This window comes from Salminus brasiliensis, chromosome 2, assembly GCF_030463535.1.
Source record: "Salminus brasiliensis chromosome 2, fSalBra1.hap2, whole genome shotgun sequence".
NCBI lineage: Eukaryota > Metazoa > Chordata > Actinopteri > Characiformes > Bryconidae > Salminus > Salminus brasiliensis.
In genome coordinates, this window is record NC_132879.1 from 47,859,893 (window position 1) to 48,086,373 (window position 226,481).

General features: G+C 41.5%; 1 protein-coding gene across 2 annotated transcripts; it reads left to right on the forward strand.

Moving 5' to 3' along the window:
- The first annotated feature begins 53,156 nt into the window (after nucleotides 1-53,156).
- kcnd2 (potassium voltage-gated channel, Shal-related subfamily, member 2) lies at nucleotides 53,157-223,107 on the forward strand. Of its 2 annotated transcripts, none has more exons than XM_072673027.1 (6): nucleotides 53,157-55,444; nucleotides 208,394-208,556; nucleotides 211,253-211,351; nucleotides 213,884-213,979; nucleotides 217,382-217,623; nucleotides 219,517-223,107. In XM_072673027.1, exons 1-6 carry the CDS (start codon nucleotides 54,333-54,335, stop codon nucleotides 219,695-219,697), a joined length of 1,893 nt encoding a protein of 630 aa, XP_072529128.1. In that variant the 5' UTR covers nucleotides 53,157-54,332; the 3' UTR covers nucleotides 219,698-223,107. The 2 variants fall into 2 exon arrangements, with proteins under 2 accessions (XP_072529128.1, XP_072529127.1); XM_072673026.1 differs by lacking the exon at nucleotides 211,253-211,351 and having other exon boundaries at nucleotides 53,157-53,923; nucleotides 54,240-55,444.
- The last annotated feature ends 3,374 nt before the right edge of the window (nucleotides 223,108-226,481 follow it).

Genomic DNA, 226,481 nt, shown 5'->3' on the forward strand with positions numbered 1-226,481 from the left:
TCATTCAATGTATGACTTTTCAGTGCACGCCACTTTTTACAGTCTCTCCTTTGCGCTGACAGCCTGCCATGCACACACATTAGGCGGTTTTCACTCTGGATAATGATACATGGAAAACAAAACATTGTGCTCATTGTCTTTTCTTTTGTCTGATTGCATGGTTCTGAACAGTTCAGTTCTAGGAATTGCTTTGGTGCTTGATTGCATGGTGGCTAGCATGCCTCTTATCGCTGGGGTCTTCGGTTAAAGGCCCTTTCTGGGTGGAGTTTCCATGTGCTCATGGTGTGTGTGTGTGTGTGTGTGTGTATGTGTGTGGATTTCCTGTGTATGTCTGTAGATATGGAATGGCACTCTGTCCTGGGTGAATCAGCCTAGTGCTTGATGCAGTCTTCCAGGTGGCCAGTCATTTCCAATTGAGAGTACACTTGTATACGTTTAGCCTAGCATCTGTCTGCATTGACAGGTTAGGCTTTTCTAATCACACTGGGAAAAAAGCCAGTGTTTTCCCTTCAGATGCTAGCATTAGCTTTGAGCCTTTTAGCATTTAGCATTTTAGCTTTCCGTGAACACTGGCACAGGAAAGGCCTGGTTTGTGTAGCAACCTGTATTCCTATTTACTATAACTAGTGTCTAACTAACTAGGATCTGACAGAGATGTGTCGCTCTCCAGCCTATGTAAGTCTCTATCTAAGTATCAAATACGGCATATTTTTCCAAAGTGGCTCTTATGCCGCAGCTTTAGGTGTTGAAGGGCTTTCACACATAGGGTGGGTGTATGTTTACACAGGATTTTCATATTTTGATATTTCAGATCGAACATTTTTCAATTACAAGATAAATACAGTTTTACATTCTAGAGCACCTTTTAAGATAATCTTCACACTAAAAGCTTTTGTGACATTTAGTGTTTTTGTTAGTGATGATGGGTGACCTTCACACAGTCCTCAGAACACCTGCATCTACACCCACAGAAGTTAAGCATTAGCCACTTTCCCTAAGACTAAACCCGAAAGCTAAAAACTGCAGGGCTGTAATTTGAAAGAAAAGCTGAAATGCATAGATAGCCAAAGAGTTGCTCATTCACAGCACTGCTACCAGGGCTAGACTAGCCATGAGAAGAACCAGGACAATTCCCAGTGGGCCACAATGGATGCGGGCTGCTGAGAGCGTGAGTAAGTAAGGACCATATCATGACCATTAGCCAATCATGCAAATGCCACTACCTGAAAAACAAATCATAATGACAGTAACTGGGATAGGTAAACCATGAAAGCCAGCAAAAGAGAGAGAGTGAGAGGGCTCAACATGGCTGTATGAGAAAACATAATAAAATAGTTGAGGTAATCTGTTGTTTTATTCATTGTATTTTCTTTTATTCATTGTATTTTACTTTCGTGAATATCGTATATAATTCTGAGGTGGGATTTGCAGTGGAGTTGCTGTGTTTGTAGAGGAGGGGTGGAATTTAGTTCCCAGTCCAGCCCTGGCTGCTACTATTGTCTGCGCTTGAGGCCATTAATGGGTAATTTATGGTACTTCACCAGATGCCATTGAGACATGGGGAATGGTGGGCATGTGATTAAGAAGTGGTTCTTAGCAAGTAGTGTGAGGAGAAAGCTTGAACCTCATGATGAGAAAGTACGTGCACATAATTAAGGAATGGGAGAACATTAAAAGAGCAAAAATCAGCCAATAGTAATATATAATTAATGTCCAAACACACATTTCAACAAATGCATTCAGCTACTTTAAGTTGCACTCATTGCTGACACATGTAGTATATTCATTGGCTTTGCAGATGTAGAAAAGAAAGGGGGTCCCGTTTCTTGACCAAATATACACAAATTGAACAGACATAAGATGCTGTTTAGATTTGGACATCCCGTTGGGCAGACGTGTCAGTGAGTTAAACGCTGTCCAGAAGTGACCATGGACCACTTAGGTAATGGGGGAGCTAATGGCTGTTCCCTATGGATGAAATGTAAACATTCCATATATGGCAACATTCCAACAGAATGTGGCGTGAAATAAGGTATAAAAACTCAAGGTATTCCTAAGTCGGGGAGAGAGAGACCGAAGGGCACCCAGAATTGGCAGACTCTCTCCACACTGTTCTTTCGATTGCAATAAAATATATTATTGTTACAACTAAAGACGGTGGCTACAGACTCTCCTTTTTGAATAACAAGTCCATCTCCAGAAGAAGACGAACCGAGACGACAAATTTTGGCGCCCGAACAGGGACCCAGCTGTGACTTCCGGCGGCACCAGACGGTACCACGTGGAAAACTTTTGCTCGTGAGCCAACAATACACGGTGAGCACTTCTCTCACTATTCGAGCTTGGGTTTCCGCGTTATGCTGAGATGTGTGCAGTGAGGCTGCACTGGCGTGTTAATTGTAAAATTTGAGGTTGTGACATTATTTGGGAGGAGACTCTGTTCTAAATTTGGGTCGTTTGTGGGTTGTGCCACCACAATACGGGGGTGTAAGGAATGAGAAAATACGTAGGAACAAGAGTAATGACAAAGGTATAAGGAAAATGAGGAACACAAAAGGGGTGTTGTTGAAAAAGCAGTGAGTAACATTGATAAGGCCATGTTAATTTGCGCCACGCAGGCTTTGAGAGCTAGGGCCCTTGTCTCTCTTAGGATTGTAAGACGTGAGCAGGTTCAGGTTGCAGTGTGAAAGTTAGCTTAACAGGGTGATATAAGAGAAATATGGGGGTTTTTTAAGAGAAGAAACATGGGGTGTTATAGAAGAAGACAAGTACTATGGGATGTTACGGAAAAATAAAGAGAAATATGGGGTGTTGTAGAAGAAAAAGAGAAATATGGGAAGTTTAAGAGAAGAAAAGAAGGGGTGTTACAAGAGAAAAGACGGGGTGTTACAAGAGAAAAGAAGGGGTTTTTAGAGTAAAAAGGGTAATACAAGAGAAAAGAGAAAAGAAGGGGTTTTTAGAGTAAAAAGGGTAATACAAGAGAAAAGAGAAAAGAAGGGGTTTTTAGAGTAAAAAGGGTAATACAAGAGAAAAAAGAAAAGAGGGGTGAGTACTTATCTAAGTGTCAGAAGTAAAGAGAAAAGGGTATAGTGCACAGAAGAGAAGACTTAAGGGTTAGCATAAAACAGTCGACTTGGGGTGTGTGTGTGTGTGTGTGCGCGTGCCCAGGGATTTATGTGTGTGTGTCAGTCTGTGTGTGGAGGCTGAGGGGCTGGTACCCTCCTCCCTTTCTTTGTCATGTTTTGTCTGGGTTAAAAAGGGGTATGTTTGGTAAGAGGAGAGTAATTCACAAACTCTCCATAATGTTGGCTTTTATTGAAAAAAAAAAAAAAAAAAAAAAAAAAAAAAAAAAAAAAAAAAAAACATGCATATGGTCAAATACCCGATCTCGTTGGCTTTCTGAGATCCTATGCCTTGCAGGAGGTCTCTTCTGACAAAAGTATGGGGCCTGAGAGTCACTCCTTACGGGGAGGAGGAGCTGTATTTGAGGCTGTGCACCAGAAGCAATAAAAGCCAGATTAATTGAGGTTATGAAAAGATTTAAAGGGGACATGCAATTTAAATTAATTCTGATATTGTTTCAGACCATGTGTACCTTTGTGGGAGGTTGTAAATTTAAAGGAAAATATGGGGGCCCATAGAGAGAAAAAAAAAAAAAAAAAAAAAAAAAAAAAAAAAAGGAGTGAATGGTATGTGTTGTATGTCTAGTTTGTTATGTGTTGTATGTCTAGTTTGTGTTATTGTTTAATGGCAAATAATAGATAAAGGGATCCCATAAACATAGTTAAGTGATAATGATTATAGAACAGTAATGTTAAATAAATAGGTTTCTCAGATGTGTGGGTTGGAATGAGGTATAGGAAAATTAATGAGCCCTGTCTGGATAACAGAGAGGGAGATAGGTAAGGGTAAAATTTCATAAACCACCAAAACAGCCCATATTGGCACCAGGTCATGTACAGTACAAGAATACTGTTAATAAGTCCTGTGATTGTCGTGTGGATCCTGGAAAGTGGGTTTTTTTTTTAAAAGTGTAATTTCAACCTACCATCTGAGAGACAAATTTAAATCAATTCAAAGTTACTTATATATATATATATATATATATATATATATGTGTATATATGTGCATGTAGAAGAGGTGATATTAGTAGTATGTCTAATTTGAAGGAAAGTTTATATATGGTTGAGATGAGTAGTATTGGTCAGCAATGTAGGAGAATAGTCTCTGGTATGCTACTGTTGAGAAGGAATAAATGAAATTAATACTGATTGTAGAATGTTGATATAATATGATAGCCATAATGTGAGATAAGTAGAGGAGTGTATTAAATATACACTTTGTGTTTGCATATAACTATATAAAGGCGAGTGGTTACTAAAGGAATTTAGTAGTAGGTTTGTGATTCTGTGTTTTGCAATGGCTAAGGCGTGGCTGAGCGCCAGATGTGTAATGCAGTGTTAATGACAAGATATGCAGGAGCACAGGGGCCTGGCGGAGTGAGATTTTTCCTATGAGGAGAAATGATGGTTCATGGTTAAGAGTTTGGTTGTGGTGTCATATGAGATAATATTACAATAATATTGTAATAATATTACAATAATAATATTAGTCTTGTTAAATATGTGTTCATAAGAAGTATGACTAGAGAATAGTAATAGTAGAATGGTTGGTTTGTATGGGTTAAAAGATGTCTACGGTTGTTGTTTTTCCTGTGTTGAAATGGGTCCAGTGATGTTCTTGGTATGGCTTGTGTTGAAGAATAGACTATTATAGTGCTTCTAGCCAACTGTCTTTGGGATTATTATAATGGAGGTGGTGATTTTCTTGATGTTCTGTGGCAGTGAGTGCAGTGAGTGTGTGGCTTGGAGTGCTGGTTGTGCTTTGAGAATGCATTAAACCTAAGTGATTATTAGACCCAGTATGAACTGTTATGCAAATTGTTCAGGGTGCAGACCATTATGATGATAATGTTGTTTTACTAGTATCACTCATGTTGGTAGTTACCTTACACAGGGTTACCTTATGAGAGGAACTAGTGAGCCTCAATGGGTTAAATTAGTTTTTCTGTTTTGTTGGTATTTCTCTCCCTTTCTGCACAGCGGGAGAAAGGGGACTATCCACCATACATACTAGTGTGAAGATAGGCTTTGCACACATATGTTTCTGGTTGACCTATGACCCCTGGCTAAGGGAGAGTCAGGCATGTCAACATAAATATACACTTGGGCTTAAGAAGGTGAAGAGTGTTAAATTGGTTTAAGCGGAATAGTCTATTTTATGATGATAGTTGAGAAACTATGTTGGCAGTAGGCTAAGAGTCCCTTGGGGATATGAAGAATGGTTCAAGATGGTATTTTAGTATGTAGGAACAGAAGGAAGATGTATGGAAAGTGGATGGAACTAGGATGGAAAATGTATGTTTACAGTGAATTGTTATGGACCTTGAGAGTTTATGACAATATTAACTCTGGCGTGATTCTCCTTTTCTCTTTTATGGGATGTGAGAGGAGACAGAAAAAGGAAGTAAGGAGGGGCTGCTGGTGAGCGACGGGACAGAAGAGTTACGTGGACTGAGTGGAAGAAGCTGTGCTGACGGCAGATCAGGCTAGTGTGTTTTTCCACAAATTACTTCCCTGTACACACCTGCACTTAAAAAACATGTGCAGTCACAGTTATAGTACTATTAATTGCATACTACTTACAGTTTAAAGGACTCTGTATGAAGCTTGGCAACAGACTGATTGGTTAGTGAATTTGAATACGCAGGAGAAAGTATTTGGGGGTTACACATTTTTGTTAAGACATGTAGTCTGCATAGAGATACATTGGAGCATTTACTATTGTAATATCTTGTGTTTTTTTTGGGGAGATTAGATTCAAAAGTATTTGGTGGCATCAGTCTTACTTTAGGAGAATTTACTATTGCATAGTGGTCATACATCTTTAAGGTCTGGGTTGTTCTGGAGTTGGCAAACCTCAGTATAATTTTAATAACCCATCCACTTAATTTCAATAACCATCCAAGTAATTTACAAATACGTAGTATAATTGTAAGTAGATAGTGAAAGGGTAGTAACTTCAATTATTTAAGTCATCTTTTTTTTCCACACTTAAATAACATAGAAAGGCTATTAGTATGCCAACTATGGGTACCAACGCTTCAAAAGGTATTACTCCTGTTGATGTGGTTAAGAAAAATAATCCATTAATTAAAGGCATAAGTAAGACATCAGAGAAATGGCATAAGCGTTGGCCTGACATTGACCAACCATGGCCAGTGGAGGGGACTCTTAATCCAGATGTAATTAAGGTAATGCAGGTGCTTGTGGCTACATACAAGGCAAACCAAAAGAAAGGTAAGAAGGGGGAACAACGTAAGGAGAAGAGACAGATGGAGCTTGGCATTCTTCAGTTGTTTGAACAAGAGGGACAGAAATTGGTTAAAGCAGCAAAGGATAAGAGAGAGAGGAGTGCAGAAGACATAGAGAGACAGGTAAGGGGCACAGAAAAGCAGATGGCAGAAATTAGTGCACCATTTTCACATGTCAACCCAGTAAAAAATCCCCCACCATATGAGAAGGAGGTGACGTCTAAGGAGATCTATCCCCAGCTTCCAGTGATCACTCAAGAGGGAGACTATCGTATCAGAGATGAGGACGACCGAATAGTGGAAGCAGGCAAAGCAGAAACAATTATAAAGATGTATCCAACTTCCAAAAGTAAGAAGAAAACAACATGTTTGCAAATCGAAGGTGCAGTGAAGACCAGGAGGACAAAAGTTGGAGATGATGTGGATCAGAGTGCTTGGGAAGAAGCCAGAGGAGGATATGATCCAGCAGTCAGACGGATCCTGGTGAGGGCAGAAAGGAGAGGAGGCAAGACTAGACGGTATGAGGACTCCACTGATGAGAGTTCTGATGAAAGTGAAAATGAAGACGACGACCAAGACAAAGGACCCACAAGTCTTTGCACGTCAAGAGGATTCTTCCCGACCACAGCCAGTTCAAGAATGGAAGAAGACATCGACAGGGCTATGAGAAGTGTAGAGAGGCGTATAGACCAATGCCTTTCTCATGTGGACACTGCTATGAGTTTAGAGAAGCAGAACAGACTGGAAAAACAACTGAAGGAGCTACAGATGCAGAAGAAGGAATTGAGGACGGAAGGCTCTCAGAAAGTGGACAAGGGATATGCATTGCGCCCAAGAAAAGGAACATCATGTGACAAGATGTGTCCAGTGATCATCCGAGGACAGACATTGGAATACAAGCCTTGGCAGAATACAGACATGTCTGATGTTTTGGAAAAATTGCCAACTCTACAAGACGGAGCACATCCTTGGATCGCAAAGTTGGAAGAGATCATGGTGGGAACGCAACCTGCTGTAGGAGATATTAAAAGACTTCTTGCTAATCTCCTGGGAGTGCCGGGCATGGAAGAAATTCTGCAAAAAGCTGGATTTGATCGTTATGTGGGAACAGCAGTAAATGATCCAGAACTGTTTGCTGCAATTAGAGGTCGAGTGTGGACAGCATTGAGAGACACATTTCCAACAAACATTCATCCTGATAACATTCTCATTGAACCATTGGGAGAGGAAGAAAATCCTAGAGCATATGTGTCACGAGCCCATCAAGTGTGGAGAAATGTCACAGGGCATGACCCGGAAGCAAATCAAATGGAACAGTCAATCCTTCGAGCTAAAATACAGAAAGGATTGCCTATTCCAGTGAGAAGTAAACTGGCAGAGGTTGTCGGGTTAGGAAGTTTAGCAAAAGGAGTTTACACTGACCATATTGCTCATCAAGTGGAGTTGTACAGGAAGAAAGAACGGGACCAAAAAGAGCAAGACCAAGAGACTCTTAGAAAGCTGACTCACATTCAACTGGTGGAGAACAAGAAAAAAGACAAGAAGCAAGCCCTGGTTATACCAAGCGAGCCTCAGCAAAACCAGCAAGTTCAGTCCTCACAACAATTGCAGCCAAATCAGGTTCATCCACAAGTGACACAACCATCATCAATGAGTCCAGGTGTCTCATGGCCACAGCCAGTCTTTGGTCAAGTACAGGTCTGGAGAGGACGGGGTCGAGGAATCACAGGAAGAGGAAGAGGAGGAAGATTTGATCCGACTTTTCAACAGTCTCTTGAAGCATGCTACAACTGTGGAATGATAGGTCACTTTGCTCGAGAGTGCAACAGACCAAGAGAAAGTTTTAGGGGAAACTTCAGAGGTGGATTCAGAGGCCAGCCAAGGCCGTTCAGGGGACCGGTGAACCCTTATAGGGGCCCGGAACCAGGATTCTAGAGGTGCCCAGAGAACTCGAAGGGGAGGTGTCAGCTGGTAGCATCAGGGCCGGAGAGTGATCCAACCATTGAGGTGAAAGTAAATGATCGACCATTAAAGATGATGGCAGATAGTGGAGCAGCTTTCACCTGTATCCAGCCTGAAGATGCTATACACCTCCCCATGTCTGGTCAATGGATTCGGACAATCGGGTTTGAGGGAGTGAAACAGCTGATTCCTCTCACAGAACCAATAGAGCTCAGCTATAAAGATACTAAGATTACAATACCTATTTTGGTGTCAGAACATACACCAATAGCATTGTTGGGAAGAGACGCTTTGTGTAGACTAAAGTGTACAATAAAATGTACACCAGATGGATGCTTGGTAGAGATGCCAAGTGATGTCATCCACCAACAAATGGTGACAACAGAAACTGAAGCTTCGTCGGTTTTTTGGATTGGAAATCTTACTACAGATTTCTTGGAACCAGCCAAGCTATGGGAGAAGTATATTGTTGCAAACCTACCTGATGCAAAACCACCAGAGTATCCATTGCATTGCACACTCAAGTATTTCAAGGATGCTACTCAATCAAATGCAGAAGAATGGTTAAGTCACCAACCAAAGCAAGTTCAACTTTGTTCAAGCTGTATAATCATGGGACCACAAGGAGCAGCTATGAAGGTGGACAGCAATGACTATCTGCTCAAGGAGTTTGCCATTGGGAAAAGTGTGCCACATGTGACTTTGTTGATAGCTGGAGACTATGAACAGAAACACGTTGGAGAGATGATGGCAGAAGCAGAAAAAGTTGTGTTTGTACCAATGAAGGAGAATATTGCAATTTGGAGAAGTGAGGATCAGCGATTCATCAAGATCATGATCACTGCTCAAGGACAAGGACAACCACAAGCTGTGCGAACAACACATGAATCACTCAACAATCCAACAAGGAATTCCTTGAAAGAGGAAATGCTAAGATTAGTGCCAGAATGCCTGTGGTCTCAACATAGTACTGACATTGGTCGTGTGAAATCAGCTCAACCAGTGACAGTTGAACTCAAACCTGGAGTTAGACTTCCGTGGAAGAACCAGTATCCCTTGAAAGAAGAAGCCATCATAGGGATTGGACCACAAATTGAAGGATTGTTGAAGGCTGATGTGTTGAAGTTAACCCAGAATCCCCAAAGCAACACACCTTTGTTGCCAGTGAAGAAGCCCGATAACTCCTATCGTTTGGTACATGATCTAAGAGCGGTGAATGAAGTAGTAGCGGATTTTCCAGCAGAAGTGCCAGATCCCCATACTCTATTAGCTCAAATTCCTCCAGAGGCAACACATTTCACAGTGTTAGATTTATGTGGGGCCTATTTTAGTGTTCCACTAAGTGTAGAAAGTCAAAGGTTATTTGGGTTTACATATAATGGACAGTTCTATGAGTACACGAGATTGCCACAAGGGTTTAAGCATAGTCCTCACATCTTCAATAAAGTATTGAAGGATGATTTGACAGGTATAGATCAGATATTAAACAGTACTGTAATTCAGTATGTTGATGATATAATTCTTATATCACAAAATGAGGAGACATGTCACAAAGACTCAATTAAATTGCTACAGATGTTGGCAGAAAAAGGGCATAAGGTCTCGCAGAAGAAGTTGCAGTATTGTCAGAAGAAAGTAGTCTATTTGGGTCAGACTATAACGCAGGGACACAGAAGTATATCAGACAAACAGTTGGAAGCTATTCGCTATGCTCCTAAGCCTAGAACAGTCAGGGAACTGATGACCTTCTTAGGTATTGCAGGTTATTCTTCGGCATGGATAGAGGACTATGCCAGTTTAATGGGGCCTTTGAGGGCTATGATTAAAGATACTGGAAATGCCAAACTCCACTGTAATCTTTCCTGGACACGAGAGGGTCTTTTAGCATTTGAGACAGTGAAACAGAGGTTACAAGAAGCTCCAGCATTGGCGCTTCCAGATTACTCTAAGAATTTCTTGTTGTATGTGTCTACTTCTACGGGAGGTAAATATGTATGTGCAGTCCTCTGTCAAGCAACAGGTACTGGAACAAGTCCACAGCCTGTTTCTTATTATTCCACAGCTTATTCAGAAGTTGAGTTGGGACTGCCATTGTGTTATAGAGCTATGGTAGGAGTTTATTTAATGTATGACAAAGCATCAGCGATTACGATGGGTTATCCAGTAACAATTCTTACCCATCATAGCCTTAGAAATCTACTGAACCATGGCAAATATACACTGACTATGCCAAGACTTAGAGATTATTATAGGCTTCTAGAGCAGGAAGATGTCACCCTAGTAAGGTGTGCCACAGTAAATCCAGCTGAAACTTTGCCAACTCCAGAAGATGGTGAGCCACATGATTGTGTGCAAGAAGCTGAGAAATACTCAAGGCTCAGGTCAGATTTAAAAGCCCACCCACTGGAGAAGGCAGACCTGGAATATTGGACTGATGGGTCCTGCTATAGGAGAGGAGACAAATTGTGTGCAGGTTATGCAGTAGTAAAAGCCCAAGGAGAAAACTTTGTGGTTGAGAAGGCTGCAGTAATACCACAGCCGGCTTCAGCACAACTTGCTGAACTTGTAGGGCTAACAGAAGCATGTTTGTTGGCAGAAGGTAAGCGAGTGACTATCTACACTGATTCTGCCTATGCACATAGTGTGTGTCACCTGTTTGGGGCAGTATGGAAGAACCGAGGGTTTAAGAAAACAGATGGTTCTCCTATACAGCATCATGAGCAGATAATGAAATTGTTACATGCCATGATGAAACCCAAAGAAATTGCTATTGCTAAATGTGCAGCACATAAAAGGGACATGTCAAGGGTCACACAGGGGAATAAAGCGGCTGATGAAGCTGCAAAGGCAGTTACAGGAGCAGATAAAGGGGGTGAAGTCTTTTTGGTTACACATGAGGTAGACATGGAAGACAGAATAACAAGTAAGGATGTGACCTTAATGCAGGAAGCAGTTCCTGAGATAGATAAACAGTTGTGGCGAGATCGAGGAGCCACTCAAGACACTACTGGCCTTTGGAGGAATCATGAGGGGCTGATAGTAGCACCTCCTGACCTGCTGGGACTGATGATTCAGGAAGCGCATGGTTTAGCCCATGTGGCAAGGGGCGAGGTAAGGAGGAAGATTATTAAGGAATATGGGTTTTGGGCACCATATTTGCTTGAGCAGATAGACTATGTTATTGGTAGATGCACAATTTGCTTGAAAAACAATGTTCGAAGGGGTGTAATGGTTCCACCTGGTCACATCCCAACTCCAAGGGGTCCTATGCGTGAGTTAGTAGTGGACTTTGTTGACATGATAAAACCAATAGGAGGGAAGAGATACATGTTAGTTGTAGTGGACCGCTTTTCAAGGTGGCCAGAGGCCTGTCCAACCAAACGAAAAGATGCACAGTCCGTTGCCAAGTTTCTGTGCAGAGAGGTAATAAGCAGGTGGGGACTTCCAGATCGGATATCCTCAGATAATGGGAAGGAATTTGTGGATAAGACAGTAAAATTAATTTGGCAAAAATTAGGGATTAAACAGCGTCTTGGGGCAGTATATCATCCTCAAAGTCAGGGAATTTGTGAGAAAATGAATGGTGTTTTGAAAAATCGTATTGTGAAAATCTGTCAGCACACAGGTTTGAATTGGGTTGATGCACTTCCATTGGCATTAATGGTGTGTCGCTCAAGTGAGCTGCGTGATTTGCACATGACGCCACATGAGTTGGCGACAGGCAGACAAATGCCAACGCCTTGCCTGCGTACAGGGGGAAAGGGTCCAAGTCTTGGTCTTTTAGAAGATGAAATGAAAGCGTATGTGACATACATGGCTAATCTACATAAGAGAATATCCAGGTATGTGTCTGACAGGCAAAAGAAAGAAGAGGTGCAGGAGAGGTTGGATGAGCGAAAGAGGAATGTGGTGCAACCTGGGGACAAGGTGTTTGTGAAGGTGTTTAGAAGGAAATGGTATAACGAACGTCGTGAAGGTCCTTTTGAGGTTGTGCGTAGTACTGGAACTGCAGTCCAGGTTAAAGGGTCTCCAACGTGGTATCATTTGTCACATTGTGTTAAAGCACCTAGGGAAGAGGCAGCCCATTTGCTTGGAGGAGATGTGGAAGGCTCAAGGGAACCAGGACATACAGAAGGAGAAAGGCAGGAAGATCCCCAGGGTCAAATTCCAGAAGAGGAGATTGTCCGTGATGTGGACAATGGTGGTGACTCTGTGGGCATTGCTGATGATGCCGGAAATGACTCTGCAATTAATCAACAGGAAAGAAGGTTTGAGAACATTGAGGTTAGGGATGTCCCAGAAACAGCAGGAATCATTTCAGGGGAGTGTAAAGCACCAAAGGGTGCTGAGGGCACTGATTCCTCTACAGGGGAAGTCAGAGAGTCAAATAGAAATCCAAGACCAGTTCGAAAAAGGGTCAAACCTAAACGATACGAAGATTGAGTTAAATGTATTAGTGGGAAATTCCACTTTATTAACATTAAATATTACTGAAGGCATAAATGTGTCACATGCACCAGAATTAGCTATACAGGTGATTCCAGTAACAGTAACTCCTGTGCAGTTGGTAATTACAGCCAAACTAGGTAGATCGGTTCTTCTTCCATGTAGGTGTGGGAGATTTAATACTGGAGGTAATGATCCCCCTGAGTGGAGAAATAGTTATGGTGAAGAGATTGTATTAGCAGGACCTACAGTTGATATGGTGCCTTACAATCAAAGAAAGTATGTTCTATCCAATGACATGAGGTGGTTTAGAGTTAAATATGATTGTTCAATTCTTATGCGTAATATTACATGGGAAGACCAAGGGGAGTATACATGTACTTACTTTGAGCCAGAGTTCAGCTTTGTACCAGTGCAAAAAGTGTGGAAACAGGAGTATGTAACTCGTAAGATGATAGTTACCATTAAAAACTCAAGCATAACAGAGAGCTCCATAGGGGATAAAGGGGACCAGGAACAATTTCCTATAGTAACCATCTCAGGGGTAAAAACTGTACCAAGGCAGGTTACAACTGTAGCTCCAGAAACAACCACAAGTATTAATGTTACGAGTCAGGTTACTACTATAATCATAAATAATACAGAACCCATAAGAACCACAATGATGATAAAAACGCCTGTAGGTGTTATTTTAGGAAATAGAGCTAGTGAGAATATAGCAAGCTCAACTGCAGTGAATGATACAGGGATAACAACACCAGTAATGGAAGTAGCAAAAGTGACCCAGCCATCTAATATGACATTAGTAACACTGCAAGATGAAGTAAATAAAACTGAGAAATTGTTAGTAACCATAGCACGGGGTGAGAGCAATATTGATGAGAGTGTTAGAGATAGAGTGGTAGAAAGTGAAGTAAGTAGAGATGTAATGATGCATGAACCTTCTACCAAGGTGACAAATGTATTACAGGACTTAGACTGGATTCCAGGTGATGTGATAGATCAGAATCGAGCACTGAAAAAGAGAGAAGCTAAGTGGAAGGCATATGGATTTGATTCATCTGTGTTGCAAATATCAGACCCGTGGGCAGCCAGGAATTTATGGTTTCAGCAGATAACACATTCTGTAAGAACAAGCAAACAAATTAGTGGTCCATGTGTGGTTAAAGTCCCGACACCAGGTACTTGGCCTTCTATTTTGGAAACAGTCCCTGAACCTTTAAGTACAGAATGTCAGTATTATGCATTATCATGGCTGTTCTACAAACAGCAGGCAGCATATGATATATGGATGGCTACATCAGTGGGTTTGTTTAGACCTGGAGAGAAGTGTAGTTGGATGAGGCAATTACCATATGTAAACATAATTGATCAGCATGAACATGTACAGACAGCAGTTCCTGGTTCAATGGACGTAAAGGCAGTAAAGGCTAAAGGTTGTTTTTGTTCTAATAATACTCATGGTGGGTCTGGAACGTTCATGGGAATTTCAGATTGTGACAGCTATATGATATATTTGGATGATAAACATAAAAATAGGGATGGTTTGTTTGAAGTGGTGTTCCGGCTACCACGTGGCCAGAATAAAATAGTGATGGTGCATCATGAAACATTGCCAGGTAATGTGACCCTAGGAAATTTTAAAGATCTTTGGTGGGTTTGTGATGATAAGGCATATATATTTTTGCCATATGGGTGGACAGGATGTTGTTATTTGGCAACATTAAAATTGCCATATGAAGTATACACTATTGAGAAAGGTGAAGCACCTGATGACACCCAAGCTAAGGTAATTCCTGGGTATAGACATAAAAGGGAAATGGCTCAATTTCATAATTTAGAGGCCTATCACTGGAGGATAAGTATAGGAGAAAAATGGGGAATAGGCTTATTTCCATGGTACGGTGTGACCTTCCTAGCAGACCATATTGATAACATCACTTACACCTTACAGGGATTTGCTAATGAGACTATTAGAGGGTTTGAATATTTATCAAATACTCAGAAGAGTCACAGATTGACGTTATTAAAGCATGATATGGCTCTTGATTACATTCTGGCTAAGCAAGGGGGGTTATGTGTAGCTCTTAATTTAACAGGAGATGCTTGTTATACTTTAATCCCTGATAATTCTGATAATATGACTAATGTAATAGGGGCACTAAAAAAGATAAGAGAGGCATTTGGCCCATCTCAAGGAGCAGGATGGTCTGTGAATGCATGGTTGCTGGAAAGATTAGGACCAATGGGAACATTGTTGGCTCAGTTGTTTGGTGCTGCGCTTTTGTCGCTATGTGTAATGTTCTGTTGTTGCACACTGATATTGACTTTTGCTAAGGCAATGATTTTAAGATGGGTTGGAATTGTAATGCCGGGGGAACAAATGCAACTGCCATTATTACCTAGGACAGATTCAGAAGAAGATGAGGGATTAGTATTAGAAGGTGATTTGGTGGATAAATATCCATTCTGAGTATCTACTTGGATTATGACTTTAATTTAATGAATCAAGTCTTTTATCATAAGTTATAACACCTATGTTATATTACCACAGATTATGCAAAAGGGGATTTAAGTACATGATAGTATGGCTGAAAAGGGTGGCTTGAAAGATGATTTTCTGAGTAGTAATAGTTTGACACGTATAATACTGTTGTTGTGAAATCTGCATTTGATGTTTTGAAGAAAAGATATTGGCTGTTGTTTCTATCTTTCCCTTCAGACTAGCGTGGGGAGTACCATTGTGGGGGACTGGTATTCAGAGATCCCAAGAGGCAGAAAAGGGGTCAGATGTTGATGGACATTACTAATCGAGAGATCTGAAGATCTTTCAAACAAGGACATTGTAAATTCATCTATCCCGACTCACCATCAAGGAACACTCACCATCAAGGAACACCGTTGTTGATGAACTCCAATGTGCCACATTTAAATTTGTCAATTATTACTGTCTGTACTCTAAATACACTACATGTATAAATAGTAGTTTTGATATGTATAATCTATTGATATTATTTTGTAAATGAGTTGTAAGATGATGTGTTTTATTGTGAGTAAGCACAGCGTGACCCCAGGGGTTTTGATTTTTTCTCGATACTAGGGTCAGTAATGGTAGGCAGGGACAGGTGTATTGGAAGGTCCGATGGGTCGACCAGCCTGAAAGTACACATTATGTTTGGTTTAATTTGGGGTTCAAAATGTATTTACTCACACTAGAAGATGTCCATATTCAATATATATATCAATGAGACATTCCTTCTTTTTACATTGGCCTGGAGTACAGTATGTGGTCGCCTGGGGCAGAGGGACCGTGAGAGAGTTTTTCCTGTCTTGGATGATTGAGGGATATTAAAAGTGAGATAGCTGCCTGGCAGGTTTTCGCTCTCACATTCTGGGAAATAAGTGTTAAAAAAGGCAAACATAGAAGGAATAGGTCTTTAGAAGCACATGTAACCATGTGTGTGATGCTCTTTTATTTTATTGAGCCTCTGATTAGGCTCAAAGGGGGCAAATGTAGTATATTCATTGGCTTTGCAGATGTAGAAAAGAAAGGGGGTCCCGTTTCTTGACCAAATATACACAAATTGAACAGACATAAGATGCTGTTTAGATTTGGACATCCCGTTGGGCAGACGTGTCAGTGAGTTAAACGCTGTCCAGAAGTGACCATGGACCACTTAGGTAATGGGGGAGCTAATGGCTGTTCCCTATGGATGAAATGTAAACATTCCATATATGGCAACATTCCAACAGAATGTGGCGTGAAATAAGGTATAAAAACTCAAGGTATTCCTAAGTCGGGGAGAGAGAGACCGAAGGGCACCCAGAATTGGCAGACTCTCTCCACACTGTTCTTTCGATTGCAATAAAATATATTATTGTTACAACTAAAGACGGTGGCTACAGACTCTCCTTTTTGAATAACAAGTCCATCTCCAGAAGAAGACGAACCGAGACGACACACACAGCTTGTCTTGTCCCTGTAGAGAAAAATCGTCAGATGGGGTATAAAGCCCCCCAGCATTGAGCAGTGGAACTGTATTCTCTGGAATGATGGTGTTCCAGCCAATACTCTTGGGATGAGCTTGAAGTGAGGTGGGGTGGTGATCATCCAACATCACTAACGCTGTTATCAAATTCTCACAGCAATGCTCCAAAATCTAGTAAAAAGCCTTTTTCCCTGGACAGTACAGACAGTTACTCCGACAAAAACAGGATTAACTCTTTTAATACTCTTAAATTCAGATGAAACAATGAGCTGGTGTCCAAATGCTACTGAGGACCACCATTTGCATCACAATTTCGATGAACTCTCTTAACGGTTCTCTCTTAACAGCTCACAGAAGGCAATGTGTTTTACATTAGTTTCAGACAGTGCTACCTGATTGACATGGTTCCAAACAATGCCAATTTACACATTACTGACCTTTTTGCACTTTTTGCACAGGAACGACATATTCCTCATTTAAAATGCTGCCAAAAGGCAACAACTTTCAATAAATCAATCACGCCAATCAATAACCTGGGTGGAGTTGATGAGTGACAGGACGGGGCACTCACGGGGCCAGGCTGAGGGATCCACCCCTGAGGTAATCCCATTAATACATTCTGTGTAAGGATACCTCAAAACAATCACATAAACAATTGAGCCAAGCCCTGTACTGTGTCATGATATGACCAACCAATGTCCCCGTATATGTGTTTTGACAGTTATATATACTTGCTCTATATGTGTATTCACTAGCAACTAGCAACTATTTCCTTATAATAAATATTCAGAATAAATGTGCAATACAATGAATGTACAATACACTTACAATACATTCCTTCCTGGTACTGGAGAGCAGTACTCGTCATGTAAATCATTTGTCAAAATTGTAATCCACTCTCCTTGTCGAAGACACATTGTTAATCTGACTCACACTGTTGCAGGTCTCTCTGACTAGCCCCTTGAGTGTCCATTCTGTCACCCATCAACTTCACCCACGTTATTGATTGATGTGGTTGATTTATTAAAGCTTGTTGTCTTTTGGCAGTATTTTGAATGATGAAAATGTTGTTCCTGTAACAGGTGCAAAAAGGTCAAAATGTGTAAATTATGTTTGGAACCATGTCAACTGAGTCCTTAGACTCAATCTCCCAGGATTCCTTGGGAGATCACATGGCACCTACATCTCAAGAATTATCCAGTCACTTCTGGATTCTAAATCTTAGCTTCATTAGGCTTATAAAGACCATAAAAAATATATGTATATACAATAGAATTATTGTTGTGTTTTCTGAGAAATATTGCTTATTTGTTTGTTGTTTGATGTCATATTTTGGCTTTTGTTTGTATGGCTATGTTCCCAAAATTAACTAAGCAGGACTGGTACTTCAGCAAAAGTGGGACGCTATTTGGTAAATGCAGCAAGACATCATCATAGAAGCTATATGTTCATGCACAACCATAAATAAAAGCACACACCATATAACACCAATGCCAAACTTATCAGAGCTTAGTAACACTGAGATAAATAACTGATCAGTACAGTGATTTATCAGTCTACTCAAGCTTTAGTAGAGCTCAGTAACACTAAGATAAATAACTGATCAGCAAACATCAGTAAATATCCTATATATATATATATATATATATATATATATATATATATATATATATATAGTATTTCTCTGTAAAATTAAACTAATTTTAATGTAAATACTGTGAATTGCTGCAATTTCAATATGTTACATGGACTGAATGCATCATTTCTGTATTCTGAATACACACTCCTAGTACTTACTTTACATCCCAACTCTGGCTTTCTAGAAGACTGGACAAAAGTACAGACATTTTTTTTATCCAGCATTTTTACTGAACTATCACTTCTAAGTGAAACCTATGCTTAATAAAACGTTGCTTAAAGATGAGGCAGTTGCTAGGTTTGCTTCACCGCACTACATAACCTTCACCTTTCTGTCTGCTTTTCTTCCCTGCTATTGTTTCGTTTGGAGAGCAAAGTAGCTAATTCAGCTGATGCACCTAAGCATCAGTGTCCTCTGTGTGTTTTCTGCCCAGCTGTTGTGATTGATTGAATTACGAGGGGTTTAGATTGTGATTAGCATGTGATTACTATTAATACAGCGCTTGTGTGTAGTCTCTCTCCTGTCCTATTACAGAGGGCAGAGAAGGGACAGTGTGTGTGTGTGTGTGTGTGTGTGTGTGTGTTTAAAAGTGATAGAGAGGGGTCAGTGCTGATGTGTCAGAGTGTGGAGGGAATAATTAGATATTATTGGAATCCAGATGTTGCCGAGCTGGGTCACACCTGGAGGGAGCCATTAAGAATGGAGCAACACATGACATCACAACAACAAACATCTGTGTTTCCTGTGGGAATGTGTGTGTGTGTGTGTGTGTGTGTGTGTGTGTGTGTGTGTATGTGCACGTATGTATGTGTCTTTGTGCATGTGAACAGTGCTCATGGTATCTTAGGACTACAGAACTAGATCACGCTGTTACTATTTTAGATGTAACTGAACTTATCGTGTTGGCCCTTCTGTTTAAATGCCACATATTAACATATAAATCTCATATAAGGGGCATACATCAACATGGTATTTTTAGTTTAGTTTTTAGTCTGGATGTATTGTAAAATATCTGACATCTAAAAAAGATCTATTAGAATAATAACATGTGATCTATTTGTTTTTGTCATCAAATATTATAGAAAATTATACAAGAGAGAGAGGCATGGAAAAGAGAAGTTAAGAAAGATGGACACAGAGGCAGATCGGACAAGAAAGACAAAGAGAGAGAACGAAAAACAGAACAGACAGATTCACAGAGAAAGAGACAGAGACAGAGAGAGGGGGATAGACAGACACAGAGAGTGAGAGAGGCATAGAAAAATAGAGAAGAAGAGAAAGACAGACACGGCGAGAGAGAGAGAACAAGAAAGATAGAGAGGGAAAACAAGAGAACCAGAAGAGACACGGACAGAAAAAGAGAACGCGAGAGACAGACAGAGGTCAAAGGAACAAGAGAGACAGAAAACAAGAGCTACATAAGGAAAGAGAAAGAGGCGTAGAGAAAGAGAGAGAGAGAGAGAGAGAGAGAGAGAGAGAGAGAGAGCGAGAGAGAAAGAAAGTGGTACTAGAGAGCTCTACAGCTCGGCTGTCTGGTTAGTTGAAGCCTCAAGACTAAAACTGGCATGGAGGAGGCGGGAAAAGGGTGGCAGGTTAAGGGGATGGATGGATGGATGTAGGTATGAGAGGCGAGTGACAGAGGTTAGAGGTCAATTGCCTTCCATTTAAACTAATCTGATGGTCGGTATGGAGTCATGGCAACATTGGTGGGTGGAGAGGGTGCATAAGTGTGTGTGTGTATCTGTGTGTGTCCATTGTGTTCAGAACACCAGGAGTGTCATAAAACAATGAACTGACTCCATGTCTCAAGTAATAAAGGGAATGAGTTAGGGACAGTGCTTTTACACACACACACACACACACACAGCCTTTTTTTAATCTCACTATATGTGTGTGTTTATGTGTGTGTGAGGGGGGCATGAGGGGGTGGTAGTATGCTGCTAAGAGACTCACACCAGTATTTAAAATCCATTCCATCTCCAACAACTCCCCTGCGAATCCCCTGACTACATCTGCAGGGGGCTCAGGTTTATCAAGAAAAGGGCAACCCCCCAAAAAAACAGCTCCCGCCTTTCTGTAGCTGTAGCATTGAAGATCACCCCAGGGGTGACCCTACTCCACATTTGGTGGCTCACATGTGAGATATTTTTTTTTTTTATAGATGCTAAATGTACACTACTGGTCAAAGGTTTTAGAAGACCCTAATTGTTACAGTTCTTACTGACATATGAGCACTTAGAGTCCAGTTAGTAACCTGCAATGTTACAGTTCAGTGGCCTCATATCATACAGAGGTAAGCAGTTACCTGCCTGGGAGAGTTTTATGGAACCAGTCTTTGGTAAGATGAACTTAAGCTAACCCTAAACATAACACTAACCTCAATGAAGTTCTCACAGTTTCTCCAGGAGTTGTCATCCATTCATTCCTTTTTCAGAAGCTCTATACCAGAGAAAAGCAGAAAGCTGTGGTGCTGCGGTTTTCTCCATCATTCTTCATGTTGATGAGCTGGGTTGTGTGTATTTCGCAGAACTGTGCTACCAGCGGATGGGCAGTCTTTGTGAATATGTACAAATATGTTTGTTGAGATGTTACAATTTTGGGGTGCACTTTAGTTGTACATGTACACATTTTATGAGATGACTAAAAAAATGATGGCTGCTGGCTGATGTATCAGAGCTGGGGATTTGGCTCTTTCTTCAGAGTGCACTAGCTGTCTAGCGATGCTTCACTGGAGGCAGTTTGAAAAGAGAAGTTCCAAATTGTGTAGAAAATGGGGTAAACTTAAATAAAAATAGATAGACCATTATAATTCTTATAGGTGTGTTTTTCCTTTAGAGAAATTACAGATGAAGTCAGGCCTGACTGATCCAAATCACAAGATTCTGAGAGTCAACAGATTATGTGATTGCCAGCTTACATGACATTACCTTGAAACTCTTCTTAACACTGGACCAGGTCTCAGTTTCAACCGTAAAGAGAGTGGCAGTAGGAACGTCATTGCAAAGATGGCAAAATAAGAATAGCAGGCTTGTCTGGGTCATGCAACACTGTCAGTGGACTACTGAAACATTGGGGGCTTCCTAAAACTTTTTGCCAGTAGTGTATGTACAGGCCACAGGTTCCCAACACTACTCCCCTGACTCTGTTGCACCAGTTTGCATAGGTTTGGACATACATTGGTGCAAGTCTGTAGGGCCTAGTGTCAGAAGGCTATGTCTTCATTTGAGGTCATGGACAAATGCATGACCCAAAGCAAACTATATAAAGCACCCAGGGATGATTTAAGACATAGCAGAGAGAGTACTGGAGTGGCCAGCAAAGAGTCCAGATCTAAATCCAATAGAAGACATGTGGAATGAAATGGAGCTGGAGTTGGAAAAAGAAGAAAAATTGGACCAGAATTCCAGAAGAGAGGAGTGAGAAACTCATTCATGGTGCCAAATATTAGGTTGAGGGTTCCAGATTGTCCAGTCAAATTTCCAGTCCAGTCAGTATTTGAGGAGTTCTCTCTCTCTCTCTCTCTCTGTTGTGTTGTTCCAATGCAACTTCAACAGTGTTCTGGCAGAAGTGCAGGGTTGCCAGTAAGTCTTGTCTAAGCTAGAAACAACAAACTAATGTGTACATAGAGACAAACAGCAAACACCATCTGAACCTATGTATACACATGCTGCCATGGAAACAACTGACAGTCTCTGCGGAAAGAAATGTTCAGGTATAGAGGAGAACTGACTAACTCTAACTGAGTTGAATTCATGTTGCCACTTTGTGATTGTTTATTTGTTATATTTGTTCACAGCAAAGATCTTTAAATACACAGCTTTCTTAAGTAACTATCCAACCAACACAACCAGATCACCAGCCTAGGAGTTTCTGCCTCTGTTAAGCATCACTGAACCGGGTCTGTGGTGATGTAAGTGGATGTGTGAAGCTAAATGTTTAAACCAGGTAAATTAGTTGAATTAATTACTAAATTAAAGTAATTACTAATTACTAAGTGTTATGATAAAAAAGTGTTTTCTTTTCTGCCCTGATCCAGTCAATCAGGATCATGGCCCATTCAAGCATATTTTAATGAAGGGACAAATTCCAATTTCCAGCCACTAGTTAAAAGTCCACCATCATACAATGCCACCAGTGCTGCAGTGGTTGAAAAGGGTTAACAGCACATCTTTATAAAATACTACTATAGCAATAGTAGCAATAGCCCAGTAGCGATACTTACCCTGCGAAAGCGATCCTAAAGCCATGATAGTGATACTAATGCTGCAGTAGTGATGCTAATGCAGCTGTAGCATTGCTAACTTCACAGTACCAATGTTGGGTGAGGCCAGCAGCTGGTGTGCTGCTAATATTGCGATAGCAATATTGAGCTCCATTTCCCTTTACAAATAATATGTCAAGCAAGGAGACATAATTTCAGCTTACCTAAGATTACAGCTCCTCTCTGCAGCAAATATACTTATTAGCTTTGTGGCAAAAATGTAGTTCTCAGACAGTCAGTATGAGAAAAAGCCTCTTCTAGGCAAATAAGAGGCAGTCAGCCAGCCAGCCAATCACTCACTCACTCAGCCAGTCAGTAGGTGAAATTGCCTTCTTCCAAGATGCCCTTCTTGGTGGTCCAACAATGTTTTTTTCATATTTTATCATGTTATAAACTGTAACATGACACACCACCTCTGAAGTAGTTTTTGACATGTTTGACATGTTTGGTAAAGATAAGTCTTCCACTATAAAGACTGTAAAGGTTGCACGGTAATCCCAGGGCACCTGTTCACTTCTCAACACCTCCTTACCATATATCACACACATTACCTTAATGACCCTGAGGTTAATGCACACACAAACACACTTATATATATCACATGCTTATCTCCCTGGGGCTGTTAAACATGTCTGGGTGCTGAATTGCAAATCAAGGATCAATAGGTTCCTGACGCATAGGGCAGCCTTTAGTGCTTTAGGACATGATGGGTTATGCTGGCTATGATGCTTTATGAGCCTCTAGAGAGAGGTCATAATGTCTCAGCCCTCCTACGCTAAAATACATTCATGAATATATTATGGAATTAATGGAAAAGCCGATTCTTGAAGGAAAGCCCACTACTACTGTGGTAGCCCCTAAAGTCACACAGGATTTAGTTTTACAAGCTTTTTTAATTATGACTGTGTGCAGTTTATACTACGGTCTAGAACAGTTCATAAAACAGGACCATATGAAAACAGAACTTCAAAAAAAAAAAAAAAACTTTTAAAGACTGTTTAACAGCCTCCAAACTGTATCATTTTTTCATTTCTTCCCTTTTTTCTTTCCTTCCTTCCTCAATTCTTTCCTGTTTTTGTCCTACTTCTTTCTTTATATCATCCTCTCTCTACTTCTTTCTTTCTTCCCTTTTATTCATTCAGTCAGATATTCTTTCTTTCTTTCTTTCTTTATCTTTAAGGTAACTTTATTGTTACCTTATTCTTTTTTTTGTATTTCTTTTTCACTCTTTTTCCTTGGTTGTTACTATAATGTTTTCTCTTTTTTTTATCTTTCTATATTTATATCTTTCGTAAATTTATTGTTCCCTTATTCTTTTCTTTCTTTCTTATTTCCCTTTTTGTTCTTTTTTTTTTTGTTTCTTTTTCATTTTTTTCTTTCCTGTATTTTTCTTTCTTATTGTCCGTTTCCTTTATGATTCTGTCTTTTCTTCTTATTTTATTATTATTGTTCTTGTCTGTCTTTCTTTCCTTCCGTCTTTCTCTTTCTTTCCTTTATTTTCTCTTCTTTCTTTCTTTCCTTCCTTCTTTTTTCTTTCTTTCTTTAATGTTCTTTTCTTCCTACATTTTTGTTTTAATTAATGCTATGGTTTATTCATTAATTCACTCATTTGTTCTTCCATTCTTCCTTCTTCCATTCTTTGCTTCTGATTGTCTCTTTTTTCTTTTTCTCTTCTTTTTCTTCCAACCTTTTCTTTCTATTATTCACTCATTTATTCATTAAGTAATTTGTTCTGTCTTTCTTCCTTCCTACTTTTTTCTTCCTACCTTTCATTTATTCATTCAGTCATTTACTTGTTTGTTCTTTCTTTCTTTCTTTCTGTACTTGGTTCATTTAGAACGATTAGAAATGAAACTTACTTTTCTATTCTCACATTCCAGAGTTCATAAGAATTGATTAAGCTATTTGAAAGCAGCTAAATGTGAACACAGAGATGGGTAACCTTTTAGCTATTTCTGTTTGAGTCCTGTAAATGAATTAATGTTGTTAACCAAGGAACCGTTTAGGACAAATTTAAAGATAACCTTTAAAATGTAATAACCTTTTGACCGAGGAACACTTAAAAGTGTAATTTATTTTTCTATTCAGTGACCAAGAGTCCTAGAAGCTAGCATGCAAGCACATAACACATACTCACACTCTCTCCCTACGCATGTGTTTGTCTGAGAGACTTCAGAGAAAGCCTTTGTCCAAAGGGCTGAGGATTGAAGCGGTTATCGGTGTCTGCACTTTTTCTTCGGGTGGCCTCCAGTTTCTTTTCCTCTGCTTTACTAAGGGGGAAAGGCAGTTTGTTGGATGTGTGTGGTGCAGATTATAATGTTTATTCACTCCAAACACACAGTTCTGTCTGTCAGTCAAGCCTGGAGACGAGAGACGCAGGCTTTGGCCTTCTGTCACTCATGCTAACTGCTGTCACTCAATGCAGAGGAGGACAGAACGAGACAGAGAGCAAGATGGATGAATTTCACACAACAGAATGGACACATAAGTCACCATCAGTGGCCGCTACACCTGGTCAGCTCATCAAATGGGTTCTCAGACTCGGTCTGGGTGTCATTCCCGCGGCAGGAGACGAGCCAGGTGCACTGTCTACATTAACATGACCATCCATCAGTGAGATCAGACCACAATGCACTCATCCATCATGAATGAAACTGAGAGAGCGAGCAGACTGGCCCACTGTAGCCCCGTTAGTGCATCTCCATATTGAGCTCGGTGGTTAGTGCTGCATGTCTCCAAACCACAGAAACTTGATACAGTCACTATTATCTAGACTGGCAGACGACTGTCACCAGGTAAATGACTGAAACGTTCCATGTTGCTCAATTTTCAGCACTGTAAGATTGTTACTTTACCCAGTGTGTGAATGTGGTTTCAGATAAACCATTTACTTTAACTGCAGCATTTAATGGCTTAACTATCATTAACTTAAATAAGGGTTCACACACAGATTGGTTTCTACACTTAGTTCTGTAAGCAAATCAAACGTGGCTGAAACTGCAACTACATTATGCCTTATTTCCAATAAGTAAATGCCAACTTTCAGTTGAAATACTCCAGTCTCAGCTTCAAATGGCCCTGTGGTGTAATGCGCAAATGCGGCTTTGCCATCAGCAGACGGAATCTGAGAGAGCACAATTGGCCATGCTCTCTCCATGATAGTAGATGGTGCTCTTTCACCAGTGGGGACCTGGCACTTCATTGAGCATGCTGGTTCCTCGACAAGGCCGCAGATATGTTAAGAAGATATGTTAAGTCTCCACCCTTCTAGAGGTGGGAGCCTTGCTAGTGCTAGGGGGAGTTGCTAAAGGGTGGGTTACTTGGCAGTACCAAAGGGAAACAACTAACACACACAATAGAAACACTCCAGTCTAAATTCAATTGAATAAGTAATCTCAGTTTTGCTGCAGCAAAAAACTTTTTTTTAAACTTAGCCTTCGCTCAAAACCAGGAGACCTGTTTAAACTACAAGATCTCCACTGTGGTTGGTGGGTACCACAGTTCTTAGGAAAACGCTGTTAGCATGTCTGTTGTGCTGACTTTGAAAGCCCTGAGTCTTTTACTAGAAGGAAGTGGTTAGAGGATGATGTCCTGGGTGAGAGGGGTCAGATATCATCTTGCACCCTTCATGACCCTGTTGTAAATATCCTGGAGCATTGACAGAGTCTACATGACATATATTGTTATGAATGATGTGAGGATGGACTCTGTGATTGCTGGGTAGAACTGAATCATCAGAGCCTGCGGCAAGTTAAATTTCTTCAGTTGCCTCAGAAAGAACATTCTCTGCTGTGCTTTCTTGGCTATAGAGGCCATGTTCCCCTCCAACTTCAGATTCCTAGATATGGTGGTGCCTGGAACTAAAGTGACTCCACAGTGGAAACTACATAGCCATGTGTCTGTGTGGGAGGAGATTAAGCTTAGTAACACTTCAGTAACACTTGCGACAACTGAAGCTGCAATGTAGTAAAATGCGGGGGGGTTGTTTATACTGTAGAGCACTGGACTATGTGAACCAGGCCTTGTGGCCTTCCTATGCTAGTGTTCTCAGAAAGGTAGCTGAAACTCAGCATGCAATGAAGTGGAAGCTTGGCTAAATGTTAACTGGTGTTAACCAATTTTCTCCACATCACAAACTGGACTACATTAGAACACATCAGATGTCTTTCTGGTAACTCAAGAAATCTAAACCCAGGAAAGCAAGTGAGTGCTAGGCTGTAAGCTAGCCTGGCTACAGTCTCATCAACTAGCTAACCAAGTTTGTGTTTGTCTTAGACATTTTCTATTTTCTATAAGCTTCAGCACAGCATTTGTGAGTGTCAAGAGTACTTTTAGGAGGCGTTGATCGTGCTTCTCCTAGCTCTTGCCATACATGACTTTGTTCATTTTTGTAAGCTATGGTGCCTTCATGATGTCTCAGGCTGTCATTCATTTCTTGCTGGGAAATCTCAGGTGTGTGTTAATCCGAAGGGCAGGCAATTAATAAATTCTTCTGAATGGTTTCGGAAGAGCTTTGAATTTTCTCTATTGAATGGAATCTGCCAAAACCTGCTGGCTGCATCCAGCAGTGAGAAAAACTTTGTAACCATCCAGCTTGTGCAACATATTATCGAGGGTTGGCAGAATGTACTCTTCCCATTCCACTGTGTGGTTTAGGTGAATGAGGCCCACACATATCCTCACTCTGTCCTGTTTTCTTCACCATGCAGTAATATCCCTGATCTCCTCAATTAAACCACCTATGAGCATTCTATCAAATTTCTCTTTTACCCGGAGCTGGAGCAGTACTGGCACTCTTACTAACAGATCTGCACTAACAGAGCATGGCGTTGACACATCTTCTGTCCTGCAATCAGGGAACAGGTAACAGTTGGTCCTTCAACAATGTATATGTTAAAGTGATACTTATTGTTTTTCTACCATAACTTAAATGCATAGTATCACTGATTTTGCATGTGAATCTTCAGCTCCTGTGTCTATTTTAAACACACCACTAACCTGAAAAGTGCAACATGTGATTACGTAATGACCTAACTTACCACATTTACGGCACTTCACTCACCTGGCAGGGCAGTTTTCACAATTTGTCGGGGGTGCTGCCGGGGATTTTGGGCCCCACAACTCAATCACCCTTTTCCTGAATATTCCTCAAAGCACCTTAAGAGGTTCCTCCACAGTTTCAAACTGGAGAACCTCCAAAATTTCCCCACGGATCTGACACTTTTAACAGTGTAATAAATTAACAGGTGAGTGTATGCACAATATATCTGCAGTCTGCATGATTTTAAACTTGTCGATTCACAAAGAGCAAGGCTTTTTCCTTCTACACAGAAGGAGAGTTTGCATATGACACCAAAGTGGGTGATAGAGAAATGAAACCTTGATTATAAACACACACAATAAACACACTATATATTTAATAGCAGAGTGTCTTCCTCCCTGAGAGCTGATAAAGAAGTCTAATCTTCCTCTGATAAGAGGAGCTCATTGACGTCACTGTGCACCACTTGAAAAGCTGTATTGGCCCTTCCAGAGAATGAAAAGAGACAGATAGAAGTCGTCCCGGGCGGCGAGGAATAAAGTTTCCTTTTGTTGCCGGAGCGCTGTGATGTTGGAAAAAAAAAATCTCCGAGCGGATTTGAAACTAATCGCTTCTAGGAACCACTCGATAAGTGCAGCTGGCTTGGGCTGGCAGGGGAACACAGTGAAGGATAGAGTTTAAACAGCGGAGGAGTGTGCTCAGGTTTCACTCTCTATAGCCAGCTATTATCACCACTCTTTTAGAATGGGGGATTATTCTTACTGCGCACTTTTGCTTAGCTGGCGCTCTTCCATCAGCCCTGGGGTTTTTCACCCTCGTCTGTCATTCCTTCTATCTTTCTTCTTTTTCTTTTTCCATCCTTTCACCTCTACCCATTGGTTTTTATGTTTTCTGATGCATCTTTCTTTTTTTCCTTGCTATTATTTTCATTCTTTGCTCCTTTCTTTCCATTTCGATCACTTCTCTGACCTTTTCTCCCTTTCTCATTCTTTCTCAATCATAGCATTCCTTTTCATTTTTCCTTATTTTTTCACTTTTTTCTAGCACTTCTCTAACCATTCCTCCCCCCTTTCTTGTCATTATTTCTTTCTTTCTCTTTCTTATTTTTTAAAATTATTTTATTGATCCTTTCTTAATTTTTCTTTCTGTTTCCTTAATTCTCCTTTTTTTGATTTCCTTTTTTCTTTTCTCTCTTTCTTTGTTTCCTTATTATATCTCTTTCTACCCTTCTTCTTTATTTATTATATCCCTTTTCTTTATATATTTGTTTAGTTTTCTTTATTTCTTTGTTTATTTAATTTCATCTTTATTTCTTTTCTTTCTTTCTTTCTTTCTTTCTTTTCCTTCTCTCTTCATGAGTCTGGGATAAGATTTGTAAGGATCAGCCATTCAGCTGTCCACACAATAATTTACAATTGCAACAACTGCCAACATGGTCAGTTCAGGTCACATAAAATGTGTAAAGACGACTCCAACAATCCTAAAATATCATCACAGGATCCACAGGTAGCTCTTGCCACAGCTGTAAGTACAGCATCCACCATCAGAGACCACACTCATTTTCTTGGGTGGTGTTCAAAGAGGAAACCTTACTGTCAAAGCAAGACTTTCTTTCCTTCACCTACTTTCTCTTCTTTGCCTCTCTTGCATTCATTCTTTTTTTCTATCGTTTAGCCCTACCATTTTCTTTTTCCCCCTTCTCTTTCTTTCTCTCTCTCTCTCTGTCTCTCTCTGTCTTTCTCTCTCTCTCTCTCTCTCTCTCTCTCTCTCTCTCTCTATTTCTCTCTCTTTCTTTCTCTGTCTGTCTCTCTGTTCTGGTATGATGTAGTAGAGCAGTGGCTGCTGGCCCAGAGGCTTGCTGAAGGTCTTTTACCCAGAATAGTCACTCTGTCCTCCTGCACTTCCACCGCCTCCCCTGGGTTGCAACTCTGACCAGCCTGGTTTAAAAGGTACCCTTAATGACCACTGCTGCCATGTGGACCACTGACTGCCATAAAACAAAGATAGACAAAGGCACCAGGAGGGTCTTCCTCCCTGTAGAGTCATATCTCACTGCCTTCAGCAATTACTGACCCCACAATTACCAGGGTTTTCCTTGCTGTTGTCCAATGTATGGTGTAGGACTGCAGTAGACATAACGTGCAAAGAATACTTATGAGCCAATGTGTGTGTGTGTGTGTGTGTGTGTGTGTGTGTCTGTGTGTGATGATTCAAGCATATAGTTAGCACAGTGCTAATGAGTGCACATAACATTGCATTGCTTGGTATGTACATTAGCCTTGTAGCCAAAGCAAATGTAAAGAAACAGATCTTGATGAGCCTATTTAGATTAGAGGAACACTGATAGCTTTAACACCAACACACCAGCAGAGCTTTCAAGCAGTGTGCATCGTTCCCATCGTCATTGTGCCATGCATGCTGTGGTTATTTGTTATGAACGTGTGACAGGCAGCGAGCAAAGGAGCAATAAGCGTGAAATGGAGAAAAATCCATCACCAGAAAGAGAGAGAGAGAGAGAGAGAGAGAGAGAGAGAGAAGTTTGACAGCTACCTATCTAGCCAATGAGCGCTCAGTTCATGCTTGTAGAGATATGCAGAGAGAGAAATAGGGGAAGGAGAAAGTGAGATGGAGAAATAGAATGAGGTAGATGGAGAAATAGAAAGAGATGGAGAAATTAAATGAGAGATGGAGAAATTAAATGAGAGATGGAGAACTGGAATTAAATAGATGGAGAAAAAGAAAGAGATGGAGAAATTGAGTGAGATAGATGAAGACATGGACTGAGATAAATGGAGAAATTGAATGAGATAGAAGGAAAAGTTGAATGAGATACAAGGAGAAATGGAATTTGATAGATGGAGAAATGAAATAAGAGATGGAGAAATGAGAGAGAGATTGAAGATGGAATGAAATAGATGGAGAAATAGGAAGAGATGGAGAAATGGAGAGAGATATAAAAATGGAAAAAGTGAGATGGATAAATGGATAGTGGGCGATGAAATAGAGTGAGATAGATAGAGAAATAGAGAGAGAGACCGAGATGCAGAAATGGAGACAGAGAAATGGAGAAATGGAATGAGAAAGATGGAGAAATGAGAGAGAGATGAAGAAATGGAATGAGATGAAGAAATGAAAAGAGATTGAGAAATAGAAAGAGATGACGAAATGGAGTGAGATGGAGAAATAGAAAGAGATGGAGAAATGAAATGAGAGAGATGGAGAAATGAGAGGGAGACTGAAAAATGGAATGAAATAGATGGAGAAATAAGAGATAGATGGAGAAATCAAATGAAAGATGGAGAAATGGAGAGTGGGAGATGGAGAAATTGAGTGAGAGATGGAGAAATGAAGAGTGAGACAAAGTTCTACTAGAAAACTACCATAAACCTCAGATGCTGATGTCTCGTCTTTCACCTCCTTCCTCCTCAACCGCCACCAGTTTGTTTTTTCCCAGTCGGCCAGGGGGTTGGCTCCGCCCCTGCCTTCCATGTACGAAGGGGTCTGTGAGGGTCCAAACATTTCAAGACCTGAAATATAATGGAAGAAAGAGAAGAAGAAATGGATAAGAGAGATGGAGGGAAGGAGAGAAAGGTGGGGAGGGGCTGTTTGTTCCTGTTTCTCAAGCTGACGTAATGTTGCGTCTTCACACCACCTCTCAGCCTGCTGGCGATGACAGCACACTGCATGTGTTTGTGTGTGTTTGCATGTGTGTGTCTGTGTGTTTGTACAGGGGGATGAAAAGACACTTTGACACACTTGACACACCTCGCTGCCTCGGGTGAAAAAGAAAAGAGCATGTGCAGCACGGCTGCTGTCTGCACAATTACACTCCATGCCCACAAACATACATAGAGCACACCAATCATAGCATTGTATAAATATCACTTAGGCACTCCAGAGGCAGAGCAAATGGCCTGCATTGCTCTCCGGTGCTTTACTGCACTGCGAATCACACAGCGCTCTGCGAGGGCAAATGGCTCCACTCTGACTGTGTGCAAAGGAGAAAATTGTGTTCTACATGCGCAGTGTTTTACACTCGCGGCGGCAATATCACAGGCCATTAAGAAGCACGCAAGAAACTTTGATTCACTTTAAAGGCCCATCTGCTGGTGAAACGACTTAGCCACACAAGCTGAAGAACGCATCGAGTAAGGGTACTCAAATATGAATCTTACAGGTGCACATACCAGATAACCACTGGGTCGAAGATTCACAGAGGGCAAACAAGCAGTATAAATCCCATACATCCCACAAAGTACAAAACTAAGCTGATGACCAAAGTATTGGGACACCTGCTCAGCCATTGTTTCTTCTAAAGTTAAGGGTAATACAGTCGTATTAGGTATGAACACAGAGTAATGTGGAAGGTCCGGCGCTGTGGCACACAAGCCTCATCCACACTGGATATGAACTAGCCTGTAGCCAACTGTTGCCTTTTTTAATGAACATGCACTGCATCATTAAGCCATGATGTCAGTGTTATCATCATTTTTTTCTATCCGTGATTGGACCACAGAACCATGTCTTACTGTTCTTCTTGCTTCTGATTTTATAAATATATAGTTTTACACAAAGATCCTTAAACACTTAAATTACCACACAGAATTTGTTGAAAACACACAAAAATATGGATCACTCTAAAAGCCAATATGATCTCAAATGAACAAAACCAACATGCTGTGGCCTAAAAACTGGACTAGAAGTAGGTCTAGGGCCAGAAGGTCACCTGGTCAATCTCCAGGACTATGCAGGATGGTGGAGAGAGTGAAAAACAGCACTCAGCATTTTCTCCTCCCTCAATGTACATCTTCTCACTATTACACGAGTGTGAATGTGAGTGTGTGTGTTCACTACCATGGGTGAGTTACATGCAAACGTGGAAAACTGCTCTGTGAGGGCCATAGTTTTTTTCTTTTTTCACAAAGCAAAAGGCTCCCAAGGCTGTTGTCGCTAATGTAGATCAACTTTTAGAATATAAACTAGATTCACTAAATATCCCCAACAATCACACAGAAAACAAGAAATTTCTCCTCCAGCCAAAAAAATGTACACTTAAGGAAACGGCAACACCCTGACGGTGAGTGTAAGTGGCAAGAGGACCCACCCTGTATGCAAATAATGGTGCTAGGAGCCAATGGGGAAGATGGAAGTTTTACTCAGAGGTTTGAATTGCACAGACAAACCCTACAGGTTTTTAAAAGCAGCACAGCTAACTTAGTTACATGGAACTAATGTTTCAATCCAACACCAGTGCAGTTCTGTTCTGGAGTAAAACCCACATCTTTCCCATTGGCTTCTGGTACTAATCATTTGTATGTTGGGCATGTCCTTCCCCCTCACTCACCGTCAATGTGTGCGGTTCTTTCCCCAGCCTATGTTCTCTTGGGTCTAGATTTGTAGCCTGTACAATGGTTGACTGCTTGGCCTCAGTTTTCTGTGTTACAGAGTTTTGTTGGTTTATGCTGTATGGGAATGGCAGTATGATAACAAACAAATGTTGTTGTTTTTTTCCTCAGTATTGAATTAATGCTTAAAGTAACTGGGTTTAATGTATGTGCAGTTGAAAAAGTACTTCATATAGTTGTTATTCCTTACTTTTGTGCATTGAAACAGTAATTTAATACTACAGATATCAGTTAGAGATGTGAGTGGACAGCATCACATCAAACTATAAATCAACAGTGCACTATAACAAAAAATTTAAAAATCCTTTAAAAACATGGTTAAAATTCTGTAGAGAATCACCATTAGTCTGCAGATGTCCCCCAAGTTATTATGATCAAAAATCTTCAATAGTTTGGGTTTAAGCTGTAGAAAGGATGAAGGCTGTAGAACCAAATTGCACTTTATTGTGGTGCTGAATTTGAACTACATCTTGCTCAGTTTTCAGCTATCATTCCAAGTGGTATATAAGCCACTAATGAATGCCAGATGTGGCCTAAGTTAGGTGATGTTAAATGTTGCTAATAGTGAAGCAGAGTTAAACATACAAGATGAAGAAATACAGGCTGGAAAATACAACATGTAAGGTCAAACACACATGAATCCAACCTAACCGAACTGACCAAAGCGGGTTCTCTTGACTCTTGACCAAACTCGACCTTTTCAAACAAAGGAAGAATCTATTAAATCAGATTTCTTTCAAATAGAAAAGATCTTTCACCGACCAAATCAAAAGAAGGCCCTGCAAATCTCCCGCCACACGGCCACTAAGATGTAGCTGTAATTAAGCTATTCTTGAACCAAACTGGCAGCAAAATGAATGACATTACTTTATTGTTCAGAGAAGATATCACAGAGTAGCAAATAGCAGTGCATATCAAATACAGGGATTTCTTAACTAGTAAAACAAAGGTAAAATGACTGGTAGCACTGACTGCCAAAGGAAAAATGCTAAACTAAAGTCAAATATCCTCATTAAAAAACATTACATTTATAACTATTTACATTAAAGGTTGTACAACTTTATTTTAAATAATTATTATCTAACACCTTCTCCACCTTCCCAAAGCCGCATCATTGCGAAACACCTTAAAAGAAATTGACAAAGCAATTGACGAATAGCTGAAAAATAACAGACCCTAAGAGTAGGTAGCCCTGGAGAAATGATAACACATTGACGGTGAGTGCCAATGGCTAGATGACGCGCCCTGTAAGGAGCCAATGGGAGAGACAAACCTACAGGTCAGTGTAAATTAATAAAGCAGCACAATTTACAAAGAAATTGATAAATCCAACATAAGTGCAGTTTCTGTTTTCAAATAAAACTAACTCCTGGCAACAACCATTTGTATATTGGGCATGTCCTCTCCTTCGCTCACCGCCAGTGTGTTGTTCGTTCCCCCAGGCTACCTTCTCTGTGGTGTTCATCTAGCTACTTAATTTTTCTGCTTAGTTTGAAATTGAGGATTTTTTTTTCATATTTTAAGCTTTTAGTTGGCAGCTAACTTTGCATTTCCTGTGATTGTTATAAAAAACTGAAATTCCTAGAGTGGGCAAAAACCTTTATAAAATGAGCTGTGTGTTTAATAATAGGTGATTATTGTAATTTTACATAATTTGAGTGTAATATAAAAAAATATATTTCTAATTTGTAATTTTGCATTATACTTAACATAACAGTTGCGTTGTTTATTTACAGACAATTAAATAGAGTTTGTATACAGTTAAAAAAATTACAATTTAAAAAATGTAAAGTTATTTTCCATATTGTTTTTTTACAAAGTAAACATTTTAAATAAAGAAAGTTTTAGTTTTAGATAAAGAACCAGGGAAGTGAGTCCATGCTAGGCTAAAAGCTGCCAAGGCCTTAGCATCAGTAAAGATGTAGGAATAATTACAAAAAGTTATTTCAGTGTTCATGTTCAGTGCTAAAAACAAAGCTATGAGCTATGAGCAATCAAAACACAGCTCAAATTCATGAGTCCACCCTAAAAGCATAATTAGCAAAAACATGTGGTTGTAAAACGGCTTCTGAGCATTTTACGTTTTGAGCAAATTCACACTCTCGCTATTTACACATCAACAAAGAAAACTCAATAAATGCATAATGGAGAGAAAGGTGCAATATAAATAAAACATGGGCTGGTGTGCTCTGGCTTTAGGAAGTGTGTGTGTATATTAGGGTGGGTGTGTCCATATTAGCCTTTATGGTGTCCTAAGCTAATGATGCACCTTCAGGTCACAGTGCCAACTATGACACACATACAGGATTCCCTACCAGCAACAGGGACACGCCATATGTTTGCAGAGGACAGCAGCATATGCCCTGCTGCAGGTAAAACGCACACGCATATAGAGAGAGAGAGAGAGAGAGAGAGAGAGAGAGAGAGAGAGTGAGTGAGTAGGAGGGAGAGTCTTTATTTAGAACTCTGCTCTACTCTATATACAGAAATATCTATTATATATAGGATATATAGAAATCAACCTTCACTACGCCAGCTCTAGAACATTTCAGAGAAGCTACCACCCTTCGCCCGGTCCCCTATTATCATGCCCTTTTGAACATCAGTCAAATCACAGCATTTACTGATGACCATCATTTTGCTCTCTGCCACAACTGACTGGTGTGCTCACTTATTTATACATGCAGCAAACCCTGTCACGTGACATCTGTGACGTCCCCGGCCGAGTTCATTCCAAACCAATGGGTGGTCGTACTGTTCTGATATGACAGTGTGCGAAGCTTGTACTGTTTGTATACTGTTTGTATACATATCTACCTGTTTATATATATTGCTGTTGGCTACTCACTGCACACTGAGTGGTAATTTCTGGCTTGTCTACATCATCTGTGTAGACACGGTTATGCCCTTTTTCGGACTGTCTATTTCTGCTCTGGTTGTTTGGTTTCAGATCTATGGTATTGACCCCACCCTGTTTGGACTTTTCTTATTTGCCTTTCCCCATGTATCTGTTAAATTGGCTCCACATTTCATTTTTAAAAAACCCTTTTCTAGTTTCATATCCCTAAGCATCTGGTTTGTCTCACCAGTGGGTTGTTTTTAACTTTTGTGTTGGGATTTTTGTATAATAAATGACTACGCTGCTGCCTGATGGAAAGCTGTTTGACAGATTCTCTTGCAATTAGCTTCCTCATGTGCGGTTAATTAAGACTGATAATTGACCCATTGGGTTGTAACTGTGACACAGTCACTAACCCAGCAGCTGACCTACACAAAAAAACACCCAAACTCTACCCAACGCTGTGAAAATAACAAAGCAAAATGACTCAGAATAACTCCAAATAACAGATAGCATTTGGGTAGAAAAGAAGACAAGCCATTAGGTATTATTGCTTTTGTATTTTCTTAACTATGATATTATAATGTTAGCCATTTATATTTTCCTATAGAGTAACTACTCTCCAGCCACTGATAATGAAATTCACTGCAGTTGGAAATTCAGTCAGGTCTAAATGAGTGTATAATCATTTCATATTAACATAGCCAAGAGAGTTCCTCATCCAAATGAGTCTGTTTGTGCAGTGGCTGAAGGTGAACTGAAAGGCTCCTGCTGGTAAACAAGAGAAAAAGGCACAGAGATGTCCGGCGCTGACCGGGTTAGGTTCACCTCTGGGTCTGTATGATACATAATTGAGTGTCTGCAATGCAGGTCTGCTTGTGGAAACATTAGTGCCTGTATGCCATATGAGGATTATTTTTTTTACATTTGGCACTGGTGTGTTTGTGTGTGTGTGTGTGTGTGTGTGTGTGTGTGTGAAAGAGAGCAGATGGTCCTGGTGACCATGCAGGCCAAAGAAGTCAGCAGGTGGGTGGAGCTTTCACCCTCAGTCATCTCTCCTCTCTGTCTCTGGCTGTCTGGGTGCCGTCCTGCTTATAATTCCTCTCATCCTTCTCTGTAATTGTGAACTCTAATCCACCAGCAAACACCACACACACACACACACACACACACACACTTTTGAGAGAGAGAGATACAGATAGAGTATTACACATACCCTACATACAATGTCTAACATCTGGTTTACACAAGATGATTTTATAATGTTACAAATTCCACCCATTTTTTGACCTTCAGTCATCACAGCCACCACACTGTAAAATTCATCCAGTCCCTCAGAACCTGAGGTTTCTATCTTTCAGAACCTGTGAATAATCAGCACTTACATGAACACAAATAGAAAAGTGTTACTTGTGCTTTTAATGAGTGAATTACATTTTTTAAGCAACTCAGCTCTCCTCTCAGCTCTTATTGCTTAGAGATCCTTAATGCAAGAAGTCACCAGAGTCAGCGATCACAGGATTTACAGGATGTTGTAAATATTGATTGTGTTTAATTTAAACAATTTGAAATCCGGGTTCTAATGAGAGAGAAATATTTGAATATTGTCTTAAAAATACTGTGTTGTAAATATATTACCCTTGTATAACACCAACATACTTACATGGAACTGAAAACCAACTATCAAAAATACTAAATATAATGTTTTAGTCCCACGGACAGCGGATTGGAATCAGAATGAGAATTAAAACAACGCTATGTTGCATTTTTACCTTGAAATAGCTTCAAAATGATGCTCCACTGACCTGTAATTGTAACATTTTCACTGTCCTTGCAGTCTATTCATGTTCTCATAGCCGACATCCCATTTTATGTGAACGTTTGAGACTAAAAAGGCATTGTGGGTATTTAACGGTGACTAATATCCATTGTAATGTAAATATATTACCTTTGTATAACACTGTTGATGAAGGCAGCTTCAAAATCATTGTGCGGCTCCAATGACCTGTAATTGTGAGAGTAACGTCACTAACACTACTGCTCTGGGCTCAGCGGACTGTAACTTTGAAGACACAGACGTGAAAAAGCGCGCTAGAACTGTGTAAGAGTTACCCGAGTCATATTTCTATAAGTCGGGTATTATTACTCTAGCATGTCAGTCCACATGCTTCTTTGCATCAGATACTGGTTCTCTATCTCTCAGCTCATCCAGAAAAATTTATCTTTTAGTAAGTGCAAATTATGCTATCCGACTGGGGGAGCCCAGGAGCTAGAAATGCCAATTTCCCATAGTGTTGCAGTGAAATCCAGAATTGAACTCAAAAGGAGTGCTGCACAGACAATTCTTAAATGGTCAGGTAAGCATCACGCCAGCATCTACCAGTTAGCATGATCTTAACACTAAGATGTTTTTTAAAACACTAGGCCAAGATGGATCAGCACACACACACCTTGGAATAGCCATTCTGAGATGAGACAGAAACAGGAAGACAGACAGATGAGCTTCAGCGTGAACCAGAATTAAAATCAGTAGGCAGACCCACTCACCCACACACACACACACACACACACACACACATACATACACACACACGTTCACACCACGCTTGTTCCTTACAAAGCTCCTGGGTGTCCCGCCTTCTGTACAATCTCATTTATTTAGAGTGTATGTGTGTGGTTGTGTATGTGTGTGTACACGTGTGTGTGTGTGTGTTTCCCCATTCTGACCCATCTCCTCTGGATTTTAATTCTAGGCTACCTTGTGCCAGCTGTAGCCTCTTCACAAAATACTGCTGAGATAAAGAGAGAAATCCTAACATCTGCAGATGCTTCAGCACTGTGGACAGCGACCAGCAGTCAGTGTGAAATGGAGCGATGGGGGAAGGATTTTTTCATCTTAGGGCATGTTCTTGGGGCACACATCATGTCTCCAGCTCCAGGACATCACACTTGCCGGGGCAGGGGATGAGAGAAGAGCAGAATCAAATAGAAATAATGAATAGCAATGCGACAGACAAGAGAGCGGAGAAAGGGAGTGAACGAGGGCTGATGAACTGAAGACAGTAAGAGATGGAGTTTGAGAGAGAGACTGAGAAACTGAGATGGGGAGAGAGGAGAGGTAAATAAGAGAGGGAGGAGGTGTCAGACATTGACAAAGAGAAGCTTTGGCACAATTGGGCACTCAGCCCAAACTCTCTGGAGGCCAGAGCCACTGAGTCTGTGTGTGTATCTGTGGGTGATTGGCATGGATGTGGTTATTTTGGGCAGTGGTTGCAGCTGTCTTTAAGTGAGGAGAGAAGCCGAGAGCTTTAGATAGAGATCTCTGTCAGTGAGCTCTACTGCTGATGTTCAACAACACACACGCACACACACACACACATATGGTCTCTGCATGAAATACCAGGCACATACCTCACATCCTTACTGTGCTTGCAGTGTTCTCACAGCCAACAGTCCATTTTATGTATTTATTGGCTATGCAGATGTTCATAGGCCTGAAGGAATGGTATGGAGTTGAGGAATGATATGGTGAGGCCCACGGGGTAGATAGAAAGAAAGGGGGCCTCGTTTCCTGACCAAATGTGAATGTACATGAACCGAACGAACATAAGATGCTGTTTAGATTGGACATACCTTTGGGTGTACATGACATAGATTTAAACGTGGTTCAGATGTGTCTGTGGACCATGTATGTAATGGTTGGGGCTAATGAGTGTTCCTTATGGACAAAATGCAAACATTCTGCATATGGGAACAATCCAACAGAATATGACGTGTAGTAGGGTAAAAAAAAAACTCAAGGCATTCCTATGTCGAAGAGAGAGAGATTGAGGGACACTCAGAATTGGCAGACTCTCTCCACACTGTACTTTGATTGGAATAAAATATTTCATTGTTACAACTAAAAGACGGTGGTTACGAGTCTCCTTTTTGAAATAAGAAGTCCTCCTCCAGAGAAAGACGAACCGAGATGACAAACATTTGGGACAAAAAGGTGACAAGAAATTCAACAGTGACTAATAGTTGATACTGGGGAGAAAACTACATTCACACATGTTGTAAGTGTGTATGTGTGTGATAATGAGCAAGGCTATGTGAGTTGAATGTATGTAGTAAACAATGCAGGACTGGAATGGGTTTGTGTTTGGCATTTAGTTCATCCACACAAGGTGTTATGGCATTCAAGTGTGTGTGTGTGTGTGTGTGTGTGTGTGTGTGTGTGTGTGTGTGTGTGTGTTGTAAATGAATGGTGTTCTAGTGAGTTATGTCTCTGTGCAGATGGCTGTGGTGTTGGTGTCTTGTGTTGAGCCTCTGCTGTGCACTCTGTAATTGTACTGTGTGTGCTGCATCTGCTGCCCAGTGCTGGGGTTGATGAATGGAAGCTGAGGGGCTGGACTGTGGTGGAGAATACGAATGCCTTCCCTCTGCTTTGACCACTCTGCCCCCACCAGCACCTCCACCACCACACACATGCATTGCCTGTGGACCCCAGGCCCACACACATTCTGCAGATAACACCAGATAACACTCAGCCTCAAATACCTACACAGTGTGTGAATACAGATAGGCTCTTAGTTTGTTAGGGAACAAGGACTCAGTGGTTATGAATCAATCTTCTGAAGCACCTCAGATGGCCATGAAGGGCTGGCGGATGGTTGCTGACGTGGTGTGTGAATCATCAGATAAAGGAACAGGTGTCCTAATGAGAGCGATATTTAGCAAGAGAAGGCACACTGCATCCAATGCAGTTTCTACTAGTGCTGTGAGTGTGGTCTTGGCCTTGAAATTGCAAATCAGTAAACTCAATCTCAGCAGTATTATGACTCTGTCTTTTCTCAGCTTCTGTGCTTGTAGCTTTTTCTCAAGACGAGTTACGTAATTGTATTATTTAACTTACTTAAGAGTACACAGTAAAAGAAAGCATAAAAACAAGGCCACACTCATTCAGCCTATAATACACAGGTCAAACAGTTAACCATTACATGAAGCCACTGCTAACAAACTATACTTAGCACTGGGGAAACTGCAACACATTGATGGTGAGGGTCAGTGACTAGACATGCCTTGTATGCAAAAAGATGGTGCCAGGACCCAATGGGAAAAAATGCTGCAGAACTATTATTGTTGGCACTTTTTCAAGGTTTGATTGTGATAATTTTACAAATGTGTAAAATTACAGATTTTCTCTGTAGAAAATTCTGTAAAATTCTAAATATCAATTAGAATTTTTAGACTCAATGTGTCTGTTTCTCAATCTTAACTAATACTGTATGCCTGGGTTGTAGTCTTGACTTAGACTCAACATGCCGGGGTTGCTGTCTTAACTGAGACTTACATTTACATTGATGTCATTTAGCTGACGCTCTTATCCAGAGCGACTTACAAGGTTACTTGTATTACAGAGGTGGACCAATGTAGTGTTAGGAGTATTGCCCAGGGATTCTTATTGGTGTAGTGCAGTACCCAGACTGGGAATTGAACCCTGGTTTCCCACATGGTGTAATAGCTCACTGGCAGCTAGTGGTTTTATCTGTTGTGCCACACCAACACAGACTTGCTGTGTATATTCTTTAGTATTCACTTGGACTTGATGTGTCTGGGTAATAGTCTTCACTCTGGCTTGAAATGGCTGGATCTCTGCCCTGACTTAGACTCAATGTGCCTGGGTCTCAGTCATTAGTAGAACTTGATGTGCCTCTGTTTTGTGGATCTCAGACTTGACATGTCTAGATCAGACTTGATATGCCTGGGTCTCAGTCTTTACTCAGACTTGATGTGTCTGGGTCTTGATCTTCACTGGTTTACTGTGTCTGAGTCTCAGTCTTTACTCAGTCTAGATGTGTCTGGGCCTCGATCGTGACTCAGACTCAGTGTGTCTGGGTCTTGGACAATCTCATGTCTTATGGTCTCAACTATGGCACTTGTTTCTACATGGTTCTTTAATTAGTAGAATGGTTACATTGCATTGCACATTAACATTTGTTATAATAATTACATTATTATCTACGTTAAATGTACTCTTACGTGAATTCAATTAGATCATATGAAGCATCTATTTTTGAGGCATACATTTAGTAAGAGATTTTAACATTTTAACATTTTAACATTAAATAGTTTTTTATCTAGACATGAAGACTCAGCATTTCATTTGGCATTCAGAAGTCTTTTGAGTAGGCATTTCATTTTTTCTCAAGTGGTTCACTTTAATCTGAGATTAAAACAAATAATACACCCTTGCTGCGTGGTTGTTTTGTGAAGTCATACTTCTTGATTTCATTAAGCAGTCCACTAATAAGCTGCTTGGTCTGAATGCATTCAATGCATCCATTAAATTAAATGTACTACATCTTTAGGTATTTTGATGCATGTTATGCCTGGCCATTTAGAGCAATTAATTCAATTTAAACTCATTTACTGAATCCATGAGATGTTTGCCATTTCTCAGTAATGCATTGTGTAAAGTGACTAGATGTAGGTCACAGAAATAAAAAAGCCTACCCTGAAAGTGTTTTTAGTAGCTGAGAAACTGAAGTACGCTGTGCTTCTACTTACAGGCTGTTGTGTTCTAATATGGCACTAGCTTTTTATTCTGCTTATCGTGACAGTGGAATAGTGAGATAGTTGAAAGGAAAATATGGCTAATTTGAAGCCTCCTTCTCTCCAGCGGTTCCTGCTAATGTAATGAGAAAGCATTCCACTGATTTCTTTTTTGAATGATTGATTCTTTTTTTTTTCTCCTGTATGAATGGTTTGTACATCCTTTGTGAACAGTATTATCCAGCATCATGATCGTTACATTTTGTTCCTGTGAGGTTAATAAACAGGAAGCATTTAAACATACTTCTTATTTATTAGAAACATCACCAACCCCACCTCTAGTAACTGGTGGCGCCATTGGGGTTCCACCTCTCACTATCACTATACACTGAAAAATATATATATTCTAAAAATAAAATTACTCTAATTTGTAACCTAAATATAAGTGTTTTTCTCTAATTACGTATTATGTATAATTGGTGTATGGTTGCACATAAATTATTTGTATGATTATACAGTTTGCTTTAATATCAATCAAAATATTTCTTTACCCAAAGACAAAAAAATATTATAAAGACCATAAATTATGTTTTCACTTTGTTAAAATTTTTATTTTTGCTAGGGAAAAACTTAATTGTTATAACTTACTAAATTAAGTCAGAACAACTGTATATTATTAAACACAATATTTTACTTGATAGTTGATTATCATTCATTAAACATTCATTATGCATTAACACAAGCATGAACACATCAGTACTCAGGCATATAACTGCTCTCAGTAACACAGAAAACAGTAATTTGCACTTACAGCCTTCAACTTTGAGACCAAGCAAACTACTATTACATAAAACACTAATACCTAGCTAAGAAAAGGTACACAGAAAGGATGATTACACACTGACGGACACTCCCAATATGCAAATAGATGACACAAGGAGCCAATTGGAAAAATGTGAGTTTTACAGCAGCTATCCAATCATTGTCAATTTTCCAATGGCAACTGACTAACCTCAAATATTATAAGTTGTTTCAACTCAAAGATAGTTACTCTGGAAATGTTAGAAGATAAACTGGGTTGTTTTATCAACAACACCATATATCAGTTGTAGCCCTTCAAGAGTTAGAATAATTCATATCAGTGTTTCTGAGAGTTCAAAGAAAACTCTGTCTGTGTTAATTATAACATTTACAGGGTTTAAGTAATTCTCACTATTGTACAAATTGAATGGTATTACGGTGTTACATTAAGTAAGCAAGCACAAGGTTTCTGTAACTAATCAACACCAAACACAGTTTAAAAAAGTTGCTTTTACCCAGAATACTATTTTTTATTAACTAAAAAAAAACTACTTTGAGGTTCTGCTAAATTAAATTAGTGTCCAAAAATGTAGTGCAAAGTTTCAGTGCCCTGTAACAGTCCCACAATGCACAATAATGTATGTTGTACATACAATGTGCACTAAATGAATATACCAATGTATCCATAATGCATTGTGTTGTTAGTTGAAAAATCATGTACATCTTATCTGAAGAAGACCAACACTCAGACTGTTGATGTGACCCACCAAACTGAGTAGATTTTGTTACACTGCTTTTAGGGCTTCTATGCTAGTACTTGGAAGAGCATTGTGTAACAAACCTGATTCTCATTCAAGTATCAAAACTTTGATGTGCCTAAAGTTGTTGAGGAGATTCAACTCATCCATGTACTGGTTAACCTGGTAAAGGGTGCATAGTTCTGCCGTTGGTAAAAGGAGCTGCATTGCATATAACAGTAAGCACTTTTTTATATGTATGCATGTACTTTCATAGCTTACAAGTTTTATCTTATTTATTAACTTTCCTGATTGCATAGGTCATGTGTATAAAATAATGTAGCCTTAACATTTGGGTTGTGCCTCAATGCAAATATGCAAATAAAACTTAAATGCTCTTCTTAATTTAGCGTTAAGATATAAACAGTTCAATTTTAGTCCATGTTGATTTGGTTTGCAGTTCCGTGGTCAGAAACACTCACTATTCATGAGAAGTTAGAGCAAAGGTCGTCAAATACAGATCTGGAAGATTAGTGTCCAGCAGAGTTTGTTGATTTACTCGCTCAAACACTCCTGATTTGAGCTGTGTTCAGTGGCAGAGCTCAGCTCATACAGAAGTATTAAGGAAGGTGTCCATTGCTGCACTATATATTCTAATAGCTGACAGGACTTAAAAACATAAGTAAACCTTACTTAGATACCAACTAAATGCATGCCTTGCTAATTGTTTTTAAACTGCAGTTATTTGCAGAGTGAAAAAAATTAGTTGTGGAGATAACCTAAATCAATTGAGTAGTAACAAAGGCTACAATGTGAGCCTGTGCAGTAGCAGCACTTAGTCTCCTGCTCCTGACAGGACTGGTGGCCATATTGGGGAAGCTGAGGAAAGACTAAGGTGAGACAAAGGCACAAAGGCTTGTTTCATGAACTGAGGTGTTTTAGCTAAATATGGAGACCTTTAGGGTGTGCCTTATGTTTGGGCAGTGCCACACTAATGAGTACAACTTGCACATTTCCCATTGGCTCCTGGCACCATCTATTTACATACTGGATGTGTCTTGCCCCTGCCGCTCACCATCAGTGTGTAGTCATTGCCCGCAAGCTACATTCTCTTATGTGTTTGTTTATAAGTGTATGTGTTTTGGTTTTTTTTGTTTGTTTGTTTGTTTGTTTTTTTAGGCTAAGAGAGCAAACTGCCACTTATTCTGGCTCTGAGTGTGGTTTTAGGTTGGTTGAATGCCATAGTATCTGCTCATGTGTTAATTCATATGCTGTTGTTATTAATGCTTTTATAAAAGGTGGTAGTTATTAATATGTCAGTCATTAGAAGTCTACTGTATTAACTGACTTATCTTCATCACCCATCATAATTAAGCCAATGTAATTAAACCCAATTCAAAATTAAGTGGATCATTACTTAAATAGTTTGTGGCAGCTGAATGACTCAGAAGATACATGCCAGAAATGCTTACACAAAACTGCTTACTTGGCCGATACCAACATCGTCACCATCAACTAATTCCAACTTGGCGATGTTCCACTTAGTGTGGTGTACCAAAGTATGGGAATCTCCAAACTGTGCTGGTTTGGTGTTTCTAAGAAACAGGTCCTTGCGCTAGCTCCTCAGTATATTTTTTATATTTTTATCGAAGCACTTCATTGTGCAGTTCAAATGCATGTTCATCCCATTTGATTCCTGTGTTCTTGCCTCATCCTGTGAAAACCAAACACACCCATTCAAAAGCATCAGATCTCACTCCCTCACCCATGACCTAAAACACATCATCCTCAGCCAAACATTACAGTTGAGTCTGACTATTAAACATTTTCTGATGGAACCCACTGTGTGATCATCCTCACTTCTACACCGCCCAGGGTTAAGCAGTGGCACCAACACTGCGCTCAACAGCCAGAACCAAACACTCCCCACATGAAGCCTGCATGAATAATTCACGGTGCTGCTGCTTGTTGTTGTGACGGGTCATTTCCGCCCGCCGTTACGCTCTCATATCTTCAGAGACGCCAAGGCCTGCGTACCACACATCACGGCATATCCCCCTCCGTTTGACAGTGAGCCCTTACACATGCACACACGGCACATCATATTTATTCAAAACAGTAGCTGCATGGGTGCTTGCTTGCTTAATTCAGAGCAGCATAGGCTCAAAAGAGAGAGGCGTCCGGAGCCGGCCGCTTTTTGTTCTGTGTCTCAGAGGGAACCGAGCTGGTGTGAACTTTAATGAATGTCTCCAGGAGCCATCCACAGACACTCTTCCAGCCCTTTCGTATGCTCAGGAGAGGCCTCTCAAATTGGGTTATGGCCTGTCATGCTAGCCCCAAGGCCCTCTGCTTGTCATTGAGAAAGTGCACTCTCAATCACAATGCTACATTTTTAAACCTCACTGTTATCAGATCGGTGCAACCTGACGTATGAGGTGTCTACTTTAAAGCAGCATTATGTAGCATTTTTACCTTCAAAATCATGTTGATGCTCCACTATCCTGTAATAGGGAGAGTAGTGCCGCTGACATTGCTACTCGAGGCTCATATTCATGTAAAATCCTGTAAAGCTACTCTACTGCACTCTACTCTACTCTTAGTGCACATGCTAATATCAAGTCTTGTGAAGTAGCTGCACAGTAGCCACTTCACCAAGTACTTTCTACACAATTACAGAATTACACTAACTGGACACGTTTTTAGAGGTGCACCTTGAGACCGTAGCCATTTCCATGTCTCTGGATATTTTTATGTATTCAGGTTGGAACACTGGTCTGGTTTAAACTGCATGGAACTGAGTTTTAACATGCTAACGTTCCTTTTGGGCTTTGAGCTGTTTCAATAGAAAATGTTTCCAATAAAGTGGACATATAGTATCATTTCAATTACAAATGTGATCTGACTAAAAAGTCTATTTACAGCTGTGTTCTGTAATTCCCTGTCATCCAGTGATTATTAGTGTTGTTAATAGGAGCTGACCAGTACAAAAACACAAATATACATCTTTGAGCTGTGCTAGACTATACGACTATGACCACAGCCTGACCACATTGAGCAGGCACAATGAGTCAGGCTTCAGGAACCATAAAGGGACCAAAAGCCTGAGGCTTTGGCACAGAGAAAGTCCATCATAAGCCTGACGGAAGCCTAAAAGTGGATGTGGAAAGGCATCTTAAGTCTCACTGTGGAAGAGGGGCTGCAGTCTTCTCTTATGATTGGGCTTCCTCAGAGCCCTTACTTCCAACTCTTGGCTCAGTCTGGTCTCTGGCAGCTGTGATGTTATCCCAGAGCTCTCTAAAGCCACGTGGTCTGAGCAGAGGGCCCTCAGTCCGGTCCAGGCAACGTGATGAATGAGCCGTGTGGCATGTTCGCTCTGAGCGGCATTGTCAGATATGAAAAATGACGTTATTATAGTCAAACAGCAACCATGAAACCTGTCACGGGGGCTTGAATAATATTGCCAAGGTTCTCAACAGTCTTAGAGCCTTGTACTGCTCTGGGTTTGGGTTGTGTGGGGAGCAAAAGCTGAACATACATAGGAAGCATGATTTGTATGAGCATCATATAATGTAATATACCATATACTTTATATACACTAAATGTTCAAATGTTTGGACACCCCTTCTAATGAACTCATTCAGTTACTTTTAGGTTGCATCCATGGCTTACATGGATGTGCTAATACACACACACACACAGCGGTGAGAAGTATTGCCAATAGAATAGGACTTTCTAGAGCAGAAAAGCATGAACCTATTGGCACCATGCCTAATGCCAGGCATGGGCTAATGGGGTATAAAGCCCCCCAGCATTAAACTGAGGAGCAGTGAAACTGTATTCTCTGAAATGATGGTGCTCCATACAATACTTCTGGGAAGGGTTAGGGATGAAGTGGTGTGGTGAACACCCTGACCTCACTAACCCTCTTGTTGCTGAATGCAATCAAATCCTTACAGTAATGCACCAAAATCTAGTAGAAAGCCTGCCCTGGACAATAGAGACAGGATAAAGTATTTTTAATATCCTTGATTTCAGAAGAAACAATGAATGACCAGGTGTCCCAATTCTTTTGTCCATATTGTGTAAATAGAATGGAATACAGTGTAACGGAGTCAGTGTGTTTTTTTGGGCAGCACACCCTGCTAGTAGGTGTGAGAGAGTAGCAGTAGGCTGGGAGTCAGCCCAAGGGTTTCTCACTACACTCAGAGTAAAACCTGCCTGATTTACTGTGCCATCACACATATGGTACTGGAGCTGCTCTATGCTTAAAGTCACTCACCTTCATGCTCTCTCTCTCACTCATGCACGCATATGCACACACACATGCACACACACACACACACACCCACCCACAAACACACGTTTATCTTCTTGACATAGCCCTTTCACAGCAGTAATCTCAAAACTGCCATTAATCTGGGTTTAGAGGTAATTGATCAGCACTGGGAGGAAAGGTGAGTGCTTCAGATAGAAAGAGTGATGATAGATAGATAGATAGATAGATAGATAGATAGACAAATAGGCACCCACCAAACCCAGACAGCTAGATATCGGAATGTTAGAGGTGCTCCAGAGGTGCTGCCAGTGGTGAGTGTTGCCTCCAAGTACAAGCAATTTATTACATCATAAATTTCTCAACGCATATTGCCTTAATCCTTCAGCTTGTGGGGCCCACCTCTATTGTTATAACTCCAATACGTTTCCACTTCACACTAACAACACTTACAGATGACTAGGACAGCTTTATCACTGCAGACATCTAATGAACTGACATTGGCCATTGAAAGTCACTAAGCTCTTCAGGACCACCAGTACTACTGCCAGTGTTTGTCTATGCCAAGGCTGCTCAATCCTGGGCCTGGAGATCTACCACCCTGCAGAGTTTAGCTCCCTTCCGAATTGAACACACCTAATCCAGATAATGAAGAACTTTAGAGCAACTGAACATTAAAGTCAGCTGTGTTGGATCTGAACTCTTCAGGGTGGTAGATCTCCAGGACCAGGATTGAGCAGCCCTGGTCTATGTAGATTGCTTGACTGTATCTTGGATTCTGATGACCTGAAATAGCCAAATCCAATAAGGAGTGTCCACATACCTTTGGCCGTATAATGTAGATAGAAAGAATTGTAGAAGGAAAAATCAATAAATAGATACTGGATGCTCTGTACGTTCTATGCTCGCTGATGCCGGCTAATGTCCAGTCATGTTGTTCATGTTCTTTCTCCAGTGACAGAAATCACTTAGGATCTACTGGTGGTTGTGCTGCATGCGGCAACCTCTGTAAAATGGGTGAAATTGATTTTCTTGCCATCTCGTTGTGTTCACTATAGATTTTACAAGCTTTGCTGATGATGGGAGCATTTAAGCGTGGCCTGCTGGCTCAGGGGGATGGACCAAATCCAACAGCAGCCGGTCATCTCTGGTCAGAGGGCAAGTGGTGGAGTTAAACTGTGTGGGTTCCAGCTGAAGTGTAAAAGTTGGCCCCTGTGTGGCAGGTTAAGAGACAGTGAGCTCTCTCAGATCTAGACGCTTACAGCCGGCAGGAGGAAACCAGATTTACCGGTAACCATGGCGACGGCTGCGCGTTTTGGCGCCACTTCGCCAACAGCCTGAAGCAGAGCAGAGCTGTAAACACAATAAGACACTAGCACACAACTCTCCTCTGGTTAATCACATAAATAAGACAGAATGCGTGGTCACGAGTAAATACACCAGAAAAGTCATACATAGGGTTCCAAAAAAAAAATCATCATGTTATAGTTACAGATTTCAAATAAGAGGATGCTGTGCTGTTGGGGGAGGGGTAAATAGGATCTTCATCCAGTGCTGTTTTTATAAGAACAGTGTTTATTTACAGTATTTATTTTTTTCATTTGCAGTTATTGTTATTGTTTATTTTCAGAGTAATACTATAATTACAACAGGGTAATTAACTGTAGATATCCTTATGCTGACAGAGACTTCAGGGGAAAATAACACATATTCCTTCATCTCAGCTAATTATAACAATATAACAAACATTATGACACTATCAGCCATAACATTAGCACCACTTGCCTAATATTGAGTAGGTCTCCCTTGTGCTGCTGCAACAGATCTGACCATTCAGACATGGACTCCACAAGACCACTGAAGGTGTGACCTCCTGTGGTATTTGGCACCTAAACATGGGGTCTCCATGGAGCGCATCATTGAACTATAGGTATCCATGACCCTGTCGCCAGTTCATCGGTTGTCCATTCTTGAACCACTTTTGGGAGTTTTTTTTCACGGCATAGCAGAAAACCCCACAAGACCTGATGTGTTTTGAAGATGTTCTGACCCAATCATCTAGAGATCACAATTTTGCTCTTATCACAGTCACTCAGATCCTTATACTTCTGATTATTTTTCCTGCTTTCAACACATCACCTTCAAGAACTGACTGTTCACTTCCTTCCTAATATGTAGATTCCACCCTTGACAGATGCCACAGTAGATAAAGATCATAAATGTTTTTCACTTCACCTGTCAGTGGTGCTAATGACACGGCTGATCAGTGTATATTAATAGCGTTAAGCTATTATACTTGGTATACCAAGTATAGCCATGTCACTCCACTGCTGCGTTCTCTTCACTGGCTTCCTGTAGCTGCTGCCCGCATCATTCAAAACCTTGACGCTGGTCTACAAAGCCAAGAACAGACCAGCCCCTCCGACCAGCCACTTGATGGCAATGGTCCCGCCATCCCTCAAAATCCACGGAAGACAAGCGTCCAAGCTTTTTTCTGTCCTGTCACCAAAGTGGTGGAATGACCCCTTACCCTGGGTGTCCGAACGGCAGAGTCGCTCGCTGTCTTCAAACGCAGACTGAAGACCCTCCTGTTCTGAGATTACTTGGGTGAATAGCTCCTTAATAACAGCTTATTGAATTGTGTTCAGAAGAGTCTAAGATTAGAGGTATCTTTGCTAAATGCCTTAAATGTAAATGTACTTATTCTGATCACCAGTCCATCACAGTGACTGGAGTGTCTAGTGCTATATGATAAGCACTTTGGTCTACTTGATTATAAGAATATTTTTAATCTGAGTGTTGATAATGGAACCGCTTGTGGTGGGTGGAGCATGTACTATGCATGGAGTATTTCTTAACCCTGGTTCTGAAGGCACTCTTCTCTGCACTGTATTGCTTTCCGTTCTTCCACACTTGATTCAAGAAATTAGCCACTAGGGTTGAAAAACACTGATGTATCCGTCAGTTGCTGTCTGTGGTGCTGAAACATATATAGACATTAGGCTCTCTCTCTCTCTCTCTCTCTCTCTCTCTCTCTCTCTCTCTCTCTCTCTCGAGCATTCTCTCACACCCAGTGTGAATGTGCGTCTAATTTGGGAGGCACTGGAGGCTGGAGGTAGTTCATTAAGAGTGCCCCCCCCCCCACACACACACACACACACAATGGGACTGACACAGCTGTGGTGGAGCTCATGCACCTTAACCAAGTGCTGTGACTCCAGACTCCATGGGGAGTGTGAAAAAGCCGACTCTTCCTGGGGAGCGTGGCTGTGCGCAAATCACAAAAGCCTCCAGTCAGTCACACCACGCACATGTTGGCATGTTCTCGCCATCAGTGATGTGCCAATATGCTGAGGTTTAGCAGCTGAAAGGGAATTTTGACCCTGATGTAATGAGTCAGTGAGTGCACTGACCCCTATTGTCTCAGCTGTAGATGATGTCCTTTAAATGCACGTTAGTTTCCTGCTCCAAGTAGCACTGTTTCAAGATGAATTATACTAATCAGGCAGTGCCGTGGAAGCTTTACTCTACCAGGAAAGAATCATGTTTGCGTGGGCTGTATATTGGCTTTGGTGCAAACATAGTGAGACACCACATGTAAAAAATAAAAAAAATGTTCAGTTAGTTGATAGCAAAGCAATGATCCTTCTTAAGATACACTATATGGACAAATGTATTGGGACACCTGCTCATTCATTGATTTTTCTGAAATCAATATGGTAAAATGTAGTGTTTACCCTGCATTTGTTGGAGTAACTGTCTTTACGGTCCAGGAAAGGCTTTCTACTAGATTTTGCAGTATTTGTAGGAGCTGGGGTGCCATAAGGTGGGGTGGTGGAGGACGATTTAAAGGGCCTGTGACTGACAAGTCATTTGGCAGAATTGTTAGAGCTGTATGACCCAGTGTAATATCTTTTTATGGGGCCCAAAATCCATGGCAGTGCCCTCTGGCTGGGAGAATTTGATTGCATTCAGCTTTAGTGAGGTCAGGATGTTGGATGATCACCACCTCACCCTCATCCCAGAAGTATTGGATGGAGCACCATCATTCCAGAGAATACAGTACCAGTGCTGCTCCACAGCTCAATGCTGGAGGGCTTTAGGCATGGTGCCAATAGGTTCACGTTTATCTGCTCCAGAGGACCTTCTTCAAATGGCAATCCTTCTCTGCAAGGACTAGACAAGCTGTGTGTATATGTGCATTTGAACATCTGTAGAGTAGCTGTATGCATTTCTTAGAATTTATAAGTGTTTACAAACATTTGGACTTATAGTGTAGATACAATACATACCATGTAGGTACACACCTGACTGTACTTACAGTAAAGACCCTCATCCCCTCCTTTACTATGAAAATATGATTAATGCTCATGAAGACCCTTTACCATTTGAACTGCCATATGATTCGCAATAGCAGCCCCTTTCCAATTCACTTGTAATGCACGACCCCAGGACTCCCCTCCCCTAGACTTAATGCCTGACCTCAGAATGTTCTGTTCCTTCCCCGTGCTCGTGCGTTTACACCTAAATCTCGAGGACACCTCAGCAACTGAACGAACTCTCTCGCGCACAGCTTGAGGCTCCCGGTACACGAGGCATTGAAACCTGTCTCCATCTAGCGGCATCGCATCTGCGCGCGCATTAGCCGCGAGAAGCGCAGGAATCACCCTCCCCCAAGCCCCCCACGACCCCCCACCCCCGCCCCATCCTGCGCTCCTCAATAGCCTTTCAGCTTAGATCACGCATTACTACGACGCCTCCCTTACTTTTGAAGCGTGCATTTACCGCGCGAGCTTCGCTTCAGCGGACAGCGTGTAAGTCACTACTTTTGCGCGTGGTGCAGTGTGTGGGGGGGTTCTCGCGCTTTTTTTTGTCGCACCGTAGCGCACGTTCCCCGTAGCGTAAGAGACCACGACCACGCTGCCGGTTCCTGAGGGGGGCTTGGTTTCGTCGATTCCTTGAGCACGTGACACACCTCGGACAGGAGCTCTCTCTCTCTCTCTCGCTCTCTCTCTCTCTTCCCCGCACGGGCACATTTCTCCGCGTCTGGCTCGGAGAGAGGAGGCGGACGGAGCAACTTCGGCGGCGCGTGCGTTCGTTGGATAGCTGGTAACACAGCCAGGTCCGGTGCTGCTTTTCTGCCTTTTCCTCGCGCGCCAGCATTGTTGTGTGTTTCCTGACGGTTCGAACTGAGTAGAAGCGAGTGGTAACGGATACGGAGAAGCAGGCTGGATTTCTCTTTCCACGCTCTGACACACACACGCGCGCTGGTCAGAGGGGGCTTTCTCTTTCGCTGTCGTATGAATGGACCACTGTGAGGCTTTGCAGAAGAGTTTGACTATAAAACGCAGAGGCTGCTGCTGCGTCTTCTGAAGTGCCCTTGGCTGACTGCGACCGTGCGCTGCGCCCAAACCGCCTCCACAAACTACCTGAGTGCTGAACTTGTTGCTGCGTCCCTTCCGACGAGCGCGGGAGAACATTTGGGACACTTTTTTTTTTTTTTTTTTTTTTTTGCTTTCAACGCTTAGTCTGTTTAGTTTCAGGAGAAAGAGAGGACTGTGATTCATGACAACTGCTTTGGGCTTTTTTATTTCACAGCAAGAGTGGATTTATGTGGAGGTAAGTTGAACGTGCTGAACCCAGTCAGGAAACGTGCATGCGCGTATGATTTCTCCTGAGCCCTTTATTGCTGACTGGGAGAAACGTTCCTTTTACGCACGGAGGGGAATCCTCCTTTCCTTCCAGTCTGTGATAGTATCGCTTTTTTTTACTTTCTTCAGTTTCTAATTTCTGAGTCTGACTATGTTTTAGACTGCCGGTCGTTCCAGCACAGAGCATGCGTGTATCTTACACTGCTTGCAAAAGCAAAAGCAAAAGCCTACTCTGAGCCTGCAGTGGATCCTAGTGACTAGTCCTTAATCTGTTTGGTCTCCAGATGTGCCTTGCCTTCGTGGCGGACCTGTGAGTGCAGCAAGGAGTGAATCTCAAGTCTGTCTGAGCCGGACCAGCTTGCCCCCAGGAGCTCACCATGGCTGCCGGAGTTGCGGCATGGCTGCCCTTCGCGCGTGCTGCTGCCATAGGCTGGATGCCCGTGGCCAGCGCACCCATGCCCCCACCACCGCACGACAAGCGCCGCAGCCAGGACGGCCTCATCATTCTGAATGTGAGTGGCACCAGGTTCCAGACATGGCGGAACACCCTGGAGAGGTATCCCGACACCTTGCTGGGCAGCACGGAACGCGACTTCTTCTACCACGAGGAGACCAACGAGTACTTCTTTGACCGTGACCCGGACATCTTCCGCCACATCCTCAACTTCTACCGCACGGGCAAACTACACTATCCGCGCCACGAGTGCATCTCAGCCTATGACGAGGAGCTGGCGTTTTTTGGCATCATCCCTGAGATCATTGGCGACTGCTGCTACGAAGAGTACAAGGACCGGCGCCGGGAGAATGCAGAGCGCATCCAGGATGACGAGGACAACGAGAACGGCAATGACATGACCCTGCCGGACATGACCGTTCGTCAGTCCATGTGGCGTGCCTTCGAGAACCCGCACACCAGCACCATGGCCCTGGTCTTCTACTACGTCACGGGCTTCTTCATTGCTGTGTCCGTCATGGCCAACGTGGTGGAGACGGTGCCGTGTGGCACGTCGCTTAACCGGGTCAAGGAGATTTCATGTGGCGAGCGATATGCCCTGGCTTTCTTCTGCCTGGACACTGCATGTGTCATGATCTTTACCGTGGAGTACCTGCTGCGTCTTATTGCCGCGCCCAGTCGCTACAAGTTCGTGAAGAGTGTGATGAGTATCATCGACGTGGTGGCCATCATGCCCTACTACATTGGCCTGGTCATGACGGACAACGAGGATGTGAGCGGCGCCTTTGTCACACTGCGAGTCTTCCGGGTCTTCCGCATCTTCAAGTTCTCGCGCCACTCGGCGGGCCTGCGCATCCTGGGCTACACGCTGAAGAGCTGTGCATCCGAGCTGGGTTTCCTCCTCTTCTCCCTCACCATGGCCATCATCATCTTTGCTACCGTCATGTTCTATGCCGAGAAAGGCTCCAACTCGAGCAAGTTCACCAGCATCCCTGCTGCCTTCTGGTACACCATCGTCACCATGACTACGCTGGGGTAGGTGATGAGGGGGTTCTGGGGTGGGAAGCTTGCGAGAGTATGTGTGTATGTTGGTGTGTGTGAATGCAGATGAGCGGTGGTCTGTTTCTTAGTGTTTTTAAATCAAGGAAACACTCCACGCGACTGGCAGAGCAGCACAGCCTGAGGGGGATGAAATGGTCCACAGTTATTATGCGCTAGTTTCGAGTAATGTGTTAAGGGCAGGGGAAGCTCATTAAAAGAAACACTTTACACACACACACACATACACACACACACACGTTAATAGCTGCATAATGTTGTGTCTTGTACAAGTGAGCACCAGACAAATGTCCCCACACTGTATGCGTTTTATATGCATTCTATCATTCTGGAGACATCTGTTCCCCTCAAAGTTGGTCCCCACATTGCATCTGCCCTTCCATATCATTCACCAACAGATGCTCTTGTCTCCAGTAGTGGCTTTATCCTGTGGCAGTTGTAGCAGTTGTGCAATTGCAAGTCCCATATTGTCAGAGAGCCAAGAGGAAGACCGCCGGCGCAGCTATTACGAGACGGAGCATCCGAGGCGATTACAGTAATACATCCCCTATTGATGTGTTTTCCCATTCATTAATTGGCTTGCTCCCTGGCTCAGTGCGCTTCTCCGTGCCTCCCACCTGCGCGGCCGGGCACTCTCCGTGGTGCTGAAGCGGCTGCCCGCATGCTGCTCTGCCCCGCGGCTCCGGTCGGCTGTTCGGGAGATGGATGCTGCCAGGCCCACACATGGGGAGTGAGTCACACTCCAGGGCAATAACGGAGCCGTGCGCTCCAGCACACAACTGCCGCTTTGATCAGCCTGCTTTTGAAGTGCGGTGCAGTTTCTGTCATAACACGGAACTGTGAATGGCAGCACGCCCAGATTGAGCTGATAGACTACGCAGAATGGGTCAGTGGGCTGTAATTCTCATTTAAAGCCTTTGCCTTTTAAGTCCGCAGAGGGACGTTTGAGAAGATTTTACGGATTCAGCTATAGCGATACGCAGGCTGCGCTTGTCCTACCCCATGTCCACCTTTTATGGGTCTTGGTGCCATACTGATTGTCCCATTGTTCTGCCCTCTTGAAGTGATCCCATAGAAGAACCACATTTGGAGTCTTCAAATGGATGATTTTTTGAGAAACTACTTTTGAGAGATGTGAGTGTGAAGGTTTTTGCAGTTTAAAGAACCTCCACATACAAACTGAGAACTTTTATCTGGTTCCATGCATCCATGTCAAGAACCATTTAGAGACCAGTATACTTATAGTAATGGTAATTGTTTTTTTAGGAAGAAATTATGTTGGTTAAGCCTTGAGTGTCAGAAATGAAGGGGAAAAGAAACAGAAGCTGAGGCTGTGAGACTTCGAAAATGAGCGATGGAGTGCAAGAAAAAGATTGCTGCATCTCATTGTGTCCAGTTTGCATTAAGAACTTCTTGCTTGTCAAATTGAGTAACGTCAGTCAGGGTCCAACACTCAGAACTGAGCTAATGGTGGGAGCCTGCATGTGCTTCGGTCTTCACCCTGGGAAGAGGAGCTGACTCATAAGGGCTGGCTGGTAATGAACTGTGTCTTCTAAACAGTCCCACAGCTGCAAGGCCTCAGAGCTGCAACCCCTCCTTTCATCTCTCCTCCACTCCTCCTAAGCATTAAGTGCGATTCCCTCCTTTCAAACTTCCCCAGTGCTCACACTGGAGACAGAAGAAGCACTCTTAAAAATCAGTGTCCTTGACGTATGGTTTAAGGTTCTGTGGCCAATATGAAATCGTTACATTATAAGGAGGTTCTTTAAGCTCTAAATTGGTTTACAAACTGGTGCAACTTCTTTAGAAGAAGGGTTCTTTAAGGGGCCATCCACTGACAGGTTCCTTAGAGAGCCAAACATTGTTCTGTATGTCATTGCTGTAAAGAACATTGTATTTGTAAGAGTAAGACATATAGGCTGATGCTACAACACAAATCTGACCTGCTAAATCAGAGCGGCTCAGCTGAACAAGCACCTGGTTCAGAGACGAGTTCTTGAAGGGGAAAATTACCAGACTAGACGCCTGGAGGTGTTTTTTTTTATGTTTCACTGAATGCTTATTTTTAAGCTCACAGACGTTGCCTTCACTGTTTGAAAACAAGCAATGACATGACTTATTCTTCATGGCAGTGTACTCCCCCTCCTCATTTCTCATGCCTCGGCTCTGTTTACAGATTGACGCTCGTAGGCCGCTTAAAAGAGAATGTGATCTGAGCTGTTGAAAAGCGTAGCATCCTTAATGGTAATACAGCAGACCCTCAGTGTCCTCTTCTCAGTGGTAATCCATTATGCCACAGCGCAGCGTGCGGGCTTTCGGATCTAATCCTATCCCTCCTTACGATGACACACGGAACCTCAGCAAGTGGCCAGGGCTGCCATTACTAAGCGCCTTTGCCCTCCCCTGGTCCTGAGAGACCTCTCTAAATCTCCATTTCACTTTTTAATGTTGCGTTTAGCCAGCTGTGTGGGTAGGGTGACAGGGATGGATGGGTGGTTTGGGAGGGAGGGGCTTGTGTAGGCGGTTAGAGCAGATAAAACTATGACTCAGCCTTCTAGTCTGGATGATGTGCAATGGTACCCAGTGGTTTCATTAAGCGGAGTAGAGCAGAAGTGGAGAAACATGACATTTGGTTAGTAAATAGGCTGAGAGAGGATGGGATTACTTGATTATCACTGTGGTTGCAAACATAGTGCTTTTATGATTTCGGCCAATTTGGAATATATCAGTATGTACTGCAGTTGCTGCTTTTCACCAAAGCACTGGCTCAAAAATTAGCATTGACTCTGATGATTAGCAGAAAGGAAGAAGAACTGCTTTTGACACTTTTGATTCCCTGTAGACCTTTGCAAAGGATGGTTCATTTAAGCAGTGGTTCTCACAGTGGTCCTCTGGGCCCCCCAAGATGGTCCACATTTTTATTCCAATCTTTCTCGCAATACATGGGGATGGAGCAAAAATGTGAACTTTCTTGGTGGCCTTGGGGGCTACTTTCTTCTTTGAAAGAAGAGTGGCTTTAGATTTTCTAAAGATTCAGGGCTCCCCAAGGTGGTTCAAATTTTCGGTTTGAGACGACTGCTTTAAAGAACTTATTTCTTTCCCCTTGAATCATTTGTCAAACCAAAGACTATTTAGGAACTTATTTGTAACTTTATTTGTAATTGTATAGCTTATTATTGTGTGTTTAACCTGTAGCTTGAGGCTGGAGGTTTCTGAGATCTTGAGCTCTTGAGCGCTGTAAAAATGATCTGTTGATGAAACAGAGATACAGTGCAGTGTTCACTGTCCTGTGGGCCAGTTTAGTAAGGCACCCAAACCTTGTTCTCTCCAAGTGTTATGGATGTCCCCACCAGCTAGCTGCTGGTCCGCTTTGTCATCCACTATCTAGATAAAGTGAGGCCTTTATCTGAGCCTGTCCAAAAAAATGTATCCACAGCCATAGCTTGTACGAGATAGCTAACACACTGAATCTCACCAGAATGCTGTAGCTTGACCATCATGACCATTATTTTAAGCCAATTTTGAGGCTCCTCAATTCTAAAATCTCATTCCAGGCTGTTTCTGTTCGAATAGTTCATATGGGATGCATGACACTGTAGCGAAGTCAAACGCAGTGATATCTCCGTATTTAATTATTTTTACATATAATTATATATATTAATAGTTTTAGCTCTGCGATTTAAGCTGTACATGTATAACATGTTAATATCATATGAGTATACTATTGATTGAAGTGTGCGTGACTTTTGCACACCTCTGAATGCAGCCTAATTCTTTGATCACCATGTACCAACGGCAGGGAAATGACCTCTTCATCTCCACCATTAGTACCAGGTTTTTATTTCTCCTGCTCCAATGCGGACGCCGGGTGTGTTGAAGGAGGCCTCCAGCTGGCATCCAGCTCTGAATCTGTGCTTGTTTTGCAATGCCCACTTTTTACATTCCGATCAAATCCCGATGGATATATTGGATATGTCCCTCACATAAATAATTCCTACCTGAATATCCAAATATTAAGTTTCCCGTCATGTCAAGGACGAAAAATATGTTTTGACATCTGACTCACATTGACTCTAAAACGTGTTCAGGGCTGACCTTCCTGCTGTCTGGATTTAGAGCTCAGCCTGCTGAGTTGTTTCGTTACTCAAATGGAAATGCTTTAAGTTGGGGGTGGGTAACTTGGAACCATAGCCTGCGTGTCCCGCGCTGGGCCCAGTGCTTCCTAATGGACTCATTTCTGGACCCGGCCAACTCAGCCCAGCTCAATTAAATCAGCAGCATTTTAATTGGCTTATTCACTGTCAAACGGCATCTATTAAGCGAGCAGCTGTCAGAGTTAAAGACGTGCAGACGAGAGAGAGTGGAACAGCGAGAGAGAGAGAGAGAGGGAGCGATATGGAGAAAGAAAGGTTAAAGTGAACCGTGCGTTAAAGTGTAAGTGCATCGGGTGCAGTGAATATGTGTTTTAAATTAAATGCCATTTGATTTTGTCCTATACCTATCAACCGTTCCCTGAGAGGCATCACATTCTGTCTCTCTCTTTTCTCTCTCTCTCTCTCTCTCTCTCTCTTTCATTATCTGTCTCTCCTCATAGTCTTTTACTGCCCTTCTCCTGCAGGGTTCATAAAGCGACATAATGAAGGTAGACTATAGAAGGAGCTATAAAGGGCATAATGGACTAAAGTGAAGAGTTCATCCGACCCTTAATAACTACCTTTCACTGGGTCATCTTAGGTCAACCGGTTCTCAGGCCAGCTCTTCATCACAATCTGGCTTGAGGTAACAATCTGGGGATTTTGTAGATTATATGGTCGTGTCCCTGGCTGCAGTCAGCGATTAGGAATGAATGTAATACTCCTGATAGCAATACGTTTTGGCCCTCTGCTTGTCCCCGACAAGGGAGAGCAGAAGGTTTTGGCAGGACATGCTTGTCTGGTTCAAAGACAGGTGAGTGGTTCCCAAGAGGTACAGGGCAAGAAGTCAGGGGTTACTGTGTCAGAAAAGTTGTAAGGGTCTCGGAAATAGGCCGAGACGTGAAAAGGGTTCATTTGAGTGTCTGCCCGGCTGCTCTGGTGTGGGGTTACCCTCATTAGCACAGCTCTGATCAGAAGGCACGTGTGGCAACGGGTTGTTTTTAGAAACGCAATAATGCTAGCTGTATTATTGATGACCTCCTCTTCAATGCTCCATGCACACATGCTGAAACAAGCCGTGGCTGAATGCCTCTTTCTGCAGGAACTTGCACAATTAGGAATTTAAACAGACCTAATTAGCAGATCCTTAGTTCAAGCCCTGTACCTTCTTGCAGACTTTTGTTCAGACAATGTGGGCAGCGGGTAAAGCTGGCCGCACTGAACCATTTCACGCTTTCTAAATGGGAGATTAGACAAGCAGTTTGTGATCAATAACTACATTTACATGCACACAATAGCCCAACTAAGTTCTTAGGCTGTGTAAACCGGACCTGGCCAAGACATTTACAAGAGCTGCGTAAAACACTGGTCTGTTTATAGGTCTGTTTACTTGTATGCTAGCATGGTCTGGCTTTATGATGTGAAACACCCCCTGACATTTATTTAAGTGTGCAATATTATCTATTTCTGACAACATATTTAACATGAATGCGACCCTTTCATCTTTTGTGACTAATGTTGAGGCATGTTATGAGTGACAGACCCATTACCAGTTGTTCTCTCTTCTCCTGGCCTCTGAAAGTGGTTTCTCTGATGCGACACGCGTAGGAGTGCATGGAAACACGAAAACAAAAAAGCCACAAAATGTCGAGTTGTGGGCCGATGTAAGAGTTTACACCAGCCATTACATCAGCCGTAACATTAGAACCACTGACAGATGAAGTGAACAACATTGATTCTATCTCATTGCAATGGCAGCTGTCAAGGTGTGGGATGTACATATTAGGCAGCAAATTGTAATGGCTAGACGACTGGGTCAGAGCATCTCCAGGCGGGTCTTTTCTGGTATGCAGTGGTCAGTACCTACCAAAAATGGTCCAAGGAGGAACAACTTTGAACCGTTGAACCGACAACAGCGTCATAGCAACCTGAGTGTTACTGATGCGATCCATGGAAGCTCCACCTCACAACTACCAGGAATCTGCTGCTAACGTCTCTGTGCCAGATACCACAGGACACCTTCAGAGGCATGATGGAGTTGTGTGGATGCCTTTGATGAGTCAGAGCTGTTTGTGAGTCACAAGGGGGACCTACACAATATTAGGCAGGTGGTTTTGTAGCAGGTGTTATAGCTTGAATAGTCCAGCCAAAACATCAACCTGGGGCCACATGGTTTAGACCTTAGCCAGACTAAAACAACTGACCCATGCACATGCTGTACGCTCAAGACGTTCTCTAGGTCCGGCTTTACATGGAAACACATCATGCTCTGTACACATAACATAAGAAAACAGCAGAAACAGAAAGAGAAAAGTCATTTTGAGTCGAGTCACCCCTCTGGCACCATCTGTAACCTGCAAAAAGAGAAAAGCACAAATTACAATACCAAAGAGCAAAGTAGTGAACTAAAAAAAACACCATTCTATTAAAAGCAGATTTTATCATTAATACAAGTCTATGTGTGTGTCTTGTGAATTAATCATGGTCCTTGCTCCTAATGCTCTCATTTCTGCATTGCTCAGCTTTGATACAATGCTTTAAAGTGAGTTGGAAAGAGAGTGCTCGCGCTTCATGAATGCAATATATAGCCAACGTCTGTCATCTCTCGTGGGAGTAGATGAGTTCAGGGTTACATCTGAATGGTTGGTGCATTAGCTCAGCCGCGGTGACACAAAGGGCACATAATGAAGTAATTAAAGTCTCTTTGTCATGTGGAATAACCCCTGTGGCGCTCCTGTGTGACTGCAGGAGCCTTCATCCATCCGTATCACTCCCTCACCATCATCCCACACCGAGAGGCTAATTGGACTCCTTTCTCTCTGTCTCTCTCTCTCTCTCTCACTCTCTCTCCACATCTCTCTTTCTATCTCTCTTTCCCTTATCCTTTAAAATGACTTAAGCATGTGTAAAGTTAAAAAAGGCAGGCTCAAATGAGCCACACCGCTGCATGCTTTAGTCAAAGAAATGAAAAGTTCTCTTAGTCCTTCATCCTCATCGCATTGACCATTCCAGGTCAAATTAAGGGACAAATTAGTACATTTGTCTTGTATTTTACATTTTTCCATCTGAAATGCACATTTAAAAAATATTTTATGTACCAGAAATAGCCACATAAGCATATTCATCAATAATTCATTTTTGCATGGCCATTTTTTCCAACCTCTCTTTTTTTTCTCTGAGAAATAAACAGGCTGCTTTTGTTAGAGATGCGGCTGTCCTGTATTGAGCCTTGTTCAAAAATCACTCTGGGATGAAATGTACGGAACAAACTGTTAAGCTCAGACTGATATCCTCTGTGAGGTCAGGAAAAATAAACTTCTGTCGGGTGCGTGGATCCTTGGCAAGACTGTAATGGTACATTTGTTTCCAGAAAGTCAGAAACAGAACAACAGTAATCCGTTTTTTTTCCCACACTGTTCGCTTCTATAACCCTCTGCGACAGGCTGCACTAATAACACTCCGCATCAAGTCAAGTCAGGGGCATTGTCACAGATCAGCTTTACAGAGATCTGGGTCCAAGCCCACCCCCCAGTGAGCAAGCCAGATGCGGGTTATGTTGGTGAGTTTTTGTGGCTCAGCAGGAGGGTGAATGGCACAAGCAGTTGGCAGGAGGTCAGTCTATAGGGCAGGCAGCAGGGGCCCCCAACCAGCATCGATCTTACCTCAGCATCAAACCAGACAGGAGGGCAGGTCTGTCCGGCAAATTCCGTTTCAGGTGACGGGACACAATACATAAGAGTAAATAGAGTGCGAACAGTGACCCTTGCAGGCCTTGCTGTAACAGCCTAGCCTGAAAAAGAGAGCAAGAAGGAAGCACAGACATGAGGGATGATTGAGACACCAGACAACTTCTGGTCCACCATTGACAAAACTGAGCCAACCTATTCTGTATGACCAATTATTCCAAATGACCAGTTATCACTTTGATATAAATTTGGTTAAACGCTGTAAATCAATCAATCAAATCTGTATGTGTTTATATGTAGATATTTTCATGGTTGTCACAGTCACAGACAATCAAAATGAGCTGTTTTCCAACTTACATATACAAAAGTACTGTTAAACTACTTTCTCTATGTTGGTTTGTTGGTGCCCTGAGCTTAGTCCAAACCAGTGCAGTAATCCAGCTCTGAATTCAGTCCAAGAATAAGCTGAATCTGCTTCTTGGAAACAGGCCCCACAGGTCAGATTTTAAATCCTTACAATAGTTAATGCAATTTTGAAACAATGTGGGAAGTTTTAAACAAGGCGCAGAGGCAGCCAATTTTTAATGAAAGGAATTACATTAAACAGGATATAATTAGAGTAAAGTAATGAAAAGCTGCACTAAACAGATATGTTTATAGAAGCCCACGGTGTCTGTACATTAAACACTGTTTGGATGATCATTCTGCAGTTTATGGATTTTGCAGCCAAATGCCCTTCCACCTGCTGGAGATTTTCATCCACCTGCTGTAGATGAGAAAAAATACAACTGTAGCCGTCTAACACTGTTAATTTTTTTGAGCGACGTAGGATCAAAATCTACCAATAGTGCCAATCATTTCAGCACCATATAAGACATGGCTGCAGGCTACTGTGTTTATAATGCTAATGTATAAATATACTGGGTTAATACTGCATTTGTAATGTTAGTCAACGTAACTAGAGGTTCACAGAAATAAAAAAAAGGTGAAGTTAGGCAATCCAGAAAAGCCATGAACACACTTGCCCAGGTCAAAACTATGAATCGCAAAGGCATCGTCATGGGTGAAATGGGAGAGGTGTGTTTAAACAGCCGAGGGTCAAAACCAAAAGCAAAACTAACTGGTAGACAAAGCCAGTAGGGAAATCCAAAAACTGAGAAACGGTAAACAGGAAAGAAGGTCAGAAAGAGAAGAGAACCAACAGAATAGAATACTTGGTATTAGGGCTGTACAATATATGTGCAAATGCACAATAGTCACATCGCAGGATGTGCAATTTTAGATGCAACATCAAACATGTTATGCTACAATGTTTTTGCTGCTTGATACAAAAGCAAAAAAGCATCTGAATTCTTCTTTTTTCCATGACATATCTACCGAAGGCAGATTCTATCTGCCCAGTATCATTCATTTTACTCCAATCTTGGATACACTGGGTACATTATTAATATCATGTCATGTTGCATCATTGATTCTGGTGAAATCTGATGAAAATCCCTCTATTATTTAATATCACAATACATATAGCAGGACAAAAACTATTGCAATATGTACCCACCTACTCATATGCAGCTGGTGGGGTTGGCGATACTTTGCTACAAAGTACAAATGTGACAAAGGTAAGCCTTTATTCCAGTGGTGGGCAGCAGGGGCGAGCTCAGGTATGCTTGAGCCAAAAAAGCACTGAACTGTATCAGATAACAGGAATCCAGCCCCCTCCCAGACCCTGCAAACTATGACCACCCCATTTTATAAAGACCTAAAGAAACCCAACAGATGAGAGTACTCATGTGACCTAGAGCAACTGAACTGTCCATGATTGGTTGGTTGGGAACATGTGCCGATGACATAGAGAACAGAGTAGAGTGCTCTGGGATGGGACAGTAGCGAAAGAAGAGTGCTGAAGTGTGACCATATGTCACCATAACAAGAAGACAAGGCTCACAGATGGATCTACCTGGTCTGCAGAAACAGGTTCGAGTTTTGCTTTGGGTCACAGATGGGTTAAGGGTGGTCCAGCGTTGCCCTTGGTGGTGGAGACGGACTGGCCAGAGAGAAGTCGTTCTATTGATCGGAATTTAACCCACTGATATGCAAATCTGGACGCTCTCAGTGCTCTGCAGCCAAGAATGGTCTATGCAGACTTTGGGATAAAGCCACACGAGCCACACAATTTGAATTTCTTGAAACGTTCGCTGTCCTCTGACATGCATGTTCCTCGACAAAGAACTTGGCCTCCAAGAAATGTTTATTCACAGCTTCATATCAACCACAGCGTTCCTCGCCATCTCTTTCTTCTCATACTGATGCATCTGGCACGCTTTATCTGTAGAAGTCTTGAATCTATCTATACTTCTCTCTTTCTCTCTCTCCCTCTCTCTCTCTCTCTCTTTCTCTCACGCTTCCTCTGTCTGGTCATTAGTCAGGGAGAAAGTCCATCTCCTGCAGGTCATGACTGATTTGATTTCCACGTAATTAGCACTGTGGGCTCTTTATATTAGCCATCTCCATTGGCTTTTCTCTTTGTGTGTGTGCACATGTGTCTCTGTGTGTGTGTATGTGTGTGTTCAATCTCTTCTTGCGTGGGCATTCTGGACTTTGGGCCTAACTGAATTAATGCATTTGACTGCATACGGCACACATATACACACACACATACACATACACACACACACTCTGTCTCGCCCTCCCCCTCTTTCACCACCCAGTTAAGAAATTATTTTAAACAGAATGTCTAATGATGGCACCTAGAGAAGCAAGGAGGATATAAGTAATGAGCGAGAGAGAGAGAAAGAGGAGAGAGAGAGAGCATGACAAAAAAACATGAAAAAGTAAAAAAAAAAAAAAACATTAAAGTGAGAGAGAGAGAGAGAGAGGGAGAAAAGATGATGGAAGGAGGTTAAAAAGCAGGAAATTTAAGCTGTCTGTCTTGAAGAGGGTTTAATAATTTGCTGAGTTTAATTCAAAGGGGGAAGGAGTGCATTTACAAAAGCTGGACTAATACACATGGAGAGGAAGGAGGAGGTGATTATGCATTTTGGCTTTTGTGTGTATGGTTTTCATTAGGCAGCGAGAGAGCAAGAGAAAGGGAGAGAGCGGTAGAGTTGGGCGCTATCCACTTTTTTATATATTCATACCATCTCAAAGTATTAATAAGGAATACAGTATTTTCCTCTGTGTGTAGGGGGATCATAGCGAAGATGGTTCCACATTAAACTACATTTAACTGAAAATGCAAGGTTCAGAATTGCTTACAGGTTGACAAACTATGTGCACAATTTTAAAATTCCCCACAGTTTTGCATCTGAAGCCCACTCGCTAAGCTAACCTTTGCTTAGCTAGCTTGGCCTATTAATATACAGAGTATATAAGCAGCTGCTCTGTTGACTAACTGCTTAGCTACTGACACAATTGTTGATGCTAAAAACTCGTTTCTGCAGAGCGACTGGTGTTGGGAGTAACAGAATGGCGAAATGAGAGACCGGCACAGACTATGTATTTCAGCTCACTGAGGCTCAAATGAGGACATTTAGAGAACAAAGTAGAGGTCTTAGGTTGTTTTCTACTAATTTCAGGCACAATAAGTACACTGGATAATCTAGATTTGTGTTTTGTCCCCTAATATTGAACTAGGCACATCGCTAAACATGCAGCTAAGATGGCCTTTTTTTCCCCCATCTGTTTTCAGAGCGTGACATCACCAATCAGTAAGTTCACACAGCACCGACACCCTGTGGCTCTCTTTTAAAATTCAGGGTGGGGTGAGCTTATTTGGCCATGGTCTAGATAGGCACACAACAGAAATTTGACATATCAGACATGTTTATTAGAATGTGATAATTCTCAGAATCCTTCTTAGACCTAATTAGCACCCCTGAGCCTACCTGCATTCAATTGTGTACTACATAATAATTCTATAAGGCATATAATATATACTAATCTTAATACTCTGGGTTTGTAGGTTTGCAGGTTAGTGCACAAGATATTAACATACTAACCCATTTTGTACTAGCATGAAGTGATGAAGCTTTACTATTCCAACTTACCTCCAGCCGCCTTTACGCAGCACTTCGTCATCCAACCTTTTTTCGAATAATTGTCCCAGACATGGCCATTCGAGTCCAGCTCTTCCTTGTGGAGACTTCTCTACATGCTAAATCTGAGCAAGTAAGTGAACATAATTAGACAATGAACATATTTAGAACTTTATTAGACAGAAGTATACTGTCTTCTTTGTCAGTGCACTCTGTGTCTGGTTGTTTAGAAAACTATACTAGACTAATACACATGGAAGAGGAGCTTTTATTTGGCAGGAAAGAGAGTGAGTAAGAAAGGGAGATAGAGGAAGAGAGAGAGACTCACTATTAATCAGGATAAAGAGTATTTAACGTAAGTTGGAATGAGTGTGGTCAGTCTTGCATTGGCTTTTGGTCGGCATGTATTGATTAAGCCTCAATATGAGGCAGTGAAACGGGCTTGAAACAGAGACCCCAGGTCACTAACTGACAGATCACACAGCTCTGCTTCCACAGCAGGAGAACAGAAAGAGGAAGACAAGCTGAAAATCAGGCTGCCTGTTCTACCACACACCCCCAGTGTGAACACTGAGCTCCAGTTTATAAGATATACCTGCCTTGTAGCAACACTCATTGGCCAGTCTATCAGTATCACCTACCACATGGGAAGGAGCACTTTGTAGCTTTACAACTACAAACTGTAGACCATCTGTTGCTGCAGTTTACCAGCCATGTTCTATGTTCTATAGGACCCCCATAAGACCTCTGTTGGTCAGATTTTCATTACACCAATGAAATGACCATTGGAGTGGCATAGTGGAACGTTCTTCCTTGTTGGTCCACCTTGTGCACTGAAGGTAATACCAAAATTACCACTTCTGGTTATTATATTTAAAAAACTGTGTTGGAAGGAATCTGTCAGGGATTTTGGTGGTTTGGAGAACCTTAATTTAAAAATCTTTACATTATGTGGAGGATCTTTAATCCTTTAGATTTTGTATATAAGTCCATACTTCTTTACTTTCATGACTACATTACTGTTATAATTAACATCATAGACCTAAAATAGAACCCTGTGGGACTAAACCAAACAGTTACCAGATAATTTACAAGTTTCTGCATTAGGCCTTATAACATCATATTATCATCAATATATTGCAATGTTTATTTTTTTGACAAAAAAAAGAACCAGTGGTGGGACTATGATTACAAAGAACACTCTGAGCTATACATAAGTATACATGAAAGAACTATACATTAGAGGGTTCTTAAGGAATCCAAAAGTGGTTCTTCTGTAGCGTAATACGAGAAACCCCTTTTAGCACTTCTATTTTAGTCTATAATTAGAGACTGTGGCTCATCTTTTTCCTCATAATAACCCCATAACCCTTCATCAGTGGATGTTTTCTGACCACAGGACCACTGTTAGCTAGATATATATGATTGGCAGACTGTTCTCAACCCATCAGACTTCTGGTAATATGGCCACCTTTGAGTAGGTATATGTCATGAACTGGCAAGTGGTGTATGAATATGTGTGTATGAGAAAGAGTGTGTTCCTGCACTCTATTTAGTACACTAATCTTGTCCTAGGTGTTCTCAGACAAGAATGTGGACATAAAAAAAACCCAATTCTGTCCACACGCTTGATGTCTTGACCCAAAGCTGAAGTGGCACAAACTCTTTGTATTATTTGTAATGGTGTTTGTGTTTTGTGGGAGTTATATGGCAGTTCTCTTCTGTGTTTCTTTTGCGCAGTTGTGTGGATGCAGGTTGAACAGATCCTCCATTTATTTTTACTGTCAAGGTGAATCTGCTCGGCTGCCTGTTTGTTGGGCTTTGTGATTTGAGCTCAAATGGAGTGAATCGGTGGAAAGGCCTTCTGTAACCACAGCAAGTCAGGCAGAACACCAAGACACACAAACACACAAACACACACACACACCCACACACACACACCACAGCACCATTACTAGATCTGAAGAGTTGCTCTGAAAGGAAACGCAGAGAGAAGGTTCTATTCCACCTTAAAAGTATAAGGCCTAGCACACTACACGTTTCCCTTCGCAGTGGTCGGCACACACAGTCACAAAAACACTGCAGAGGATTATGTGTTGGACTGCCTTGTGATTTGATCCAGGACTTTAAGCTATATGTCAAGTTCTCTATTTTGCTATATTTATTATACCTTTTCTTATTGATAGACCTGGTTGATTTCTCTCATTTTCCTCTGTTTCCCCTCTTTTTCTAATTCTTTTTGCTTTATTTTTTTTATAGAAACTTAGTAAGGTGTATGAATCAAACATGTCATTCTGTACCCAATATAATTCGTATTCAGGGCCTACTACTGTTTTTCTCACTCTATTGACCACATCATTATGAAACAGATGCTACTTGTCATGCATATGCAAACACAGCGGCTTCCAGACTGAAATGAAGTGACCTAGACAAACTCTTAACACCCCAGTGACATGCTAGTCCAGCGATTCTAGCTGTTGTCGGTTAGCAATTAGCTTAGTATGCTTAGCAACAAGCAATCTGACAATGAATGCCATGTGGTAGAGTCAATTTATTTGATAAACTGGCTTTTTTAAATTCAATTCAAGGACAGTTGCCAGAAGCTTGCATCAGAAGAAAGCTTTTGTGAAGGTTTAAAGCCCAGCTGTTTGGCAAAGTACCAGAAAGAACAGCAGCAAGTGTTTATGCCCTTGTGTGGGTGGCAAGTGGAACCTTTACCTTTACTAGCGTACATTTATCACACGTTCATTTACATGAATGAGGATTTCTTTTTCCTCAGACGTTTTTTTACTGATTGCTCTTTCATCTGCATGCATGAAATGAATGTTAAATGGCCAGTGGCCAGTTGTCCGGACATGCATTTACATTCCTAGCAGATAATGACCATATGACCAATAATTTCCCATATACCTACAAGATATGTCCTGTAAAGGCTGATTATATGTTGCTTAGACTTACAGGACATTTCCTACAAAAGCTGTCTATATATGTTGTAGACGTACAGGACATTTTCTGTAAATGGCTATGTATATTTTTCCTAGACTTACAGGACATTTCTGGTGAAGTCTATCTATAGTTCCTATAGACCTAGAGGGCATTTTCTGTTAAGTTTATATAAATTTGCTGTAGACTTACATGACTTTTCCTGTGAAGATTATTTATATTTACTATAGACTTACAGGACATTTTTCTGCAAAGTTTATCTATATTTGCTGTAGACTTACAGTACATTTCCTGTAAAGTATATCTATATTTAATGTAGACCTACAGGGCGTTTCCTGCAAAGTTTATCTATATTTGCTGTAGACTTATAGGACATTTCCTGTGAAGTTTATATATATTAGCTGTAGACTTACAAGACATTTCCTGCAAAGTTTATCTATATTTGCTGTAGACTTACAGGACATTTCCTGTGAAGTATATCTATATTTAATGTAGACTCACAGGGCGTTTCCTGCGAAGTTTATCTATTTTAGCTGTAGACTTACAGGACATTTTCTGTGAAGTTTATCTATATTTGCTGTAGACTTACAAGACATTTCCTGCAAAGTTTATCTATATTTGCTGTAGACTTACAGGACATTTCCTGTGAAGTATATCTATATTTAATGTAGACTCACAGGGCGTTTCCTGTGAAGGCTGTCTTTGTGTTACATAGACTTACTGGACGTTTTCTGTATTTTCTGTGAACTTACATGGTATTTCCTGTGAAGGCTGTGTGTATGTTCCATAGACTTACAGGACAGTTTTGGTAAAGTCTATCTATATTTTCTATAGACCTAAAGGACATTTTCTGTTAAGTTTATATAAATTTGCTGTAGACTTACATGACTTTTCCTGTGAAGTTTATTTATATTTGCTGTAGACTTACAGGACATTTCCTGTGAAGGCTGTCTGTGTGTTCCATAGACTAACAGGACTTTCTTGTGAAGTCTGTGTATATTTTTCATAGCTGTACAGGACATTATTTGTAAAGTCCTTCTATACTCACCACTACATGTCCTGTGAAGTGTTTCTATATTGTCCTAAGACTCACAGGACATTTGCGGTTCACCATGTCTTCTGCAATAGATATTTTGTTATGACTTCAGTGGAGGTTAGCTGTGGGAGGAAGACAGCAGAGGTCAGTGCAGAGAGAGGGAAGGTAATAGGAGAGTGATTGAAATGGAGAGAGAGAGAGAGAGACAGAGAGAAGGACGACATTTAGAGTGTTATATGTCACTGGAACATGTTCCTCTGAAGACATGGAATCCACTTACCATCGACTGTCCTCTCTCGGGCCCTCTCTCACTCTGTTAGGCAGCCTGTAATCACGCACACACACACACACGCACACCTGAAAGTCATAGCACCCTGTGTGGATGCGCTAAATGAACTGCCAGTCATCGCAAACAGACTCAGGAGCAGTCCGCACACAGACACACGTGGGAAATGGGATTGGTTGAGTCATCCCATCACACACACACACACACACACACACATACCTAAGCAAACACGTACACACTCAGAGTTACATCTCTGGGTGCCCTTGGCGCCTCGAGGATGTGGTGTCTTTCAAAGACGAGAGGAAAGGCTGGTTTAGGTTGTGCTCCTCAATCTCTGATAAGTTCAATTGAAGATGGCAGAAAGAAGCCAGGTCCATGGCTGGTGGGGCTGACGGAGGGGCTGGGGAGGGCAGCTAGCACCTCGGCCTCATGTTTAAAACATCGGGCCCCATTCTTTTCCGCGTCTGACATTCAACAAACTCTCACCGTCTGTCCGGCCTTGATAGCGTCTGCCGCCTGGAAGATCGCTCCCGTAGTCTAATTACCATATACACATACACAATGTACGCAAGGTGGCAAATCACCTTCAGAGGATTTTCACAAACGTGCAGGCAGGCACTGTTCCATTGGCTTCAGCCTTGCAGGCAGGTTGGCGAGATTACGGATTACGTGGGGAGAAAAATAAGATTTTAGCTTTTTTTTTCCTCTCTCCAGAATTAGGAAAAAGAGCTGCAAATCGATTTACCTCTTACCAGGTGTGGGGAAACTATTTTCAGTCATGCACTTGTTGGGACTGGAAGTGCATTATTGAGAATACAGGTTTATGTATGTATGTGTGTGTGAGGGAGAGAGAAACAGACAAAGACAGGAAAACACTTTTCTGCCGCAGAATTGCTTTTCATTTATTTTTGTGTATATATTTACATTTATAAAGCATCACTGTCACACAGGAACCATGTTTTGTCACATGCCATATTTGAATGTTGAATGGACCAATAGAAATGCTCCAGAAAGGCTTAGTCCAACTAGTGTCAGTTGTTGTAACCCTCTTAGGGATGAAATGGCTTCGAAATGGACAAAAGCAGCCTTTTGTACCATGGGCACTTGTTGGAAATAGCCTTAATAAATGTAATAAACTTGTAACTTTATATATGGTGCCATACAAAGGTGCTACCAATGTACCAATGAAAGGCAATGGAAGCTTAAAACCACCTGCTGGCAATGTGCAAACTGCCAACTGCTGATATTTACATCATCACACATGTCTCAAACAAAGTAAAGCTGGTCAGTAATGTCATGTAGAGCCTGTTTATCGCTACCATTATTTACTTAAATGGCCAGTGGCCTGCCGGTGGGCGAAAAGTTTTATTACACACTTCTGTTACCAGATACTAACCCCACCTGACTGCACAGACGTCCCTGTAATTACTGAATAATATGCTTTAGTGTGTAATATGTCTTGGAGTGTTATGGGGTTCATATACATTTGGTATTTAAATAGTATCCGGATATACTTTGACCAGATTCTTTTTAGACTTGTTATTAAGATGCGTTTCACATCCAATCCAAAAGCCGATTTTACTTTACATGCATAAAAAAAATTATTGACACATGCTTACTTTCCGTTTTACTTCCTGTAAATGATAGTTTCTCATCAAAATTGTTCAAGAGAGTGAACAGTTTAGAGGAACGGTGGGGAATCAATAGATGGTTTTTACGTGAGCTCTCGCAGGACAATTTAAACTGCAAGGGAAGTAATACACTGTAATGCTGTCTAATAATAACTAAAAAACTAATAATCATCTACCATCTACAATGTAAAAATACTATGTGCAATACCCCCCTCCCACATGTACAAGTAAGAGTCATTTGCAATAATCTGTAAATAATATTGTTATTACTTTTTTACTTCTTATTTATATTGTGTATATAGTGTAAATTATTTATCTACATTATTTGTAACTGAGTGTCTTGCTATTCCTTTCTGCTGTGACACTGAGAATTTCCCCACTGTGGGACTAATAAAGGATTATCTTATCTTATCTTATCTTATCTTATCTTAAAGTTAAAAAAAGCATGAGCGTGAGGGCACAAATACATGCACATACTGAAGGCCTCTGATCACATGTTAAATATAGGCGAGGTTTATCTCGAATGTGACCTCCGAATGTGGTTTGAGTGAGCCACTCGTAATCTGATCACATCTGAACGTTATCCGATGCCAAGAACACATGATAATGTGTAAACAGACTTATGTAGGTGGTTGGTTCTGACTATGTATGAAAATACTGTGATGTATTCATGAGTCAGTCAATAGGTCAGTGAGTAGGTCTAAAGTGCAGCTTCAGTCAGTCACATTGATGTTGAGCAAGCTAGAGGAGAAACTAGGCACCGCTGTCAGATCACATACAGAGCTGTGCAATCCAACTCTGAACATCTACAAGACAAGCTTGTTTCTGTGAAGAACAGCAACCAGTTTTTCCTCACTAGAGTTCATGTTTGAATGAGTTTCCTGCTCCCTAGGGATCCCCATCCTTAAACATGACTACAACAAACCAGCAGCGCATATCAGAGTGTGTTTTTGACACAAGTGCTTGTGAAAATGGTCTGTAACATACATTGTTAGATACTACTTAAGCAATTCTAGCACGGGTGAAACTAAAGAACCAAACTCCAGACTGCAAAAACTTGTCTGGGCTAATTAAAGGACCTAAATCCAACACTTTTCTTCATTTTTCCTGCTGTGGTGTACTTATAAGATTCTGCACCACAAACAGTTAAAATTATTATTTTGCATAATTTTTTAACCTTTATTACCCCTAGAATGAAAAGGCTGTATTTGTTACTGTGATTTTATGACTGATATATGTAAATGACCTAAATGAAAGGGGTTTCGAGGGGTCCCACAGGATAGGTGCCTAGGCTCGGACTTCAAACTCCTGAGATAGAGAGACGGAAAAAAGGGGAGAGAATGAAATAGCGCTGACCCGTCAGCAGTGTGGCATAAAATCACTCACCCAACTGCCCCCCATCTGAGCAGCGAGTGAGTGAAGTCAGGTGTCCATCCGCAGTCCCCGGCCATGTGTGCTCTATTTGTTTCACTCCTTGGCCATGCAGTGTAGAGTGCTGTCCAAAAAAGTGGTGCTGAATGGTTGGGCGGTATGTTCAGCACCCTGGACAGCGATACAACTCTAGGAAGGGACACTGAGCATACAAGATGGATGGCGGGCCCTCGCACCACACATTATTTATAACTTAATTGTGAAATTTACTGTAGGCTGCATAGGTGGATATATGTAAATGTGTGCATTTGTGTGGCACCACATCATTTAAAATTACCTGCTGTTTGAGCTGCATGCTGCATGGCATCAAACTTCTTTGGTAAAGTGCATCCTGGCCCTTTAACTACACTTAAGAAATAATTGTACTATAATGAGTAATAATTTTATTTTAGAATTGTATGTTATTTAACTTCAAGGTAACCGTGTTTCTAAGTGCACAAACTCCAGTTGTGTCCTCTGCTTGTAGTTTTTCAGGCCCTGTCTGGTTAAGTGTCATGCAAATGGCTTCACACCAACGGTGCTGACACAGTTTTTAGTGAAGTAGGGCGTGAGGGTGCTACGGCAGAGTGGAGGTGGCAGGCTGTACACTGGTGGTGCATTACACTTAGTGACTGCTTTTAGTCGTCACACTGAGGCGAACCAAACATGGCATGTTCAGTCATTTACTGCAGCTCAAGATGTTCATCAGGGAGCAGGAGAAAAGAATCTCTTGAGGTCATCCTGAGGAGGAATGTAGGTTTTTGTGTATGTACAGGGTAAAGGAGCTCTCTTCACAACAAAGCGTGTGGATCTGGGTGCCATGTGAATGTAGGAAGAAAAGGAAATGTTGAAAAAAAGAGCTGTTGAAGTTCACAGATGGGCTGATAGTTGGAGATTGTCTCTGTTAATCCTACTGCAAAATGTGTGATCACTGCGGTCTTATCATAAGTGTATGTCTCACTGTATGAGATGATGCCAATAAAATCTCAGCCAAATTCTGTGACTGTGATAGAAGAATGACATTGGGTCATCTATCAGCACCAGTTGCATGTCTTCCTATACCTAATCCTCTTTTGGCTTTTTGGTAAGTTTTCTGGGTAAGTCTTTTGGTAAGTCTTCAGACAATGGTCTTTTTCTTTTTCTAGTTTTGCATGGCATGCAAATTAGCCACCAACATATGATTTGCTACAGTGATTTTGTCCAAGATCACCTTGATCATGGTGATACTCATACATGCTTTTAGTTGGATATTGTGGGCCAGTTTCAGAAAATCTACCTTCAGTGCATTTCCTCATTCATAAACCTGGACTACTGGCATGTTTCACAATTTGCACAATATGTGGCACTACCACCTTATTTGCATGAGCTGTTAGCATTTCATAACAGATTAAAAATAACATCTGAAGCAGAGCTTTTCTATAATGTTTTTAGACATGTTTAGTCCCTCGTACAAATCAGGACCAAATTATGTGCATACACCCACTCAGCTGATTAACGGGTGTATTAATCAGCACATCAGTTTTGATGTGGTTGGATTGAGCACTACAGCAAACATTACAGCTGATAGTGAGACCAATTTGACTTGCTTGATAAATATTTTAGAGTTCAGTATGGCAGATATTTTACAAAGGCTTCAAATGAGGCTCAGCCAATCAAATACATACATTTTGTATAGTTGCGCTTTGCAAAGTACTATAGTAACTATTAATAATAACAATATTTGAATCCAGTTTATATTCTTCTTCTTTCATTATTTTTTTGTAGTTTTTCTCTACAATTGCAGATGTTTTTTTTTTTCCTTAGGAATGAATAAAGTGCCAAAGTTTTGACACAAATACACTTGTAACACCCAATCATCAACATCCACTACCACATCAACCACTTGCCATCACCTGAGCAACCACCTAAACCTAGCAACCACTAAGCAACATCATGGCAGCTGCACAAAATACCATAGCAATCACCTTGCCACACTATAGTGTCTATCTTGCATCCACCTAGCAAGATCATAGCAACCACTTAGCAACATATTCAATCAATAGCTCTGATTCTGAGCTTTTTGGTTTTCTTTGACATATGTATGGTGCCCTATGCATTGCTTATATGCATAAGCTCTTTAACATGTGGATTTTGATTGGTTTTAACCGAGGACATATGTGAAAATACCACAGTGATAAAAAGAAAATGGTCAGGAGAGTGAAAGGGATTTCAGTATAAGGTGCTGCACATTTTGCTTGATGCCGTGACTTTTAAACCTGGCCCTTATATGTTCCTAGTTGAAGATTTTATCCCAGGTTATTTTGAATCATTTCTTTTGGTTTATGCATAATTAAATTTTGTCACTATGTACAGAACAACAGCACGATTTAAATCATGTCAAGAATTTGAAAAATAGAAATACAAGGTTTTTCCAGTGAAATATTAAACATGGATGTTTTTTTTTTTATGGACATACCAGTACACAGACATAAAGTGCCCAAATACACTCAATCATATGTGGCATATTAGCCTTAGTGTATTACTATGCCTTACTTAACTTATTCTGCCCAATTTATAACCTCTGAGACATGATTTAATCTTCCATCATTTTATTTATTGCCAGATCCTGTAATGCTGAGTAGAACCTGAGTGAGAACCTTGACTGGCAGAAAAATGCTTTAGGTTGGCCTTGGTTGGCCAGTATACTGCGTGTGCAGATCTGGATTAGTCTGTAGCTGTGGATTGTACATTGCTATTGGCTGGTTTTATTGAAGGTTCTGAGGGAATGCTGAATTTTGGGTATGTGTGTGTGAGTGTGTGTATCTTTGCTGAAAGCTCTCTCTCTATACGCTTCAACCCCCACAGTGCCTTTGTGACGACTCAGCCAAAACCGGCTCAAAACAATTTAGCTGAATCCTCGATACGCCTTTTAGATACAAGAAATGAAATAATAGCAAGGCTGCCAAGGATCATTGATCCACAGCTGCCTCTGAATACCAATGAAGTGCCATTACACCAGGATAAATACATTGCTCGACTGCTGTGGACTCCCCGCTGTGCGCACACACATGCTCACACACACATTCCCAAATCTAGATTGAACCTCACCAGGGTGAGACACTGGTTGACAGAAAAGCCATCAGATGCACTCAGTAAAGCATCTGAAGGAAATCTACAACCAACACATCCTAGCATGTGCTATTAAGGCATCTGTGCTTTTCTACATGTAGAAGATCAGACTTTGCAGTGTTGAGTGTTGTGTTGAGAGGCTGCTTCGAGTTACATGTTACATTAAAAGCCCAGAGCAGACCCATCTTGGGATTCTTCAGCTTGTTCCTGTAGATAATCCATGTTTGGTGTTTTGTGGTTCTATACTCAGCCATGATGGGATGTTCTTGCTAAAACCAGGGGGCTCCCTTAAATGGGGTCTTTCCTGTCAGATCAGCTTTTGATCGCAGCTTGAAAATATGGCTTATTCAACAACACAATATTCAATAAGTCATGTGGAATGACAGTGTTTTTATCTTTTCTGTGTGTGTGTGTCACAGCAGGTTTTGAACCTGCAGTCTTGGATGTGAGGAATGTCAGAAGTGTGCCACACTTCATACACTGTAACGCTCTGCCCGGAGGGAGTTCTTCTGCAGCAGCGCAGCTTGCAGTTCTAGAATTTGGCCTGTGTGACCGGCAAACCTACGTTAATTAACACAGGTGTTGCTGTGTTTTGGGGAAGTGCAGTGTGCTGGGGGAAGCAGAACGTTTAGAAAAACTAGTGGAATTAAAGCATTCTCTTCATCGAGGTAGGGGACGGGAGGTAAGGAAGGGTCATCCTAAACACCCAGAGAGAGTGAGGCCAATTATGCAGCTTGGGAATCCTGGCCATGGCTGGCTGGGGCAAGTCTGTGATCTGATTATAGGTACAGAAAATTCCAGATTTAAGAAATACAGATTAATATAAGGCAGATGTTCAGGCTTGAGGGTATGTAATCGACATGGGACCTGCAAGCACAGTTAACAAGCTCATCTGCCGAGAATAACTGCCATTACGCCAGTGTTTTGGTGATGTGAAGGCTCCAATGATAAAGGCTGCCCATTCCATCAGTGTTACAGGGTGTGAGAAATGTACCTTGCTTTTCTGTTAACTGTTGCAGCTGGGTGGGCAGCTAACATCATAAACTGAAGGTTTTCCTCATTATTTAGGTACATAATCATCTGTATTATGTGCACTGGATATTAGCAACAGCTTGTATTAAACGGATCAGTAATTTGTTTAATCCTTAAATTCAAGAGCTACTAGACGTTAGAATAAATTCTACCTGAGTAGAATTCTGCACCCAGAAAACGCACATGCTGCACATATTGCTCTACAGGAGTAATACTACATGTCCAAATGTTTATGGACACCCTTTCTAATGAATGCATTCAGCTACTTTAAGTTGCACACACTGCTGACTGTAGAGAAGTATTTACTAATTGAGTAAGATCCTTTGGGGCAGATAAGCATGGACCTGTTGGTGAGATAAACATGCCTAACCAATGCCAGGCTGGAGTAGAGGGGTATAAAGCCCCCCCAGCCATGAGCTGGGGAGCAGTGGAACTCTGTCAGAAGAAATGGTGAATGAGCAGGTGTTCTAATTCTTTTGTATGTCTAAGGCAGTAGCCATGATGTTAAGTCTGTAAGTACTTTGCTGTGTTCCTTTTCAGTCAGAAATACTCTTTAGGTGATGTCAAATCTATCCCTTTAGGTAGTGATGCATCAGGAAAACGAATCAGTTACAAATGAATAAGATTCAAAATCAGGGTTTTACATGTGACCTGACATCCCTTAGGCTGACTGTATTACAAATGATTATATTATTTGTCAACTACCGGCTAGGTTCAAAGCTTAAAATGGTCATTTCCACTCTTAGACATTACTTTCTTATTTACTTATTTATCTGTGCAGAGAAACAAGCTCTTTATGAGTGTGTTGTGTGGATTTATGGAGGCTCAAAATTAATTTATTCAGCTTGGTTTGGTTTAGCCTGTTTATTTATATAATTCAGTTTTGAGACATCAAAAATGCTAAAAGGAAGTCTTAAGAGTTAAGATGTCAAAGAAAATGCTAAAAAATAGATTCTTAGATATTAAGAGAATTATAAGCTTATAATTAGTTTAGAACATACCAGAATTCCCATGCTACTAAGTATCTTTATCGCCTTAACTTCACCAAACTGTGGAATTATGCGAAGGACGAAGCTTCTAGGTGTTATATTAGGGTGTGTTTGCACTTGTAGCTTGGTTCCCTTGTTCTGGACCAAGCAAGAAAATTATACACTGTTACATTTTAGTCCTGGTGGCTTTGCGTTCATACTGACATATTTGTAATCAAACCAAAATTGGGGAAGAAAAGGTGACTTACGACACAGGTATGGACAGAAGGCTGCGTAGAGGTCTGCACAAGGTGAGTGTGTCCCCGGGTGCAGCATGATCCACGCAGTAACTATAACTGAACTAAAAACTTCAAAAATCAACCTGTAAAACTGTAAAATGTAACATTATTATGGCTGCATTCCAACTCACACATTTACTTTTACTACACAAACAAATGCAATTCTAATGGTGGCTAGTTTTGAAACAACGCGCAGTTTGGTAGTATGGGGTTTGGGACACAGCCCCGCTAAATGCCAGGCAGAGGCTAAAGCACAGAAATGTGGGCAGGTCTGCATGAAGACTCACCTGTGCTTAACACTAGCTGCACAAATGCCTTATTTTGTCTTGCGTTTGGTTCGTTTAGATGCCTTTGGTTTATATTGCGTTCATAATTTTGAACAAACCACACCAGAGTTCGTTCAGAAACTGCTCCTTTGGTTGTGGTCAGCCTTTTCAGAAAGCAGCGTTTACACTTACTCTAACTAACTGCACAAACATTGCAATTGCATCAGGGTGTGTTTTAATGGAACCCGAGCTGATTAGTATACACACACCTTGAGATAAGGGTTAATAGCGAGGTTTCTCACAGGCTCCTCTCTCACTGATATGGTTGTACTGCTCCATATCTGGCTGTTCTCTTGTTTGTGTCTGTGGTCAGCTTTGCAGATTTTATAGTCCATTTGGGTGGTTTTATATATTGAAGCTATTATTACCTGATAAATTGACTGGTGCAGTTGTCTGACCCAAAGGCTTGCAGGGAACAGCTTTGGTTTCAATGAGAATCGTCCAGCCAGAAGTTGCTTGGAGTGTGTGTGTGCGGCAGCAAACAGTAAAGCAGTCATATGCTTGGTGATTTAGGCGTCTTGGAGACGCCATTATGGCTGCGGGGCAGTGCGGACCTCCAATTCGCTATAAATCTGGGGCCCTAAATCACTGCTGGCCCTGTCGTCCGCTGGACAGGCTGTAAAAAGAAAAGAAAGGCACAGGGTAAATTCAATGCCATTGAGGGTTCACATCAATGCTGTACTAGTCATATGCACAGGTCTACACAACATACACACACTTAGACGCACATAGTCCCCTTGCCTGAGAGCTGTATTTCCTTTCCTGGGTGACTTCCACTGCATGTGTGTGTGACTGTGATTGATGCTGTGCTGTACATCGAGTTTACGTGTGTAAGAGCATTACACGCTTGAGGATTTCACACCTCAGCTATGAATTGGTGGCACACGAAGCAATGCATTAAATTCATGCAGTATAAAAGGTGTTAGCCATTTCTATATGAAGGAGGTAAATCACATCAACACAGTAGTCATTAAAATGAGTAATGAAATGGTGTTGATATTCATTGAATTGACTTCAATCATGCGAATACATTCAATGTTGTGCAGTACCGGAATACGTGTAAAGACGTACATTAAATTTGACCGTTGCTGCCCACGTACTTCCATGCATCCTTTACGTTCCTGCCGTGTTCTACTTTGTCCTTTCTGGTAAAGATGGCCCACCAAACTGACAACAAGGGAACATAGAGACAGAGACACGTCCCTCTACAAATCACAAATCACTTGCAAGTATAGAGAGATGCTGCCCATGTAGATGATGATGGCAGGACGTAGGATGTAGAATTTATGTTTGGACCTTGAACGGGACTTTCAGGTGTGAAATCGCCCATTAATGAATTTTCAGCCTTCTAAATTTAAGTAAGTAAGCGAGTAAGTGAGTATGTGAGTGAGTGAATTACAAGCCAGGTACATGAGATACTTGCCTGTTACAGTTACAGTAATCCGACTTCAGATACATTATTAAAATAGGGTGATTAAATCATTCATGTGTTTTTCTTGTCTGTGTTCATATCTATGAGCTGTTAAATGAGATTTGTTGAGGTTTGTTGTTGTGTAGTGCTTGTGAGGGCAGTGCTGGATGACAATATAGACCTTAGGCTGCGGCGTTAACTTACAACCGTTAGATCCAAGTCCTGTATTCTTGTTGGAATGTTTGAATGGACTTTGGATGGACAATTTTATGCAGGTCACATGTACCTACATATGTAGGTCATCTGACAATCTAAATGGCTCAGCTTGTCTCAGTCAAAACAATAAGGTAAAGCTGAAAGATTTCATTTTATTTTTTTTCTATATTTAAGTTTTTGTTTAAGAAAGGTAACCCAGGTATAGATGAAAGTTATCAAATTATATTAGATTAATATAGTAATTCTTTGAATTAGGATACAAATGACATGATTTTAATAGAATACGTTTTTAAATTAACACCCTCTCCCCCCAACTCTGAATAATAATAAATCCCACTATTCTCAGATAAAGAAAACATAAAAAAAAATAAAAGATCGTTTTTTGTTTTTTTTACAATAAATAACGAATGCTGTTTGTGAGGCAAGTGGAATGGAACCACACTGCTCTGTGTAAGGCTCTTATGAAAACCATTAAAGACAAAGTGAGAAAGTTATTCTCATTAATTAATACTCAGCCCCCAGAATCTCTCTGTATTCCCAGATTGCTTGTGTGTTCATTATTATCTAATTGGAGCATGCTTTACATGTGCACTCATGTGGGTTTTGCTGCTGTGGTATACCAAAAGGCTAAAAGCTAGCTTTTGATTTCTGGCCATACCAGTAATATACCATAAAATAATGTAAGCCTTGAATACATTATTCAGTTGTGTATTTGTGTGTATGTTTATGTGTGTGTGTGTGTTCAGAGGTTGATATAATGATTCCGTAATAGATGTGGACCAACAGAATTGGTGGAATTATTTAAATGCTTAAATGTCAACCTTTCCTGTCTTTGTACACAGTAGATGTAGCTGAGGAGGAGATAAGAAGAAGAAGGGAGGGTTGTTTGACTTTTTTTTTTTCTCTATATTGCACTCTCTCACTCTCACACACACGCTCCCACTCTCTGCTTTCCTCCAGCAAAGCTGACTGAGTGTATGATTCTAGAGAGGTTAAAACTCTGCAGAGAGTCTAATTTAAGGTCATTATTATTACATGAGAGAGGTGAGGAGGTTCATACAAATCACATGAAACATGAGAGAGAGCAAGCGAGAGAGAGAGATAGGGAGAGAGGGAGAGGTAGACAGGGAGAGAGAGATAGAGAGAGAATTGTTGCTATTGGTGGCTTATAAAGGGGAAAGTAGAGGGGAGTGGAATTCCTAATAAACACAGTGAGGTAGTGTTCTCAGTAAATCATCCGAGAATAAGAGAGAGAGAGCGCAAAAGAGAGATACTCTCCCGCAGTGGTCAGGTGACAGAAGCCTCCTGCTGATCCATATTTATGACCATGGACACAGAGTAGTGATCTCTGGTAAAAACCTGTTACACACACTCATAAATAACCCCCTTCCCCCCTCATCCTCCCGCATACACACATATACATACGCTCACACACTGGGGAAAGTGCTGACGAATGTGTAAACAGCGCGTTTCCGTATGCATAGGCGTGAGTAATGACTCTGAAAGGACGAGAGGAGGCTGGAGACGGACCGGGCCCGTGCTAGATGAGTAGACCAGCGTGTCGTAGTGGCGGCGGCGGCTGATGAATACGCCGGCAAACGCTTTTCAGTACGACTCAGCATTTTTCTTTTGACGTAGGCCTGCCGACAGGCAGATTAATGAAGCTCCACAGAATCAGATTAAAGACTTAAAAACCCACCGCTCTCTGTCCTTTAGCTGACAAGATGTAGTCTGCAATATGCATATCATCATGTTGTGTAAAAAACCCACATATCTTTGCAATGGGAACGTTTAGGTGTAGGGAAAACATTCATACCGTGAAATCTGTTAATGTACTTTTTTCCTGATATATGCAAACAATATAAAAGGCAGCTGTTGTGTTCAAATGGTGTAAAATGATCCAAAAAAGTATGTAAATGTAATACAGCAAGAATGATATGTATACATACACCAATCAGCCATAATATTAATACCACCTCCTTGTTTCTACACTCATTGTCCAGTATATCAGCTCCACCTACCATATAAGTAGTAGTTCTATAATCACAGTATGTAGTCCATCTGTTTCTCTGCATACTCTAAACTCCAGCAGCACTGCTGTGTCTCATCCGCTTGTACCAGCGCCTCACACACTTACACCATGTGCATGTCACTGCAGTGCTGAGAATGAGCCACCACTCAAATAATACCTGCTCTGTGGTGGTCCTGTGGAGTCCTGGCTATTGAAGAACAGGGTGAAAAGAGGGCTAACAAAGTATGCAGAGAAACAGATGGACTACAGGCTGTTATAACAGAACTATAAACAAGGAAGTGGTGGTAATGTAATGACTGATCAGTGTACACCTGCCTTACATACCACTCATTTTGTGCCCAAATGTAATTTTACCTTCAAGTTCAAGTCAAATTAATATAGTGCTTTTAACAACAGAGATTGTCACAAAGCAGCTTCACAGAGATCCGGGTCCAAGAGGCAGAAACCTTGAGAGGAACCAAGAACTCAAAAGGGCAACCAATCCTCCAGTAATCCACAACAGATAGCATAACAAATAACAGCAAAAACAAGAAATGATGAATAATAAAATAAAAATATGAATAATAAAGTAGGCATGAGTCTAATACTATACAGAAGTGCTCAGATTTCATCACAGAAAACCAGGAATTAACGTCCTTCCATACACTTGCATTCTTTCATGTGCAAATCTTAAAAAGATGTATTACTGCATGTATTTTTACATCCAGTGCAGCATGTTATTCAGCCATTTCCAGTTCATGTAAGTGTGTTTGCCTAGATAGCATGCACATGGTATGGTTAGCCCAACTAGGCACTAGAACGTTTTGTCCATGGGTTCCATTCCATTCTTTACATCAAGTGTCAATGATGCCACCAGGAGAAGTTAAATATGGGCCCCATCTGGGTTGTACACTGCACATGGTGCCTAGATGAGACCCCTGTGAGATTTGGGTGGGCCCATTTGGGAAGCCCAACTGGATTACAGAAACAACACATGTACAAACCCACTCAGAGCCCATGCCCACATGGAATGCACCTAGTCCCCAAGCATATTGGCTGAGTGCTTTTCACACAACATTATTAAAGCACAACTGTATTCATTATACTACATGAAGCTTATTTAGCATTGATCCATAAAGCTATCTCTGATATATTCAAATATATTAGTAATATTTCATGCTAGTATATAGTTATCGTTACTCATGCTAGCATTTCTTAGCATTCCTTTCAGGCCTCTGCTTTCCTTTTTTCAAAATTAAGATTTCAGAGAGTCTAATTGTACAACGCTTAGGCTGCAGATCAAGGACTAAAGCCTTCTTAGTGAAACGTATTCCTCTTAGAGTCTTTTCCACCAGCACCTGCCTGTTTTCTCCCAAGAGGGGGACGTGCTTTTAGCATTCGTGGAAAAGCTCCTTTTTCTGGGAGAGTGCGAGTGTGTGTAAATGAAACACGTTTGAGTGTTTGTGCAGCACTCAGCTTCAAGAGTGTTAGCTATGCCTAAAATGCTAGAAGTTCCCCTCGAGTGCTAATCTGCTGCAAGCTGCTTCTGCCTCACACGCTGGACGAGAAACTGCAGAAATGAGCTCAAATCAGCAAAGCAGGGAAACCAACCACATTACGGAGCTTCATGGGCTTTTAAACTGTGTGCTGCGTGTGGTAGATAGCGGTAAGCACTGTTCAGCCATGGGCCTGGTCGAACCTGACTAGCTCTCCACGTTTGGAAAATGAGCATTAACCGAATTCATGCAGTCTTCAGTTTACATTGATTCACTTGCAGTCTACAGGTGTTAATTCAACCCAACAATGATCTTACTATGCAGCGTTCTTTAATGCCCTGGGCTGAATCTGGAAACGCCTCTTTGATGTATTAGACTCCATGGATATACACAGTATGTGGACATATCCAGTGCTGCACATTATTGATCATTTAATTTATTAATGAAGTCAATTAGAAAAGGGAGCCAATTCCATGTTATATAAGATGTGTAAGAGCTGTACACATCTAGAATTATCTGCACTTCATGCTCTGGAAAATAAAGGTTCTTGAATAGTTCTTGGGCTGCTGGAGACTTCACACAAACCCCATTCCTTCAAGAATGAGATGCTTAACGGGAAAAAAAAAACATCCATTAAGGTGTGTTCAGGCTCAGCTGGCTTGATTCAATTAAAATGAACCCTGGTGGGATTGCTCTGGGAGTTTGTTAGAACAAGTGAGAACCCTACTATGTGGACCCTGGTGCACACTAAAAAAGTAACCAGAGACCCCCTGAGCAGATCTATCTCTGACCTTTTTCAAGAAAACTCTGATATGATTTGTTTTGAGGTATGATTGCAAAACTGACCAAAGACAGGACAAACTATGGCCCCCTCTCTGCAGATCTGCTTTGGCACACATGGTGCACTTTTGAAGCTCTTTTTACCAATGGGTCTGGTTTATCATTTCTTAATGACCCATGTGGGATTGAGGTTGGCGAGCTGTAACGATGCCCAAGCTCAAAACGCATGTACAAACCCACTCAGAGCCCATGCCCACCTAGAACCCACAAAGCCCACGTTCCACCTCTGTGAGCCCCACATGTGTATGTTGGCTGGGTCATTTTATGCTTTGGTCTTGATACAGGGAACCAGACTACCGAAGCACAAACTATGAAGTATAAACACCCCCTAAGAGTGCAAAACTAGTGTGGATGCAAGGGTGAACACACACAAGGGCACACCGCGTGAACATACAGAGCAAAGGTCAGTTCTAAGCAGGCCTTGGTATGAACCTGTGTAGAGGAAGTCACGCACATCAGATGAGCATTCACCAGAGTGCAAAGGCCAGGGTTGTCCAGGAGCACAGAGAGAGAAAGTCTAAGAGAGAGATTGAGTGACCTTTAACATTCACTATATATGGGTGTGTGTCTGTGAGGGCAGCAGGTGTTTGTGTGTGTATGTGTGCCTTGTTTGTAGCTAGAGGATTGTGCACGGAGCACATGGAGCTCAGAAAGAGATCCAGTCTGTAGGGGGCTCAGTGCTGTAGGCAGCCCCAGAGATGTGAAATCTGCCTGGGGAGTGGAAAGTCCTGTCAGGGGGCTTATGGAACAACCCCCTGGAGGGCTATCTCTTTCAAAGCTCAATCATTACTAAACCACTTAGCTCTCTCCCACTGTCTGTCTGCCTCAGTCAAGTTTTCACACCCTTAGGGCACACCAGGGCTCGTCTACAAACACATATACACACACAGCTGGTACGTAGTTGAGATCATTGTTTTATTTTCATTTTTAATTTCATCAACAGCTGATCTTGGGCTTGTATAGCAGCATTGGGCATTACAGATCTTATTAAAAAAGGAATCTCTCATTGAAATGAACCATCAACAAGATGTTTGTTGTTGTAAATAAAGACCACGTATTTGATTTTTAGGACCTAAAAATGTTTTGCAAAAATCTTGCATAATTTGAATGATATCAAACATAAAGCATTCCAAACTATTTTTAAAAATGTGATGCTCTAAAAATGTATTCATGTGTAGATAATGTTATATATGAAATTTAATATGCTATTTAATAGGAAAATAATATATTTGAATACAAAATAAATGCATGCGTGCCATTGACCCAGCTACACATTTATTAGGTTACATATCAAAAACTCATCCACTTCCATAAATGTGTTATTTAGGGAATTGTTAGTTTTTATAGTGTTCTGGCTTTCTAGTACACATTGTATATCCTAAATTTTACCCCATTTACCTCATTAATTAGTCAATAGACTTTCACTCTGGCAGTAAGTTTGGCCTAGCAGGTATATGAAACGTAAAAAGCAAGCCTCCTCATAGCCCTTACACTGGCTCTTCTCTGTCTCACAGAGCAACATGACGTCTTTTGTCTGCGCCTGTTTTCCTTTCGCCTCCAGTTTTTGAATGAGGTCTGGTCAATGACAGAGTATGCTCAGCTCACCCACTCTTTATTAAACTACATCTGCTGTAGTGCCATTCAGCTGCTGCATGTGGGCTTCAAGCCTCTGTTCATTCTATAAGCTATAGTGCTTTTTTTCCAGCTTGGATAGATTTGTATCACACGACTGCTGGAATGTGTTTATTGTGGTCCTTCAGGAAGAGAAAGGAGAGAGGAGAAGATTGGAAGTTTGGCCTAGTGCACTTACACAGTAGTAGTGTGGCCAGAATTTTCTTTCGGAGGACCTGGCTTTAAGTCAGATGCCAGCTAGCGAGCATTGTGTCTCAGAGATATGAAGGAAAAAAGGGTTCTTCATGAGTGCTGTAGCAAAGACAATGTCTGTATGTGGAATTATGACGGCTAGAGATGGTATATTGGTCCGAATGTGTATGGGTATCAGCCTAATATCAGCAGAAAATGCTGCATTCTGTATAAGAGGGAGGAGACTCGTCCAATCTTGTACAAATCAAGGACAAATGTACAATCTTGTACAAATTCAACAAACATCATTGTAGATTATTTTAAAGAAACATTTATAAATGGTGCTACTGTGTATTGCACAAGGGTCCAACTACTGACACAAGTTGAAGAACCTTTTTCTAGTATAGTTGACTAGTCTTTTGAAAATTGCCCTCCTTTAACCATATCTAAAATAAAAGGACATACATTTACAGCACTAGGCATATATGTAAGGCATAGAGTGTGTTGTAGAAGCTTGTGAGAGTGCTAATGGCTATCATTGAACTATTTACTCACCATCACCATGGTCAACTACTACACCAACTAGATGGCTAGATAATAGAAAAGCACAAATGCTGGTATTTTTATCATTACTGTGATAGAAATGAGTGTGAGTTCTGTGATGACCCTTGTAAAGGTCTACAATGACTGTTTTAATATTACAGCAGTGATGTGCTTCTATGAGTGGCAATTCAGCCTTGGTCTCTTACATTAGGAGAGAGTGATTAAACCATTTCTTCATGCAGCTAATCACCAAATATGCAAAATAACAGCCACTGATCAAACACTGCTCTTTCCTTAATGACTAGCCTGTGAAAACACAGTGAAAACGGGATGACCATTCCTTTCACCCAAAGCTGTGAGCATCACCTAACTCTGGCACTGAAGGCCTCCAGGAGCACCTGAATATTAGAGCTTGTGCTGGGTCGACAGAGAGTCGGCATTTCTGAGAATGCCAGGATATTCTTGTGCAAATACACACACAGACACACACCCAGAGACGGCTATCCCTAGTGAGATCTGACAATGATGATTAAGGTGGGAGGTAGCAGAGCAGAGTCTAGGGTGAGTCATCGCACTAGTATAATACAAGACACACACACACACACACACATGCAGACATCTTTCTGTCTCTTGACAAAAATCAATATCGATGCCAAGAGTGTGTGTGTGTTTGTGTGTGTGTGTGTGTGTGTGTGTGTGTGTGTGTGTGTGTTCTAATGCCTTACAAATGCTGTTTATTTAGCAGACAAAACTTCCCCCATGTGATCCATCATCATCATCATCATCATCATCATCACCGTCGCGATAATGTTGTTGTTTATAGCGATGAGCGCCGCTTTCATATATTAAAGCCAAAAGCTCGATGATACATCGGCCAAACTTCACTCCTCACAGGGTAATTACATTCCTCTCTGCACTCCATAACTCACGCTGATAGAGCTGCTGAAAGGGCCTCTCATTTAATGCTGGTTTGAGGAGGGGCGAGAGACATGGGGATAGAATAACACGGCCAAAGCCAAAGCCTGTCTTTAATCAGTGTGAAGCTTCTCAGAAAAGCGGAGAGAGAGAGAGCGAATGAGAGATCACTGAAGAAGGCAATGAGGCTTTAAAACACAAGTTTTGTCATGGTCTTTTATCTTAAGGAACCCAGAGAGGGGGATTTAAAGTGGGTGCCAAGTGCGCGCACACACACACACAGCTTCTAAAGATATCGAGAGATGGGTCAGAGAGATGAATATATGCTGCTGTTCAAAAGTTTGGAGTCTCTTGGCATGTTTTGGTTAAATCGGGTTTGGGATGGGTATTTTGTAGTGGTATTAGTATCTGCATTCAGTCAATTTACTTTTTGCATTTTAGTTAAAATTTTAAAACATTCAGTTGTATTTATTAACATACACATAATTGTTTGATGGTTATGTATTCAGACAAATGTGGTAAAATTAAGTGAAATTTAGTTTCATGGCTGAACACTGGCCTTACCTGTACTGCTTGAAGGTTTACAGTAAAAGTGTTGTAGTAAACTTTCTGTTATCACTTATCTGAAAAAAGTGACTCTCAGTGACTGTAGAAAAGCATGGGCTGTGCACTTTCTCTCAAAAGTAAAGCCAAGACAGGTCTAGCACCTCTGCTGGCTGGTTGCAGGGTAGCTCTGTCCATCTCCATATGACAAAATGACAACACAGCTCATTGTCCACCTCATTTATCTCCTCTAAACTTTTTTTCAGTGCGTTTTCCCTGTGCTTATATTGGCCCATTATTTATTTTTCCCAAGAAATCAGTTTTTATCTCTAAAGCATTCATCTGCTATATTGTAAAAAGGCAGGGTTACACTTAAAAATGAAGTGATTGACAGTCTTGCCTGTAAGAAACCGGTTCTCTACATCCGGATCTGCATCATTCATTACATGGAGTAGCTGATTTGTAGTGCCACTTACATGAGCTGTGCTTTTACTGTTAAGACTTTACCCTTACCAGACAAACTGGAAATCCAGGGGAAAAATCCAAGGGGAAATCAGCTTTGCTTCTATGCTGTAATTTCAATGAAGGTGGTCTAAGACACGCTTGATCTGGGAGAAAGGGGCAGGTCTACCAAAAAGTGTCTTGTTCAAAATCTGGACTCTACTATGTAAACTCTTTTTGCAAATTTGACAGCATTGGCTTCATTTCTATAGTGCAGGAGGGAATGCAACCACAGCGCCCATGTTTTCTACAGTCACTGGTTTAAGCTATAAGCTGTGCATAACTGTGTTCCAAGATCTGTAATATCCAAATATGCAAAGAACAACATTCAGTTTATATACATAGCTTTAAAAAGATTTACATTTAAAAAATAAAAACAAAAAAGAGAAAAAGCATGTAGCTTTAATTTGGTGAGTCTCCTGGTGAGTTTACCAAAGAGTGTCTCCCTTTGGCCTAGTTGATGAAAAGAGTGTCAGTCCTGCTCAGAGCAGTGAACTGAAGCACGCAAATGAACCTTTTTGGAACTTCATTCAAATGTTAAGCTACTTTTCATTAAACAGAGAAAATCTGCCACTGAGTAAAAGTGAGGAACCACGAGCGTTCTGTAGAAAGTAGACAATAGCAGCTGTCTTTTTACCATGTGTCTTACCCAGATGTATTCTGAATGTATTCTGAAAGCGTTACTGTACACTACTGAACACAGTGTGTTCAGTACTCAGCCGTCACTACCTTTGCAGCTCAGTTTTGTCTGTATTCACAAATAAATTGCAGGTTAGGGCAGATTGCAGTTATATGAACCCCACTGCAAAGCATGTTTTATTCAATGTATTGACAATAGATCATATTATATGTATGTGAGTACATGAGTATTTTGCTAGTATGAACTCCTCAGACTTTTTCTGCTTGAGTTCAAAGTGGCATCCAGGTACACTCTAAAAAATAAAAGTGCTACTAAGGGTTCTTTGAGAGATGCCATTGAAGAACCACTTTTGTTTTGATAATAAACCATTTTTGTAATATAGATGTGACCTTTAAATTGATAAGGAACCTTTGCATCAAGAGGACTTTTTATTATTTTTTTTTAAAGGTTCTTCACACTCACACATTTCTTTGACAAACATAGTTCTTAATGGAACCAAAAGAGGTACTTCTATGGCATCGCTCAAAGAACCATTTGTTGCATCTTTATTTTTAAGAGTGTATGTGCATGAAGCTGAAGGTGAAAGGTGAGAAAGAGGTGGAGAAGGGGAGGTGGAGTGTGCAAAGTTGTTTGTTGCGAATGAGAATGAGGGTTTATATAGGGCTGCGTGGGAGGAGTTTGGGGCATGGACCATCTCCCAAAATATTGTCATAACTCCACTTACCAGACTTTTGAACTTGCCATCACAGGGCCAGAGCTTAGACAGTTGCACCACTCAGGATCACTGGTTATTAACCCCTTAACACAGTAAGGCTTAATACACATTAAGGTGTACTATTCAGTAACGACAGGGACTTCTGTGCAAACTGGTGGGGCTATTATTTGATAACAGAGGTTTATAATGACACTTTGGCACACCAGTAGTCCATAGGGCTTAATTTAACCTCCTTATGGGGACATAACATTTCTGCACATTTCTCTGCACCATGATTCTTAATTTTTTAAACTTTGACCCTTTGGCCTTATATGATGTCCTGTACAAGGACTAGGTTTAGTTGTTTTACTTGTTAATTGTTTACGTGTTTACTGGTCCTACTAATCCCAAATAGGAAAACTAAAAAATGCATACCAAGCAGAAGTCTGTGTCTTATGAGGTTAAATTAGTTATAGATCAATTCTTCATGTTGTGCAGATTTGTTTTCCCTATTCCTAGAATTCACTTACATCTCAATAGTAATATGTATAATTATGCATTTAATTACTGTACTTTGACCGATGATTCTAAACTTTTGAATGGTAGTGTCTAACCACTAACCCATAATCGTATAGACATCCTCACTGTATCTTTTTTGTTCACTTTGTCTCCCTCCATGACTTCAGTCTGCCACAGGCTCAGTTGGGAGCTGTTTCTCTGGCCATTTTGTCATCAGATGAATCGGTGTGCTCTGATCCATCATGAGGACCATCCATCTGATAGCACACACAGGGTCTGGAAACTGAACTATGGCTCTTTAGGTTGACATTCGTGCTGTATGTGCTGCAGAGTCTCTGCTGGGGGATTGCCAGGCTAAATCTGCAGACACCTTAGGAAGCTTGTGAAATTCATGGGTGGTGGATGATAATGGGAGTAGAATTTATTTGCACCACTGTGCTCTAAGTGAATAGTCCATTTAGTGTGAAGGAAATCTAGAATGGTTTTATGACATTCATAAAGCTCTTGCTAATCTTCTTAAATCAGAGTTGCCTCAAAGTATTCTTTTTTCTTACGCCGTTTCTAATTTCCGTATTTTGCTCAGAGCCTGTTTAAAAGCTGTATTTTAAAACAATATTGGATTTTTTTTATACGCTGGAGGTACTGATACGCCTTTTGTACAAATATGTTTTTTGACTGCATTGCACTCTAGGTATCCTGTACATGCAGTGCAGTCCATATGTAACTGACCTCATTAACTTTAAATGTAATTTATTTTTCATGTGTGTGAAAGCTAAGACTACCAACTTTGACAATTTTGTTGGAGCGAGATTCAGGGTGGTCTCAAATAGGGACGGTAGTATTTTTTATTTATTAATTATATTTATTTATTTATTTATTTTCTTTTGTATTTTTGACAGTATTGTAGTATTGTACAATACTACTTCAAAACTCTGCACAAAAACAACAGAATACAGTATTCGCTCATATATGCACACTACTATGAGGTCCTAGCCCTAGAGTTTTAGGAATGTAGGCACTTTTTTAAAATCAAAACCTGAGACATACTCTGATGTATCTATTATTGTGTAATGCCACATTTTAAATTTAATATAATACTTTTATTCATTCAAGTCAAATATGGTTATAATTGTAATTAATTCTACAACTATAAAAGCTTGTAGGCAGAATCTGTGTTCATTTCGCACTGTAAACTGTGTTGCGTTATGTACCTTTAGTCATGATTTAGCTTTGGTTTTACAGCCATTTTTACTTTATTGACCAAGTCTTTTATTTACCCTTTTTTTCTCCTCTCTCAGTATGCCAGAGGTCCCTCATTGGTCTGCTGTTGCTATGGGTACCAGACCGCAGGCTCTGATCTGATCTGAAACACACATGGATCGACTGTGACTTACTAGCTAGTTAGCACAATCTCTTTCATTCTTTTAGAAAGGCCTCAGTTGGTGGTCCAGAGTCTGTTTAATCTGTGTGACATCAAAGAAGAGCAGCAACTGTAAAAAAAAAACAACAACAACAACTTCAGTATTCTCAGTATTCAGATTCATCTGGAGGTTGTTTTGGAGGGGAATGAGGGGTCATTAAATGTGTGAGAATTTGCAAGTGTGACATGAGACTCAAGCTAATTGTGTGAGTCTTATGACCAGTGTGTGACAGTTGGCAGAGGTGTAAACGGTCACACTGTAAGAAAAGATCTGCTGATTTTTTTTTCTTGGAATGGTGGAAAACTAGTTGTAGAGTAACTTATTTAAAGTATTTAAAGGTTTATTTTGCCTACTTGACTGTTACACTGTATGTCCAAATGTTTGAGGACACCCCATTCTAATGAATGTATTCAGCTACTTTAAGTTGCACCCTTCGCTGACACAGATGTGCCAGTACACACACACACACAAACACACAAGCAGCTTGTCTAGTCTCTGTAGAGAAGTATTAGAAGAGTTGGACCCCATTTATAGCCACATGCATTTACACTCGCTAGTCAAATGCAACCAATGCTAGACCAACATGCAACACCCAAGACTAAAAAGAGGGCAGGGCTACAAAAGAGGCACAGGTGGGAACACTAACAACAAGGCACAGCTAGGGCGGAGACTAGATACAAACATAAACAGAGCCATGTTCTGTGAAACAGACAATACTTTTCCCAGTAACTGATAATTGAAGCATTAACATGATAATATAAGCCATACACTTCTCACAATTCTTTTTTTTGACTATGTTGAAAAAAATGACACCAGTCTTTCATATCAAATGGCATTCAGAATCTTATGAACTGCCATGCATTATGGAGGTGAATGTCAGTGAGATTCTGGTGGCATTCTGCACTTTAGCTGCATAGTCACATTCAACTCTCATTTCAGAACCAAAAGAACTACATTTTTGTCTTTGTCTAGTTTATTATGGACTGCAATGTGTCTATAAAGCTGACTTTCTGCATGCTGCAAGGTCAGGCTTAAATTATATTTCTAAAGTGCCTATTCTCTAACTGTGTGTGTGTGTGTGTGTGTGTGTGTGTGTGTGTGTGTGTGTGTGTGTCTCAGGCTCACACACCTGCACTGTAACCTGCCTCTCTTACCCACCCGCAAGGACACAGATCACATTCTATGGGGAACCTTACACAAACCTCACCCTGACTTACACCTTCAGCTCTGGGCTCGAATAACCGACATCCAGTGTTAGCTAAAACCTAAAACGCCCAGAAAGCGTCACGTTAACCTTGACGCAACTCTGGCCTGACGCTCAGAATCGGATATTTGACACAAGTCTGTCATCGTGCCCGGCGTGAGCAAGCGGTAACGTTAGAGGGTTGTGCTTTGACACGTTCCCCACGTCTAAACAAACGCAATCACATGCACGAACACACACGTTACTGCCAGCACACAAGCCGGGAGTTCAGGGTTAATGTGCTGTATGTTAATTTGCTTCATACTGCTGAACGTATTTGACACAATTTATTGGCCAGGAGAGAGGTAGAACATTACCATTTCAACAATGAGCACAGCAAAACATCCCACCAATGCTGTGTTGAAGATATAGCGTATACAAATGACTGGAATTAGCTGCGAATGTTAATCAGCCCTAAGCTGCACTAAACAGCCCTCAGTCGTAGCATATTGCTAGGAAAACAGATCACGTATGGCGCATATGCAGATTAATGCATTATTCATTGTGTGCCTGCTTGCATGTTGTGCGCCATTATTATGTTTGTTAATAAATGTTTGGCATGCCCCTGGAGAGACTGTGTGCTAGCCCAATGTGCTGTTTGTGTGTGTGTGTTTGTTTTCCTATATTTTCAAGCCAAAAATGCTCTCACTTTATAAAGTGACTTTTAGATAAAGCTAATGTTTTTTTAAAAATGTTTCTTTTTGGTTGCTGAGGTTCAGGTTAGGGTTAAGGTTAGGTTTAGGTGAAAAATTCACCCCAGGATTTTGTTCCAACTGCCTAGGAAGCTCTGCTGCAACTAAGATTGGGGTTAGGATTAATATTAGGGTTTGGTTTAGGCTTCTAAAGATGCTTCTAAAGATCTAAATTCTAAAGATGGCAAATTGAGGTACAGTAAAGTAAAGAAAGTAAAAAATCTGCCCCAGGATTTTGTTCCAATCGCCAGTGTGACAGCGCTGATATATAAGACGGGACATTTGTGTGAGGTGTCATGTCCCGACATTGTATAAAAAACATGCATGTGTGTGTGTTTAGCCGCAGCCCTGGCGCCCCGTGCTGACGGGCTGTTAAAAGATGGAATAAATGCAGGCTGATTTCTTCACTAAAGTCTTTCCGTCATTGGTGGAGGATGAGAGGCTGCGCTCATCTCCTCTCCAACAGCTGCCGGGGTATTTTTAGCAGCCATTGTATGTGTCTGGCCTGTGCTCAGCCTCAGATAAACATCTACATACACACACAGAGAGAGAGAGAGAGAGAGAGAGAGAGAGAGAAGCTTTGGCATAAGAGAGACTTTCTGATAGAAAAGAAGCTAGAGAAAGGGAGATTTACAGAGTGTGAGAAGAAAGTGTGAGAAAAAGAGAGACAGAGCATGAGAGAGAGGGAAGGGATAAGAGAAAGAAAATGTAGAGGGGACAGAATAAGAGTGAGAGTGAGACAAAATAAGAGAAGAGTAGACAGAGAGTGACAAAAAGAGAAAGAGAGAGAGAGAGAAAGAAAGAGAGAGAGGGGATAAGAGAAAGGAAAAAGGGACTGAGAGCAAATGAGAGAGAGAGAGAGAGAGAGAGAGAGAGAGAGAGAGAGAGAGAGAGAGTGAGTCTGTATGTGTGTGTGTGCCAGTGTGTGTGTGAGCCAGTGTGTGAACACATGCTGACACCACAAACTGGCAGATTTAGACGAGTGCCCGACCGTAAAAGCCCACAACTTTGCCTGTAAGGTGTCACACAGCCTCTCTCAGTACAGCAATCACTCCCCAGACACCATGTTTCCATGTAACTGAGGGTGTTCGGCTTGTGCACTCCTGTGTGTGTGTGTGTGTGTGTGTGTGTGTGCATGTGAGTGTGTGTATGATGCTGAAAAAAGAGCCCCCGTAGAAGAATATTCATAAACAGCTGAATCTGGTAACGCTGTAATCAGAGAGAAAATGCAAACACTGCATATAGGAGTTTAGGACTGTAGCATGACAGTGTGGTGTTACTGCACATCTCTGAGGGACGTTCTGACACATTTAACGAGTTGTGAAAGGAACAGGTGATGACTACCATTACATTATGCTAGTCAGCTATGCAGGGTTGTTATGTCAGGATCATTACGTGATACGAGCTGACAGCCATTCGTTAGTTTCAGTGGCAGGCTGCTTACGTCAGTGAGCCTCAGTCCCTGCAGTTACACACAACATCAGCGCTCGCTGGCACGGTGTGTGACTGCTATGCTGTTGTGTCAGTCTGTGAGCACACATATCGGCTACGAGTAAGAATGGAAACTTTGTTTTCAGCACTTTCCATTTGCAAACCATTCTGCTGAAGGTGGCAGAAGTGCAGGCGGTTAATTGTAACAGATGGAGAGGTTAGGTGTAACAGTTGCAAAAAAATCTGGTAAATTGATGCAAAATAGATAATGGTCTACAGTTTTGGAACCAAATGAGCTTTCCTGCCTAAGAACATAAAAACCACAAACACAAGAAAGACGATCAGTGAAAAAAATCTGTGTCAAACTTTGAAATTAATTCTGGCCACAAAGTAGAACAAGATAGAACAAATAGATGGCATCTATCAAAAAACACTCATAGAGCACTACTGGGAACACTGGTCCATGTTGACATGACTGAGTCATGCAATTCCTGCAAGTTCTTCAGGAGTACTTTCACACTGTGAATCTCCCATTCTTCCACATGCCAATTTTCTCTGGACATCTTGCCTGAGTCTTCGGTCCCCCCTCTGGCATCAATGGCCCGAGGAGCTTGTGCAAGAAGTCCATTCTTTGTACAGTATAACATATTTATAAGTATTTCCACGCTCTAGCAGTTTGCATGATGCTAACCAACATTTGCACACTGTCACAGAATAGTATGACCACCCTTAGTTTGGAGTAAACTCGGACCAGAAAGGGACTGATACGACGTAACAGGGTTTACTGCATGTATAAATAAGCGAGCACACCAGTCAGTTGTAGCAGAGTGAAAAACGATCATCACTGGCCAAGGATGCGATTTGACTGATGTCCAACAGGGCATGAAAATAGCTAACTTTGTAGGATGTTCTAGAGCTGGCGTAGTGAAAATATACAGAGAATGGGCTTCTTCCAGCGGAATAACAGTGGTGCCCTATGGGCCATTGACGCCAGAGGGGAATAACTCCAGTGAGTGGTCCAGTGCAATCGATGCACTGTATAATGAACACCTTCCGTCACCTAATACACCAAAACCTTAAAACAGATCTACAGAAAGTGCCCATGTTACATTGTACCCCAAGTTTGCACTCAGCCTCTCCTACTATTTACGTTTTAATTGGGAAGATGGAATAATGTAATAATTACTGGTGTTTTTCATTCACTTTGGTCCCACCTGAATTCAGCATGTCAGTTTTTTATGGATTGGGCTTAGCACATTTTTAGGGATTGGGCTTAGGAAATGCACTCAGTGACTTTTTTTTTACTTCTATGAAACAAATTGTAGAAATGACCCCAGGATACATAAACCCCATGTGAAAATCTTGTGTAAAATGAGCAATGTTTTTGCTGTATGAAGAGTATCTAACAAGTGTAGTGAGTAACAAGCAATGCCCTCTCTGTGGCAGACTGGGGTTTGATACCCAAACTGGGCCAGCACAACACTCTGCATCAATTAGAGTTCTCGGGCAAGGCTTATAACACAGCATTCACCTACCTGTGTAACTTGATTCAATTGAAAGTCAGTCTGGATAAGAGCATCAGCCAAATACTGTAAATGTCAAGAGGAGTTCAAGTGGAGTGCTGTGGAAAACTTTCTGTTTAAACTGTAAATGACTCCTGACTGAAATCTAATTGGGTTTAGTTGGTGAAGGCTTTGTACTGTAAGTTTCATACACACACACACAGAGACTCACTCACTCACACACACACACAAAAGTAAATGACAGTGAAAAGTAGGACAGCCCTAAAGAAACAGCTTCAGGCAGTTGGACTGGTGTGTATGTATACACACACACATGCACACACTCACTCACACACAAAATATTCACCAGCATCACTTTCACACCCTATTTAACAAGGGCTGTCCGTTTGCAGATTCCACGTCAACCCGGTGTCACGCCTGTATGTCAGAAGCTAAAGCACATGTCAAACCATCACTCAGAGACAACTTACTGTCCATACACACACACACACACACACTTACAGCATCATAGCTCACTGTTTCAGTCCTTGAGGTTTCCTCAAACCTGATCTGGAAGCAGGGCACTGTGTGAATAATGGCCTGTTCTGATACTGTATGGGAGTCTTGATAATACTATGCATTAGCTAAAGCAAGGGGTGCTGTAACCATGGTAACGTGACCTTAAGGGTGGATGTGTAATTGCAGGGCCTTGAGGGTGTGCATATAAAAAGCTCATTTAGAGAGGGAGAGTTTGTCAACACCCTGCAGCCCTGTACCGCAGGGGAGAGTAAAGTAACACTTCCACATACACACACACACACACAAATGTGCACACTTACTACCAATATATAAGAAAACATTTCCTTAACCATAAACAAAAACCTAAACTTATCCTCAGTAACTTTAATGAAATGGTAATTCAATTAAAACAATACCAAAATAGTTTTTTACAAATTTTATGTTTTTGGGAGGTCCTGATGTTGTAGATTGGCCCTAGTTTTAGAAACCGTCAGGACTTGTTAGGTCTGGAAAAGGTATAAAAACAAACCCGCGCACACACACTGTGGGGCCAGGTGTCATGTGGTGTAGACATACACTGCTGGACCTGACGGGGACAGCTCATTGTGTTAATGGTGCCAGATGTGATGTATAATAGATGGGGATCAAAGTGTAATTAGCTAGTCTTGTGAGCTCAGGGTGTACTTTACCCAAACAATGAGAACAGAAAAGACACTCACTCACTATTATAATCAACATGGTGGGTCCTCCTACCTCAGCAGGTGTGAAACATAGGGCCCTCATTTTTTGCACAAACACAAACAAACACACACACAGTAAGAGTGGGCAGTGTGGCCATAAATATGACATCATGATACTCAAAAAGGCATTTTCACATTACATTGTACGCAGGTAAAAAGCAATGCACATTTATTTACACATTGTACTGTCACATTTATTACAGGCAAGACAAATCTGATAATAATTAATACATAAAACAAGTTAATGGCATATTGGGCTAACATCCAGTTATTAATCCAATCAAATCAAGTCAAATTGATTTGTGAAGCGATTTTTACACCTGATGTTGTCACAACAGCTTTACAGGAATCCAGTAATAGGTAAAGAGATCAACAAACCACAAAACCCTTGCTGAGCAACCCGAAGGCAACGGTAGCAAGGAAAAAAAAGCCTCAGGGCTGAAAGAAGAAACCTTATGGAGGGACCAAGACTCACAAGAAAGGGGCCCATCGTCCTCTGGTCAAAACCACCCACAAATCATTAACAAAAAAGTAATATAACTCAACAATATTATAATCATAGTAGAGATGGTAAGAACAATCGTATTACACAGATTGTACAATGCTACATGCTATCTATAATATATGATATCTAAATATAATACAATGTCTATAGGACTTTTTATGACACATGTGCTTGTTAAGTTTTCCACACTTTAAGAAAATCTTCTGTTCCTCAGATAAAAAAAAAATTTGTAACAACTTGTGGTAACAAGCTGTTTTTTTCCCACCATGAATAAATATTGCAATAAGATGTCATGACTTTAGATTAACAGAATAAATTATTTATTTATTTATTTTTAATTCTTTTTTTTCTTTTTTTTTTATATGAATGAACATTTATTAGAACCTCAAAAACACTTGGAATTAACCTCTGCACTTTTCTTTTTTTAGCAAAGTGTGATGCAGTGATAGCTGGTTTTGATATATGATTGAAAAGGGTTTTGAAAAACAGCTCACAATCTGTAGTCTCACAATTAAGCATTGAAACTGGAAAGTGAGCTGTCTAGCTAGCTGCTGGGCACACAAACAGAGTGCATTTACTCTATTTAAGTTGATGATAATGAATTATAAATAGTAAGTATCCTATGTGTCTCTGGCTGGGGCCTAGATGTAGTTACACAAGCCCATTTACAACCCTGTTATTTTGCCTCAGAATTGAACATGCTGTTTTATGGTGGGCTTGTAAAAAAAAATGAGCCCTGCTTTTAATAACTTTTTAATACTTAAAACTTTAACAAGAACATTATATTTTGTAATTATTAAAAGTCTTTCTGGATAATGGACAGACTGCTGTCCTCACTGTGTCCTCTCAGCGCAGTATGTGGTTATCTAGCCGAATAGAGATAGATGTAGCCGGTTGGCTAGTGTTAGTTTTTGGCCTAACACCCGCCCAGCACATGCTCTATTTCCCAGGTTTGGTGTTTTTGAGTTTTCCTTCTAATATGTTGTTAGCTCTAGTCTGATGTAGTCCAGGTTGTTTTGGAAAGAGCAGACTGGGACAGAAGCTAGTCAGCTAGAGTCATCTCTTAGCTTGGCGTGATACACAGGCTTTAGCTTTGTTGGAGGAGATTCACATGCCTTTTTGGGGGTGTTAATATAATGGGTTGAGTGTTATGTAACTGGTTTTGGAATTGGCTCGATTTACAGCTGTGTTTTGGTTATGTTGGATTTCTTCCATGGTACATCACCGCCAACATACAGAACGCTCATAATCAAATCACGTATGACATACTCCAAATTTGAATACATCTGACTCTGAGTAGGAACAAAAAAAATTAACAGTGAGTTAAAGCGGGTCTCAGCCAATCAGATTTCAGAACCAGACCTGCCTGTCCCAACAATAGTGACTCAGACTGCAGGGAGGCGGAGCATCAACATTAACAAGCTCAAATGAACAAATGGATAATGAATCTAGGTGGGTGTTTCACTCTGTGTAATATGTCACAAAATGCCTGAAAGAGAGGCTAGGGAGGCTGTGTGAATCTGCAGCTAGTCAATATATTTTCAATATGAAATCAATCAAATGAAAGTTTAATTTATTAAATGTAAGTTAAACCATGGAGATGCACAAATCCAAAGTCTTTGTGCCTTTTATAGAGATGGAGAACTAAGCCCCTAGCCCACTTAAACTGCAAAAGGCTGTTATAATGTAATTGATCACAATAGCATCAATGTATCATCATACTCCCCATCTCTGACACACAGTTACACCAGGATCCCTAAGCATGTTCTATGATCTGTGCCTCCGGGTGCCTTAGAATTTTAATATATATGCCAGCAAAAGCTATTCCACGAAAGCCTTTGAACCAGCGTGTTCGCTGAATGTGCCCTGCTTAACAAATGCTGTTGATAGGAAAGGAAGTGGCATCTGTTCACCTGATCTAGGTACACTGCCTATAATTAATCACATATGCAGATGAATAACCATACAAGCACGCATCTGGTCATGTAGAAATCCATGTACAGTGCCCTGTGCATACATGCTGCAGTTGTGTGGGGATGTAAATGCCATCCAGCCACAGGGAGCAGACAGGGATCAAAACTAAATTTCACTGAAAGGCTATTGGCACAGGCAGGTACGGCTGTTTCTGTGTGTGAGTGTGTGGGTTGGCAGGGTCTTTTGCCCGAGGTGGGAGTGTGTATTTGAGCTGGCTTGGCATGCGTCTGGCTGGGGAGTGATTGTTACACTTTGCCAACGGGGCATGAAAACTCAAACGCTGAGATTTGGAGGGGTTGGTAGGTGGCACACTTTTAGCTAGGAAGAGCAAGAGGTAGCATGACCTTAGTATTGGTGTGTGAATTCTAAAAGCTGGCCTTGGCTCCAAAATTGTTAATAACACACAGATATTTATGTTTCATATCTGAGATATACTGCACACTGCAACCCTTTAAAGCACATGAGTCAGGTGAGGTACTGATGTTAGGTGATAGGATAGGTTCTGGATTCCTAACACTATGCCAACTAATGCAAAAACTGTTGGATGGAGCTCCATCACTCCAGAGAATACAGCTCCATTGCTCCATATCCCAGTGCTAAGGGGCTTTGTAGCCCTCTTTATAGCCCTCTAGTTAGACATATCTGTAGCTTCTCCAGAGCATCTCGTTCTACTGCCAATGACTCTCTGTGCTGATGCAAGCACTATATGAGCAACTGATCGTCCGTACCAGCAATGGCCTAATTAACTTAACTTACACTTAATGAACTTAACAAGAAAGAGTGTCTGGATACATTTGGACTTGTAGTTGTATGGTAGTGTAGAGGCTAAACCCATCTTAAATGATGGCTGCATTGAATTAGGTAAGGAAAAAGAACAAAAATGAAGCTCTCCAGCCAGTTGAAAGGAGGACTTCAGCAGGTGGGGACCCTGGCTAGAGAGACAAGACAGTGGAGAGAGTCAAGACAGTGGAGAGAGTCAAGACAGTGGAGGCTTTACATTACTATTGAGTTTTCTTTTGTTTCAACATTGGAGGCCCCCTGACCTGCACATTTCAGTGGTTTCCCTGCTTTAACATGCCCATTAGTTGAATCAGATGTGTTGGGAGAAAGGAAAAGCAGTAAATGTTCCCTCTAGGACCAGGGTGGAGAAACATGGTAAATGTGTATTAAGAATTCTCTAAGCCTAATTCTGAACCTAACCTAAAATTTAGCTTGAATTACACCTTGCAAGTCAGGGTCACCATTTTAATCCTGGGCCTGTTTTGTCTGGTTTACTACAAAGTCAGCTCATGTGTCATTTGTCCTGAAAACGTACGAAAAACAAACACAGACACACACCAGAAAAGACACACATGCACGCCCACACTTGGGCTGAGTGGTGATGAATGAGGCTTGACTTGCTGGTAAATGAGAAAATGCCGCAACCTCGAGCACACAGGAAATCCACCATAGCAGAGCTTCAAAACCCAGCACTGCACAGGCCTGCAAGCAATGGAACACATGAAATAAGCTGGTTTTGTCATGACAGCAAACACACCAGTAGTAGTTTGTTCATACAAAGCACAGGCTCATGTGAGCTTACAGTAACCAAAGTAATGCTCAAAATGCGTTTGTTTGTACACAATGTACACAATGTATTATCTCAACACTATTGTGCCTGTTAGTGTACTTACATTTGGCAAGCACTTGGTTGATGTGGACATTATATACATTTGAATTAAAGCCCTCACCTTTTTCATTGCAACACATTAAAAACGCTCTCTGTCCTCCAATTATTTTTTTCATGGCAACTTGTGATAGGCCAGACAAGCTTCACATAGCATTTGCAAGAATACAATTTAACTCAATAAGAAACTGTAGTGGACAAATCAGTTCTTGTGGACAAACACAGAAACGGTCGCAGTGGTAGGACAGATCAGGTATATTTTGTATTAGCTGTTGGTTTCAATTAGCTACAAAACGCATAGCCCTGCTCGCATTATAGCCTCATACTGTAGGCTCTCTAATAGCCATTCCGCTGGCAACAATCAATTTGTTGAATATTTCTTTTACTGGTTTAAATCTGATGCCAGAACAGTTACGCTGTGTGAATGTTCGTGTTTCCCATAGTAAATTAGATCAGTATATAGAACATGATTTTTGTCGCTGTACAAAGATACACAAGGTGTTTGGTCTTGTTGGATGCACTATGTTTTTTTTCTCATGCATCTTTGGATACACTGTTCTTTTTAAAGCCAGAGGATCAATTAAACACAATTAAAAACAAGTGAAATACAATACATTTTTCTAAATCATATTCAGATCATCAAAATCATATTTTTTCAGTTCTAACAAAATAAATAGATATGAATAATGCCATGCTTCCATGCAGGTTCTCTTGTCGGTTCATGATTTCCTGTTTTCTGTAGTCCACAAACTTGTTTTCATTTTGATTTCTGTCTCCTCCTTAGCTCCGCCCTATGTCGTACAACTCACCTGTGTCTTGTCATTGTCTTTTACTCATAATTAACTCTCTCAGCTGTTCCATGTTTTGTCTTGAGTTGATTTTCTTCTCAGTTTTTTTTACAGTCTATTTTTATGTATTTTCATGTCCGTGCCCTTCGTTGCGTTTCCTGGTGTTTATGTTTAATGTCCTCTTTGTGAATTCCTGCTTTTCTAGTTTATAGTTGTTGCTTTATTTGATTTCTATTAGCTGTTGATTGCATCTGTGACCATGGACTATAATAAACATTTACACTTGCATTTGCCCTTTGCACCTCTTATTTATTACATACAGAGTAATTGTAACAACATCAATGAGACAACACAAAATGAATGGATTAAAATTCTAAAATGTTGGCCTTTGTTGAGTGTGCAGGAAGATCAGTTTTACAGACATGCAGTACAACACATATGATCCTGCTACCAAAAAAAAGGCAACATCTACAGCATGGAACAAAAACATACCGAAATAACTCAATCCAATCTGCACATTTTATACGCCTCTAGTGCCTCTCAACAGAACAGCATTTCAGGCAAGTGTTCCTTGAACAAAACACATCGCTTTTCCACTGTCTCAAACGTATTCCGCCCCATCTAAACCAAACATAGCACTGTAGAACGTCCCCACAGAGCGATGTGCCAGATTTCAATAAGCGCTCGTGATATATCAGCATACACAGCCGGTGGGAATTAGGGGCCATTTTTACCCACTGCAATAACGGCATCCAATAACGCTCGGCTATGCCGACATGGCGGGCGCGAGGAATGCGGCGACTGAGGCGAGCACAAAGAGAATGGCCTGCTGTGAATGCACAGGAATCATCAGTGCAGATGATTCATTAGATTATTAATCTGAAATTTGGCAGGGAAATCTGTCAGTGGGCTCAAATGTCATTAGCCAATACTGTTAGCATATTGAGAAGCCAGCGTTAATTAGCAAAGATTTGGGATCTCGGCTGGTCGTTGCTGGTGAGGGGCTGGACGTCCATCTAATCTGGTTATTGAGTCCTCGGCCTGCCTGTGACTTCTTCTGCCTGTCCCCAGTGACCTGGGTGTGTGTGTCTGCTCTGCTTTGTGTGTGTCTGGTCTCTTCTGTCTCAGTGAGGGTTTCCAGATGTGGCATCCAGTTGGCATAAAATGACTCTGGCTTCCTGTCTGAGGAATGTCAGCAGAGTGTTTGTGTGCGTATGTGTGTGTGTGTGTGTGTGTGTGTGTGTAAGAGAGACAGAGAGAGAGAGAGAACTGGACCTTTTCAGGGATTCATAATTGCTCTTAAGCATCACCATGTTCAGACCTCTCACTGTGCTTCCTCTCTTGTGATGCAGAGCAGAACAGATTGTGCTGAACTCGTGTTGGATGGCTCAGCACTCGCCTGTGGGCTCAGAAGGGTGGTCCAATATTATGAGCTCATCTATTTCACAAACCAATAGCTCAGTATTTCATAAACAGTACCATCAGTACTTGAATATGCCCTATCCAAAAAAGCAGCATCTTTTGCTGTGTTCGGGTGACCATTGGAAGGTTGTATGTACCAGATGGTTCACTAGTAAGTACAATGTCGATTCACTCACCCACCACACAGAAAACATAAGCATGGGGGGTCTAGAGAATGCATAGGCTGCTTTGTCTTTGTTATGTTAAAAAGCACCTAAATTTCATCCAAGCACATTAGGTATATTTGTTTCACATTCACCACTAAGTGCACCTCTTTTCACTACCAGAAAAGGTGAAAGTTTCATTCAGAACCAGTGTGTGAAATACCTGGAGCAATCAGGAGGTCCCTCTGCTCCAGTGTTGGTTGGCTGCCAACCCACTCACCTAAGTGGTGCAGTTAGTTTTAACATCCGCTGAACTATTATGTTAACAATTTGGACCATTTTCAAAAAGGTTGTTTTTTATTTTTCCTATTATGGAGCATTGGCTTCCTGAAAGCATATTGTCGCTGTCCAATGAAAACCATGAATCTCAAAAATATTGAATCATCAACATGGTTTTCATTGGACAGCAGCTATATAATAACTTGATTTCAATCCCAGATCTTAGTAATTAAATCTATGATTCTGTGCATTGTAAAGGTGCCCTAAGATGAACAAAGGAAAAAACAGGGTCAGTTCCAAAACCCCAGTCTTGACTCATTATATTTACAATCTTGTAACTACACCCTGCCACTATAAAGCCCTGTAACCCCTTTTCAAAGCTGGTAAAATGGTAAAATGGTATGGCCATGGGAGAATATGATATTGTTATAACAAAATATTGTAATATGTTGTAATATTTGTAATGTAATTTTTTCTTACGTGATCAGCAATGATGTGAGCAGAAATTCTCTTCTTGCATAAATTATTTAAGCAAAACCCACTGTTGCTGTTCTTTACTGTAGGAAGTAAAACAATAAATACGAATTTTGCCTGTAGAGCTCTGGATGGATAGACAGCAGAGATTACATGACTGAGCGAAGCCCCGCCCATTGCGTCTCCTGTCGGCAGACACATGGTTACAATATCAAATGAACCTTCCCAAACTGTTGGACTGAAAGTCTATGCATTACATTTATTAGCATTGTATTCCCATTAGCTTCACATCCTTTTAAAGTTTAACAGCACTGCCTTCATTTAGCATTCTGCTGCACCATAGCTCAAGATTTTGTACCTTTCTTTTTACCTTGTCCCTGACAATGTCAAAATAATGAGCAGCTTTTGGAATATAATCCACCCCAGGAGCCCAAATTGGGTCCAATACCTGGACAAAGTGGGGAACAAGGCGTTCTCTCACCTCTGGCATACTTGGTCAGAATTCCAAGCACCTTTCGGTCTTGGCAACTTAACCTTGCTGGGAGCTGCTGTGCTAATAGAGCTTTGCAGATGAGCTGCGTCCTTTTCTCTCTGTCCTTCATCCAGAAGTCCTAATTAGCTGATGGCATCAAACAGGGACTCGTTTGGCTCCACATCCAGTGATTTCAGCGGCTTTCCGCAGTTGGTTGGATGGAGGACCCAATGAAAGGATTTGAGGGAGGTAGACTGGCCAATAAATGCAAGGCCTGCCTCTCAGCTCAAAAACTGCTTTGATCCATATGGGAGATCAGCAGGGCTTTTGAAGGTTGAAAGTTCTGAAATATAGCAGGTCACACTGCAAAGAGAAAGGTCACAGTGTACCGGCTTACTTTTCTGAGTTTGAGGGATATTAAATGATAACGTAAGCAGTTTTACTTCAAAGGTAAAAGGCTTGTTTTTATATCCTACTGTCTGTTCATTTACCACTAGACTGTACAATTTCAATAATATTGTGATATAATGTATCTTATTTAGCTTGAGGGAAAAGTGTGTGTGTGTGTATATATATACACACACACACACACATATATATATATATATAGTAAAGGTAAAGGTGCACGTATTTGTCACTGTACAGCAAAATGTGTCCTCCGCATTTAGTGTGTGTAGTGAACACACACACACACATGTGTTAGGGGCAGTGAGTACACACACACACCCAGAGCGGTGGGCAGCCAACTCCAGCGCCCGGGGAGCAGCTCTAACCGCTGAGCCACCATATATATATATATATATATATATATATATATATATATATAGTCCTGTGACCTCGAATAGTACAAAGTTAGGCAGCAAACTGCTGGAGTATTTGAGCAAAATAAACTAAAAATGGAGAAATTATGTAGATTGTAGGAAATAAGGGGCCTTTTTAGAAAAATATTTAGAAAAGTCATGGGTTAACAACTTACAGCTTACAGCTACTAGGTTTGACAGCTAATGTAAATTATTTATAATTTACACCTCCTTTATCTACATAAAATTAATGTAGGAACTGGTTGGCGACACTCTTTACCAAAGTATTTCGAGGTCATTGCACATTCAGATGATAATGTCTCGAAGAAGACACTTAATAAAGAAAGGCATATTGACCTCCTTAAAGTGTTGCTCTGTCCTGTAAAACTAGAGAAAGCTAAAGAGGTCTGGTACAGGAAGAGGTCTGACAGACCAACATCCAGAACATCATCAGAAGAATAGTTTCTGAGAGTGAACACCTTGTGTTATAGGCAGCTGACATGACAACACCTGGTAGCGCATCTTAACACTGGACCAACTCTCAGTTTCAGCTGTGAAGAGAAAACTTTGAGCTGCAGGTTTGACAAGCAAGGCAGGCTTGCGTGGGCCATGCAACACTGACAGTGGACTACTGAAAAATGGAGGGTGTTCTAAAACTTTGTTCAGTACATACAGGCACACATTAGCTTAATTGTGCATTTTTTGCAACAATTTATTAAAAATCATGTGCTGTTCATGAAATCATCTTTCACTTGTATGGAAAAGTGATTTTAGTGGGAAGAAGTGTTCTGGTTAGAGGCATATTTCTTGAAACAAGCAACATTACCTGCCTCATTAAAGTGTTGTCTTACTTAAAACAAGCAAAACATCAGAAAATATCTTAAATAATATAATTTTTTCTTCACCCCAGCAGAAAAAAAACACATAAAATCACTGCAATGCATTCCTCTCATAGAATATGGCTGTATTTAATTACAAAATATTTGATTAAAAATATAATAATGATATAACAGCATCTAGTGACATCAATGACGTAAGATGATGACTGTGTTGACGTTTGGTCACTTTCCTGAAGTATAATTCTGAGATGTTGGATTACAGATACTTAGACTTGTTTTTGTGTGTGTGTGTGTGTGTGTGTGTGTGTGTGTGTGTGTGTGTGTGTTTCAGTGAAGGTTATGTAAGTGATTTTAATATCCAGTGCCTCTTTCTTTCTGCTTGAGCATTCCCCACATGCCTCTGTTTTCCAAGGCAAATGGCCTGCGTGGAGCTGTCTGGCTGCACCCGACTCGACTGCCCAAAACAGGGTGTGAATGGCTAATGTCCTCTCCAAGACACGCTACTGTTTTGACACATGACCAGTCCGGCAGTGACTCATCACTTTCAAAGACACTGTGTGGTCATCATCAGCCCAAGTGTGTGAGAAGTACTATGTATGCGTGTGCCATGTGGAGGTCAAATCCAGACTCCTCACACTGCAACTTCAGCACTTGTCTGAGTCGCCGGTCATGCATGTGTGTGGTTATGCATTAGGGCTGAGCTGTGTGGAGATGCCGTGTGTTTTCTAGAGTGAGGTGTCAGTGTGCGAGAGGGGAGTTTAAAGACCTGCCAGCACACCCACAAAGGGGCTCGTCACTGAAGATTAAAATGTCAAAGCATGGATAGCAAGAAAAGCCGAAGACAGTCTGTCTGTCTGTCTCTTTCTCTCTCTCTTTGAGCTGCAAGCTTTGGTCATTTCTTCTTGGTTTTCTTCTTGGTTTCTTACTAATATTTTGGCCCAGACTTTACCATAAGTATAGCCTTATACTAGACTAACATTGACATCTAAAGGAATGGCTCAACCATACATGCTAATGTTGTTGACAATGAGTGAAAGCCAGTAGATAGGCCATTTAACACGAGACACTGGGTTAAATGAGCATTGCCAGACATCAGAATCGCCTAGATAGCACTGCAGTATTGGAATCCAACTAGTATGATTAAATACACTTTGAGCTTTCCAAAAAGTGTGTGAATTGGTGCCAGTATTGATACTGGTTTGTCTTCATAAAATGACTTTTTCCACAGAGGTTTTTCACAGTTCGACTGGACTGTAAGGGAATTTCAGGTGATATTCCCTGGATTCTAAAAGCCATGGATAACGTATTTCCCTATAAAAAAATGAAAGCCACAATATATGTTTTTCAATTGAAGCTGAGGTACTTTGAGACTGAAAGCTGTTGTTTAAGCTGTAAATATTGTTAGTTAATCTTAAGATTTTATTCAAAGTACAAGGGATTTTTATTGGTCCATTCATCATGGAATCTTCACACAATCTAACATTTATGATATGCAAGCACATCTCATTTGATAATCTGTAAAGCAGTGGTCTCCAAACCTCCTCCTAAAGATCTATCTAAGGGCATATTCACACCTGCACTTTTTCATCTGGTTAAATCAAACTGGTTGTTTTTCACTCTTGGTGTGATTCATTTGGGCAGGTGTGAATATGGTAGGCGCATTTGAATGTGGACCAAAACAACCGCACCTAGGAATGGTGTCTTTGGGTAGTTGTAGGAGCAAAGGTGACAGACAATTAATAGAAGCCTTTGGATCCAATCAGATCCTGTTGTATTAAATTTCACAGTTAAAATTACTTGTCACCAATTATTCTCAAGGTGTCTGGTACTGAGACTAGTAAGATAAAGAAGCACATGAGAAAACCAGTGGGAGAGAGGCTGTTTAGTACATGAGAAGAGTTTAAAAGGCCTGCTTTGAGATATACAAGAAGAGATATAGAAGAGATGGAAAATTCAGGTCCAGAAAGTAAGAATCCACCCCAGAATTTGTTCCAACTGCCTAAGCAGCTCTGCTGCAGCTAGGCTTTCACATCTTTAACCAGAGGAGCCATATTGTAAAATGGTAAGTCATTCATTTTCTGCTGAATCAATTCACCACACTGATATACTAATACTGGATTTATCACTTTCGTTCATTGGACATGGAGATCAATCAGGCCCATTCTACACAGTTCCTCCGTAAAGCTGAACTATGGCCAGGTGTCATTGTCAAGAGTGAGTGCACATCAGTAGAAAAACAGTCCAGAATCAGGCACATCAGAAGCAAGACTAGCGTGATATCTTTCTTGCATAAACAAATACATCCTTTGGCAGGCATTGCCTGGTAAGTGCATTGGTCAGTTGTTGTGGTTTTCAGTGTTATAAGAATAGTAGGGCTGGGAACAGTCTCTTGATATCGGCTTGCTGTTTTTAAATGAGCAGGCTGTTGCTGGCAGTTGCTTAGTCACTAAATGACTACTAGCACTTGGCATGATGCGCTTTCTGTGGTGATAATTGTCTGCGAATGTTTCTTATTATTCATGTTTACAAGAAGTATGAACTGCATGGCCTTAAGGCAAGTTATTAGATGTCGAAATACTGGTATGAAACGGCATGCTTCTTTAAAAAGTGCTTAATAGGCAGTTTGAATTTCATTGGAAGCCAGTGGCGGGGGGGGGAGGTTGGGGGGGGGTCTAATGTATAATATTGGGCATAATGGTTTCTGTGTAAAAAAAAAAAAAAAAGGCTCCACAGGAAAAGTCCTCTAGCTTATATCAAACAGGATATAGCTTGTCAGATAAGAAGATCTGTTTCAATTTATGAATTGATTTAAATTTTTTTTTTACCCTTGTGATATCAGCAACACAGTCCTTTCCTTCTCTCTCCCTATCTCTCTCTCTCTCTTATTCTCTCTCTCACTGCATCTCTCATTTTCTCTCTTTCCAATTTGCACTTTGTCAGTCAGCAGCACATGGCTGATCCTCTACTGAGCTGAGCTGCCACAGCCGATCGATCTTCGCACCACTGATTATCAGGCCTAAGCAAACGCTCAGACAAAACCACACGTGCAGCGATTCACTCACTCTTGTGTAACGGTGTGTGTGGCTGCCTGGTGCTGTGGAGCTTTCAATTACTGTGGTGGGAAAAAATGGGAAGAAATAAAATGCCTCACCACACTTAGTCAAGGACACGCCATAGATCTGTTGTCTGTCATTCTGTGTAGCTCCCCCTCTTCACTCTCCTTTTCTATCTTGTTTCCTGTCTTTTCATTTGTTTCTACCTCTGGTTCTTTCCTTCTTTTCCTTCCTTTCACAGCCATAGATCTGTTGTTGGCAGGGGCGTGCCAGGGATTTTGGGCCCCATGAAAAGATATTACTGCCGCAGGCCACACCAACACTAAAAGTGTAACATTAGCATGCCAACCTCCCGCTGTAAAGACACAGAAAGCTATAAAACAGACACTCACTAATCTAACAAATATGATGCCCTCTGTGTATCTTTATTACAAAAACAAACACAACATTAGATTGTAATAGCGTAGACCAGCATGGCTCATCACCAGAAAAGCCAGCCCTGGCATCCTGAGGGTGACCAGCTAAACCAGCACCAGACCACCACCAGACCAACACTAGATCAGCAAAGCAGACCACCATAAAGGTGTTTTTATGAATATCTTTTTACTGTAAAGAATTTGATTGTAAAGATATTTTTTAAATGTAATGTAAAAGAAATTCCCTCTGAGCCCCTGCAGTTAGGCTCAGCTGTTCAACACTGTGCTGCTCACCTCCTTCTTCTGTTGGGAGTAGGGCTGTGATATGGGGATGGGGAGGCAGGGCTGCTCAGTCTGAAGCCTCTCCTGCCTGTCCTGGCACAGAGGCGGAGGCAGGGACAACCCATTTAGTGTGAATAGCTGCTCAAAACTTTTCCTGCATTGATTAAATGTTGGCTAAAAGAAAAGTGAATATATATTTCACTATGGACCAAGACACTATAGACCAAGCTTGGAGGTTCATTTCCACCACTCTACTACACCCACCGTCTTTGTTCTCTGTCTAAGCATTTTTGGTAATGAGATTTTTTATTGGTTGACCACCACATTTCTTAACTGGCAGTGCACTGATACAAATAATAATACGCACCTGTTTTGAGAGCAGACTGAACCATTTCATTTAAATAAAAATGTGGGGGGGGGGGGGGGGGCAATCAGCAGAGGCTCTGGTTGTTTACTTTTTGCCGATGTTTAAATTCAATGTTCTATAAATGATTAAAGTTGAATCATTTAACATTGCAATTAAACATGTTCTAATACATTTTAAGGCCCTCTGTCAGTCACAGGCCCTTAGTATTGTCCTACCCTTACAGCATCCCTGGTTGTTGGTGTCTCTTTTTCTTTCTCTCTTTGTCTTTTTCTCAGTGTTTCAGTCCTTCAATTTCTCTCCACCTCTTGTGTGTGGGTGTGTATTTGCTTTTGTTTAATGGACAAATGACAGCTTGAAGGTGACTGGCACTTGGGGACTGGGGACAAATGACCAGTGCATCATGGCGTTAATCACGTGCACACATGTAGGAGACATGCACTTTTACAAACTACAAAAAAACAGCCCCCGTGTGCCAGCACACGTGTGGAAATCTACCAGCCGCAGACACCTGCATGCCTAAATGTCCACTTTAAGGCCTCTGGGGACATTTTAGAGCGCCAGGGAGTGCAACCGGCCGGCAGTCGTGATTTATAATACATACGTTAGGCGGAACTATGTGCTATATATATATAGTTGTATCCAAGGTGATTGCATCTGCCCTGTTTTGATCTTACATTCATCACATACGACTCCTCAGAAATCACAGAACAAGAGAGAGAAGAGAGGACAGAAACAGAGGCAAGAGGAAAAGGCAAATGGCAATGGATGCAGAAATGGCGGTGATAAGCAGGTCCTGACTGATGTGTCAGTAGGCTGATTATATCAGTCCATAGTGATAAATGTAAAATTCCACTGTCAAAACACTGCTAATTAATTACACTAACACTGTGACAGATGCATGGTTTATATTGTAGCAACCAGAGTTCCTTGCTATAATGAAAAGCTGCTCACTTCTAAGACTATAGAGTTTTCTGTTGCTTGTATGCCAGCTTATAATGAGACATAATACTTTCAACCACCACAGTGTGGAAAAAAACACCAAGTGGTGGAAAAGGTTCTTTACTACAAAAGAACCACTTTGGGTGCTCTAAAGAGGGTTTTTTAAATATATGAAATCTTATTTGAAACCTTTCAAGTAAAGGGTACTTTAGGGAAGCAAAAGTGGTTGTTCTATGGCATTGCTCCAAAGAACCCTTTTAGGCATTTTTCATTTGTAAGAGTATTTTCTCTACTTTTACAGTAATGGAGGCTGAACTAGTAAACTTTAATAAATACTCTACAGATTGCTGGATAGTTTGATTTTAGGACTGCACCCCCCAAAATATCTTAGTCTTAAAATATCTAATCCCTCTCCCTATCACTAAGGTGTTTTTAATACTGAGATGGTTTTGGGAAAGTGGGCTGTTACTGGGAATGCTTTATTTTGGATATTCTGATTCATTTTATATGCTTTACAAACAGAATTTACAGCCATTTGCAGTCATGAACCAGATTATTTTCTACAATGTCAGAAGATCTTTATATGTCTTTAAACAACATGTCATAAATGGAATCAATAGACTACGTGTTGTCTACTTAGTCTACTTAGGCCCTGCTTACATCTGACTAACATGCATCCTGGGTGATTTGGTCCTAAGTGGCCAGCACAAAGTACAGGTGTGAACGGGGTACAGTGCATCTCGAGGATGCGCTGTAGCTTGATTTCTCAAAGCACATTTGCAGGTGGTCAGAGACGCATATGCCCCAGTCGGAAAATACATAATAACCGGGAGACCACACCGTCCACTATCCTTGCAGGTTATCAGAGCACACTACAGAGCTACTTACTAACAAAATAAACATCGCTAGTCATTTCAGTGTCAAAACAAAATCAGCGGGAGAGTGATGGCATTAATATGCGCCATGCCCCTCCTCCAGAGGAAATTATGTGAGAAATCCGATCACAAGCACTCACTGCAGATGCATTTAAAATGCCAGGTGGGAACGGCAATGCGTTTTGTCAGTCATTTGTGATCGGATCACCCAAGACGCATATTAATTCCAGGTGTGAACAGACGGGCCATAGCTTCCATAGAGTCTGTAAAGACTGTAGTGTTCTTCATACAAAAAAATGTACAGTTGACAACTGACAATCATATCAGTCAGCAAAGTATTTTAACAACAGCTATTACCATTTAGAACTGGATTAGATTGGAACCACTCTGTTTCATTGTAGCCACATTGAACAAGATTGTTCAACAACAACAGTTGATATTATCAGTTTTAGTTACGTAAATCAGAATCCGTCACTATACATTTCTATTTCATTTAGGCCCTAATAATATGATAAGAAGAATAGGAGAAAAGCAGAGCCTAGAGTTTGGAACATGATAATGCCAATTGAAATTACTCAAATATCACATTTTTATCCCAAGCACAATCCGACTACCTGACCCCTGTAACACTCCTGAAATCCACTGACCCCTCATTACACAAAAGGAAATCCTTGTGCCATTCATTTCAAGCCAGAGGAAGATATGGCCACCAGGCACTATTGCTGTATCAATACTCCTCTAATTAAATAACACTGCCAGGGCTGTAATAATGGTTAAATAATACACCGTTCCATTTTCTGTTAATATGTTTTACTGAAATTGAGTTTTGACCTGCCAGTATTGCATTCAGCGGCCGGACCAATAAAAAATTTCGGCTCTGAATTGAATTGGATTGAAGGAGCGAGTGACTTATAGCGGAGGGCTGAAGCGGAAAACAAGCGGATGGGAGAGGATTGTTTGGATGGCCATTTGAAAATGGGATTAGATCGAACAGATTTGTTTCGATTTTCTGTTGAACTTCAGCAGTCTTCTAGCTTCAGACAAATCAGCGCTGGGTAATTGGTTAGAGGGCCTTGGCCTGATTTTAAAAACTGACTGCTTGGTTTATTTGGTGGCATATGTGTGCATGAGTGAGTGTGTGTGTGTCTTTTCTTCAGTCCTATGGGCACATCATTCAGTAAAATAACCCAGCAGTCAACTCTGTCGCTACCGTCAGTGGCTAGGGCGTGTGAGTGTACATGCACATGTATGTGTGTGTGTGCTGTTTCACTGCTTCCATTAATGAGTAGCCCGAGCTCTGCATCTTTTCTGATGTGTGTATCTCCAGGGAGGGCAGTCATATTCTTAGTTTCACAAAAATTATAACAAATGGGTGTCCCTCTCTCCCTCTTTCTCTCTCTCTCTCTCTCTCTCTCTCTCTCTCTCTCTCTCTCTCTGTCTCTCTCTGTGGTATGTGGTGTTGTTGTGTGGTGGGGGGGGGGGGCTTGTGGTTGAGATGGAGAAAATGTTCCTCATTTAATTATTGATACCATGTTTTTTTTTGTTGTTTTTTTTGGCCACTTCTGTCCCAGTAGAATTACTAAAAACACACACACACACACACACACACACACACACACACACACATAAGCACATTCATTCTAAAGTGGAGTGCTTATCTCACATGCAAAGAGTTGTGGGAAAATGTGGTCTTATTTATACGGTGGTACATTCACAATGACAGCAAATGTGTGTGTTTGTGTGTGTGTGTGTGTGTGTGTGTGTGTGTGTGTGTGTGTGTGTGTATTAAATGGGTATATATAATGCTGTGTTAAATTATGTCCGATAATATATACTGATCAGCCATACATTTCGGACCTAATATTGTGTCCTGTGGTGTCTGGCACAAAGACGTTAGCAGTCCTGAAAGTTGTTAGGTGGAGCCTCCATGGATAGATGCCCATTACCCTGTCACTAGTTCACTGTCCACCTTATACCAGAACATACTCACAAAACCTGCCTGATGTTTTGGAGGTGTTCTGACCCAGTCATCTGGCCTTCACAATTTGGCCCTTGTCAAAGTGGCTCAGATTCTTACGCTTGCCCAAACATCACCTAACACAGAACTGGCTGTTCAATTGCTGCCCAATATGTATATCCCACCCCTTGACAGGTGCCACTGTAACACAGTAATCAATGTCATTCACTTCACCTGTCAGTGGTTTTAATGTCATGGCTGATTTTGTGTTTATACTCCAAATCAAACATGGAATGGACATATGGACATATTTCTAACATACTACTAGAACACCATAGAGGCTAGTTTAGATTAGTATTGTAGAGGAGATTGTTTTCTGACATTTATGGGCAAACTGAAGGCCTAGCTGTAATATTTATAGTTAACCTCTGGAGACTTAAAGAGACCACATGTCTGACCACATGTTTGATTTTTCCGTGTTTGTTGGCTAAATCTATTATATTAAGTTATTTCGTAATACACATGTCTGTTGCAGAATGCATAACCTCTTCAGTACTTCTTGCAGTGTCTTATCTGATAGCTGTTTAAGCTCTTCTTCTAGTTATCTTTTTACATAACTGTCTGAATCCTCCTCAGCACTAATGACTTGTCTCAAGGGATAGCTCTGTGTGTGTGTGTGTGTGTGTGTGTGTGTGTGTGTGTGTGTGTGTGTGTGTGTGTATGTTTGTGTGAGGGGTACATTTGAAAAGATATATTCTTGTAAAGCACACTTCTTTCCTAGCTAATCCTTCCCAAACACTCCAAAACCCAAACACAATTTCTCCAAGTGGGTGTTATTGTGTAATCTGGGTATTACAAGCACCCGAATAAAATCTTTTATGTTATTTAGGCAGCAGTAAACATTGTTGACAACATCTCCTACAAAGCAACCACTTTCATCACTAAATTGAGTTTGGAATTACAAATCACGAAGCCCTAAACCTGACAGCCCAGTTCAGGCTAATGTTGTAACACAGCGCTTCAGACATCATGGCTGCAACCAAATGATGTGCATGAGGCTGTAAATGCCGAGACGGTCCTGGTTGGGCTGTTTTGGCATATGCTGATTGCACCTTTAAAAGCTTCAAACGTCCTATCATCGTAAATAGAGCCACACGCCAGTGCTTTATGAGATTCTCGATTTGCAGGTGATAGCTGTTGTGCACTGAAATGGAATCAGCATTCCCTTTTTGGCCGAGGAACATGTTTATTTCAAATGCGAGTGTGAATGCTTTCACTGAGGACACTGAGGAATGCGAACAGGATACCCAAGAAATGACAGAAGCGGTCCCCCGTGTCCAACTTTCTCGCCAAATGAAACATTTTTGCTAACGGCTCAGTTAGAAGGGAATTTCTGAGAGATGGTTTTTGAATGGCTCTAAATGTGAGGAGAGATTTTAGCACTGCCAGTCATGCAGGTCTGAATATTATAGCATAGTGATGGTCAAAGTCAGTCACTATTTAATTCCACACTATTTAGTAGGCCTGTCCAGGCTCTACATAGAAAAGTGCTCTTTTATGGAAACTGTTACAAAGTTGGACAAACTTTGCTTCCAACTTTGCAACAGTTAGATGGCTCGAACTGACTGAGAAACTGCCAAAAACACCTAAATGACCCAGACTGGACTTTCAAGAAGGTTGTGTAAGTCGTTAAAGTCCTCCGTTTGGAATGCTATGCTAGTGAAATGCCCAATGTTATTGTCGCTACCCTGCAAAAATGATGTCTTGGCAAACGCAACATTCTTAAATCCAGTTGACATACACTAAATGCCCAAATGATTGTGGACACCCCTGGTGTAATGAATGCATTCAGCTACTTTAAGTTGCTTTAAGTATTGAGCTGTGGAGCAGTGGAACTGTGTTCTTTCAAATGATGGTGCTCCATCCAGTACTTTTAGGATAAGTTGGGGAGTTGAGGATGAGGTGAGGTGGTGATCATCCAACATCCTGACCTCACTAATGTTCTCATCACTGAATGCAATCAAATTCTCACAGCAATGCTCCAAAATCTAGTAGTGGACAGTTAAGAGAATTTATACTTCTGTGTCAAATCCACGCTGTAGCCTCCACGTAGCCTAAAAATAGTCGCATACCCTATGCCATACCCTACACTGTAGCCTGGCACGCACCTCCCTAGAAATGTAACTACATGTCGTGGCAATGCAAACCACAACTGTGATTGGTCCACAGGTATTTCCGCAAGTGCTGACACTTCAGTTGGACGAACATGGATCATGGATTGTGCGTAGGCTGATGTGAGGTAAATGGTTGCATATGATGACCCAAATCATCAAATCTTCCTGCAGTTCCTTGTCCATGTCTGTCTGTGGCTGGAAAAGCACAGAAAATCCACCCTCATTCTGTGTCCCAGTCATTACCATATATATATATAGTATACAGACCAGTATATACTTTTACCTACTACTGATATATATCGCCATGACACATTTCTGGGGAGGTGCGCGTCAGACTACAGTGTAGGGTATGGTGTAGGGCACGGCATAGGGTATTCGACTATGTGTTGGCTATGCGGAGGCTTTGACACAGAAGTATAAATTTGCCTCAACTGTCTACTGTCCACTATATATATATATATATATATATATATATATATATATATATATATATATATATATATATATATATATATACAATAGATAGATATATACAAAATTCTTTTGTCTTCCATATAGTGTCTTTGTAGTGTCATTTTTGTATGCTGTTTTTAGGATGGTTTGAGGTGTTTGTAACATTATGTATCTTAGTTCTAACCATCAAAACATTTTTGAGTCTTTTTATGACATGATGAAATAAGCTTGACTTATATCCATATCATTTCAGTTAATAGTATTACTTAAAACTTAAAGTCAGATATATCTTCACATCTAACATCTCTACAGTTACGACAAACAAACACATTTGTGGATAGTACCACAATAAAGTTGCAAGGACCCAAAGACCATTGTAGTCTAAACTTCAAGCCAGTCCCGGAATGATCACTCAGGCAAGTCGTGACCTGTGGGAGGTCTCGTGGGCCTGCTCAGAGGAGGTAATGATGAGGAGAAGTGGAGATTTATTCCCTGATAATCTCAGCTAAGGCACCAGGCGAGAGAACATTTAGGGTTTCTAATTCTCCACTTGGGGTTTGGAGTGGAACTGCAAAGACTTCCTTATCGCACTTGACAAGGCTTTGTTCCAGAACGAGGGTGGTAGCGGAGGAGAGGAGAGATCCTTGATCAAACAGCGGAAATGAGGAGACGGCAGCACGCTCAGAACAATCGCTGCTCTGGGTGGATTAACCTGGCAACCTGTAGGACACTTCAGTAGACCACTAGCTTAACAAGCAGTGCTTGAGTACACAAACATCCTGATAAGTCTGAATGTCTTGACATCTGCTGTCTGATGTTTGCTTCTTCAGTTTTGCCCTAAAGCTTCTCGAATAATAAAGCTATAAACAGGTAATATAAGCTTATAGTCATCAATTAGCATGCATTTTTTCATGCGTAACCCAACACATGTTTGCATCACATGCTCAAATCACACCATAGACCTGCTAATGTGTATTTGACACACTGTTACTTATACTGTTACCTGTAAAACTGGGCAAAGTATCGGCATTTCAGGCTTTGATACAACTGCTGCTGTTGTTTTTAGCTGCGCAGCATTTTTATAGATACCAGTATGAAATGTAATGTAGAAAAAACATTTTTTCAGCTGAGTCTAACTGTTTAAGTTTGACTCAGGCGTGGGTGATGATGTATGCATATAGTTTGAGCAATGCTAAACCACCCTGTCCAAGTCCAATTAAGGCCAGGTTTTGCAGATGGTCTAAACTGGTCTTTGATGGTCAGGATGGTTGAAAAGCTAGCCAACCTGGCCACACACTTACACTGAATGGGTAAGCAGGTCATTAAGCTTGTAATCAAGCTCACAGAGTAAGGTTTGACAGTATTACATGAGTTTGATGGTTTCATCTGGTTTATCGGTATGAACAACTTTTCCAGCTTGGTCATGCTGGTCTACCAGCTTGGTTGTACAGGTTGTGGTCAATTTGGTCATGCTGGTAGACCAGCAAAACCATCAAACTCAAATGAAAACATAGCCTGAGCTGGTCAACCAACCAAGGTTCTGTTTTTTATGTTAGATACATTAGCATCGTAGGGTCAGTGCAAAACCACCCTGCTGATAAAGACCATTAGAATCATTAGGAGATTTGTCTTAGGGCTGTTTATTTGTTTTTAGTTCTGTTAAGACTGTGGTTAATTTTCACCGTCAGTGCATTCTTTAGGGCAGGTATGAATGCAGTAATCGCACTCAGATGCGAACCAAAACAGTCCCACCGAGACCCTTAAGAAGAGGTGGTCTCTGTCCACTCCAAAACAAACCAAACCAATGGGAAACACTCCAACTGATTCAGACCAGAGCAAGCAAACTATAGGTGCCCTTAGAGAGCACCAGTTTTCTTTATGACAGCTGTGTCTAGAATTAGCCACAGTTTGCCTGTTAAACCATGTCCTTTATATTGCTATAACAGTTCATCAGGAGAACACTTACAAAATAACCTTACAAATCATTAGACACCCAAAACCAGAGGCCACTTTTAACAGTCTCTGTGATTTAGCAGAATATAGACATGTATAAGACCTTAGGCTAAGTCCAAATGTATGTGCATTTATTTATATGTGAACATCTAACATTTAGTGCTATCTGTGTTTAGCCGTTATAGTATTATGAATGTATTTCAATATATATGGAGTATGGAAGTATTTGAGATACAGCCAGAATCATGCATGTATTGGGACATAAGCTCCATGCAACAGCACTGAAAAGTGTTTTCAAAAATTTAATTTCATTTTCAGTGACTAAAAACAATGTTTTCATGTGGACAGGAGGCAAACACCTTGACTACATTTGAAACATAGTGTTTTGTTTTTGGTAAATGGTATACATGTCTGATCAACCTGTTCCTTTAAGGTCTGTTTAAACTGTCTGGAGCACTCATATGTGCTTTGCTCTTTTTCTCGCTGTACTGTCTTTCTCTGTGTCTCTCTCTCTCTCTCTTTCATTGTTTTGGAGGTGACTTTTGTCCTGGTGTTTGGTGTTACGGCCATTGTCTGCTCGCTATGAAATTGTATTTCTGAGACTCGCCTGGTGAACCAGAAAAGCTTTTCCTTTTCTGCTTCACGGCTGTTTTCGGACTGTTTAAATGGCGTTCCTTTGCCCTTTGCCATCTCTACATTAGCCAGAGTATCTCTCGCTTTATCTGTGTGATTGTCTCTCTGTCTCTCTCTCTCTCTCTCGCTCTCTCTCTCTCTCTTTTTCTATCTCTCTCTCAGGGCAGACATAATTTACCTGTCACTGTGGGTGAAACAGATTTTCCTGACCCAGTGCTCGCCTGTGATGCATTAGTGATAAGCGTGGTGCGTGAATGTGTGCGCGCGCGTGTGTGTGTAGATGAGATCGGCTGCATTTGAATGAAAGATTAGCAGGGAGAGAAGAGTTCATTTCTACAACAGCACTAAGATGCCAATCTTAGGTTAAGGTTAAGTGAGTGTTTTAGTGTGACTTTGCTATTTTTCTGTGTGAATGAATCTGCTGTAAAGTGATGTGCAGTGTAATGAAAAATGTATTAAGGATTGTTTTCATATATGTAGACACTTTTGTTGCACCTTTGTCCTCAGATTTTAGCTCTGCTATTCAGCGAAAATAAAAAGTCCTTTATGGAGAAATGAACATGAACATAACCTGATTTATATCAATTTCCTGCAGTAGAGAAGCAGAAGCAGATCAAGCGTTGGTTAGCTTCGTCAGTGATGCTATGGCTTAACCCCTTAAACAGACTATGGATATACAGAAGTCCCTTTTGTTACTGAGTAATACACATTAGTGTGTAATAAGCCTTTCTGCATTAAGAGTTAAGCCAGTGAGTTTTTGGTGATATTATTATTCGCATTGATTATCTATGGGATCCATTGATCATCAGTGGGGAACATGTTATATTAATTAAGCAACACAAGCGCTTAGCACTCATGGGAGAATCGCTGCTTGAATTATCTCATAACCAGAAGCGCATCGACCACGGCACAGTGTGTGAGGAGTTAATGTGTGTGTCAGCAAACCCAGCGGCAATCAATTACACACCAGTCGATATTCCTTGATTTTCTACACCACTTTTAAATCACCATGCCTCTTGCTTCTTTCCAGGTCGGCTAGCTGACAAGCTTTCATTCAACTATTCCATCTTTTCTTTTGTCTTGCCTGCCATCTTCCAAAGACAGCCTTGCTGCTGGTGACTGATTAGCACAGTAAATAGTTAGCATAGGTTTAGGGCTTTTGTCAAAATCACCAATAGCCTACAGGCACACGCTAGTTTGCTTTCAATGCTTCCCTGGCCAGCAAGTAGATGAGCTTTTTGGAGACTTTTCTTTTCTTTGTCCTCACCTCATTTCCTTCAAAGACAGACCTGCTATTGTTGAGTGATTCGCATGGCAAATAGTTAGCATGGGTATGAGCTTTTTTTCAGCAGCAAGATATGCACTAGGTTGCTCTCAAAAGCGTTAGTGAGGTCAGAATATTGGATGTTTATCTGGACTTTATCCCCAGCTCATCCCAAAAGTATTGGATGGAGCGACATTATTCCAGAAAACACAGATCTACTGCTCCACAGCCCAATGCTGAGACCCCTCTAGCCCATAAGTAGGTCAGAGCTGCTCAATCCTGGTCCTGGAGATGTACCACCATGCAGAGTTTAGCTCCACCCTGAATCTAATATACCTGATCGAGATAATGAAGGCCTTCAGGATCAACTGAACATTAGAGTCAGCTGTGTTGGATCTGAACTCTTCAGGGTGGTAGATCTCCAGGACCAGGATTGAGCAGCCCTGCAGTAGGTTCATGTTTATCTGCTCCAGAGAGTCCTTTTCTATTGTTTATACTTCTCTATATGGACTATACAAGCTGTATGTGCCTTTGCACATCTGTGTTAGCAATGGGTACAACTTAAAGTAGTTCAGTGGGGTGTCCCAAAACATTCCATACTTGCCATTGTTGAGCAATTGGAAATATCTACAGACATGCACTAATTTGCATGTGCATCTTCCAGATGGCTGGCTGTTTTGCTTTCATTTAACTCTTACCTCCATTCTTTTGTCCTTGCCTCCCATCTTTTGAAGACAGCCTTGCTGTTGGTCACTGATTAGCATGGTAAATAGTTAGCATAGCTTTGGGCTTTTTTTCTGTGAAGCATTTAAATTTTTTTCACCTTGATAAACCCCGCCTTTCAACATGAGTAATAGCATATGAGCTTGAATCTTGAGTGTGCCTAGAGCTCTGTGGGGTAGCTAACTGTTCACACACAAGTCCAGCAGCTCAGAAGAAGGAAGGCTATAAAAAGCTCTGTTAATTAGCCTCACTATCACTGCATGCTCTGTCCCCTCTGGGCTGCCATACTCCACTCTTGCTTCTCGCGGGGTAGGTATCGGTCATGTAAGACTGACAGTGCTGAACTCTGATTGCACTGCAGCATTTAACCGGCAGAGACCACAGGTGCTACATGATAGGTGCGTACACGGCAGAACTACCAATGACTTGTTGTCATTTCAAAGTTTGTCTTCTTTCCAAACACTGTAATAAAGACCCTGTCCCTGGTGAGGCCTGCGAGTCTGCCAGCAGCGGTTTTGATTTCTTTCCCTCTCTCTCTTTCTCTCTCTCTCTCTCCCTCTCTCTTTCCCTCTCTCTCTCTGTTTGCTAGCGTGTATTAAATATTAATCATTGCCTCTCCTGCGAGGGAGCTCTCGGTGTTTGGCAGCCGTGGCATTGTGTTGTGGGCCGAATCTCTCATCTCTCTCTTGCGCTCGCTCCGCCATGTTTGTCTACCTGTCTCCAAGGACGAGGCTCTTCAAAGAGACACAGTCAGGACGATGCTGAAGAGGAAACATTGCTGCTCCTCTGAGCTCTGACGCCCAGACCGACCACTTAGCGCTTAACCAGTTAGCCTCTTCCTTGCAAACACTTTTGTCAGGAGCCACGAGAGAGACCTCTTACTATTCAAGCATGTTCATAGCTGCAAAGTGACTGGCCAAAAGCCAAATTGTAGGAAGTATTGTCTGGGTTTTGCAACTGGTGACTGGGTAACGCCATTGTTCTGAGATACCCTTTTAAAAAAGAAAAGTTGTCTGATGGTTCTTCACCTTGACCTGATCAGAGATATAATTGCATTTCTGAACTGTGCTGAGGCTTCAGATAGTGAGCGCTTGGACACCAGAAATGCCAGCATTCGCACATACCCTATATGTCCAGATGTTTGTGGAAACACCTTCTAATGTGTGCATTTTGCTACTTTAGACTGCACACATTGCTGACACAGATGTGCAAATGCACACACATGCACAGCTTGTCTACTCCCTGGAAAAAAGTACTGCCAATAGAATATGACTCATTGGAACAGTTAAACATGAATGTATTGGCACCATGCCTAATGCCAGACATATGCTAGAGGGGTATTAAGCCCCCCAGCTGTGAGCTGAGGAACAGTGTGGAGTTATGCCGCATATCCAGTATAGGGGGGGGGGTATCATCCTACATCCTGACCTCACTAATGCTGTTGCCGCTGAATGTCGCAGTCAGATCCCCACAGCAATACTCCAAAATCTAGTAGAACGCTTTGTCTAGACAGCAGAGAGAGTTGCTCAAACAAAAGCATGATCATTTCAGTAGAGACAATGAATGAGCAGGTGTCCCACCACTTTTGTCCATACAGTGCATGTAAGATGACCTGAGTACTGAATGAATGAATGAATGAGTTAAGAACTTCCACTGTGTTCTGTCGGATCACTGTGACTTACCAATGATACTTTAAGAGACTTGATGGGGTGATGGCTCCTTTCACTTGTTCAAATCAGCAACCACAAGAGTTGCAGTGTAGTGACCATGTTGGTCCCCCTACACAGATGGTCCACCCTGGTCCTGTGCCATTGACTGGCGCGGTTACACATTTTGCTTACATGGACATCATGTGGCTGTCTTATGCTTATGTGCCAGGTTGAAATTAGTTAAAAGGAACTGTTTTTCTTACCAAAGCACTTTACTTTCTTTCCATGTGTATAATACAGAAAACAAATACGTACTTAATACATTCAATAATATTTATTGCAGTCATTTTTACTATGTTGTGTACCTTTTTATTAGCATGATAATACTAGCAATGTAACACAGCCTATCAGTTAGTTTGGACCTTCTGGGAAATGCATAGTTTGGATAGCAGTGTTTTTTCTATTTTGCTAATGTTAGTAATCTTGCTAATATTATTCCATACAAAGTCGATAAAGCTAATTCATTGCATGGGGATTATTTGAGCAAGACTCTGGGTAAACAGTATCTAAAGACATATATTTGACTTCTCTGTTATTTCACATTGTGAGTTGTAAGAAAATATTGATATTGACATTAAGTATCATGATATACTGTTATACTGCTATAATACTGCAATACAGTATTGATTCTCAAAAACATTGATTGTTAATTTGTAGTGTACATGTAAAGTTTGGTGGCAGACAGTAGTTCATTTTGGGATATGTTTAAACCCCAGCTGCTAGATAGCAGTGCTATACTCAGTCTTCAGATCCCACTGTTCTGATTGTATAAAAATGAAATCTTGCATGCATATGATGTCATGTTTTTTTTTACAGTGGGTTTTCTAAGATTGCAATAAATCACCTTGCTTACATTCTCTCAGTATATAGCAATATTCTGAATTGTAACCCCTGTATCGTGATACTGTCACGCTTCCAACTACTCCAACTCCCATAATTCAACGCTACATGATTTTACTGTCACACCATCCACCTCACTGTTTTCTCATACCTCCTCATCAGAATACTGATCACCTTCACCTGTTGACAGTTACTACTGTTTGTATCAATACTTGTTACTAGTTTGTCTTCTCTTTTGCGAAGGATTGCCAACTCTTTGTTGCATACCTAGCAGTCGCTTGTTGTTAGCCTTCCCGTTTGTGACCACTGCTTGTCCTCTCGTTGTCTCATTCTTGGTTTTGCCTGTTAGCCCTTGCAATCTCTCTTTTATTAAAGTATTCTTAACATATCACCAGGAACATTTGGCAGGAACCCTGACAGTGGGTGCACAATCTGTACCAAAAAACTCTACAGCACAACTGCCGAACAAGCCCCTCGTATGTAGGCGTGTGCATGCTCCACCCTGATCCTAACTTGCTTATTGTACAAGAAAAACTACCCTAGTGTTATAGAGTGATATACACCATAATCATCCTATAATAGCATTATGAGTGGGGTGTGTTTGATTGAAGGGACGGCATCCACGCTCACCTCCTCCTCCTCAAATCGAACCCTGGTTTCATCAAAGTGTATACGTTCCATCAAAAGGTCAACTCTCTACATTGAAAACAATGCAATGTCCTTGTCAACGTGGCCTGAGTGCAGGGCAGGTTCAGCTGCTGTGTGACTGTGGAGCCGTATTGAGAGTTCTAGATGTGAATCAGTATGAAAAGTCAAGGCAACCCATCAAAAAATGAAAAGGAAAAAAATATATATATGGAGCATCGAGATGTAAACACACACTAGCACTCCCGATGACTTCCATTTCCAGGAGGATGTTCTTGAACTCCTAGCTGAAAGAGAAATGATTGTCATGTCGTTACCTAGAGCACTGTCCATCTGTAGAAGCCTGAGTCCAAGATTGGTCCTTGATTTGCATCATTACTTTCTTTTCCCTTCGTTCAGAGGTCCACACTCGAGCAGTATATCTCCCCAAACCCCCACCCACCCAGAAATGAGTGACTGGAAGCAAGACTGTGAGAGCGAGATTGTGTGTATGTGTGTGTCTGTGTGTGTGTGGTATGATTGGTATTTTCTCCACTGTTTTCTCCAACGTCACCATCCTTCTGTTTATTGCCACTAAAGAGATCTATATCTTTTTTTTCTCTCTCTCATCCTCTGTTCCTCGCTCATCATCCACTTCTACAGCTAGGCTCATTTGCATATAAATGTATTTAATTATTTTGACAGTTCTCTCGCTCTCTCGCAATTAAACAATCTAAGAAGCTTTACAGCGTGAATGCTGTAGATTGTACTTAAGTCGAGGCCTTTGTTTGTACAGTGTGTTTGAGTTCTGTGTGGAGGTGATTTGGACTGCTACTCGGAGCTCAATGGTGAGAGAGAGCCAAGTGTTCAAATGCAAATACCTCTCTACCTGCGTCAGGCATCCAGTCTCCAGCGCGTGAGTGCTTGTAAGTGTGTGTGCGTGAATGTGTATACGTGGACTCCACTTCTGATTGTGGGCCCGGCTAGCTGGAAGGGACGAGAGGCTGCCTCAGATTTGCATTTTAAAAGCTCCCTCTCTTCTCCCATTCTCCTCCCTCACTCGCCCCCTCTTCTCTTCCTCTTTTCTCATTCCCCTCATCAGCAGAAGCACAATCACAGCAGGCCGAGCACCGTCTCCCTCCGCAGCCGAGTGGCTCTTCACATGCACTCCGACAGGCCGAGAGCTTCCTACATTCTGCTTATGATGACACCGTACATACAGTGCAACCAGAGACAGAAAAAGGGGGCTGCTGGCTTGGCAGCGTTTGATATCGATGACGTTGGCATGGCCAGCGGTGACGGACGCTGCGAAAGTAATCACATCTGAGATCGCTCTTGATCTGTCAGTACAGCAGTACAACTCAGGCAGTTCTCAGATCCATCTCTCTCGCCCTCTCTGTCTCTCACTCTCTCTCTCCATTTTATTGTTTCTCACATGGCAAATCTTATCTGGAAATAGGAGTTCTGATTTCACTTTCTTTCTCCTCTATCCTGGATGTGCCATAATCCAACGTATCCCTCTAACTTCAAAATCCGAAGGGGCTGAAAAAACAATTTCCACTTTCTGTCTTTCATCTTTTATTATTTTTCTTCTTTCTGTAGAGTCTATCTCCCTCAACGTGTCAACTGTAAACTGACACAAATGCACTTAACTATTGGGTTCTCTTAGAACAAACATGGTAATGTTTCTTCCGTTCTTTGTCTTCAAGCTCGCATTGTTGACTTTTACTATTATTCCCAGGCCTCCCACCCAAGTAGTTTTTATGTCTTACCTCTGATCTCCCAAATCTTTTGTGTTGGTCTTTAGATTAGTCAGAATCAGCATTTATCAATACAGTAGTATGCCCTGCTCTGCAGATAGTGTATAAATGTCCACAGTGTATGTAGACAACATTGCGTTTGTAGGTGTTTTTTCACATAACCTAAAATAAGGTAAATTATTGTAAGCTATATAACTACAGTATTGCATCTAAAAGCTTACCAAAAGTAAGGAGTTGTAGTAGTAATAGTAGTCATATTAGGAGTGGGAGTAGGAGAAGTAGTATTAGTAGCGCTATGAGTTGTAGTAATAGTACTAGTATAAGCAGTAGTATTATAGGCACCAGTAGTAGTGTTAGTAGCATCAGAAGTAGTAATAGTAGTTGCAGTAGTACTAATAGGAGTAATAGTAGTAATAGTACTATTAAAAGCAGTAGTGGTAGTAGTTGGAATACAAGCAGTAGTAGCAGTAACGGTAGTATTATTAGGAGTAACAGTAGTGTTAGGAGTTGTAGTAGTAGTAAGTTGTAGTAGTAGTAGTTGGAATATAGTAAGATAGTCATTAGTAGGTAGTAGTATAAGCAGTAGTAGTAGTACAATTAGGAGTAGTTGTAGTAGAAGTTAAAGTAGTAGGAGTAGTAATATTAGGAGGAGGAGGAGAAGTAGTAGTAGTATAAGTGGTGGTGGTGGTAGTAGTAGTAGCACTAGGAGTAGTAGTTGGAGTACTACTAGTAGTTGTATAAGCAGTTGTAGTAGTAGTAGCTCAGGAGGAGGAGTTAATTATTATTAGGAGTAGTAGTAGTATTGTAGAGTTAAGAGTTGTAGTAGTAGTAGTAATAGCAGTAGTATAAGCAGTAGTAGTAGAATTATGAGTAGTAGTAGAAGTGGAAATAGGAGGAGGAGAAGTAATGGTAGGAGTAGTAGCAGGAGTAGGTATAGTATTAGAAGGAGAAGTAATGGTAGTAGTAGTTGTAGTATTTGGAAGAGGGGAAATAGTAGCAATAATAGTAAAGTAGTAGTAGAGTATAGTGGAGCAATAATAGTAGTAGTTGTGGTAATGATAGTAGCTATAGGAGTTTTAGCATTAGGGGTTATAGCAGAAGTAGTTGTAGTAGTATTAGGAGAAGAATGAATAGTAGTTATTGTAGTATTTGGAGAAGAAGGGTCATAAAAGTAGAAGGAGGAAGAGAAGGAGTAATCATAGTGATAGTAGCAGTAGTAATAATAATAGTAGTAGTATAAGCAGTAGTAGTAGTCATAGCGATAATAATAGTGGTAGTGTTAGGTGTAGTAGCATTAAGAGTAGGCTGAGGAAAAACCTTTTATTGAATCTTTACATGATATAGAGGTTCTTTAAACTTTAAGGAGGCTTTCCACAGTCTCAAATGTCATTTTCCAAGAAAATGATTCCTTTAAGAACATCTCCCCAGAGAACTCCCTGTGGATTAGTTTGCATAAGACTGATGGTTTATGATCCCCTCTCTATCATTTCTACATCTGTCCATATGACATCAGTTTCAGCTTTATATGCAAGTTCAACATCAATCAAATGTTAAAAGAACTTTTCCACGACTTTACATTAAACAAATCATGCTGGGATCAGTGTTCTCCTTTAATAGAATATCTAGGTTATTTCCACTGGGAGTTTACTATATTATTTTAATGAATCTGCTGATTTAATATGACAGAGAGTATTGGGAGAACATTGGGAGCCTGATAAAATATTCTTGACTCAAATATATACATCATTTCTCCAAGAATGCAGCAGATTGCACCATCACAGTTGTGTATTTCAGTTCTTTACTTTTTTTTGTGTTGATGTGATATGTTGTATTTGTGGTAATGATGCACACGCTTGAATCAAGTAAAGCTTGTCCATCACTTTTCCAGTGCAACTTTCAATCCCTGTGATCAGACTCCAGCTCCTAAATTGGAGTTTAGGTTCGAGCTCTCCAACAATAGTACAATCTGTGCTGAGGTTTTTGCCCAGTTCTGCACTGATCTGTAAACTCATCCCATCCCGCCTGTGAATTTTTAATGCATGCCCGTGTGTGTTGACTTAGCGTGGTTTTAGCATAGTTTTTCCACAGATCCCGGGCAGCCTGTGGGCCCACCGCGGTTATTACCAGACCAATACAATCATCCTTCACTCTGTCTGCTCAAATGAGGCCGCAAATGCAATTACAATGCACCCAGCGAGGAGGGGGAGGAGGAGGTTAGGCTCGGCCTTGGCAGACAGGAAATTTAATTAAAATGTAGCAGATTTGACTCCCTCTCTCTGTCTAATTTTATTTCTCAAGGACCTTCCAGCCTCAGATCAAGCTCTATGGAGCGACTGCAGAAAGAGAATGAGAAAAAAATGGCATATCTATCTTTTTCCATCTATCTGTCTATCTATGAGGGTGTAGCAGCTCACAGAATTCAGTATTCTAAATAATTTGATGCAGTGGTGTCTTGAATAAGAATGGATGACTAAGAATTTATGATAAATGGATGAAAATGTATCTTCAAATAATGTCTTTTTTGTTTTCAGTTTTAGAAGTTTTTAGTAGTTTTTTTTTATTATTTTTGTAGTAGGTGCATCGTAAAGGACAGCAAAGGGGCTCCTAAATAACAGGACTGTCTAAGTTTTGGAAATTTTTCTATTTTCAGGAAATCACAAGTTTGCTCCCCTTAAATCCAAAAGAGCATAATTGTCTTCTATGTGGGTGGGTATGATGTCTTTACCCCATCATTTACAGCGATGCTAGCCAACAAAATTCTCCATTAGCTGAAGAATTAACAGGTTTATCCTCAAATAATGTTGTTTGAAATTATATGATTGGCTGTTTGAAAAGATGCGGTTTGCTGTTCGAAAAGATGTTTAGCTGGGGTTTTTTTTTGGCTATTTGATAAGGTACAGTTGACTGTGGTTGGTTGTTTGAGAAGAATTGTTTGGAAAAGATGTTTAAAAAGATGCAGCTGGCCATTCAGTGTAAACATTTTACCGTTGTAGAGTTTTAACTGTTCGTCAAAAAGATTTCATTGTTGTAAAAGATGCGGTTGACTGTTGGAGAAGATGCATTTGGCTGTTCGAAACAATGTGGTTGGCTGTTCGAAATGATGCTGTTGGCTGTTCAAAATTATGTGATTGACAGTTCGAAAATCTTATTTAACACAGTGAGAGAATTCCTGTTGCGAAACTTCCAGTTTAAAGTACTACACTGGCAGCAGAGTGCGACGAGACTGTGCTGCTGTAGTTTATCAAAACTAGTCAGTTTAAAAATGATGGTAAATCTGCCAAACAAAAGAACTTGCTTTCTAACACAGAACAGGCCACAGAAAGTATTCCACCCTACAACGCACACGTACCCACACACTCCACACATGCAAAGTTCATTGGGTGGTTGACATTTACAAGAACATCAACACTACTGTGACTCCAGTAATCTTCATCATTCTCACGCTTTCAAACTGTCTCTCTCTTATACATACATACATACATAATACTGACTCTCTCTCTCCTCTTCCATCTCTCTCTTTCTTTCGCTCTCTCTCACACTTTTTATTGCTCTCCCTCATTTCTTTTCTGGTCTAAACTTCTCATTCTAACCCACAATCTCTCTCTCTCTCTCTCTCTCTCTCTCTCTCTCTCTCTTTTTCTCTCTGGTGTATGTGGTCTGGGACACAGTAGCTGTAGTGTGTGTGTGTGGGGGGGGGGTGGGGGCTGAGAAGGAAAAAATGTTTCTCAGTTAATTATTGATACCATGTTTTTCTTCCGCTACTTCTCTCCCAGCAGAATTATTTAAAACACACACACACACACACACACACACACACACACACACACATACACACACACACACACAGAAACAAATGCACACATAAGCACATTTATTCTGAAGTGGACAGTAAATCTCACACACAGAAAATAGTGGAACAGATAAATGTGTCTTCATTTTCACGGCGGTACAGTAATGCAGTGTGAAATATGAGTCGGCCGCGTGCTTGTGTGGTGATTTAGTGCTCCCAGTGATTCAGCAGCGTTTTCACGGTTAATTGTGGTGGATTGTGCTTGTTTGGAATTAAAAACACTGGTAAATGGTCTCGCGTGTCTGCTAAAGCATGGCTATGTGACTGCAGAGTGCATCTGTTGCATAACAATAGGGAATAAACACTCTCTCACACACACACAGAAAGACACGCACACGCATAACCAACCACTAAACAAACCATCTTCATATTGTTTGTCCAGCTTGTGACAGTGGTGGTGGCAAACAATGAACCAGAGAATTAAATTCACACTGAGCCCTGCCACACTAATCTCTTGTGTTTGTGTATCTGTGTGTGTGCACATACAGTACTGTGCAAAAAATGTTAGACACCTGTGAAAATTGTAATGAAAAGCAAAATCTGCATATCTAGGCAGTAAGGGTTTATTTATACTGTGAAACACTAATATTAGAACAAATACAAATAGAAATTCATATAAAAAGTAATGGTTTTACATCACTGTGTCCATTAAAACATCTCCAAAGCTTTCATTGGAGTCTAGTGATATTTGTAGTCATAATCCAACACCTGGTTTGATAATTCAGTGCTTAATGATGATAAATCAGGTGAGCTAGTGTTGGAATTCAACACATCCGCTCTGTGCGGGCTGGGGGCGTCCAGGAGAAATCTGGAACTAAGCTTTGCTCTTCAGACATGCTGTCACCTATGTTCTTTAAAATATTTGTAATACTGTATTTGTGTTTAACAGCATATGTTTTAATGTGATCTGGAGTTTCTACAAGCAGAAACCCTCTTGTTGCTTAGAGAAATAGATTAAAATAATGTGTTTAGGTGTCTAAATCCTGTACTTGTTTGTATTTGTGCATGTGCATTTTCTGCAGTCAGTTCCCATGCAGTGTAAAGGCATGTAATTGGCGTATTCGACATGTTTCCCCACAAAGGAATCGCATGCACTGCTCCGTTCCTCAAAAGTTGTAATTCTTATGGTAAATTATTTATGATCATGCTTTGGGGGATTCAAAGGGGGTTCATTTAAAGGCTGTTACAGCAACTGCGCTTATTGAATGGCTTATAATACGGATGTTTGCAGCAGCCTGGTGATAAGTGGAATTCGTCCACATGTAACTAAAAGACTGACTTATATGTCCTGAACCAAAATCTCAACCTAAACCTAAAGTTAACCTATTACACCTGAACCTAACCCTAACCTGTATCATAACCTAAACCTAACCTAAACTTAATGTAACCTAAACCTAAACTTAAACCAACCCTTAACCTAAACCTAACCTGTATCATAACCTAAACCTAGCCTAAACTACACCTCAACCTACACCTAAACATAAACTAACTCTTAACCTTACCCTAACCTTTACAATAACTCTTACCCTAAATATAACCATAGTGGCTATTTTCTCCATTCTTCCTCAAGAATATGACAGGCTGGGTTATGTGTAAGTGGTGAAACAGTGGACAAACAGTGGACAGGAGCTCCTGTTGATTCATAAAATATTTTTGAATATTTCAGATGTTACAATTTTTAGAGTTACACTTTAGTGTGTATCAATTTTGTTTTTGGGATTATGATGGTTTGCAGCACTTAGAATGCAGTATCCCTTTAATACTCAAAACAAATGCTTAAAGTAGCTCTTAACCCACACATATTCTTGCCCTTGCTCAACAATCATCTGTCCCATTTGATAATTTGTATAACTGTAGGTCAATTAGGAAACTCCCTGAACAACTGGATTTGCTCTCCACAAACACACACACAGACACTTTGGGTCAGGTTGTAATCTCCTGCACATCCTTTAGCGCAGCACCGACCTTTCTTTAGTCCAGCTTGTTCACAGTGACCGGCTCCATCTGGCCTCTCGCTGGAATGAAAGGTGATTTGTTCTTTCATCCTCACGCCTAATGGAGGAGCTTTTACTCACCTCAGGATTCATTATTACACTAACGAGCCCTAAAACAGATGGACTCAGATCACTGAGCAGAACCTTCATCTAATGAAGGCGGAGAAAGAGATAGAGACATAGAGAGGAAGAGAGAGCGAGAGAGAGAGAGCATGCGAGAGAGAAACTGAGGAAACCAGACTGGCCAAGCGGCAAGAGGAAGTATTAATTAAACTGTCCAAATGTACTCTTTCATAGCAACTGTTGCTAAGTTGGACAAACTTTACAGAATGGCGGCATCCATCCATTACAAACTAATGAGAAACTGTAGTTCGCAAGTCCTTGACAAGTTTTGTCAAAGTAGCAATTCAACTTTGCTTAGTGTCAAATGAATGTGTTGAGCTCCTGAGTGATCCCTGGTGATGCTGCAGTGATGCCATTCATGGCCAGGCATCCAAGAGAGCTCTCTGGGAAGGATATCCCTCCCTGTCCACCACTATTCTGCACAATGTTAGCCAATGTGGGAATCTGTTATTGGCAGCTAGTGTTCCTCTCTAAGCAACCATGTTGAGCTGTCCAATGGCAACGCACATGTCTCTAAGAAATGCATGTGCTATCCTTTGTCCTATAATTGTAGTAAATTTGTCACTGATTCAAAGTTATCTAGTCGTCACTAGCATAGTCACTTCATGTATCTTGAGTATCAGGAACCATCTTTAGCAACAGCACAAGAAGAGGCTAAATGGATAAACAGCTGGTTGCCGCGCAACTAGCAGATTTGCATATTCCATCCCACACAGATATCAGATTTCAGTCTGACTAACCGGAGATGCATTTGACTACCGGGTGTAAATGCATGTACCTACAATCTTATTAGGATACAATCCAGGTATTAGTCCCATAAAGTGACTAGGTGTAAACGGGGTCAAGTACTGCAGAAGTTTGATGTAAATGTTGATATGTATTTTATGCTCTGCAGTTTCATATTAGATTGGCTTTCAGTGAGGTTTCAGTATTCTTGAATCAGTATTTCAGTATTCTTTCAGTATAGCTTGTCCAACTTTGCAACAGTTGCTGAGAAAGAATGCAGTAGTGGGTGGAGCCTGGGTAGATCAATTGAATAATAAGGGAGTAAATTGATGGAGTAAATTGTAAATTGATCAAAAGATGGAAGGAAGTGTGAAGAAAGGCTGGCAGTGCAAAACGAATCTGGCTGAGGGAGAAAGAAAGTGGGAAAGAGAGATGTGGAGGCTTTCCCCTAGATCCGTATTGACTTGCTGCCCCCATGGCTGGTCGATGGGGTGGGCTGGAACAGGTGCTTTGTGAAGGGCCTTATAGCAGGATGGAAGACTAAGGCTCAAAAGCAGCTCAATGCTGGAGATAGCTCTGAGACCACTCTAAGCCCCTTTCCCATAGAACAGCAACAGCCTGATCAGAGGTCAGCCTTTCTTTCTGACTGCTGTTTTTTGCTCTTATGTTGTGCTGTCTCAATGTCATTGATGTATGTATCAATGTTACATGGAATTGATACATAGATGTGATCTATGTACATGATGTGACATGATCTATGCAAAATGTTTGTCATGAATATACAATGATATGCTGTATGAGTGGGAAAAGCTGTATTCTGAAAAATAAAAATGTTGCTGCTGTGACATGTGGACAGATGTTTGGGAACCAACTTCTCAGAGCATGTAACTTTCATGTAAAACATGATGATTGGTTGAGAAATTTGCTTTGAGAGTATGTATCACTTTTGGTCAGTCAGCAGGCAGTCAGGGCTTGTTTTATGTTAAGGATGTCCACTGTGTGTGACATTTTAAGTCAACCTTTCATGGGTAACAGCTAAGGTTTATGTATATATATATATATATATATATATATATATATATATATATATATATATATATTATATACAAGTCATGAAGTCTTGAAAGCTGTAAAATGAGTTCCTAAAAAGGGGGAAATCCATGTGAGGGCATGTCCATGGTGCTGAATATGTTGTCCATGGTGCTGAATATGTTGTCCATGGTGCTGAATATGTTGCTGTCCTTTCTTTTGTGATGCTGCACTAGGACTTGGACCCAACAATGTCATGTTAATAAACTCAATGTTCGCAGCACTTTAACACTTCAAGGTAATTTCTGTATACACATTCCACTGTTGTCCTGGGTGTATCTGAAGCTGCTGTAGATGTTGCTGTGTGATGGATGGTTTGCCAGACCTGGATACTCTTCAGTTATTTGTTGCTATCAATAAACGTCGACTTAGCGTATCTGTCCGGCAGCTAATGAATCAGAACCCATAAAAAAACACTGTCATATCATATCTCTGCTCTCTCCTGCTTCCTCTTGTTTTTTTCTTGTTCTCCCTCTGTTTTCATCTTCTTGCTTCAGTTATTCCTCTTGTTTCCTTTGCTTAGTGCATAAATCAAACCTAATAGCTTATCATTATCACAACAAAACGCTAACACGCTCTCAAAATAGGTCTCTGTTCTCTCCCTCTCTGTCTCTCGCACACAAACAGTGGTGTAGTATTACATGCCAGTGTTAGTCCATTGGGTCTGAGGACGGTTCAGCAGGAGTGGAAGTGTGACATGAATTTTTTCCTTACGTTGGACACATCATGGCCCTTCAGGGAGAGAATAAATAATCTGGAACATCTGTCTGGGAAACAAGAGGAGAAAGACAGAATTTAGCAGAATGGATTTTCAATAGTGTCCAGAATTGTTACATAGATTTATTAATATTTAAGGTCAAGGTTGAGGGTAAGTTTTGCTTTTGAATTACTTTTAAATTGATTTTGACTGGAGACTCTCTAGTACTTTAACTGGCCTCTATTTGTAGTGAAGAGTGGAGAAATGAGGGGCCACTTCTAAGTGACATAGCAAAGCCAAGACCAGTATTGTTTAATGAAATCTTGCCAGTCCTTTGTACATGTTTGAATGTTTAATGAGCATGTGAATGGTGCATGGGCTTGGTTAAAGTGGAAGCATTGAGAATGGTGTCCAGGGCAAATGGCCCTACCGCTTCACTGAGTCTGTGACGAGGATTACTGGCTTTCATTTGGAGTGTTCTCAGAATCTTCCTGCCATTCCCTCTTACAGCTGTGGAGAGGGGGAAATGCCCCCAACCCCCCAGCACTTTGTTTTAATTATACATTAAAGAGATTTTTACACTCATGTTCATAGGGCATATGTAAAAATTAACATACATGCAGACATTTTTACATGAATAAAATATATTACATCAACACAATTATTATCAAAAGATAGTAAACACAGAGACTTTTAGAGTGTTTTAGTCTACACAAGAGTTTTACTCTTGCACTGAGCTCCACCTTCCACCAGTATGGTCACAGACACACACACAGGCTTGCAGGCTCACTCCCAGAATCTGATTATAAAGACTGCCCAAGCCATTGCCGGATATCCAGGTAATTATATCATCCAAGATCCATACACATCATACTGAACACATTCATGTCCTTCAAAGAATGACAATTACAGGCTTTGATTTACTCATGCATTATATATGAGAAATATATATGGGAATCAAACTCTGTTTAACCTGTTTAACCCTTAGAAATAGAGAAATATTGCTTTCATTTTGCTGCACTTTTCAAATGTAATTACATTCACACTACATTTACATTCTGTATTGGTGAGTTATTGATGTAAGTCTGTACCTCTGGCTTTCATCAGTTTGTTTCCATGTCAAACTGTGAAAACAGTGTTGAAGAGCTATGGAGCTGGCCCTGGTGCTGATCTGCAGCCTGGAAGCCATGCGTGTCACATTGCTGTCCATGGTGCTGATTTATGGCCTTACCTGCTTGTTGCTGCCCTCTGTTTCCTGGTGGTGCATAAGAGCTTGGACCCAATACTGTCATTTTAATGAACTCAATGTTTTCAGCACTTGACTGCTTTGGGTTGATTTCTAGGTCAGCGTCCCTATGTTGCAGCTGAAGCACTTGGAGATTTTGCTGTGTGATGGTTTGCCAGACCTGAATACACTTTAGTTATTTGTCATTGTCAATAAACATTGAAATAAAAACCTGACAAAATATAAAGGCTGTATTTTTCATTCCACAAAATAATTGTATGCGTTTATTTAATGGAGCCACATTATAAGTAAATATCTTTCTGCTATCAAACAGTAATGTGGATTTCAAAATGTACAGACATGCTAGTAGGAAATGTCAAACATGGAATAGGGTTCAAAATCCTTGGACAAAATGTAGGTCCATGGCAGTTTCAGTTGTGGACAGTAATGCACTTCCATTTTTTGGAGTACTCCTTCGGCTGTTTAAGGGGTTAAAGTGATATACTGTATGATGCACTTGAAACTGATGTTAACAAATCATACTGCACCTAGCACTAAACCCCGCTCCAAAATATGTTTAATATGTTGTATTTATTCACACTACATATGTAGTTTTTTATATATAGTTATCAGTTTTTTTTTACTTTTGTTACTTAAATAAATTGTAAAGTGTGGTAGTGAACATACACACACACACACACAAGTGAGCACACACACACAACTCCAGCCCCGGGGAACAGAGAGGGTAAAGGGCCTTGCTCAAGGGCCCAACAGTGGCAGTTTGCCAAGCTCGGGAATCGAATCCACAACCCTGTTATCGATAACCCTGCGCTCTAACCGCTGAGCCACCACTTCTTGTAACTCAAGTAGAAATATTAAAAGAGGACTTCTGCTTTCACCCATGTGATATTTTAAAAAGATATCATTCAAGTGCAGGATCTGTGTACTTTGTAAACCACTGTTCTTAATTTAATTAAAAAGGCATGAATCAAAAGTTACTATGGGAAGCAACCTCTTGACCTGTTTCCCTGTGGGCTTTCATTAACAAGAGTCAAGGTCACTCCTCTTGATAAAAGCTCCCCCTACAATACATTAAAAGATTGTTGGAAGGTTTTCTATTCAAATCCAAATGTTTAATTGAAGTTGGCTATTTGTGTGAGTGAGCTATGAGTGATAAAAGGTGTTTGAGACTAAACCATGCATTTGTTATCATTGGAGTTAGACAGAACCACATTGCATCAGATCCTAATGGCAGTGTGGAACTCTTTAGCCATAGCCGGAATTCAGGCTTCCCAAATTAAAATGGAACAAAGTAAGTCACAAAAGCTACAAAGAGCAAAGGAGAGAAAGTGGCAGGAGGGCAGGCTGAACTAATGCAGCCTTCCTTTTATCCCTTCTATTACAATTCCACTCATGAATATTTATGAGCTCTGCCTTCTCATCAATCCCCCCCAAATTCAAACCAGAAAGTACTAAAATGCCATGAAAGATGCAAACACACACACTCATTACGCTGTGTGAGAACAGTTCCACTGCTCCACAAGCTCAATGCTGGAGGGCTTTATACCCCTCTGGCCCACGCCTGGCATTAGTCATGTGCCAATAGGTTCATGTTATCTGCTCCCAAGATTCCATTCTATTGGCAGTACCTCTTTACTGGGACTAGACAAGCTGTGTGTGTGCACATCTGTGTCCGCAATGGGTGCAGCCTAGAGTAGCTGATTGTATTAATTAGAAGGTGTGTCCACAAACATTTGGACATATAGTGTACAAGGAAAAAATAGCTTTTTCAGTGCTTTATGCACATACATTTTGGAATCTGGAATGTCCAGTGTGAAGTAAGACAGGTCTATCAGTTTTTTTTTTTGTTTTGTTTTTTTTGTGCATCCAACACCTTGTTTAGATTTGGCTCAGCATCCTACCTTACAAACCTTCTTATTCAAATTATTGCTTCATGGGTACATATAAATTCTTATATGAGTGGCTGGAAACCTAAGGTACAGCAGCTGGGAAAGAGAGAGAGGGAGAGAGAGCGTGTATGTGCTGTGGGAGAGAAAGAAAGAGAGTGCTGTGAACTCAAGGTGAAGTAAATGTCAGCTACTTCAAAAAGGAAGAAATGAAAATAAACACAGCAGTCGAAGCATCCATGCAGCTGAGAGGAGTAATGAAAAGTGTGGGATAATGAGAGTGGGCTTAGCAGTGTCTCATTTAAAGGAACAGGCACTCAAACTAACAGAGCTGATTAAACAGGGTGCAAAGGGTGCTATGGTTCTTGATCTTTGTGATATTTCATTTAACACTTTAGTCACCTTTAAGGTGACATCTGGGATGACCAATTAGAAAGACCCTGAGAAAGGGTCAGTGGTGGCTCAGCGGTTAGAGCTCTGGGCTATTGATGTGACTGGTTTGTGGGTTTGATACCCGCGCTCGGCAAGCTGCCGCTGTTGGGCCTTTGAGCAAGGCCCTTCATCAATTCCATCTGTGTCCGTCACTAATGCTATATATGGTTGTCTTGAAAACAAAGGAGATAAGGCCAATATGAAAGAAAATTGCTTTAGCCACTGAAACAAAATCCAAGTGATTCCCAATCCTGGAGTACCCCCTGAACCCTGCTCTCAACACACTTGGTCCAGCTCATCAGCTTATTAACAAGCCCTTGCTGGGCTAAGGTGGATGTATCAAGCACTACTGAATCTGCATTAGTTTTACCACAAAATGGTATGTCATTTATACGAGATTTTACTGAATGACATGAGATAAATGGCCTGTGCGGTTTACCACAGCCTGGACTGAAACATTGGAAGGCAGGTGTATGTTTCTATTTGCAGCACTGCTTCTGTTGGTATCTGATGGTTTCTGTGAAGTTCATGTTAACAGGACTACTTCTACAGCTCAGCAAAATCTAGAAGGGTATTCACTCCAGAATGATTTTGGTCAGACTTGTAAAAACTAGGGATGGGTGGATCGATACTGAGATGTCAATACTTCCAATCCTGATGTAGCTTTTTGTGAATTGACCCTGACTTGAGTTATATTGATATGTCAGTGTTTTCTTTAAGCAGTTAACTGAATATCTATCTTCCAATAAAATTGTAACTTTGAAAAAAAGTGAAAACTAAATGTGTAGGATAAGAACTGCTTTTTCTTTGCAGCTCTCCCTCTGCTTCACTCACACTGATACAGACATGAAGTTATTTCACTTCACCAAACAGTCAGCTTCTTTAGCAGCTTATTTCTAATGTACAGGCTTTCAAATAAAGGTTTTGGTATGCGGTTTTACTGAAACTTTGAGCCTGACGAAGAAAAAGCATGGAAAAGATGGATGGAAATTAAACAGTATTCGAAAGTTGAAAGTAGACATATACACAGATCGGCCACTTCATTAAAACCACCACTTTGTTTCTGCACCTATTGTCCATTGTATAAGCTTCACATACTACTGTATATAGGAGCACTTTGTAGTTTGCTTATTATTAAGAGATGAAAGGTATTCATTATAGAGGTTAACTGGTCTCCCCACTGGGGCACCATGGAACACCACTGTTGTGGTGCAAGAACATTCTCAGTACACCTTTACTATGGTGTCTCTAGAACATTATACGAAGTTAGGGATTTGCTACCATCCTTTGCCCGGTACCCTATTATCAAATCGCATTCTTTGTCCATGACGATTGTTTTGTAATCAATTCTGCTACAACTGACTGGTGTGCTCGCTTATTTACAGGGGCAGCAAATTCTGTGATGTGCCATCTGTGAAGTCCTTATCCGAGTTCATTCCAAACCAGGAATGGTCATGATATTGTCATATGACTGTGACAGTGAAGGGTGGTAGCATCTTGGAAATCACTTTATGGGATGTTCTGGAAACACCATAGTCATCAGTATAACACTGGTTCCCCATGGGCCATTAACGCCAGACAACAACTCCAGTGATGGGCCAGAGAAATCGACACACCATTGTGGATCAGTTCGCCCCTTTATTAAAGAGTGTCGGTTACCCAATACAGTCCATGTCACACCATCTTGCTAGAGTCAAGAGTGCTTATTCCCACTATTAATTAGGTGCTCATAATATTCTGATATGATTGTGTATTAGTCTTGGTAGAAGTTGTAATTTGCGTGGCATGAATGTCTATTGTGGCATGACCATCTAAGTGTTGACTCTGTCATCAGAAGATCACAAGTTCAGCCCCTTCCAGTGCCACAGACATCCATGGCAGGGAGTCCAAGAGAGCATGTTTGGCTTTGCTCCCTCTGATTGGGTAGGATATAATAGAATTGGTCAGATAATAATAATGAACAGCAATAATAAACCAACCAATCTTTGTCTATGTTAACAGTGCTTAACAGAGTGGTAAAGTTGCCATTTAACCATAAGAAACAAGATTTCCTCACAACAGCAGCTATATTCAGTCCATAAACACTCCTCTCCTCCTCTTTGTGCTCCTCCTCTCACTTCCCTCATCCCTTTGCTATTCTCTTTTCTTCTGCCCTTATTCAGCAGAGAGCAGCAGGTGAAAAAAAACACCCAAATCTGTTTGGCTTTCATCTTACGCTTTTGAAAAAGGAGCCTTTCATTGCCTCTGAATGAGTGTGTGAGTGCCTGACAGGTAGACTCGGGAGCATTGCTCATGAGTTATCTCCTTCATCGTCTCTCCATAATCATCGTGATGACCATCAGAGCCTGTTGCTGGTCTAATTGTTCCAGGTAGACGTCTCGGCAATCAGCTCTAGACGTGCTTTTTTTTCCAGTTTTTTCAGACAGGCAGTTTTCACCATTCTAAAAAGTTCACTTCTGAGGAGATCTCTCCAGCTACATACGTATTCACACACTTGAGACCTACACTGAACACACACTTCCACACTTGAGAGCTCTACGCACAAAGCACTCCTTCAAAGCTGTGCAGAAAAAGTCAGCTTTTGCCTAAAAGCTTTTGTAGAGCATTTGTCATTTCATTTCCCTGCTCTTTCTCCTTCTCTGCGTCTTCTTCCCTCTGCTGCCATCCTTCCCGCTGAAGCTGACAGTGTGTCGGCTCGGCTAGAGAGCTGCAGTGATCAGAGCAGGACGAGCCACTCTGTGTAATGCCACCTGATAGGAGCAAACTGATGAAAGGCAGAGGGCTGGGCACATTCACACGCAAACAGGCTAGAGGGCTGTCAGGGCCCCTGGAGGGCTATGTGTGTGTGTGTGTGTGTGTGTGTGTGTGTGTGTTGTGTATGTGTGGGTGGCAATGTGTGTGTGTTGGTGTCTTACAAGACAGTGAAAAGTGGAGGAAGATGAGCCCTGCTGTTTTCCAGAGAGAGCCAGATAAGAATCTTGGAGGCTCTGGAGATGTAATCGAGTATGAATACATTAACTGACACAGGGCTCCAGCGTTCAGTGGACAAAGTGGGCATTGATTATGGAAAAACCTGAGAAGATTAATCATGTACAGTAGGGATGAGTGTGACACGGCCTAACACAATTTTTTGCTAAATTATTTAGTTACAATAAAAACCTCCATTTTTGCCGTTTTGCACTTTCTAGCTTAATGTGACTGTATATTTTTACATTGTGACAAATTTCACGATGAATGAGCCAATAGAAATGTTCCAAAATAAAATATATATTTTTACATTGTCTTCCATTGACAGTAAAAAAGCATTTTTTCTACTCCTAAAAAAGTTGACTGTTGACTCAGGTTTTTGCTTGACAGTTATGAAGTCTTTGCTATAGAAATGGACCCATCAGATCTTTTGGGCCCAATGCCAGTCATCAGTCATCTTTCTTTCCTATCGGCCGATTGCAGATGTTACAACTAAGTTAAGGTTTTTTCCTTTTCCTGTATAAGTTGCCATTATGGACATAGGTTTGTGTGACAGCGACACCATGTTGTTTTAACTAGACAAGCTTTTCAACCTATACACATAAAAAAACAATATGTGGACAAAAGTATTGGGATACCTGTCCAATTATAGTTTCTTCTGAAATTAAGGGTATTAAAAAGAGTTTATCCTGCTTTTGTTGGAGCAGCAAGATTTGATTGTTTTCAGCCGCAAGAGCATTAGTGAGGTCAGGATGATGGATGATCACCACTCCACCTCATCCCCAACTTCTCAGCTCATCCTTAAAGAATTGGATGGATAACCGACCATCATTCCAGAGAACACAGTTCTCAGGGTCTGACGCTGTGTGGGGGGTAGGGAATGTTAGGAGGATTTTAAGGGCCTGTGACTGATGGGCCCTAAAAATGTATTAATTGAGTATTTTGTGGGGCCAAGTGTGATACCTTTTTATGAGGCCCAAAATCTTTTGCTGCTACCTTGTTCACATCCCTCTAGCCCACACCTGGCATTAGGCATAGTGCCAATAGATCAATGATTTTAATATGACAATAATACACTGAATGCATAATAAAATGAATGCAACCACGAGGAACTACTTACAGAAGGGTGGAAAACAGACAGTGAATACACCCTCATTTGCACAAAGAATGAACACATATTTAACTGTAGCTTATTATGACTATGACACCAAGAGCAGTGCGAGTTGTGCATTACATTGCACTGATGCGCATTTACACTCCTAGTTCCAGGAGAGCATCTCTCAGACGTCACTTATCAGAAGCAGTCGTCGTCTTGCAGATTGTGTTGCAGCTGATGGAGTGCTTGTTTGTGTTCGTGTGGTGGAGCCTCTGTTGTGCGGGTTCAACAGCTCAGGATGGTGCAGTCACATGACGGCGGTCTGCAGCAGCTGCGCAAAAAATGATTTCATCTGTTTGCTGTTGTAAACGCCCGCCGATCGTTTGGAGTTGTTATGTGCCGCAGGGTAGTTAATGGTTCAGGGGTGATTGAAGACGCAGGCTGTGTGTGAACCCGCTGGGTTTCGACCTCCTGTGGTGTTCTGCTGTGTTTGTGAGTGTGTGTGCGTGCGTGTGTGAGAGAGAGGGAGAGTAAGAGAGAGAGAAAGAGAGAGAGAGAGAGATTTTGCACTGCAGAAGGAAGCCAGTGTTAGCACACCCAGCGGAGACATCCACGCTCACACACACTTTTATTGCAGATTGTTTGGCCCTTCGCTGGTGGTAGTTCTAATGAAACAGTGTTATTGCTGCGTCACATTCAAATTCCTCTCCTGTAAAACCTCCTCCTTTCTTCACTCTCTCTCTCTCTATTTCTCTGTCTTTCACTCTCTGTATCTTTCTCTTTCTTTCCATTTCTTCTCTTTTCCTCTCTTTTTACCCTTGTCCATCTTTCCATCTGTCCACTTCTCTCCTTTCCTTCTTTTCTTTTTGTCCATTTCTCTCTCAATTCCTCTCTTTTTAATTCCTCTCTATTTTTCCTTCTGTCTATTCCTTTCTATTTCTCTCTTTATTTATTCCCCCTCCCTTTTCTTTCTGTCAATTTCTCCCTCTGTTCATCTCCTTTTTCCTTTTTTTATTTTCCTTCTGTTCATTTCTCTTTTCCTGTCTATTTTCTTGTCTATTTTTCCTTCTGTTCATTCCTCTCTCCCCCCTCCTTTTCTTTCTGTCAATTTCTCCCTTTTCCTTTCTTTTTTTCTTTGTCAATTTCTCATTTTTCTTCTCTTTTCCTTTGTTCATTTTCTTCTGTCCATATGTCTCTCTTTCTCCCTTGCTTCTTTTCTCAGATTTTCATGTACACCTTCACTTCTTCTTACAATACCCTCGCTCTGTCTTTACTTGTCCTTCTTTCGCTTCATCGCCTTTCTCTCTATCTCCCACTCAGTCTTTCTTTGCTCTTCTCTTTCTTCTCTATTATTCTTATATTATGTAGCCCTTTTCTTTTTTTCTCCCTTTTCAGTTAATACCTCTCCTGCTTTCTTTTCTCTGTGTTTCTGTATCTTTTTCCTTTCGACCTCTCACCTACAGTGTCTCTTTTTCTTCTGCAGTTATCTCTCTGTCTCTCACTCTCTTATTCTCTCTCTGTCTCTGTCTCTGTGTCTCTCTCTCTATTTATATTTATTGCCCCCACCCTTGCATTTTATACCACTGCTGTTACACACTGCTAGTTTTGTTAGTCTGAGGTTATTCTGGTCACTGTGGGAAAATAAATGCTGGTGCTGGTTCTATTCTCATCACTCTGGGCCACGTTTCTCTCACTCTACTGTGTCTTCATACCCTATGAGTGCACACAGCCCCAGTTTACTGCTCACTTTATAGAGAGACAATGAAGACTTTTCCTTCACCTCTTAGTTTCATCCACACCTATTCAGCACTGCTGCACTTCAGAAGCTTAACAGCAGAGAGCTTAGTCAGCCTTATATACCTCTTCACATTCACACACCCATCAACAGGGAGTCTTTACTCCCATAACTTACAAATAAATAAATGAATGATAACATGGTTGAATGAAATAACTGATAATATGTTAATAATTACATGGTAATAACTAAGGGATAGGCTAATTACAGGATCCTGTTGGTGTTCTAGTACACAGACTGACTTTTACTGGAGACACATAAATGTTAATAAGGTTTTATATGTATGTAAACAAAGCAGCTATTTAAACCATAATAAATTATCATCCTCCTCTTCTGCTAACAAACACAAATGTGGCTTTGACTGAAAGTTTAGAATCAGCATTTTAACAGAACGTGTTCTGCTGTCACTTGTGGGACAATTCTGACATAATAACTGAAAATGTGCTAGACGACTGGGTCAAAACATCTCCAAAACATCAGACAAGTCTTGGGTTCTTGTTCTGGTATACAGTGGTCAGTACCTACCAGTGTGAGCCAAGAAAGCAAAACCAGTAAACTGGCGACAGGGTCAGGATCTAAGGCTCATTTTTGCAATCCATGGAGACCCCACCACAACGCCTTGGTGCCAGATATCACAGGGCGCCTTCAGAGGTCTTGTGGAGTTCATGTCTTGAATAGTCAGATCTGTTGTGGTGGCACAAAGGGGGACCTACTCAATAATAGGCAGGTGGTGTTAACATTATAACTGATCAGTGCAAGTGCTAATCAGTAAAAGTTACACTACATGTCTCTGTCATCTGACAGATGGGTTTAAAAGACACTCATCCACTGTGAAGGAAGCACACTCAGACACACGCAGGTAAGGAATTTTTGAGGCCCAAGGTCCTCCACCCCTGCTTTGTCTGTAAGCCCTTTAACAGACGTAAAGAGGGCGGGTAATGGTGTCTCCTTGTTTCTTGGTAGCGCTGATGAGGAGATATGGCCGTCAGTTCAGATTGGGAGATTAGCTGAGCGTTAGCTCTTCGCTCTTTCAGACGTATGAAAATGCAGCTCAGAGCTAATCTCCTCCACCCACTAATAGTCGGGCATTTGATTGGATAATCTGTCATGCAGGCGATAAGCCAGGCGCGCTCAGGGCAGCTTAGTAGTCAGAAGATGTGTGAGAGTTCCTTACTGCAGACAGCTCATAATCCCAGCCCTGAGAAAACACACACACACACACATGCACACACACTTTACTCAGCTCAAATCCCCACACTCCACACCAGCTAATTTCTCTCTGGGTGATGGAGGTCACAGCTCACAGCTCTTTCTCTGTCCCTTTTTGTCAAATTTTCTATCTATCTATCTATCTATCTATCTATGTGTCTGTCTGTCTATCTGTCTGTCTGTCTCTCTATCTATCTATCTATCTATCTATCTATCTGTATGTCTGTCTCTCTGTCTGTCTGTCTGTCTATCTATCTATCTATCTATCTATCTATCTATCTATCTATCTATCTATCTATTTATCTATCTGTCTGTCTGTCTCTCTGTCTGTCTATCTATCTGTCTGTCTGTCTCTAGCTATCTATACATCTACACATCTATATATCTATCTTCCTGTCTGTCTGCCTGTCTGTCTTTCTGCCGGCCTGTCAGTTTGTCTATCCTTTCATCTATCTGTCCGTCTGTCTGTCTGTCTGTTTATTCATCTATTCGTCTGTCCGTTCGTGTGTCTATCTGTCTTTTATCTTTTCTTCAGTCTTTATCTCTGTCTGTTTATTAATGGCTGCCCCTGTGTATATTTGTGCTGTGTTATTTCTGTATATGTCAGTGTATTGTATGTGTGTGTTTGTGTAATGTGTATTTTTTTTATTCTGTTGTTGTCGTCTGCGTGTTTCCATTGTCATGAACATGAACTTGAACGCATCAAACTTTCCTCGCTCATTGGGGGGGTCTGAGGTTGTCCTCGTTAGTGAAGATTCAGTCAAGTGCAATCAGTGCTTATTGTGGGTCTGGGCTGAAGCACAAGCACTTGCTATTAACCTGGCTAGAATATAAATGAGGGATTTACATAATCGCTGGAGTGTGTGCTCTCCTTCTCCTATCTGTGCCTGCTGTTTTAATGAAAGACCTTATTCGTGCTGCTGTTCGGAAAGGGTCCCACACTGCAGGCTATCTGCTCTCCCCGTCTCTGCCTTGACCCTCTGAGACACATTCACGTTTTACGGATGTGTTTAAATCTCAAGGTTTCCATCTTCATTGTGTATTGCTCATATGAGCCAGTGTAGGGGCTGCACAAGAAGGAGTGGATGACTTATAGGAAGAAAATGACGATTGCCTGGAGAGAAGAAGGAATATTCAGCATAGACAGAAACAAAGAAAGAAAGTGATATATATATATATATATATATATATATATATATATATATATATATATATATATACTTATATAGACTTTGTAAACATGAACAAACCACGTAAAAAAAATCTTTTTCCATTAGATGCTTTTCGTTTGTTTGTTTGTTTAAAGAATAATACAGTGTTTTCAGCTGTGTTCATTGCTTTTTTTGTCCTAAATCAGAAGTGGTAATCAAAGAAGGCATCACTGACCCACCCACTAGAGGATGGCTTTTAATCCTCCAGATTAAAGATACGCAGATACACAGACGAGAATGTGGTCAATGCCGCTGGCATAGTTACTCTGTACAATATGGTATATTGCCACTGTCGCACAAAAACCTTGTGTGTTAAATTTAACATAACATAAATCAGTTGTTAGACTTTACATTGTGTCCAAATGTCATGATGAATGGACCAATAGAAATGCCTTAAAAATGACTTGTAAAATGAAATGAATATAATAATTTTACATTCACTTCCACTTAAATTACAGCAGCACTATGCGAGAATTGGTATTTCTTATGACTGGGCTGCCCCTACTGTTGGAAAGTGTTATTTACAATTTGGCCCACCCCTCGCAGTTTGGTCCATGCTTTTTCACATGTACTTCTGGACAAGCTGAGGGCCACCATCTCATGTAAAAGAAGCATGTGGACTGAGATGGTAGAGCAATATAACAGAATTTTACACAAATCTGACAGTACTGCGCAGTTTCCATGACTAGTGTCCTGCTTGCTTCACATTTTACATAGTGCTTAAATTTACATAGTGCAGTTAGCAGCCTATCGTAGCAATGTTAGAGATGCTGTTCTCCCTGTTACAGGTCAGTGGAACATCACAATGAATTTAAAGCTTATTTTTAGATATAAATGCTACATATTGTTGCTTTTTTTCCTTCTCTTGTAAAGTTGCATGGTTTTTGCATGACAGCAACTACATTATATACACAGCATATATCAGAGTGTGTAGCAAGTGTATCGCCACCCTAAGAATGAAACGAATGAACGAACAGAAGAAGCAAATGAACAAAAGCAGAAACAAAAGAATGCAAACCAAAGACCCAGTGCGTGAATAAAACACTGAATAAATTCAAGAATGAAAAGTGAAAAGAGAGAGCGCACAAAGGGCATGCGTCGAATAAAAGTCAAGAAAAAATGAATGAACATTAGAGAAACAAGAACTGAATGAAGAAGAAATGAGAGAACGAGCTGAGGGAAGCTGAAGTACAGGAAGGTGAATTGAGCAGGGAGCTAAGCGAGTGAACAAGGGCGATTGAGCTAAAGACTTAACTAAGCCGTGGTTTGGCAAGCACATCTGAGGACTTTGATTTGAGTCATCGATTGTGATTGTAAGCTTTAATTAAAGCCATGCATTTGATTTAATTAATCTCTAGTGCAGTTGACACTGCAGATCGTCGCCCCCAGTGCCACCATTGTGTCTGTTTAGGGCAGCTGAACTCAAACCAGTTTGGAAAAGTTCCTCAAACCTTCACTAAAAGCTCTGCTATCAAAATGGCCTCTGGAGCCCAACTGTCAGAGTGACTATGAAAGTTAAAGTGGAATATGAAGTGCAGCAATTAGGACTTCTAATTCAGTCCAGTTCATTCACTCCCATTCACTTTCCATTAACTTGAAATAGCTCGGAGAAGTCGACCCCACGCGCGCTCTTTGCGGCACTTTACTCAGCAAATTGAAATTCTTTTGCCCAGTTCTGGCATTGTTGAGCAATAAATCAATTTCAGTGCTAGGAGGAGTAGACTTCTGACCAAGATCTGTGTAAAACCAAGCCAGCGGAAACTGACCATCAGTAATAATGATAAAAAAATTTCATTATGATGATGATGAAGATTCAAATGATTGATGGCCAGATGACCAGAAGACCTTGGTGATTATGATGATGATAAGGGGAAGGACCTCCAGTATTATAATGTTGATGATGATGGTGTAATGAAAACAGTAGTAATAGTGATGAGAATAAGGATGATGATGGTGTAATAAAAAAGTGATAGTGGTAATGATGATGATGTCATGGTGATAGTGATGATGATGGTGATAGTGATGATAATGTGAGAAGGATTACAATGATAGTGATGGTGTAATGAAGATGAGAGTGGTAATGGTAGTGATGATAATGATTATGATGCTGAGGGAAGGAGGATTAATAGAAAGGATGACGAGGTAATGGTGATGATGGTTATGGTGGTGTGATGGTGATGGTGTAATGATGAACAGATATGATGATTATAACGATTTTGATGGTGAGGGGAGGTGTAATAATTATTTAAAATAATAATGGTGGTGAGATGAAAATGGTAATACTGATGGGGATGGCAGTAATGATGGGATGGTAAAGATGATTATTATGATTATAATGCTGAGGGGAGAAAGATCATGCTGAATGTTGTAATGGTGTGATGAAATGGTGATGATGGGGTAATGGTGGTGGTGATTATGACAGTGGTAATGGTGACAGCAGTGATGATGGAAACAGTGAATCTAGGTGAACACTAATGTTAACACTGCAGAATGAATAGCTAGCTAAGCTGATGGTGATGCCCTTAAGAAGAGTCTTTTCCCTTGGTCAGTATACTTACATCTACACTCATGACTAGTTAAAAGAACGCATGATAATGTACTAGATTGTTCCTCATTACTGCTTCAATGGTGCTGCTCTTTATAGCATTTCTCAACAAAACAAGTCCATTCCACTTGATTTTCTTTTCAGTTCAGCTTATGGTCTTGGCCTGCAAAAGTTAGAATCTGCCAAAGAAGCAGATCGGGCCATGTGGGCTGCTTTATTCAGATTGATCTAGCTTAGTGTTAGAGCAGTAATGGAAGTGAACACTGCTATATCCATCAGCCTGTGCTAAAGTAGGCCCTAAGGGAGCTCTGGTGAATCTATAGAGAAGGTGTTGAGTGTGTTTGTATAACCTGTGTGAGTTGACCTTTTTAATGGAATACCAAAGAGTGTGTAAAACCCACACATGGCGATGGGGTTGGTCCATTATAGGATTAAAGCCTACATTTGGTAAGCCGTGCCAACGGTCCTTCACTAGCCATTATCATGTGACCTCTGACTGACTTGTAAATGTGTCTCGTGAGTGTTTAATGTCTCATGAATGCGTTCTGTATAAAATGATGTGGTGGAAGTAGCTAGTGTGTGAGGGTTTAAATATGTGTGTGGATTGACTTGTTTGTTTGTTTTCCTCGTTTGTGTGTGTGTGAGAGTGTGTGTGTGTGAATGTGGGAGCTCATGCATTGATTGCTTTCTATTCCTGCATAAATTCCCATCTATCTTCACTGTAAAACTCTCCAAATGAAGTTCTTCCAGCCTGGCGGCTTATTTAGAACAGAAGAGGAACGGAGCAAAAGCTCATGTTCAATATTAGCCTCCGAATGAAGCAGCCTTTAATGCAATACCCGCCTGACGTGTTTACCCGCGCTAAAGAAAACAAGCCTGCCTGGAGTCGAGGTGCAGCTCCACTCTCCCTTCCCCCAATTACAGGCAATTTAGAGCCATGAAAGAGCAGTTAGCCCGAATTTACATTCTTTTCACTTGATTGCGGCGTGTTGATTTGTGAAAGAACGTCTTGCTTAACTCGCTCTGGGGTGAAGATAGATTGCCCGTTCTGAGAAGGGGAGAGAGGGAGATATATATATATATATACATAGAGAGAGAGAGAGAGAGAGAGAGATTACTGCAGTATGAGGAGAGTCTAGCTCATTTATATTCTCTGTTCTTCAGGAATTCCAAACAAGGAGATTTGAGCACTGTTTTGTGATTAGCACTGTTTAGACCAGCGTTAGGCAGGATAACGATAATAAGATGTATGTATTTAAAAATGATGACGATGTCTCCAAATGAGGACGCTATTTCAAAATTATGACATTTATGGTGTGTCAAATCTAGTACTCAACCAAATATGCTCATTTCACACCTGCACTTTTTAATCCAGTTAAATCAGGTCCTGGTTCATTTCCACCCTTGTGTGTGATTCGTTTGGGCGGGTGTGATTTCAGTAATTGCACTTGGATGCAGACCAAAACAACCACACCGAGACCCTTAAGAGTAGGTGGTCTTGATCCGGTCCCAAGCGAACTATGAAGCTATTAGTTTGTGGTGAGAATGTGATCTGGTCTCGCCCAACCTGGTAAAATAGACCAGCTAATTACTACAGCTATGAACAGATGCCATATCTGCCGTCGAAGAGAATGTTCTCAAGTGGTTTGCTGTGATGGATTTTGGTGCACTGGGATTTTTCCAAGTGTGAAAACAAAGCAAAGCAAGGAGAAAATGCTGTCAGTAAATCTTTAAATCTGTTTACTGTTTCAGACCAGAACAAACCAACTATAGGTATGAAAATGCTTTAAGAGGACCACAGGCTGCTGGCATTGTGGGAGCTCACCGACTGGTGAAGTCATGCCCTGAAAACAGGTGAAAAACCAAGTGGCCATTGGTGGCTCTAAGTTTAGCAAACTATTTGAGTCATTCCAAACTAATCTGAAGAACCAGTCTGCTAAATATGCCTGAAACAGCCATAACCAGAGATGGACAAGACTTCTAGGCTTCCAAAAATAAAGCTCTGCTATGCCTACATTGTTCCCACATGATGTATTATGCCAGTTAAACGAACATTAGTGAGGTTTGTGTAAGTAGCACAGCAGTTAGTCAGAATGGCAGCTGCACTGTTCTGTGTGGTATTTGGTAGATCTATAGCTGAGCTATACCATAAAAAGAAAACAGAATAATTACAGCTTTCTGTCCCTCCAACACCAGTCACTGAACTGTTAGAGCACCGGGTTATTGATCATAGTGTTAGATACCCAGGTGCACTAAAGACGAAGTTACACTATACGATTTTTACCCCAATTTTGGCCCAATTGTCAGTCTGGCTGAGTCTGTGCTGGTTGGCTCTACTCTATAGATTTGTTGTCAATCAGAGTTGACAGCTGGAGATAGAATCAAGTAGTGTGTGAGGTGCAACTCAATCTGAGCGGGTCCCGTCAATAGCCAACGAAAATTGAGCTTGAAAAGTGCAGTTTTCAGGCAGCTGTTAGGCTGTTTCTTATTGTAATTTTTGGTTCCACCTTAAATGATGCTTGTGTGTGCACATGTGTGATCCCAGATGTGTTCCCAGAGTCTGGTCCATTCCATCAGAGCATCCTCTGTGTTTAATTAGCCGACTCATTATAGACCCTTAGGATATCTACTGTCCCCTTCTACAACAACATACACTTACATCTCCAACAATAACTACTGAGAATGCACACACACTCTAGGGATATTCACACGCTTAACTACACACACACAGATACACACACATAGTTGGGCAGAATGCTTTGAAAAGGCAGCGATGAACACAAATACTGAATATGCTAATCTAAACATATTCAGTATCATATTCACTTACAGTACAAACAGAAGTAACAAGTTCAGAAAACACTCAATAGTTGTAGATAAAGCACTAGGGAGAACTATTTTTGGCGAATTCTTCCCCCTTTTCCTCCCCAATTTGGTACTGCCAATTATCCCAGCCGTTCATAGGTCCCTCTAGCATAGCAACACTCCCGACGCTCGTGGAGGGTAAGGATTTATGACAACACCAATTGTTCTCTCTCACACTCCGGCCACTGATGGCAAAGCGGCATGTCTCTGGATTCAGACTCACTATTCTCTGGCCATAGTGGAAGCGCAGTAGACCGCTGAGCCCCTTTCACATCTTTAGGTGCTGCAATTGGTTCTTTGAGTGATGTTACAGACGACACACTTTTGGTTCCATAAAAAAAAACACTTTTGTGTACAAGTAGAGAACCTTTATATGTATATGTGACGGCTCTTTAGAAGGTTCCTTTAAAGGTTTTTACACTTTTACACTGGTTACAAACATGGTTCTTTATGGAAGCAAAAGTGGTTCTTCTGAAACATCACCCAAGGTATCAGCAATGATGTGTGTTCTACAGTTGGGTGAAGATATGAGTATCTCACACTCTCTAACAGGTTGTAGGTTTTATCCTCACCCCAGTCACTGCCTGTGAGGAGTTTGGTATGTTGTGTTCTCCCTTGTCCATGTGGGTTTCCTCTGGGTAGGCCAGCTTTCAAGCCCTAAAAACACATATGGTAGGTAAATTGGCTATGCTAAATTGTGCCTATGTGTGAGTGAATGAGGGTATTACTGTCTTGTGCCCAGTGATTTCAGATAAGCTCCGGGGTCGACCATGACTCTGACCAGGAAGAAGTGGATAAGAAGATGGATGAATGGATGGATTGATCTTAAATGTTGTTTTGAAGGGGTTTGGCTTTTATCGCTTGCTTAAGTCCACTGCTGCTCATACAAGCTACATAGTCATCAGTAACCTGGTGTGTAGTTTGAGTTGTCAGAATCCTCCTAAATGCAATTGTGTTGATACTATACTGAATAAGGTGTAGGGTATCGTAGCTGCAGGAACACAGTTAGGTATGTTTTATTGTTTTCTAAGTGAAGCCAAGGTATACGCTCTCTACAAAGAGTACACTTCTGCACATTTTAATGCATGATTACTGTTTATTTGCTGAACTAAACATATTAGACAATGAACAACAACTTGCTTTCCTTGAGTAAATCAACAAAACAGGTCATTTTACCAGGGTGACCAAGTCTTTGCATACAAATATGAGGAATACGCCTGCAGTAGCCTACCAGCAGTAGAACAAACTCCTGTGTAGAGCCACATTCGTTGTTTCATCACATTTAGCTAAATAAATAACAATCATTTAGTGACTGTTTAAAGATTATATGTTTTTTATTTTAATTTAGTGGCTAATTCTTCCAAAATATTCTCCTAAAAAAGTAAACAGTAACTGTATTCTGAATAATGCCCTGTCAAAATGGAACATGGACTGAATACTGATATATATATACACACACACACACACTAACAGAATATTTACACAATTGTATACACACACAAACTGAGTCAGGTCTGCATTAGTATGCAGCTCAGTTATTGGAGGAGAATGCATCATGGCCAGGAGGGATCTTTAGAAACTTAAGCTGGCCTTAACCGTTCATTAAAGCTTGATGAGTGGAAACTCTGTAGCCAGGAGCTGCTCTTTGGCCTGAGGGAGGAAAGAGACAGAGAGCGAGAGACCTCTCAGTTGAGAAAGAGAGAGAGAAGTGGTGGGAAGCTGAAATAGGAAAGGGGACAGGGAAACTGAAAAGCTGATTCCACAATCATCTCCCTCACCTGAGCCTAAAGCAGCTGGCTTTTAGAAGAAAGAGAAAGGGCTGACGATGGAGAAGAAAGGCAGGGTGCGAGGGCGTGGCATGTAGGCATGAAGGAGCGGGGAGGGAGGTGGGGATTCTTTCATCTTGCGCTTTCAGAGCTGAGGAGGTGAATGAAAAGAGAGACGGAGTCGGAAGAGAAAGAGGCTTTCTTTTCTTTTTTAGCTTCTATAAGCGGATATGAGAGAGAGAGAGAGTGAAAGAGAGAGAGTGACAGTATCTTTTTAGCATTACAGTGGAAATTTTTATTGCTCTACCGTGCAGACGCACATTCCAGTAACGACATGAAGATTAGTTTTATTTTAGGAGGCTGGGTTGTTTATTTGTTTTTGTTTTGTTTATTGTTGGTAAACACCTCTGATTCCCCTTTTCTGTGGATGTCTGTGTTAGTGGAGTGGCTAAGTGTGAACAGTGCGAAAGCATCGCCCTTATTGCCTCTCCCTGCCGTCTGCAGCACTTTTCAGCCATGCTGGATTTGAATTTGAAAGCGCGGGCATGCAGCCACGCATGAACCTCATCTTACGACATACACTCCGAGACACTCCAGCGAGGGATTATCACAGATAGACATTTCCAATTCTCTTCTCTCCCAGAACCACTCACATACAGTATGCGTTCCTATTCAGAGGCTGAGCTGCTGACTAATCTGGGTTTGTTTTCCTACATTTTCAGGACCAGAAAGGCAGGGCCTTACACATACCATATGTCCAAATGTTTGTGGACACCACTTCTAATGAATGCATTCAGCTACTTATAGCCTATAGCCTGCTGACAGGCCAACGTTTTATTACAAACTTTTTTTATTACACCAGTTTGTACAGAAGCCTCTGTAGTTACTGAGTAATACACCTTAGACTTTCCGCGTTAAGGAGTTAAGCTGCTTCCATTGCTGACACAGATGTACAAATGCACACACACACACACAGCATGTCCAGTCCCTGTAGAGAAGGATTGCCAATAGAATAGGAGCAGATAAACATCAACCTGTTGGGACCATGCCTAATACCGGGCATTGACTAGAGGGGTATAAAGCGTTGAGGTGTGGTGCTCGCTCCATCCATCCTAACTATCGCACTGCTATTAAATCCTCACAGCAATGCTCCGATATCTAGCAGAAAAGCCTTCCCTGGACAGTAAAGACAGTTATTCCAACAAAAGCAGGATAAGCTCTTCATTTTGGGAGCAGGTGTCCCAATATTTTTGTCCTCATAGTATAGCATGTCTTACAATTCTCATTAATTTCAGTTACTGAAGCTAAAGTTGGGTTGAGTATAGAGTTTGGCTTAGAAAAGTCTTATACTTAAAACTTATACTTAAAACTTTGTAACTCCACAGTGCTAACTTTATAGAAAAGAAAAAGGCCCACCCAGTAGGTAGGTCTAGTTCCCTTCACATTATGCTAGTAATTGGAGGATAAAGGCTAGCATTGCTTCTATCTTCTATCATCTGTTCAAACTGTCAAAGGACAGCTCAATGCACCAGGCTTGTTAAGATGTCCCTTTGTGGTGAGGACATTTTCTCTTCCATGAAGGTCATACTAGTGCAGGTGTCCCTGCATAGCAGAACAGTTCACCACCACTGAGACCTTGGGAAAAGTTATCTAAGAGGGCAAACCTCTGTACACATCCAACATCACCAGATCCAAAATCTCAAATCAGACTCAGATCTCCATCATTCAGATCTTTGCATACACCTCTTCTACTGATAAGCATTGTGTTCTTTCTTTTTTTTTCCATATGCAATCCACATGCAGAATTACTCACACATACACACACATTCAGTACACCCAAGTCTGTCAAGATGCTTGGGATCTGAATGTGTCAGAGTTGATGGAACGCTCTATGAATTGCAGTTTGATAGGAGGTAAGTTGTAAAAGCCAAATGCAGACCCTCTCACCACACATTTCCCTCTCGCTCCATCTTAGTTATATTCGCCCATAAACACCAGAGCTTGTAGTGAGAAAAGCTCTATTACTGCAATATGAAGAACTAAAACAGTTGATTAGGGATCATTCTGCACGCCCCAGAGGAACCACCGTTAGATTTCTGCTCGTAAACATGTCGTTGTTTCATTACGTTTTACGTAATGCTGTCTCCAGGTTTATGGTTGAAAGTCATAATGTCCTCCAGTATTACTGCATTGCCTGTTTTTATGCGGGGTATCAGTAGGCAAAGGTGAAGTGAAGATCTTGGGTGGGGAGGGGGGTGTTGGGGGGCAGGGGCTCCTGCATGCTGTTCATTTACTTTCCTTCACAGGCCATCAGTGAAAACAAATTCAAACTTATTTATAGAGGGATTTTACTAGTGCCACTATGCCACTATGCCAAGGCAGATTTACAGAAAGTCTGCAAACCAAGGGGTGACAGTGAATGGGGAAAACTGCCTGAGAGGAACCAAAACTCAAAAGGGGTGCCCATCTGCTCTGAAATCGGGAATAAGAACATAACTAATGAATACACAGTACAAGCAGTTGCGAAGCTGTTGCTATGTAGTCACAAGAGTTGTCATTGTATCGCAGGTGGTTGCTGTGATTTTAAAATGTGGTTGCTATGGTGTTGCTAGGTGGTTTATATGGTATCCCAGGTGACAATGGTATCTCAGACTTTCAAGTAGTTGCTACGCTGTTGCTATGTTGCTGGTCACAAAAGTTGCTATTGTATCACAGCTTATTTTCTAGGTGGTTGCTGTGGTACCTCAGGTGGATGCTATGATGTTGCTAAGTGCTTGCTAGATGTCTGCTTTAGTGTGTCAAGGTGGTTGCTATGGTGTTGCTAAGGGGTTGTTAGGTAGTTGGTATGCAGTTGCTATGACATACAGACAGATGGTTGCTTTAATGTCAGGTGATTGTTCAGGTGTTGTCTAGTGGTTGCCATGGTACCCCGTGTGGTTGATTGGGTGCTACTAGTGTATTTGTGTCATTGTGGGATGAGATGGGTGCACAAATATGTCCTAACAAAAAGCTGAATACAAGCCCGAATCAGACCGAACTATCTGGATTTGGAACAGTGTTGATATGTGGGGAGAGAAAAAGAAGACAAAGAGGAAGAATATAAATATGAAGAACATTGTAGTTGTATAGCAATGAAAGTACAACAATATAACCATGATAAAGAAACCAAGTGAGCCTAGTGGACTGGTCACAAAAGTAGACTTAAGAATTTTGCATTACATGACATCCAGCCCAGGACTTCCGTCTCATCAGGCGGGCAATAGGGGCATGGAGGCAAGGCTTGAAACACCCAGCAGGTGAGCAGAAACAGCCAGTCAGAGTCAAACCAGCTGGCAACTCCAGACATGCTTTGATGTGTTTATCTTCAGTAACTTCTTCATCCTAGCCCCCCTCCCATATAGGCCAGTTGTATGAAGAGCTCTTGATAATGTAGACTGGTGCTTCCTCACTCCACTCTCCATCATAGAGCAATAGAAGCAGCTGGGAAAACTCCCAGAAATAGAGAGAGATAGAATATAAATATAAACCAGGAAAAATGAAAGCAATATATAATATATAATATAGATAATATTAGCTATAAGTTATTACTGCATGGACATTACCTATTAAGTCTTAAACCTTTAAAAAATCTTAAAAATGTAAGTCTTAGCTTAAATAACTCAATTTAAACAAGAGCAAGTCAAACAGCTCAACAGATTTCTCCAAATTCAGCACAAAATATCACTTTTCATGATGAGTAGATGTGCAGTCTCCAAATTTTACACCCCCTTCATGACAAGCATCTTTAGTTCTTAGTAGAAACCCTTTTGCTATTATGACCTGCTGCAAACATAATGCATAGCCAGACACCGGCTTCTGGCAACGTTCCTGAGAAATATTAGCCCATTCCTCATGAGCAAGGGCCTCCAGTTCACTAATATTTGCTGCTGCAACCACCTTCTTTAAATCCAACCAAAGAATTTCAAGTCAGGCAACTATGAAAACCACCCCAGAATCCTCCAGGACTTCTTCTGAGACCAAGCCTTGGTGGACTTTGAGGTATGCTTGGGATAATTGTTCTATTGGAAGTTCCACAGAAGGCCTGATGTTTTCTCCTAGATACTTGAATCTCTCTTTTGCTTAACATGCTGCATGTTTCCAGTGCCAGAGGAAGCAAAGTGGGGTGGCTATGAGATGGGTGCACAAATGTGTCCAATCAAAAAGCATGTATCACATTTGCAGCAGTTCATAACAGCAAAAGGGACCTAGCACTTTCAACCATAGTGTACTTTGCCAGCTTTGACTGGTGATTAAGATTGGACAGTAGACATTATCAGAATTATTATAATGACATCACTGTGTTTAAGTATAATTCAAAGCTTGGCCCTTACTCTTTGAGGATGCTTTAAAGCAATGTGAAGTTCACAAGATATTACCTGTGGAGTTAGCTTGCTGTCACCTGTAGAGATAAGCGAGGTGTTGCCTGTGGCTCTATCGTGGTGTTAATTGTAGTGTAAGCTTGGTTTTAATTGCAGAGTTAGACTGACTTCAGTCGTGAGTCTAGTGTTATATAGAAGAGCGCTCTTTTCTAGTATGACTTCTCTCTTGCCTTGAGTCTTAGCAAATACAAGGACATAAAGTCATCTCTTTATTTTCAGGAAAGGTCTACCACCTCCTAATTACATGCTTCACACCAAGAAAGAGAAGCAGAAAATGAGAGCGGGAGAGAAAGGGAGCTAGCGTCTGCTGAGGAACGCCCACTAAACTGCGGATTACAAAAGAGAGCCAAAAGAGGGTGAAAAGAAAGCAGTAAAAACCAGGCGAAGCAGCCTGAACGCTTAGTCACAGATGCAAACGAGACTCAGATGTAGAGAGAAACCTTGTCATCCAACGCAAGACCTTTTTGTCTGTCTTTGGGTCATTTGCTTAACGTCTTTTGTGCTCTCTCCTTCTGCATCTGCGTCTCTGTCTTCTTTTTTTCTTCTACAAGACGATCTTGTGGTTGATATATCGTACCCGTACAAATGAAATGACTTTACAGAATCACTTTTATATGTATAGCGCTTTTGACAGTAGATAATATCACAAAGCATGAGTTTTTCTTATGGTGGCTGAAAGTGTTCCTTGGAGTGATGCCACAGAAGAATCACCTTTGGCTCCCTGAAGAACCTTTCAATTGATTGGTCTTCAAAAAGGTAAAGATGCTGTGAGCGTAAAAATCCTCTTTGAAGTTTAAGGAACTTTCATATCACTTTAAGTTTTTTCTGTACTATTTTGAGTGCAGTGCTGCCACCAGACTGTTCAAATAGTCTGTTAGAAGCTTTGAGAAAACCCTTGTGAAGAGCCAAGACTCTGAAGAGGAACCCACCTTAGAAGTTTTACTTGACTGGGATAAACCAAAGTAATCGGATCTCACAAAAGCAAGATCAATGAGGTAGACCAGTAACCAACTGTTTGCCAGGTCCAGGGTGAATGCTGCCTACAAGATGTTAGAGACTGGAGAACATGGCAGGTAGATGTTCAAGAAGAGTACAAGGCAGCAGCAGAACATCCATTCAATGCAGTAACGCAGCATTAGTGAGGTCAGGATGTTGGATGATCACCATCCCACTTCATCCTCAACTCTCACCTAAGAAGTTTTGGATGGAGCACCATCATTCCAGAGAACACAGTTGCACTTTTCCACAGCTCAATGCTCAATACCCCTCTGGCCCTTGCCTAGCATTAGGCACAGTGCCAATAGGTTCATGTTGATCTGCTCCAGAGAGTCCTATTCTATTGGCAATACTTCTGTACTGGCTGTGTGTGCATTTAGACATCTGTGTCAGCAATGGGTACAATTCAAGTGGCTGAATGCATTCATTAGAAGGGGTGTCCACAAACCTTTGGACAAATAGTAAATGTGACAAGCCATTTTTTATATTCTCTACAAACAAGCACAAATATGGTGTCAATACAGATAGAATTTCTCTGCTGATTTCAAAGAGCTAGAAATAATTAAGGTTGAATTATACCAGGCTTTTGTCAATGCTGGAGATAACGGTAATTTTTAAGGGTTAATAGCCTGACTAAACAGGTAGGTCTTCAGTGTGAGTTTAATCACTGCAATTGAGTCCCGCACACTGCCAGGATGGCTGTACCACAGCTGGGGGGCTTTGTAAGAAAAAGCTCTGCCTTATGTTCTAATTTTCCAATTTTCACCTTGTGAACAGTGATTGCCTGCATTCATTCTAATAACACCTTCTCAGTGATGTAAAAATGTTCACAGGAGTCTCTGCTCAGTTTGAAGCCCTTTTTGTAATATGCCAGCCAAAGTTGCCAAGTAAATGACAGGCAACCTATTCAAATATCAAAATATGATTGTTACACTCCATTTCCTTTTACAATCTAATAAGCACTCCTGAGGCCTTCGGGAAGTTCTGAGGATTACTAGCAAATTTGGAGTCCGGTCTAAAAAGTACAGAACTATATGAACTGAGAATAAGACGTTTGAGTCTCTGAGTGAAAGGCTTTTTAAAAGTTTGTTAATTCACATAAGATAGAGGTTCTAGGAAGAATCCTTAAATTAGTTTAGGTCCTTTATATATTATGTGTAGGTTCTTTAAACAGCATTACATAAAAGTTCTTCACACTCACTCATCTCTTTTTAAACCTACGTTTTAAACCATAGGGGACCAACCATGGTTGTTCTTTGGCATCACTCAGATAACCTGGCCTCTCTTTTCCTTTTTTTAGAGTGTTGATTTAAGAGAGGTGAGCCACCAACTGGAAGGTCATGGGTTTAAATCCCAAGACTGATTGGGCATTCCTGATTGTGACCTTGAGCAAGGCGCTTACTACCCCCAAGCGGTGCTGCTTCCAGACTCAGCATAATTAGGCAGAAAAATGGCCACTTTCTATTATAGGACTATCAATATAGTATAACTTAACTTCAGCTTTTCTCCTGCTGCTCCATCTCCTGCACCAGTGCTAGCCTTCTGAGTCTACTCTACATACTTGTCTAATAGGGCTGAAACAGATATAGATTCCCCATTGCACACATGTACATCTATGCAATTCCAGTAGGTGTTCACCAAGGATCCCAAGTGCTCCAAACAACATGACTGGACCAACCAATGCAGTCGGTTTTACTCAACCGAACAGTTTAATGTTTATGTGCACTGCATTTGTCAAAGAGATGAGACTGGAGCATAACAGATAAAACAGGAGAGAAATCAATCAGTCCGTCTTCTGACACTTTTGTCTCGGTCTGGTCAGACTCTGATCAGTCCCTGGAGGAGAATGTAAAAGAAAAGGAAAAACAATGAGATCAGGTTTGGGAAAATGTCACAGATAAAAACACTCCATCAAAAGTGGTGACATTTACACCGCTGCTTCAGAAGTCTCTGAGCCGCAAAGAGGAATGCAGAAGTGGCCTTATCCAGAGGAAATTGAAGATTCCTAGGCACAGAGAGGGTCATAATTGTGAGAAATAGGGCAATAATGTGAACACGTTAGCAGAAGATGCTGGTCCTTTCATAATGAAAATAGGCAGGATGAGGATTTATGGTTGTGGAGATGCAGGGATCCATGTCAATGTATTGTCGATAACTTTCTATACTGTCTGAACTCTGAGGCCTTTGTGGAGTGGGAAGTAACTCTTTGTGTTGGTATACGTGACTGTGTATTTAACACGATATGGGGACCAAATGTGTCCAGAATGATATAAAAAAAATGTAACAGTGTGGGGCCTTTGCCTGGTCCAGTGTACTTTTACATATAAACAGACTTTCATTTACAAAAGGAAAATAATAAAAAATATATATTTTTGGTTACTGAGGTTAAGGTTGGTGTTGAATTATGTGTAGCATTATTTAACTATTGAGACATGAAAGACAATTGATGGTGTGTGTATATATGTGTGTGTGTGTGTGTGTGTGTGTCTGGGCTGCAGGCTAATTTAGACTCATATAAGACTGCTGTCATTATCCATTGCAGATCATGCTGATGGACCCCAGTAGACACCCACTTTGTTTCTAGGCAGACACACACACACACACATACACACAAATGTCATAAGAATCAGAAAGCCACCAGGAGGAAACTGACACTTCAGTATAAACTCATGATTGGCAGCTGTTTGTCCCAAGACAGCCCACATACAAACCCAGACCACTCTGTTTTTCTCAACCACACATACATGTCATACATATGTATTTATCATCACTGTCACGCAAAAACCTCCATAATAGCAACTCTACAAGAGACAGAAAACCCCTAGCCTCCTGGAATAGAAGTGGAAGTCAATAGAACTCTATATAGTGGCTTTCTATTTACTGTTTGTCCTGAAATTTTGACACAATGTAAACAACAACTGCCAGATTCAAATATGTCAAAAAGTGTGTGCATGTGTGTTATCTTCATCTACAGTGGCCTCTGTCTAGCCCTTGTTAGGGATATATTAGGCAGTAAACTCTGGAAGGTAATGTTTTAAAAGCAGGGAAAATGGGCAAGCGTAAGAATCTGAGACTAGCCAGATGATGGCTAGATGACAGGGTCAGAACATCTCCAAAATATCTTGTGGGTCCTGTGGGATGTTCCTAGTATGCAGTGGTCAGTACCTACCAAAAGTGGTTTAAGAGAGGACAACCTGCAACAGGGTCATGGGCCCTAAAGGCATTGACGTGATCCGTGAAGGCCCCCCCTCACAATTTACAGGATTTGCAACGTCTCTGTACCAGATACCACAGAACATCTTGTGGTGTCCACACACACACACACACACACACACACACACGCACACACACACACACACACACATACATATGTATATATATATATATATATATATATATATATATATATATATATATATATATGTGTGTGTGTGTGTGTGTGTGTGTATATATATAGCTATTTTTTCATGTTGTCATTTTGAAGATATGATATATATAATAAGTGTGTGTGTGTGTGTGTGTGTGTGTGTGTGTGTGTGTGGACACCTCAAGACGTCCTGTGTTTGTCAGACAGTATTATCTTTGTGGGGTCTCTCTTATTCTGCTCTAGGAGACAACCAAAGTGAAGAAAGTGTTGGCAGCTCATTCAGTCTCAAAGCTGCTGACAGCTCTGAGAGAGAGAGCGAGAGAGAGAGAATGAGGGGAAGAAACATGTGTTTTGTGTGTGAGTGTGGGCGAGTGTGTGTGTGTGTGTGCATGTGTGTGTTTTCCTGCACTGTAAAAAGTGCACTGCGTAACATGCAGATTGTCTTTGTAGGAAAACCAAAGAGAGACAACAGAAGCCAGAGAACAGCTTTAGCAACAAAACAAAACTATCTTGACTTTGTAAAGGTCTTTTTTACAAACGCTTCATGTTTCGTTTTTCAAAACTAACAACACAAAAGCATTTTCCAGTTCCTGAGATTAAGGGTACAGTTCTTATTAAAAATATAGTAAGCTTTAATATGCAGTGCACTGTCCAATACTGTTAAATATGACAAAAGTCTATAGCAGGTTGTAATTTCTGTTTGTGCATCAAATGCTCGCTCTTTCTCTTGCCTACTAATACAAGCAGATACAAAACCTACAGAATCTCTTGCTGTTTTTCCCTTTTTGACATAATTAAAAGCCCCAGTCCCCCTTTAGAATGTGTGAAAATGTTCACAGCGAAGGGATACGAACAAATTGTCAAAAAAAGACTTAGCATACATAATAATAACATCTCTTTACAGTAATATACACCAATCAGCTATAACAGCTAGTGAGGTGAATCGAAAAACATTTGATAATCGTCATCTACAGTGGAATCTGTCCAGGAATGGGATCTACATATTAGGCAGCAAGTAAACAGTCAGTTCTTGAAGGTGATGAAGGTGTTAAAAGCAGGAAAAATGACTTTGACTGGCTCACAGCATCTCCAAAACATCAGGCAGGTCTTGTGAGCTTATCTGGTATGCAGTGGTCAGTACTTACCAAAAATGCTCCAATAGGGTCATGGGTGCCAAAGGCTAACTGATGCGATCCATGAAGGCCAGACCTCACAACTTTTTCAACTTAACGGATCTGCTGCTCATGTCCTTGTGGTGCCAGATACCAAGAGGACAACCTCCAGAAGTTTTGTGGAGTCCACGTCGTGAATACTTAAGGGGGCCTACTCAGTATTAAGTGGTATCAGGTGGTATTGATGTTTTGGCTGATCTGTGTATATGGACACATATTAACAGGACTATGAAGAAATATTAGCTGAACTTTAGCCTGGACTACAGAGGGTTGGAGGGCTCAAGCCAGGAACATGCATTAATAGCATTAAAACAATGTGTGTGTGTGTGTGTGTGTGTGTGTGTGTGTGTGTGTGTGTGTGTGTGTGTGTGTGCTATACGTGCATGTGGGAAACTGTAAACATGTAAAAGCCTAAACCATTAATCTTCTTCTCCATGCATCTGAACAAAAACCTGACCTTGTGTGTGCATGTGTGTGTGTGTACTCTAGAAAGCTTGGCATCTGTGGGCGGCAAATGAGGTTTGGCGTAATTGGATTATACCTTATTAATGTTCTTATAGCTGCCTGGCAATTATTAGGGCTGAGCTGCATGGGCACATTAATTTAAAGCCCATATAAAGCTGTGTGTGTGTGTGTGTGTGTGTGAGTGTATGTGTGGGTGGAGCGTGTGGAGTGAATTCTTGTTTAACCTCTGCCACCCTCAGACCTTCCATCTCACCCTTTCTCTTTCTTTACCCCATCTCTGTCTCTCTCTCTTTGAGCAATGCCTTCCTGCCAGCCAGACAGTCTATCAAACACACTCAGTGTCTCTCTCACACATAGAGGCACACTCTCTGAGTGAAAGCAGAAACACATATTGTATCACAGTCACAGAGTTTTAAAAGTACACCCACACGCATATGCACATTCACAGGCAGTTTCCTGTAGACTTTCATAGGTTTCCGATATTACTGTGTTTGAAAGTTTGCTGAAACGGCAGCTTTGCTAAAACACTCTCTCAAGTATGAGGGAGTTTGGATTCAGCAGGTTTTTGGTTATTGGGTAAGTATAGAGAAAGGATGAGGACTTTGAAATTATGGTTTGAAGTAACTGATGGTAAAATAGGGGCGTGGCAAAGATTAGATGGAAAATTATAAAAAAGAAGTAAACGATTTCCTGAGTGGCCCAACTGTCTAACTGTCGTTAGCCCTATCACCATGAGATCACATATTCAATCCTTGATGAGGCCAGTGTGGTCGGGAGAGCATAAATGGCCTCACTCTCCCAGGGTGGGTAGGATGGTCCTTCATCTCACAGGTGTTGGATGGAACAGAACTGGACAGGATAGCATTGAGAGAGTGCTGAGTTAGTGTTGTTCGGACTTTGCTGTAGCAGCAGTTTGAAAAGGTGAGGTGGAAGCATAAAGCATGTGGTGGTGTTCTAGCACTGTGTGACCGTGGAGATCTTGCTAGTAGGTGGCAATTGGCAATAGCTAAATTGGGGAGAAAACTGGGAATTTTTTAGACTGAAGAGGAGAAATGTCAGAGGCCTCTGTGGGTCTTCTGTCCAATTTCAGTGTTACATTTTAGGAAGCTTGTGTGTGTGTGTGTCCAGCAGGCTGATTTGGAACCATCCTCTGTGTCCATAAGCCATGGGAAACGGAGGGAAGCATGTATTCAATTAGGGTCCTCTATTACGGCAGGCCAGATTAAAACATGACGCGTTCCACCAGCGGCAGTTATGTGAACCCGGCTTAACACCAAATCCCTGCCGCAAGCCACCGCTGCCAAACAGAGAGTGAGAGAGGAGAGAGAGAGAGAGAGAGAGAGAGTAAACAGATGCACAAGCTGTCCAAGTACAGACTGTAACAGAGAAAAAGAGTCTGTAAGGATTGTAAGGAGAATGACTTACAGTCATTTATGAGTAACACAGCCTGAAGGATGAGGAGTTAGCACGTTGATGGCAGTGGTGGCAGTGGTAGTGCTGGGTTCTAGTGAACATGGTTACAAGGTAATACTGAAAAGCGGGGGATCAGGAGAAAGAGAGAGGGAGCGAGAGAAAGATAGATAGAGAGAGAGAGAGAGAGAGGGAGTAAGGCAGATTGAGGGGGGTTCTTGGGTTCTTGTTCTGTTCTAGAAGATCTACTGAACCCTGTTGCTCTCAGGTTGCTCAGGCCCCGATGAGAGCTAACTTCCAGACATGCTTGCTTCTTCTGATCACTGTTGAAGATCTCCACCTTTTCCATCCTTTCAGCCTATCACAGTTTAGCCCTGCCCATTCATCCTTACATCTTCTCTCTCTCTCTCTCTCTCTCTCTCTCTGTCTCTCTCTACCTCTCCTTCTCTCCCCTTTCTCTCTTTCTCCCTCTTTCTCCTCTTTTCTTTTTCAACTTTTTTAACTTCTCTCTTCCTCTCTCTCTCTCTCTCTTTCACACACACACACACACACACACACACACACACACACACACACACACACACTAATGTGTAATTTATGCTTTGATATAAACAAGGTGCCTCCAAACACAGAAGCACAAAGTGAAGCATTTAGTTACATAAGGACAGTCTGAGGGAGACGAAAGAGGAGTGATGAAGAGGAGAACAGAGAACACACATGGGCTGTGTGTGTGTGTGTGTGTGTGTGTTATGCTTGTGTGCATGTGTTTTGATGTGATATTTTCCTGAGTGGATAGTGGAGAGGCATAGAGAGGCCCCATCTGCTTTTTCAATCTGGAGTGAGTCCTATCAACCACACTTCAGGATTACTGTGCATGTGTGTGTCAGTGTGTGTGTTATGATGAAGAAATAGATTGCCGGCTTGAGGTTTGCTGCTTTTGTCTTTTTGGTGGCCTCATGGCTGAGAGCTTCCAGTAGGTGGTCTTCCGTACTGCTGGTACACTAATATGACCGCAGGCAGATCTTTTGTAGGGTACACACTAAAAATGTCACTGGCTGAATGTACTCACTATGTGGTCACACATGGTGAAAAGAATCTGTGCAATCAACAATCGCGCCCATATTTGGTCCCACAGCCAACGCTGTCTAATAATATCAGTGGTGTAAAGGTCTGACTTGTTGTCTTTGTTAATAACACAGCACTCAAAGGCTCAAACACAGCACTCAATGTCTTCAGTAAGACAGTGGTCCTGTTTAAAGGAATAATAGCAAAGACACACATTGGAGGGCCTTAAATAGATCTTTGCCTGGTTGAACAGTACTATAGTATTATACTATATGGACAAAAAAGTATTGGGACACCTGCTGGTTCATTATTGCATCTAAAATCAAGGGTATTAAAAAGAGTTTGTCCTGCTTTATTGGGGAGTAAATGTTTCTACTGTGCAGGGAAGATGTTCCTCTAGATTTTAGAACATTGCTATGAGCATTTGATAGCATTCAGCGATAAGCATTCACTGGCATTTGATAGCATTCAGCTTTAGTGAGATTTCTCTGTTACAATCTTTCCACCCCACCTCATCCTGAACTCTACAACTCATCCTAAAAGTAATGGATGGAGCATCATTCATCAAAACGGGGGTCTTTATACCCTTCTAGCTCAGACCTGGCAGTAGGCACTTAAAGTAGCCGAATTCATTCATTGGAAGGGGTGTCCACAAATATCGGGACAGGTGGTCAACAAAGAATATATTTACAAACCGGGAACATGATTTGCCTGCATATGTGTGTGTGGCAAAGAGATAGAGCGTATGTGTGTGTGTGTGTGTGTGCGCTAAGGTGATGAGAGGAGTGAGGGTTTATATGTTTATATAATGCCAGCTTTGCCTGCTTTGGCCACACAACAGCAGATTAAGCTCCCAAAAAACTGTCTTTAGTAGCCAGCTAATCCAGCTCTCTGCCCTCTCTGCTACAGCAAGCCTGAGTAATGGCTTCTAATCCGCAACTCTCTCTCTCTTACACACATAACACACGCTCACACACATGCTTACATACATAAAAGAATGCTGTAGCGTCACTCCTCTGGCCCTCTGGGGGTGTGTGTGTGTGTAACATTTTAGGTCCTTGGCTGCCACCTGATAGCTCTCTCCCACTTTATAATTAATGTAGTGGAGGTGGGATGCTGATGTTCACACACACACACACACACACTCAGATGATGATTCCAGGGAAAGCCGCTGTCATTGTGTAAGCGGGTGGTTTCTGTCATTCTAGAAGGATTCTTCAGTTACCAGTGCTCGTCCTCAGCTCGTCTTCCTCCCTCTCTCTCCCTCTCTCTCTCTCTCTCTCTCTCTCTCTCTCTGTCTTTACATCTGTACAGTATCTCGCCTTACCACCGGACGGTTTTCTTTTCTTTTTTTTTCCACTAATACCAGGGTAAAAGATGTCCACCTACGTGGACAGGAGGTGTTTGCAGGTATACATGTGCTACTGTAATTAATCAGTGAAGGCACAGCATTTTAACCTGTGTTAAACTCCACTGATGTGTAACAGTAGTTAGCACTCAGTAGTGTCTATGGCTCTTTTCTAAGACTTCCTTAATTATAGACAGTTTCGTGCTCAGCTGTTGTTAAACACACTCCAGTCCTGGCAGTTTGCTTGACGCAGCGCCTCATTCTTACACTGCTGCAATGTTTTATTTACTCATTCACCTGGAAAGACTTCTAATCCTGGCCTGTTTACACCTTGTACAAAATGCAGAAGCTGATGTACTGTGAGAGTAACATGGAGAAGGCCAAGAGAGCATGACACCTGTTCCTGCGTCATCATGTGTACTTCCTGCTCTCTCTACAGTTGATTGCGTTCATCCTTATAGCTGTAAAACGCTGCAGTCACGCAAAAACCCCCAGCTCCATTTTTGACCATGTTCACTTTTTGGACATGACTCGAATCTGCTAGCTGTTCTTTACATTGTGTGAATATTTCCTGATGAATTGACCAATAGAAATACTCCAAAATGTCCTGGAATATTGTCTTTTTACCTTGACCTCCATTGAAAGCTTTTTTCCTTCTTTTGTAAATTTGCTATTTTGACGGCACAACCTAGCTAACATGTCCATGTGGGGCCTGCATGGTCAGCCCAACTTGGGCCCAGAAAGCTTTGTACTCTGGTTTCACGTTGGCCACACATATGGATGTTATATGTGGGCCCCATCTGGGTTGTACACATACGGGGTGCATTCCAGACCTAGTTGGGACTCATGTACACTGTAAAAAAAAAATGTCTGGCAGCAAATGTCAAATACCCAAATTCAAATTCTGTGAAATTTTCAATTAAAAAAAAATTAATTTACAGAAATATTCTTTACAGTTTCTGCAGATTATTTACATTATATTATTACATTACATATATACTTTCAATGAAGCGACAACACAAAGTTTTGCAGAGAAATACTGTTGGAACAGTATTGGATGTAAAAGTATTGAATGGAGCATCATCATTCCAGAGAGCACAGTTCCACTGCTCCACAGATCAATACTGGGGGGCTTTATACCCCTCTAGCCCACGCCTGGCCTTATTATGGTGCCAATAGGTTCATGTTTATCTGCTCCAGAGAGTCTGATTCTATTGGCAGTACTTTTCTACAGGGACTAGTAGCTGAATGCGTTTAATAGGATGACTGTCCACAAGCATTCTGCCGCTGTGCTATGATTGGCCGAGTGTTGGCTGCTTGTGAGTAGTCCTGTTGCATGAGACAGATCAATACCAAAGCAGCCCTTTATTTCAGGGCACGTGTTTCCATGCCAACGTCGTCACCATCAGCAACCATGAGAATGCTTTGATGAAGTGTGTCTGTTTTTTTTTCATATTTGTCTCTGAATTGAGATTAAAGAGTTTGCAAAAAAAAAAAAAAAAAAAAAGATCAAGAGCGCTACATGCGTCAGAGTGCCATCAATTCTTTCATTTTATTTTATTTTCCCGATTGTTCTGTGAAGATCCCTGGGTAAGAGAGAGAGACAAAAAAGGGAAAAGCCTTCCCCAAATAATGTGATATTAGGCTCTGATGAGCCAACTCTTCACGTTAAAAAGCAGCTTTTGTGTTTACTAATGAATAAAATATATCACTTGCAGCTAATGTGCAGAACAGCAATGACAGGGGAAATTAAAGTTTCAAAAGTTTGAGGAAAAGTGTCAGCTAATGGCACAGAACTCTCTCTCTCATTATTTGTCTATCTGTCTGTCTACAATATATGTCCAAATGTTTGTGTACATCCCTTCTAATGAATGCATTCAGCTATTTGAGGTTGCACCTATTGCTGATGATTGCCACCCCCCCAAAAAAAACAAAAAAAACAACAACAAAATTGAGCTGTGGAGCAAAGGAACTGTGTTCTATGGAATGATGGTGCTTGCTCTATACAAAACTTCTGGAATGAGTTAGGGATCCAACATCCTGACCCTACTAACACTCTTGTGGTTGAATGCAATAAAATCCTCATAGCAATGCTCTAGAATCTGCTAGAAAGCCTTCTTTGGACAGTAGAGACAGTTACTCCAACAAAAGCAGAGTACACTCTTTTTTAATACCCTTAATTTCAGAAGAAACAATGAAGGAGCAGGTGTCCCAATACTTTTGTCCATATAGTGTATCTATCTATCCATCTGTTTCTCAGCTGGATATGTCCTGGAGCTCCAAAGCTATGCTGCCTTAACTTGATTCTCATCAGAAATCAATGGGAACTCAGCTGAGATTCATAGAGTTGGTCCACTTTGCCATCAAACGTTCTCTCTCTCTCTCTCTCTCTCTCTCTCTCTCTCTCTCTCTCTCTCCCACACACACTCTCTCTCTCTCTCTCTCTCTCTCACACTCTCTCTCTCTCTCTTTCTCCACCCTACTCTCTTTGGCAGTCTCAGAGGACAACGCTTTTTCTTCTTTCTCTTTATTGTTCTTCATGCCTGGAGCAGTAGACCCCCATTTCCCCCCGCTTTGCACACCTTAATTTTCATTTCACACGCTTAGACACATACTCACTGACCCACCACACACACACACTTACACTTCTACTGACCCACTGAACACACGGACACACTTGGCTGCATAGTTGTGTATGTATAATGGGAACTGTGCAGTCTGTGTGTGTGGGGTGGGGGGGTTTGCTGATGTGGCCAGTGGGGTTTTCCACCGGTGAATGCTGGGCCTGTTCTGCGTTATCTTTAGTTGCTATCAGGCCTGTAACTTCATCTTTGGAGCTCTTGTGGTCTTTTGTGTGTGCTGACCTACAGTTGTAGCTCTATACCATGTGTTAATTACTTAAGATGTGCTTGTGGTTGTGTGTGCGCATGTGCTTCAGCATCAGTGTGTGTTTCTGCAGGTGTTAACAGTGATGAATGGCTCATGTGGTGTGTCTCTCTCTGTTATGTTTGTGTTACCAAGGCATCATTTTTCAGAGCATCTGTTGCCATGTTGGACAAGCTTAACAGAATGTTAGTAAACTGAACAAACCTGGGTTAGGGTTTAGACTGTAGATTAAACTACACTACAACAACTACACTTCTAAGCTGCGTTGTAGCTAGTCAGGCTTTGGCACCGTGTTAATGTCAGCATGTACACCGATCAGCCATAGCATTAACACCACAAGATTGAGAAGGTCCCCCTTGTGCCACCACAACATATCTGGCCATTCAAGCCACTGGCACTGATATGTTAGCAACAGATCCTTTGCAAAGTCCTGTAAGTTGTAAAGTGTCCTGTAAGTCCACGGATTGCATCAATGAGCTTTAGGTGTTTATGACCCTGTCGCAGGTTCAGCTGTTGTCTGGTCAGTCACCGGGTCCAGAGTGCATACCAGAAAACTCCTACAAGAATTGCCTGATGGTTTGGAGACCCAGTCATCTAGCCATCACCATATGATGCTTGCCCATCTTTCCTGTCTTTAACACATCATCTTTAAGAACTGACTGTTCACTTGCTGGTTAATATGCCCCATCCATTGACAGATGCCACTGTGGATGAAGATATTCTATGTGCTTCACTTCACATGGTGCTAATGTAATGGCAGATTGGTGTATGTATTAGTGTATGTATTGCATGACCTGAAATTACATCTATAGGTGCCATAGAATGGACAACTGTGTACGTGGTAAAACACCACAGCCACTTCAGGAGAATATGATGTCGTTAATACTTTTCGCCACTTCCAGACTCTGCTAGTCAAAGGAAAATGGGTTACAATGCTATCCAAGGCTGGATATGACCTTTACTGACCTTTATTTCCTGTGCTAGTGTCTGCAGAACTCAAACTTGGCAAGCGAGGAAGTTAAAGCCATGGAAGTGAAGAAGTGATCATGCTAGGCTAAAAGCTGAAGTGGTTACAGTCTCTTTAGCTATCTAACCACACAATGCATTTGAACTGTTTGCAACCACTGAGGTTAAATGTAAAAAAGTTTTATCAATGTTAATAAAGTTTTAACTGAATCTTGAGCTTAGCTCATGTGAAAACCTCAATGACAGATCAGTTCTTGAGGTTCAAAAATGAGATGTTTGTGGCTTCACCTGAAAATCAGTAACCACCTTTTATCTAGCCTTGTTCCTTGACCCAGGTCAAAAATTTGGGAGTCTTTTTGACTCTGTCATTTGATCCACACATCAAACGCTTATGAAAGACAGCCTTATTCACTAAGATCTATCTTTTTATTAGTCGCTCTAATGTTGAAAGACTTATTCCTGCTAAGGTGACCTCTAGAACTGTTCTTTGTGGGGTCCCTGCTCAGGATTTGAACAGGTTACTTGTCTTTAAATGTCTCTTCATGGCCTGGCCACTCTATATCTGTGTGTTTTGGTTCCGTAAAATGATATTCTTCTACTCCTACCTTTATTACCACCCACCTGCTTACAGTCCCAGAGCTTTAGACTCCGTACTGTAGGTGACTAGATATTTAATGTCACTGGTCCAAAGCTTTGGACTGATCTCCACCAGCACAGCTTTGCAGCAGCATGGTTGGTGCAATCCATCCAGGCTATGTTCACACAGCAGGTTAAAAGGGTCCCAAATCCAATCATTTACCTCATATAAGATAAGTGTACAAGTGTGTGTGGCACTGTGGGACAACATCTGTGTGGCAGTGTGGACAGCAAAAAAACACACTGAAACTTTTTCTGTTCTGATTTGGGCCACTTTCATATGTAGTTTTGAAATCTGGCTTAAAATGGACAGTGTATGCAAATTTTAAGTTTAATATTGTGTGTAGTATGATAAAACTTTTACATATGAGTGTGTGTGTGTGTGTGTGTGTGTGTGTGTGTGTGTGTGTGTGTGTGTGTGTGTGTGTGTGTGTTGTATTTGCAAGGGAGTATGGTACTAGCCTGCAAAACCGCTTGTGTTCCATTAATAGATCTGATAATTGGAGATTATTTTATTGCATTTTTGTACAGAGTTCTCTCTCTTTCTCTCTCTCTCTTCTTCTCTCTCTCTGTAATGCACCGATGTTCTATGTAGAATGTCCTTATTTGGCACTGAATACAAGCTTCAGCAGCCAGTGATGGAAATGCTTATAGAGAGTGATAAATATTTCATGTGTTTATATTCTTTGAGAGAGGTGAAGTCAGTACCTCCTTATTTTAGTGCTTAGCATCTCTAAGAGTTGCAATCTTGAAGCATCAGGGCTTCTTCTCCACAATGTAAAAACCTCTCGACAAATTCCTCATTGTGTCTTTAATGCCAGAGTGCGACTGACTACGTATCTGAGCAGCATTTGTAAGTCATGCTTCTGTTGTCTCTCAGTGGGAAATAACTTTAGTAAGTGGGTCAGACACAATCATAAACACACACACACACACACACTCACTTACAGAATTGTGCCGTCAGTCTAAATGAGACTCTCTCTCTCTTTCTCTCGCACGCACCGAGCGAGTCAGCCCGAGCGAGGCTGTCAGTCAAAGTGAACGATCACGTACAGTGACACCCCTCACATCATCCAATAATGCGCCTCAATTTAGCAACCATTTCCACCTCTCCACCCCACCCTCGCTCTGTCTGCCTCCACCCTGGGCAAGCAGCCCAGAAGCGTTCCTCACACTGATGGACAGATGAGTTGTGACCAAACAAGTGGAGACACCTCTTTTCACCTCTCCGTCTTTAGTCTGGGTTGGATTTTAAGGAATACTTTAGTGACAAAATTCATGCTTTAACACTTTTGACAGGTTTCCAGTCAGTCAGGGCCAGCTTTGGTGTCTGAGCTTTGCTTCCTAAATGTTCTTAATGCTGCAGTTAGCATTATGGGAATTGCATACAGATATCTCTGCATCCTCGCCTAGAATCACATCAAAGAAAGAGTTCTAATGTACTAATGAGTTCTAATGAGGTGGTTGAGCAGCCAAGAAGTATTTGGTGTCCAGTTTTAGCTTCTTTAGGTGAACACTGGGGCTGTAAGAGTAACGTTGCCCAAATCCTTTTCATAAAAACATGCTCACATACTTTTCTCAACCAACTGAAGCCACATCTTCTCTAAGAATGAGAAGACTTATTGATATGTTTTAACAAGCAAAAAGACTGCGGATTATAAAGATGAACAAAACAATACAGTGTAGCTGAACTCTGGGGCAGACAAGTATTTACAGCATGCAAGTAGATGAACACCAAAGATAACCTTTGTCATTTGGGTTGTTTCTATCATCCATATGCAGAATCCACAGGCATATGTGGGGCAGTGGTGGCTCAGCGGTTCTGGATTTCTGGACTATTGATGACAGGGTTGTGGGTTTGATACCCAGACTCGGCAAGCTGCCACTGTTGGGTCCTTAAGCAACTCTTTGCTCCCTGGGTGCTGGAGTTGCCTGCCCACCGCTCTGGGTATATGTGCTTACTGCCCCTAGTTCACTAGTAAGTGTGTGTGTGCGTACTACCACAGATTGGAAAAATGTGGAGGACACATTTCAGTGACATATATGTGCACCTTTACCTTTAAGAAGGGGAGCTGGATTCTGCAGAAAAAGCACACCTTCAAAAATAGCTGCTCCCAGAATTCCGCTAGATGGTGAAGTTTGTTTATTATTCTTAACAGTAGGTTGTACTGAGCCCTAAACCCTAAGCCCCAAAAAAATGAAAATGGAGACCACTGTAGGGCCCTTGAGCAAGGACCTTTAACCTCTAAACAATCCTTTAACTGTGTTTAATGGAGAATCTAACCAAAATACGTCCCAGGTTGGCACTGTTAGTGTTGCCCCAGGTTAGCATTGTTAGCAATACCAGTTGGTAACAGCGCATTATACCGTATTTTGCATGGCTGGCTGATGGACTACATTTGATGTAAGAGAAAAATGTGATGTAGAAAAAAAACTACAAATGAAAAATTTCCCAAAGTCTTCGCATCCCTGCAGCACTGCCCATAGACCGCACACACACAAAGTCAGGTATAAATCCATGTTCCCAGTGGGCCGATCAGGAGACACCGAGGAGGGATGGCGTATCTTAACAGCCAGTGACCTGTGAGAGAAATATAATTAGCTCAGAAAGTTCTGGCACTGGTGGAGCGTTCCACTCAAACACCTGGTTGCGGGTCACCCGTGATTAACCCTGGAATGGATCACTCCGGCTCGGCTGAGCAAGGAGATGGGCGATCTATGAGACAGACACACCATGTGCCTTAAGGTCAATGATCTGAGAAGAGGTTTAATGTTATTTATGGGGGCTTGCAGAGGCCTGTAAGATTCATTGAGAACGAATGGGCGCAGTACAGGCAGACACAGGGCTAGGCTGGTCATTACTCTTTGAGTTATTGGACCGTAATTAGTTCCCTCACTGTTCCATCCTGTGCTCATGCCTTTGTGTTGCCTTGTGTTGTTCTTATTGACAATTACTGCCTAACTGACAAGACTGGGTAACTTATGCCCACGCTTTTTTACTCAGGCACCACACACGCAGGCTCTCCGCCGCTCACTGTGAGGAAAGATGGCTGCGCACTACTTCTAAACAAACTGTGACTGGCTTTTTTGACATCTCAGCATGGCAGCCATTTTCAAGCCAAGTTCCGATGCAGTCTCTCCTGAGATGAGTCTTTCGAGGCTGCCTCGCTGACATGTCAACAACAGAGCGCATCCCTCCTGCCTCCTGTTTTTTTTTTCTCTCTCCTCTCTCTTCTTCTGCCTTTCCACTCAGCCCTCCTTTTCTTTTGTCTTTCTGTGGACCCTCATGGCGTTCCCCGCTGGGAGCATTCTGCCCCACCACACCGAACACTCTTCTTCTTTTGTTCATTGTCTTGTTTCCATTTAGATCCATTAGGTCCAGCCGCTTTCCCATCTGTCATGTCACCCATATCTAGGTGGTCTGTCCATTGTTTTGTCCATATGGCCAAATAGCGTGTATAAATGGGTTCCCTGTAAACAGCATTAGAGTTTGGTACCTAAAGCTTCCCTGGTTAAGCTTTAAAGGTCTTTGCATTCGATTCACATTGCAGTACATGACTGTTTACATTACAGAATTGAGAATGGAATCTTTCATGTTTTATTATACATGGTATATTACAATGTATAGTACAATTTAACCTCTGCATCCATCTGTGGCACACACACACTTACCTTAGGGACTTGGCACTTGGTTAAGGGCACCTCAGTTACGTATTTTTATGGAGGAGAAAGCATTTTATCTTCAGTCTCTGCACCACCACCTCCTGCCAGACCAGGGGATCAAACCAGTGACCTTACATTTACATTCATGGCATTTATTCAGAGCGGAGTATCATTCCACTGCTTTGGTGCCAGGACAGAGAATAATCGAGATGCTTGTTTTCCATGCATCCTGAGAGATGGTGGGTCAAGCTGAGCCATCCTTGAAGGGCTCTTGGTAAGAATCAGGTTTTGACTATTGCCAATGATAGGAAGGAGCTGGTCCATGTTTGGCTTTGCAGGCTAGCGTCAGGGTTTTATATCTAATGTGGACTGCTACAGGAACCCAGTGAAGGGTCCACAGCAAAGGTGGGACATGGGTAAACTTTGGATGGTGGAAGATGAGGGCCTGACGGCATACATTGGTTCAGTTCTTCACCCTCATAATTGTAACACTATCAAAATTGACATCAGTTTCATAAACCCTAAAATAGAGCCCTGTGGTACTCCACAAGTTTTACACAGTTAACACAGAATAATAATCCTAGGTTTTTTTTTTTAATATTGTAAATATTTTATGTTTTATGTTAAAAACATAATTTAATCAGATCTAAATCATAACAAACATCAGTTCTTCTGCCTGTAAATGAATTAGCCGCTAACAGTACAAATAATTAATAAAAAAGTATATATGCCATTAGGCATGTTGCAAGCCTAATAATTCTTTAATACTTTTAATACTCATGTAATGGTGCCTATATCATGTTAAAGATATGCTAATGGCTTGTTTTCTTCTGGAGCCCTTTGATATCACACTCGCTTGCTATGTTAGCCAATAGTCTCCTCATCCTCCCTCATTATACACTCCATCCTAGGCATTACCTCATCCATTATTCATACAGCAGTCTAGTCTAGCGAGAGCGCCGCTCAGTCGAGCAGGCCACTCATCTGGGCTAACAACGTTCTGACAACTTTAACACAATGTTGAACAAACATAAACAAGCTAGCGATTTTGGGTCTTGGCCATTTTGTGCTGGTGTTGGCAGCAGAGTAGCATGTGGCAGACAAAGGTTCAGTATCTGTACAAATAGTTGTATCTGAGGTATCAAACAGCTAGCTGAAGCGTAGTGCAGTGTCGGGAACTGGATAAATCAGAGGGAGGTAATAGGAAGGAAAGAGTCTTTAGCTTAACCAGTTTCATATAGACTCTGCACACAAGTGCCTTATTGTACAGATAGTGTTGTGGGACTGGGCTTTTATACAGTTTACATTGCTGTGCTGCAGAGCTGGATTAAGCTGTCCAGCTCTGACACATGCCATCTATACTGACAGTAAATAATAAGTAATAAAATCTATGGGCTGGTTTTCCAGTCAGGGATTAAGCTTAGTCCTTGGTTCAATGGAGGATCTCCAATCAGAATTCCATGTACTCCAGGACTAGGTGTAATCCAAATCCTAAATGAAGACAGTAAAAATAATTAACGAGTGCTAAGGTGCTTGTGTGATTATCTCCATGGACATCTTCTTCCGTTGAAAATACTAATACCAATGCATAAACTTATGGAATTATGTTGAAATTGGGATTAAGGTCACATTACAGATAAATATATCAAAAATTAATATAAATATAAAATAATGCAGATATTTAGCGAAGTAGCCTAGCACCACCTATACATTCTGTTCTTCCAAGGAACATAATCCAAAATCAAATATCAGTTTGGAATATTGCTCAAATATAAACGTCTGTCCAATTATCTTACGATAAGATTCTGACATCGATGAGTCTTATTCACCAAATTTCTTAAGGAGAACTTTCTCTTTAAAACCCACGTGCTCAGTTTTTAGTAGGAGTCTGACATTCCCCGTTTCCTTTTTGGAATTTGTTACATTTCTGAAGACAGTTGGATCCATTGTTATAAGTTCAGAGCTTTGCTCAAGAACACATTTAAGAAACTTCCTAGGAAGAGATTGGATAATGAGGTCCAGTGTTCATAACTAGTTTCCTTGGTTTTTTCTTTAGAATGATTGAATGGGACTTTGCCAGCTTTCTGTAGAGCTTGTCCCACCGTCCAACAGGAGCTGCATTTGCATTTGTCGGCAGAGCAGTTGTTAAATACCTCCATTGCAACAAGTGCAATAAGGGGACATTTAGATGTGTGCATGCATACAGTACATGCTTACGTCTTTTTCTGTGTGTTTGTGTGAAATTTGAAATGTGTGTGTTTGCACTTGTTGTGGAATAAACAAGGCTTTGTGCACCTTTGAGTAACTTTATGGAGGATCAATCAGAACACATACAGCTTTGTGTACACACACATGCAGAGTGAATCCCGTCCTACCTCTGTTCACAGTATATATATTTGTTGCTGAGTGCTGAGTAAATTATCTTATATGGCTACATATCAAGCATTTACAGAACAACAGGGGCATGCCTTGAGCTGATACTACTTTAGGCCCAACCGCAAGGGAAGAAACTTCTAATTCAGATTCAGTTTCCTGATATTGGGGTTACTTTATAGAACATTCTGCTACTTGTACTCACACAAATAAGCTGCTTAGAGACCATGGTTACTTTAGCAATGGTTACATAGGAGTCTTAGGATCACAATAAAAAATACAATTCCTTCACACACTCCATCATTCACAACCAGCCACAATCACACAGCACATACACACACCCACATACGTGTCTCTCCTGCTACAGGTGGTCAGGCTGGGTGTTTTGGTGATAAGCTGCTTCTCCATGTTGTGAAATACCTTTTTTCAATCCACTCTGAGTAAACCTCTCTTTATCAGACACCTCATTTCTTCCTCTCTTCCTCTCTCTCCTGCTCTCCTTCATGGATGGATGAGAGGAAAGAAGGATGAGGGTGAGGATAGATATGTGGTAAAGGAGCACTGTGCACCTGGAGGGCAATAAACAGCTTTTTTGTCTTCCAGAAGTGGCTCTATCTCTCTTTCTACAGACACACAGTATTTGTTCTGCCTTTTTTCCCCTTTGATCCCTTCAACTTTTCCTGGTGTTTCATACAGAAGTCCCCCTTCAGTGTGTGTGTGTGTGTGTGTGGGTGGGTGGGTGTGCATGCATCCATGGTGGAAGTGCAGGCTTTTTAAAGTGAGCTGAATAGGGAGATGCTTTGCCAGAGTTGTGATTCGCTTCTGGGGTTTTTTTCACTTCGGAGGAAGATATTCAATGTCTCTCAAGTGTCATTTTTGAGGGGGAAAACAAAGACATTAAAGGGACATTTTAATAGTGTTTGTGCACTGTGTGCATTGAGCTTTGTTTACACATCAAGCTAAGCTGAACTTCTATGATTGAAGGTAATATCATATATAATTTTTTGTGCTCTGAACTGAACATCCATGCAAAGTTTGTGGGTGCTAGTTGTTAAGCAGTTGCTCAGTAGTGGGATAGGGAGTGTAGCTTTGTCTGGTGGATGAGTACTCAACAGCTGTTTATCCAAAACACAGTATGGATGGATAAGTTTGGCATATATTCCATCCCACTTTTTGGAAGCTTGGGGGTCCCTGTTGATATATCAGTCATAAATTGTGCCCCCCCCCCTACTAAAATGTCATTGTTTTCTGATGTACACATGTAACGGAAATGGGAGAAAACAAGTAATTTATGCCAAAAATGCTTTTTTATTTTATTTGAAACAAACATCAAGTTCTTGTTTCTCAAACTTGACTCTGGTGTCCACTCGTCCTCACTGTCACTTTAATCAAGCTCACTGTCTGTCCTCTCTGTCAGAAGGAATCACCCTTACTGCCCGATCACATTCCTTCCTCCTATAAAAAGTATTGTCATAATTATTTATCCCATGACTCAATGCTCAATGCTCTCAAAACTTTAACATAGTGGTTCTCAATCCTTATAACTTATAACTTACTGAGGTGCCAGACCTTGCAAATTCCAAAGCTTTAAAGTACTCTGACTCCTCAAACGTCAAGCAGCCACCTAGCGCTCTGAGAAGTAAAACAATTGGCACCCACAAAGCAACAGAAGGCTATAAGAAGATAGCAAAGCATTTGCAGGTAGCTGCTTCTTTAGTTCGCAGTGTAATTAAGAAATGTCACTTCAGAAGAACAGTGGATGTCTGAATGGTCAAAAAAAAGTTCTGTGAACTGGCTAAAGATAAAAAGAGGATGTCTTCTACAGCCGGATAATGTAAAGCAAATGTAAAAGTAAATGAAAGCACAATATATCTTTAATGGCCAAATATACATATAAATGCACATATTGTCGTTTTGGCTAAAAATCCTTGTATTTCTATTTTTGTCATTTTTGACTTTCTGACATTACATGAATCTGGGCGTTGTTCTTCACATTCTGTTAAATTGTTGTGATGAATGGACCAATAGAAGCGCTTGACAACCACCTGAAATTACTTCTTTTAAAGTTGCCATTTTGAAGGTACAAGGATAAAAAACACTTTTCAACGGCAAAAACAGCGATGGTACACATATTATAATTACAAAATGAAGTAAATATATGTGTAGTTAAGTAATTGCTGGCATTGCATCTCATGTGGCTTTGGTTTTAGAATGGATTGCTCCACCCCACATTGTTTTAAATGTCAAACCCACCTTTCTGTTTTGTCCAGAAACATGTCTGTGACAGTGACATTACATTTTAAAATAAATAAATAAATAAATAAAAGGGACGGTGGAATAACCAAAGAATATGATTTGTTGCCAGAGGGCAACACCATGCCATAAAGGGTCAAACCTAATTCTGATAAAACACCAAATACAGTCACTAATTCATGAGTCAGTCATGTCCGTCTTTCCACAGCAAACTGGGTCTGTGTTTAACACAGAAACCTTTTACATGTTAGCTGGTAATGGGGATTTGCCTATGTTAGCATCAAGCTAACAGTGGGAGATGTATAGCAGTTCTATAGCAGCTCTCACAGAATAATTGCAGACATTTGAAGCTCAGACATCTAACATTTTTATTTACGTTGAATGTCACAGTTTGGCTGTCGATTCCGTCCGGAAAGGTTTTGAAATGTAGAGCCTGTCTCTAAATATTACTAGAGCTAGTTAACCTAGCTGAAAGCCCATTTCAATCTAGTGAGGGCAGGCTATGGTCGGTTGAGCCCACAGCGAGCCTCACAACATCAACGAAAAACAGTCTGCAGAATCCAACAGCCGCCAATAACACCAAAAGTAATGTTTGTGATATGTGGCATTACATTGCCAATCTACACTGTCCTGTCAATCAGAGACCTCGAAACGGCAGCTTTAAACGGTGAGGGTTGAAAGCTGGCTGAGTGGGCAGGTTTGCTCGAGTGGGACGGCAGGGCACCTGCTCAATGTAATGTAAAATTGAGCAGAACATCCTGCAGAATCACATGCCAAAATGACAGAGACTTCACTTTTCACAGTTTCTGATACGGTAGAGACAATGACAAGTAGTGTGTATGTGAACTGGCACAGAAGGCATGTTTAATTTCAACAGTAATGTAGCTAGTCTTCATTGTGTATTGTATATATCATTAAGTAAGTAGAAGATCTGCAGAAAGCCTAAAGTTAAAGATTAAACATTCTTTTTTTAACATTTTAATCAAGATTATTATTATACTTTTCTATAATTTCAGGATGAAAGAATGAAAAAGTGCAGTGCAAATGTTTTGGCACGCCCAGATAACTTACTGAGGTGCCAGACCTTGCAAATCCCAAAGCAGTAAAATACTCCTCAAACGTCGTCCCAAACATCAGCAACCAGCAGCCGCTCTAAGCAGTCACCTAGCACTCTGAGAAGTAAAACAGTTGGCACCTACAAAGCAACAGAAGGCTATAAGAAGATAGCAAAGCGTTTACAGGCCGCTTCTTTAGTTCACAGTGTAATTAAGAAATGTCACTTCAGAAGAACAGTGGACGTCTGAATGGTCAAGAAAACTTCTGTGAACTGGCTAAAGATAAAAAGAGAATAGAGAAGAGTCGTCTACAGCCGGATAAAGTAAAGCTGACAGTTTTACAATGGCCCTCACGGTCCCTCGCAGGACCAGTAAGGACTAGTAGTAAGGACCAGGCCCTGGAGGCTGAAATGGGAAGGAGAAATCAGAAGACATTTTTGCTGGAGTTTGGGGTGTGAAGCCGAGCCCCATGTAGCTTGTAGTGAGCCTTGTGGGAGAAGAGAGGAGATGGGGTGGAGGAGGTTCAAAGTTGTTTGCCCTGAAATTGAAGTGAAAACAGGAGAATGTGCGTGTAAAGGGCGTAGGAAATGAAGAGGAGTTTGGGGACGTGGTCTTTCTCCCAAAATGATCAAGGAAAAGGGTGAACATTTCCTAATCATGAATTAGAAAAGGGTTTACAAGACAAGCAGTGATGCTTCTCACATGGGTCCCATCTAGCCCCTGAATGCAGTGTACAGCCCAGATGGGGCCCATGTTTAGGGGGGCATCACTGACCCTAAGATGAAAATAAAAAAAAAGTAATTTTGCATAAAATATTAAAGAAATGTGTCGTCTTTAACTTCAGGCCTTTTGGAAGTCAGGTATTCGCTTTTCACAATAACAGGTGTTTTGACTAGGTGTGCCCAAACTTTTGCATGCCACTGTATGTGCTTTTGAGTGCATGCATGTAACACTGCATGAATCATAATCTAAGCCTACTCGTTTTATTCCTCATTAGCAGAACGTGAGTAAGTAGTGAGTGAGGGGTGAGGAACGAGACAGCTGTTTTAATTGGAGTCTGCTTTTCTAATGAAGAGGAGTCATGAGTGGAAAGAGGAGCATGCTTACCATCCAAGCTGCTGAATATCTATTTGTGGAAAAATACCACAGTCTTACAATATACTGAAAAGACATGAATAAATCCTTGACGTGGTTAAAGTGATTAGCGTTTGTTTTTGACCTTGTGAATGTCTAAATGCATCCCACAGCAACACCCACAGATACTCATCTGGAACACGTGCGACTGTGGCTACAAGCACAGTGACTTTCACCACATTTGTACAATTTACAAGAATTATGTATTTTTCCATCCTTTTTCCATCAAGCACTCAAGCTCATTCACAGTTTCTTCCAAATTCAAGGCTTTTAAAAAAGAGTTTATCCTGCTTTTGTTGGAGTTACATTGAGCAACAAGAGCATTGGTGAGGTCAGAATGTTGGATGATCACACCACCCCACCACTTCACCTCATTCCCAACTCCCCAGCTCATCCCAAAAGAGAACAGTTATACTGCTCCACAGCTCAATGCCAATCTCCCTGGACAGTAGAGAAAGTTACTTTCGGAAGAAACAGGGAATGAGTAGGTGTCCCAATACTTTTGTCTATCTAGTGGATTACCGATTCTGTGAAATTGTTTACTTTGAGTAACTACCCTAACACAGTTCTGCTAGTCTGTAGTCCATAGGCCTACTTTCCGATTCTAATAATTAGCATATGAGTTGAAACAGGTGTGTTTAAACTAGGAAATCACTCACCAGACTAAGACTTTCCAGGACTGCACCTGGACGATCCTGCAGACATCTCTCAAATTCATCCATCAATACTCAGTCCCAGGTGATACTGACACAAAGCCAGGAAAACTCTGCTGTAGTCAGATGAGCCCAGAAAAACACTCCAGTGAGCCAGACAAGCGCTTCTATGCTGAGCCTTGCCAGAAGTAATACTGCAAATTGTGTTGATTACCTGCCGTGTGTTATTGCTAATGATGGATATCAGTGGGATTATTTCCAGACGCTTAAGATGACTACACTTCTGCACCTGGGCACTGCCTGTGTCTAATATTGTAGCCCGTAACTGATACCATTAATACTTGTGTAACTGTGTCCGAGTCTTCGTTTAAGAGAGGATTTGCGTAGAGATCATAAACAATGGCTGATCACGGAACAGATTATTTTTCATATTGGATTCACACGAGCGCGTACCTCATGCTGGCTTCCACATCTCTTTCCAAGGTCAGGCTTAATTGGAAAGTGCGGCGGTGGTAAACTCAGCTGTGTACAAGTCGGCTTTGTGAAATTAACAGAAGCTCGTTAGTTCAAGCCAGCTTTTCATCACTATTATCTTTTAATGGCGTGGGCTTTTGACAGGGAGGGGCTGCATTTCAATAAGGCCGACATTAACCTGCCGGAGAGAGGCACTGCTGAGGGTGCCACAGCAGTGCAGACTAATGCAGGCGAAGTATTAGTATTCAATTAGACACTGTTGGGATCCTCTGTTTACTTCAAAGAAAACAAAGGAAGTCTTTGCATGCATAACACTGAGAGGGATTTACAATTGCTTATCAGGATATTAATTAACTAACTAAAGCTTCAATCAGGAGTCTCTGAAACAGCGCTGAGGCCTCCCCGGGAATGCTCCGTGTTTACACATACAAGCTACGGAAGATAGAAAGATGGCAAAGTTTACATTGCCTTACATGCATCACTAGCATCAATAGAGTTGTTTGCTAGGGCAATAAGCAAAAAGGCTGGCTAATGGCAGACTGAGTATGTAAAAGAACTGAACCGAATAAACACTGACAGCTGTATCTAATTAATAACTATCTGCTTCAGGTTGTGGCATATTTAAATAATTCATTGAGTTCAAATACATATGAGCCCATTTATAAACCCATTGAGACCTATGGCGGCTTGTGCATATGTTGGGAAGCAAGGCCCTCTCTCTAGTAAATGGAGCCAGGAATAAGAGATGATTGGTGGTGAAACAGGTGAAATGGGGTCCTGGAAGGTGCTGGTAGATATGGTATTTATAGGACGTTGGATTAGGAGGAGGGGCTTCAGGCGTGTAATAAAAAACACTATCGACAGTGGAATCTGTCAAGGGGTGGGTCTACTTATTAGGCAGTTAGTGAAGAGTCAGTTCCTGAAGGTGATGTGTTAAAGCAGGAAAATTAATCTGGCGTAAGGTTGTGAGTGCCTTTGACAAGGTCCAAATGTTAGACGGCTGGGTCAGAGCATCTCCAAAACATCAGGCAGGTCTTGTGGGGAGTTCCTGGTATTCAGTAGTCAGTAAAAGACTACTGGCGACAAGGTCATGGGCACCTACGGCTCATTGATGCGATCCATGGAGATGAAGGCCCCACCTCACAATTTACAGGACTTAAAGGATCTGCTGCTAACATCTTGTTGCCAGAGGGACGCCTTTAGAGGTCTTGTGGAGTCCATGCCTCAGATGGTCAGATCTGGGGTACCTACTCAGTACTAGGCAGGTGGTACTAATATAATGGCTGATCGGTGTATAGAATAGAAATATTGATACTGTATGTAGTATCTGTCTGTTAATCTATCTTTCTGTCTGTTGCTGGAGACAGACTGGATGTTCTGCAAGTTCCTCCACTGGTTCTGTTGGCATGGCAGGAATAAGAAGACCTTAAAGTTGCTGTAGTGTCCCATTGGGAGTTTAGTATTGGGTACACTGTTGTTTCACTGTTCGTAATGATGAAGAACCCTTGAAGGAGGTCAGACTCTCAAATCAGGCCTTTCGTCTAGACCCCGCTGTGAACTGGGTCAAGTTCATGCATACACACACACACATACTCCCCTCAGTTCCTGGGAGCCAAGACATAAGGAGGTCTGCTGCATCTTACACACACACACACACACACACACACACACACACACACACATACACACACACTTCTCCCAGTTCCAGGGAGCGAAGACATAAGGAGGTCTGCTGCATCTTTCACACACTCACATGCACGAACACACACACACACACCTGCTGCTCCCCTGCCACAGGTAGACAGCCTGACATACACACACCTGCTGCTTCAGCCTATTTCTGGCTGAAACAGACACACACATGCGTGTGTGCGCACACACACACACACACAGTCCTCAGAGGAAAAGAGGAAGTGAAAGAAATAGAAGGAGAGCATGAAGATGAGGCTTTATTAATGTGTCATCACACAGGCACACGTTTGCATTAGCCAGCCCGATCCATCATGTTCTCCACATCGTCTCCTTTATCAAAAAAAGCCAATATTACATTTCCTGCTAATTGTAAAGCACAGTTTACACGATGGCCAAATGTTTGTGGACCAATGCATTCAGATACTTTGAGTTATTGCTCACCTATTTATAACACAGATGCGCAAATGCACACAGTCAGCTTGCCTAGTCCCCATAGAAAAGTACTGCCAATAGAATAGAACTCCCTAGAACAGATCACTGTATGCATTGTTACTGTTATACAAACCTTGCTTCTCCATTTTTGCACATTATTCACTTTTTGACATAATTTGAATTAGGCAGCTATGCTTCATATTGTATTCAAATGTCATAGAAATGCTCCAAAATGACTGATGTTTTTTTTTTCTTCTCCTGTAAAGTTGGAAACCTGAAAAGAGTTTGGATACAAGTGTTTTGTCTGACACCAACAATATGCTTGTGTGTATGTGTTTATAGTTCCAGTAAGGAAATGGTCTGATTTTATAGTAAAAAACCAGAACAAAACAGGACCAACAACCTACAGGACGGACTGAATGCTCCAGTTTTTCTACCTTTAAAAAAGTGCCTATTTTGGCTCGCTTCTGATTAGCTTCTTATTACATATAGATACCTAACCACACACAATACATATGAGCCATATAAGAATCCCGTACAGTTACAGAATACATATGTGACATGCACATGACTCCTGACAAAGTATAAAGACAAACCTGTGCATCTGTGTGTGTGTGGGGGTGTGGGTGTGTATGGATTTTATCTCCCTTTCTTATTTACACCACTCCATCTGTGCATCCACACTTCTGGAACAGCCACCCTTGTGATGTGATGACAGACAGTGAGAAAGCGAGAGCTAGAGAAAGATGTTGCGAGAGAGAGATGGGGTAAGAAGGTGACAGGCAGGGATGGAGAGACACACTGCTGTGATTGAGAGAGTGCTGTGTCTGTAGTCATTTTTAACACTCTTAATGAGCAGGTCTGTTCATTAGCCATGCAAAGAGAGGAGAAAGTCCTCCACAGCTGCTGTACACTCCAGCACAGGTGGGTTAAACCAGCAGAGAGAGAGAGAGAGAGAGAGAGAGAGAGAGAGAGAAGAAATAGTAGAAGACGACATACACTAGCTGAAGATACCAGAGGAAATTCTTGATTAATGCCAGGCCTATAGAAGCCCATAGGATGGGCCCCGACAGCACACAGGGGAAAAGAAGCCCCAGTTATGAAGAGAAAGAGCAGGATTTGCAGGGATTGGCAGGCTATTATACCAGGAGACTGCAGTCACAGGCCGTAATTGAATGCTAGTGTTCTAGCCGAAGGCCATGAGGGAAGCTCACCACATGTACTTAAAAGAAATAAACAATACTCAAAATCTTAGAAATAAAACCCTTAAAAAAATATGTCAATGGAGTTGCGGCCTAGGAGGTTTGATCCCGGTGCTGTATAATCTAATACAACAGAGCTATTTCATTTTTCCTCAAAGACATTAGAACGGATGGCTATTATAATCCCATTTGATGTGTAATCCTATTGTGGTGGAGGGGGGGTTGGGGGATGACATACTGAGAATGGTCAAAGCGATTTTCTCCGAGGGAAATTATGAATTATGGAGAGGATGGGCTTCACTTTGTTCCTGTCCAGTTCAATATAAGTGCACCGCAGTTCACTCAGACTGTTTTCAATATCCAAAGCAATGTGGTGGGAGGCTGATAGAAAAGAGCAGCTGTAAAGCCCACAGCTATTTCTATTAAAGGCAGTGATTGAAAAAAAGATATTTTACTAACTTTATAGCTGGGGTAGACTGAACCTTCATTTATTGAGATGTTCGTTCCTCATAGTTTTTGAGTGGTCAATAGCTTGCCTGTTCTGAGTCATTAAAGATCTGTTGATTCTTCGTCATATTACCTTCGGTAACCAGGAGCTAATGGTGTGTGTAGGGCAGGGCGTGCTGGACGCCAAGATTGCTGTTGGGAGTAGGACGCTCTGGAGCAGAGTGTGGTTGAGTCTAGATTGAAATCTGTTGGACTTTTCCCAACTCACTCCAAGATGCACCAGCTGTGCTGTATGTGGTCGCCCCCTAGTGGCAGACAGGGATTCTACTTGGGGTTTCGTTTAAAAAAAAGGGCTAGTTTCTGTTTCCTTCTGTCTTTTTTGCCTCACGCACAACGTACAGTGTGCATCAAAAGCCTGAGCTTGCCTAAGCCTGAGCCGTAGAGAAGCAGGAGCTCTGAAGATCAAAGTCATGCCGTTTGCTTGTGTTTTCCTCCCCTCTCTCCTGAGCAGCTTGCTGGAAAAAAAGAAGAAGAAGAAGAAGAAGCTTTGATTTGGAATAATGGTGTGTGTGCCGGAGCCATTTTCTTATTCATTAGCTTCAAACTGCTTTGACTAGACTTCAACTACCTCTGCACGGAGGACTTGTCAAGACTGCATGTGTCTGGGTGGGTTTGGGGTTTAGTTGAGTGGGCGTGAGTGAGTGTATGTGTTTGTGTTTCAATGGATATATTGAGACTGTAGCGTGTTTGAATGGATATCTTTGTGCTGTAGTGTGTATGCCTGTTTGTGTGTGTGTGTGTGTGTGTGTGTGTGGGTAAAATCATATTTGCCTGTATGAATGCGATTACAGAAGGGCTGACTCTAGGGGTGCTGTGTGATCTTGTATCCACTGCTGTTTAACTCATCACACCTTCACACTCACAATCTTATGTGGCAGGTGATTATCACTGAGCTACTGCAAGAAACCACACACACACACACACACACACACACACACACACACACACACACATACACACACTCACAGAGTTGTGCTTATAGAAAATGAAGAAGACTAAGGGGAACATACAAAACAGAGTCCTCTGTGTGTGTGTGTGTGTGTGTGTGTGTGTGTGTGCGTGTGTGTGTAGTATTTTTGAATAGAGATTTTCACAGTGGAAATCTCCTTATTTGACAGAAACAAGGTACAAACAGGTATAAACATCTGCGTTCTAACCCTTCTCCACACTAGACATGACCTTGTGGCTGCCTCCCCACTTACACCCACTCTTCTGCTCTTGTTTTAATGGCCATGTGTGTGTGTTGTCACCCCATGCTCCTCCTGTGCTATGTGCTCTGAGATTAGTCTGTAGCTCCTCCCCTTCATTATTACTTCCAGTTGTGTCTTGTTTTATGTTTAGTTTCTATCCCTCTTGGTTAAGCCTACTCATTCGTTGGTATATATATATATATATATATATATATATATATAGAGAGAGAGAGAGAGAGAGAGGGGGAGAGAGAGAGAGAGAATATATATACTGTATATAATATATATACTGACTTACTCTGTCAACATTCAGTATTCAGTATATTTACAATAAACAGAATACATTCCAAACACACAGATAATTAGTGTTTTTAAACATATTTAAAAAATCATTTTTTCTTGTTGTAAATATAGTATAGTGTAGTATTATAAAATATGCATTAATAATTAATTAAAATTATATTGTTATTATTATTATTATCAATATTATTATTATTGTTGTTGTTTTTAATATTAATTAAATTTAATAATCTAATTATATGGTATGCAAAATGTAATGCTTTTTAGAAATTAGAGACTTGATTATACACTAATTGTGAAATTCATTTTCTGAATTTTTTATTGCTCTTAAATACTTAAAATCAGAGGTTTATAAAACTTAATTTCAATTTCCAATTTCTCCCTGATGCTTCCTCAGGAGGCCATATTCTGATATTTACATTTATTAACCCAATAGTTGTAACTCTGTTCATGGGCTTTGTGACATCAGTGTGCAAAGGCGTGTGCATCATAAACACTGAAGTCACAGTTATAAAGTGCTTAGCTTCTACACAGTATCTACAGTTAAAGATGTGAGTCATGTACATAGAAAATCATGTCGTGTGTGGTGTGGCTTTTTTAAAAAGATTTAGGTCAGGTAATGTCCTCTCACACACATGCACATACACATTCAACACTAACAGAAAGCTGCCTCAGTGTATTATATCAGTTCTGGGTGAGTGATTGTACAGGCCTAGGCTCCTCCTCTGACCCTTTACACCCAACCCACAAAGAGATGGATGGAGCAGCCTGAAGCGCCAATTTGGCGAATGACAAGTTCAAAAAGCAGACGGATGAGTTAGGCAGCTGAGGCAGGCTATTTATAGCCCTTCTCTCTCTTCATCCCTGTATTTCTGGCCTCTGTTTTTGCTCCCTTTTTTTACACTGTATGACCGATGGCTACTCCACAGTAGAAGCTGCAACGCTGCTGGGCTGATGATCTATCAGTGTTGAAAAGCAGAGATTTTTGAGGGCCTGCTGCTTCAACATCCAAACACTTTTAAGAATAAATGAAGGGTCTTTTTTCCAGAACCATGTTTTTGTCCCAGTGAGCAACAACAACAAGACATTTTAGGTGCTTTAATCAGAGTCAGTGACGAACCATTGCAGTAATGACGTGTGTTATTAGTCATATCATAGGCTGGCTGTTGAACAAGAAGATCAGGCCAATTCAATTCATCTGCATTGTTACAAATGACATCATGGCAAGAAAATATCTAAGTAAGTCAATATACTCTATAAGAATGCATACAATATATATGTAAAATGTTTGATATTTAATATGGTTTTATGGGATAAGTGGTATTAGGTATGTATGTAAGATAAGATGGATATTGAGGCAAGGACCATTTCTTAAAACAAGCAACATGATCTGCTGTTGCAGTTAGATGCAATAGCTCCATGTGATATTATAAAAATGATTTTGAGAAGTATTTAAATTGTAGCAATACATTTGAGTAAACAATATTATAATGAGAACTACTGGATGTACTGCTTTCATATACCTCCCAGTGGTAAAGGTGTTTGCCAGCAACCAGAAGAGGAGGACTAGAGGAGAGGAGGACAAGAGAGGACTGACTGAGTACTTCTGGTCAGCACTTAACCCCCTCTACCCCAGGCGCTGATGTTTTACTAACAACAATGTGCCGCTCCCTGAGTAGCCATAGGTGAGCAGACAAATGATCAATTTCCATTATTAAATGGATCAATTAAAATCGAAATATTTGTACTTATTTCTTACCTGTGCCGTTTCCTGCAGTTTAAGACCTTAGAAGTGCACGGATGTACTACTGATTTACCATCGTGTTCTGATAGGGGCTGTCTTGGAATCCGTGTGTTTGTGTATGTGTGAGCATGCGTGCACTCAGGGCCAAAACAAATGACATAAACTGTCTGATTTGACAGCTCTTTGCCTTCTTCTCCCCAGGCATTTGCCTGTGTGTGTGTGTATGTTTGCATGTGTGGTATTTCCCACCAGAGCTACAGGGAGGAATCAATAGGACTTAGTGAGGAGAGAGTGAGCCAGACCTGGATTTAGACAAACAACACTTTGTGTACAAAACCTCTGAAGAATAACTGCCTCTGTGTGTGTGTGTGAGAGAGAGAGTGTACAAGTAATTGTATACACAGCATTAGTGTATGCTTCTGCTTGAGAGTGTGATGCTGCAGGTGGGTTTCTGTGTAAACAGTATGTGCGTGTGTATGTCTGTATAAGCAGTATGTGTGTTTGTGTGTGTGTCGATATATGGAAGTGTATTTGTGAGTGTACATATGTTTAAAATCCTCATGATTGAGAATGTGACAGCGCATGTGTGTGTGTGTGTGTGTGTACACTCTTTACACGATGTTGGTTTTTTAAACAAAGTTTGTAATAGATATGATGTAATGGTTCTTCACACTCACACACTCTTAATTACAGACACAGTGTAGACAGCATTGTGGGTAGTGTGGGTCAGTATTCTAGAACAATGATTGTGCTGTCAATAAAAAGCATCCAGTCAATGGCCCAATGTAGTCATGTGATGTCATAATTCTTGGTAATTAGAACAACTTATTGGTGTACATAGTTACAGTACCCAATCAATGGCCCCATGTAGTCATGTGATGCCATTATTTGTGGTAAATAAAACATCATATTGGTGTAAACAGCTGCTCTACTCATCCAGTGGCCTCATGTAGTCATGTAATTGTTGCCATAGTGATAGCAGTGTTGGCATATAAGCTGTGTGTGGGTCAATGGTGCTATTCACGCTCTTATCCTATGAAGAATATTTCACAACAGACCTGAACACCTGGACATTCATTATTCGTTTTTAATGGTGCTCCATCCAATACTTTTGGGATGAGTTGGGGAGTTGGGGATAAGGTGTGATGTCATGTTGATGGTCATCCAACATGCTGACCTCACTAACGCACTTGTCTGATAGTCTGATTGCTGATTGCAATCAAATCCTCACAGCAATGCTCCAAAGTCTAGAAGAAAGCCTTCCCTGGGCAGTAGAGACAGTTACACCAACAAAAGCAGAATAAACTCTTTTTAATACCCTTGATTTCAGAAGTAACAATACATTTGTAGGTGTCCCAAAACTTTTGTCCACATAGTGTAGCGTTTGTGAGTGCACATGTGTGTGTAACTCTTCCCCATGCAGACAGATACAGATGAATTGAGTAGAGAAGGTCAGTGTAGAAAAGAGCAGGACACCTTGCCTCTGTATTCTCGCAACGTTCCAGGGACATTCCAGGGACGTTAGAGCAGCGTGATAACATTTGACATATGTTCAGCCAGTACTGTGACCTCTAGCAATGTTGCAGTGATGGACTCTCTGTTCTCATTGTGCTATCATTGACCGTCACACACCTTTCTCTCTCCCTCCCTCTCTCCCTCTCACGTTGGCCTTTGAATCTATAAGAGTGCTTTCCTCCGTGATAATGTCAGAGACATCCCATTGATTTGACCTCTTGGGCTTGCCATACTTCTAATCGTTTTAACACCATCAGAAAGCGAGGGATGAGAAAGAGAAGAGAAGGTGTTCATGACTTCTAGCCAGAGCTGCTCTTTCTTACAGCGCAGTGATTTGAAGGTCAGACGCCAAGGATGGACAGAGCACATTCACGTTCATTAAAGGAACATGTGTCTGAGCATGCTGAGCTCCTGCAGGCAGATGGGCGGATTGGCACTCCATTACTTTAACCCTATCTGTGTGCTAATGGCAGAAAAAGAGAGACGGGGAGAGTGTGAATTGCAGGGCGAGAGGGAGAGAGAGAGAGAGAGAGAGAGAGAGAGAGAGAGAGAGAGAGATGAAGAAATAGGCAAAATGTATTTAGCTGTATTTAGAAAGAAGGCAAAAGAGAGAGAAGTGATAGAGAGTGGGGTAATGAGGAGGGGAAATCTAGAGAGAGCGGGAGAGAGAGATGAGAAAAGAAAGAGAAAACATACATTAGAGAAAAAGAGGGAGACACAAAAGAGATGTGATGTTTGTGTGTGGGGGGAGAGAGAGAGAATAGTGTGATAGAGGGCGGGAAAAGGGAGTGAGAGAGAGAGAACGAGAAGTGAGAGATGGGTGGAAAGAAAAAGTAAAGGTAAAAGAAAGAAAAAAGAAAGAGAGGTGTGTGTGAGAGAGAGAGAGAGAGAGAGAGAGAGAGAGAGAGAGAGAGAGAGAGAGAGAGAAAAGGAGAAGTGAGAAATAGATGCCAGGGAAAAGAGAGAGGACAAGAGAGAGGTTAGAGAAAGAAAGAGAGAGGAGAGTAAGAGAAAGGTGGCTGGGGAAAGTGATAGAGGGCAAGAAAGAGAGAGAGAACGAGTGAGAAAGGTGGGCAGGAAAAGTGAGAGAGGACAAGAGAGGTTCATGAAAGAAAGAGACAGAGAGAACAAGAAGTGAGAGAAAGATAGAGCGGACTAGTGATAGGGAGGGAAAGAGTAAGGAAGAGAGAGGATAAAGGGAGACATAAGAAAGAGGGAACAAGATGTGAGAGAAAAGTAGAAGGAAAAAAGTGAAAGAAAGGGCAATCGAGAGAAAGTGAGAGAAAGCGAGAGAGAGAGAGAGAGAGAGAGAGAGAGAGAGAGAGGTACATGGTGTCATAAAGGATTTTCGTAAATGAAGCATGAGCGTTACACCGTTCCGTTTATGAAACGTTAAGCATAGTGTTTCCATGGGCGTGTGTTAATGTACTGCTCTGTGTACCTTACCTCTCTCTCCCCACACACACACACCTGTCACAGGTACTTAGTTCCTCTAATGTCGTCTCATCTCCTTTCGGGCCCTTGTCCGCTTTGCTGGTAATAGTTTTCTCAGATCATTAGAGTTAATGTTAGCTGTAGCCTTATTAGCGTACAGCTCGCCTCCTTCCCTCCCCTGTGCAGAGAAGAATGCACAATGAGCTGGCGTTATACGGAAGTGCATAGGCCTACTGTAGTGCATTAGCAGCCTAATACCATTCTAATGCAGTGTTGGGCATGAGATTGCTGCATTACCCTTTGCCTCCCTTTGCACGCTGCTAGCTGGGTCTCTCTCCGGGCTACCATATGGCCTATTAACGTCCAAACATCATAATAGCTATGCAATGATAATTGCGGTGATTAGCGCTTTTGCTAAAATGTAAGCTCTTTTAGACTGCATAAAAAAACACACTTCAATTACAGCAGAAGAGCTTTAGGCTATAAGCAAATCACACAAACAAATACGCAGAGCCTCAGAGCTCGGGTTCAGCACGCAGAGCTCAGGACCTGGACGGCCGCTAATGTAATGGTTATGGCTGTTGCTCTAATGATGTGGTTGGTGTAATGTAAGGTAGGCGGCCATATAAACAAATGTAAAAAATGATGGTATTTGAGAAGAAGACATTATAATATACAGTATGATAAAACTGTCTGTTATATATATATATATATATGTGTGTGTGTGTGTGTGTTTGTGTGGGTTGGCTAGGAGGAGCACTTCTGACCAGTGTGTATTTTGGTACTCATTATCATTAGTCTCTCTTTTCCTCTCGTCTCCTGCTCTGCCCTCTCCTCTCTGATATTGATCAATTAATCTTCACTCTAAAGGGCCTCTGGAGGAGAGAGTGATCGCTCTAATTGGTTGGATTACGTGTGTGTCGTGTGTGCAGTGTGCGAATGTCATTCATGACGACCCTCCTCCAACCCCACACCCCACCGTCATTCGTCATTGTCATAACACCACATAATCCCACCCATCAGCATTGCCCTGTTCTTCCTCCATCTGTACACAGCGCACGCCCGACCCACAAATTTCATCAGCCTTCAGTAAATGTCCGTAGTGACCGCGTAGCATCACTCTTTACATCACCTACAACGCTGTGCAGAGGTACACCTGCTTGTTCATCGTTTCTTCTGAAATCAAGGGTATTAAAAAACGAGTTACTCCTGCTTTTGTTGGAGTAACTGTCTCTACTGCCCAGGCTAGACTAGATTTCTACTAGATTTTAGAGCGTTGCTGTGAGGAGTGGATTGCATTCAGCGACAAGAGTGTTAGCTATAGCCTAAATACAACGCTGTTAGTGTGATGCTATTGTAACAGGCAAATCCTGGGCTATATATAAGCTAATTACTTGCTTAACTGGAAGTTGAACATTATTTTACTCCACAGTTGTCTTTCAAAGAGCATGTGGAACTATTATCATTTGGAAAAATGATTCTGATACGAAACCACACATATTTCCATAGAAATTAGGCATATCTTATGATATGGACTGTACACACATTTCCTTCCTTTTCTCCACATTGTCGCTCCAGCCGTTCTTGGTGTCTGTTAAATTCCAGCACCAGAACGTAAAAGCATTTTTCAGTGTTTTTTAACAGAATCTCTATCTGTTGAAATTGTAGCATATAAGCAGTTGGACGTATTACATAGACAGCAATTTCAGTGCACTTACCTACATTTGATAAACGAACCAATAAGAAAAACGTACAGTAAAAGCCAATAGGCAGTTGCTGAAACACCACCCCACTGGCTTCTATTGTAAGTATTTTTTAAGTGAATACATGTTCTGTCCTTTTCTTGGTACTGACATATTACTGTCTGCTGTAAATGAAAGATCGCTACAGATGTGACAAATGGAGATTGGGCTGAAAAATGCTGGAGTTCTTCTCAAATGACAGAAACTTTATGAAATATTGATCACATGAAGAACTGATCTTGGACAGATTTGGAAAGGCTAAAACACTAACTGAATTTCAAATGGCTGTATATATACACACTGATCAATCATAACATTGCCACCACTGACAAATCAAGTGAAACCTTTGATTACTCATCATCTACATTGGCGTCTGTCAAAGGTTGGAATCTACATATTAGGCGGTAAGTGAGCAGTCGGTTCTTAAAAGGTGATGAAAGTGACAAATGGTCAAGCATAAGAATCTGAGTCACTTTGAGAGATTGTGAAGGCTAGAACCCTGGGTCAGAGCATCTCCAAAACCTCAGGCAGGTCTTGCAGGCTTTTTGTGGTATGCAGAGGTCAGTACCTACCAAAAGTGGGCCAGGAAAAATGACAACCAATGAGTCACCAATGGGTCATGGGTACTTATGGCTCATTGATTCTATCCATGGAGGCTTCACCCTACAACTTACATGACTTAAAGGACCTGCTGCTAACATCTCTGTGCCAGATTGCACAGGTCTTTCTGAGCCCCTGACATGTTGTGGGGGCACAGGAGGGACCTACTGAATATTGGGCAGGTGGTGCTGATGTAATGGCCCCTTCCGCCACATAGAGAGCCACACCAGTTTAGAAATATCCAACATAAATGCTTGTCCTGTGTCACAGGTAATCCTGACATATGGTATATGGTGAGGGAAACACAAACGGCACCTGTAGGAAAGCAGGCCCTGTTTCAGTAAAGCATTGATAATCAGACATTACTGGCAGTGTCTGCAGTATGTGTAAGGGGACAGTATTCTTGCTGAGTGGAGTGGAGTGAAGGTGGGACATTATCTCTGATTGATCTGCTGCAATTCAGCCAGATGACAGACCATGGCCTATTCGCCAGGGCTTAGAAGAGAAGATAAAAGAGCGTTATCATCTTCAAACTGCCATTCCTGTGTGACTCTCTCTCTCTCTCTCTCTCTCTCTCTATCTTTTCATCACGCTTTCTCTCCTCCTCTCTCTCACTCTCTCGCTCTCAGAATTGCACAGGCCAACGTGTATCATTGATTATCAGGTCAAGGACTCATACCTGTCATGATCCTGAGACAACGGATTGAAATGATGAGCTGACTGTGTGTGTGTGTGTGTGTGTGTGTGTGTGTGTGTGTGTGTGTGTGTGTGTGTCTTTTTTTTTAGATTCACACACTGGCAAAGGCAGAAAGCCACTCCAACCATGTGTGTGTTTGTATGAGTGTGTGTGTGTGTGTTTGTGAAAGGGAGGCAGAGAGAGAGAAAGAAAGACTTATAGAGAGCTTTCAGATAAAGCAGTGGGACACACACACAAACACACACACACACATACATATATATATATATGTATAGAGAGAGCTTTCAGACAAAAAGCTGAGGAGAGAGAGGGGGGAGCAAAAGAGAGATGTGTAGAGAGCGAGTGGAGATGAAACAGATTGTTCAGCATTCATGGGAGATATTGAGGAATGGATAGAGGGAATTATTGATGGAGGAGGAGGTGGGGGGCTCTTATGAAGCTCCTGCATACCGCATCCACAAAAAGCCTTTCATGCAATCCTCCCCGGTGTATCGCACCTCACCTGCTGAACCCAGCTCTGAGCCGGAGCCCACCATAAATCCCCCCGCATTTCCTGCAATCTCCCGGCTCAGCGCATCCTACCGTGCTCTCAAGAGGGTCAGGGCACTCCTGAGGGAACGCTTCCTGCAAAGCGGAGGCTCTCCCTGCGGCTTGAACTGAATTTGATTGAGTGGTGCCAAGTATCGCAGTCCTCGATGTGAACGCAATAACCTCTCTATGCTCCGCCCACAAATGCATTCCTTCCTTGCTTCTGTTGCTGGGTTGGACAAGCCGTGCAGAACATTAGCAAAAACCCAATTCGATCGAATGAGAAACTGCAGCCAAGAAATTGATTTTGACCTTATTACATGGACATTATATGGACAAAAGTATTGGGACACTTGCTCATTCATTGTTTCTTCTCTGAGATCAAGAGTATTTTAAAAAAAAAAGAGTTGATACTGCTTTTGCTGGAGAAACTGTCTGTACTGTCCAGGTAAAACTTTCTACTAGATTTTTTTTTTTGGTGCTGTGAGGTTTTGTATTGCATTCAGCCACAATTCAGAGTGTTATTGAGGTCAGAACATTGGGGTTACTGAGGTACCTCACCTCATCAGTAACTCCCCAACTCATCCCTAAGTATTGAGACACCTACACATTACACCTGAAGAAGCTTTTATCACATCCGGTCTAAATCCACAGGCATTGATCTGGAGGTGGTCCCTCTCTGCAGCTCTAACAGCAGGTTTGGACCTCTGCAGTTATCGAGTCAGCAGAGCGTTGATGACTTTTATGAACTATGCACCTCTGCATCCTGCTATGTTACTTTACATGGCCTGGCGCTTTGTGGCTCAGTTGCTGTGGTTCCCAAACACTTCTACTTTTCAGTAATAAAACTATATATCTAGGAGGCACAAAATCTCACCAAATAACTTCTTGCAACAATGGTATCCTATTACAGCACAACACTGGAATTCAGTGAGCTCTTTAGAACCACCCATTATTTCACTAATGTGTGTAAAGGCGGACTGAGGAGAGAACTAGGTGATGGAGCTAGGCAGAAGTAGGCAGCAGGGGGAGATACTTCTAGGGAGCCGTTCACACAGAGAATAAATGAAAATCAAAAATAAACTACAACGGCTTACAGCAGCTAAGAATAGTGCCCTTCACGCATGAGAGCCACTTAATCAGCCATTAATGAAGCCGTGGAGTTCTGTCCTACTCATTACTGCTGCTTATGAGATGTTTCAGGCACCAGTGGGCAAGAAGGATCGGAGCACGGACAGACATCACTTGTATAAAGGAACCGCTTTAAATTCCTTTGTTGCCTTTCCACTCAGTGATGAAATTGAGTGCTGAACAAAAAAACGGTCATTTGGACATTTACCCACTGGGTATTTTGGAGCCCTGAGTGGAGCGTGTGGTTTCAGGTCCAGAAAAGCTTATTAATGCTAGGCAGGCTGCAGACGTAGCGTGTCTGTTTGTGTCTTCTGGGTAAACCTGACTACACAGGAGTATGTGTGTGTGTGTATGTGTGTAAAGTTGTGACAGGTGTTTTCTAGGAGGTCTCAGAAGAATACACATCTTGCACACCCTTTCTGAAACCTCTGGGGGACCTGGGGACGCTCAAGGGACAACAAACACAGAGAGTTTTGTCTGTGTGTGTGTATTTGTGTGTGAGAGAGAGAAAGTTCAGTTAACCCAAGCTGACCTCGCAGTGACCGTTGCTGTCTTCTAATGAGCCGTGTGTTAGTTAAGCTTGTTAAGTGCAGTGCTTGAGTAGCGAGCACAACGAATCCTAATGAAGCAGACTGATTGTAAGCTCTGGAGACGGACTGTGTAGAAGTGGACGTGAAATTTCAATTCGGCCTGGGCTGGAAAGTAATTGAGAAATGACGTTCAAGCCTGACGTGATGAGTTGGATCCTGGCAGATTTGGCCAAAAAAGGACACCCCATTACATGTTAAGTTCTTTATTAAGAAATTTGGACAACATATGTCAACATTTGATATCTGTAGATAAAGTATGACGTATGAAAACCTTTGGACACCCTATGCCAGCGGGTGGGCACATCCGTCTCTTCAAGACACATTCAACAACCAAAACCCCTCCCAGTACAACTGATACACCAGTAATAATTGCAGCGCAATAAGCAAATTTGCATATTCCGTTCCACACAGCAATGGCATTTCAGTCTGACAAACCGGAGACCAACAGTATTCAATACATGTGGCTAAAATATTATTTTAGGATATAATCCCAATTTTTGAAGGCCTCAAAGAGCTCTTTGGATCTTGCCAGACCAAGAGCAAACCAAACTAAGCATTTTTTTTTCTAGACCCAGAAGCACTTGCTTTGAGAGTTATGTACATCTGGGCAAGAGTCTTCGAGCCTGGGTGTGGCCCAGAGAACCAACCTGTAGTCCTCCTGAAATCAGTGGTCTAGGGTTTGCTTCAAGCAGATACTGGTGGGGTTGTGGGATTGGTTTTGTGTTTGGATTTTTATGTGTGAAAGCAAGCCAGTAATAATGAGCCCCTCGCCCAAATGACCACAGAACTGGTCCTGGGTGCGGACTTCTGTATTTAGGACAAGTGCAAAAACGCCCTTAATGTCTGAGGTTTAAATAAGACAGAAATCCTCAGCTGATCTAATTTGAATCAATTAATGACATTTTTCTAATTACTTTTTAACTGCATTTTAAACTGTAATCCAGGTCTCCCTTATTCCAGTAGCAATCACAGTCCAGTTCAGCTACTGGGGTATAAGTAGAAAATGAGAAGAGTAGAACGGAGGTTGTTTTCTCTACACATTTGATCTGAGGATTAGTGTACAAATTGAGTGTCTGCTTTTCTGCTATTCTTTCTCGCCCATCTGTCTCTCTTTCTCTCTCTCTCTTTCTTTCATATCCTTTATAATCTGCATATAGTTGGGTGGAGGTGTGTGGATGTGTAAACAGTAAAGCTGTTTACTGTCGGGTGGTGGACGCCTTTTGATGACCTGTTTCCTCTGCTGCCTGATTGGATTGTAATTGCATTGTAGCCTTCAAGGTGCTCCCAGCATATGCCTCAGCTGTGGCGTCCTTTCAGCTGCCCTAAGCATGTGTGTGTGTGTTTGTGATTGCCTTTGTGTGTGCACATGCATGCATCTGTCCTTTAGCGCTGTAACAAAGTCCGGTCATTGGCCAGAGTGTACTGTGTGTGTGATGATTCTTCCATGTTTAATCTGCTGTAGTGTGCAGTTGGTCAGTAAGGAAAGACAAATTGTGTGTGTGTTGGTGTATTCATTTGGGTCATCAAGGTTAATAAGGATGCTGTCATTGTTAATAGCACTGGACACAGAGCAGTTTGGAGATATAAAACACACACACACACACACACATTCATCCATACATGCATCCACGTGACCATCATAAAGCAAGGTCAGATGGTTTCATTGTACCCCATATGGGAGCAATTGTGAGCTCTTATGTTTCTTCTTAGTGAGTCCCACACACACATACACACACACACACACACACACACACACACATACAAATCTGAATCTGTAGACATTAGTGAGCAGTGACCAACATATTCATCATGTACACAAATCTAATTATGAGCATAATAGCCTACAAGGGACTTTATTAGTTCTCCTTAATGAAGCTTTTGTCTGCCAGTCCAAAGCACTGCGTATTTGTCCTCTGGAAGCGTCCACTGTTCTGTCTCGCGGATGCGCTAATGAGGATGTATTCACAAGGCGTTGACGGGCTTAGAGTGGGCAGACAATAAGATCACCCAGGACACGAAGAAAAAGAAAAGATTTGGCCTAATCTCTCTCACTCTCCCCTCTCTCTCTCTTTTCTCTCTCTCTTCTCTCACTCTCTCTCGTAGTTAATTACAGGAGTTTAATTGGAGAAGTTGACTCTGTGCCGTGCGTAATTATCACTCAGTCTTTGGAGGCTGCATCTCATTGGGCCCCCGAGCGCGTATCCGCCGCGCTGTAATTCAATTAAACCCTCCACTTAGCGAGTGCCACAGCCTCTCAGCACCCTTTAAGAGCTGTGCCACATTGGTGCTGTCACACACTCTCTCACCGCTGATCTGAGGCCAGAGTTGTGGTGGTCAGAAGCAGAATGTTTGCTGAATCTGGATCTACTGGATCTCTTCTTTACTGTTTACACTTGAATGATCCATATCAGACTTTAGTGTGAATGCTCATCTGGACGGAAACCACCAGCTTTCGCGGATCTTACCATCAAGGCAGCCACTGTCAATGAATAAATAATATGTGTAATAAATTTGATGTATCACATTTAAGCAAAGAAATCCGACATTCGGTCAGTAGGTTACACTGTTGTACTCTGTAATGATTTGCATGACTCTGACATGTCATTTTGGCAGGCTGAACAGAATCTGAAATTGGTTGGATCTGAATTTGAATCTAAGTGACCCATATCCATCCTTTGTGTGAACACACCTCTGCTATTTTTTTGTAAACGCATGAATTGTGTTGGTGAGGTGTGGTGTGGTTGGTGTGGCGCAACAGATAACATCACTAGTTGCCAGTGAGCTACCTCGCCACGTGGGAGACTGGGGTTCAATTACTGGTCTGGGTGACTATGCTTTGCTACACCAATAAGAGTCCTTGGGCAAGACTCTTAACACTACATTGGGCCACCTCTGTAATACGAGTAACCTTGTAAGTCACTCTGGATAAGAGCATCAGCTATATTCCAAATTTAGTCAGACACGATATTGTCATTGTGGTCCCATAGATACGTTTCATATGTGTATCAGATCTAGACGCGCAAGTGGTTCGAATCAGACATGAAAAAAGATCCGATTTTTGTGCTCACACATCTCTAAAATAATAGAATCTGGATTTAAATAAAAATTTGATTTTTGCTCTGTAGTTCACACTGCTGTAACCTCGTACAGTGATTTGCAGTCTTCCCAGAGTGCTAATATGAGACTTTGGCAGGTCGAATTCAGAATCTGAATTTGGTTGGATCTGAAATTAAATATAAGCGACCCATATCTATCCTTTGTGTGAACACAACTCTGATAATTTTTTAAACACATGAATCCAATCAGACACAATATTGTCATCGTGGCCCCGTTGCCATGTTTCATATGTGTATCAGATCTAGAAGCACACATGAAAGTGGTTTGAATCAGATTTTAAAAGATCAGATTTTGTGTTCACACATCTCTGAAAAAATGGAATCTAGACTTAAACAAATCTCATAAAATGATATGCAGGCTTCCCAGAGTACTGAATTTAATCTGAACAACAAACTAAATTTGCCAGCAAAACACGCTTCCATTTGCCAGTGAGAGTAACTCACTTTTACACAAGTGACAAACATAGCACTGCTTCTGTCAGTCACATCATGCCTCACTCTGCTTAAAATTCCAGGCGAGCCTTTGGTCTGTGTGAGAAAGCATGAGCTGTTTGTGGGGTCATGGGTCACTTCCGTGATGCCAGTGCATGTGAGCTGCTTCTCTCTGGAATAGTCATCAGAGCTCAGGTGGGAAGCTCCACCTAGGATAATGCATATTTCATAATTCGCCATTCAAACATCCATTTGCTTCAGTGGTCCGTGTTATTCCAAGTAGACTAACCTAGAGACTACAGACTGGGAACTGTTCTCCTTCCAAGTGGGATTCTGTGGGATTCTGGTGACATCCGCTATCGCACTGCTTCAGAAGAGTAGTAGGTAAGCTCAGGCTGGTTAGAGTGGTTCTCTCAATAGCTCCTCTTTGACAGTCGCTGTGAGCAAGAAAAGGGGGTGGCATAACAGAAGGAGTGTGTGTTTGTGTGTGTTCCCACAGTGACACTCTGCCGTCACACACAGCGCGTTGTGGGAGCGATACGAGCTTGTGTGATCACAGCCTCTTGGTGCCTAATTATGAATGAAACATGTCTGTTTTAAGGGCAGAGAAAGCGGAAGTAGGCCAGAAATAGCCGTCTCTCTCTCTCTCTCTCTCTCTCTCTCTCTCTCTCTCTCTCTCTCTCTCTCTCTCTCACTCTCTCTCTCTCTGTTCTTCTCTATGTTTCTATCTCTCTCGAACACACACACACACAGCCACACATTTTGGGTTTTATATCTTGCTCCTCAAAAAGAAAAAATTTGTTTATTTATTTCTGTCCTTTTTCATTTTGAGTGCTCTCAGAAGAGTGAGGCCTGGAGTCAGATTAAGAGAGCCATCAAACCCCGAAAAACAGCAACAGATGGGGAAGTGGGTTTGACTGGCGCTCAGTGGCTCTCTGCTGCCTCCCAGTGGTGATAGCCAGCAATGCTCTGAGACACAGACACTGCGCTAGCCGCTGTGGATTACAGCACAGATTTCTAAAAAGTAAATGATGGTTATGCTGAGCGGCAAGCCTATAGATACTGCTTAAGGAATGCTGTGTTCAAGCAGACTGATTATTTTAGCGGCTGATCTAATTACAGTGTTATTACATTTATTACTCTGAGAATTTACACACTGTATCATTTCCACTTCATCTTTCTCTCTGTCACACTCTCTCTGTGTGTCTCTCTCGCCTTCTCACCTTCACTCTCTCTCTGTCTCTCACCCTGTCTTTCTCCTCTCTGCATCTCTCCCTGTCACATGCTTTTTTTCCTATTATATATCCCTCAGTTCTCTCTCTCTCCTCTCTGCCTCTCTTCCTGTCCCTTTCCCTCTGTTTCCTTCACCTATCGTTCTCATCTTTGTCTTTCTCTCTCTTCTCTCTCTCTCTCTCTCTCTCTCTCTCACACACACACACACACACACACACACACATACACTCACTCTCTCTCTCCTTTTCACTCATTCTCTCTCTTTGTCTCTCTGTCTCTGTCTGTCTCTCTCTGTTTCTCTCTCTTTCTTTGTTTCTCACTCTCTCTCTCTCTCTGATTCTCTACCTGTCTCTTTCTGAATCTATCGTTCTCACTTCTTATTCTCATTCCTCTCCCTCTCTCTCTCTCTCTCTCTCTCTCTCTCTAAATAACTCAGATAATCCAGTCCCTTCTCTGATAAGTGGAGCCCAGTATGATAGATGAAGGGTTAAAAGGGAGGAGACGGGTGATGGAGGGTTGCAAAGCCCTTTCATGGACATGTGAAGAAGGTAGAGATGGAATTTATAGGATGTTGGATTAGTGAGGAGGGTCTTCAGGCATGTAGCTACTCCCAAAATGTTGGTCTTTCTTAACTCCATTTATGTACAACATGAGGTAAATACATGTTATGCAGTAAATCTAACTTCCAGTCATTGTTTTCTTTAAATGGGAATTTTGCCATGGAACTGACTGGGATGGTGTGGCACGGATCTGTCGGTTGTACGTAAATTAAACAGTGACCCAGAGGACAGTTATAAGACAGTTATAAATGTATGAAATGTTTCTGTTCTTCTCTCTCTCTCTCTCTCTCTCTCTCTCTCTCTCTCTCTCTTTCTCTTTCTCTCTCTCTCTCTCTCTCTCTCTCTCTCTCTCTGTCGCTCTGATTCACTGTACTTTATTGGCATCTCCAAAGCTGGGTAATAAATTACTGTAGTTCTGTGTGGTATGTGGAATTACAACTGAGCCTGTAATGAATCTCTCTCTCCCCCCTGTGTGTGTGTGTGTGTGTTATAGGTATGGAGACATGGTTCCAAAGACAATCGTGGGGAAGATTTTTGGCTCTATCTGCTCTCTTAGTGGAGTGTTAGTGATCGCACTGCCTGTGCCTGTCATTGTGTCCAACTTCAGCCGCATCTACCACCAGAGCCAGCGAGCCGAGAAACGGCGCGCACAAAAGGTACAACACTGCCCACCAGGCCACCCCCCACACGGGGTCATGACATTGGACATCTCAGGAATAACTGTATCTGTATATAGAAGTTTGGCTGGGACACAAAGGTTTACCTACAAAAGAATTCAAGATCATATACTCTCTCTCTCTCTCTCTCTCTCACACACACACACACACACATATACATTTTCCCACAGCATGCAATGTGTCAGGAAAACATCATAAGAGAGAGATGCAGGGATCGTCATTAACACAAGATATGCATGACCTAGATGTAAGTGTGTGTGTGTGATAAGTTAGCTTCAGCCTCCCTGGGACAGTCACTCAGTGGGGCAGTGAAGGCCCAGAATTCATCCTCTACAGGGTGTGTTACACAGAGAACAGACAGAACAGAAATGTTACTTTAATTTAAGTTAAGATGAGTAAAAGGGTGGAAAGGAACAGAGCCGTAGAAGAGAACAGAGCTGTAGAGAAGATCAGAGCTGTAGAGAAGAACAGAGCTATTAAGGAGAATAGAGCTGTAGAGAAGAACACATCTGTAGAGGAGAACAGAGCTGGAGAGGAGAACAGAGCTGGAGAGAAGAACACATCTGTAGAGGAGAACACATCTGTAGAGGAGAATAGAGCTGTAGAGGAGGACAGAGCTGGAGAGAAGAACACATCTGTAGAGGAGAACACATCTGTAGAGGAGAATAGAACTGTAGAGAATAACACATCTGTAGAGGAGAATAGAGCTGTAGAGGAGGACAGAGATGGAGAGGAAAACAGAGCTGGAGAGGAGAACAGAGCTGTAGAGTAGAAAACATCTGTAGAGAAGAATACAGCTGTAGAGGAGGACAGATCTGAAGAGGAGAACAGAGCTGGAGAGGAGAACAGAGATGTAGAGTAGAAAACATCTGTAGAGAAGAACACATCTGTAGAGGAGGACAGAGCTGGAGAGAAGAACACAGCTGTAGAGGAGGACAGATCTGGAGAGGAGAACAGAGCTGTAGAGTTGAACACATCGATAAAGAAGAAATCATCTGTAGAGGAGAATAGAGTTGGAGAGGAGAACAGAGCTGTAAAGAAGAACACATCTGTAGAGAAGAACAGAGCTGGAGAGAAGAACACATCTGTAGAGAAGAACAGAGCTGGAGAGGAGAACACATCTGTAGAGAAGAACAGAGCTGGAGAGGAGAATAGAGCTGTAGAGAAGAACAGAGCTGTAGAGGAGAATAGAGCTGTAGAGAAGAACAGAGCTGTAGAGGAGAATAGAGCTGTAGAGAAGAACAGAGCTGGAGAGGAGAATAGAACTGTAGAGAAGAACAGAGCTGGAGAGGAGAATAGAGCTGTAGAGAAGAACAGAGCTGGAGAGGAGAACAGAGCTGTAGAAAAGAACACATCTGTAGAGGAGAACACATCTGTAGAGGAGAACAGAGCTGTAGAGAAGAACACATCTGTAGAGGAGAACACATCTGTAGAGGAGAATAGAGCTGTAGAGAAGAACACATCTGTAGAGGAGAACACATCTGTAGAGAAGAAATCATCTGTAGAGGAGAATAGAGCTGTAGAGGAGAACAGAGCTGTAGAGAAGAACACATCTGTAGAGAAGAAATCATCTGTAGAGGAGAATAGAGCTGTAGAGGAGAACAGAGCTGGAGAGGAGAACACATCTGTAGAGGAGAACACATCTGTAGAGGAGAATAGAGCTGTAGAGGAGAACAGAGCTGGAGAGGAGAACACATCTGTAGAGGAGAACACATCTGTAGAGAAGAAATCATCTGTAGAGGAGAATAGAGCTGTAGAGGAGAACAGAGCTGTAGAGAAGAACACATCTGTAGAGAAGAAATCATCTGTAGAGGAGAATAGAGCTGTAGAGGAGAACAGAACTGTGAAGGAGAACAGAGCTGGAGAGGAGGACTGAGTTGTAGAGGAGAACAGAGCTATGAAGGAGAACAGAGCTGGAGAGGAGAACAGAGCAGTAAAGGAGAATAGAGCTGGAGAGGAGGACTGAGTTGTAGGGGAGGACAGAGCAGTAGAGATGAATAGAGCTGTTGAGCAGAACAGAGCAGTAGATGATAATAGAGTTGTAGTGTCTTCAGGAATGTCAGTTCCTTTGGGGTTGATGAGTATGCTGAGCTGCATCAGTGTACACACTCATGTGCTCGCTGCATGTTCAACTGCCCTTCATCTCCCTGTGCGTCCAGACGAGTCATAAGAGACATAGGCCTAATGTCACTATCCCCTTCAGAACACACACACTCATACACACTCACACACTCTCATACACACTCAGACACAGAAAGACACACACAGACAAGTCAGCTTTTTTTTAAACAACAATCTGTTTTTGCTGTTAAGTAAGGAGGGGGTGGGGGACAGAGAGAAAAGAGGGGTAGAGAGTGGTTAAAGAGAGAGAGAGAGAAAGACACACAAAAGGGAAGGAGAAGAAAAAGCAGGGAAAGGACAGAAAAGGAAAAAGATGGAAAAAAGGGAGTGAGAGGGATAGAAAAGAGGAGAAAGAGAGAGCTCAAGATGTCCTTGCTACCATCTCTGGGTGGTATAGAACCTGCCAGGAACATTCCTGCATTCATTCGTTTCACCTAAGCATGCTCACTAACCACTGAGAAACACACACACACAGACTCAATATGACGCACATACAGGTGACCTCCAAGGAGTGAGTGCTCGGCTTAAACGCCCGTGTGTGTTTGTCCGAACAGAAAACCAGGCTTGCTAGAATTCGTGCGGCGAAGAGCGGGGGTGCTAACGCTTATTTGCAGTACAAACGCAATGGGCTGCTGGCTGACGCCGAGGAGGAGGTAACCGTGGAAACCGCGGGGTCTCTGGTGCTGGGACATTGCCGTGCCATGGCGGGCTGGTGCTGGTGCATGCGGACCCTCTTCCCCCTGAACTGTTCACCTTTCCGCCAGGGGCCGAGGGTCTGGCAGGGCTGCCTCCATCCAAACGCTTTTGTGGTGTCTAACTGCTCTCTCTCTCTCTCTCTCTCTCTCTCTCTATCTCTCTCTATCTATCTATCTATCTATCTATCTATCTCTCTCTCTCTCTCTCTTTCTTACTTACTTTGTGTGCACAAGTCTAAACCTCTTACTCTCTCTTTCTGCCCTCTCCTCCATTATTACCCTTTCTCTCTTACATTCACCCTCACTTGCTCATCCCCTCTTTCCATCTCTGTTAGCTTTCTTTGGTCTTCTTCATCTTCTTCTTCACTAACTTCAAGATACATTCATCTACAGACCCAGAGAACCAGCAGCACCTTCCATAGCCAAGTATGATATTAGTTCATCATTCAGTTAGCTGCCTAGGATAGCTTCATTCAGTAGGATCATTCAGTTAGCTGCAAGCATGTGCCCTAAGGCACCCCTACCAGTGAATGCATTCAGCCACTTTTAGTTGTACCCGCTGTTGACAGAGATGTGCAAATGCCAGGCATAGAGGGGTATAAAGCCTTGAGCTGTGGAGCAGTGGAACTGGGTTCTCTAGAATGATGGTGCCCCATTCAGTACTTTTGGGATGAGTTTTTTTGGAGAGGTGGGGGTGGTGATCATCCAACATCCTGACCTCACCAACACTCTTCTCACTGAATTCAATCAGATCCTCACAACAATGCTTTATAGTCTAGTAGAAAGCCATAATCTGGACTGTAGAGATAGTTAATCCAACAAAAGCAGGATCAGCTTTTTGTTAGTGGCCTTGATTTCAGAAGAAAAAAATAAATGAGCAGGTGTCCCAATACTTTTGTCCATACTCCTCATTCTTGCATTTGAAATTGTCTTTTGTTTAGCTAGTGTAATCAGGGTGCATTGCAACCAGATGTAGCTCAGTAAAGATTAAGAGGTGTGTCCCAATACTTTTGTCAATATAGTGTAGGTAGTTACAGGTAATTCTTCATGGAATAATGAGTGGGTCACCTGGGGAGATCTGCTATGGTTCTCCTGGTCTGCAGATGGTTGATGATGCCATTTCTCTGCTAAAGGTCTGTCCTTGACTCTCTGTCTGTTTGTCAGTCTCTCTCTCTCATTTTCTCTTTCTCTCTCCAGTACAGAATTTATTCTCACCCTCGACCATATTCTCTCTCGCACCTTGACGTCTGCATCTCTTTCCTAGTGACCTACTGTCATGTAACACTAATCATGTGACCTCAGGGGCCACGCCCATCAGTTGGGCCACCACTCCTTTACTGCAACGTATCCTTCCATCTCTCAGTGACTCCCCTTTTTCCTTCTCCTTCTCCTCCTTCTTTTTCCTGCCTTCTCTACTGCTTCTACTACTACTACTACTTACCTGTGCTCCATGCATTTTATAACATGCATTTTTGAGTGATCTTTTCACGGCATCATCCGAACGCATCATGGATCCCATCCCATGGAGGAATGAGAATGTCTGAGCTGCATGTCATTGATTGGCCAGCATCTAAACTGGGGAGGGGTGGCGGGTCAGGGCCAGTGTGACTAGGAGGCCTCAAAGAGTGTTGACTGGGCGTCTGTGAGGATGGCCTGTAGGCATTAAAACTGACGTTCAGTAAATACTCCTGCTTTGGTCTTGGGGCTCTTGTCATATAGAGTCCTGCTTTGAGGTAATGAAGGGTTTGAAAAGAGTACGGTGGCCCTCAAGGTTCAAATCAAGCAGACACTTTCACATTTCCTTGAGTGTAAATGGACATCACATACCAGGGCTTTCTAGTTCCACTCCTGGAGGGTTGGACTGCAGCATAGCTTGCTGATTTCCCTGATCTGAGCACATCTGCTAAACCTGCTGTTTTACAGATGTGTCGACTCAGATGTGTCAGTAAACTGTGCTGGAACCCAGCCCTCCACTGGAATAGAATACCCCGTCATACACTCATGCTCCAGACTCTCATTGCTGTATCGCTGTAAGAAGAGAACGCTGCATTCAAGCAACGCAGATTCCACAATTATTACCTTTCTTTCTGACTGAACAGACATGCTTTCTGTGTGTGCTTTCCGTACGCACTTCTGCGTTACCCAAATACACCAAGTCTTTCTGGCTGTGGAGGCCAGCTGACTCATTACGCCTACAGAAATACATTCCGCACTACACTCCTGTACACACGCACTGCCCTTACCGTGCGTCTGCTGTCCGCTGTGTTTGAACCGGGAGCCATCCGTCACAGTTGTAACCTGGAGAGAATGAGACAGGCACAGTGGCACACAGTCTAATGTTGTCACAACGTTCAAATAGTTGCTGGAGCGTTGTGAGAGCCCTAGCCTTACTGTCCCCACGTTCTTGTCCTTTCTCTCTCTTGTTTTCCTCTGCCTTCGCGTGTGATGATTGGCTGATGAGGTTTTGCCTTGTTTTGTCTCTCCTATAAGGCATCAAAGGAAGCAGGGAAGGCGCTGGTTTGTAAGGTGAACCCCACCTTCGAGACCCAGCATCATCATCTACTACACTGCCTGGAAAAGACAACAGTAAGTGTGTGCATGTGTGTATGTGTGTGTTTGGGTTATGGTATTAAAAAAAGCTTAGAAATCCATTGGATGGCAGAAACAAGGCTTTCTGAAACTTTGAACCAGTTAAACCAGTGAAGTGAGAGTGCCAATGAACATCCTATACGTGAGTTCCTGTTCAAGTTTAAACACTTCAAGCTTCAAGATGGTTTGTGGTTGTCTTAAAAAAGAATTGTCTATAGTTGCATATCGTTCGGAGTATTTCCTTGCGTCGTTTTTCAGCCAAACGAAAAGTTCCAATTTTAAAATGTTGGAATTCTTGGAAGAATTCCTGGAAGTTGTGTTTACTGCCGGCGGTCCATAGACTTTTTATGGGGTTAACTTTCTATGAAAGCCAAATAAATAAAAACAATTGGAGCACTTCTATTGGTCCATTTATCCTGGAGCAGAAATAGATCCTTGGCCACTCTCTCTGTTTCTCATCCTCCAACAATGTCTTCTTGAGTCTCTTCCATGCTTCTGCCATGATGTCCACACTGAGCTGCCTTCATCTTATTCATAGTTGAAGACCCATAGTTGGTGGTGCGTCACATGTGCTGTAAAGTGATATGCAGCTCTCCAAAGAGCTTGTGGTCTTGTTGTCCATAAAAGTTACATAGTACAGTGGCAGCATTCTGGGCCTGGAGTGACAGAGATGCTTTTCTCCCTATAGCAAATTGGTGTACCATCAATAAGAGGTGTTATTTATTATAAGCTAAAAATACTGCATAATGTTCCTTTAAAGGAATGAGCGAGCATCACAATAAACACTTTCTCTACCAGGAAACTTTTCAGAAGGAATGAATCATTTCAGCAAAGTGTTTTAAATGATTCAAATTTTTTAAAGAAGTTTCATGCCCACCACCAAATTAAGCAGAAGCAGCACAATCTCGCTTTTACAATCTCTCTCTCGCGCAATATGTCTCTCTCTCTGGCCTTCTTCCTTTCTCTCTACTTTTCCTTTGGCATAAGACTTGTTTATGCAGGATTGATGGATTGACCCAGTACAAAACTGGCAGCTGTTCCCATAATATTCTTCCTCTTTATTCCGCCTGGAGAATGCCGAGTCCTTAAGATAATACCTCTGCCTGCGATAAACATTATTCGCACTCATCATTTATAACTGCTGTCGAATCACATTTGTTCAATTCCCCATATATGACTTCATTTAGTCAGGCAATAGCGTTTCCTTAAATATCCTCAGGAACCTTTTAATACGGCGCATTTACAAAGAGCAGGGGCCCGTCTGTGTTTGTTTTAATCCGCGGCGCGCTTGGCTCCTGCAGCCATAAATGAACGCTCCGTCTCGGGAGACCTTGTTAGGAAGCTGCTGCCAAGAAAATGACAGTTAGTGTCTCCCTCTGCCAGCCAGACTCGCTGCAACGTGGGCCATGACCCGCGCTTCCCTATCTGGGGCACAGCTCGAGACGTTTGAATGGAAAATTCCTCTGTCCTGCCGAGGGTACGGCCGAGGCACTGGAGGCTCGTTTGGGACGCGGCCAAAGCCAAGACGCATCGGAGCTCAGGGACTTTCTGTGATCTCCATTTAGGCTGGGTCGGATTACTGACAAGCCTTGATGTTTCTTTTACAGACAGGGCTTGTTTGTCTCGGACTGATTTGAGCTGTGTTCAGTAGCTGGTGTTAGTAGTTCATGGTGGGGATTTTACTCCGTGCGGACTAGGAGGGAGGCACGAGAGGATGTGACAAGCATCAATTATGATGTCAACCCCTTAAACAGCCCATGTAGGCTGCAGACGGGCCTGCAGACGGGCCGAAAGTGTTATTGCAAACTTCTATTACAGAGAATAGCCCCACCAGTTTGTAGAGAAGTCCCTGTAGCTACAGAGTAATACACCTTAGTGTGTAATAAGCCTTGGAGTGTTAAGGGGTTAAATGGTCAGGTGAAAGTGTACTGCAATGCAGCATGTCAGTATTTTGACATGTGTTGTTATTTCAGATCTGCTGCATGTCTGTTGTCAAAGAGATGTTTTCTCTTCACATTTGCTGTAATCTGAAATCATTCCACTAGATAAAATGACTTCAAATATGATGAAATCTAATGAGAAATATAAACAGCAGCTGTCCTTTACCCCGTGTAAACATGAATGATGTACAGACCAATGGGATTGCTGCAAAAATCCCTTTTGCATTGACATGAGAACATTCTCCCTCAGACAGGGTTGTTTTATGCTGGAAAGTTATGATTTAACCCCTTAAAAAGCCTATGGCCCATCAATAGGCCGAAAGTGTTATCACAAACTTCTATTACCAAAGAATAGCCCCACCAGTTTGTACAGAAGCCCCTGTAGTTACTAAGTAATACACCTTAGTGTGTAATAAGCATTCCTGTGTTAAGGGGTTAATATCTGGACAAGATGTGAGATGATTTCTCTTTTTTGCATTTGTATTTGATCTTCTTGGCATCATTAACCCTGTCAAGTCTAGGGGTGTGCAGTATTGTGTCATTTTTATTAATTATTATCAAATGTTTGAGTGAAACTGTGGAACCAAACATGCTTTCCTTCCTTTTTTCTTTTTATCTCCAGTTTTTAACCATTGTCCCAACATGAGTAGCTTTATACTGTGTACCAATACAGTATAATGGACCAATAGAAATCCTCCAAAATGACTTGGACTAAATCAATTCTTTTTATATTGGATTCCATTGGAAATGGAAAGCCAGTTTTTTCTTCTCCTGTAAAGTTGCCGTTTTGGAGATATAACATTTTTGAGTGACAGGGACAATATACACTTTCAACTTTTTTTACATTTATTTTTATATAAAAAATCACAAAAACAAAGACACAAAAAGGATGTTTTTTTCCTCTTTGCAAAACAAGAATGTACATTAATGACAGTTAGCTGATGGAGTTAGATGTTTTGCCCAAGGTCTCTGTTGGTGTAGTGTAGAGTGCTTGTCCAGCTGGAGACTCCAACCCTTTCTCCTGCTGTTGGCCTGTTTCTCCCTCCTTCCCTCTCTTTATCTCTCTTTCTCTACCCCTCCTCTCTACCCCTATTCTCACCCACTTTCTCTCTCTCTCTTTTCCTCTCCCACTCTCCTCTCTCCTTTTTTCTCCCTCCTTTTCCTTGCCCTTATTTTTCTGTCCCCTCCTCTCTCTCATTACCTCTTTCACACCGCTCTTGCTTTCTTTTTTTTGCTTGCCTCTCTTTGTTTTTTCCCCTCTTTCTCTCTTAATTCCCCTTTCCCCCCCTAACTTCTGTCCTTGTCTCTCTCACTCTCTCTCTTTTATTCTCTTTCTCTACTTCACTTCCCTCATCCTTCTCCTTATCTCTTTTTCAATCTCTCTCTCTCTCTCTTTACACAATCTCCAACTCCTCTCTTTCTCTCTCTCTCTCTCTCTCTCTCTCTCTCTCTCTTTCAGAACCACGAATTTGTGGACGAGCAGACGTATGAGACGAGCTGTATGGAGGTGTCGATGGTGAAGCCGTCCACCTCGCGCTCCTCCTCCGCCTCCTCCTCTCCTCACGGCCTCACCTCCTGCTGCTCGCGTCGGAACAAACGCAAGAGCTTCAACGTTCCCAACTCCAACATGACAGCCGGGCGCCGTGGCAGCGTGCAGGAGCTCAGCACCATCCAGATCAGAGAGAGACCGCTCAGCAACAGGTACATACACACACTCACACACACACAGTCACTGACGTACACACGCAGGCCCAGAACAGCAGGCTGGAGCTCTTCAACAGATGTAGCCTTGCACACACACACACACACACACTTATACACATCATTTTTGCATTTAACTTTGGCATTTTGCCAACATTGCCAGCAGGTCAGTCATCAGCAGATGTGCCCTCTTCAACAACTACTCCAGCAGACATGGAAACACACACACACACAAACACACACACACACACACATACTGGAGAAGCTGATGTTGAGGCACTTGACTAAATGAAGATGAGTCACAAAGACAGGGTCTATTCAGCCTCCCACAGTCTTCCATTTCTCTGTGTTTATAATACCGGTGGTGAGAGTGAGCTAGAGCTTCTTCAGTCAGAGTGTGTGTGTGTGTGTGTGTGTGTGTGCATGCTTTTTAATCAGGGTGAGGAGATGTGTATTCTTTTAGTCTCTTGCTGGTTATTGATCAACCTCTGCCTGCTGAATTCCAGTCTGTGTAGAATCTGTGAGCTGAATGCCTGAGCAGTGTCATGCACTGGATGCACAGTCAGTGTTCGGGATGTATTTGAAGGTTCTCCACCTTCTTTTTTGATGGATAACCATCACAAAGTACTTGATACGTAAACAAGGCAATACAGAGCAATACAGAGCTCAGCACCACTCTGACCATTTCACCATCTGCAAAAGGCTGATAAACGTCTTTGGTTTATCACCTAAAAAAAAGATGGCCAGTGAGTGAAAGTAGAAGGTAGGTGTTTCTAATTAAGAGCGCAAGGAAGTAGAGGGCGAGTGTTTTAATAAAGTAGCCAGTATGTTGAATTAGAAGATAGATGTGGCCAGCAAGTGAATGAAAAGGTTGGGTGTTTCTAATAAAGTGGATAGTACGTGGAAGTATAGTGTACGTGTTTCCAGTAAAGTGGCCAGCAAGTGAATGAAAAGGTTGGGTGTTTCTAATAAAGTGGATAGTACGTGGAAGTATAGTGTACGTGTTTCCAGTAAAGTGGCCAGCAAGTGGATGAAAAGGTTGGGTGTTTCTAATAAAGTGGATAGTACGTGAAAGTATAGTGTAGGTGTTTCTAGTAAAGTGGCCAGTAAGTGGATGAAAAGGTCGGGTGCTTCTAATAAAGTGGCTAGCAAGTGGATGAAAAGGTTGGGTGTTTCTAATAAAGTGTTCAGTGAGTGAAAGTATAAGGTAGGTGTTTCTAATAAAGTGGCCAGTAAGTGAAAGAAAAAGGCAGGTATTTTTAATAAAGTAGCCAAGTAAGTCAAAAATATAGGGTAGGTCTTTCTCATGAAGTGGCCAGTAAAGGGACATGAAAGGTGCATGTTTCTAATAAAGTTTGAAGTGGTTATCAAGTGGAAGGTGAAGGTGGGTGTTTCTAACAAACTGTCCAGTGAGTGGAAATAGTAATTTAGTGACCAGTAAGTTGGAGTATAGAGTAGGTATTTGCAATAGTTCCAGCTAGTGGCCAGAAGTGGCCAGCTAGTAAAAGTGGGTAGATATTTTTATTACAGTAGCCAGGTCAGTTCACATAGAAGGTAGGTGTCTCTAATAAAGTGTCCAATGAAGGTGGCCAGGAAGTAGAATATAGATGTTCCTATTAAAGAGGATGACAAGTGTGGGTCCACAACTGATCTGGGTAAACAACGTCTAGCCATAAACATCTAGTCCTGTGAAGGAGGGTGTGTGGTATTAGGAAGTGGAGCAGTGACTCATGCTAATGGAATGCCCCAAATGCTCCAGCTGTGGGCACCCACACCAATGTGTGGTCTAATGGACAGCTGGAAGAATCTCACACACACTCTCTCTCTCTCTCTCTCTCTCTCTCTCTCTCTTTCTCTCTCTCTCTCTCTCTCTCTCTGTCTCACTCACTGCAGTCGCTCCAGTCTGAATGCCAAGTTCGAGGAGACGATGCCACTGAACTCGGAGCAGCCTCCCTACATCACGGCAGCCATCATCAGCATGCCCACCCCGCCCGTGACCACACCCGAGGGCGGCGACTCGGCCAGCTCGCACGACTACTTGCAGAGCAACATCGTCCGAGTGTCGGCGCTATAGACCTCGTTCCCCTCCTTTTTATTTTTAATTGGCGGGCAGACGCTGGCCAGTGAGGGGGTTGGAGAGAGCCCTCCCCCCGCCTCAGCGGCAGAGGGAGAGGCCGCGGCTTTGACCCTTTATTTCACCTCCTGCCCACAGCCCTGCTTCCTCTGCATTGGGGTACTGGCCCCGCCTCTGGAAAGGCCGTAAAGGCCGCAGCCGAGAGCCCACCAGGCTTACACTCACAGAGGGGAACAAACAAGAAAAAAAAAGACTACGATTACCACACTTGTTACAAATTGTTATGATTTTTTTTCGAGTACTGTGTGTCTTTACATTTGTTGTCTTATGCTTGGTGGTGGGGAGAGCGAGGCGGGCAGAAGGTCAGCGCATACCTGGGCGTTTTCTTTGGGTTGTAGATGAGGGTGTTTTTTCGGGGGTGGTCCTAGTTTTATCCTAGGCTATTTACCATGCTTTTAGAGAGATTTCCTCCGACTGAGCTACTTTTGATACTACAAGTAAAACTGCGGTCTTTACGTTTCAGAAGAATGTGGGTACTCTACGTGTATGAGTGAGTGTGTATGAGTGAGTGTGTGTGCGCGTGCCTGTGTGGTGCTAACCTTCTGCATGTTCTGCATTCGCGAGTCTGTGTCTTCTTTCAAGATTTGGCATGAGCAATAAGGGTTTTCTTGGGCAGTGCGTGTGTGCGTGTTCGTACTTTATTTGTTAACACCATGCCTAGTTAAACTTTGTTAATCTGTAGCCGTTTCCTCTTTATTCCACCCACACCGCTCTTATGACACAAAGTACACTCGTTAAACACGTATTAAAAGTACATGTGTGAACCTGCAGTGACTGGAAAGCTTTCTCGCTCTAGCTCTCAGTTTAGTTCTCTCTGGAGACCTGGCCTAATCGAGTTTAATGGATCATTGATAATATATTTCAAACAGCAGGACCAGGCAGTGTGGCCTTCCATACGAAATGAAATATGGTGGACAGTGAAACCACTGCGTCTTTGAGAATTTGCCACTTTCCTTTGCAGAAAATATGTCCGTCATTCCATTTTTGCTGTCCGATGTTTTTGAATATACTGTGAATGATTGTTTTTGCTTTTCCAACTGTCAAAATGTTAAAATGCTGAGACTGTGCATGATCTTCTGCTGAATGTTGGGTTACGGAGCAGCCAGGCCTCTGTAGGCTGATGTTTTTAGTTGTTTGGGCTTGTCTTTTTAATGTCTTAGTGCATCACTATGCCACCTTCAGAGCAGCAAACCTCACTCCAAAGCAGCTGTGATTAAAGGAGCAATATGAAGAATGTAGAAGACAGTCAGCTGACCTTACTGCTAAGGAAGCTGAACATTACATCTGTATTTGTCAGCGCCTACATCGGCGGCTATGCTGATTTCTTTATTGTCATGTGGGCGGGGATTCCCTGTGGTTGTATGATGTATGTGAGTAGAGCATTCTGGGTATTGTAGTGAGAGAACATTGATGAACATACGAGTGTCAACAAGTGCTATAGACCTCGTTCCCCTCCTTTTTATTTTTTAATTGGCAGGCAGAAGCTAGCCAGTGAGGGGGTTGGCCCCGCATCTGCGGCCACACATTTGACCCTTTATTTCACCTCCTGCCCATAGCACTGCTTTCTCTGCGCTGGGGAAAGGCTGTGAAGGCCGCAGTCGAGAGCCCACCGGGCTTACACTCAAAGAGGGGAACAAACATGAGAAAAAATGACTACGATTACCACACTTGTTAAAAATTGCAGGATTTATTTATCATCTTGTAGACAGGGCTTCTGGGTTTTGTAGTGAGAGAACATTTATGTATGTTGATCAGGGTGAATTCTGTCAAACTGCTGAAGCTGAGAGATGCAATGCTCCGCTACAGAGAGCACTGAATGCTAGTTTAGGCTGGAAAGCCCCTTTAAGGAAAGCTCAGGCACTGGGACAGAATGAAGGATGTGTTGTGACCCTTTATATATATCCTCCTGCCCATAGCCCGGCTTCCTCTTCGCTGGGGAAAGGCCGTAAAAAGGCAGCAGCCAAGAGCCCTCCAGGCTTACACTCACAATGGGGGAACAAATATGAAAAAATACTATAATTACCACACTTGTGACAAATTGCAGGATTTATTTATCATCTTGTGAGTGGGACTTCAGGGTGAGTACAGCATTCTGGGTTTTGTAGTAAGAGAACATTGATGAACATGCATAAGGGTGAAGGTTTTAGGCCGGTAAGCCCCTTTAAGGAAAGCTCAGGCACTGGGACAGAATGAAGGATGTGTTGTGACCTAATTGGCCCAATAATAGGATCAGCATATCGCAGGCTTATCACTATGCGGCGGATTATTTTATCAGCGCTATCGTCCCCACTCCTACTCACTGCCGAATATCAAAGCAAATGTATTCACAAAGCCCCCTCTGAGTCAGAGAGATGAATTAGTCATATCTCTCTCTCCCTCCGTCTCTCTCTCTCTTTCTCCCGCTCGCTCTTTCTCTCTGTCTTGAATTAGCAAGAAATTAGCATATAATATCAAAGAATAATTACTTTTCATTTCTTGTAGTTTTTTCCACTGATGTCAGATTTATCGTGAATATGGCCTGATCAGTACACACACACACACACACACACACACACTCCCACCGCTGCCCACCTACTGCTCAACTCCCCACTCCCATCACTGCTTGATCATGTGACTTATGCAACAAGGTTCTTTTTGTAAAGATACGCTTTGTATTAAAGGGGATATTGGGTAGGGGGGGAGGTGGGATAGAATCACACATATTTTTCAAAAATCAGACGGTGTTGATTATATATTATAAATGTTATTTCGGTTGTACAAAAGAGAAAAACAAACAAAAAAACAACTCTACGAGAGACTGTTGCTAGTGCACCTGTGTTGTAAATTTGTTCTTTGGTGTAGTAAATATTTATCTGAGTTTTATCGTCACCCTCACGGACAGCCGGCCCTGTGTCCCGCTCTTGAGTTCCATTGCTCCAGGAACGACGGACTGTACTTTCGTTTTTCCGTGTTTTTTTGTTTTGTTTTGTTTTGGGGTTTTTTCAAATCTTTTTCTATACTTTCCTTTTTCCGTTCCAAAGTGGAGGACAAATACGGTTGCATGTGATAGCGCAGAGGCCTTTAGCAGATGGGCCACGGAAACGACTGCCATGTCCATCTCAGACTTCTGGAAGGCCTTCTGATTGCTGGAAAAAACCCACTTTCTGTTTGTGAGATGGCGCGAATTTGAGAAACGGCCAGGAGGACGGTACTGAGTTCATCTGAATTTGTTACAGCTTGTGTTATAGACATTACAGTATATGACTCATTGAAAAAGGTATTGAAAAAAATAAGGATTCAATTGTTTAGTCCGGTGCAGTGTCTATGAATAAATAGAAATAAATCATTGTCCTAGTAAAAAAAATACAGAGGATCATGGCTGTTGTGTCGTTCTTTGGTGCTGTCCAGAATGTAGCTTAAATCACAGTTCTACACAAGTCGTAGTGGATTCCAAAAAGACTATCTTGAACTTCCCCACTGAGTTTTGCAGATTTTTATGGTGAATGAAAAAAAATGACCATTGCACACCAAACGACTAGGGATCATAAGCTACACAACTTCATCCCACTGCTGATCTGAACCGAACACAGCCCAACACACATGCCTTACATTTCCTAGGAGGTGCAGAATCACGTCACCGAACACACGCCACAAAGAAATTAGAAAATGCCTTTAGGTGGGAAAGTGGGTGGGAAGATAGCATTAGCATGGTCTGTGAGGTGAGTAGCACAGCACATTTTGGAGGATACCTTACATTTGAGGCAGATGTTGGCTTTCCATTATTTAAGATGGAGCGTAAAATTACAAGAAAACCTTACAATAAGAGCACTTTCCATGCTCAGTTTGTATTAGCTATTGACAGAACTGGTTCAGAATAAGTATACAATAAGTATACTCTACTATATTGCGCTTAATGAAGTAAAAAAATGTTTAATTGAAATGTGATCAAGAGGCCAAAAATCTAAAACTGTGCCCCTCACATTCTACTTGATTCTCTCGCCAACTGTCGACTCTGACTTATGGAAAATCCATAGACTAGAGCCAACCAGCACAGGCTCAGCCAGGCTGACAATCAGGGCTAAAATCTGGGTAAAATTGTTTAGATATGTGAGACATGACCACTGCCTTTTTTTTAAGTACATCATCACCTACTCCGCCGTCGTCATGTTTATTGCAGTCAGAAACATTTGACGCCAAACTGCCCTCTAGTGGATTTATTGCTGAACATCTACGTCAACATGAAGAAGGCATCGAAGTATGTGGGCAGTGACGGTTGCAACAATTTCAAATGGACGTCCCAATTTTCTTGCATAAATGGGGTATAACTGAGCCTTTAGACACACACTGTTGATTTTATGCAGACTCGATCTCATCTGTGTGATCTTTGCTCTTTGTTTCACAGAGAACCAGATTTTTTTATTCCAGGAAACCTGTCCCACCTGGATGATGTCAAACATGTCTGCTGGGAAAGCTGGAAAATATGGCCCACCCTTTGCATAATGAAGGCCCCTTTTACCCATGCCCGCTCCGTGTCTCCTTTGCACACTGGAACAGAGGGATGAGGTTGAGTTGTACTGGGATTTGAGCAGTTGAGTGTTGTGGGATCTAACCAGGCGCACAGCAGGGGTCTGGATTAGCATATTTCCCATCAGACAGCACGTAATTGAAAAGTTCTGAGGTGCGTCTGAAGAGATGGTACATGAAGCAGAAAGTGGACGAGAGACAGAGAGAGAGAGGGAGAGAGAGAGAGAGAGAGAGAGAGGAGGATGTACAGTGAGGAAATTGATGCAGCATTTCGACAGCTAGAGGCCACAGCTGTCTATTTGTGGCCTGGCTATTTTTACCAAGAGTTGAAAGGTTAATGGTTTTATTTCCTGCACTGCTTCATTTTACTGTATGTTGATACACTCCAGGAAGAGGAGATGGGAGGGGGTTAGCGCTCAGTGTGTGTGAGGTCACACACAGCCTGTCCATGTGAAGCACAAACACACACCCCGATGAGATTTGTGGCTCTCCGTTCGCAGTCTCACACAAGGACAACCCTGGCACTGTGACGCAAAAACGTACACACAACGTCACAATGAAGACCCAGTGTCAAGGTGCCCTTGTGTGAGGACGCCAACCATAAGGTTCCTGAAACCAGAACATTTTTAAAAGAGCAAATCTCTCTCTCTCTCTCTCTCTCTCTCTCTCTCTCTCTCTCTCTCATTCACACGCACACATAGAAACTCAGCCATGAATAGGAGGACAGTTCGAGGAGGAGGGCAGGATGAGAGCAACAAAAGTGGGAACACTGTGTCTTTTGTGAGCTTGTCTGTGCGCTGTGCTACACGCCTCTATCTTTCATAAATCACATCCTTCATGTTGCCGGGCAGTGAATGGGAAAGACAAAACAAAAGTATGAGAGAGAGAGAGAGAGAGAGAGAGAGAGAGAGAGAGAGAGAGAGAGAGAGAGAGAAGAACAGAAATGTTGCATACATTTAAGTCTTCTAACTCAGTTCCATAGCAAAATTCCCATTTAAAGAAAACAATGACTGGAAGTTAGATTTACTGCATAACATGTATTTACCTCATGTTGTACATAAATTGACTTAAGAAAGACCAACATTTTGGGAGTAGCTACATGCCTGAAGACCCTCCTCACTAATCCAACATCCTATAAATTCCATCTCTACCTTCTTCACATGTCTATGACAGGGCTTTGCAACCCTCCATCACCCGTCTCCTCCCTTTTAACCCTTAATCTATCATACTGGGCTCCACTTATCAGAGAAGGGACTGGCTTCCTACCATGAAGTAGAAGTCACCCGAACTCCAGCCTAAAGAACTCCCCACTTGCACTCTGAATGTCCATATTTGACAAAAAAAAAATGCACACAAATAGCACAAATATGTCATAACAGAACAAATTCTAGATAAAAGCAGTTATACTGCACTGGAGCAGGATATTCTCACTTATTTAACCAAGGAATTGGAAAACAAGAACTTTTTCAGTGCTTCTCCCTAGTGAAAAACGTAGACTCAAGCAATCAAGTGAACTTTATTATGCTCACTTTATTAGTGCACTGTAATGTTCTTGTAGCCACTCTAATGATCAATGCATTTAAAGAGTGCTAAAATGGAACAATAATTTTTGTACTTTTAAAATGTGAATTTTACAAAAATAAAACAAAAGTATGACTTTATGAAATGTGTTCCTAACTGTGCTAAAGATTAAAGTACACTTAAGCAGACTTAAACATAATACTACAAACATATTGAAATCCTTATTTTACATAAGCTTGGTGAAAAAAATGCATTTAATAAGTATTAAAATTGAATTATCATTAACCACCAATAAAACAAACAATTTAACATTATCAGTCGGTAGTTGCAACTCTATATATGTTGTGAATGAACACATTGAAGAAGCTAGTCTTGGAGGATGACTACACATTGATGGTGAGTAAAGGGGAAAGACACTACCAGTATGCAAATAGGTGAGATCAGGAGCCAATGGGAAAGGTGTGAGCTGGTTCAGTAATATATAGAGGGTATATTACTTATTTAAGTAAAACTCACAAATTTCCTATTGGCTCCTGGCACCACCAATTTGCATACTGGGCATGTCTTTCTCCCTTTACTTGCCATCAATGTGTACCCATCCCAAACATGCTACATTCCCCTATGTGTTCATTTATGATGCATATAGTGCTGTAGCTGTAAGTTAAAGGTTGAAAGAGATGCTTGCTACATTTTTTGCAAA

Bases quoted from the DNA above. Each gene is read 5' to 3' on its own strand.
- kcnd2 (XM_072673027.1), top strand. From the start codon at position 54,333: ATGGCTGCCGGAGTTGCGGCATGGCTGCCCTTCGCGCGTGCTGCTGCC. The intron at 211,352-213,883 runs GTAACCGTGGAA...CTCTCCTATAAG, and splicing joins TGGCTGACGCCGAGGAGGAG to GCATCAAAGGAAGCAGGGAA. The intron at 217,624-219,516 runs GTACATACACAC...CACTCACTGCAG, and splicing joins GAGAGACCGCTCAGCAACAG to TCGCTCCAGTCTGAATGCCA.